General features: G+C 39.0%; 13 protein-coding genes and 1 pseudogene across 20 annotated transcripts; 9 read left to right on the top strand and 5 right to left on the bottom strand.

Moving 5' to 3' along the window:
* Positions 1-39732: 39732 nt before the first annotated feature.
* On the bottom strand, positions 39733-42862 carry nek12 (NIMA-related kinase 12). The gene is made up of 3 exons (XM_053506332.1): positions 41653-42862; positions 40741-40923; positions 39733-40440 (listed from the first exon to the last, which is right to left on the bottom strand). The coding sequence occupies exons 1-3, from the start codon at positions 42815-42817 to the stop codon at positions 40283-40285; spliced, it is 1506 nt and encodes a 501-aa protein (XP_053362307.1). The 5' UTR covers positions 42818-42862; the 3' UTR covers positions 39733-40282.
* Positions 42863-48364: 5502 nt separating this feature from the next.
* pin4 (protein (peptidylprolyl cis/trans isomerase) NIMA-interacting, 4 (parvulin)) lies at positions 48365-52514 on the top strand. Its single transcript, XM_053506197.1, has 4 exons — positions 48365-48483; positions 48807-48874; positions 51655-51774; positions 52256-52514. The coding sequence occupies exons 1-4, from the start codon at positions 48447-48449 to the stop codon at positions 52412-52414; spliced, it is 384 nt and encodes a 127-aa protein (XP_053362172.1). The 5' UTR covers positions 48365-48446; the 3' UTR covers positions 52415-52514.
* A 495-nt stretch (positions 52515-53009) lies between these two features.
* acsl4a (acyl-CoA synthetase long chain family member 4a) lies at positions 53010-64503 on the top strand. Of its 2 annotated transcripts, none has more exons than XM_053505817.1 (15): positions 53010-53096; positions 55117-55591; positions 57729-57906; positions 58121-58230; positions 58331-58469; positions 59121-59271; positions 59367-59490; positions 59584-59655; positions 59744-59883; positions 59988-60157; positions 61196-61270; positions 61387-61575; positions 61775-61889; positions 62007-62164; positions 63432-64503. In XM_053505817.1, the coding sequence occupies exons 2-15, from the start codon at positions 55241-55243 to the stop codon at positions 63587-63589; spliced, it is 2130 nt and encodes a 709-aa protein (XP_053361792.1). In that variant the 5' UTR covers positions 53010-53096; positions 55117-55240; the 3' UTR covers positions 63590-64503. The 2 variants fall into 2 exon arrangements, with proteins under 2 accessions (XP_053361792.1, XP_053361791.1); XM_053505816.1 differs by lacking the exon at positions 53010-53096 and adding an exon at positions 54097-54115.
* Positions 64504-64720: 217 nt separating this feature from the next.
* Positions 64721-68613, bottom strand: nxt2 (nuclear transport factor 2-like export factor 2). Of its 2 annotated transcripts, XM_053505819.1 has the most exons (5): positions 68398-68613; positions 68171-68257; positions 67456-67600; positions 65206-65404; positions 64721-64861 (listed from the first exon to the last, which is right to left on the bottom strand). In XM_053505819.1, the coding sequence occupies exons 1-4, from the start codon at positions 68416-68418 to the stop codon at positions 65220-65222; spliced, it is 438 nt and encodes a 145-aa protein (XP_053361794.1). In that variant the 5' UTR covers positions 68419-68613; the 3' UTR covers positions 64721-64861; positions 65206-65219. The 2 variants fall into 2 exon arrangements, with proteins under 2 accessions (XP_053361794.1, XP_053361793.1); XM_053505818.1 differs by lacking the exon at positions 64721-64861 and having other exon boundaries at positions 64883-65404; positions 68398-68612.
* A 1673-nt stretch (positions 68614-70286) lies between these two features.
* On the top strand, positions 70287-74736 carry psmd10 (proteasome 26S subunit, non-ATPase 10). Its single transcript, XM_053505324.1, has 5 exons — positions 70287-70436; positions 70595-70693; positions 71298-71444; positions 73533-73699; positions 73802-74736. Exons 1-5 carry the CDS (start codon positions 70323-70325, stop codon positions 73953-73955), a joined length of 681 nt encoding a protein of 226 aa, XP_053361299.1. The 5' UTR covers positions 70287-70322; the 3' UTR covers positions 73956-74736.
* A 2409-nt stretch (positions 74737-77145) lies between these two features.
* Positions 77146-79798, bottom strand: LOC128531383 (uncharacterized; annotated as a pseudogene).
* Positions 79799-84470: 4672 nt separating this feature from the next.
* Positions 84471-91879, top strand: xiap (X-linked inhibitor of apoptosis). Of its 2 annotated transcripts, none has more exons than XM_053506534.1 (7): positions 84471-84582; positions 86286-87101; positions 87783-87882; positions 90487-90565; positions 90681-90705; positions 90831-91022; positions 91107-91879. In XM_053506534.1, the coding sequence occupies exons 2-7, from the start codon at positions 86303-86305 to the stop codon at positions 91295-91297; spliced, it is 1386 nt and encodes a 461-aa protein (XP_053362509.1). In that variant the 5' UTR covers positions 84471-84582; positions 86286-86302; the 3' UTR covers positions 91298-91879. The 2 variants fall into 2 exon arrangements, with proteins under 2 accessions (XP_053362509.1, XP_053362510.1); XM_053506535.1 differs by lacking the exon at positions 84471-84582 and adding an exon at positions 85610-85750.
* Positions 91880-95611: 3732 nt separating this feature from the next.
* On the top strand, positions 95612-117397 carry stag2b (stromal antigen 2b). 2 transcript variants are annotated; one of them, XM_053505534.1, is made up of 33 exons: positions 95612-95799; positions 99733-99867; positions 99951-100029; positions 101511-101654; positions 101739-101835; positions 101930-102006; positions 102102-102306; positions 102478-102629; positions 104221-104294; positions 104652-104775; positions 104880-104978; positions 105244-105323; positions 105441-105548; positions 106547-106658; positions 106797-106914; positions 107356-107459; positions 108134-108226; positions 108317-108406; positions 108494-108697; positions 109111-109181; positions 109283-109370; positions 109459-109539; positions 109626-109718; positions 109813-109987; positions 111127-111266; positions 111376-111477; positions 111579-111727; positions 111815-111943; positions 112471-112676; positions 113488-113740; positions 114081-114194; positions 114771-114897; positions 115121-117397. In XM_053505534.1, the coding sequence occupies exons 2-33, from the start codon at positions 99824-99826 to the stop codon at positions 115241-115243; spliced, it is 3855 nt and encodes a 1284-aa protein (XP_053361509.1). In that variant the 5' UTR covers positions 95612-95799; positions 99733-99823; the 3' UTR covers positions 115244-117397. The 2 variants fall into 2 exon arrangements, with proteins under 2 accessions (XP_053361509.1, XP_053361508.1); XM_053505533.1 differs by having other exon boundaries at positions 95612-95803.
* Positions 117398-118577: 1180 nt separating this feature from the next.
* Positions 118578-135382, top strand: tcerg1a (transcription elongation regulator 1a (CA150)). Of its 2 annotated transcripts, none has more exons than XM_053505839.1 (20): positions 118578-118644; positions 119116-119323; positions 120485-120637; positions 121195-121465; positions 121586-121822; positions 125012-125200; positions 125452-125558; positions 125692-125780; positions 126486-126646; positions 127114-127192; positions 127690-127825; positions 128665-128754; positions 129081-129199; positions 130322-130472; positions 131123-131287; positions 131513-131695; positions 132319-132498; positions 132615-132698; positions 132798-132898; positions 134315-135382. In XM_053505839.1, exons 1-20 carry the CDS (start codon positions 118598-118600, stop codon positions 134514-134516), a joined length of 2952 nt encoding a protein of 983 aa, XP_053361814.1. In that variant the 5' UTR covers positions 118578-118597; the 3' UTR covers positions 134517-135382. The 2 variants fall into 2 exon arrangements, with proteins under 2 accessions (XP_053361814.1, XP_053361815.1); XM_053505840.1 differs by having other exon boundaries at positions 118594-118644; positions 119119-119323.
* A 364-nt stretch (positions 135383-135746) lies between these two features.
* On the bottom strand, positions 135747-137700 carry gpr151 (G protein-coupled receptor 151). The gene has a single exon (XM_053506433.1). The coding sequence runs from the start codon at positions 137622-137624 to the stop codon at positions 136329-136331; it is 1296 nt and encodes a 431-aa protein (XP_053362408.1). The 5' UTR covers positions 137625-137700; the 3' UTR covers positions 135747-136328.
* A 4990-nt stretch (positions 137701-142690) lies between these two features.
* Positions 142691-194754, bottom strand: LOC128531719 (serine/threonine-protein phosphatase 2A 55 kDa regulatory subunit B beta isoform-like). 2 transcript variants are annotated; one of them, XM_053505823.1, is made up of 9 exons: positions 194473-194754; positions 157636-157733; positions 156994-157159; positions 156051-156163; positions 152944-153121; positions 151992-152156; positions 149196-149365; positions 148601-148692; positions 142691-144531 (listed from the first exon to the last, which is right to left on the bottom strand). In XM_053505823.1, the coding sequence occupies exons 1-9, from the start codon at positions 194549-194551 to the stop codon at positions 144252-144254; spliced, it is 1341 nt and encodes a 446-aa protein (XP_053361798.1). In that variant the 5' UTR covers positions 194552-194754; the 3' UTR covers positions 142691-144251. The 2 variants fall into 2 exon arrangements, with proteins under 2 accessions (XP_053361798.1, XP_053361799.1); XM_053505824.1 differs by lacking the exon at positions 194473-194754 and adding an exon at positions 170023-170564.
* Positions 194755-200371: 5617 nt separating this feature from the next.
* On the top strand, positions 200372-208278 carry tmco6 (transmembrane and coiled-coil domains 6). The gene is made up of 12 exons (XM_053505732.1): positions 200372-200620; positions 200714-200829; positions 201908-202017; positions 203033-203216; positions 203301-203405; positions 203499-203590; positions 204249-204365; positions 204576-204690; positions 204827-205013; positions 205199-205293; positions 205499-205666; positions 207495-208278. Exons 1-12 carry the CDS (start codon positions 200530-200532, stop codon positions 207615-207617), a joined length of 1503 nt encoding a protein of 500 aa, XP_053361707.1. The 5' UTR covers positions 200372-200529; the 3' UTR covers positions 207618-208278.
* Positions 208279-209420: 1142 nt separating this feature from the next.
* Positions 209421-220260, top strand: dnajc4 (DnaJ (Hsp40) homolog, subfamily C, member 4). 2 transcript variants are annotated; one of them, XM_053505733.1, is made up of 7 exons: positions 209421-209604; positions 211329-211473; positions 213154-213244; positions 214829-215004; positions 215144-215308; positions 217659-217745; positions 219055-220260. In XM_053505733.1, exons 2-7 carry the CDS (start codon positions 211379-211381, stop codon positions 219149-219151), a joined length of 711 nt encoding a protein of 236 aa, XP_053361708.1. In that variant the 5' UTR covers positions 209421-209604; positions 211329-211378; the 3' UTR covers positions 219152-220260. The 2 variants fall into 2 exon arrangements, with proteins under 2 accessions (XP_053361708.1, XP_053361709.1); XM_053505734.1 differs by lacking the exon at positions 209421-209604 and adding an exon at positions 209729-209947.
* Positions 220261-223951: 3691 nt separating this feature from the next.
* On the top strand, positions 223952-238496 carry vegfba (vascular endothelial growth factor Ba). The gene is made up of 8 exons (XM_053505065.1): positions 223952-225205; positions 231110-231152; positions 231453-231649; positions 232476-232549; positions 233242-233274; positions 234158-234241; positions 235516-235710; positions 235807-238496. The coding sequence occupies exons 1-8, from the start codon at positions 225122-225124 to the stop codon at positions 235826-235828; spliced, it is 732 nt and encodes a 243-aa protein (XP_053361040.1). The 5' UTR covers positions 223952-225121; the 3' UTR covers positions 235829-238496.
* The last annotated feature ends 8261 nt before the right edge of the window (positions 238497-246757 follow it).

Genomic DNA, 246757 nt, shown 5'->3' with positions numbered 1-246757 from the left:
AAACCGAAGGGTGAGTTTTACTAAGATGGAATGAGTCGAGCGGTGTAGAGAGATCACATGATTACATCGGATTATAATGCAAAATGTTATGCTCGGACAACGCGATGCACTCCTTTCATGTTTTTTAAACTTATTTTTCTTGTTTCATTGTCTTGTATTTAGAAAATCGGTCAGGGATGGCTGGCATAAATCAACTAGCAGGGTTGAGCATTGAGCAGTGGTGGCTCACTCAGTTAAGGCTGTAATAATAATAATAATAATTTAATCTTAATTCTTAAACCACATGTTTTTCAAATGTAAAAAGACATCAGTGGCTACGTGTACATGGACAATTTGTCTTTAAATCCAGTTAGAGATTTCAATTTAACTGTTTATCTGAGCAATGATCTAAAAAGTGGTAGCACTTAATCCGTATATAACCTTCCTGACGTGTAAAGTGGTTCCACCCTCTCTGAAGCATTTAATATGCCAGAAATTTTCCAGAACGAAAAAAGAATAAGTGAGATAACTGTGAGGTTAGATTAGATCTTTTGTGATAAATCCTGCCTTCCGCCTCATGATTGGCTATAAGAGTTCAGTCTCATCTATGACTCGTTTGCTGCTTTACTGCAGATGAAGTGATGAATCAAGCAGAGTCTCTTCCTCAGCCAGGGAACAAGTGGATGAAAGGAAAGATGGGTACTGTAGGAAGGAGTTGTTCTCACCTAAAGTTGGTCAACTAATGATACCATCACATGAGGCAAACATGCACAGAAATAATATTTTTATTTAATCAAGAGAGAAACGAGCAGATCAAATATTTACACAGATAATATTTATGTACTGAATTGATTGTGCTGTTAAGATTATTGGTGGAATATTAGGATCCATGCAAACGCATCTAGAGTTTTGTTTGTGGCATCCACATCAGATTACTCACCCACCCACCCACTCATTCACTCATCAATATGGAGTCTATCCCAAGAGAATTAGGCCATGTGGATGGGGTGTTAATCCATCACAGGGCACACACATACACACATTCACACGCTCAAGCACGGGGAGAACATGCAAACTCCAATAACCCTGACCCTGAGGTGGGAATCAAACCTGGAACCACAAAGCCACAGTGCCGCCCATCAGACAGACTGGGCATACAGTGCCAAATAGATGAATTACATAAGTAGACAGAACTGTAAGGGTTTTGTCACTTTAGGATGGTTGGTATTCTGAAACAAATGCCACGTGAGCCCAGTAGGGTGTTATGGATATACTACACATTCTGACTTTAAGTGTATGTAATAGCTGGGTAATACCTCCAAGTCAATCTTATTATGCCTTCAATGCATAATTGATCTCACTCTCACTCATCTTCTATACCGCTTTATCCTGTATACAGGGTCGGGGTGGCCTGGAGCCTATCCCAGGAGACTTGGGGCATGAGGTGGAGTACACCCTGGATAGGGTGCCAATCTAACCCACCAAGTACAGGGAAAACATACCAGACCTTGTAGTTAATGGAAAATACCGCATCCCAACTGACCAATTAGATTTAGCCGGTATAAAATGCATTGCTCAATCTTTAACATTTTATTGTCCTGCTACTAGTAGATACCCTTTAATCCTGTTATCCAATACCTTGACCCAACTGTTACTGTAAAGTGTTTAGCAGTAGTCCTCTCCCCCTGAACTACTGGGTCCTGCATCACCATCAGTATTATCGTGCTGCTCAGTAATGCTGCTTATCAGCCACAATGCCAAAGCACACAAATGGGCCTATATTCGAGGCTCTTCAGAGACACACACACACAAGCCTCTTTAATTACTCCGCCATTACTGCTGCGGAAACTGTAAGACTCGGAATTGAGACGTTCCCTGCCGAAATGGGAAAAGATTAAATTGGAGGAACTGGAGGAGCTGGCAGGCAGATATTATGGCTGCTCTGACGATTGTGTCATGTGCAACTGTTTTGCTCAGTAAGTTAGTTAATGCTATTGCAGCCTTCCTGTGCGCTTCTTAAACCCTGTTTCCCGATTTGAAAATTTTTATAATGGAGGCGTGATATGTGTCCAAGGATAGCTGAATTTAGAAAGAGGCACAAAAACCAGTCTCAGGTTACAAAGTTACTGGTACTTATAACCTGATCATGTGATTGAAAATATTATGAGGTATAATTCCTGTAGCATATGAATGCAGGATGAACTGCAATCGTTAGCTTAAGGCTTCTGCAGAACTTTTCGTGTAGGGTGTAAATTGTTCAGACCCAAGGCTTTACCGTAATCAGGCGTTTTCAGTTTGTGCGGTAGATTCATCCTTTTTTATCACAAGCCAGATTTAGTGTTCTCTGGTGAAATGCCACTCTGCTGAAACATTCAAAAATCACTGTAATCCCCGCAGTGTATGGCTTTGCAGGATTTCGGCCCACTGCCTGTGTTATATCCGTGCTGCAGCGCTGTTAGTCAATCCTCGTAGCTCTTGTGGATGATAAGATGTGGAATGGTATTTTTAATGAACATAACTAGCAGAAGATCCTAAGACTTTGTGCATCCTCACATCAACCGTTATTTCTGATCATCATTCATGTAAGAATTTCGTATTGTAGGCAACAGTCGATGTATACTGGAATACTAACTAGATCATTCACACAAGACAGAAGCTACTGAAGCTGTTAGCTCATATAAAGTACTATTTGAAACATCCAGCTGAACTGAATTTAATGGGAAACACCAAAGAACTATTTACATGGTTTGAGTAATGCTAAATCCTATACTAAATGTGCATGACCAAATTAAAAGAAGACTGTATCCCTAATAGTGTTTGCACTAGATGATCAGAATGTTTTCAACAGTATACAGCTGATGTTAGTGTGGTATCACTAGACTTCAATGTTTTTGTTCTCCCAAGAAAAGAAACATAAGCAGATCACACTCAGCCTGGACACAGACAGCTAAGAAATTGTCATGGGACAGAAAGAAAAAGTTGCTCTGGAAGTCTGATCAGGTGTTAAAAAAGAGATTTAAAAAAAAAAAATTAAGTTGTGCCAGTCAAGAGACGCAAGAGGATAAAAAAAAAAATGGATTCCAGTCAGAGGAAAGTCTGCAGATGTCTAAAAGATAAAAAAAAAAAAAACAGAATAAAATATCTCAAGCATGGGTAAAGATGGACACTGGACTGCTGCAGTTGAATGAACAGATGTCTTCTTCAAATTGGACATTCGTACACATAGCAACATGGACTCAGGTTCTGCCAGAGTGTCATGGAAGACAGCGGGGAGTCAGTCCTTATGTCATAGTGGCAGGTTGAAATTTAGAACAAACCAAGACAGCCGAACAACTCAATTCAGATGAAAGAAAAACTGTAAACTACAAATGTATACTGTCTGGCCAAAAAAGGTTTTGCAGTCTAATATTTAGATTGACCGCCTTTACCTTTGATTACAGCTCACAATGTGGTGGGCAGTTCATGTCTGAAAATGATTTCTCATGCTCTCAGAATGATTGGTCACTCTTTCACAGTTTGAACACTGGAATTCACCTGTTCCATGAGAAAAGAAAAAAACTGTCCAAGTTAAAATAATGATTGGTCAAGATCTTATTGATAATTAAAGAGCCAATCTACTCGTCCCCAGCACAGTCCAAAGACTTTAAATTCAGTTAAGGACAGGACACTTAGGAGGCCAGTTCATGTATGAAAATGTTTCTTTATTCAACCCTTTAACCCTGATAATTCATTGTCATCCTGGAATAATTTTATTGCCACATAACGGTACTGAGTCATGACCTGACCAACCGAAGCAACTCCAGATCATAACACTGCCTCCAGAGATGTACAGTCTACAGTGACCACTATGCATGATGTGTACATCGCTTCATGTGTTTCCCTGCTTACCCTAGTGCAACCATTACTCTGAATTACTGTAGGGTCAATCTGAACTCATCATACCATATGATCTTTTTCCATTGCTTCATAGTCTAAACTTTATGCCCCCTAGAAAACTGAGGTTTTTCCTGATTGGACTTCATAGCAAGTGGTTTTTTTATGGCCCATCCATCTGTCCATCTTGGAGCCTCTGTAGTCCAACTAGGGACAGAGGAGGCCAGTGGTGACCACTGTATTTATTTCCATTTTGTACAACATTTACACTTTACGGGCAATTTGGAAACACCAAGTTGCCTAATCTGTATGTTTTTGGGCTCTAGGAGAAAACATACCAAGCACTATTTCTTTGCGATTTCCAATCTGCTGTCTGTTTATTAATGCTAATGCATCATGGTTTGCAGTCTACATTTCTGCTCTTCAAGTCTTCTTAGAATGTTTGATTGTAATACTTTCACCCCTGGCATGTGGAGATTGTTGGTGATGTCATTGACTGTTTATTTTGGATTTTCTTGACAGCTTTTACAATGTTTGTTATTAATAGCTGTTGTTTTCCTTGGACAACCACTTACATGTCTGGTTATTAGTGCAAAAGTGTTTTCTTTCTCTATATTAGCTAAGCTTAATGGCTCTGACTGCTTTTCTAAGCTTGCCTTTCTTCCATATACAGTACAGCTCCTTGGTCTTTATGTCGGTTTATCATTTTTAATAACAAATGCAGTCTGTAGAGGAGAAACCCAGGATTCATATTAACATTAGACATTCAGAGCTATTAATGGTATAAACAATCATTCAGAGCTATTTATGGTGTAAACAATCACCCTGGTTCTGGGAGCAAGGTCTACTTTGTTTAACATCTAAAGAGATGTTCGCATCTAAACATAAATATCATAAATATTAATATATATTAGGAATAAATTTTTATTTGGTTTTATTATTTTATATGATTCTAAATATCTTCTTAAGCCTTAAGCCTTTATTTGTCACATATACATTACTGCACAGTGAAACTCTTTCTTTGCATACCCCAGCATAGCTGTGGTCAGAGTACAGGATCAACCATTATACGGCGCCCCTGGAGCAGATAGGGTTAAGGGCCTTGCTCAAGGGTCCAACAATGGCAACCAGGGAGAGATGGGGCTCGAATTGCCAACCTTCCAATTAGTAACTCAGTGCCTTAACCCTCTGAGCCACCACTGCCCCATTGATCTTGCCATTCCAGTACTTTCAGATGGAGCTTTATCTTTAATTTAGAGACATGGCAGTGTTAAACAGACTAAGATAGTGAGTAGCAGATACTAAGACAACTAGGCAGACATCTTCAACCAATATTAAATTCAGTGATAGTGCGCTGCTGGTGCACATCATGGCTGTGCTGGTAAAGCTGGTCTTGTTGACTTCTTCTTTTTTTGCATTACATTAAATCCAAGCTGCTTTTTCAGCAGGGATCCGTCAAGCCAAATACAGAAGCTTCAGTGTGCAGGAAGAACAGAGAACTGAGAAACCTTTGAGGTGGGTAAAGGGGTATATACTTGTCAGAGCTTCAGAGTTATAGTTGTGTGCCTCCAGTAGACTATTACACTATTCCAGTGTTGTCAGCTCTCACACTTTTGGCACAAGACTGACGATTTAGATCCTGTCTCACACTACTCATACCACTCCAATTAAATCACTCTCAAGTAAAGGAGAATATCTGAGCCGCAGAATGCAGTTTGAGGATCCTATCAGGTGCAAAAAAAAGAAGAGGCTGTATCCCAGAAAAAATAAAAAATAACTATTCCTGAGGGGGAATTGAAGGTTACTGGTAAAGCTTATTCAAATGGAAAGCTGTGTTCAAACACAGCAAAATCCCTCGGATAATAAACAGCAGCACATTCAGGGTGGCTCAAAAGTCTGAGTTCATTGGCAGTTTTTTCCTTCTATAAAATGTTTCTGTTTATTTTAAACACAACATGGCTTCAAAACGAACAATGGAAGATTGAATAGAACCGGATCTAACACCATTACTCTTACCGGAATCCATCCAGAATAATCACTGCAGTAAAGAAGGAAATGGTCTCTGCATGTAACAACATTAAGAAATTCTTGTACATGAGAAACCACCGATTTGAGCATTTGCTATAGTTTATGTTTTTAAATACATTTTTGCCTATCCAGACTTTTGGGCCACCCTGTTTACATATTTTCTAGACAGAAAGTTTCACAGAAGTACTAAACACCAGCTACGGCTTATTAAGTAAATATAATTATTGTAAACTGAAGCACTAATATGCAGCGATCCATAATAACAAGCGCTAATTTGCATCTTGTTCTCGATGGCTGCGGCAAGTTAAAAGTGGATATGCATAATGCCACAAATAAACTTAATTTTAATTAGGATAAATAGAAAATATATACACAAAACAAATAAAATTTTTGGAGTTAATGAGAAGTTGGCTGAGAATGAGTCGAATCCAACATTTCCCCACGAAGAATTTTACCGTATAATGAACACAAGGAAAGGAAACAAGGAGGCAGAATTAAAGAAACAAATGACACCCTTACTTCTAAGCCTGAAGAACAACCAATCAGTGAAATACACCTGTATATCCCACAGTCACGTGCCATTTCTCTATACGAGCCAGTAGAGGTGCATGATAAGTACTGTAGCAGTCTCAGTGAAAGACTTTCTGCTGCTCTTAAAATTCAGCTAACATGATTTTGTAACTGAAGAGCAAAAGAATTTATTATGAACAGCTTTATATACAATATACTATCCCAGATCACAAAGTGACTCCCATAAGAATCAAATTTCTTTAAAGTTCTCAAAGTACTTGTCAATAAAAAAACTTTTTACAATTTCTATCTAAATGCAACAGAACATGCAGCAAGTAAAACAAACAACATAAAAATCTGCCTGTTAAATTTTATTAAAATAAAGTGTTCTCCTGTCAGAACTGCTTGTCCATAAAAAAGTTGCACACTAATAATTTGTTGCCTTTAACTTTAATTACGGAATTCAGTGTGCAAGTTAAGTGTCCGATAATAAGCGGCCAAGATCTTGTATTGATGATGGAAGAGCCAATCCACTCCATGAAGTCGTCTCCAGAACAGCCCAAAGCTTTGGTAGTTCCAGTTCATGTGTGAAAATCTTACCTCATTCTTACACCATTTAAGCCTGATGAATCTTGTCATCGTCGAAGTCCTGGTATATGTCTGTGCCATCAAGCAAGAAAAAAACTCCATAGATGTGACAATATGGTCATTCAATACATTCAGGTCATCAGCTGCACAAGCTTTGCAACCACTTTCCAGTACCACTATCCTTTGAAGTTTTAATAATGCATCAGACAGTTATTAATCCAATTCCAGTAATTTAAACAATCTACTTAATTGTTTTCTTTGCTTGATTCAGGCCAATACTTTGACCCTTCTGAAACACAATAACATCTTTTCCACTACCATGAAATGTTTTTCCGACGTTTTTGTTTAAGAAATGAGAAGATACTCATTGCATCAGTTGCGGTTAAAAGTATTGCTGAGCTGAAACACACAGTATTATTCAATGCAATAATTATCCAATCAAAGTGTCTTACTGCAATCTAAACAGTGGTTTTAGTTTTTGGCCAGGCAGTGTATTTTCATTGTTTTTAAAAAAAAAACTGAACTGTAAGTTGTCAACTAGTCTACTTGCAGCGATATTGTAAACTCGACATGAGGCATGAATCATATTTCATTTGATGATTTGGAAAACCACATCAAGCCACTATAAGATTGGATAGAATGCATGGTTTAAGCAGCACAATAAAGCAATTACTCTGTTTGTGCCAAGCTCTTTATTAGGAACACAGCATAGTGTTGTTAGTTTATCTTTCTTCATCCAGTTAATTATTAAAATTTTCTACATGTGTAAGACCCATTAGCTACGCAATTCCCAATATCCCCCAGTCTGGACTAGGAGCGCCTCGTAATTACGTTTCTAATTGCACGAGTAATGAGCAGCTCTGAAGCAGCTTGTTATGTCATTTGTTGGCCCGTCCCTTAATGTGGTGTAAATCAACAAGTTAATTAGATCTGCCTGAAAGCACCTTTAATCAGGGCTGAGACCTGTTTCCCGAAGATCTGATACGAGTTACAAAGACCTCAAACGGACTTCAAAAACACACATTTAAGCTTTAATTTAAGAACATCAACCCTTCTGTAAAGCTGTGATTGAGCTCTAGATTAAATGAATTCAAAAAAGTATTCAGTTTACTTATCAGTGACGGTGGCAGCGTGTTGCCCATATACTCCATGTACTGTATGTACTGTATGTATATAAGTCAAATTAATGGACAGTGAAAGGTTTAGATGGACAGAAGTCTAAAAAGAAGTTTCCAGGCCATTCTTCCATTCGCCGATTACTCCAAACTCCAAACATGACTTAGGGCAATGATTGTATTTCAGTGTAGCATGAGTGCAACCCACAGATAAAAGGGAAATGCAATGCTACAGCACGCTTTAAAGTGCTGGCTTTCTCTTAAAATCTATTTCTGTGACTGTGTAACATTTCAACAAACTCAAATGCATGGATAGTATTCACTTGTGACACACATTCAGTGCTCTCCTCTGTAAAAGCAGCTCCTGTTGATTGGTTTTCACCGAAATAATCAACTGTTTTAAGAGTAATGCAGTGAACCTTTTACTTTGCTTACTTTATGTGACACATTTGCTCATATCACAAAAGCCATGCTGTCACTATAGTACATTTCAGGTTCCCTGCACAGTGTGATTGACTTCACATTCTCCATAAAAAGCCAATGGTGTTTTGAACTATTATTATTATTATTATTATTATTATTGATATTATTATTTATTAAATTCATGTTTTGTTTGGCTCTAGGCATAATCTCCGTCCAGAAAAGGTCAAAATGTTACTCAGCATTTCTGCCTGACAGGGTGGCATTTGCGTCGAGCAGGTGACATGCTTTTTCTCCCAATGAGAAGTGCACTGTTGGCATTTCACCAAAGTACAAATATAATCAAATTTTTATACCACCCGACCCCACAGCCTCTAAATCCCGGGCCTTAATTTAAAGGAGCCTGATGTTATTCACTTGCTGGACGGCATGTTACATTAATAGTGTTAGTTAGAGGCTTTTTCAGGATGACACTCTACAGACGATGACTTCTCTTTTCTCCACATCCCCAACCAGCTGCATCTACTTCATGTCACTGACACCTCTGTAAAAAGCCCACTTTGGCTCCATCTGTTCCACAGATAACTGTAACACTCTCATTTCCCACCTTTCCTTCTGCACTAGAGACTTCACTGCTGCCTTACACGTATGAATATTCATGAGTCTGAGTTGTGGATGTGGAAACACTAACAGTGAAAAGAAAGCTCATAATTTAAGGTTAATTCTAATGAGGAAATTGAACTTGCTAAGAACAAATCACAGACTGTGTTCTGTAATGCACTTTTGATAATAATCTCTGTGATATATTGAGACCTTTCATATGATACTGATTACTGTGATTACTGCGACACTTAGCACATCATTTTATTTTAATTACAGAGTGCTGCACTCTCAATTCTTATAACGACAAAAAGTCTGCCAAACCTAAAGAAGACAAAAATGAAGTAAAACTGTTATTATGAAAATGTTATATCTGATAATTCTAGCGTTGTAATTCATTTCAAGCCATTATTACCAAAACATTTTAAAATTATGAACTATTTGCTTTTAATTCTAAATTTGAATGTTCCTCTAATATTTCTCATACATTTAGTGAGCATTCTAAAATTAAATCATTTACAAACATACTGTACAACTTGGGCACACAGTCTTCGGAATGTTAAAGTAAATTTACCAAGTACATTGCATGCAAACAGACCAGAGACAGGAATCGAACCCTCAACCCTGAAGGTACAAGGCCACAGTGCAACGCCACCATGCTCCCTCACATACAGTCAATATGGTTAAATATAAATTTACTCACACACACCCTCACTCACCGGCTATACCACTTTATCCTGTATACAGTGTCGCAGATGGCCTTGAGCCTGTCCCAGGGGACAAGGGCACAAGGCAGGGTACACCCTTCACAGGGTGCCAATCCATCGTAGGGCACACATATACACACACTTATGCTCATTCACACACTATGGGCAATTTGGGAACCACAGTCAGCCTAATCTGTTCGGGGATAACATGTAAACTCTGTGCGCACAGAGCTGAGGTGGGAATCGAACCCGGAGCCTGAAGGTGCAAGGCGACAAGGCTGACCACTAAGCCACCATGCGGGCTACATCTAAATTGTATTTAATTAAAACAATTAGTAAATTTTGAACTTTATAATTATAAAAATAAAAAATAAACCTCAAGATTCAAGATGTTTATTAATAATAATAAATTTAAAAAAAGATCCTGGATCTCAGTGAACAAAAATCTGGTTTTAATAACTAATAGAATAGATGTTGATATTTTTTATTATTTCTTTTATTTATAAAGACAGGTGTTGTTTAAAAGGATTAGAAATAATGTATAATTTGTCTGTGTGCAATGTGATGGTATCTAGATGTGCTAATTCTTGCCTATCCAGTATAAATGAAACGTTTTAATTTAGAAAATTAACATAAAATCATTTAAATAAATGTAGTCCATTAAATACACAATGACGCTGTTTGATCTTTTATGATAATTTTGGATAAATGTTATATATAATTCGCCTGTAGATTGATCCACAGCTCTATATGGTACAGTACGTCCTATATTTTGAGACAATCAGTATAACTTTGGTTCAGACTCAGGGGTTTGTAAAGACAAGCTGAACACTCTCTGTCTCTAAGAAATTACTCATCCTGGAAGCAGTCCAGTAGCGTGAGCGATGGACGTGTGCCCAGAATGCCAGCCAATGAGGAACTAAGCAGGCAGTAGATCATTACTGAGTCCAAATTAATCCTGCAAGGGGACATCAATCACAGAATCTATGTACATGTGCATCTCAGTTCCTCACCTCTTTATGGTGGGCTCTGACAGAGACTGATTATCCTGTTTTTCAATGAAATCTCGGTATTATCTCTAGAAGAAGTAGGCCACTGAAAGACAGAAACAGTTAGGCATCATGTGCTCATAGATCTGAGAGGAGAATATCTAGGATGGGATTTTATTCCACTCGATATCACCCTTGGATATTGTGGCTTTCATTATGGTTTTTTGGTATATGACCTTGGCTGACGTCAGATTCGATTTGGGGATTTTATTTCACGCAGTCCAGCTCTATGAGAATGGGATATTTTCTGCAATGCAGTGCTGCGCTTTGTATTGACCAGCTGATACCAGCCAAATGAAACAGTTGTTTCAGGAGCTTTTACTCAGCTGCTTTTCTGACGCTGAAAACTTCTCTCAATTCTGTCTCAAATATGCATACCGAAATTTGTTCATTCGTCAAAATCAACCCTGAATGACTTGCATATTGATCTTAATACATAATTAACACCTAATGAATTGAATCTGGCGGTACGATGGTATAGTGGTTGGCACTGTGGCCTCCACACCTCCATGGTTGGAGTTTTGATTCCGGCCTTGGTCTGTGTGCATGGAGTTTGCATGTTCTCCCTGGGTTTAGTGGGTTACAATCCACAGTCCAAAGACACCTATGTTAGGCTAATTGATGTTTCCAATTTCCACATAATGGATGTGTGAGTATTTGGGCTTGTATTCCGCAATAGACTGGTATTCCAACCTGGGTGTATCTCGCCATATGTCTCCAGGTCTCCTGCGACCCTGGTACAATAAAAGCAGTACAGAGAATATGTGCGTGAAATTATGTTTTATTATCAGCGCATTGGTTTGTGTTCGCTGTGGTGAGCAGTTTCCTACATTACCCACAACATCATTTGACTGCCCACTGTTTACAATTACATTCACTATAGCTTTATTCTTACCTACCTGTAATGCTTGATAAACAGTTAAATGTAGTAGGAATCAGTCTATAGATATGCTTATTTTATCTTTCTTATTGAGACTAGTGAGGCATGTATCACTTTTTGTATTTCGTCAAAAACCATACAGCTTGTGTACAGTATATTATAAACAGATTCTCAAAGTAACACTCTACCTCACTTCATCTCTAACTAAAGAGAGTGATGCAACCGGGCTTTATTTCTTTAGTAAGTCCAGCTCTTTCAACTCATTAAAACTGACTTTTCATGCTTTCATTATTTATGCTAATTTCTGTTAACATCATTGTTAACATTATTGTGCTAATGTAATCTCTAGATTGCAAACCAGCCAAGCCAAGTTGCGATAGTGGAGTTAAATAAAAGTGTTGCCGTCCGATATTTGTGTTTCCACAAACAAACAGTATATAGACCACCGTTGGACCAATTATCTTCCTCTCTGTTCAGTTTAACAGTTGGTATATCTGAATGTGAGTTCAGTCTAATGAAAAGAAGATTGCGATGGAACACCAGTAAAAGATCCAGATGCTCAATCTGCTTTTTTATTTATATGTGCATGAAATCAACAATTGAATTTAAGACAAGACTACCGTCATATTGGATTCAATGTCATGAAGTAGGTCCGATTATAACTTCTTCAGATCCAGTTTCAGGATGTTTGATATATTGAACATACACTAATAGATACCCTAATAAACCATAACATTAAATGCATCTGCCTAATATTTAATAGGTTCCATACATGCTGATAAAAATAAAATAAAAAAAACGCTTTAAACCTTTAAGGCACAAGTCCTCAATATCGCTGAAGGTTGTCTGTGGTACTGTATATGGCTCCGAGACTTTAGATACTTTAAGATACTGTACTTAAGGTTCTGTAAGCTGTAAGTGGAGCCTCATTCTTGGGAATTTGGCGGCCAAGTTCCTCACTCATTCTTCAGCCATTTTTAAAAGTGTCTTTTACTTAAAAGTGATACATATGCACCAAATCACCTTCTTTTGTTTGATGCTCACATGCCCATTGGAGGTGCTTTTGGTGCACAATGATCAGCTCTATGTGCTCCACCAGCCTGCAGCTACATAGCTGTCAATTATTGCCTAATATAATCCTCTCCCACTGCAACAAGATATTATACACTTATCAACATAGGTATTATCAACATAATATTATCCAGGTAATGTTATGGCTGATAGGTATATGTACGGTTAATAAATGTCAGCTCTGTATGACATGTTCCCTAAAACGTCTGTTAGTAATGCTACAAGCAGATTTCGCAGTACACAGAGCCACAGAGACAAGCCAAACGTTTCATGCATGATCTCTGGGCTCAGCCTGATGGTGATTTGAATGCCAGCCAATGAATGCATGAGATGTAGCACCTGAGCTCCTTCATCTGAATTCTAAAGGAAAGTGCTTCTCCGAAAATATCCCTCCGTCCCTTGGTGACTGATGATCCTCTGGCCTTGGTGGTTTATCAAACCCTTTGATATTTAATCAAATCAAGCTTTCATGTGGATAAAGAAGGATTGAGTAGAAAATTATTCAGGGCTGAGCATTTATCTAATTGGTTTCAGGGCTTACAAAAACAAATTACATTTTTTTTGACCAGTAACAAGATTTGCTTGTTGAAAATAGAAAAAGAAATTGCTAAAAATAAAGGAAAAAATAACTTTATATTTCGAGATGTGCAGAGATGTTTAGTTGGAGATGTGGGTATAGTATAGTGGAAGGATCGTGTGGAATAGAGTGGATCAATAATGCAATAATTCACATTCACACAGAACATTACACACTTAAACGTGAACTTCTTCTTCATCACCCGTCTTACACTTGCTGTTTACTTCCCGTTCATTCAGCCAGCGTGAAGTCTTGCCAATTTTACATTTAAGTTCTAAGCTTTCTGAGCTTACATTCTGTGAATGCTATTTTTGCGTTTTTTTTTTTTTTACCCCTGCCTTGTTGATCGGCTGTTCTTTCGATTTGCCCTTTTTCTGGTTTATCCATGAATTTCTGTTTCCCTCGTTTTGATTTTGAATTCTCTCTCTCCAGATTCAGTAAACAAACCTCTCCACATGGATTCTCACACATCTACTGAGTCCAACATGTTACAAAATGATAAGAAGACAAGTCTTTTAAGAAAGCCTGGCTTTGCTGGGCATGCTGTCGGATACTGTTTAAGGCTTAAATTATTAGTCTGCATTTTGTTACGCAAAACGTTGGACTTGGTAAAGAGGAAAAAAGTCCATGTGACGGTCTGAGCTGACGCACCTCTTCCTATCTACGTGGTGCAGGGTGGAGTGGAGTTAAACCTCCAGACATTGGAGTGTGTTTCAGACTGGATTAGTGTGTTTCCTGTGTTGTTTCTTGATGTATACAGTGTGTTGTGTTAAAGGTTACAGGTCAGGGAGAATGAATTAGGCTCATTGCAGGCTCATTGCAGGCTCACTGGCTCCACCCCCTGGATTACTGGATCTGCAGCAAGTATTATCCTGAGCTACACATTTTCAGATAAGAAGCTATACCTGTAACATATATATGAACGTCCTGCCAACATCAGATATCAGCACCATTAAGGTGCAGCGTTTGTTTGTGCAGCAGATGTCTCTTGACATTCTCGCTCAGAAGCGAACACCTTTAGAACGTTTCATATCACTAATTGATCAGTACCTGAAGGTAAATGACATCGCACCACAGGACAGCATTCCGTAGCTCGCAAAAGCGCACAGGTTCGGCTCAGAGAATGTAGCCGAGCTGATGAGGAAATGAGAGTGAGGCTGTGCTTCTACATCAGTACTCTAAGCCTTATCGTCTCACTGCTTCCTGCTCTGCCTTTGAAGTTCTGCATCTTATTAGTCTCAGTAACTGGGAGCAGCGCAGTAATAGCGTGGAGGTTTTTGAAGCTGATTTGGGACGGGTTGTAAAAGTGGATGAAGCTCAGGCTGTATCCTTTGCTGGAGTGTGTACTTTGGCGGCTCTGTTCATGATTACTGTCTGAGAGGAAAATGTGGCAGTGTGCTGCATAAGCAGCTGGAACGTGTTTTCCCTTTTTTTTATGAGTTATTTTTATGAGGTATTTCAGTGGCCTTGCTTTAAACTTGATGTTTCCTTCAAAGCACTTAATATGAAATACCATAACAATACCACGGTGGGATTATTCCAGATGCTAGGTTTCTTTTGAAAGCGATAGAATTAGGCAGTTAAAGCAGGAAACTATTGTTTTAATGTGTAATTCAGGCATGTTATTTCGACATTCACAAAACCTGGCATTTCAGTTCCATGTACAGAACATTGCAAGTGAACTGAGACGGGTTACTTTTACAGTAATGGGACTTGTTTCTATTTGCATAGGAAGATTGTTCTCAGATAACAATTTTCATTAGCAGAGGATTACAGTATGGTTCTTTGGAAACTTTTGTTGTGGAAGACATTGAGTATTGTGGAACAGCTGTAATATCATAAAGCAACCCATAATTATTACGGCAGTTATTTTTTTTAAAACACTGCAGTTATTTTTGGATTGTTACAGCTTAAATACCTTATAACCTGTTTAATACTTACTGAACTTTCTCATAATATTCTCTGAGTTGTTGAGGCCACTTTATTCCTTATAGGTGTGTTATGTAAGGAATAAAACGCAATCGTATCTCGAACTGTATGAAACGACCATATTGTTGATTATAGTTATATTATTTTCCAATAATGGCGCACCCTAGAGAGTGAGTTTCTCTTAAAACTTAGCAATTTTTCAACAACTACAATTTTTATAATTGTTAAAGAGGATCTATTATGAAAACGCACTTTTTAGTTATTTTTAGGCATACTGATGGGTCTCTTGTGTGTCTATATATAAATGAATACTGTTTGACAAAAAAAAAAACATATCACTTTTCCTTTGATATATTCACCAGGCGGTAAACAAGCCAATTCGATTTTTCCCCTAATGTGACCTCATATACAGTAAGAAGCTACCCTTGCCTCATCTTGTTGCTCGGCTTTGTTGTTTTCTGGTGAACGTGGCTCCGCTGTAGCTCATTTACACAGACACTTAAATAGTGAACTTGGCGTAAGAGTAAAACAGAGGGAGTCTGAGGTATGAAAAAAATGCAATATCTAAGTTGTACTTCAACTGGAGCATTAACAGACACACTTTGGGGGAGCTCTTTACCATTGTTTACTTGTTAGAGAAATAGTAACACAAGGGATCTTTAAATAATGGCATATCCTGTTACATGGCCATATCCTGTACATTTTGTGTATATAGTATGTTGTTCAAGGTTTGCGGAAACAAATCAGCTCCCATTGTCAGACATTATAACACCTCTTATAAATAACCATCATTCTTTCTAAATCTCTTTATCGTTATACTTTCCCAAGGCAGAACCTAAAACAGCATACAAAGCAATGATACTGGAGACTCCTTCCATGAAAATTAAACGATTGTTAAATAATGTTATCCTCTCCTTGCAGAAAGCTTCACCATACCACTGTTTACATGAGAATTTACTCACTGACAGTAAGCCTTTATCTGGGTCACAGTGACTCCAGAGTTTGTCCCGGGAACCCTGGGTGCAATGCAGGTAGACGTCCTGGTTGACATCCAGTTCATCACAGGGTACCATGCATGTGTACATTCACACACTCCTTACGAGCAATTTATCGTATGCAATCATACGGCAATTTATCTTAGCCAATCTAACTACTAGCATGTTTTGTTATATCTGGGTCGTATATTTTTTTGTAAAGCTTTGTGATAACGTTTCAGGAAAATGCTGAAACAGGTGCCAAATGACCTACAAACAGGATCCCAGAGAACTACACATCCCAAAAGACCTGCTCTAGATCTCCTGAACATTATCAATCCACTCTCACTCACTTGGTACATGGGTGGTTATTGTGACATGGCCTTTTTGGGGTCCTGAGTTCTTTATGAATCATGGGGTGACCTGGAGCCTATCCCAGGAGACTTAGGGTGCCAATCCATCGCAGGTCACACACACAATTTGGTAACGCCAATTAGGCTAACCTGCATGCCTTAGGACTGTGGGAAGAAACCTACTAAGCATGCGGAGAAGATGCATACACACACACGCCCAAGGTGGGAATCGAACCCAGACCCTGGAGGTGCAAGGTAACTAACCACTAAACCACCATGCCACCGTGGTCCTGCTGGTTAATGTGAGCATATAAAGAGTAATGCAATACCTCACTCATCACTTTTTCACAATTTTCAACCAAACATGAAAAGACTCAAACTCTCCCAAGCACATTTGACAAAAATAAAACTTGAATAAATTCAACTTACTTCATTCAACAAAGTGGAAAATGATGTTGCAGATGTCTATTTATGAGTCCAGGCGTAATATTTTAAGTGAGTTTTGATTAAACATTTTGACTCAGACTAGCAATTGCTATCATATGTTGTGACATCAGATTTTAATATTTACTGTAAACAGGTATTTCACGTTAACACTGTTTGCCCCAGTCTGGAAAGTACAGACAACATTTTAGAAGGTCATTGGAGGTCTGCGAAGTGAGTTATCGCTGTCATTTTTTTAATCGAAATCTTGACACCCCTACTTGAGCACCATTTTCCAGCGTCTGGAGTCTTTTTGGTTGACTCTTTATATATAAGGATAAGTTAAATAACGATAAGATAAATGTATATTTGTCATTGTTACATAATGTAATGGGTATATTGATAGCATGTTTGAATATAACCACAAGACTTAATTTTGTGCAAAGTGCATTAAACCTCATATTGTGTGACATTACATCATATAGTGTGACAGTTTTTTTTGACAGATCCATTTGTCACCCCTACATGATAGGAGATTAATTTTTCTATAGACAGAATGATTATTCATTTTAGTTAATTTATTATTATATGATATTTATTACCAGTGGCTATGTTTAACTTAAGCTGCTCTGGTGAACAGAAAGGTCATGTCAGGTCAACCACCCATATACAGTACGAATTCTCAATCCACTCTCCTACTGTAACTGCGAAGTGTTTCTCATCCAGTCAGTTTTTTAATCAAACTTTATTGTGTACAGTATTATAAATCATAGAGTATATCATTTGCAAGATATATATATATACTGTACATATATACAAAGTAGACGTATTCTGTTTTTAAGAGAACATCCTTACACATCAGTTGTACTAACATTGCGTTTCTTGCATCACGGTGTAAGATTGTCCAAGTGATGTTTTTTCAGTCTTTATTTTGATGGATCGTAATCCTCTCAGTTTACATATGATTTGTTTGAAAAGAATCTTCAGCAGAGATGGCGCAGTGATGCACAAATATTCAGAAATTCAGATTGCTAGCCAAAAGACATGTAGTTCTTTTTTTAAAATAGTTGTTCAGCGAAAATGCCGTAGATGATTGAAGTTATCTTCAATCCGATGCTCACCATTTCCTGCCATATCTCTGCTGAGCGTGTGTACCGTTTCTAAAGATGCCATTGCCAAGCCTTGTTACTTTGTATGCTATCCTGTTTTTTGTCCCTGTTTTTTTGAACTGTCATAGTCCGGTTTGCATGGTGTGCTAATCCCTTGAACCCTGCCCATTTCCTGCTCTTGAACTTCCTTAACCCCTTTGATATTGTTTTCCAGAGTAGAGAACGTCAGTAAAGGCTGGACGGCCTGCGCTTTTTGTTTGTCATGTCATTCGTATCATAATGTCTATTGTTAAAAGTGCTGTGCAAATAAAACGGAATCTTTCAGGCAGTTAAAAGGACGAACCGATCAGTAGAGACCATGTACTTTTGAGACCCTGAAGCTGTGCGGCACTAACACTGCACGAAAAAAAAAATAGAATTTTATCCACATACAGCTCTCTGTGAATAAGTTGAAATGCTTAAGTATTAGAACAAGCGCATAATCTAATTTAAATTACAGCCAAAGTCTTTATGTTATATGTCTATTATAAGGCTTGTGCTTATTTAAAGTCTCCTTTGAGATTTTCGCTCTCATATAACACACGTGTGCTGACTTATTATTTCACTCCTCCTAATCTGTCCTACTAGCTGTGTGAGAAACCAGGCACCATGAATTAGTGCTCGTCTTAGAGAAAATGTGTTTAGTTTTTAAGATACACTGGAGCACGATCATTTATATTACAGTATGTAAGCTCTTATGAGAGTGAAGAATGCAGCTTCAATCTTGCTCTGACATTGTTTATGGAGTTAAATGTTCAATTTGAAATCATTTTTCCGCTTCATTTCGTTTGTTATTTTGCTGTCGTTGTGTTATTGCGAATGACAAGTGTATTGTCATTCATCACTAGATCTATCGGTCTATCCAGATTAAAAATCTGATTTTAAATCACATTTTAGTTGGGATGTTTTATTTGTATTCTCATTTCAATGTCATTATCCTTGTAGCGGTACAGTGGCGTAGTGGTTAGCCTCGTACCTCCAGAGGCCATGTTTAATTCCCACCTCGGCGTCTGTGTGCATGGAGTTTGCGTGTTTTCCCCATGATTGGTGGGCTTCCTCCGGGTACTCCAGTTTCAATCCAAAGACATGCAGATTAGCTTAATTGGCATTGCATTGTGTGAATTATTGGCACCATGTCCCTGGGTGTCCCTGGGTGTACCCCACCTCGTGCCCTAAGACTCCTGATATACACCTCAGGCCCTTGTCCAGGATTCCTTAGGTTAAATAAGATTACTGCTGATACTTTTGTATTGCAGTAAAATGGGTTAGATAAACTCTATTCCACAACAAGTACAAGTAGGAAGACGGCACAGTAAGTAGAAAATTCTCCACATTTCACAAGGTTGCATTCACGATCGATAATATTCACAGTGGCATTTCAGGTGTGTGTCAAGCTGCCAGTCAAAGCAGTGGCAGTGACAGGTCTATGATAGCGATTTTCCCTGGTGCACTCAGTGCCTTGCTCTTAATGCCCTCCGTCACTCATGTGAGGAAGACACGCTGCCGGATAGCTCATTACGGCCGTGTCTGCTGGAGGTTTTGAGGAATGAGGCTTTATTCCTGCCTCCCGTGTTTGAACGACTTCACTCTGCACTCTGGGAGGATGATGGATAACCGTGCTCAAGTGAAAAAGAGCCGGGTGACATCTGAACATGTTGATTCGGAATTAGAACTGACAGCGTGATTCACTGCAGGATCGGGATCTAGCACTAAAGTCTGTTATTACACATCGGGGAGATAGGGAGCGCTTAAGTGAACTGTGTGTTGAGGGAAAGTAAGTAGTTTAGTGCAATGTCTGTGTGTGTGTGTGTGTTGAATAATTATGCCAAAAAGTTATTCCTAAAGGTCTAAAAAGCCTACACATCTAAGACATTAAGCCCCAAGGATTTTATTTACAATGACAGGTGACAGTTAAACATCAGACAGACTGCTGAACATCTGGAACATTCCAGATGGTGACCATTGTCTATTTATCAGTGTAACAGATAGACAGATGTATTTTATTGATGCTCAAGGGAGAAATCGGGCTCTATAGTAGCTGAGGAATGCATTATAAAAATGAATACATTTAATTTATACAGAAGGTCCAGGAATAATTCTAATCTTCTTATAGGCATATTAGCATTTGCTGTATTTATTGTATTATTGAGATTCTTTCGCATTTGACAGACAAAACAGGACATGATAGCAGTGCCTGACAGCAGTGCATAGAAAAGATCTTTAATATCGCCACCCTGAGTACTTTAGTAAAAAGTTTTTTGGAAGATCACACCATGTCAGCAGATGGGCAATATTGTTCCAAATGTTCGGCAAAAATCACAGGACACTAGACAGGTAAACTAGCAGCCTAGTAACCCTACTTTTCTGTCCTGCACATACAACATATTGACAAAATTATTCGAACGCTGGACTACATGTGCATATGGACTTCATATGCCTCAATAAACTTTTTTTTTTATTACATTGACATCAGTATAGACTGCATCAAAAACATCAGAAAGAACAGTCAAAAATTTATGAAAATCTTTCCAAAAAAAAAATCAAAATCAAAAGAATTCCCATAAACATACTCCTAAACCTTGTGGAAAGCCTTCCCAGAAGAGTTGAAGCTGTTATAGCTGCGAATAGCGAACGAACATTGTATGAAATCCTATGGATTAGGAATTGGATGTTACTCAAATTTACATGCATGTGAAAGCAGGTGAGCAAATACTTTTGGCAATATAGTGTACGTGTTATGTGTAACTTTCAGGGTAGACTGCTCTTTCTATGGTTAGTATGAGCTGATCATGATTAGAGCATGATTTTGAATCATACACTACTTATTTAGTCATCAGTATTTAGTGCAGTAGATGAATAATGGTAGCCTGTTTGTCTTTTAAGTCATTCTGGAAAGTTGGGCAGATTTCAAAGCGAAGGTGCATAATTACCTGAATAAGCCAGACATAGTTAGCTGTAGTTGAGCTGCTGAGATGGCAGAAAAATCACAGTTTTAAAAAGTTTCTCCATGTGACACTTTTACTTTGAAAGGAAATCATCTTAAACTTACACTGAAACATCAACATTCCTGAGAACTTTGTGATGCCTCGCAGATCTCTGAAGTGCTAGAATATGAATAAATGCTAGAATAACTTTCAGACGTGAATAAAATAACTGGAATCTGTCACGTATTAAAATTCCATTTGAAGATGACATTTCAGTCCATTTAAAAAAAGAACAATAGGAGTTGCTGACTCGCTGAGCAGCAGGTGATCTCCACTGGCGAGCGGTATTCAGATTTGAGTGGCAGGTGAAGTTATACAGTAAAAGTGTTTCAGGGGGGCGAATAAATTATGTTTTGCTGAAACCTATTTCCCTCTAATGTTCTAAGAGAATATAGACAATTTGCTTGTTGACCTGGAAAGAGTTCACCTACGATATCGCACTACATCGACTGTTGCACTTGCATTAGATGATCTGCTCTTTAAGAATAATCTCAGTTCTCTTGTTTGTTTGTTTTTTATAATATATATAATGATATATGTTTATCTTATCCAGTGGTGTATTCCTACAAAGTCAAGCCCATTTGAACTGATCAGAAGTAAGTATATCAGCTGTTTAGTTTGACCTACATGTCTGTCTGTCTGTGCCCTTCAGAATAGTGAGAAATGTCATGGTTGCAATAGCAGGTCACTTTCTTAGATAAATGAGCAAACCGAATGGGAGCAACATGCTACACTGAACTAGAACAGTATTATTAATTGACTCGCGTGGTCTCTGTGTGTGAATTGAAATGCAAAGCCCCAGTTTTTCTCCTCCAGTCTTGGTCATGTTCTGGAATGTATGGATGAAGACAAATGCATTTGCTTTTAGACCACCTTGTTACACCAATACAAACTCCCCTTAAATAACATTAAAGTGTTTCTGATAAATCTTCAAAGTCTTCTTTCCATGCATTCCACAAGTAGTGTTAATAAAGATTTTGTCTGTATAGCAGACAAAGTGAAACTTTTAGATGATAGTGCGCTGTATGTGCAGGGAAAAAATGAAATCAGTAAATATCTAAACTAAACATCTGATGTAAGCTAGGTGAAACACGGGGAAAGTATATTAAACTTTTATTATAGTCTAGACATGAGGTTTAAATAATATATGTGGACTGAGATATCTTTCTGTATTTTGACAGAGTCTGTAATTCTTTTAGATGCATATGAGTTTGGTTGTTTCTATAGATCATTGATGGAACCTACATTCAAATATAAAGCTGTTGAATATAATTCTGCCTAATTTCTGTTAACAGACAGTATGATATACAGTATGCTACTCAAAACAATCCACCTTCTCAACATACATTACAAAGCTCCGGTACACAGCATACACTCACTGGTCCACTGATTGTCCGATAATTCACCTGTCTACTGACTTTGTTTTTGATCTGCTCTTTGGATTTGTCTCCTTCATTCAATAATCCCTGCACCTGCATCCAAACCCTATGTGCGCCTGACACACCTTTCTAGACCTGCATATGACATTTCTGCTTACATTTATTTAACATGATCGTATGCTTTACACACTCGATTATGTACCTGATTTATGAATACATGTGAATATGAAAGGGAACTCGAGTCAATCTGTGATACCATTTGAATAATGCAGTAGATAAAAAAAGTAGTTAAAAATGTTTTTTAATAAATCAAATACATCATTTATTGTATACATTTGTTGACAAATCCTGAAAAATTACATGATTTGATATTTATCCTTTTAACATTCTTCTTAAAGCATATTTTCAAGTCAATATGTGTTATTGACAGAAATGTGTTGAAATTAACCTTATTGAGCTTTATACAGTACAGTATGCCTTTTTAATTGCCTCATTTGATTAGATTTATTTATTTAATAAAATGTATTTTCTGTTACTTTATTGATTTTTTTTCACTTTCATCATGAAGCATCATCTCAACCATTTAACAGATGCATTTACTAAAAAAATGTGTGACCTGTAAAAAATATTGCTTTTATCCCAAGGGAAAAGATGCAAAGACCTTTTTCATTGTTTGATTTATGTAATCACGGTAAGATGGACCACAACATATCGGTAAATACAAATTTTTAAATATTTACTGAGAAGAAAAATCTTTGGTAAAAAATGCATAAAAGGAATAAACAAATAAAAACTATAAATAACATCACTACCTGGAAAGCCCTATAATAATATTTTTAAAATTCACATATTAAACTAAATTATGTATTTAGTGTTTTTTTTGTTGTTGACACAAAAGTTGTTTGTTGTTGTTGTTTGGCTGACACAAAAGACATTGTGATTGTGACAGTAGACAGTTGAGGTACCGTAAATGATGATTAAGCAGCACAATATTGAACACACTACAGTTTGATCAAGTTTGATAATTAATAAACACAAGCCAGAGATGAAGAAACACTAGTCAGAGGTGAGTAAACACTAGTCAGAAGTGCGTGATCAGGAATCAGAGGCAAGTAATCTTGAGTCAGAAGTAAGTAAACACTAGTCAGAGGCGAGTAAACCCTAGTCAGAGGCAAGTAGACTTGAGTCAGTGGTGAATAGTCATGAGTCAGAGGTGAGTAGACATGAGTCAGACTAGTAAACACTAGTCAGGGATGAGTAATCATAAATCAAAGGCGAGTAATCACGAGTCAGTAATAAGAAATCATGAGTCAGATGTGAGTAGACATGAGTCAGAGATGAGTTATCCTGAGTCAGAGATGAGTAAACACTAGTCAGAGGCGAGTAGACTTGAGTCAGTGGTGAGTAGTCATGAGTCAGAAGTGCGTAAACATTAGTCAGAGGTGAGTAGACATGAGTTAGAGATGAGTAATCCTGAGTCAGAGATGAGTAATCCTGAGTCAGAGATGAGTAAACATAAATCAAAGGCGAGTAATCATGAGTCAGTAATGAGAAATCATAAGTCAGATGTGAGTAAACACTAGTCAGAGGTGAGTAGACTTGAGTCAGAGATGAGTAATCCTGAGTCAGAGATGAGTAATCCTGAGTCAGAGATGAGTAAACACTAGTCAGAGGCGAGTAGACTTGAGTCAGTGGTGAGTAGTCATTAGTCAGAAGTGAGTAAACACTAGTCAGAGGCGAGTAATCATGAGTCAGAAGTGAGTAAACACTAGTCAGAGGTGAGTAGACTTGAGTCAGAGATAAGTAATCCTGAGTCAGAGATGAGTAATGCTGAGTCAGAGATGAGTAAACACTAGTCAGAGGCGAGTAGACTTGAGTCAGTGGTGAGTAGTCATTAGTCAAAAGTGAGTAAACACTAGTCAGAGGCGAGTAGACTTGAGTCAGTGGTGAGTAGTCATTAGTCAAAAGTGAGTAAACACTAGTCAGAGGCGAGTAATCATGAGTCAGAGGTAAGTAAACACTAGTTAGAGGCAATGTAGACATGAGTCAATGGTGAGTAGTCATGAGTCAGAAGTGAGTAAACACTAGTCAGAGGTGAGTAATCATGAGTCAGAAGTGAGTAAACACTAGTCAGAGGTGAGTAGACATGAGTCAGAGATGAGTAATTCTGAGTCAGAGATGAGTAATCCTGAGTCAGAGATGAGTAAACACTAGTCAGGGATGAGTAATCATAAATCAAAGGCGAGTAATCAAGAGTCAGAGGTAAGTAAACACTAGTTAGAGGCAATGTAGACATGAGTCAGAAGTGCATAAACACTAGTCAGAGGCGAGTAATCATGAGTCAGAAGTGAGTAAACACTAGTCAGAGGCGAGTAATCCTGAGTCAGAGATGAGTAAACACTAGTCAGGGATGAGTAATCATAAATCAAAGGCGAGTAATCAAGAGTCAGTAATGATAAATCATGAGTCAGATGTGAGTAAACACTAGTCAGAGGCGAGTAATCGCTAGTCAGAGGTGAGTAAACGTGTAAATGTGCAAAGTGTCTAAAACACACATTTCAGTTGTCAATCATAATTATCCAAATATGAGTTTTCTGTCAGTGTTCTGTCTTTGAGTGCACTGGCTATTTTGATCCTCCTGTCCTTGTGCATTTACTGTACAGAAACCTCATACCTTCCCTGTGTGCTGAAATTAATCTTGCATAAGAGCATGAGCGAATAAGCTCCAGTACAAAGACATAGACAGACATACAGGTACCATGAGATGAGTTTCACACAGCACGTCAAGCAATTAGGACTTTTAGCAGAGTTGTATTGACAGTGCACTTTCTGTAATGCTTGTTAACGGTTGAGCAAATCAGAATGGAAAGAGGAAAGATGCTGACCTGCACCATGGTGTAAAAGGTTATTTGTTAACGGTGCCTGCCTGACATCTCCCTCCAGCCATAATTAAGAGTAAATGCCCCACTTGCGTGGTAAATCTGAAAAAGGTTATTAACATTTCGCTTCACAGCACATGAAAGATGTCTGCCGTCATCATCTATTGTTTTTCAAGAAGAGTAAAATTCCCAAGAGGCCATAATGAACTTTTATTACTTTCGCCTTCTAGACATTTCACCCTTTTACCATTTACTAAAATGTCTCAATTTGCCTCCAAATGAAAAAGGGCTCATTAAAATGATAGCATAATTCTACAAAACAACTACAATATTTCACTGTCTAGTTATGACTTTGGTATAATAATGCATTATCTGTGGATGGAAACAAAAATCACCAGATCATTTTAATTCCCATATTCATTTCTGGGGGACTTGGTTTTTAAATATTGGCCTTCGCTATGTCTAATATTTACACATTTCCTTTGTGTGGTGTACTTAACATTCACATCACTTGTGATTTTTTTATTCTTATACACAGGAAAATGTTTAATTTTGTATAAGATGAGTTATACATGCTAGTGCCTGGTTCATTAAGCCACTTTTATCTTTGATTATGGCACACAATGTGTTGGTCAAGTCATGTGTGAAAATGTTTCCTCATGCTCCCAGAACTTCTCTTTTACTATTTGAGCTTGATGAATCTTGTTATTGTTTTTCTGAATCACTCTGGAGAACAGGACTCATCAAAAAGAATCTTCAAAAAGAATCTCTTTTTTCTCCTGGGCGCGCATGCGCAAAGCATCCGTAGGTTATGTACAGGAAACAGAAATGAGTAGTCTTGGTCCAAATCGTTCGTTCTTTTCTCACGTGACTCCCATAGATGCTATACAGTGCAGTACACAAGAAACATGTACTCTTATGAGTCTTTTGGTCCAAATCGTTTCTTCCTTTGTCACTTGATTTTGTCATAGATGCAAATAGCGTAACAGAAACGAACACCTTAGACCAGAAGATATGAGAGCTGAGCTACTCATTATAATATGTCCTTAGCTGGATTGTAATATTTTCATTACAGGAACTAAAGCCCAACATGTTAAGAGTCTGTTTATTAAAAACATAACACTTTATTTTATTTCTGATGAAATAAAAAGAAAGAATGAAATGAAATAAATGACTTCGTTTGATTTTGATGAGTCATTGAAATGATCCAAACTTCACATGACTACTGTTTATTCCAAGTTGATCTTGCATTGTGAGAGGAAATTCACTATTAAAATAGCTGTGATTTTTTATTGTCAGTTGTTTACTATGCAACTTAACCAAGAGTTTAAGTGATCACTGGTAACATTCATTCATTTTCTTGACCACATTACTTCATGGTTCAGCTTGGCCCTGTTACAGTAGGTTTCAATAATTTAATTCCACTAATTTCAATCTCCTTGGTTGTTATCTTTGCTTGATGCAGCCCCTGAATTCTGATATGGCAATTTTTGCCTAGCAAATGTGCTTGCTAAAATACCATGTCAGTATTATAGTAATGTAAGCATATTTAGTAAAAATGTACTTGTGTATGCAGCAATGCAACAATATGATAATATTAATCAACATAATATTGATCATAGTGAAATAATATAGAAGTAGGTAGAGAGTATGACAGGTCATAAACATAATGGGTTCACTCAGAGGTGACACAAGAAACCCGACAGAGACACGAGCATAGGATACGTTGCCAGGTCCAAGGCTTGGAAGAGACACGAGCACACTTAATGAAGGATTGAAACATGTGTTGGATACACGTGCTACACGTGCTAACAAATAACCAAAAGACACATGGTCAGTTTTTAGAATACTGAGTTTAATAAGAGTAGACACAAAAGAAACTACAGTAGTATGTGCATCTACATAATGACAAACAAGGAGATACATAAAAATTCGATATAAAAATATAAGCCCCAACATAAAAGTGCAAATAACATAGGGGGCCTGGGTAAGCATCAATAGCAAAATAATATGCCTTCTTTGAGCCAGAACTACACCCACAGGAAGATCAGTAAGGGGGACAAAAATGCAGCGGATCAGAATTTGTGGGGTGCTGGAGGAAAATCAGTTTGGGTGCCAACAGTTGCACTCTAATTAGTTTGTGTACTAACAGACACTTTAAAATCGGTCTGAGTGGCAACACCTACATGACAAACAGGACTTAGAACAGAAGGAGCTGGAGTGCCAGACTCTGGCCTTACAGGCCTAAAGGCACGAGGAGAAGGGCTGTTTACCTCCAGACGTAGGCTCTTAGAAGGACCAGGATTGGAGTCATCCTTCCTAAAGTACGTAAGCCCTCTCTCCTGTAGACACTGCATCAACGACACAGACGTCTGACACTCAGTCTGGATGAGGCCCACAGAGGCCCGGTCAATGGCAGGTTCAGTAGGGTTATAATCCTTAGTGTCCATGCTGTCTGAGCTGTCCAGAGGGATGCAATGAGTACTTGGGCAAGTACAATCAGCTTTAAGATTAAAATAAAATACGTAAGTACAAAAATTGGGAAACAAGACAAAAATATTGAAATAATGCAAAAGAGATGCTTACCCATGGTCTGTCTCTTGAGAACTGTAGGATAAACCAAGAAAAATCATAAATTAAACAAGAGAAGTGTAAAGATAATGGAAAGAAATTTGCAAGAAAAATGAATTATAATAGGAAAAAAATATAATCACGAGGTACAGATGATGTAGGGAGTCAGATGATGAGATATATGACATAAAATAATATAATAAAAAAGCGTAACATAATGGGAGAATTTCTTGGGAAAAGTTAGACTATAATGGGTTTAAACATTTGGTAAAAAATGAAAAAAAAGAAAAAGTACTGAGGAGGAAATAAGGTGTGCATCCCTCCCCTTAAAAACTGTATATAATTAGCCTGCATGCAACTGTCAGACAGTCTGCTCTTGATAATGCTTGGATTTATGACCTAAGCATTACAAGTGTGGCTCACTTGGGTTTTATTGGGTTTTTAAGCAATAAATCCTGCTTACTTCATCCTGAGTCCTTCTTTGGTCCTTTTTGACTAGAGATACAGCGTTTGTTTAAGACTTTTAATTAAGGTAACATTAACAAGTGGAAGATAAAAATCATAACTCATTTACAATGACATGTGTATGATCTATGGATAATAAGCAATGAAAAGAAATAAGCAGTTCTTTAACAGATATGGTTATTTATATCATGAAAACTTGAAGACATTTGTTTAATCTAGTTAACTTGTGTCACTACTATCCAGGAACAGGACTTTCTTCCCATTTGGAAAAAAATCGATGAATGAGTCTTAATTATATTCTAAACTGACATCATTATCATGCTGATGTGAGACAACAGTTTTCCTCTGCACTGGCGAGACGCTTGTGTTTTGGTGACATACTCTTGAGGAAATCACTGCTTGCCTCCACAGAGCTTCAAAACAGCTTTCAAATGTCAGGTCACCCTAAAAAGAGTTTCCACAGTGCATTTCGAGTGACTCAGAAAGGTTACTTACAAATGCCAAAGAGTTCATAATGTCACAGGGATCGTTTACCTGGAAGGTTGCCGAAACTGAATTATTAACAATTTAAATACTGCATGTCCTGAACACTCTTGTTTCTTGAAGTTCATTGTTGTGATCTTTTATGAGACATGTTGGCTTCAGACTCTTCTGCAAGCCCTTCGGGAAGAGATTATAAAGATATCAAGCAGACAATATTGCACTCTGTGTACAGCGTATGTCGGTGTACAGTGCTGTCAAAAAACCTGGATTAAAGGATTTGAGAGAAAAAGAGAACTTGCTTTGGTAAGCCTTCTTGGTGGGTCCTATAAATCTAGAAGTTTTTTAAAAGTGATGTCTGAAATCCAGGCTTGGTTTATTATTGAACAAGAGTATTCTCGATGTTATCTTCAAAAAAATTGGTCTGATAAGCAATGACAAGTACACATACAGGATCTCTTTGTGGTATCTGATACCTTGGCGCTGGGGATATAGTTCCAGATTAAAAAAAATGAACCCCTATACCATTCAGTCATATATAACTGAGCAGCTGAAGATTAAAGGTCTAACAGAGGATTTCTGACAGGCCTGAGATTTGTACTTGCACCTTTTCAATCACAAGCAAACAAGAACGAGTACAAGGGAAAGTTTTCTATCTGTTTCTATCCCAAGAATCTTTAATCCACACAGAAATAAAGCACCTGTCACAAGGTCACAATGACAACCGGTAGATCCTCCTCAAAAAAAACCTTGTTAGCTCTTTTTTTTTTTTTTTTTTTTGTAGTTTCTTTTTTAAAATGCATACTGTATGTCTTTATAAAAAAAATGGCACTGCCTATGAATATGCACACATTCGCCTACTAAAACAGTTGATTCGTTTTTAGATGATCATAATAAACTCCAGAGAACAGAAAGTAACATTTATTCAGTCAGATTATAATATAAAGTCATTGTATTTTAAAATAGTGTAAAACTCCTCTCTGAATAAACATGGAGGTAAAGCAGGTAAGAAACGGATGTTTGATTCTGATTATAGAAACTAAATAATCTAAAGGGAAAAACTATTAATTTGGTTTTATACTGTATACCTCCAGCACTGTACCTGATAATGTTTCTTAAGAGAACTTATATTACACATGGTGGTCTAAAAGTCTGGATCCATGGGTGATATATATATATATATATATATATATATATATATATATATATATATATATATATATATATATACACATACACAAACACACACACATAAACCAGAGCAAATGCTCAAACTGACAGCCTGGGACTTGGTGTATACAGTGAATAAAACAAGAATGAAGATTTTCTAATCTATCAGATCTAATGTTGTTACACCGAGAGATGATTTCTCTCTTTAGTGGATCGATTTTTCTGGGCGATTCGGTTGGACAACTGACTTCAGATGACCCTAAAGAGAAAAGTCCTTAGAGCTGGTTCTATATTATCTATGAAAAAAGAAATATTACAGTACATTTCACCTAAGGAAAATGCTGATGTATTCAGACTTTTGGACCACCCTGTATATTATGTATGGATTTGTGACCCTATAGTACCGGTCAAAAGTTTGGACACAAGTTTGAGATAATTTTCTACATTCGAGAACAATAAGGATTTTTTTCAAAGCTATAAAATAAGACATATGGCATTTCAAAACTAGGAAATAACACTTCAATTAACATTAATTAATTAATTAATTATGAACCATGATGAACCTGCTCTCTGCTTTTCAGACAAATATGTATTTGAAATGATTGCTTTGCAGCGAGATGGAGCTAAACATACAATAACTTTAATACTTTCAGAAAATGCAATTAGAATAAGTGGACTAAAATGTTCAACTGTGCCTATTTCTGTGCAGCTGCGACATTTTACATTTAAAGTGCAATAAAATACATACATATTATACAGTAGATTCAGCTTCAGATCACTGATGTCAGGAACAATTGAAATTTCTATTTCAGGAATGGACAGTTAATTTCTGTTTTTCTTGGAGTTTTTCAGTAGGCGAGTAACTTCAACAACCAGCAATATATATCGTATTTAATAATTTGAAAGTTTGTCCTTGGTGGTCATGTTTAAACTTTAAACACTGATCAAAGCTCTTTGATGTTGCAGCTCATGACCACCTGCTGCACTATACACATTGCCCAAGGCATAATCTAGCTGACTGTAGCTAATTGGATTACAAAGTTGATTAATTAATGTGCACAATGGTTTCACAATCAGGAACATGCAGGTATGTTAAAACTCTTATAAAACTGAAATTAATAAATTGCAGCTTAAAGATATTATATAACTCGCCTGCTAATACAACAGAAATGCAACATCACCACATGGTTAAACACATAGAGGGAAGAAATATTATCTAAACTCAAATAAAATTTGCTCCCAACAAAACAACTTTTGAACTTTTTTCGACAAATGCAAAGTTGCAATCATGGTACTGTATGCTTCTTCAAATAATATATCAGGGGAGAATAAGGACAATCCCTTCACTAAACACTTGTACACTTGTACACTTTCTCTTAGTCTGTATTACATTACAGTCAACATTACATTATTACCACTTTTTTGGCTATTGGCAATTAAAACAAGCTAATTAATGCTCGATGGTATCCCTCCACTCAGCTGATTAGGATAACAAGGTCAGAATTGGTACACAAGGTCAATGATAAATCTATTGATAATAAAGGTCAGGTCAGGCTTGCTAAACCGCCTGGTTGAAGTGAAGTTGAAGGAGCTGTACAGACATAAATCAACTTCTACACACAAAGGTCGAGATTTCTTACCATTAACAGCTGGACGTTTGTGACAATGATGTATGAAATCTTTCCATCGCCCTTCAGACTACAAACTCTATAAATAGGGTTCACTTGGTACTGATAATTCATGAGGGTATCTCCAGTTGTTCAGGAAAGAACAATGGGCATCATTACCACCCTGAACTCATCATTAAAATCATGCGGGGGAATAAAGACTCACACCTCAAGGTCTGTTTAAAGTCAGACAGTAAAGAAAAATTATGTCTGTTTGATCTCAGGTCAGTTTTATTCTCCTCGTTCCCTTTGAGAAAAGCAAAGGGAAAAGTTATCAGCTTTCTTATGTTAATTTAATACAAGGCTTTAAAATAGTCTGAAAGAGGATATCAGGTTGTTTAAGCTTTCCTTGCTGCAGTTGGCTTAAAATGTGCATAGAATGTCAGTGTATTACAGTAGCATCTACAGTGCTCTGCAGAATTATTTGCACCCCTCATGAAAATTCAGGGTTGTTGCATGGTATTATTTTAACACTTTTTAAGCAGCATGATTTTTCCGCACAATTTGTTGGTTTTTCTTTCACACATCTGGAATGGGCTCATCAGCCAGCTGTTCACATATGTTTTTATACACTGTCTGGCCAGAAAAAATTGGCACAAATAAGATTTTATTTAATTACTTACAGCTTCGATTACAACACATAGTGTGATGGCCAGTTTAATGTTTCCTCCTTCTCAGCCCACATGACCTTTTGTTGCCCCAAAGTTAAATATTTATGCTCCTTAGCACATTCAAGCATTTTTTCTTCTGATTAGCTGTTTAGTCCCAATCCTGAGAGTTTTCCTCACATTGTGTGTGTGTTAAGCATAGCTCTGTTTTTTACCGTATATTTTTTAATCCTGCAACTTGTTTAAGTGATTTTCATTTATGACTTTATTTCCGACAACAACTTCTTCCACGAAGTCTATTAACTCAGTTTTTTTTGTTTTTTGTTTTTTTTTTGCTTGATGCAGCCCAAAAATGTAACCCTTCTGAAAATTTTGTGTTCAGGAAGTTTATATACAGTAGGGCCAAAAAGTATTTAGTCAGCCATCAATTGGCACCAATGTTTTCTGTAAGTCTTCACAAGGTTTTCACACACTGTTGCTGGTAGTTTGGCCCATTCCTCTGTGTAGATCTCCTCTAGAGCAGTGATGTTTTGTGGCTGTCGTTGGGCAACACGGACTTTCAACTCCCTCTGTAGATTTTCTATGGAGTTGAGATCTGGATACTGGCTAGGCCACTCCAGAACCTTAAAATGCTTCTTATAAAGCCACTCCTTCGTTGCCCGGACGGTGTGTTTGAAATCATTGTCATGCTGAAAGACCCAGCCACGTATCATCTTTAATGCCCTTACTGATGGAAGGAGGTTTTCACTCAAAATCTCATGATACATGGCCCCATTCATTCTTTCCTTCACACGGATCAGTCGTCCTGGTCCCTTTGCAGAAAAACAGATCCAAAGCATGATGTTTCCACCCCCATGCTTCACAGTAGGTATGGGGTTCTTTGGATGCTCAGCAACTCAGCATTCTTTCTCCTCTAAACAAGTTGAGTTTTTACCAAAAAGTTCTATTTTGGTTTCATCTGACCATATGACATTCTCCCAATCCTCTCCTGGATCATACAAATGCTCTCTAGCAAACCGGCCTGGACATGTACTGGCTGGCTTAAGCAGGTGGACACATCTGGCACTGCAGGATTTGAGTCCCTGGCGGCGCGGTCCGTTACTGATAGTAGCTTTTGTTACTTTAGTCCCAGCTCTCTGCAGATCATTCACTAGGTCCCACCGTGTAGTTCTGGGATTTTTGCTCACAGATCAATTTAACCCCACGGGAGATTATCAGTGGTCTTGTATGTCTTCTATTTTCTAATAATTGCTCCCACAGTTGATTTCTTCACACCAAGCTGCTTATTGCAGATTCAGTCTTCCCAGCCTGGTGCAGGTCTACAATTTTGTTTCTGGTGTCCTTTGACAGCTCTTTGGTCTTGGCCTTAGTGGGGTTTAGAGTGTGACTGATTGAGGTTGTGAACAGTATTTTACACTATTTTAATTCTAATGATCTTATTCAAGGTCATCAATGATCTTATACAGCACTCTGACCTTGCACGTCCAAGGATGAGGTTTTCGCACCCCATCCAGGGTGTATCCCACCTTCTGTCCCAAACCCCCTGTAAAACTGTAGAGGACAGGGTGCATGGAGAGTGAATCTTAATAGAACGATGATGTTTTGATTATTTATTTTCTAATAATTTCTCATTCATGTACATGGTTCAAAATAATGCTGACAGGCACTGCACCTTAGAATGGATTTTGCAAACATACAATGACATTTTTAATCTGATGAAATGGTTTATAGTATAAGAGTATACGATAGTCTGAACTATAAATATTATGTTTTGACAGCCGCTATATCTGTTTATTGTATTTAGTAAGATGCAGTGCTATAAATCATCTCTATGTGTTCACTGTGTGTGTTATCAAGCAAAACCGTAAAATGCATCAAAAGTAATCAGAGTTTACATCCACGGAATTTATATCAGATTCTGCCTGAGGCTCTGGCTTCCATCTGTCTGTTCTTGGTATTGGGCAGAAACAATGTTATCCATTGTGTAGTTTTTAGTCCCAGGACAGGCATTGAGAGCAGATTAGAGTGCAGGCTAATATCACTGTCTTCCACCTCACTTGTCTGAAGAGTCAACCTGCTTTCACCCTGGACCATCTCTATCAATATTTCATACCTAAGACATACAACATAGTACACTCATTTAAGATGGCCTGGAGTTTCTTATTGTCCTAAGTGCTTTCGGGCGAGGAGGAAGTGCAACCAGCTTTCATGCATTTCATGTCATTTATTGTGAACCCCTTTAAAACTGTAGCATTGCTCTTATATTTATAACATATAGCATAAATGTATTGGATTTTAATATAAATATTGCTTTTTTTCATTTTCTACAATATAGAATGGGTATGGAATCGGTTAAAGATAAAAAAAAATGAATAGGCTAAAATTCTTTTCCATTAGAGAATACGGTTCCTTTGTCAGATCAGGAAACTAGTAAAAATGTTATGATGTGATGTGTTTTTAAAAGCACGAAGCATTAAAGGCAGCCAAGGTTTCACGGACATTTACAGCGCTCTGTACTGTAACTAACTCAGAAATAGGATTTATTATCCAGACTGACAGAGCTGAAGCTTATATTAATACATTTACTTTGATGTACTTGAATTGAGGCATGAGATTAGTGTGTAACCTTTTTCAGCCTTATCCATACTTTGTATATGTTAGTGTCATGTCATTTAAAAAGAAATGTGCCGAACAACAGCAATTTTATTTTATTTTGTATTACTTTGATCACATAGACACGAAACTCTCCAATTTACTCCTCCCGTCACACACTTTATTTAATCCTATCAAGCTGTTTGATGATTGGACTTTAACTCTTTCATGCATAGAGTATTTTAAACATTTGTTTAGGTTTGTAACTACACGAAATTTGTCAAATAGGTTCTGGCATATATTTATATAAATATCACTAGAAAATGTGCAGTGACGAAATTATAGAACATATTTTTTTTTAATGTTGTAAGTTTTTGATGTGTACAGATTTTATGCGGTTGTATGATACAAGGCGGCATTGTGGCTTAGTGCTTAGCACTGTCGCTTTGTACCTTCAGGGTCTGGGTACAATTTCCAGACAGGTTAGATTCCCGTCTCTGTGTGCATGGAGTTTGCAGTGTTTGGTGGGTTTCCTCCAGGTACTCCAGTTTCCTCCCACAGTCCAAAGACATGCAGATTAGGCTAATTGGCGTAGTATGTGAATGAGTGTGTAAATATGTGTATATGTGTGTGCACACTGCACTGGATTGGCACCCTGTCCAGAGTGTACCCTGCCTCTCCTGGGATAGACTCCAGACCCTCTGCGACACTGTATACAGGATCAAGTGGTACTGTATAAACAATGATGAGTAAGTATATGATGCAGCTAAACTTAGGTTTGAAAGCAAGCAATTAGTTTCTCATATTTATATCTAGATATGTTACACAGTTTAAAACTTAATATCTTTTGTTCAAAATCTCCCATTTAAAAAATCAAGGACGTATGACTTGTTACCCAGGTGTGCTCTTAATTTCTACCTCTGGTTTGAGCCCTTAGTTTTGTTTATATTTGTTGTTCAAAATAAGCCAGTATGAAGACCCGAGAGCTGTGGATGAGGGGAAAAAGCAAGCCTGAAAGGTTGGCTAAGGAAACCAACAGCAGTTGATGAGAGAAACATTGAGAGAATCAGTCAGTGACATTACAAACAACCTCTACAGGCCAGTGGGAAAGGTATCACACAATCCACCAGTCTTCATCAGGGTAAGAAAGTGCAAGATTGTAGACTGGGTAAGTCAATCAACAGACCAGTTAACACAATTTCAATCTTTAAAGAGAAGACTGGAGAGAATAATAATAATAATTAGAACTTTAATAATCCCAGTGGGAAATTGCTTCTTCACATATCCCAGCGTAACTGGGGTCAGAGCGCAGGGTCAGCCATGATACGGAGCCCCTGGTTAAGAACCTTGCTCAAGGGATCAACAGTGGCAACCTGGTGGAGCTGGGGATCGAACCGCCGATCTCCACCGTAACTCAGTGCATTAACCCTTTGAGCTACCACTGCGTGGGAAGTGGGAGAAACAAGCTGCAGTTCCTTGGAAATGCTTGGAAAAAGCATCCCAAATAAAATGCAACAGTTTGCTGAAGTTACTAGAGATGCAGATAAGAGATATGTAGAAAAATATTAACCTCTTCAACCCAAATGTCCTCATATGATGACCAAAGAGAAATTATTCTTTGGCAAACTTCCTTCTGTTTAAAGACATTGGATAAACTGGTAGTTATCTGGTGCTAATGAATAGAAAATGTGAGAAGCAATTACAAGGTACAAAAACAGATGAGTCTGGGTTTCAGGAAGTTAAGTGCTATTTAATGTACTTAATGCTACTTTTCCCAACCTAAAAATTGGGTGCCATCAATGATGCCATGATCAAAATTGTTTCACACATGAACATGTCAGGAAACTAATCATCGTCAACTGATCCATCGTCTCGTGTTCATCTTTTGATCTCAAACTCAGTGTATAACAAAAAGAAACAAAATTGGAGAAGACCGTTTTTATGAAATGATGAAAATAATTTAATCGGATAATTATAAATGGTTCCAGTAAGCCGTATAATTTATAAAAGGAAGTATTGCGCTCAAATGGCGTCCCAGCTCCAGTGTAAAAGATGAAACCTGAGGGAGGAAACATTAGTCAGGGAAGTTTTGAGCACTCACGCAACAATCAGTCAATGGCATGTAACATTTAACACTTAGCTTTCAAAGCCACAAGTAACAGGCTTTCACAGTCATTAACGCCACTATGGATGAAATATTGACCAGCTCGCAGGTGTCACAGGCCAGGATGGATAGTGCTCAGATGGCTTGTGGAAACAGATTCACAGTAGCCGGTGATCGTGTTACCTTTGATTCCTCCCTGTTGTACTCATGTGATGAAGAAAAAAAGGAGAGTGGATGTTCTTTCATACATCTTATACAGGGCTTTAATGGCTCCAAACCAAGCCTGACCCAGTTCTTAGATGGTGTTTCACCCTTTCACAGCCCAAGAGACTGAGAAACCTGGAGAAAAGAATCGTGTTTTGTGGAATTGCATGTGAATTTTTCATAAGAGACAATGTTTTTTCTCGTTAGTTCTGACATTCTCTCAGTCAGTTCATGTGAAGTGTAGATTTTTTTTAATTTTTCCAAGCCCTGAAGCTTTCTCCAGCTATTTGTTCATTACTCACATGCAGGCTGGATGTCAAATCAACATGGATGTTTTTTTTTAATTATTGTATATCCTTTTTTCCCCAAAACATGTTCTGTATACAATTAGCACTCTAGATATCATTATTACTTTAAAAAAGAAAAATAATAAGATTACCTGCTGAGCTTTCACATACCAAGGTTGTATGTATATATGTAAAAATGTGTGTTTAAACCAAAATACGTTTCATCAAATAATATTAAACTGAACAGTTATTGTTGTTATTGTTCTTTGATGAACTGTTATGGTTTAGTTAAAACTGAAGGACGTCCACAACACTGTAAAAGACATATTCTGCGCGAGTCAGTGATGCACTGTAGGAAAAGCCCTGCAGTACTGGATGGACATACGGCACCTGGCTGGGAGAGCGTTTAAAAGAAGACCAATTAAATACACCCCTATTGTTACCAGCCTGTTATAAAGAGAGCACAATGTGGGAATACTACACATCTCTGCCATTTCTGCTAATTTTATAAAATTGCTGTTCTGTGTCATAGAGCGAGGCACTTGCTACCAGGTAGAGCAGATACAGCCCATTGTTTCACCGGTGCCCTGTGTTAGACAGTAAAATAGAATATTATTTCGTCAATGCTAAATGCCCACATCTCTTCATCTTTTGGCTGCAATGACCTATGAGACAATTTTATAATACATTATCATCATCATCATCATAACTTTACCCTGGAATTAGACTGTGAGCTTGTTTAAATAAAAGGCTGTGTATTATAGAGTTATATGTGGCAGTTTTCTCCTTTCTTCTGTAGATGTAGGTCATGCTGTTTGGGAGGAGGGAATGTGGAGCAGCTGATGGAAAAATTCTGCATGCAAGAAAACTTTTCTACAGTATGTACAAAAATGATGTAAGAGCAATGGCGACTGGTATGAATGAACTACTAATTTACATTTACAGCGTTTAACAGATGCCATTATCTAGAGTGACTTTCATGTATCTCAATTATGCATCGTTATAAATTATATGCCTGAACAGATGATGGTTAAGGGTCTTGCTGGGGTTCATTACCTCTTTTAAGTGACTAATAATGTATAAAACCTGTGCTATTAGACAGATATCCGCTGATGTTCTGTAGATTTGTTCATCGTTCTAGATGGTGTGCATCACTCCTAGTGGTCATAAAGAAAAATGCAACAACAGTTTAAAAAAGACCCATGGGAAAAGAATCACACTCCCCTATGCTCACTTTATGAATGTTAATGGTATTGTTAATATATGAAATATGTACAATGAGAAGGTTTAGAAATACTATTTAGGCACCAACACTTAGTTTTATGGAAAGTTATCATAGTTAAGGCGGTACGGTGGTTTAATGGTAAGCTCGGTCACCTTGCACCTCCAGGTCCTGGATTCAATTCCCGTGTTGGGTCTGTGTGCATAGAGTTTGTGTGGTGTAGCCGTGCTTGGTGGGATTCCTCCCACAATCCAAAGACATGAAGATTATCCCTAATGTTGACTGGAGGTCCTACCACGGTTGTAAAAAATGGGAATAAATACAATGATTATCATTGGCCTCCAATGTTGGTGGACTACAGAGGTTCCCAAATCAATGGATGGATGGATGGATGTATAGATGAATGGATCATAATTAAGAACAAATATAACTGCAGACACTGTGATGTAAAAGTATAATGTAGAGAAGTTTTCCTATTGTAAAATATATCGCAACCATTGAGAGAGTTAAGTGCCTGTTATAGTGTTAATCTAAAAAGATCACTTGCTAGTATCCTATAGCATGAATTAAATGATTCTCGACTTAATTTTTTATGTCATGTTGCCCTGGCCCACAATGTAATGTAATGTCATAAGCCTCTAGTGGACTCAAGTCTGTGGACACACAATTATATACACATTCTCACACAGGAAGAATTAAGTGCGGTTTGTCCACCTTCTGACACAGATTTGCAAGATGTAAGAAAAATGTGTTCTTGTTCCTGCTGTAAATCTGAGCTCAAATGAGGCATGCCGGAACATCTGGTCCCTTTCAATATTATATACAATATTTGTGCAGTAGTACACAGATAGCGAAACCTAGATCACACGGTGGCTTTAATGGCGGTGACAAAATAACATCTAAAGCATTTTATTTATAAATGGGTTATGACCGTCGGGTTACCTGTTGTTCATTTAATTTGATTTATTTATGTTACTAAATCTTTTTCTGTATCAGTATCGGGCAGTATTTCTTTGTTTTTTCTCCCCTTTCTCCCCACTGTTACTCTTCATCATCGTCGTCATCATCATCATCATAACAGCAGACATAACCATTTGTCAAGACATATAATAAATACAGGAAATTTAATGCATCATACACACAAAAGATAGCACACTCAAAGCACACTCTTGTTCTCTCAAATGAATTTTCTATCTATACACTGCCACCTGCTGGTAATAAAAAAAAATTGACACTCAAAACAAAACCAGCTACACTATATTGTAATATGTATATATATATAATTATCATTCTCGGATTATATTATTAGAAAATGTTTTTTTTTTCGTAAAGCTCTGGTTTCTTCTTATTTCTTATAGATAATTTAACCCAAGTAAATATTCCTGTGTTCTAACCTAATTTCCTTTATCAGTTTTATGAAAGTCTTGAAGAAGCCTGCGTTCTCACTCAGCACGTGGTCTCTTGGTCGATGTTGAATATGAGGTAACAGGTTTCCAGATGGTCAGACCCTACCACGTGCCGGAACTGTGGCTGAAGGTCTTCTGGTTTCAAGCCGTTCACAAAATGCTCACTGATTTCCTCGTAAAGCGAAGGACCAACGTCCTCTGCAAAGTGAACAGAGAGAACAGGACCTATTTCCCAGCCAAGGCAAATAATCATCACATGCATCATTATTCATATCATTAATGATTTTGGAACTTCAAAGTGATGCAACAGGAAAATATACGGCCTGTCACTGGGACATCTGGGAGTTTAAATCCCAGAGAATTCAAGGATTTAAAACACCAGGCAAAAATGAACAAGACAGAAAAAAAGCAATGTCAAAAGCAATGTTGATGTTTTTTATTACCTGAGCTAATTTGAACACAGCAGTGTATGAAAACATGCTGCGGTTGCATACTGACCAATGTACTTCTCTCGCAGAGTTCTCACAGTGACCAAAGAACCGTTGCTGTCTTTCAGCTCCAGGGAATCGCCTCCTGGAGGAGTCTGCATGGCATTCCGAGCACAGCTCACAACTTCAGCCAAATCATCCTCATCCTCAAAGTCATCTGGGTACTCGGTATCAGCCGCATCTTCAGGGGAAACTGCAGCAGGTATCAAAAATAGTGTACATATTTAATTTAACAAAAATTCAACATACCGACCCGGTTTGGGTGTAAAATGTTAAGATATATTCATGGTTTCAGTTTATTAGGGTATTTAATAAGAACTCAAACCTTAATGCTCAACTAATGTGTTAATCAGATTTGGCACTTATGCAATATAGGGATTATCCAGCAAAGCTTGCACTGTTACTGCGTGCGTCACTTTTTAACTTTTCTTTGAGCTGTCAAACAGGACTCATTGTTTAATTTGTCTTAGACAAATCTGTCACCAAAAATTACAACTGGATTATCGGTATCTGCTTCTTAAATGGTTGAATGACAAGCGCAGCTCATTTAATTAGTCCCATAACACTTAAACACACCTCATTTATTATTTGATTTCTTTTGAATATTTGATGGTGTCTCATTTCTGCCTCGCATCTGTAGTTTTTGCAGTGTGCATAATACACTGTGATGGACTTGCAAACCCTGCAGCAAATCTCAAAGCTGAGATATTGAGATATTGTGATTTTATTACCTGTACTACTACAGTATACCATAATGTCCCATTGTTTTACATTTTCTCATTTTGCTCTACTGTCATACTGATAAGCAACCACACTCCTCCATCATATAGATGATAAACTTCAATGAATAGCTACAACGAATAGCTTCGATGCAAAGCAAATTACTCAGTGGGTATCTTGTGTACAAATCACCTCCGCTTACCATGCAGCTCTTCCGCGACTCCTCCTTGCTCTAAACCAGAGGAGGAGGAGGAATTCTTCTTTGAATAATCTTCATTGGAAGACATGCTGTCATTTTCATCAAAGTCTTCTGAATATTCAGACTCGGTCCCAGCATGCGTCCCTTCGTCCTCTGCAATAACAGGGGCTTGAACATTTACTGCCATATTCCCATCATCATCTATATCAGGCTCTTTCATACGAACAGTATCGCTCCCGGTTAATGTGGCATCTTCACTCCCAGCGGGTACTGGATCAGCATTAACCTTTGTCAGTTCTGTCTCCTGATGCTGAATGAACAGTTCCAGATGTTCCTGCACATAGGACATGGCCAGGATGCAGCTAGCATTTGGTCGGTTCTCAGGAAGCAAGCACAGCATCTTCTCGATCAGGGAATGAAGGTTATCTGAGAAGCCAGGAGGCACCAGGCTGTATTCACCCTTTATGATTTTAAAAAACAAATTCAGCAGATTCTTAGCAGTAAAAGCTGGTTTGAGTGCACAAAGCTCATAGAGTAAGCAGCCAAGAGCCCATATGTCAGATTTGGTGCTGTATGGAACGTCCTGGCACAGCTCAGGGCTGAGGTAGCTGGGTGTCCCGACACACGTCGAGGCCATGTCCATGGTGTGGTTCATGATCTTGGATATTCCAAAATCTCCCAACTTAATCACCCCCCTCTTAGTTAGCAGGACATTGGAGGGCTTAATATCTCTGTGCAGAATTCTTACAGAATGAATATAACTGACCGCCATGACAATCTGCACAAACCATTTCATAACTGTACACTCAGAGAAATAGTCCTCCACCTTTCTGGATTTGATCTGGTCATCCAGCGTCCCACCATCGCAGTAATCCATAGCAATCCAGATGTGCTTGTCTGCTGGATCAAAGAAAGTCTCGCTCCATGTGACAATATGGGGGTGTTTGAGACTCCTCAGAATTTCAGCCTCTTGCAGCACGCTGTCTTTGGACGTTATTTTTCGGGAGTTGTCAATTCGTATTTTCTTCACAGCACAGAGCTTCTTTGTTTCTTTGTGTCTCATCAGTAAGACGACACCCGCTCCTCCTCTGCCAAGCTGAAGAATTTGCTCATATGCTTCCATATCTGTATCCCTACCTACAACGTCTATGTTTCTAGATAAGTTCATTAACTCACTGTGCTCTGTATATAACCATTCTGTCAGGTGATCTAAATAATATAATCACATAAATCCCCCTAAATCTATAGTTTGAATAGCAATAATAATAATAATGATGATGATGATAATAATGTTTATAATTGAAATTTAAAACCTGTTATTAGAAAACCTTAATACCTGTACACCTTTGTACAATGATCTTAATTAAAGACTTAAATTACAGATCAGTTAGCAGTCCTGTCAGTCCTGACTTCATACATTAAGCTCCAGGTTAGCGCTTGTTGAAGTCTGTAATTATCCCTCTCTATTAAAGGCATTTTAACGGTGCTTATTAATAAATACTCATCTTAATAACACAACTAAATCGACCTGAATGTAATTTAGCGTCCTCGTCGCTTTATATCCATTCATGAAGTCACTTCCATCAACGTTTTTTTATTTTTATACTTTTTTTTTTGTTAACCAGCTCCATGGTAACAGTCCGTGTGCTAACAAGCTAGTTTCTCATTGGTCCACGGAGATGACTCTGCAGTTCTATTGGCTACATTAGAAACAGCCCACTAACGCTATGTCACTGTTACACGCGTCAATCGAATCAGTTCAACTGTAGGATTCGACTCTTTCGGCACCCAAACGACTCTTTTATGATTCTTCCACAGCTGACCGAGTTAATGGTCTTTGCTGGCCTTCATATATTTGATTTTTTTAGCCTACGATTGTCCAGTATAAACATTTATTTAAATAATTTATTTAAACATTTAAATAAATGTTTGTTTGTTAGTTAGAAGAAAAGATGAAGAGGGAAAGAAATGCAAAATACACATAACAATAAAAAATATATATAGGTATAAATTAATTAATATGCAGTATTATGCAAACAATTTAGGTAGGTGTAAAGAAATTCTGTAAAGTAATAAAAAAAGGTATAAAAAATACTTTTTAAATGTTTATTTTTATCAATTTACAAAATGCTAAGTGATCGAATCTTATTTGGTGTGACTACCCATTAGCCTCACACCAGCATCACTTCTTACACTCGCACATTTGCACAAACTCAGTGATTTTGTAGGATCAGAGTGTATGATTCCCTGTGATTGGTGGGTTTCATTCGGGTACTCCGGTTTCCTCTAACAGTCCAAAGATATGCAGGTTAAATTAATGGCGCTCTCAAATCGCCCCGTCTCGTGCCCTAAGTCTGTACACAGGATAGGCAGTATATAATCAGAATGAATGAATGAATATAAACATGTGTGTGTTTATGGAAAATTGAATACAAATAATGAAAGCATGGTAGTGAAGTTGTTTATACTGTAGCTTCACACCTCCAATTTCATGGGTTAAAATCCCACCTCGGGTCTGTGTGCATAAAGTTTGCATCTTATCCTTGTGCTTGTTGGACGTCCAGGTATTCCGGTTTCCTCCCACATTCCAAAGACATGCAAGGTAGGCTACTTGTTTCCATATTGTGTAAGACTGTGTGCTTGTACGGACTGCAAAGGATTGTCACCTTGTCTATTCTGTACTCCGTCTTGTGCCCCACCTTCCCTGGACTAAACTTAAAGCTTCCCGCAACCCTGTACAGGTTAATGTGCAAGGGGAGGCTGTTCAACAATTTAGGTACTATAACTGCAAAAGCACAATCCCCTTTGAGGCCCCATTAAGTCTGGGCTTAAAAGATCTAAGTGTCCTAGAGGGTGTGTGATGATGTATAACCTCAGAAATGTACAAAGGCACTAAACTATTAAATGACTTAAAAACAAGCAGTAAAATCTTAAAATGAATCCTGTGATGAACCAGAAGCCAAAGAAGAGACTTTAGGATAGGGAAGATGTGATCATCTGCGATGGATTGGCACTCTCCACCGTGTACCTTGCCTCATGCCTTAAGTCTCCTGAGATAAGCCCTAGGCCTCCCCGCAACCCTTTATACAGGATAAAGCAGTATAGAAGATGAAATGTGATGAAAACTTAACATGTGTGTCAAATATCACAGCTAAGTTTCTTATACATGGTTTATAGTATACATGGCATATACAGTCGGAGGACCCAAGGAGTCAATTCGTTTAGAAGTCAAAATCTTATTTTAGTAAGAGCCTGGGAGGGTGGGAGTGCACCTCATCTGCCTGAAAAGGTCAGGTTAGTTAGATAGAATCTTAACCAGTTCAGAACTGATCCAAAGATGCGCTGGGACTATTTAAGTAAGAAGTTAGAATACTGTGATCCAAAGTATAAGATACAGCACTAAGTGAATGTGTGTGAATGTGTGAGATAGACTGCAGGTCCCCCGTAACCCTGAATACAGGATAAAGCAGTTATCATCATATCCTTTCTGTTTAAATTTTTTTTATAATTTAAAAAGACTATTTATATTACTATAACAAAACAAAATGCACTCACAAACACACTCGATTCTAGAGAATTATTATTTTTTGTCAAGTAATTCAGATATTGATAACACAAACAAAATTAATTTTGATCAGAGTTATAATTAACAAAGGGGACATCTATTGCTTCTATTTGCAGTCTTATGCAAAAGTTTGGGCACCTCTTGATAAATAACAGATTTTGGTGATTTTTATTTTTATTGAAAATATGTTAACCACAGAATCTCTTGGAAATGTAAAAAATGCACAGAATCTTCAGCAAACATTGATGCATAGTTACTTCTTATGCCAAAAGGGCACCCTAAGAGTTCCAGAGTCTCAAATTCTTTTTACAAGGTTTCAGACCTTAATCAGCTCATTAGATCTGATTCATGGCAACAGCTGTCATTAGTAAATGCCAATTTCAAAGCTTTATAAATATTTTGACTCTTCAAACCTTGTGCACACACTTGCGGACACTCAACAACCATGGGTTCCTCTAAGCAGCTGTGTAAGACTCTTAAAATGAAAGTTATTGATGTCCACAATGCAGGAGAAGGCTACAACAAGATAGCAAAGTGTTGTCTGCTTGCAGTTTCCACAGTCAGAAATGTAGTTAAGAGATGGCAGTTGAAGGGAAACTCTGGAGGTCAGGATAAGCTCTGGAAGACCAAGAAAACTCTCGAAGAGAACTGCTCGTATGCTGGTCAGAAAGACAAAAAACCTCATTCGACTGCAGGACGTTTTAGCAGACTCAGGAGTGGTGGTGCATCGTTCCACAAGACCTTCATGGAGGAGTCAGCAGAAGAAAATCTTACCTGCATCCCCATCATGAAATCCAACTTATATGCAACAGAACATCTGTAGAAGCCTGATGCATTTTGGAAAGTGCTGCGGACTGACGAAGATAAAATAGAACTCTTTGGCCACAATCAGCAACGGCATGTTTGGGGAAAAAAGGAGCAGCATTTCATGAAAAGAACACCTTGCCAACTATTAAGCATGTGGGTCGATCTATCATGCTTTGGGATTGTGATGCAGCCAGTGGCACAGGAGACATTGCACAGGTGAAGGGAAGAATGGATTCCACTAAATACCAGCAAATTCTGGAAGCAAACATCACATCATCTGTAAAAAGGCTAAAGCTGAAAAAGGATGGTTTCTACAACAGGACAATGTTCCTAACCATACCTTGAAATCCACTATGAAATACCTCAAGAGACGCAAGCTGAAGGTTTTTGGTACGGCCATCACATCCCCTGATTTAAACATCATTAAAAAATTTGTGGGTAGATCTTAAAAGAGCTGTGCATGCAAGATAACCAAATATTACAGAACTAGAAGCCTTTTGCAAGGTAGAATTGAAAAAAAAAGCCCAGGCACAAGAATTAAAAGACTTTCAGCTGGCTATAAAAAGCGTTTGCAAGCTGTGATATCTGCCAGAGGAGGTGTTACTAAGTACTGATTATGTAGGGTGCCCAAACTTTTGCACAGTGCCACAGTTTTTATTTTTGTTCAATTTATGGCATAAGAAAGAACTATGCATTAATGTTTGCTGAAAATATTGTGCATTTTTTTCCATTTTAAAGAGAGACTGTATTAACATTTTTTCAATTTAAAAAAAATCACCAAAATCCGTTATTTATCAAGGGGTGCCTAAACAATTGCATAAGACTGTACCATTATCCCCTATGCTGCTGATGTTGTAAAGGTAATGGTTTTAAGTAGACTTTAATCAAAACAGCTTCAGCAAAATGACGTTATGTTTCCTGCTATTTTACCACTATTGAACAAAAACAGAATTATCTTCAAGAAATTTAGATGATACAATTTTCTCTCATACAGAAAGATGGAAATTCCATTTATTTTATGGGAGTAAATGTATTTTGGTAACTGGAATGCATGAATGTTGTGGTACAAGAACAAATTATAGATTAGACTCATGGAACATTACGATTTAAGCATGGGATTTTCAATGATGATGTTTCAAATGAAAAAAAAAATTAATGTAAAATTGTTGTGACAATCCATGCCAGGGGAGGCATTTTAGTGCATACGACCCATGTTTTATCTCATAGTGCCGCTTCACAATACTGCTTTTTATTCGCACCACGGTTTTAGAACATACCAGACTAACTGGTTTTAAACTTCCCACTGGAAAAATAAACATACATTGATCTGTGCATTATTTTTTGAAGGATCAGTTTTCATAGTCTACTTTCCATTTTTTTGGAGTAAGCCCTGCTGTGTCACGATTTCATTTTTGAGGATTTGGGTGGCATGTAGGTCCATAACCATAAAAGAACCATTAGTTTTAAAATTCCCAGAACATCAGTAAAACAGTTCCCAAAAAAAGGAAAACAAAAAATACTAATGTAAATAATTACACTGGTCGGCACAGTGGCGTAGCGGTTAGCACTGTGGCTTCAGACCTCCAGGGTCAAGGGTTCGATTTCACGTTCTCCGCATCCTTCATGGGTTTCCATGCTTCTGTCCAAAGTCTCCTGGAACAGGCTCCCAATAAATCTACACTACCAATTAAAACTCCCTACACACCTTCTTATTCTCTGGTGTTTTCTGATTTCTATTTCTTTTTACATTGTAAAACTATGCTAAAGGCATTCAAAAGACTAAATAATCTGCTTTGAACATTTGATATTGAGATGCGTCTGTTACTTATGTTCTGTAAAGCCTTCATAACGGCTCTAATCTGAGGTGTTGTTAATTGGTGATTGTTGAGGCTGGTAACAGTAAATGACTTGGTCTTGCCTTCCTGGGAAGGTCTTCTGACAACCAGTTTCATCATGGTGCTTGATGTGTTTTACAAATGCACTTGACAACACTGTTCTTGCAAGAACTATTCCAGAACAACTGACCATCATGTCTTAAAATAACAACTGACTGTGGATGTTGTTGCTGTTACTTGATTATATGCTTATGTGATATTTCATGGCTTTGAAATGACCTGTATTGTTCTAGAATGCAGGAATACAAAACATACAAAAATACATTAAATTAGAAGGCTTGTCCAAACTTTTGACTGGTACTGACTCTAAAACCGCATTTTATTGATTCCTATGTCTTATTTTAATTATTTATGGGCATAATTATTTCCTATATTTAATCTATATTCTTTTAAGCAATGAAAGAAAGTAATACAGTACAGTACACACTGGTCTCCAAAGGTGGAGTTAAGCAGCACATTTGGCAACCCGAGTCTGAGGCGTGCTCCGTGTGGTGGTGCAGGGAGAAGTGTTTTGCTAACAGCTAATAAAAATGCCTCCAAAAGGAAAGGGTGGTAAGGGGGCAAAAGGTAGGATACCAACTATTATAACAGCCGAAGTCATAAGTAATTATTTATCGATTTACAAGCAATCTTTCACAATATAAGCGCCCTCAAAATCTATATAATTAGCTAGCAGGCTAGTTAGCCAGCTAAGATAGGAGTAGCAGTGCTGTGTTGTTTGGTCTTAGTTAACTTTTAAAATATTATTTATAACTTAAAATTTGTGTGTGTGTATATATATATATATATATATATATATATATATATATATATTACTATAAGCAAATCTGAAAGGCAGTTTAGTTTTGTGTAAGATGATAATTTGTGTGTGTGTGTGTGTGTGTGATCAGGAGGAGCCTCGGATAGTGGAGACAGTGACAAGAAGGAGAAAGCTCAAAAAGGAGGCACTGCAGTAAAGGTAACTGAACTAATTCTCTCACAGTTGATCCACCACACAGTACACGTGCACGACGTGTTACTAGTCCTGTTACTACTGACTACAACTACGCGCACACAGCATGTCAATCACGTTCTCTCTCCTGTTCAGCAATAAAAATTGAGCATCACTGACCACAGGTCGTACGGGTGGTGGATCATAAGCTTTAGAACTGTAGGATGGTAGAATACTCAGCAAAAAACAGCAGCCCTGTGGTCAGATATATATATATATATTTTTTTTAAAAGCCAAAGTCTTTAAGCATACATCTAGAATATTAAGTATAAAAAATTTATGGAAACAGAGTGTACTTAAAAATCATTTTTAAATTAAATGTGTGGTAGGTGCAAATTACTTACCATAAATTTACATTTAGGCATTTGGCAGACGCTCTTATCCAGAGCGACTTACATTTATTTTTTTTTAATTTTTTTTAAATCTCATTAAACATTTGAGCAGTTGAGGGTTAAGGGCCTTGCTCAAGGGCCCAACAGTGGCAACTTGGTGGTTGTGGGGTTTAAACCTGGGATCTTCAGAACTGTAGTCCAATGGCTTAACCAGTCCAATGCCTTAACCACTGAGCTACCCCTGGACTGGATAAATGCAAATCCTTAAGCAAAAAAAGAAGCTAAAATGTGATGCAGTATTGTTTTTTATTTACAGTTTATCATGTCAGGATACATGTCATACAGCTTTAGCATGGATAAATGTGTGTTAAGTTTAGACCTGCGATTCGTAGATAGATGAATTACAATGATCTTGCTTCTTGACAAACTCGGTCGTGCTCCACACTTCAATCCAGTAGGTGGCAGTATTGCAGCAACTGACCGTAAACTTCAAAGTAAACAACGCGATACTGTTGCAAAGCGAGGATACAGTATTTGCAGAAGATGGAAAGGGCCTGTTTTTTTTCTGTAAAAGCTGTGGTATAATTTAAATAATTCATCAATTGTAGACCAGTTACTGTCTAGTTTATCTAAATAATTTAAAAGTCTGAATCAATTCTGAAACAAAAACTGACTCAATGGTTTAATTAATTGAATTAGTCTGTAAAATATTGATTGGGGACAGGCGTAATGCAGTGATTAAGGTGTTGGGAAGGCCAAAATTCTGCCAAATTCTTTAAAATATACAAACTGCCTTCATCTTCTGTATTACTTTTTTTTTTCTTCAGATTTTGAATTTATGAGCAGTTGGTATTCCCCTAAACTTAACATACTTAATAAATATTTGAATCTGTAAATCAGTATGTTTGCAGCAGTGGCGGTTGCTAGCTTTTGAAACAGGGAAAGCTCATATTAGGCCTTCATCATAAAATTCATTATGTTCTTTATACTTTTCATGCCTTTTGTATGCCCTGTCAAAGTTACCCAGATACCCAAAACCCACGTTTGACCAAACACATCCTATTCCCTGAAAAGGTTTCGTCAAGAGGCATGGCCAACAGTATATTTTCTTTGTCACAGCACTTCCAGTCAGCCAGTTCACCTTGTCATACCAGGAGAGCTGAAAAGACCTGTTATTTTTTTCTGATTTTTGCCCCAGATCAATCTTGGGCATTGGTCTTCCCTGCTGTTTAATTCTGAGTCTTTCCTTGTAAGGAAGACTACTAAATGGTTTTGCCAAAAGCAGGTCAACAATATTAGCACCGTCTGCATCTGCCATTATACACAGCTTGCTAGCTGGCTAGTTTTCCCTTCCACAAGCTACTTTAATTATATGAACGAACTAACTTTACCATGCTGAAACAAGGAGCGAAGTTAAGAACACTATAGTTTTTTATTATTTAAAGAATGATTTGTACAAACAAAAATAGTTTATATCACCAGCAAACAATACAGAGTGCAGCAGTTCGTCGTATCACTTCACCTACAAATCCGCATGGGACTGAACTCGAATCTCTGTCGCGCTGATGTATACTTAAGACATGCTGTCAATCAAAAATCATCATACAGCAGCCCAACGTCCTGGCCCACCCACTGCTCCATTCACTCCCAGAGAAGCTGAGCTTCCCTGAAAGTGACGATTTTGGTGCGTTTATCCAGTTACCGTCCAGCTTTTCTGCAGTGAAAAAAGCTCCTTTGTGCTTTCCCATAGAGCTTCAGTGAAGCTGGGCTACAGGAGGGTTTAACGCACTGTGCTGTAAGGAAATGTATGACAAGAAAATCGCGTCAAACAATCTACAATAAATACCTGATTCTGAACGAGCTAGTCATGAAGCGCACTTTTATTAAAACCAATATAAATACGACAGTGCATATATGAGCATTTATTTTCTGACATAGTAGAGGAAGTGGAGCTTCCCTTGTAGTCTTAGAGCAGCCGCCACTGGTTTGCAGTATATTTGTATATTTGGTTTCTTGTTTTATGTGCAAAACATTTTGAACCTATTACTAACTTATTACTACTGTAATGTCTGTTTAAATGCTTTATGTAAATAGGGTACCCTAAACCCAAAAGTTTGTGAATAAAACATAAAGCTTAAAGCCGAACTTGTAAGCGAACATTATGGAAACATTAAGTTTATAAAACGTTATTTTTTAGTTACAAAAATATTACTACATTGGAAAACATCATGTTATAAGTCCAGAAACAAACATTTAAAGAACAGTCCAGCAATGTTTCTTAGCGGTTAGCAAACAGTAAACAACTTTACTCAACTTTATGTTTGTTGAGAGTTGTCATCTAAGCATAAAAGAACCATAACTTAGTTGAGTAGTTAAGAGTTATTTAAACAACTATTTTGATTTTGACTATTGCAGGTACGTCATATCCTTTGTGAAAAACATGGAAAATGCATGGAGGCTATGGAGAAGCTGAAGTCTGGAATGCGTTTTAGTGAAGTTGCATCACAGTACAGTGAAGACAAAGCTAGACATGGGGTAATGTTCACAAATTCTATCCTGGTCCTGATCATGATGTCATGGTTCTAAGTAAATATGTGTCTGATATATGGTACATCTATACAAGATGTATCTTAATAAGTGCTTGTCCTATACAAACCTTTTTTTGGTGCTTACCACTTCGCCACAGTGGCGTGTCCACATGCTGGCATGTCCGCATTTAATTTTATTATATTATTTTCTCCGCATTCTTGAAGTCATGTGATTTGGGGAGTAGTTTAACAAATTCCTTCGTGTGTGTGTGTTACATTTGTCCTCTTAGTCTGGATACACATAAGTGTTTGACACACTGCTTATTGTATGATTGTAGTTTTGTGGCATGTCATATTTATTGCAGCAGTTTATGTCATTTGTTGTGGTAAAAAAAAAGGTCAGTGGAAATGGGTCAACTTTTAATTAATTGATTTAGGGAAAGCATAACCTCAAAAATAACATTATGAACTTTGTTTATCTTTGTCAGGGTGACCTGGGCTGGATGACCCGGGGGTCAATGCTGGGGCCATTCCAGGACGCTGCGTTTGCACTGCCTGTCAGCACAATGGATAAGCCTGTATACACCGATCCTCCAGTGAAGACAAAGTTCGGCTACCACATCATCATGGTTGAAGGCAAAAAGTGACCCTTGGACCAGAGCAAAGAACACATGACTCATCCTGTGTTCTTTTTCACTTTTTTTTTATTGTGTAAATATCAGTTAATAAAACATAAAACTGACAAAGGCAGAGTTTTTTGAATCATTTATTGTTTCACATTTATTCTCAAAAGTGTGAACGTCTGTGTCTGCGCGTGTGGTGCTCTTTTCCTGTACGGCGGTGCCCTGTTGTGGGTGTGCCCTCGCATGGTACCAAGTGTTTCCAGGATAGGCTCTGAATCCATCACCCCACATCCACCCCCAACCAGGATAAAGTGGATACTGAAGATGAGTGAATTGGTGAATTTTGTAAAGCAGGCCACGTGACCTGGCCGTGCTGAGTCAGCCATCATGACATCTAGGAATTAATTAATAAAAAATTGATACATCAAAACACACACTTCAAAAAAAAAAATCCTTTATTTATATAAAATAAATGATAGGAAAGGCGTCAGTACTAAAACTGACGCATTCAAAACACGACAGCAAGCAAATGAGCGAGCCAAACCTGAGCGGCACGACTCGGCTTCTGATTGGCTGAAAAAGATGGAGTCAGATGACGTCAGATTTCCGGGTTTCGCTAGGACGTTGAGAGGTAACTCTCGGTCATTGTGGAAGACGCGAGCTGTGGATGAACCGGCGTTGAGGAGGCGGCTCTAACCATCACAAGGTAATTCAGAGAGATGTTTAAGATATTAGTAAAATCTATTGGGAAAAATAAGGAATAAATAATCAAACTGATCAGGTAAGAACGTTAATTAGACATCAAACGGCTCGGATATTGAAGTCGCTTTGTAGTTTTTGAGCGGATGAGGAAGCGAGAGCTGTTTGATAATGTGTCGTGTTTAATTAGAAGCTAGCGGGCTGATTACAGGGATAAAATGTCTGAGCATATGGTGGGTGGAAAACCTGCCTAAATCCCTATTTAAGAAAGATAATTCTAAGTAATGATGGATGATGTGGTTTCCTGTTATGAGAGGCGGGAATGAGGAAAGCATGGCGTGATGAGGAGGACGGTGAGGATGAAGATGATGATGATGATGTGTCGGTGTCTTGTTTACAGTTATTAGAGTCGTTCTAATGTATATTTATATATATGATAGTGTGATCAGAGGGTCTGAACATGCTTTACCGGCACCCCTTACAACACACCACTCTATGACGTCACAGACAGGATGCGTCATCTTCATCCACTCCTCCATTCATCAAGAACATCCTGCATCAGGCTATTGGTTTATAATAATTCCTGTTGAATTTAACATTTGAAGCTCCACATTGTGTACATTTGTACCACCCTGATGCATGACATTGATGCCACACCACCCAGATGGAGGAGACAGCACTAAATAATACACCTTATGACTCTGCGGTGAAGGATGATGAGATGTAAAGAAGTTGAAGCGTGTGAATCTGGATGAGCGTGTTTCTGCACTCTGATTGGAGGATGTGCCAAGTGTGGGGTGAGCTCGAGACTCTCACATCATTGGCTCACAAGCTCACGCTTCCTCACTGGGCTGAGCAGGTGTAACAGCGTTAAATATCCACACAAGCAGGCAGAAAAACATAAATGTCAGATTATTCCTTCTTAGGCTCATTTTTTCACATAAAAAAAAAAAAAATCTGATTCTTTTGGTCTCGTGTAAAAGATGATGTTTGGATCGTTACGCATCTGATGGGATGTGAATGAAGGTATGTGGCTTGCATGTATTACAGTTCAGATTTCTCTGACAGTGTATGATGAATTATTGATTGGGAAACATTTTCAGTGCAAGATGATCCAACGTAGTGTTGGACAGCATTTGGGTTATTATCTGTAGCTCCGGCAAGAGACATGACAAAAAAATGAAGCAAAATGTAGCATGGTTTGATGTGCTTCTTAGATATAAAAAAAAGAATTATTTGAAATGACAGCACAATGTCAACAAAGTTGACTTAGTAATTAAAGTTTAGATCAATAGATAGACCGACACATATCCTGAGCACTTCCTTGATTCCTTTTTTTTTTTTTTCTCTTCAAATAAAACTAAAGAAATAGAAGGTTTTGCTGGATCCTTCATAATACTTATTCTTCCTGGAAAGTCTGAATGTGTTTGTGATTATGATTTAGTAAAGCTTAGTAAAATACGTTGACATTGTTATATGCAAAAAAGTATGAAAATGAACATGATCCGTTTGTTCCATTGCTGGAAACCTTTATTGTAGTCCTGGCACGAATTCTTCGTAGGAGCATTTTAATATTTTTTGAATATAGCAATGCCAACATCTACAGCAATATGCAAATATATTTACAGAATTCATGTTATAACAGGGAACGGCTTATCTTGTACAACAACAAGGACGTCTTGCATCAATAGCGTAATGTTGTGTTAGGGTTAGCATGACAAAAGTACACAACACAACCTTATCAGATGACTGAGTGGGTGATCTGAGGTCACAATGCCCTGCAGCTCATCACTGTATGCCTGTCTTTATGATGTGATATTTCTATTTGCATTGCCCTGCTGCTCTGTCCTGATGCTCTGTTTGCCCCCCATCCCTTTTTAAAAATAAAAAACATTTTGACTTCTAATAAACCCTGCAAATGGCATTTATACAGAGAAAACGATTACTAAAACAAATGCCAGGGAATTTCATTGCACCTACTTTTCCTCTAATTAGTCATGTCTGTTTTGTGACTCTGTCCTTGTTAGGTCAGATTGATCTAAAAAAAAAAAGTGAAAAAAGAAGAAGGAACTGAGGTAGTGCAACGACACGACTCGCACTATAATAAAAGAATCGTCATTCACGTTTGTCCACCTCAGTCTTTAAACTCCCATGGCTATGAAAATGGACCTCAGCAGTGTCCTCCTCCTCCCTGTCCACATGCTGGTATGGCTGTACTCGGCGGTGAGCTTCCTGCCCTGGTACTTTGTAACAGGGGCCCAGAAGAAGATCGCTCAGGCCAAACGGGTCAAGGCCAAATCCACCTACGGTAAAATAGAGGGGCCGTATCGCTCCGTGGACCGCTTCGACTCGCTCGCTCTGATGGACTTCGATGGAAAAGACACACTGGACAAACTGTTCGATCATGCAGTGCAGCGCTTTAACAAGTTGCGCTGCCTGGGAACGCGAGCAGTCCTGAGCGAAGAGAACGAAACCCAGCCTGGTGGCAAAGTCTTCAAGAAGGTAGATTTGATTTGCACATGCATGCACTATCTTGGTCATGCCACTTAATCTAAGAGATTATCAGTCGAGATGACACATTACACACATACCACTTTTTTTTTTTTGCGGTAGTGCTATTTATTTAAGTACCAGAGCACATAAAATTACAACTCCTTTTTAACTGTTTAAAAAAATAATAATTCAATAATGTTTTGCTGCGTCTTCATTATATTAGATATATGTTAACTAGTAACACGACCACGTAGTCTCTGTTCCGCCAAAAGCTTTTGAGATTACTTTGAGATTAGGGTGTGTTACTCAATCAACACACCTTAACTGTCTCTACGACTCAGCTCCTTTTGTCTTTTTTAAGTGCTCATGAATGACATATGCTTTACAGATTGGATTTTCTATCACTATCTAAAACGTATATACGTAAATGGTAACAGGATTATGTAGATATTCCTTTTTTTTCTTATTGTTGAGATTTAATGCAGTAGGATTACACATGCTGATAACACTGGGTATGAGTCGTTCTTGAAGATATGTTGTCAAAGTTCAAAATGCTCTCTCTCTCTCTCTCTCTCTCTCTCTTTCTTTCTCTTTTCTTTGCCAGTGTTTTTCTGGCAGAATGGGGGACCGTATTTATGTATATTACCATAAATATTATGGTCATATTATGGTCATATTATGGCTATATTATGGCTGCACACACAAACCGATCAGCCATAATTTGACTATAAATAAGGTCCCTTCTTTTCCCAGCAAAGCACTAATGCACTGTGTTCTGACATCTTTCTACCAGAACCAGCATTAACCTTTTCTACAGCTTGAGCTACAGTAGCTCTTTTGTTGGATTGGACTCAACAAGCCAGTCTTAGCCGGCCATGACCCTGTCGCCAGCTCACCGGTCTTCCTGCCTCGGATCACTTTTGTTCAGTCCTGACCAAGAACATCCCACAAGAGCTACAGTTTTGGAGTTGCTCTGACCCAGTCATGTCAAAATAAAAAGTTGGCCCTTGCCAAAGTTGGTTAAATAGTTACGCTTGCCTATTTTTTTTTCTGTCTCCATATTATATGCTGCTCATATATACAATTTTGTTATATTTGTTCATCAAGTCTGCATAATTATGTACAAAATCATTTAGTATTTCCATATATGACTTAATAAAATTGATATAACTTAAAAATTAATAAATAAATCATATTAAAGGAGAATATATGCATGACTGTAAAGAAAAAAATATAGTAGAAGACAGACCAGTTTTCAGATGGAAAATATTCTCATATTCTCCAGCAGGCTCAGTAACACCTAACAGCTGTTTTACTTTTAGTTCTGTGCAAAAGTCTTGATCACATATGAAAATGTGGCATAAAGGAAACTTCTATAAAGGGCAATAAATAAACAGTCAATATTTGGAGTCAAAACTCGTTGATTAAAATCAGGAGTTTTAGACAGATTTGTGCAGTTTTATAAGAAAACAGCTATTAGGTTTTACTGAGCTTGCTGGAGAATATGAGTTCTTCTGGTAACTTGGTCACACTCGCTCCTTTCTATTTTTATGCAAATCCCAGGAGCGTACATTAGGTTTTTTGTTTCCACCTGGTCTGTCTTGTACTATACATTTTTTCTTTACTGATGTTATTTATTTATTAATTTTTTAAGGTATATATGGAAATACAGTACATAATTATGCAGACATGATAAACACATACTGTATAACAAAATTGGTATATAATGTATATAAAACACGAACCCAAAATATTCTTAAAGCAGCTACTTAATGAAGGGCCAAATTGTGTTTGCTGGACGACTCCAAAATTGCAGCGCTCATCCGTGTAGTCTGATCCAATAGACGGGCCACTGTACGGTAGCTCAAATTGCTGGAAAGGTTGATGCTTAAAAAGCCTTATTTCCAAATCCAAATTCCCATCTTCTGCATTTGGTAAAGGACAACACTGATTTCTTTTCCCTTTCTCTCTTATTCTGTCAATAGTTTTTGTTTGTTTGTTTGTTTGTTTATCTGGGTTTTTATGGATTTGTATGTTTTAGATTTTTTTTTTTTTTTTTTTTTACCTGACGTGTGTTCTGGATATCAAATCAGTGATGTCTTCAGTTTTTAGTGTATATAAGAGAGTTTTTTTTGACTATTCCTAGCTGATCTTGGGAGACTACAAGTGGATGACGTATCAGGAGCTGGATGCCGAAGTCACTCACCTCGGCAGTGGCCTTGCAGCACTCGGCCAGCAGCCAAAACACACCATTGCTATATTCTGTGAGACGCGTGCGGAGTGGATGATCACCGCTCAGGCCTGCTTCAGACGCAATTTCCCACGTAAGGAGCAAATTCATTCTCTCTTGTGCCAATTCATCAAAGAAATGTAACAGACTCAGACTTCTGACGTGAGGTAAAACATTGGCGAGAACTGAACAGACAGTCCTGGTACAGACCGAACCGTCTTTCCATGGGACACAGTGCCTTATTGTGCTATAGTGTAGTCATTTAATAATTACTAACGTGCTGCTCATGCTTTATATCATCTTTCCAGTGGTGACATTTTACGCAACTCTCGGAGAGGACGCTGTGGCCTTCGGACTCAATGAGTGTGGTGCGACTCACTTGGTCACTAGCTCGGAGCTTCTGGAAACCAAATTAAAGGTGAATTATTTATTCTCTTCTCTTGTGTTTATTATAATTATTTTTTTATATTAACGCTACATTAAAACACTCTATATGATGCTGTGTTCTTGCCGTGTAGAGCGTCCTTCCTCAAATCCCTCACCTGAGGCACATCATTTACGTGGACAACAAGAGCCTCAGCACTGCAGGATATCCAGAACACATTCAGATCCACAACATGCAGTTTGTAAAGGAGCTGGGAGCAAAGCCTGAAAATTGTGAGTGTGATTTCAGCAATAATGCAGCAGCTTCACGTATATGGATTGTAACTTTCTCTTAACGCAACGAAAATAAGTACACCCTAAGTAAACCTGTTAAAACTGTATCCAAGGCGTCACCAGAGCTGCACATGTCGCTGCTGGGATCCTTTTCATTTCTTCCGTATATATATATATATGTATGTGTAATGTCTGTGTATACATATAATCAAGTTCCACCTATGAGCATTCTTGCTTGTGTAACCATGGAAACAGCAATTTCATACTGTATTGGTGTCTCTCATCTCCATTTCTCTCTGATAAAAAAAAAAAATGCGTATACACAAGTGAGGACGTCACAGATCAGGAATATCTGTAGAATATCTGTAGATAGGAACACTGTAGAATGAAAAACCCCTCTCCTGAACTAAAACCAGTGACAGAAATGGGTGCAGGCAAAGATTGCATGTGTTTATCTTATTAAGGAAATAAGACCTAATTAGAAAGTCATTAAAACTGATTCCAGGCAGTCGGGTAAATTTCTGATCCTTTTCCAGGGTACATGATTTCAGTATTTCCTTGAATGAAACCTCAGACTTGTGTTCATGAGCATCACCGTCATATCAAGCGGGGGAAAAAAACCCATAACTCAATGCTCGTTTTCTGTTGCAGTGAACAGGGAGATAGTCAAACCCGTCCCGTCAGACCTGGCGGTCATCATGTACACCAGCGGCTCAACGGGACGACCCAAAGGCGTCGTGATCGTCCATAGCAATCTCATCGCAGGCATGACAGGCCAGTGTGAGAGGATCCCAGGTCTGGGGTGAGTAGAATATATAAATAAATACATGGCCTTGTTTTTACTCATACCGCGTCATTACGGTTTAATTTGAACACGACTGTGCTTTGTTTTGAAAGCACCAAGGACACGTACATAGCTTATTTGCCCCTGGCCCATGTGCTGGAGATGACTGCGGAGATCTCGTGCGTAGCGTACGGCTGCAAGATCGGTTACTCCTCCCCACAGACACTCTCTGATCAGGTAACACAGCCTCAAAATCACAAATTAAAATGATATTATTTTACTATGATTTGTTTTAATGATGGCTTATTTTTTAATCTCTTTCTTTTCTAGTCTACTAAAATTAAAAAGGGCAGTAAGGGCGACTGCACAGTCCTAAAGCCGACACTAATGGCAGCGGTACCGGTAAGTTCAACCATAATCTCTAATCATTACCTAATACTTTATGATGATTATATCATTATTATAATATTCCACTGAAATTATCCACTAGGAAATAATGGATCGCATCAAGAAAAATGTCTTGAGCAAAGTGCAGGAGATGAACGTTGTCCAGAGGACCCTGTTCAACCTGGCCTACAACTACAAGCTGGAGCAGATCAAGAATGGCTATGATGCTCCGCTTTGCAACATGTAAGAGCTTCCCCATGAGTGGGTGTGTGTGTGAGACTATAGGAAAACATGTTTCCATGTTGATTTGGCTTCATGGTGATTCTGTACTGTGTGTGTGTGTGTAGGATGTTTAAGAAGGTGAGGGCTCTGTTGGGAGGAAACGTGCGAATGATGCTGTCAGGCGGGGCTCCTCTCTCCTCCTCCACACAGCGCTTCATGAACATCTGCTTCTGCTGCCCTGTGGGTCAGGGTTACGGCCTCACCGAGACCTGTGGAGCAGGCACCATCACTGAAGGTTGATATCTGTCTGTTAATCTTTTATCAAAATGAACAAATGAACGAAGCATGTTGTACGATTTCTTTTAACCCCCTTTAGATTTGGATACGACGCCGAATGTGGTGGCCAAAAAACATTTTCATGTTGGAAAATGCCCTGAGAATATGCGTGTGCAGTCAGGGAAGAATAACTCCGTTCATGTGATAACCCGGTCATTCAGTGTGTTCAGGTCGGCAGCTGACTTCATTTTATTGCCACATAACGGTGCTGAGCCGAGACCTGACCAAGCCAAGTAATCCAATCTTTATGCTCGACCAAATTGAACCCTTTTTTCCCCTAACAAAGGGAGGGGGGGATTTTAGTCCCTAATTTAGTCGTGTCCAATTCCTCCCCATCACTAGGGGGCTCCAACATTAAGGCTACCACTACCACTCAGTCGGGAGGGCCGAAAACTTCCATGTGGTTCCTCCGAACCACGTGACGCCAGTCGACCGAATCTTTTCGAACTAATCACTTACGCATCGTTGGGGGCGGCGTTACACACTCGGAGGACAGCGCTATCCGCTCCTTTCGCTTGAGTAAGTTCGCAGACGCCCCTGATTGGCTGTAGATTAATGTGGGAGTGCTAAGTACCTCTAATCCCTCCCCTCTAAAAGAGCTCGGCCAATCAGCTCTCTCTAGACCTCCGGCTGCGAGAGGTTACAGCGTCTCCCGGGAATCGAACTCACGATCTCCGGACGAAAGGGCGAGCACTTTATGTGTTATGTGTAATCAGTGTTACTCGTCGTTGTATTGTGTTTTACATGATTATGCTCTACAAGCTATATTTTACAGTTTAGTAAATGTAGTATAAGCAGAACAGCACCTCTGAGATTCTGAAAGTTCTGTAAAGTCCACTAGGCATCAGAGTAAATAAGCGATGTGGTTTTCCATTACTCCACTGGCATTGCTTTCTTCAGAAAAGTTGTAACCCTCATGCCTGACACTTCCCCCAGAAAGTTTGTTATTATTATTGAAATATTTGAATGTGACTCATGTGTTTGTTTTGGTTCGCAGTGACGGATTACAGCACAGGACGAGTCGGCGCCCCTCTCATTTGCTGTGAGGTTAAAGTCCGAGACTGGGCAGAAGGTCAGTGGATGAAATAGTCTAACACGCCTGTCATCTTTGACTTCATTATAAAGTCCCTAAGGTGTTGGGGAGCGTGTGGAAAATACTGAAATGACAAAAAAAGTTTTTATGTCCAGGTGGATATACAAAGCTGGACAAGCCTCACCCACGAGGAGAGATTATAATTGGAGGTCAGAATGTGACCATGGGCTACTACAGGAGCGACACTACCAGTGAGGAGTTCTTCATAGATGAAAACGGGCAGCGTTGGTTCTGCACTGGAGATATAGGAGAGATTCATCCTGATGGTTGTCTGCAGATTGTGGGTGTGTATTTTCACTGGAATGCGTTTATCATGAGTTACGGCTTATTCGTCCAGAAATGTCGCTCATCAGTAATGCTAATGTAGCCCATGAGACAGGTGTTAGATGTTACTTGAGGTGTTTAAAGTTTATTAGAATTTCTCATTAAGCATTTTTGTCTGCAACCCTATTCATTGGTCGTTGTTGCACTTTTAACTATTAGACCGTAAGAAGGACCTTGTGAAACTGCAGGCTGGAGAATATGTGTCTCTGGGCAAAGTTGAGTCTGCACTGAAAAACTGCTCCCTCATTGACAACATCTGCGCATACGCCAACAGGTGGGTCAGCAAAACATCTGTGTGTGTAAAGAGTGTGGGGAGGGAAAAAAAACAAACCAGCTTCGCTTTACCAGATCCAGAGGTTAAAACGCTGCTCTTTTCTCTTTGCTTATCCAGTGATCAGAACTACGTGATCAGCTTTGTGGTACCAAACCCAAAGCAGCTGACCGCTCTGGCTCATCAGAAGGGCATCGAAGGCACGTGGACGGACATCTGCAACCATCCAGTTATGGAGATGGAAGTCTTGAGGGAAATTAAAGAAGTTGCTAATTCAAGTATGTTTTTTTTTTTTATTATTATAATTATTTATATTTTTTAGTATATCTGCAATCACTGTATCATATCAGGTTTTCAAAGAATCATAACACCCTGTACAAGGTGTTCCAGAAAGAACAGTGTAAAACAAAGTGAACAAATTTCATAAATGCAGCATGACTCACTCTTATTTTGCACTTTTGCAAAAGGTCTTCACGTGACGCGTCAATGATTTAGCACATTTTCTCATTGATTAGAATTTCATATCCCATCTCATATCTCATCAAATTGATTGGGATCTCATATAAATAATTTAATGGCCAACAATGAAATGATAATGTATAACTACTTAAAGGGTAACTATTATTCTCTTTATAGACATGTTGGTGGGTCTCGTGTACAAGTGTGTGTGTGTGTGTGTGTGTGTGTGTGTTTGTAGGGGGTCATTTCCCTGGTTTTTGCTCTTTTTCCATTTTTTTTTAATTGTCTGGGGCTTAAACAAGCCAATTACTCTGATTTTCCTTCTAATGTGACCTCATATAAGAAGATACCCTCCCTCGGCTTTTTGCTCAGCTTTGCTGTTTTCTGGTGGGTGTGGTTCAGCAACGACTCATTTACATAGACACTGAAAGTGTGCATTTGGTAGAGGAGTGAAACAGAGAGAGCATTTTTATAAACATGAAAAAAAACATGCATTATCTGAGGGGAATTTTAGCTGGAGCGTTCACACATGCATGTAATAAGACTTCTGAGATCTGTGATAAGTTGTTAAAGAACTAAGAGACAAAAAGTTGATTTTATATATAGGTATTAAATAAACTTTTTTAAATACAAGTATTATTATTATTATTATTTACTACTACTACCACCACCAGTCAATTTAAAATATGGAAAATTCTGTAATTTCACAGTGACTGATTGTTTTAAGCAACTTATTATAGACAGTCTTAAGTTAAACATTGGTAGTAAATAGTGTTCGCTCACAAGAGAAAACCCAGAAGTGAAATCTGATTATCAGGGTTTTTTTGCTTGCTGTCCTTGTTTTTGCTCTCAGAGCAGCGTAGAGAATTTAATACAACTTGATTTGACAATAAGCGTCAGTTAACCCATATATACACCCACACACATCCTTGTTAAATCTGGAGTGGTCTGGCCAGTGATATTTTAAATAATAATAATGAAACTAAAGACATTGCGTATGTACATTTTCTCTACTGGGACGTTCTGTAGAGTTTTCTTCTACTGTTTCTTTCTTTCCACTCATGTTCATGTTTTTTTTTTTTGTAGTCAAGCTGCAGCGCTTTGAGATCCCAATAAAAGTTCGCCTCAGCCCAGACCCGTGGACTCCTGAAACCGGCCTGGTCACGGATGCGTTTAAGCTGAAAAGAAAGGAGCTGAAGAACCACTATTTCAACGACATCGAGCGAATGTACGGTCGCAAATAAATAAAACCAGCCAAATCCTGTAAACCGTCATCACTCTGCCGCCATTCGGCTCATGCTGCATATGTATATGTGTTTGGAAAAGTTTTGCTGTAAGCACACGTAATCGATTAGTGTGGCACACATACACACGTACGTCTTGGTATCTACTGTAATGTTCTGTTTCCAAACAATTGGTCTAATACTGTGGATAATATCAGCAGATCTGTAGTCTTTATAAGAGCTTTAGTCTTTCTTGTAGAATTTAGACTTAGCTGTGTGGCATAAGACAAAAGAACAACATTCATACTTACAAAAAAAAAAAAAAAAAGCTTTGGTTTGACTTAAATTATTCATACTATTATGTACTTACTTTCACCATCACCTACAACTCTTTGTATTTTTGTATAGAAAAAGTGATCAGTTTGTATTTTCATCTTTCTAATACAATTCTGTAAAGACTTTCAAGGCGTCGTTAGATACGAGGCGAGGTCGTCACTGTACAGCGTGTAAAGCGAGCAGCATATTGTGCCTTCTAAACTATTGTTAGGAGCTACACACATCCACTGACGATTGTGTAACCTACTACTTGAAAGGATTTACAATTTAATGGCGCAGTGACTGATTGTCTTTCTTTACATGTGAACACCTTATTTTATTATTATTATTATTTCTGAGTGCACTAAGTGAAATTTGTAAATGTCAACATTGTGCTAATTTATTGAATGGACTTGTGCTTCTGGGAAGGACTCAGGACTTAAAAATCAGAGATGGTGGTTATGAAGGGAAACGATTTTAACATTTTAGCAAACATTCATGTTGTCTGTAAAAACAACCACTGCTCGAGCTGATGTATAATCACTTCCCACTACAGACTGCAGAATGTGTGACACGGTTTAATAACTAGCTTAATGACTTGAAAATTTAGAACATGCATTTGGCTATTTCCCATTTTCTGTTAAAATAGTGCTGCATTTGTTTGTCTTGCCAGTTTACTCTATACTGTACTGCCTAGGTTTTTTTTGCACTATAATTTATTAGAGTTGCTGCTTAAAAGATTAAGGATTTTCATTGAATTTTTTTTTTTATACAGACACCAATTTCCTGAGCAAATATTTAATTACAGTACTATTAAGAAAAGTATTGTTAATTTGCACTGTTTATTTAATTTGTGTGTTTAAATGTGTTTATGCCATTGCGTGGAAAAAAGAAACGAAAAAAAAAAATTGCCACTGGACCAACAAAAACTTTGGAATAGACTGGGATTGTGTGTTCACTCCTCTGAAGAAATATGACCTTTTTAGGGACAAGAAGAAGAAGATTTTAAAACATTTTATTTTTTCCATCAAGCCGCAGGATTCCAACCTAATGTACAATTTAAAATGTGAACGTTGGAGGATCCCGTGCATTGGCTTGAATGTTTCATGACTCTTATTTATTCAACTTTGTGAACCACAGTCTGTATGTAATACGTTGTACTACGTTGTGATAAATAAATTGTTTTCTACAGAGCACATCGTGTCCATGTGATTTGGTAACAAATCTTTTTTTTTTTTTACACCAGCCATAAAAACACCAGTCACTCAGATCCTCCATCAGAACAACCATTTTGTAAAAAAAGGATTTTCACAATAACTGACATGACAGTGCTCATTTAGCTCGCCCAATCTTGAAAGCGAAAACAGTCGCTTGCGATTTTCCACACTGGCTGGTCGCTGTTCGGGGACGCCTGAGCCGTTAACAGGAAATTCTGGTTGAAATATCTCTGTTTGCTCCCGTCGAACTTAACCGTGCCTGCAGTGACCACCAGCAGTGTTGTCTGGCCCTGGGTGGCTTGTTCTGAAATAAAGGTTTTAAAATTCTGATTAAACACATTTTCTATTAAATGCTACATGCACAATAAAAGCAGCCCCTTTCTTTGTTCACTTTTATTCAGACCTCCTCAAAGCTCCTTCTACACACTGACCACTTCAACAGAAACACATTTAATGAAATTGTGATTGGCTTATCATATGGGAGCTGTGCAAGGCATGACATCCTGCAGATACAGTTCATCTGGAACTGTATAAGACCAAGGGGATACAGAACACAGTTACAACTGAGCCTTCTACAGTGAGTGGTAAGTGTACGTGTTAAAAAATATATTTTCCGAAGGAAAGTAAATTAGTAAGTAAGGAGATTAAAATAAATTATTGGAAATTGGGTTATGTACAGTTCAGTGCATTATTAAAATTTGGGAAGCATAGTGCTGAACCATCAACTTGGTGGAAATTGAAAATGTGCTAGAAAAAAAAAAAACTATAATAAATAAAAATTCAAGAATGACCATAATTAGAGATAATTTAAATCATTAATCATTAGCCCTTTATTATTATAACCCTTTATTGATCATCAGCAGGTGTGCAGACTTCTATAAAAGCAGAAGTTTTGGCAGTTTGCTGGTCTTGATTATTCAGGTGTGTGTTAACACAATGCCAATAGGAAAAGACATAAGAAATGGCTTAGAGAAGTAATTGTTGCTGCACATCAATCTGGTTAGGGTTATAAAAACATTTCCAAACAATTCCGAGCTCATCATTCTACAGTGCTACAGGGAGAAGAATTATTTGCATTCAAGTTGCCAATCTTGGAAATACAGGCCTCACTGAGCATGTTAAAGTTGATGACAGCACAATTAGAAGACTAATCAAGTGTGGTTTGTTTGGACGGGTTGCAGGAAAAAAAACACTTTGTATAAAAAGAACATGGAAGCACAACTCGGGTTCGCAAAACTGTATCTGAACAAACCGATGGACTTCTGTAACAATGATCTATGGACAGGTGAGACCAAAATGGAGTAGTTTAGCCTTAATGCCCAGTGGCTATTCCAGAGCGACTGATGCATCAGATTAAGAAGGGAGGCACATGAAACGACACACATCCATGCATAGTGCTCACTGTACAGGCCTCCTGTTATGAGTTATGATCTGGTCAGGTCAAAGTGTTATTTACTTGGTCGGGTCTGGACCTAGCAACATTATATGAAGTGTTGGGAGACGTTACTTTTTAAAGTAACTAATTACATTACAAAATTACTGCCATTAAAAAGTAATCGGTTACATTACAGCGTTACTTCCTGATAAAAGTAACTAGTTGGAGAACCTTTCCATTGCAGAAAATAAAAAACTCCTTTGTGATTCCTCATGCATGTTGTTTAAGAGCTTTATAATTCTTTTACCATCATCACTCAGCGAAGTTTGGTACATAATCTGTTAACTACTAATACCCCTATCTCATCTACACAGTTTCACATGGTGGCCATAAGTATGGTTCATCATGGTTCACAGCGAGTTTTGGCGATTAGATTTCCATCTTTCTGAACGTCAGGCAGTCAGGCACTCCAAGTACTCTAACGCGTTACTTTGTAATGCTTTACACCCAACACTGGTATTAATTTGTCAGCTGATGACCATGTATATGTACACACACACACACACACAGTACACTGTAGTAAACACATGATTTCCATTCATAAGCCTCCTTGTTGGTGTTAGGGACGATTATTTTATTGTGTGTGCCATGGATGACGCCCACAACTCCAAGGAAACCAGCAATGCACACGATTTTATTCTGCGTGATGGGAAACATTTATAAACCCCGATCTGAATCTGTAGACGACACTGCATACTGTTACATTCAGTATCAGAACACCTGTGACGGAACTACCTGTGCAAACACCAACCAGCCAAACTGAATTTCTGTTTTATTTATACACACAAACACATAGAGAGAGAGAGAATTCACTGATTTTTTTTTTTTATTTTTTTTTTTTTATACTGCACAGACATATATACAGTTAAAAACAGTGCAGGCTGAAAGTTGTAACAATCCCACACACATAATGCACTTACCATGGACAGGCTGGCAGTCCAGTGTGTGCACCTGAAATTCACTTGAGGGAAGAGACTCAAAAAATTCTCCAAGAGCATCCTGTCCTGAAACGTTATTCCCGTTCCACACCAGCGTGGCTTTATCCAGGTACAGTCTTGTCAGGTTCTAAAACAGAAGAATATTGTCTTATATATACAGTATATATAAGGAGATTTTAACACAATGGTTATCAAATGCACACTGTACTCATTCATGTGAACATTCAGCAACTGGAATGCCTGATTGTTAAAAATATACAACTTGTGAAAGAGACACATCTGTCTGTGGGAACTTCTACACACAATCATTCACAAACACCACTTGCATGTTACAGGAGTTATTGGCAAACACTTTTCAGTCCTGACCTTGAGCCAAGCCATTTCCACACGTCTGGGTGTTCCTGGGAGGCCAGCGCTTCAGACATGAAGCAGGCAGTCTGATCATGGCTTTTACTTACTAAGAAAACTTTGTATCCTATGTAAGAGTCTGCCAAATGCCTAAATGTATCCAAACAGTAGTAGAAAAAGGAAGTTTTTACTCTCATGAGTGTTCTCAAGCAAATCAAAAACCACGGTTTGACTTGGTCGCCCCTCAGATGTGTCTAGGCAACATGAAATTGGGGAATTTGTTTTTCTTTGGTGCGTGTGTGCGTGTGTGTGTGTGTGTGTGTCACAAAAGTATAAAAAATATACTCACTCTTCTTTTTTTGTCCATGCAGTCATAGTAAATGTTAACAAACTCCTCGGAGTATCTGCATGACTGATCCACATGAGTCCTGAAGTCCTGTTGGTTAGCAAGAAACATCAGTTAAAATGCGTTAGTTGTATAAATATCAGTGTAATACGGGTTACTAATATAAACTAGCTATCGGTTTCCTGGTTACGAGCTGCTACTACTGAGAAGAACCCGGATGATAAACTCACCACTGTAGAAGTCATATTCATGAACTCGCACCGTGAAATTTTCTCTGGTTTTTTTTTTTTCTCGACAAAGCTAACCAGCTCAGCGCATAAATTCAGCCTAATTTTATCCAGTTATACAGAACAGGTTTTCGATTTTTCCCGTAACAATAGACACCAAACCGCTACTCCTCTCAGGAATCCCTCAAGTGTGTGTTCCTGTAATAATCGTCCGTACAGACTTAGACCCGATATTTTAGTTCCCACTTGTCTACTTCTTCTTCTTGGTATTTATTGTCGTTTGGTATCCACTATTTTGCATTACCGCCACCTTGTGGTCTTGCGCTCCCTAACCCTCATCTTAGTTTAAATTCTCTGTTCTAGTCAGAATCACGCCTTAAAGAAACACGTGAATAATTTTTTTCCTTGGCCCCATCTTTCTCACACTTTACACGGTGCATTCATTCCATTCACTCATCGTCTATACCACGTAATCCTGGAGCCTATCCCAGGAGTCTTAAAAACACGAGGCAGGGAACATAACACATGACAGTACGACATGTTATGACATAACAGTTGATGATGATCTTGTCACTGTTACATTCAGTGAGGAACACCAGTGATGCACCTGTGATACAACTACCGGTGCAAACACTGATTGTTTTACCTCTCATAACTGTTCTGCACAATGAAAAGAGTTGAACACCTCTCGTAGTGTATATATTGTATACCTGGGAAACATAAAATTGGGGTTTGCACTGTTGCTTTGGACATCCAGCTTCGATTTCTGCTTTTAGCCAGATTAGGCTATATGCATGTGTGAATGTTAATTGGAGGTCCTACCATGGTCAGAAAATGAGAACAAAACAAGGTGAGTATCATTGGCCTCCACGGTCCCTAGTTGGACTACAGAGGTTCCTAGATAGATGAATAATATATACAGGTGCATCTCAATAAATGAGAAAATCATAAAAAAATATATATTTATTTTAGTAATTCCATTTAAAAAGGGAAACTCCTTATATAAATTCATTACACACAGACTGATATATTACAAGTGCTTATTTCTTTTAATTTTGATAATTATGGCTTACAGCTAATGAAAATACAAAATTTAGTATCTCAGAAAATGAAAATATTGTGAAAATTAAAGACTTGTGGTGTCACAATTTAATCAGTTAATTAACTCAAAACACATGCAGAGGTTTCCTAATGCCATGTTTTAGAGCACTTCATGTTTTCCTCTGCTGACCAGCTTTATGGAGTTGCTGGTTTTTCCAGCAGGACTGGGCACCTGTCCACACTGCCAAAATACTAATGCCTGGTTTAAGGATCATGGTATCCCTGTGCTTGATTGACCAGCAAACTCACGGACCCAAAACCCCATAGAGAATCTGAGATATTGTGAAGAGGAAGATCACGAGACACCAAACAACACCAAAGAGCTGAAGGCTGCTATCAGAGCATCCTGGGCTTCCATAACACCTGGGCAGTGCCACAGACTGATCAGCCCCATGCCACGGCACATTGCTGCAGTAATTCAAGCAAAGGCAGCCCCGACCAAGTATTAAAAGCTTTATACATTTGCCTAGTCCAAAATCTTTTTTTCATTGGTTTTAAGTAGTATTCTAAGTTCATTTTTAAAGATAATTTTCTCTTGTGTTTTTATTAGCTGTAAGCCATGTTTATCAAAATTAAAAGAAATAAACATTTAAAATATATCACTCCCTTGCGTTATCCTGTCATATTGATTTTTTTTTATAAATTGCTTTAATTATTTAATTATTCTAAAATTAAGCCTTTACTTAAGCCAGGTGAACGAATCAGTCACGTGATTCTGGCAAAGGCGAGGCCTCGTTTGCCGTTGGTCACGTGACACTCAGGGACCCAATACCTTGCGTTGTGACGTCACACGCAACCGACCACGAGCCGTTCCAGTTCTTGTTGTTATGGAGAGCTCTGTGTCTAACGTAGAAGTCTGTAACTTGGCCTACACGGGAAAGTTTGATCAGCTTAAAGCATGTATTTTATCCGACAGAAGCCTAGCGACGAAAACAGACCAGGTGTGTGCGGGAGAGTTAGCGGAATAGATTTAGCTAGATGTAGTTAGCCTGTTGGCTAACCATCAGGCTCTTAGCTTTAGAAGTTGATATTATTGTGCAGTAATTATTGCACAGGGTTTGTTTGTGTTCTTGTTTCCTGACTGTGGTTGTGTTTACAGGACCACAGGACTGCTCTGCACTGGGCGTGTTCAGCTGGACATGCACATATCGTTCAGTTTCTTCTGGAACTTGGAGTTGAGGTGGATGTGAAGGATGATGTGAGTCAGCATCTTCTCTCTCTGCTGCATGCTCACTTATGACATTAGATTAGGTTCAACTTTGTTGCATTATGCCAAGTACATGTACAAAGCCAGTGATGTGCAGTTAGCATCTAACCAGAAGTGCAATAAGCTGGCCTTTTTACAGTAAATAACAATGTGCTGAATGAGGGTATGGGTGTATATGTACAGGGGTAACAGTCATTAATGTACAGAAGTGCAAGAGTTGTTGTTAGTCTTTCTTAGGCAAGTTTCCCATCCCTAAGCCTACATGCTAATAATAATAATGATAGTTAATACAGTACATGCGCATATCTCTCTGTGACAAATAAAATTTGAATTTGACTGTATGATGCACTATATACAGATTAAATATGTGTTGAATTTACATTAGTGCATTAACAATGCGGTAACAGCTACAAGGAAAAAAAACTACTTTTCTGTCTGTCTGTTTGGATGGGAGAAGGGTGATTAGTACACGATTCATGTGAGGAGTATCTTTGATGATCCCTCTTGCCCTTTGCACACAGCGTTTCTTGTAAATGTCCTCCATTGAATATTGAATATAGTATTAACCATGTCTGTTTGTTTGACACCATTTTAGGCATCTTGGACTCCTCTGCATATTGCAGCTTCAGCAGGGAGAGAAGAAATCGTTGGATCTCTAATAGGCAGAGGAGCACAAGTCAATTCAGTCAACCAGAATGGTTGCACCCCATTACATTACGCTGCATCGAAGGACAGATATGGGGTAGCTTTTGAGTTTTCAGTTTTGTTTAGTTTTTTTTTTGCTTTGTTTTTTAAACTTTACCTGGTGTCTATATGATGACACCTTAAGGTACATTGTATAAGGTTTTTAGGGAATATGTTTGAGATCTACTACATACAACAAATACAAATGATCTTAAACTAAATATTTTGATTTAATTAATATTATTATTTTTATTAATGATATTTAGTAGAGATTGTGCAATATAAAGTGACGTATCTTTTTTTTCCCCCAAAAAAACTGGATCACACAGAACTGGAAAGGATTCATAAGATCATGTGATCATAGTTTGGTTTTGTGACCAAATATTAATAAAACATTTAAAAGTAATTATAACTTTGGTTCTACCCATCAGAAAACCCAAGTGCATAGTGTGACTTCTGAAATCTCAAACTGTGCCATTGCCAGCACAGATCCTTGCCACTTAAGGGTTTTAAGCCAAACTGTGCTTCTTTGCAGAGCATATGCGTCCATCAGTATGCCCTTTATATTCTTTTTATGACACCCGGGATCCATGCATTTACTGCTTCTCAGTACACTGCTCTTGTAGTAGCAGAATAAACAGGAGCAGTAGTGCATAAGGGAACTGTCCGCTACTAATCAATAGACTGCGGATTGCATTCTTGCAAATCAGATTTTGAAAAGGTGGCATTCAGTGTAATCTATTTGTGGGGAAACAATGCTTTCCTGGACATGTCCTATGCACACACCTGCACTTTGGTCTCATGAGTCCAAAGGGAAAAAAAGGATTTAGGAAACCGAAATCTGTTATTTGTCTTGGAAATAAGTTACTTTTTTCTAGAATCCCTTACTTAATAGGGATGGAATTACCAGTAAGCACCTTATAAAATATTATCACAATACCTAGATTACAATTTGATTTAAATTGCTTTTCTATTAGTATTACGATTTTATAAAAATCCCAATTCAATATTACATTTTCCCGTACTTTGTTACAATTGTAACTTGTAATATTAGTTTTCTTATTTAAAAACAAGCATTTAAATACAAAATAAATTCCAATAAAATAAATTAAACAATAAGCTAAAATTAAGCAAAAAAAAGCAACATGTTTCTGTCTTAGCAAATAATCTTACCACATGGCATGAAAATGTATTGATAGTTCAGGGTGTACCAATTTTAGGTTTATGAAGAAACAGTGATGGTTTATCATCTCAAATGTCTCCAAAGTATCAAAACTCAACTTGACAGTGAGTGCTTTGGTTGAAGGGGCTTTTAACGCACATGATTTTCAAACAATTTAGCACTTGCATTGTTTTAAGCTGGTGTAAGTGTATGTAATGAGTGGGTTTGAGACTAATTTGCTCACAGAGTTTGAAAAAAAAAAGGCCAATCGGAGACTTTTAACCCACCCAATTTTTGATAATGTCAGGCCACGGGAATGTTTTTCTTGTGCCACTCGGAAGCTTTTGTGCTCCGTACAGAATCGTTTATATCTGAGGTTGTTCAGCCGATTCGTGGCCGATCAAACTGAATACCAGCCAGTTCTGGTCACTGGCTAATCAACCGATTCATTTCTATTATAAATGTCAAAAACAGTTTTTAAAAAATGTATTTTGTAGTCATTGTGGCTATATGTGCATCGCCACAAACAAAAAAAAACCAATTCTTAACTGAATTAAATCTGCTGTTATAGAGGTCCTAATACTTGTTACCATATAAACACATACAGTCACAAAGAAAAAACAATCATTTCACAGCTCTTATCTTGGTTCACTGACATGGTGCTGGCAGTGCGGATTAATCAGATCCACAGAAGACATGCTGGAGATCTCAAGAACTGTGTATCATATAATGATCTTATTTTATTTACAGATAGAACAAACATTGGCAGACTAATTCTCTATAATAACATCTTGGCTTTGGTCAGTAGCTATTATGTAGTTAGTAGCTATTACAGTAGCTATCTATAGAGTTTACCTATCAAGTAGGTTTGGATGATAAATTGGTCAATAAGTGTAGGTCTGTTAACTAAATAAAATGATAAACATGAATGCTACATATGCAGCATTGTGTAACATTGAAACTTCTTTCTTTTTTTTTTATTAGATAGCCTTGCTTTTGCTGGAAAATGGTGCTGACCCTGACGCCACCGATAAGCTGCAATCCACACCGCTACACAGAGCCTCAGCAAAGGGGAACTACCGACTTATCCAACTTCTCCTAAAACAGAGCGCTTCTACTAATATTCAGGACTCCGAGGGCAACACGCCACTGTGAGTGGTGTCATATTTTTATACTAAAGATTTTTTATGTGCCATATTATTTTCCAGATGTGACAGAACCTCTATACTAAAGGTGTCTCTTTGTGTTCACAGCCATCTCGCATGTGATGAGGAACGAGTAGAGGCTGCAAAGCTGTTAGTTGAACACGGTGCTAGCATTTACATTGAGAATAAGGAAGAAAAGACGCCTATAGATATTGCCAAAGGTGGACTTGCTAATATTTTAAGGAGGATTGTAGAAGGCTGAATTGATTATGAGGAGGCTTGTGCATCAGCTGTGTCAAACTGGTTGCCTCTACAGACATGAGGAACTTCTGTCCCAGGGCTTGGTGGACAGACAGCAAAGAGTTTTCATGAGTTAAAACAGGACTAGATAATGGACTTTGTTTGTGGGATTGAAGTCTGGAAAGTCTTTTTTTTTTTTTTTTTTTTTTTTTTATAAATCATGCAATTCACTTCATCTACATAGTATTTTGCTTTGCTTTTTCTTTGGGGGGAAGCAAGTTTTACATTTTTAAATCTTACTGTTTGTTAATATTAGTTCACAATAATGTTTGTTCAATAGGGAAGTAATTCATATTATTGTTTGCTTTTTAGACGCAACTACACTACCAGTCATAAGTTTGAACCCACCTGCTATCCCATGATCTTTCCTGAGTTTTATTTCTTTCTACACTGTAAAACAATACTGAAAGCATCCAAAACAGCAAATCATCTCCTTTGAACAGTTAATATTAAGATGCGTCTGCTAATTATGCTCTGTAAAGCCTTCATAACAACTGAGATGCTGTTAATTGTTGATTTTTGAGGCTGGTAAATGATCTCTGCAGCATGATCTTCAAGAGAGCCAGTTCCATCATGGTACTTTATGGTTTTTGCAAATGCATTTGACAAGACTGTTCTTACCAGAACTTTTCCAGAAAAGCTGACCTCCTCGTCTTAAAATAACAAATGACCATTGTTAATTACCTAATGCCATATGTGTTATTTCATAGTTTTGAAAAAATAAATCCAAACTTGTGTCCAAACTTTTGACTGGTACTGTTTGTTATAATTAAGCTGGGGAAAAACTCTAGAAAAAGCACTATTTGCAATAAATCCAATCTTCTCTTGTTTTTCACTGTTTTAATTACATTTGCACCAACCTGGTTGCTCTCTTTAACCCTATAATGTTGTTGTTGGGTATAAATGTGTGGTTGGCCATACAGTATAAATTTCCTGTTATTTAGTATCATAAAATAAATGCCAATTATGTTTCATTCCCACACGTAGGGTAATGGATATTTATTAATAAGCAGCATTTGATGTAAAACTGAGATGTGCTAAATATAGAGCAAAACAAGATAAATAGATAGACACTTTGTCATTGCATTCAAGAACACTATAAAATGCAATTCAGCAGCAGACCAATTCACATAAAAGCATTAAAATAAATATATGTATAGGTTAAATAAAAACCTATTATAAATCCAAAAAAAGTAGATTTAAGTTTATATTTCAATAGAAACAAGTTTTTTAAAAAAAACAACCTAAATCTAAAAACATGTGGCCTTGTCATTCCAATACTTTTGAAGGGGACTGTATTTTAGGCCATATATTGAAAGCTATTTATGTAGGTTATGTACAGTATGTACACTTTAAAGCACTTTTTGTAAGTCGCTCTGGATAAGAACGTCTGCCAAATGCCTAAATGTAAATGTCAATGTAGGTGCAGCAAAAGATCGCGGTTCCATGAATGAAAAAAATGGAAGTTGAGTAACTGAAACCAAGTGAAGTAATTATTAGGTTTCGAGCAAAGTGAAAACAGTGAAATCATGTTTTCATTGTGATTTCTCATACCTTGAATATAAGGTAACCTGAACAATATACTGTAGATTCTTATCAGCATTTCCTCACTTTATTCAGTTTATTTTAATGAAAAAAAAAACCTTAAGGAACCAGTAGCCTGGCGATATCTGTGGGTTGCAATAAAGCTTGTTGAACGTCCCGTTTCCAATCCATGGACTTTAAGACTTTAATGTGCAGGTTACTGGAGTTTCTCACACCATTGTATTTTCTTTTTATACTTTTTATCTTTGTTGCAATAAGGTTTATTAAATGAATTATTTTGCATGGCAAGTTTCACATTTGGAAATCTGGCAAGAAGTATGTAAATCTTTTGCAATTTCATGGTTTTCTTCATTCATTTGTTATAAAATGAGAGCTGATCTTTACCTAAGTCAGGAGTATTGACAAATATAATCTGCCCTAAAATATTAACACAATAAAATTATGACCTGATGTACACCGACTAAACTAAAATTTAACTATTTGAAAATAACATGCAGTACTACATCTAGTGTAATTTTTAAAAGAAGGCACTGCATATAAACATGAAAACACCATCGTAACTGTAAAGTATGGTGGAGGAAACAGCACGATTTGGGCCAGCTTTGCAACATCAGGGCCTGACCAGCTTGCAATCATAGAGGGGAAAATGAATCCCCAGATGTATTCTTAAAAATCTGTATGTCAGCTGAACCATCAAACCATGTATCAACCTGGTTTGACCCATTTATTTTTAATAATAAAAATGTCAGTACCATTAACATAGGAAGTAAGAGGAGTTTGCATGTTCTCCCCTGTGCTTGGTGGGTTTCCTCCAGGTGCTCCAGTTTTCTCCCTCAGTCCAAAGACATGCAAGTTAGGCCAATTGGCATTCACAAGTTTCTCATAGTGTGTAAATGATAATCGGGTGTCAAGCTGGCAACCCAAACCCATAAGTAACTTCCACAAAAAGACAGATTTGACCCCCATGAAGTCGCGGCCATGTTAGCACTGTGTTAGACATGATAGTACAGTACTGTACAGTATATGGGTTTACCATTACATTCTTTTTTTTTTTTAAGAGTAATGTATTAAGCTGAGTTTTAAATGAAATTAAAACGTTTTGGGAGCATATTTGGGGGCATATTTAGGGTTCAAACATAGCATTTATAGGCATTTTAACCACTTCCAAAATTTTGCCTTTATTTTTACAATTTGTGGGTGCTATAGAAACATAACATAACCCCCGCAAACTTAATGGGTTGGCTGTAACTCCAGGATGGGGAGTAATGTGCCAAATGGCATATAGATGAACCAGGATACCAAAAAATATAATAAAATAATAAATAATAAAGGATGTGGGTTGATGATGAGGGCACAGTTCCCATAGTGGTCACTTGCTTGTGTAGTTTTCATTTCATTTCAGAAACATTAAATGTGAAGAGTAAAAATGTTGCAGCAGTAGAGCAACCAATATATAACACTTAATATACTACTGTTACCTTTGGAGAACCCAAACTTGTGATTCATCCACATGCATGAGTCTATTTTAGAAACATCTCCTGGATGCACTGGGACGCATCATCAGTGATGTTTTTCTGAGGTCATCGAGTGTTTCGGGTCTCGCAACATCATACACCCTCACCCAGTCGACCCAGCCGGGGGTGATCAGGCCCCAACTTGCGTCCCAGTAGCAGCCCACGGATCTTCCCTTTTCATCCAAAGCCACCAGGTGGCCTTCTCAGCGGCTTCGCTTGCGGACTTAATGGCCCTCTTCTTTGCTGCTCCTATGATGCCCAGGCGGCTCAGAACCTTGCACAGTGATCTTCCTGCAAATCCCCTGCAGCCTACCTCTATGGGCTCGTAGAAGGTCCTCCAGCCTCCCTTCCTGCACTCCCCCACCAGTTTCTGGTACTTAGCCCTCTTCCTCTCGTTGGCCTCCTCAATGTTTTCTTCCCAGGGCACTGTCAACTCCAGTATGATCAGCTGTTTTGAAGACTGAGAGGTCATGATCATATCTGGCCGGAAGGTTGTTATTGCAATGTGCTGGGGGAACTTCAGCTGTTTCCCCAGATCCACCTGCAGCTGTCAGTCAGATGCTGTGTGGAGTAGGCCTGTTGTCATCTGTTGGTGTCCCCTGGGTTTTTCTCCAGCTTTAACAAAGAAGATTGCCTTCTTCTGAGCATGTTGGTTTTTGCTGGAGCTAATGGCTGAGGCTAGACTCTCAGCAACTGCCTTGAGCACCTGGTCATGGCACTATTGATAGCGGCCATTCATCAGAGCCTTCACGCAGCCACTGAGGAGGTGTTCCAAAGAACCTCTGCCAGATCACAGAGGGTAGGAGGTTGTCTCACTTTTCCCCCACACATGGAGGTTCGCTGGGCTTGGTAGGGCATCATAGACGGACTGAACCAGAAAGCGGACCCGCTGGAAGTCTGGCTGCAATATGTTTGCCCAGGTAATCCTTCGCTGCAGTACACTTTCCCACCTCGTCCACGCTCCCTGTTGCCGCAGTCCCATTGCTCTACTCACTCGCTCTTCTTTCACACCCGCTCTAACTTCTTTCTGGATCAGGTGGTGTCTTTCCTTTCCTCGGGTCTGGCTGATAAGGGTCTTTGGGAAGTAGCCCAAACCTGCTCTACCTGTTGCCACAGTGCCCAGCAGTGCCTTCTGTCTTAGGCGTGACTCTGCCAGCTCCACTGCTTCCCCAGCCCTCCACTTCCTTCCTGTCCTCACCTCGATACTAGCTGCTGACACCTTGCAGTCCTTTGAGTCCCTGTACTGTAGGGCTTCCCTGGTGCGTGCCACCATAAACACTTCTTTGAGGCCACTAAGAGGCAGCTGCAGAATGTCGCTTGTTCCATACAGGGCAGCGCTGGTGAGGCTGCGAGGAAGACCCAGCCACTTTCGAAGAAAGCTGCTGATCCTTCTCTCTAGGGTCTCAACTGTTGTCATTGGGACTGCATAAATTAGCAGGGGCCACAGAATGTGGGGTAGTATTGAATGCTGGTAGATCAAGGCTTTGAACCTACCGGGCAAGCCAGACTTGTCTACCTTGGTAAACCAGGTGCAGAGCTCTAAACTGGCCTTCTGAATGGCTGATGAATCCTTCAGGCTGGAGTTGAACAGTTTCCCCAAGCTCTTGATGGGTTGCTCTGTGACGGTTAGGATGACAATTCCTGAGATGGAAAAACGGAACTTGTCGATCACCTTCCCCTTCTTCAGCACCATGGACCTTGATTTGGAAGGCTTAAAACTCATCCTTGCCCAGCTGATGATTCTTTCGAGCCCACCTGCACCCTGGTACCGATGTTGTTGTTACTGTGAGGTCATCCACATAGGCTCTAATGGGGGGTTGTCGTGCACCAGACTTAGTCTGGTGGCCCTCTGCACTCCACCTCGGCTGACTTGACCACCATATTCATGGCTAGGGAAAAGAGAACAACAGAGATGGTGCAGCCTGTAATTATCTCTTTCCCTATACAATGCCAGTGTGATGTTTTGCACCCAGAATTGACTCTCATCCTGAAGTTATTATAATAATCCTGAATGAGGTCCTTGATTTTTCTGGGAACATGGTGGACATGCAAAGCGAGCTCTATCAGCTTATTTGGTGTGGACCCATAGGCGTTCGCCAGGTCCAACCACAAGACAGCTAGGTCGCCTCTGTTCTCATGGGCCTCTCTGATCAGTTGTGTTACTACTCCCGTGTGTTCCAAGCAGCCAGGTGTGCCGGAGATCCCTCCTTTCTGCACTGACGGATCAATGTAGCTGTTCTTGAGGAGAAACTCAGTCAGTCTTCATGAGATGTTGCTAAAAACACCTTCCCTTCCACGCTTAGTAGTAAGATGGATCGAAACTGACTGATATCTCTTGAGTTCTCCTCTTTGGGGAACTCCCTCAGCACACCTCCACTGGTTAGCTACTTTCCCCCTTCTCCAAATCAGGACCCTCCACAGGTGCCGTAGAAGTTCTGGGCAGCACTTGTAGACCAGATAAGGAATTCCTTGATGACCTCCTCAACCTCATTCAGGCTTGGCTCCTTCAGGTTGAACTCTGCTGTCGGGGGGCTTGGGCGGATGAGGGCTTTGTTGGGCTTCAGTTCCAGTTCACTCAATAATTTCTCCCTGAGATTATTAAAGCATTTCTGATTCTAAATCTTTAGCAAGTCTAGCAGGTGTGTTCTGAGTGTGTTTTTAGTATCACTCTGGTATCACTATCACTCATTTAAATTGAAAGCTTTTTATATCTTGTATGTTAATACCTTTTGTACCCTTCTGTCATTGTATTCAGCATTTTTATTGTTAACAAACAAACCACATTCATCCCCCACACTTTCTAAAAAGATGTGTGCAATTAAAAAATTAATTGCCATATACAGTATTAATTTTCCATATCTCAATAACGAAGCATGGCATGCAATAAGACAATGCCTGCACATTGACATTGTGGGTTGTGCTACTACTTTGGAGTAATCTGGTACAAGTCAAAGCATTGTAGCATTGACCAGTCTTTACTGGTGATGAGTCTTGTCTTTAAGGTTTGAAAGGTGTCTTGTAAATATCCTTAGAATTCACCAACCATTTTCTCTTGGCCCTTTCAAAACTGGTTCTAGGGCATTCATGCCTCAGTGGTCTGTTTCTCACATGCCCTGTGGAAGGCCCGGGTTCAATTCCTACCCAATGCCCAAACCCCATTTACTGGGTGCAGTACCGGTCCCAAACCTGAATAAAATTAAAGAATTGTGTGGAGCTGAACTAGGAATAGAGGGGGTCTGAGCTCACATTCTAAGCCTGTTCCAACAGCCCCAACAGGAAAAACAGAAGGAAAATTTATAATTTAATTAAGCATTATTGACCTATATCATTATGACTCATGAGATATGCTGCTTTAATTCTCAACAGGTGTTTGACTAATGGTACTTTGGGTACTTTTAGTCAGTAACCTAGTGAATGTTAACGTGTATAGTGGGATATACGGTATTTTTTTTTAAGTAAAAAGAGGAATTATCCTGGGTAAGGATGTCTGCCATATGCTGTAAATGTATGTTATCCATGCTGGTGGACCACTTAGTTGGGTTCACTGAAGATACAATGTTAATACTTCTTTTTGAGGGACACGATGTTGAAACCAGATGAGGACATTGAAACCCTATGGGAAATTATTGTTTAATTATGGTTGCTATTATTGTTAACCCACATATCATATTGTTAACCCACATTAGATATTGTTAACCTATAATCGTACAGCTCCAGTGGAGCCTCTACCAGTGACCTGTTTTTTAACCAATCCTACACCCATATAATGGTGAAAATACCCATGCACTATGCCCATTTTAGTCCTCTCAACACTGCATGGTCCACTGGCAAGTGGTTCATACTGTAAGTACTCAGTAGAAAAGAAAAGTTTAATGCAGCATACTGTAACAGTAATGAAATACATGAAGCACTTCAGAGACAAAAGCAATATCTTCCATCATCTGGACTAAAGCATTTACAGTATACTGTTGATAAAACAAACCTTCAAACCCCTCATGTACTGTAAATAGGCTTGTTTTAAAAACAATATACTGAAACCATTTGTAACGAACATCTTTTAATCACCTACTTTTGAATGGTGGTGACCACATTTTCTTTTTAATGGTTTTGAGTCAATACTATTCTCATGCTATAGGTGGTATCACACAGTTTAAGTGATAAAATTTACATATCACTGAGACCAGATGAATAATCAGGTCATCTTTTGAACATAGGATGGTTCTCGATGGTCCACTGTTTTACCCAACTGTAGATAAATCATTCTACTAGTAATGTTCACATCGTACTGTATGGATTGTCTCTATGAGAATTAAGACCATTAGAGGATAAGCATTAAACATACTCTGGAGTGGAATTTGTGTCGCGTGATCTGTCATTTCTTACACAAAGGAGTTGGGTTCTTGATCAAAAAAGGCACCTCAAGCTCCAGATCTGTCGATTTATGTTCCAACCAAGGTGGTTAGATAATTATAAACCTAATCATACAGAAAAATCCTTTAAGATAGGGGAAACTAGAAAAATGGCATACTACACAAGGTGAGCTAAAACATTAATAGACTTGCAGATTATCTCGCAGACTTCTTCTAATATCACTTTTGGAAACCATTTTATATTAGCTAATGTCTTGGTTAATGTTAAAATGAGAAAATTATTAACCTTTATAAATGTCCACAATCCTTTCAGGCTAGCTCAAACAGCTCTTGCTAGTTAGCTGGCTAGCAAAATCTTGAGAATGTAAGAGGGTCAGATCTATGGTACCTACCTATCTATGGTACAGTACATCACTCAGAGCTGCTTTCATTTTCATACATGCCATACAAAGACAATCCGTTGTATACTATCTGCGCACACATCCATCTATACAATGTACGTGCCACACAAAAAAGGGGAAAAAAGCAGTTTCTAATGTGAGAAATGTGTCCAATGTGGTTGTGAAGTTCCTGTTGCAAATTCCAACCACTGTCTCGTGAGTTTTTTCCCTAACCACACTGCCCTAAAATGGTTCATTCAAATTTTTTTCTGTCTCGACGACACTAGAACTGCCATGAATGAATTTGTGTATATATGTGTGTTAAGTCTATACATTCTAAGTATTTGCACTAATGTTGGCTCAATTCTGTTAATAGACAGGGTAGGACTGCATTAAATCTTGTATCTTGACCAACGGTTTAATAAATTGTCTATTTTTTTTTATTGTTCATAAGGTGAAATTATTTAGAATATGAAGGTAGACACATTTTAACGCTATGGTAAGATGGTATAGTATGTACAATTTTTACTGTGTCCTGTGCACATTCTTAGTTATCTTATAGATAATGTCATATGCATTTAATTATAATAGACATAATGTCAGAAACTCATGCAGTCTTGAGAAACACATTTTAATAAAGGAGATTAGTTAGAGATTCTACTGATTTTACAGACACCTGTAGCCACAATCCTGGAATATCCTTCTTTTTCATATTAAACTCGATGGGAAATGTTGTCTGTAGTAATCACCATTTGAAGAATAAATTTGGAATGTATGTGAAGGCCACTCAAGCATATCCACTCCCATCATTGGCAAAACATATTTTTATTGACCTCACTTTATGCTCTATGTCATGCTGGAACAATTATGTACGTCCAGCTTTGTGGCAACAATACATATGTTATGATCAGGCATCTAAATAGTATTTATTTGGCTTAATGTACCGAATTTTAACACTAATCATGATCATGCAAAAGTCTAGGTGAGAAAAAAAAAGTTGTATGCTTGATCGTCAAGGATTTGTATAAGGGTTTTTACAGAGGAAATGAAGACAACACTGGTCAAGCCCAATACATAGAAATGTTTAATGGCAAAAAAGGTCATGTGCAAGGTTGATGCCGTCACACCCCTCCTCTTGCTGTAGTGATGGCTATATGAAGTGTCATTTAGTTGTCAAGGCTTCCCAGCCAATAGTTTCACCTAAACATCCACTTCATGAAACGTTATTTACTGTACTAATATCAAATTGTGTGTAGAAAATAGATCATAGTATTGCAAACAACACAATTAATATGGACATGTAGCTTGCAAGAAATATTTTATACATCATGTCAGGATTTTGTTTTGTACACGTACAGTATGGTGGTCTTTTGGCTGCTTCCAGCTAAGGGGTCATCACACTGCACCATCTAATGCAGTATATTTATAATAATTGTATAACTGTGTCTTTGGGAGAAATTACTTAAAATTTACTTTAAATATTTCAAATCTGGCTCCCTTTAAAAATATTAGCTGTACAGCAAGTGTCATGCTACTACAGCCATACAATACTCTGATTTGTGACAACATTTAGTTATGTCATTGGTTACCTCATAGCATATGAGCATTATCACTTATCATAGAAGTCATAGAAGTTACGTTGAAGTCAAGTGTGTTGGCAAATGTTTGTCCTGGGGAGGTGAACAGTATTGAAAAATGGTCTAGCTACGAGAAGTAGCATTCTTGTACTTTTGGTTAATTTGTTAACCTGGAGACCTGTAAATCGTCCTGTTCTGAGGCTGGTCAACATCTCAGTAGCAGAGGTTGGTCTTCCTTTCCTGGGACGGTCCTCATAAAAGCCAGGTTCATCATGGCGCTTGATGATTTTGGCGACTTTACTTGGGGATACATTAAAAAATCTTGAGATGTTTTGGATTGACTGACCTTTTGACTATGGCTTAAATATTTTTGTGCACATAACTACCATCCGAATCTTAATTTGGCGTTGTCATTGGTTACGCAGGACTGGAAGCGAGGCTTTATTTGGAGCCGCCCCCTTCTGGAGGGCCTGTATGTAAATCGGCCGTTTCTAAGGCTGGTTACTTTGTCCTCTGCAGTAGAGGCAGCCCTTGGTCTTCATGAGAGCCAGTTTCATCATAGGGTTGGATTTCATATGGTAGCATTACCTGCAAATGATGTGCTGCTCAAGTGTTTCAGCAGATATACCACAGTATGATGTAAAAGGTGATGATGACGCTGCCTACTGTTACCTTAGATGACAGTGCCTACTGCTACACCGACCAGCCGCTACACAGGGACAGGCTTTCCTTTTTGAATGTAAAGGTGTTGATGTTAAAGATGGTGCTGCCTACTGTAAGATACGGTGAGGAACGCCTGTGAAACGCCCATAGCCTGACGTAAAAGATAAACATATAAGAGAAAAAAAGTATGACATAACAGTACGCATCACGGTATGACGGTAAGTTCATTGTGGAACACTTGTAACATATACCTGTGCAAACAAAAAAGCAAGCAAACCATATATATGATATATATATTTACATTTTCCCTGGAATCGTCCAGGAGGCGTGACCGCGACGGTTTGTTTGGACCCGCCCCTTCTGCGTCACACAAGCTTCGGAGCCATACGCAACGTAATACGTAACAGAATATTATGACGTTACTTCCTGTCTGTGGGAGGGTAAGGAAGGTCGGTGGACAGACAGCCTACTGGAGAGTTGTTTGTATAAAAGGATTTCTGAACGATACCATACGGTACACGAGGGTCAGACTTACCTGAGGTGAGTTATAGTTAAAACCGGATCATGGGTTTCTCCTCATATTCTCTGTACGGTTATTAGCGAGGTTAGCATAGGAGCATTAGCACAAGCGTAGGTTAAGTGACGCTGAAGTCAGGCGGTGGTAAATTGTCCTCTGTGTGTGTGTGTGTGTGTGTGTGTTTTGGCAAAGGTTTGTGCCTGGGATGGTGCATAGTGTACTTTCGGTTAAATTATTAACCTGTACGCCATCACTGTCCGCAGCAAGACAATCAGATCAGTGATATCAGAGTTAAAGTATTTGTTGGACGTCATATCTAATCTACAGTACACAGAAATTAGTTTTGTTTTATTGTGGACAGTGCAACTGTCTCATTTGTGTGTGCGTGTGTGTATATGTATATATAATCACATGTATGATTATAATATGTAATCTGGAGTAACTGTGTGGGGGGAAATACAGCTGAAAACGTCAACGTGCAACATCTTTACAGGGGAAATCCCAATACAAAATCTGGTCTTATGTGAATGTGGGTAAGGTAAGGAGGGGACGTTGTTAAGGTTTCTGTTAGAAATGGGGAAAGTACTGATAAATCAAATGAATCCACCAAACTTTCCTTTGGTGTGCTTTTTTTCTTTGCTGTTGAATATAAAAGAAGATATGGCATAAGTCAGTATATCTGATTATTTTACCGAGTTGTCTCAGTGCCTTAGATTGATAAATGTATTGATCCCGAAGTAAATTGCAGATATTTATCTGACAACTGATCCGAAGTTACCAGTGCAATGCTAAGAACAACAAAAAACCTGCAAGACATATAAGAAGCATTTTTACAAGCAAAATTACAAGTAATAGCAATAAAGAAAAAAAATCTAAAATATTTAATCAGAATAGCTTGCAAAGTTTTAAACTTTAGTGTTATTTAGTGTAAAACTTTTCCATTAACGCATGCATTTATGACATGTCGCGAGACAGTGCGAGATCAAGCGGTCGAACGACGCCACCTATGCGCATGCGCATTTAAACAGCCCGCTTTAGTTTTCCCTTTCTCTTCGTCATACTGGGTCAGTCTGAGCTGTGGCTGTGTCCGGGAATCGTTTGCTGTTCGCGTTTCTAGTGTGATGTCCTGTAATGTCTGTGTGGGGTAAACGCGGTTCAATTACAAAACCTTCATTCTGATCTGACTTTGAGGTAAAAACAGGGTTGTCATGAACGTTTGACAGTTTTAAGTGTTTACACGGTTTTAGTAACTCGCTCAGTTCTCAGGAGTTGAAAGGCAATTCTTTGAAGGCTGTGAATAATGTTAAATGATAAAACAACAGACACGAATTATGTTTCAAATAAACATAATAGTTTTATCCTGTCTTTGATGTTAATTATTATTATTTTGTTTATTTTTGTAATTATTGTAGGTGTATGGTGGTTCTATGGCAACGACATAATTATCTTAGGTGTTGCTTCATATGTTTGGTACATGGGTGTGGTATTTATATAGAGGCGGGATGGTCACGTGGTCCACCCCTACTGTCAGCTGCTCTGTTCCTTGGATGATTTGTGAAAACATTTAGAAGTATATTTTTAAAATAATTCTGTAAACTGAAGCCCCCCAAAAATACATTACAAACACAAGTTTTGTGAGAATTTATGAACAGGTTAATTAGAGACGGTAATTGCTTTATACTCCTGGTTTTTCCCTGATTTAATTTCTATGGTTCTTCTGTTTCAGCTGACGGTTTCATCTTGATGATGGCTGACTCGAATATATTTAGCCAAATTGAAACCGATGACATGCCAGACTGGTCCATGATGAGCACGCGGCTGAACTCGTTCCGGGCTTTTCCACATTCTCCTCAGGTTCCCGCAGAGAGGCTGGCCCGGGCTGGTTTCTACTTCACAGGTGAATCGGATCGAGTGCGCTGCTTCAGCTGCCAACACACCATCGAGGACTGGAACCAAGACGACGTCCCAGTAGAAAGACACAAGTCTGTCTCACCCGCTTGCGTGTTTCTCAAATGCGTTCATAACCGAAGCTTTGGTCCTGGAACCTCCTCTCAATCTCATGGCTCCATCTACAACGAAGAGGCTGAAGACATGGAGTTCCGATTAAGAACAGGAGAGGTAATGGATGAGTCAGATTATCCCAGGATTCCACATATGAAAAGAGAAGATTCACGGCTCGCGACATTCATCAACTGGCCCTCTCAGTCCCCAGTCAACCCTTATGACCTGGCACAAGCTGGGTTTTTTTACATGCCAGAGTCTAGCAATCAGCTAGACAGGGTGCAGTGTTTCTGCTGCGCGGGCATGTTGGTCAACTGGGAGGAAGGTGACGATCCCTGGCAGGAGCATGCCAGAGTTTACCCAAACTGCTTCTTTATTTTGGGTCATGATGTCGGGAACGTCCCCTCTGATCAGCCGAGACAGCCAAGCCGTGGTAATAGCGGGTCAATGGAAACTTTTGAGGGTCGCCTTGAAAGCTTCAGGAACAGCGTGCATCCCGTCAACCATGAAAGACTGGCGAGAGCTGGGTTTTTTAGCATAGGTAGGGTTTATTTATGCCATTCTACTGTTATGTTTCTTGTGCAGATTATAATAGGATTGATGACATTTTGCCTCTACAGTAAGAATGTTGAACTGTGCCATGACACTAGCATATTTTCAGATATGTACTATGAGTCAAAAGGTTGGACACGACTTTAATTCAGTGGTCTTATGTTGTTGTTTTTTTGTTTATTTCTACATTGTAAAACAATGCTGAAGGCATCCAAAATATGCAATAATTTTATTTGAACAGAGCCTTCATAACCGCTCTAATCTGAGGTGCTCTTAACTGGTGATTTTTGAGGCTTCTTCTCTGCAGGAGAGGCAAGTTTTGTTCTTGCCTTTCTGAAATGGTCTCCCAGTTTATATTCAAAGTTGGAGAGCTAGTTTAATCATAGTGTGTGATGGGTTTTCCAATTGCACTTGACAATCCTTTTCTTTCAAGAACTATTCCAGAACAGCTGACCTTCATGTTTTAAAATGACTGCTGACCTGTTGTTGTTGTTACTTATGTCCATATGCGTTATTTTACAGTTGCGAGATCTCCAGTATTGTTCTAGAAAGTGGAGGAAAATCACTGAACAAAAAACATTGAATTAGATGGTGTGTCCAAACTTTTGACTGGTACTGTATTTACTGTTGCATTATTGTGATACCATGGTTGCGTGTGTTGTTTACACAGGTGAGCGGGACTGTGTGGTGTGCTTTAAATGTGGAGGACGACTAAAAAACTGGCAGCCAGATGAGGATCCCTGGGAGGAGCATGCCAAGCACTATCCAGGGTAATTAGCTATTTTCAATCGGTAATGATGTGGATCGGTACGTGTGGGTGTTGTTTTTCTATATATATATATATATATATATATATAAAACGTATGTGTATGTATGTATATATATATACACACACACACACACACACACATACATATATATATATATATATGCACACATTTTATATATATATATATATATATATATATATATATATATATATATGCACACATTTTATATATATATAAACCCACACACCCAACCAAATCATTTAAACTATTCAGGTGTCACTTCCATGGTTACAGGTGTATAAAATTAAGCACCTAGGCATGCAGACCGTTTTTATTAAAAGTTTGTGAAAGAATGGGTTGCTCTCAAGAGCTCAGTGAATTCCAGCATGGTACTGTGATAGGATGCCACCCTTCAGTAAGTCCACCATTAAATATTCCAGTCAACTGTTGGTGGTAATATAACAAAGTGGAAGCAATTGGGAACGACGGCACATAAAATCACAGAGCGGGGTCAGTGGATGCTGAGATTCGTAGTGCACAGAGGTCAGCAATTTTCTGCAGATTCAAAAGCTACAGACCTCCAAGCTTCATGTGGCCTTCAGAATATCTTAAGAACAGTGCGTAGAGATCATGCCAGCTGCATACAAGCCTTACATCACCAAGTGCAATGCAGAGCATCGGATGCAGTGGTGTAAAACATGTCGCCACTGGACTCTAGAGCAGGGGAAACATGTGAGATGAATCTCTTCTCTGTCTGGCAATCTGATGGAGGAGTCTGGGTTTAGTGGTTGCCAGGAGAACGTTACTTGTCTTGACTGCATCGTGCCAAGTGTAAAGTTTGGTGAAGAGGGGATTATGATGTGGGATTGTCTTTTAGGAGGTGGGCTTGGCCCCTTACTTCCAGTGACAGGAACTTTTAATGCTTTAACATATCAAGACATTTTGGACAATTTCATGCTCCTAACTTTGTGGGAACAGTTTAGGGATGGCCCCTTCCATGGTATGGAAGAACTTGACAGGTCTGCACAGTGTCCTGACCGCAATCCAATAAAACAATTTTAGATGAATTAGAGTGGAAACTGCGCTGATCTGCACTGTCTGAAGTCACAAATGCACTTCTGGAAGAATGCTCAAAAAGTCCTATAAACACACTTCAAAACCTTTGTGGAAAGCCTTCGCAAAAGATTTGAAGCTGTTATAGCTGCTAAAGGGTCAACACATGCTGGGGCCAACATCATATGACACCCTATGGATTAAGAATTGGATGTTACTCAAGTTCATATGCCCTTGAAGGCAGAGAAGTGAATACTTTTGGCAGTTTATATTTTGGAAGTTGTTGAATATGTACATACTGTATATATAAAAATTTAAACCACAAAGAAAAATGTCAGTCAAGTTTTGATTTATTTAAAGATGATTCATTATTTGAGCTCAAAAGGGACCTAAAAGGTTTTGGGACAAAATAGGGAAATTACATATTACAGTCAGGTGACATGATGAGGCTCAGTATAACATATGGTTACTGTTACAACACCAAAGCTGATTAGTTTCTTATAACAGCATGCTCTTTATTCCTAATAAGCCACCATAACTTTTAAAATGTTATTTTTAAACTAATATTCATTAAAAAGGATTTTAAAAGATCCTTTATATTAATTTTCAATATTCTAAAGCATGCTGGTTCCTGTTATCACTTTATAGCAGTTAGTCATTTTCCCTTCCTCTCTCTCTTTAAATGAATTGTCATGTTTCCTAAACAAATGGAAAGCTGTTGACTCTTCAATACTTCTAACCAAAAAGCAGCACTATATCCATTTTAAATCATGTTTAAAACATTATGCATATTATTTGTAGCAATGTTAAAATTTCACAACACATGTCCATGTCAATGAGTTGTTACTGTAGAAATGATAATGCGTTAAGAACGACCAGCGAAAACCAGTCAATTCTCTTGCATGCTGCCTTCTGTCTGTCAGGTCTGTGTTTTTACAGAATATTACTTAAAATATTGTGACCAGTTTTATTTGAGATGAAACTGTACATCATCAATCAGCCAAAACATTAACACCATTTACTAGGTAAATTGAATAACATTGATTATCAACTATATACCAGTGACGGGATCATGAGCAACTAAGGTTTGTCTATTCCTGTGATAACCAAAGGCCAGACAGTCTGGTCCGATCCTTTAGAAAAAACAATCCAGCCCATATTGGTGAAAAAAGTCAATGCTGGGCATGATGGTTGTCAGAACACTCAGTGCAAAACAGCTTGCTGCATACATGGCTTAGCTCAAGGTTATTGAACCGGAAAATCCATGGAGGCTCAATCCCGCAAACATACTTTAGCACCCATAGGATCCACTGCTAACTTCCTGGTGCCAGACACCAGAGCACACACTGAGGTTTTGTTGGGTCATGGAGCCAGGAGCCAGAGCTGCCCCAGTGGCACAAAGAGACCCTTTACAATACTTGGTTTAATATTTCAGGCTTTAATGTTATGACCGATCGGTGTGTATGCCTATTAATGGACTTGTCTAACTCTAACCCTGGTAAATGTGTGCGTTAAAATGAAATCTGATCCAGGAATCCTCTTTTGCAACAGATGCAGTTTCTTGCTTGCAGAAAAGGGGCAGGAGTTTATCAACAGCATTCAGCTAAGAAATCCTGCACACAGCTCTGCAGTGAGTGAAACTAAAAAAAATCTTTTTTGTTTGTGTGAAATGTAGATAATGGCATTGTGTCCTTGGGCAAACATTCACTTCTAACTTTATTTGTGCGTCTTTTTTATCTCTTTAGAATGGATTTTCCAGTCATGAGCGCGGTATGTACATCTGAGTTTAATTTATTATTATTATAAAAAACTTATTGATTTTGACTTGTCCACAAAGTTTGCTTTGTATGAGGCTTGTTCAGGCACGTATCTTATTTAGATTTTTCTCTTGGCAGCATCAAACGTCCTCCAGTCAGAGATTGCCAGGAAAGCTATTGACATGGGTTTTGATCCAGTTAAGGTGGAGAGGACCATTTTAGAAAAGATTCGTCAGAGTGGAAAGGGCTATTTGACCGCGAACGACCTCATTCACGATATAACCAGTGGTGTGTTTGATTGTGATTCTGACATGTGTGAAGAAAATCAGCGTAAGTGCCGTTTGTTGCAAACTTCTTTTCTCGCTGATGTAAGATATCCATAAAACTCACTTAGGGTACAAACTTTTCTTTCAGCTGAAGACCCACTAAAGAAGCTGGAGAAGTTGCAACGTGAAAAGCTCTGCAAGGTGTGCATGGACAGCGACGTTACGATTGTCTTTGTCCCCTGTGGGCATTTGGTGACCTGCAAGAAGTGCTCTGAGTCTCTCCACAAATGCCCCATCTGTTGTGCACAAATCACACAGAAAATCAAGACGTACAGCTAATAACCTTCAGCGCATTCAAGCTCGGACGGAACCGCATTGCTTAAAACTACACATGCTTAAAAACACAGCAAATGTATGCTTTAAGCTCAAATAGTTATATTGTTTTATACCATAGTGTATATTGATGAAAAATCTTTGTATATTTGGATTACATGAGAGTAAATATAACATATGACTAATATTACTTTTAACAAAATAGCTTAGTTTGCGTTTTGTTAAGAATCCAAATTATTTAAATCTAGGCGTGTTGGGAAATGAAAAATAAATATATTGTAAATCAATAACTTATTTCCTTTTTAGGTATTCTTTGGTGAGGCTGCATTTTTGCTTAGATATCTAATTTGGTAGAACTTTTTGGTAGACTGAACTATATCAAAACATGACACTACTGACCTGAAGAAACCACATATATACGGCTGAATTAAATCACACTTGTCTCATGTACATGTATAGAGAATTTTATGGTAAAATCATTTAACAAAAATGGCTGCAGATACTTTTGCTTAAAAAGTGCCTTTCTTTAATGTAATTAAAATAATTTATATTTTTTATTTTATTCCAATAAATTGTTTTAAAATAGTATTTTGATGTCTCTTTCTGTATAGGAAATAATGCATATTTCTTTACTAAGCTTTGATTAACTTGACTAAATTGTTTTTGTACTATAGCTTGGTTTAATAATAATATTAGATCATGCCGCCTGACCAAAACAATAAAATAATAGCAGATAGTTACAATATACTAAACATATTTAAACAAAACAATGTTCTTCCAGGACCATATTTCTATATAAAACAAAGCAGGATTGCCTGAGACTACACATCTAAAAACTATATTTGAAAAAAACTTGCCTGCGTGCTAATCTATCACGGGGCACACAAATATATACACAACCGGCAATTTGGGACATAAATGACCAAAATCTGCATGTTTTTGGACTCTGGGAGGAATCCAGAGTACACAAGCATGGGGCCAACATGGGGTGAACTCCAATAACACAGAGACTGGCATCGAACCTGGACCCTGGAAATGCAAGGTGACAGCTAACCACTAAGACACCGTGCCGCCGGAGTACATTATCTTTGGTTTAAAAAAATACTTCTGTTTTAGATTTTCATGTATTTTAATAGCGTTGTCCTGTTGTAAACTTATTACAACAACAGATTTATGTTACAGAAATCGAGTACAACCCAACAGCCTTGCGTTAGAAAGCTTAAATGTTTGCACCTCCAATGACACTACTAGCTATTTATAAACTATTTAACTAGTCATTTACAAAATCTATGAACTATTTAATTAAATAATAGTCATATTTCCATATCATAGTTGAACTCTGACTCATTGGCTGCATCAGGAGTTATTTAGAGCCTAATGTGTGTAATTAAACATGTACAGTGCACCATTTCAGAAGGGTCAAGTTATTGGGCTGCATCACGAAAACTACATAGGAGATTTAAAATGACTGGAACTGGTTAAGAACCCTTCAGCACATTAACAAAACCTAAAGGATATTGCTGACCGTCAACTTTGTGAAAAAAATGTGGTTAGTAAAAAAAAAAAAAAATCATGAATGGAGATCACTTCAATGCTTGGCAAAGTTGTGTGGAAAAGAAATCAACAGTAAAAAAAACAAAAACAAAGCTATGTTCAATAGTAAAAGTAAGAGCATTTCCATACACACACACAAAGTGTTGAGAACTCACAGGATTGGGACTAAATAGTTGTGTGTTAATAAGAAAAGCATGTTAATGAGATTAATCAGGAAAAAAAATCTTTCAATTTGCATTAAGATGTGCATGAAGCACAGGAAGTGCATAAAACGATGTACCTATCTTGATTAGCGCCCACTGTACAAGCATCTGGAGGCATTCTTATGATCTGGGGTTCTTTTAGTTGGTCAGGTCTAGGCGATGCAATGTTATATGGCAATAAATGGGCAGAATTTGCTGATCATTTAATCTTTTTACTTGGTCAAATGTGTGCCTGAGGGTCTTCTCATGCAGCTGCTCCACAGAGAACCCCCCTTGAAGGGTGGCAGAATGGAACTCTGCCTCCACCCTGACATGAATTGGATGTTGATGACCCTGTCACAACATCCCCAGCCAAGATTGTGAACAAACCACACCATACACACAAACATGTTTCACACTAATGCATAAAACTTTGCCCAATAATTTATTAATCGGTGACGCAAAGACTAACTGCAACCTCTGTGCTATGCTTTTACCCCACCATTTAACAATGCTTAGCAACAATGGATACTCATTATACATACCTAACCACACACCTCACCTCATCACTCCTGCATTATCAGAAGTTGTTCTGGTTACATGACAAGTTCACTAATGCCTGATGTGTATATACGCACCACACGGTATATATTTCTGCTTAGCTGGGAAAGCACTTTCTCCTGCTGAAATTGGCCACTGCCATTAGGAAATACTGCTGTCATAAATGTGTGTACTGTACTTGGTCTAATACTATTTGAAGGTAGGTGGTCTTGGTCAATATATATTTCACATGCATGCCAAGGTTTCCTAGCAGAGCATTACCCAGAGTATCGCACTGCCTCTGCCACACTTGCCTTCTTCCCATGGTGCATCCTGACGCACATGCACCACACATGAGGTAAAAGAAAACCAAACAGGAACTTGAAAAACGTCAGTTCTCAGAACATTTGGGAACCAAAAAAAAAACTGTTCTCAGATTGGTCTGGGAAACAACTAATTGTAGAAAGGTGCCACTTGCTTGCATAATTAAGTATTGCTTAAGTTTAAACGGACTCAAAAAGACAAAGTCAATCATCAACATCAGTCATAAACATTAAAAAAATGGAAAAGCAGACATTTATACTATAGTCATTAATCTTTTTACTATTTTTATTAATATTTTATTACAATTATCTTTAATGGATTTAGCAAACATTTTTGTGACACTTTTTGTATTAAGAGGATACCATAAGAAAATTCTAAACAAATTTTGGCCTCGGTACAGTTTCTTTTTTGAAACATCTAAAAAGTGTTGCATGAATATGTGCCAGGCAGCACTGTGGCCTGAGATCTCCAGGGACAAGGGTTAGATTCTCACATCGGATCTGTGGGTGGAGTTTGCATTTCCACCCTGTGCCTGGTGGGTTTCCTCTGGGTACTCTGGTTTCCTCCCACAGACATGCAGATTAGATTGATTAGTGTTCCCAAATCACTGGTTGTGTGTGTGCCTTGCAATGGATTGGCACCTTGACCAGGGTGTACCCTGCCTCATGCCCTAAGTCTAGGCCTCTGCAACCCTGTAGAGGATAAGCAGTATAGGAGATGAATGAATAAATATGTGCCTTAATCCTAATAAGTACACAGTGTTGGTGTGAACCATCCAGGGTCTTAACAGCTTATAATGGAACAAAAGCTGTGCACTAGAATGGAACAAAAGTAAACATGGATAAACTTACATAGGTGTAAATCACAAGGTGGCAAGGTCCTCCATGTGTGCTGTTAGAGTCACTTTGGACTACTAATACGAATTTCTTGATCAGCATTTTACTGTAGCTAGGATTAAAAACAGCAGGGAAAGCCTGCTTAAACATCACATGCCACACAATCTTACTTTGTACAATACTTTATAAGAGCTAGCAATAAGTGATAGATAAGTGACAGATCCAGAATGTCAGTGTGCCATGTGCTTCCTAGTTAGTTTGTTGCCAACATGCCAAACCATTTTCATTTCACCTCACACTGAACTTACATCTTGTGTTATTTGATCTTTTCTAACACTGTTTCACTGTTAAATAATAAATGTTTTGGCATAGACATGACTCAAAATAACGTGGTGTTGTTAGTCTTTTGGCTGCTCCTATTGGGGGGCTTATGGGGCAAGCATTCCATTTTATCAGGGCTAGGGACTGGCACTGCATCCACATGGCAGGTGAGGAACCAACCACTGAGCCATCAATGCCCCTGTGTAATGTGCCAAATTTCCAATAATAAAATAAAGAGTAGCGTGGAGTAGTGGTTATCACTTCGTGCTTGATGAGTTTCCTTAGGGTACTTCGGTTTTCTCCCACAGTCCAAAGACTTTAGACTGCCATTACCAAATTGCTCATAGTGAGTGTCTGCATGCTTGTGCCCTGCAATAGACTGGCATCCCATTCAAGCCTGGAATTGGCTCCAAATCTCCTATCTATCTATTTATGTATCTATCTTTCTATCATTAAAGCGTCATAACACATTTTGACCACTAGATGTCACCCCCAGTCCACTATGAGGGGTCGTGACCATGTGACCAGCAGGTGGCAGCTTTGTGCTGTTTCTCCAGCTCGATTATCGAAACAACAAACCAAGCGGTGCGAGCGGGTTGTGTATGTGTGTGTATGTGTGTCTGAAACAGACAGCCTCTGACCGCCACTTTCAAACTAACATCTATGAATCTGTCTGGGCTTTTTCTTCCAAACAACTAGCGGCAATCGACACTGTTACGGAGCTGCATATGTGCTGGATTTAATACTGCTGGTGGGTAAGTTGCAAAATGGCGGAGACGTTTACAGAAGTTGGTGGCGTTTAGTGATATTTTGCTGAAAGCTAGCCTCGGTTAGCTTGCGTAGCGGAATAAGCGGGACCCGAGCGGTGTAGTTCGGTCTAAGAGAGGGTCTGTTCGGGTTTAAAACGTCGCAAGTGACGGATTTAGGCGCGCGCGAGCGCGGGTCAGTAGGCCACTTCCGCGGTATTTGTGCGCGCGCGGTGTTGTTGATGTAGCTAGCTGGCTAAACCCGAGCGAGCCCGCGAGCGCAGCCGCTATGGCGAGGAAACTGGAGCACAAATTCACAACCAAGATGGAGGACGCGGGGAGGCGGTTTCCCCCCCGCACGTGAAAAAAAAGAGAAAACTGTTGTCGCACGAACAAAAAACGAGACTCGAAAAACCTGGTATTAAAGTCATATCATATCGATTGGTATATTTACCGACAGGAAATGTACCGTAAATCACAACACGACTCTATCGGCTGGAATGCATGATGACTGTAAAGCTGAGCCAAAATGGAGAATCCCGAAAACAGCTGCTGGATCGGTTTCAAGATGGAGATTTCTCTCTCTCTCTCTCTCCCCCCTCATATTCGCGTTTCCCATATAACTTGTTTTGCCGTCGCTGTTCATTATTTTACTTTTTTCAGTCACCAAGTTATTTTGTGAAAATTGTATTACATACAAACAGGAAGAAAATACAAAGAAAGTGTTAAAACTGTTCGCTTCTCGTCCTGCTGATGTTTCGTGCGAGCTCGAATCGGCGTCCTGTTTTCTCACGTCTGAATTATTTATCACCAGAATCCTCGTGAACACGTTTATCACGAGGAGAATGTGTAGTGTAGTTCACTCTCAGCTCACTCGCTGACTTTACTAGAAACTACCCAGTTAATAAAAGTTACACCATCAAGTGAAGGAGAACTCACGTTGTGGACGAGACACACAGGTAACGAGCTGAGTTAGCAGCCTAGCTGGGAGTTTAATTCACACTCGGTCACTGCTTGAGGTTCTACCGAGCGCGGGCTTTTAAAAAGCATTTATTATAAAGTTTGCTCTGTGTATGTGTGTTTGTGTGTGTGTGTGTGGCTGACTATCCTGCGCTACTCGGAAAATCACCAATTTCATTTCACCTCAGATTCAGTGTCCTGGTGCTTGTTAGCTTCATTTGGCGCCACTTTTCAAAAAGTGAACCTAGCCTTTTTTTCTTAAAGGGTTTCCTGCTTTATTATACACACTGTATATTTGTATAAAATGTGTATGATTATGGTTATGTGGTTACCGGTCTGCTTTTGTTTTACTCACTTGTTATTTCATAATAGTCTTGCTGACACTTTTAGACTTAACGGCGCCCCAGATTCTCTTTTAAGACATGCACATTAGTTTCTCAGTAAATTTAGAAACTTTTACCATACTGATTTTAGCATTGTTTTTGTCGTCTGTGTAATCTTGTCCATGCTTTTTATGTATTATTATTATTACTACTACTACTACTTACATTGATCCTAACAGTTAGTCTCAGCGTGTTTTCAATGTGTGCATTAAAGAAAAGTACCTGTGCTTTCATGTTATCCATTTCCTACTTTTATGACATTAAATCTCACTAATGATGAAATGAATCTGTGTGTATTTTATGCATTACGCCACGCCCTTTGCGTTACTATGGTATTGTACCTGTAGCGTGCTTACTCGTTAGGCAGTGTAATTATTTTATTTTTTAATTATCACGTGATTATTATTATAATTCTTATTCTTTTATCATCTTCAGGGCCGTGTTAAAGAGAGAAAACTATCAAACGCCACTGATATTAAGCCTTCGCTCGAGCACTAACGCGTCTTCTGTCGCTTCCTTCCTCCTTCCATTTATTCTTGTTTACGGAGGCGAATGATAATGACCGCCTGTGATTGGACTCGATAAGCACGAGGGCGGACAGATGAACGCCTTATATGGTAACAGAGGAAGCGCGCTCCCATACTTGTTTCCTGGAAACCGTAGACGGAACGGCCAATGCACGCGCCGCATAGCGTGACAGTGTGCGCCGACCACGCCCCCTTGTTTTCATCTCGTTTCGCGAGCACATTTTGAGGCCTGTGGCTCTTCCACAGCAAGGGATCGGAACGGGGTACGCGGTGTACCCTGGTTACGCAATGCTGAGTTATAATTTTGGATATTTTGTAGAGGTGATGCATAGATGCGGTAGATGTGCAGCGTGTTTGAGATATATTAATGTCCGATCAGGTTCAAAGGTTGCGCGTGCACGTAGACACGTGTCTGTGGTAGTATTATCCCCTCCACCCCACCCTCATGGCCAGGCTGTTTCTGCTCCCGCTCAGAGATGTTCAGTCAGCTATGCACAGTGCATAAATCAGTAATTGACAATTATATGTGGAAATGTCAAAGCATGCTCTGGAAATACTATTCCACTTTCCTCATATCAAGTTTATTTTGCTCACACATCTCGATCATGGGTTAATATGCAGTATCTGTGCCTGGCAATCATTTGCTGGTTCTACTTAAAGCACAAGAGGATGGCTATCTTGTTAAGGATGTAACGTTATGCCACCAGCTGAGTCTGCTCCGTGTGCCAACATGTGTCTCAGTATTCAGATTTAAACAGGAGCTGTGCATGGTCTTAACTGGAGGATTTCTACACGTTAAATACAACGGAGAGACACTGAAAGATCTGTATGTAGAAAACCCGGCTCTGAAAGTATGGTTGAATTTAGACAGTTTCTCAACCTCAGCTACAGTACTAGTAATAGTAAATGGCCTAATTTAAACCACTCAGCTCTCACCCGACGGATGCTCAGGATGCTGTAGATTTTTTTGTGCAGTGCCACACATTCGCGCAAATGAATGTGGGTTACCCTTTGTCCTGTGAGCTTCATATATTGCCATTTGGTTGCACACTCTAGTTTGTCCGCTCAGGTCTGTAGTCTCAGCTAGCTCCAAAGCCATGTGAATGCTTCTGACAAGCTTTCTTAAAAAAAAAAAAAAAAAGTACAATATGCATATATATTTTTTGCTATTTTATGCATGATACTTTTTCATTTTTTTTTTTAAGTATAACATTTTAATAAGTTACATTCCCATTATTTAAATATAGTCTAACTAAAGGACAGCAAGTGTAACTGAAAACTAAATATAAATACATCACTGTAGTCAGACTTATTTCATGCAAGATTGAGTACATGAATGAAATATAAAGGAAGAGTTTTTATGAATTATTTGTTTTGACAGGGATTAGTGTTTTTCTTCTTCTTTTTGGTCACTGTTTATTTAGCTTTCTTAACACAGTTTAATAAAAGGTTCATTACAACTGATTAAATATGTAAATATTTCTTATGAAGTTCTGATTATCTAAGGTAATTGTTTTACTGTAGAAGTGTGTGGTATGTCAGTCCTCTGGATAAAGCTTTTTTTCTTTGCTTCTCATGCTTGAATGGCTCACAAAAATCCTGGTAGTAAGATAAATTTGTGCGTTTTAGGGCTCAAATATAAGCACTACTCATTTTTTTCCCTTTTCCCCTAATTGAAGAGCATATATTTGCTTTAGTTACTAGCGACATCTGCGCTGAGACAGGAGTTCAGAACTGGGATTTATCTTGAGAGCACAGCAAGCATTACTTTTGTTTCCTGTTTCTGGTTTCTGTCTTGAGTGCATCACCCACATGGCCAAGCGCTTGCAGAGAACAGCTGTGAAAAGTAGTGCAACACTGCTCCCCTTGTGGCCATGATCTAACCACAACTTTATATTGCATAGTATTTTGCATCTTTTCTCTGGTTGTTCCCTGAACTATCGGTTTCAAGGTTGAATACAATCTCTCCACGGTTTGGCATGAAAATGTTTTAGAAAATTAAATTTTTGCATAATTAAACTTGAAATTTAATACAGAATGTTCTGATTGTTCTGTGTAACTGTTCCAGGTCATATGACAAAGGTCCCTGCATTTGCTGCTGGTGTTGACAGAAGATTAATACTTTGACAAGTTAAGGTGGTCCAGAAGATGTTAAAGAAATGATAGCAGCACCAGAATTACAAGCGGAGTTTCATTATCCCCAGTGAGTGACCCTTTATATTATTGTCCACACTCAGTCTGGTGTGTAATGAGATCATTGTTAAGATTGAATGTTGTGTTTACCAGGGACACAGACACACGATTCTCATCAGATACTGACTTTGATGACTCTGATGGGAGAAATGCTGCTCCGGGGAAAGGAAAGGTACGTGTTGTGACACTGAGTATCCTGCACAGAACTCTGACCAATCATTTGGCTTATGATCAATAACCTTACACAGCACAATAGTATATCTCTGTGCAGAATGGTTGCCTCTAACACTGAGAATGTTAGAAAGGAGAGTCAATTTTGAGGTATGTTTATGTATGGAACCTAATTATATTAATAAATCCAGTGTCACTATGGTTGTAGTTGCATATAAAGATTTGGCTGTAGGCAGTGTACAAGAGGCAAGGTCTAGTGTGAGTTATCGTTACATAGCAACAACAGGCGCTTCAGTCTGGGCACAGGGGTTTAGCTTTTTAGCCCAGTGTTTACTTGCTCTGCTTGTTAATGAGTCTTTTTAATGAGTTTTAAATGATGTCCATGTCAGCAAAACATCTGCCAAATGTCATTAGTCATCAGATAGCAAGCAGATGAGTTTGTGACCGCTGTAAATTTTTCAACATTTTAAGATTTATCAGCAAGGAAATTGTTGAAATTTGTATTTATTAGTGTTTTTTTGTATCACAATGTGATTTGAATTTTCAAAACTTTCAAACTTAAAAAAAAAAAAAAAAGTAGACATTGTTCCGGCTCTAATCTGAATATATAATCTGAAACGTTTATATTAACGCACGTGTTACTGTTTGTATAGTAACAGCTCATACGGTGTCATATGACGGCTTCTCTACATGATCTTACACTAATGATATTCATTTTACAAATTACAATCCTGTAATTGTCGCTGTGGTGCCTTTTTAAGGAGTTTATGGATGAGTTGTCAGCATGTTATCACAATTACGGTGCTTTGCAAAGTTTCCCAGCACGGGAAAGTGATAAAAGTAACTAACTTGTCTCTTGGACAGTGCATCGAGCATTGCATTTAACCCTTAAGCTGTGTGACTTGTCATTTAACTCATTACAAATGGCTGTCACTCCAGACCATGTGATTATAACAAAATAAAAAAGAAATCACTTTGGTATGAAATCATGTCACATTTTCAAAGTCAGTGAATTACTTGACTTTGATTACTTTCCTGGATTACTTTCCTTCTTGTAAAAGCTGATGTCTGTTATTACCTGCACATTAATTCTCTTCATCATCCAAATCTTTAAATAGGCTAAAATGTGTCACAGGAAGTTTTTAATCATAGGATGGTTATATCCCTCATGAGGTCATAACTCAAGTGCACATGCACAAACTTATTTTTTTTTCTTTGTTGTGTTCTGTTGTGTGAAAGTTAAAATATCCTACTGGTTAAGTTAAAATTGTATTTATGTTTGCCTTAGTAGGATGGACTGTAGTACACTTGGACGTAGTGGTTGATATTCCCCATTCGGCAAAGATATTGTTGTTAATTCTTGCACAGAGCGGGGGAAAAGGCAGACATGTTGTCAGATTGACTATGATCAAGAATTCTTTTCAGAGGATTAAAAATGGTAAATGATTTGTTGTTGAGGCTATGCTGAATCTTGTGTTTTAGGTGAAAAAGGGAAAGAAGGCCCCTGGGGAGAAGGGGAAAGGAGGTGGAAAGGGTGCTGGCCGCTTAAATGGACACCATCAAGAGAATGGCATGGAAAATATCATGCTGTTTGAAGTGGTCAAGCTGGGAAAGAGTGCCATGCAGGTCAGCGTCAACACTGCTGAGCTCTCAAACTTTAAAATTTGGAAATTTCTCTTGGTCTTATCGATTTTTCTCTTTTTCCTCCAGTCTGTGGTGGATGATTGGATCGAGTCCTACAAACAGGACCGAGACATGGCTCTCCTTGACCTGATTAACTTCTTTATCCAGTGTTCTGGCTGTAAAGGTACATTAATGATTCATTCCATCGTGAGCTATGGATAAGTTGCAGTCAGCTCATCAGTTATGAAGAAGCACTTTCTATCTGTTTATTATTTCAGGTGTTGTGAGCAGCGAGATGTTCCGGCACATGCAGAACTCTGAGATCATCAGAAAGATGACTGAAGAATTTGACGAGGCAAGATTTTCCTGCTTGTGAAAAAAGGATGTATAAAAATATGCAGAGAAATTCCGTACCGGCGCTAAATAAGAGTATTGTGTTTGTCGCTGTAGGACAGTGGAGACTACCCACTAACGATGGCTGGGCCACAGTGGAAGAAGTTCAAGTCCAGTTTTTGCGAGTTCATTTCTGTGTTGGTCCGTCAGTGTCAGTACAGCATCATCTACGATGAGTATATGATGGACACGGTCATCTCCCTGCTCACCGGGCTGTCAGATTCCCAAGTGCGAGCCTTTAGGCACACCAGTACACTAGCAGGTCAGATGTAGCAACTTGCAAATCATTTATAATGACCAGGCATTCTGCTCCGAGGGTTTGTGTACTGTTGTTTATCTGAGCTCAGTGTGGATGCGCTGTGGCTGATGGTCGGATCAACAGCATGTCGTTTTGGCTCATGTCTGTTTGTCGTACTTGTTGTGATCTACACAGCCATGAAGCTGATGACTGCTCTGGTAAACGTAGCGCTGAACCTCAGCATTAACATGGACAACACTCAACGCCAGTATGAGGCCGAGCGAAACAAGATGATCGGCAAGCGGGCCAGTGACCGGTTGGAGCTGCTCCTACAGAAACGCAAGGAGGTGAGCATAGCGTTGCAACTCCGTAAGCAGCTTTAAGGGGTCTGTACAGGTTTGTGCAGTCTATAGTTAATAGAAAAAAAATACTGTACAGCTAAATGATGGATGAGGTAAAACAAATTTCATAGCTGACTCTGAATTTTATTTTTGAAACATAATTATTTTCCGGGTGTCAAACACACAAAGCTCTTGCTTTAACAAGAAATACTTTTTTTATAGGTCATGTTTAAATGTCAGTAGGTCACTACATGACCAACCGTAGAGTATGCAAGATGTAAACCAGGTATCTGCCATGGTGCCGTTTGTAAAATACTTTGTTCATGCTTGCAGAAAATTTTCCAGGAGCAAATTTTTCCTTCCCTGTTATAGTAAAGCTTTTGAGCTACGTCCTGTTATAAAGTCTGAGGAAATGATAGTGATCTGTTGAGACCTTTTCGTGAAAGATGATGTATGTGATTTTATTCGTGTCTTAACGCAAGCAACTCTGCACCACCAATCATTATAAAGCATAGAGGCAAGCTGCGTTAGTGTTCCAGGTCTATAAGATATTTAATTTAGCATTAGTTATATCTGCAGCTACTGATCTGCCACGTTCGCTGTGAAAGAACATGTGACATTTTTTAGATGTGACAAAAGCGTGTTCAGAAGTTTTGTTTTTTGACTGCTATGACCAGATCTTTGGTCTTTATAATATATGCTGAATATAACCCCCTTAGTCAATATAGTGTATATAAAAGAATATCAACAACAAAATAACATAAATATTCTATTATTGTGTATAATTTTAAAAATATATAAAATTGTATAGCAGCTTCAAATTATACGTAACGGCACTATTGATGATTATAATAGCTAGCTGGGCCAAGGAGCTTGTGGATAAGGAATGTTGTCTTTAAGTATCTGGGTCATGGTATCCATTACTTTCTAGGATTAATGATCTTTAGTTAAAGTGAATAGCTGTTGCGGTGAACATAACAGTGCTTAGTAAATGTGTAAAAATAAACGTGTATTATTTGATGGCATACATTTATTAATAGAATGTTTAATTTAAAATCCTTCACATTGTCCAGTACTATCAATCGAAGATCTTGTGCATGCAAAACACTTTTTTTTTTTATTAAAAAGGGAAAGAAATTAAATAAACAATAGAAACTGACTCGCCTCTAAAATGATTTAGTCATGAGGATTTCCTAAATAACATATAATCCTGTAGAAGGCAGAATAGTCAGGATGATTGCAAATAGCAGAGCTATCTTTAGTTTGCAGCACTAATATTAATTAACAGTTCAGTTATGTAATGATAGTCCTGCTGGCATGCCATCTGTGTGAGTTGTGTTGGAGGCTGGTGTGTGATTTTAACTGGGAATGACCATTCATGTCTCGAGCATCGTGTTAAAACCTGTGTGTTTTGTTGGTGCATGGGTAAACTATCATATGCTTTTATTATAGTTGGATGGATACATATACTGTGTGTGTGTGTGTGTGTGTGTGTGTGTGTGTGTATATATATATATATATATATAATGTGACATATATTAATTTCATAATAAGATGTTTCTGGGGTTCATTTATATACATTTTTCTTCTTTTGCAGCTTCAAGAAAATCAGGATGAAATTGAAAATATGATGAACGCTATTTTCAAGGGAGTTTTCGTGCACAGATATCGGTATGCCATTTTTTTCTTTTTCACTGTCAAATGTGTTAGGTTTTCTAATAGAAATACCATTGGAATATTTCTGTTAGTTTTTTAAACAAAATTCTATTGTTTGATTGCTAATACTTATTAATTCAAATAATCTGAATGAATGTAAAAAAAGGAAAAAAAGCTCTACAGGTTTATTGATTAGAGAGAGAGGATGGGTATTTAGATTATGATCACATAAATATCACACTATAGTTGATTGGTGTTTTTCTAAATAAACAAATCCCTGTTTTCGTCAGTCTCGTTTAAAATCAAAAGCTAGCGTCTAGACATTACCATGACAAATTGGGCTCTGTTCACTGATTGTTGCTGTCTCTACAGTGATGCAATAGCGGAGATTCGAGCAATCTGCATCGAGGAGATCGGGGTGTGGATGAAAATGTACAGTGATGCTTTTCTCAACGACAGCTACCTGAAATATGTCGGCTGGACCATGCACGACAAGGTGAGGTTTATGATGCTTACCCAAATCCTCGACCCTTACTGGGACGAAGCATGTGCTGTTTGATAATATTGGGGACCTCATTGTTTCTTTGCTCTCTTCAACAGCAAGGCGAAGTGCGGCTAAAATGCCTCACAGCTCTGCAGGGCCTCTACTACAACAGAGAGCTCAACGCCAAGTTGGAGCTTTTTACCAGCCGCTTCAAGGTGAGTGCCATCTGCAGTTTATTTCTTTCCAAATGCATGGAGAGAGAGAGAAGGCAAAATTGAGTTAGTCTCCAAGTACAAAGCAGTGTTTCATTAAAGTGTGATGGTGGAATTGTTTGAAAACTTAGTAAATATACATGGCACTACTGTAACAAAGTTTCTATATCTTCCTGAAGTTTTATATAAATTCATGTATTCAGGTTTGTTTGAACTAGTTTTCCATGGATTATATGCAACTTGCTCCAAACTGTCTCTCTCCTTACAGGACCGCATTGTTTCCATGACACTGGACAAGGAGTATGACGTTGCAGTGCAAGCAATAAAACTACTCACGCTTGTGTTACAGTAAGCATGCATACTCTCACACTGCCTAAATAATTATCAAATATTTTTTTAAGGCAACTAGGTGACACAAAACAGGATAGTGTGCTAATTCTGGGGTTTTGGCGTTTGCTTTTTTAGTAGCAGTGATGAGGTCCTGACAGCGGAGGACTGCGAGAGCGTCTACCACCTGGTGTACTCAGCCCACCGGCCGGTCGCTGTGGCAGCTGGAGAGTTCCTGTATAAGAAGTAAGGCTTGGTTTCACTTCCCTTTTTTTTATTTTTTACTACTAAGACGAACATGCTTGTGCCTCATTTTAAAACATCTGCATTTCCTGGAACAGGGTCTGTTTTGGAAAGAAAAAAGTGATTAGGGCAATACAAGCATGTTGAACACATGGGTGCAGGTGGGTTTAAGCATTGCATGCTAAGGTTTAGGATCAGGATAGTTTTTGGACCTATGAGTCTTGGGCAGCAGTGAGACTCGCGTTATATGTATCTTTGTTGTACACTGCTTTGCATATTGCTCCTCTTAGTTCTGTGTATAGCAGCTAAGATCTCAGGAGGATGAAGTGTAAAACACGCTTCCTCTAGAGCGTATGAATCCAGCCAACCGAGTCTTTTTTTTTTTTTTTTTTTTTTTTACTGCTGCTCAGAGTCTTTTAACATGGTGTACACCACTGTCTGCCTTCTTCCGTGTGCAAATTTGTGAGTTCACAAATGCCCTTGATTAGCGAGTGATGCCTTGTTTGACAGGGGAAAGAGAGCATGCTATTCACCCAACCCGGAAAGCATGACCAATTTTGCTTCCATGGCTGTCAATTTCCAGAATTTTAAGTCTCCTGGATGCTTTTCCGTTGCTCCAGTCTGAAGCACATTCTTGTATTTCTTCATGTTGGCCATCATCTTTGCTCTGTCATCATTTTATGGGACTTTTGGTGTGTTGGGACATGACGTTTAACTTATTTCCACTGTAGTACACATTTTGTGTACACATTTCCTGCTAATTTTGACCTGACGCAGTGCTTACAGTGAATTACTGTTAATGGATTGTCAGGGCAACTCAGCAAGTTAGGAGCATCATAATGTAGTTTATATTTTCCCCCTGACTCATTTTTTTTTCCTGGGTGTAAATGTCATAGGTGTTTACAGCAGGCTCCTGTTGTCTGTGCAAAGACGTAATACAGGACCAAATGATGGCACATTGTTCCCTTAAGCAATCTTTTTGTCTTTGTTTCCTTTCACAGATTGTTCAGTCATCAAAATATTGAAGACGATAGCATGCCTAAGAGACGAGGTAGACAGAGTCTGAATGCAAATCTCATGAAAACGACCGTTTTCTTCTTCCTAGAGAGTGAGGTAAGTCAAAGCAACCCGTTCAGCTTCATGCACTGGTCGTCATCATGTCAACATGTTGAACATCTTTATAGATAAAACATAAAAAGCTTCAAATTCAAGCTCTTGCTAGAATAAAACGCACTGTCTCTGCATTTTCAGCTGCATGAACACGCTGCGTACCTGGTAGACAGCATGTGGGACTGTGCCTCCGAGCTGCTGAAGGACTGGGAGTGTATGATCAGTCTGCTGCTGGATGAGCCCCTGCCTGGAGAGGAAGGTTTGTGACCCTGTCTTTGACCCTTACTGCAAGCTCTACTTCACAGGACTTTTACTTGCTTTCTTTTTTTTCAACCTACTCTTGTTTGTATTTTGAGGATACGTGCTAGGTTACATTCTACTAAACGTGGTAACTACATGTGGCAGTTAAATCAGCTGTGTTTCATATAGCAATATGTAAGACAGCTGTAGATTTTTAAACCTGACCTTGAATTCTTACTAATTCAAATTAGCAAAGGAGATGAAACTTTTACTCAGTTTCATGCAAATGTAGTAAGAAAACAGGAGTTTTGGAACGGTATCAGAGCCCCATGAGTTGTTCATCTTGTGAAAATTTGATTTATTTACGTTAACATTGAAATATGCATCTCATTGTGAGAACTGGCATGTGTTGCAATTGCAGCGCTGTGAGAATGTCTCTAATGCATCATGTCCTGTGTAGCTCTGACAGACAGACAGGAGACGGCCTTGATCGAGATTATGCTCTGCACCATCCGCCAAGCTGCAGAATGCCATCCTCCTGTGGGCAGAGGCACAGGCAAAAGGGTAAGCGTTCACGTGGTAAAGCACATTCCTATCTCTTATCTCAAATGTGTGGAATATAAATTAAGTACAAGCTGATTCACACATACGGTGCATACAGTGAAACCTTGGATTGCGAGTAATGCGGTTTATGAGTGTTCCGCAAGACGAGCAAAGATTTTTTTTTTTTATATATATATAATATATTTATATATATTTTGACTTAAAAAACAAGCAAGTCTTGCAAGTACCGACTATCATGTATCACGCATGCGCTTCTTGTTTTGGGCAGAGCGTCACATGATCGCAACTGAGCCAATGTTTTTTTTTCGCTACAGAATTGTGGATAATCGTCTTCCCTGCTGGGTCTTATTACGCGACTCTTACTGGTATAATCAACATCTGTGCGCATGTGTACTGTTTACTATAACACTGTGACCACGTGTGTGTGTGTGTGTGTGTGTAAAACATATTTATTTTGTGTTCGTTAATTACTTTTATGTATTTATTCTTTTGGCCTGTGGAACGAATAATTAAAGTTTCCATTATTTGTTATGGGAAAATTCGATTTGGTTTAGGGGTGTTTTGGAATATGAGCCTACTTCCGGAATAAATTATGCTCGTAATCCAAGGTTCCACTGTACTCAACACAAAATAAGTTAGTGGTGGATTAAATTAATCTCGTCTTCTTGTTCCAGGTATTGACAGCAAAAGAGAAAAAAACACAGCTTGATGACCGGACACGAATGACTGAGCTTTTTGCAGTGGCAATGCCACCTTTACTTGCAAAGGTAAATAATTATGTGATTTTTATTATTGGTAAAGAAAAAGGTCAAACATTTCACTTGTCTATAAATACAAATATATTTTTTCCCTGATAGTATTCAGTTGATGCAGAGAAGGTGACCAATCTTCTACAGTTACCGCAGTTTTTTGATTTGGAGATCTATACAACAGGCCGATTGGAAAAGGTGAGCATTTTAGACACTGTGAATGTAAAATCATATTTTGTAAATTTGCTTTTTATTTAACATGCTTTTTTTTCTCTTTACTTTCAGCATCTGGAATCACTGCTGAGACAAATCAGGGATATAGTGGAGAAGCACACCGACACTGATGTGCTGGAGGCCTGCTCGAAGACCTACCATGCCCTCTGTAACGAGGAGTTCACAATTTTCAACAGGGTAGACATCGCCCGCAGCCAGCTCTTGGACGAACAGGTGGACAAGTTCAATAAGCTATTGGAAGACTTTCTTCAGGAGGTGAGAAGGGCAGACTGAGCTCTGTGCAGTTTAATAAATGTTTGTATCATCGTACTGTCTGTTAGTGTCGGCACATTTCTACACTTTTCTAGTTGAATTCTTTACAATATGAATAAAAACGATTGTCTTGCTTGGTAAAAACAAAACGGGTGTATTTAAAAGCAGACAAAAATGTACGGTGGCTCGTCCTCTTTTGCAAAATAAATAAATAATGTAAAAGCCCTTATTGATATTTGAGTAGCCAGAGTTTAAAAACTGTGTGTTTCAGCTCACATGAGCGTTCATCAGTGCAATCAAGGAAATGAAACTGCACAATTTAAGGTGTATGTTATATATATAAAATATAACTGTATGAAACAACAATTAATCTGAAATTATTCTCTCCCTTTATTTTGATGCGCTGTGGTTTTTAGGGGGAGGACCCGGATGAAGACGATGCTTATCAAGTCTTATCCACGCTAAAGAGGATCACTGCTTTTCACAAGTAAAGACCTGCATTTTACAGTTTACGTTCTTTCCTGTTATACAGCTGCAGCAGTTTGTCGCATCATTTGTTTGACTCGCACACTCTACCTTTCTCCTCAGCGCTCATGACCTCTCTAAATGGGATCTGTTCACCAGCAACTATAAGTTACTCAATACGGGCATTGAGAATGGGGACATGCCTGAGCAGGTGCCACTTTACATGCTTGTTTGGTTTGGCGTACAGAGTGATTATAACAAGTCACTGACCCAGTTTTTGTCTGCCTAACCTATTTCAGATTGTCATTCATGCGCTGCAGTGTACACACTATGTGATTCTCTGGCATTTAGCCAAGGTCTCTGAGGGCAGCTGCAAAAAAGTAAGACAGTGTTTGTTTGTTCATTTCTAGTCTAGGTTGGTTTTCTTTTTGTCGGGTTTGTTAATTATTTGTTTTGACACTTGCAGGAGGATATGGTGACTTTGAGGAAGCAAATGCGAGCGTTCTGCCTGATGTGTCAGCGATATTTATCCAGTGTCAACACCACCGTGAAAGAGCAGGTCGGTATGAGCCATTACAAGCTCAGTTTATTGTCTTTCTGTTTGTGTCCTGCTTGACAACACTTACTTGACTTGACTAACACTCTCCCTGCAGGCCTTTACCATCTTGTGTGACCTGCTGATGATCTTCAGTCACCAGATCATATCAGGAGGGAGAGAGGTCCTGGAACCTCTGGTTTACTCACCGGATGCCTCGCTGCAGTCTGAGCTGCTCAGTTTTATCTTAGACCATGTATTCATCGACCAGGATGAAGATAGCAACAGCACAGGTTCGGCATACACAGCCTTGTTAACACATTAAAGTCTATGTGGAATGGAAAGACCTTCCCTTCCCATTTTAAATTTTTTTTAATGTGCAGAAATTGGCTTTAGAGCATGAGTGTATTTGTTATTAGATAGATCAGTTTTTAGAGTGCAATGTAAACATGGAGCTGAATGTCCTTTGGACTCTGATAAACTGGTCTGACCTAAATGCTTGTTTTGTATGCAAACGTGTATATAGATTATTGAACACTGTAAAAGCTTACAGCTTAAATGTTTACATGCTTTAAACTATTTTTAAGGATGCGTATAAAGGTTTGAAAAATCAAAAGGTTTTTAAAGTAAGGTTTTATTTTATAATGTAAATTTCAGTGGGAAGTTAGTGTACGAACCTTAATCTTTCAGTCTATCTGTGTATTCTAAATGTTTTGTACACAGTTTTAGTTTTTAGCTCCCGGAGTCCCTTTATCTCACAATTACGCTCTAAAATTCACTGATCATTATTGAGAGAATTTGCCACAAGATGGAGACAGTGTAGCTGTGTTCATGAACTCAGAAACAGTATATATAAATTTAAAATATTTAAGACTGGATGTGCCCTCAACTTCATTTGTATGAAATTTAATTGCACTCTCATAAGTGCGTTTAAAAAATCTACTTCATCTATTGATATTTGGAATAACATTTTTGGAAAAACACACAATTGCACAAAGGTGTGAGATTGCATTTATTAGATAGATTTCCATTGCACACTCGTACTGTAAGTGCACATTTAAAAATCTGCAGCTGTTGAATTTTGAGATTAACTAATGTAAAAAAAAAATCCGTAGGATTTAAGGGCATTTTCCATTTAAATTTCAAACTGGCATATCCTCTCTTCTTGTTGGCCCATTGCGATAAAACAAAGCCTATCTGTTACCTCAAGCTCGGCCAGATACAGCTGTGAAAACCCCATTGAAATTAGCTCAGTAGTTTTAACATGATGCATGCACAAACAAACAGACCAAAAACTAATTTTGCTGGGTTCTGTTACTCATCTAGTGTCCTCTCGAATTATTTTTCACAAATATCTTCAACACACCAACTTTAGAGTTTCATTACATGTATAAATTACTTGGTTATTTCCATGCTGGACTTATTTGAACAGATGGGCAGCAGGACGATGAAGCAGGCAAAATAGAAGCTTTACACAAGCGACGTAACCTCCTTGCTGCTTACTGCAAGCTCATCATTTACAACGTTGTGGAAATGAAGACTGGCGCGGACATATTTAAGCAGTACATGAGGGTGAGTCTCGCTTTGGTTCATTTTATAATTTAGATTTTATTTATGCCGTAACTCTTCATTTATTCCGTAATCCAACTCTAACCAGCTGACTGGCTTTTTTCTGCATTAGTATTATAATGACTACGGTGACATCATCAAGGAAACAATGAGCAAAACAAGACAGATCGATAAGATCCAGTGTGCGAAGACGCTCATTCTGAGCTTGCAGCAGGTAAATGGTTTTCCTTTTGAATTCTGTATGTAATTTACTTTGTATTCACTACTCACAACAAATTGGGGTTTACTTGCTCCTTTCTTTTTTGCTTTATATAGTTGTTCAATGAAATGCTGTCAGATCTGGGCCTTGGCTTTGACCGCTCATCATCATCTTTCTGTGGCATTAAAGAACTGGCCAGACGCTTCTCTCTAACTTTTGGTTTGGATCAACTCAAGACCAGAGAAGCTATCGCCATGTTGCATAAGTGTGTTTCTTTCTACTTTACGATATTTGCTTTAACGAATTTAGTGATCTGTGTTTGACTCCTTTTTACTTTGCATTTGGCTTGTAGGGATGGTATCGAGTTTGCCTTCAAGGAGCCGAACCCTCAAGGAGATGGATATCCTCCTGTAAACCTGGCCTTCTTGGACATCCTAAGTGAATTCTCATCGAAGCTCATGAGACAAGACAAACGCACTGTGTAAGATCCAGTTCTAAATGTCTTGCTTGTCGTGCAACTATGTTATAAAAAGGACAGCACCAGCAGTTTTTAAAAAAAAAAAACCTAATATAGTTTTCTCAAGTATTTACACAAACAAGATTGAGTCCACATAGAAATCAGGCAGAAACCAAAGACTCGATGAACCAGTTGCGTTTTAATTTACAAAAACCGATGAGCTTATGAATTTACTATGAAATCATAGACTTTCATTATGAGTAGCTGTTGAGAAAGCACATTTAAAAAATTTTTTACCAAGGAAAGTGAAAGTCCTGATCTCGTATACATTAGGGCAAATGGCGAAGTTGGTGAATTACTGATGACCGTTTTAAGCGGGTGGATTTTTCATCACATTTATGGTCCCAGTGCTGTTATCTGTACTCCTTTTTTTTTTTTTTTGCTTCCCCCGGGTGTGCCTAAAAAGTTTGCAACGTTTGCTGCCTTGTATAGCATTTGAAACACAGTTACCATAAATAATGCTGATCCTTTCTCTTTCCCTCTCTCCTCAGGCACATGTATCTGGAGCGCTTTATGACGTTTCAGATGGCATTGCAAAGGGAGGACTGCTGGCTCCCACTCATCTCCTACAGGAACTCTTTACAGGCTGGAGGTGATGATGACACCATGTCGGTGGTGAGCGGTATCAGCAGCCGAGGCTCCACCATCCGCAGCAAAAAAGCCAAGCCTGTCACAGGGAAGAGGAAAATGTCTGAAGGTACCCGCCTCGGCTCATATTACTGTCGTATGGATTGTGAATGTTCGGCTTCTTTATTTGAATCATAAATGTGGCCGCAGGTAAACTGGGACTGCACAAAACAATCTGAATAAAATCTGAATATTTTTTTGTATTTCAATTTTGCACCATTTGCATTTGGACAGTCAACAACTTTTGTTACACTCTTATTTGAAGCATGGCTTGTCCACAGAAGAAATTAAAACTGACCTGTGCATATATATATAAAAATGTGTGTGTGTGTATATAAACATATAATTAATATGTTTAAATATTAAATAGTTGACATGTAATTTGTTTACTCCCAGTTAGTAAACAGATCACTGTAATTGTTTAAAATGAAAAAAAAAGTGATTAGTCATTCGTGGATTATTCAAAATGTTCACATGTAAGTATGATAATCAGAATTGCTTTGTTTGTTCACAAGTGGCTTATTAGTTGCCAGAGGAACAGAAAACTTGCTACAATGGATTGTTCAACCATCTGGTGATTATTGCTGATAGTGTTTTACCTTTGTGAGAACACGCTGTTCTCTTAGCACCCTCCTATAATTATAGGTTTATAGTAAATAACAGTTAATTAGCTGAGGATTAAGATTACACAATACGTGCTGGGAAAATGTAGCCGGTACAATTTGAATCAGTTTATAAGTACGAAATATCTGTCCATTATATTCCTTACATAAATGATCAGAGAATGCAATCTGAATTCTGACACCAAAAATGGTTTTATGATTTTTAAGAATCACACAGCCATGGTATAACTTTTTATTTCTTCTTCTTTTGTTGTTTAGCCGAGGAGAGCAGCACCAGCAGCGAGGTGTGGCTGAACCGAGACCAGAGCATGCAGACGCCAGTCATGATGCCATCACCCCATCTCACATCAACAGTCATGCGCGATCCCAAACGGCTGAGGCCAGAGGACAGCTACATGGGAGTGTATACGATGCCTCCTGAGCAGCAGCAGCAGCAACAGCAGCATCCACAGCACCACACACACCCACACACACCCCAACCTCACCATCACCAGAGCCCCGTTGACTACAAGTAAGGGCCCAGTAGTCAAAGACGTTTATCTAAGTGGTGCATCTTTTTTTTTTTTATCTAATCAAAGATTAATTAAAATGAACAATTAACAACTTGCCATAAGATTCAAACAGGTTGTAAATTATTTTATGTGGTTTTAAATCAGTAGCAATTGTACAATTAAAGATTGCACAAAATTTAAGTTGCGAATTAGTGGAAAGCAGCATCAATGGAGGACCAAAGTGCGGTAGTCAGTTGTCCAGTGAAAAATGTGTCGTAACTGTACATAAGTTGTTCTGCTAGACATTATTGCTTGTGTGTGTAGTTCAATTAGTAAGATGATCGTCTGGTGTTTTTGCAGCACGCAAGTAACTTGGATGTTGGCCCAGAGGCAGCAGCAGGAAGAGGCTGCCAGGCAGCAGCATGAGAGAGCCATGAACTACGCAAAGCTGAGGAGCAACCTGCAGCATGCGATGTGAGTGAGCACAATACTACATATGCCTTAATGGTGCCTATGATGCTATAATAAAATCATAAAGTTGTCTAACCTGGCTGATCACATAAACCGATACATTTGTGATTATGCAAAATACATGAGTTAAGGACTACATCAACATGACACCAGTTTGGGAATGTTATCAAGTCTTTTTCTTTCATATGTTAAAAATAAATAAGCACTTTAAGCATATGATATTTTCTCTAATTATATTTATACAGTGCTGGTTAAAATATTTTTTTACAGCTGCAAATGGTAAATGAACAACATTACACAATAAATAGAAGACTTTTAAATGGCAGATCCCAATAACCCACACACACTTGTGTCCAGTATTGGCTGATTTGTAATTTCTGTAAACAGAAATCAATGCCGAAAACTATGATCAGGGCACCTTACAGAAAGCCTTAGAGCTACAGAAAGCATGAAAGTATGTTGTTTGGTGTAACTGAGTGAAATATTATTATTTTTTTGAGAGAGACAAAGTGATTTAAATTTAAGATTTACTAGCTATATGTTTATATGTATGTTTAATAACATGTTTCTCTTTTTCAGACGTAGAGGATCAGGGCTAATGGAAGATGATGAGGAGCCAATCGTCGAGGATGTAATGATGTCGTCAGAAAGCCGAATTGAGGATCTCAATGAGGGCATGGACTTTGACACGATGGATATCGATCTGGTAATGAACTGTTGGTTTTAATGGTATTCTCAGTACAGGCTTACCTTATAACTTATTTATAAGGATATGCTTTTAGTTTATAATATTTATATTCTTAGTTGACAAAACACAGTCTCCAATACCAGTCTGGTTCAGAGGTACTTTGCAGTAAGAAACACACAATGATACTGAGTGAACGAATTCCTTACTGTTAATCTAAAATCTTTTCGGGCTTGTTTTCCAGCCTGCCTCGAAGAATCGACGAGAGAGAACAGAGTTGAAGCCAGACTTTTTTGACCCAGCCTCTATCATGGACGAGTCTGTAAGGACCACTCATTTCCTGGGTTACGATGCTTTTCAGCGGTAATGGCCGGGAACAACAAAGGTCCACTCTATGGCCATGAGAGAACACCACTAGATGGCACTAGTAGGAGTGATTTCTAATAGACAGCTCAGTTCTACAGTTTACTTCATGTTGTGGAGTATAAACAGCCTCAATCTAAGAAATGTTAACTACATTTAAAGAGAAGCAAGGGCCATTTATTTGGTAACACTGAACTCACACTGAATTTAAACCTTTTCTTTTGTAGACCGTTGAAGTACCCATGTTTTAGGATAAAAATGGGTAAAATCTTTTTTGGGGGAAAAACTTTTCTGTAATATTAAATTGATTTTGTAAAAAAAAAAAAAAATTATACACAAGATCAGTGTAGTTACTGGTTAAACAAAAACATCTATTCTTGTTCACTAGAGACTTAAAAGATGATATATAGTGGCTTAGTCATTGAGTAAGCTTTCCCTCTTAAGGCAAAATGCAGGGGGGTGATCGAATGCCATGGATTGTTGGACTGTTCTTTGCCATGTATAAAATATATTAAATATATTTCAAAGTTGAACGTCATCTTGTGTGAAGAAGTGTATGTGAGCTCTCCTAGAGTTGTGGTATTTCTTGAAACTGGGGTGAATGCATCTTCTTTTTTTTAACTTAAAGATAACTATGTTATGTATAGCCCTTTTGTAATAGTGAGTAATCAGGTGTAAAGTAGTAATTTATAAGCAGGTTATTGCTCATCATAGTGAGTGATGTGATATATTTTAATCTTCTTAACTAATATGTAAAACGGAGGCCATCCTCCACCTCTTTATATCTAGTGTTTAGTTTCGTTCACCTCCCTTTGAGAACGATAACAAAAATGCAGCTCATTGTGTCGGTAAATATCAGAATTTTGAAACTGAATTTGTTTCACATAAATCATCCCCCAGATGTCAGATCTACCCCTTGCAAAGGGCAAAACCAAGGAATCAAAAGGAAATCTCTCCAATAGAGCCATTGTGTTCATCTCGAATTAAAAACAAAGATTACTGTTGTAAGTCTGCTCCATTGTCTTCTCCCTGACATTCAGCTGAACAGTGATTTAAACATGTACTTTAAAATAAAGTTAAATAATTTCAAAAAAGTATTGATTGGTGCTGATTTTATAACTGCGTTTAGGACTTTTCTTACTTTTAAGCTCCGATATAAAGCTGAAAAGGTAATAAAAAAATATATTGATGTAAAAGCATGTAGCCAAGCACCAAGGAGGTTTTTTTTATTTGCATTTTATATTGTTTTGTTTGTGCGTTTGCATTTTGTCAGGGTTTTTTTTTTTTTGTAACATTTTCCTAAATGTTTATTTTATGTTGAGCTCCACATTCAGAGTTGTTACATTCAGCTTTAAGGTTTGTTTGTTTTTTCCCCCCAATATTTAAGCCTTTGTGTAACACAATGTAATACTCCATTCACACATGAACGTTTCGTGTTGCTTTTGGGCAGCTCTATAAGATTAAATTAACACATCTAGCTTGTACTGAGACATTTGTATATCTCAACATGTTTTGTCAGAGGAATACCTTTTAATCATTCCATGTCTTGGCCTTAAACATGCCTGTACAAACGTTCTCAATTTTTCAATATTATGTTGCTTTTTATTTGTTGTTTTTGTGCAGATTTCTAACTATTTTAGACCAGTGATCACCAAGCCATGTCTCGGACATCTACCTTTTTCAGCAAGTGGTTTCAATCCTAAACCAACACACCAGCGCCAAATAAATCAATCTACCTGATTAGCCTGTTTGATTAGGCCTGGAACACAACTCTGTAAAAGGGTAGATGCCTTGGACAGGGGTGAGCACTGCTATAGAAGCCATGTTCCCAAATAGTATGAGTGTGTAATTAAGTTAGAAAGTGCATCGCAATTTAAAGAACTATGAAAATGAAGCCTTTGCAACTGGCACCTGTTTGTCACTCACCACTACATTGGCAAAACTGCTGAATAGATCGTGTAAATATACGTGCATTTTAACAAAAACTTAATTTTCTAGTGTTTTCTTCCCTGTTAATGTTTATAAACTTATGATCTTTTCCCTGTTCAAAGATTTATGCTGATACATAATTGTTTCCCTGTCCTGTCACCTACTGTACTGTTTCTGATTTCTATTTATCTGGAGACAGTAAGTTTTTGAATAAAAGTAAACAAGTCTTTCTATTGTGTGCTTCTTCTCTGCTTGTATTGGGTTCGTGTGTGGGCTGATTTCAGTTCATTAGTACTTAAGCTGCTCATTTGTGATTGGTGTAGTTGGGCAGGTTTGGGCCTTTTGAGAGTGGCGGTGGCTTGTTACAGTATGTAGGTGTTCACATGCCCCCCCCCCCCCCCCCCCACACACACACACATATTTGGTTTTATTTTTTTCCCCCTTAAATTTTTTGCCTGGCCATTTTCGGTGAGCTCGTGGTGACTGCATAGATTATTGAATGGATTTGTCATAATTAATATAAATCGAGAGAAAGTTAGAACAATTTTGTCTGTCTGTGATTCACCTGACAAGTAGTTTACTTCTGGCTGGACTTGTGTGGAAGTAGTTGCGCTTAACCAGATTGACAAACTTTGGTTTGGTTTCCAATGATTTAGATGGTATTTAAAAGCTGCAATTTTGGTAAAGTAAAAAGAAATTTTTAAGTAAAACAAGCTTGATATTATTTAAAAGTCTACTTAAGTCATAAAACAATATTTACAATACCAGTCAAAAGGTTGGACACACCTTTTAATTCTGTGGTTCTTCCTGATCTTTATTTCTTTCTACATTGTAAAACAATGCAGAAGGCTTTCAAAATATCCAATGTCCTTTGAGCAGCTGATCTTGCGATGTGTATGCTACTTATGCAAAGCCTACTCATGTAAAGCCTTTACTTTTATGATATTTTGGTTTGTCCACCCAGCACATCAAAAGATATATCCGCTGTTTCTATGGCAGTTACTTAATGTTTTTGCGAGCTGGACATCTTTCTGATTTTTGAGTTTGGTGACTCTAAATTAACTTCTCTGCAGCAGAGGTAAGTTTCGGTCTTACTTTCCTGGGATGATCTTCATGAGAGCCCGGTGCTTCATGGGTTTTGCAAATGCACTTTACAACACTGTTCTTGCAAGAATTATTCCAACAACAACTGACTGTTGATGTTAATGTTGATGTTACTTGATTACCTAATGTTACTTAATTATCTAACGCCAAGTGTTTATATATATATATATATATATATATATAGCTCTAGGATGTAGGGAAAACAATCCAAACTTGACTGGTACCCTATACTCCAGTGTAGTAGTAATTGTGTGTGTGTGCGCGTGCGTGTGTGGGCGGTTACTAGCGGAAATGCGTCACTCTGGCGTGTTGTTGTGTTCCTGTAATGGCGGAACACACAGAGGGAGAAAGCGTTGGCTTCAGCGCTAACAGGTCTGATTTAAACCCACAACACTGACTAACTTCAGTTTTTTATAAATAACGCCAGTAAGATATATAATTTTCTGTTAATAAATCCCTCAGTTTGACTTGTTTTGTCTAAATGTGAGGATGTATGGGCGGGCTAGCGCGCTGTGTCCACTAGCATAGCATGCTAACGTAACGTTAGTGAGTAGTGTGTGTGTGAGGGAGGCGGTACGGAGGCGGCTCGGCTCACATATGCGCTGATTAAACTGACCGTGTTATTAAGCTACAATTTATTAGTAAGTAATTTGCGGGTTTTAATACATATTTAGTTTGTTTTTATAATCAGCGTTAGTGTGAACAGACGCAGTAATAGGATGCGTCTGGAGGTGTGGAATGAATGGTGCCTGGTTCACGTTTCTGTGGTGGTGGGGTGTTGTTATTGTTTTTATTATTGTTGTTGTTGTTGTTGCGTGACCCCACGCACGGTTTGTGTATCAGCAGGATGGCGCAGCAGTCAGCCCCCCGGTTCCCCACCGCTGCTCCCCCGGGCGCTGGGGCTTTACCGCGGAGACAGCCGTTACTGAGCACTCCCGCCACTCCGCCGTTCCCCGTGATCAGAGGCCCTGCTCCAGCAGCGCGAGCCCCGTTCGCACGGATGCCCTTTGACCCCAGCGTCCCGCCGCCGGTTGGCGCCGCCCATTTACAGGTGCACCTGTTTACACTTCACTCCAAACTGATTTATTAACCCAATGCACTCGCATCCAACTTCATTACAAAAATGTAAATATTCATATCCAGTAATATTACACGCTTAAAAAGGACTAAAATGAAGCGTACACTTATATGATCCTACTTGTATACTGCAATCAACTAAATCTTATAGTTTATATTCCTGACACATTTGCGTGTTTACAGGTCTACGGATGGATTTGGCCCTAACTTTGTAATTACCATGTTTTCCTGAACTCTATAGATAGACCTTTGTCTTTGCATAGTACAGATACTTAGCAACGAAATGCAGTTTAGCATCCACCAGAACTGCAAATAGTAGTGTATGTGCATCAGTGCAAGTATTTACATTACACAACTTATACATATTTTTTTTTTACTTTTGTTATTACCGCTAATGACACTCGCATGAGCGCATACTAACGGAATCACTGCTGTAAAGTAAAACAAACAAACAAACCAGCACTTTACCTTTGAAAAGAATCGCGACAGAGCAGTGTTTCTGTGTTGAGCAGAGAGAGAGAGAGTGTGTGTGTGTGTGTGTGAAGCCGAGAGGAGGAGGGGGTTGAAGAGGGGTTAAAGGCCAGAGTGTGTCTGTGAAGGGGCACAGTGTTAAATTACGCGCACGCACACACATAACGACAGGCTGAAGCAGAGAGGGAGAAAATGGATCTTTAACCTCTCTAATGAGACTTACTTTTGCTTTACACACGTGCTGTGCACACACGCATACAGACACAAAATAAAATGTGTTTTCCGCGCACACACATGGTCAGTGTTATAGTAAACAGTACACACGTGCACAGATGTTGATTATACAAGTGAGAGACAGGCACTAAGATTAAGCAGGGGAGACGATTACCCACAATTCCACAGCGCGCAAAAGAGAAAAACTATTGGCTCAGTTGTGATCATGTGATGCTCGGTACTCTTAAACCAAGACTTGTTCGTTTTTCAAGTCGAAATTTATTAAAAATCTTTGCTCGTCTTGCGGAACACTCACAAACCGCTTTACTCGCAATACAAGGTTCCACTGTATTAGTATTTGTTCAACTCAATTTATTATAACAATGTAAACACTGCAGTGTAACTAAAGTTTATTTCTTTTGCTGTTTTCCTTTTTTTTTGGTCTTCTAAGAGACCACCATTCATTCCACCACCAGTTAGTGCCATGCCTCCTCCACCTGGAATCATCTTCCCTCCCGGTATTCCACCTACAGCTCCACCTGCTGCTCCCTCCCTTCCCTCTACAGAAGAGATCTGGGTGGAAAACAAGAGTCCAGAGGGAAAGGTATCATGCTTAGTCCTTATAGTTACAGTATATATATGTATTAACTAGCTTCTGTAATAATGTATATTTATCTAACACCATGGGCTGTGTTTATAATCATACAACAGTTAGCTGATGCGGTTCCTAAAAAATAAAAGTTGCTGTTTTTAATTTTTTTTTTTAACAATAAATGGTAACCATTCCTCCTTTAAAGTGGTATTATATTTTTCCCCCTCAGTGTTTGACCTTTAACTGCTCATGCTTTTTATTCTTAAAAAATAAATAAAAATTGCTGGCTGTGACCTCATCTGCACGTGTACAGTGAGTTACTGCCGTCCAATGTACATGTAATGTAGTTTGATTAATGATCTCAAGTCCATTTCAATCCTCCATAATGCGGTCATCACTTATATTTGTACCCTATATATATTTGTTAATTATGTTCCTCCTCTCCTGGTAACTTCAGTGTAAACACAGTGTTCATATCCATTTTTTTCCCCTAAACCTCATATTTATGCCTCACCTCGTACACCAGCTCTCATTCTCGTTCTAGCTCTAATCTGCTTGCTTTCCTGCAGGTGTATTACTATAACGCACGCACAAGAGAGTCAGCCTGGGCAAAACCAGAGGGCGTGAAGGTGATCCAGCAGGCCGAGCTCACACCCCTGATGATGAGCCAGGCTGCAGGAGTAGCGTCCAGCAGCCCCGGCCCGTCAACTAACCTCTCGGTGGCAGCTGCGGCTGCCTCCAGTACCACACACACTACCCAGGTCTCATCCACAGTCATGAGCTCCACATCAAACCCCAGTCCGAATGTAGTCTCGCCTCTCCTACCCACTCCCGGCACAGGTAGGTATCACCTGTTTCAAACCAGTATCTCAGTCTCAGCTTTCTGATGAGTTGTTTGCCAATTAATATGATGTACTATAAACTACCTTTAATTTAATATCCTTTCCTGGTGTTTTCCAGTTCCCGAAGGCACAGAGTTGTGTTCTGCTGTTACCGCACCCCACACTGTCTCTGTGACTCCTGTTGTCGCAGTAAATGCCCCCGCAGGAGCAGTCACTGTCACAACAGGGCCACAGCCACTTTCTGTGGCATTACCCCACACTGTGGCAACGCCCGCTGCTGCCATCCCTGCTTTCCCCCAAGTCATGGTGCCACCCTTCCGAGTGCCTCTGCCAGGATTGCCCATTCCACTGCCAGGTAGGTTGAACCTCTGTTTTGGTGACGACAGCAGCGACACCTCTTCTGAGTTTCGTCTGAATGCCGCCTCTCTCTCTTCTTTGATAGTTTATCCTTTGTTTGTGTTGAAAGAGGTCATAGCATCCTGTGATAAATTAGTGATTGACTGAACTTTGTGAGAGTAATCAGTAGATGGCAGTATTACTCTCCAGATTATTATTATTATCACTACACATTATTACTATGCCATTGCTAGTTGCCTCAACGGTTTAGGCATGGTGTATATTTTGGAGGCGTTTCAACATAATGATGACTGACCGAGGAGATTTGTCATTACCAAACTAGAGCCTGTTGGTTGTTTAACCTGTAGTTGACGTCTGTCTTTCTCTGACCAACGGCCTGTGCTTGCTTGATTCTTTTAGGTGTAGCAATGATGCAGATAGTCAGCTGTCCTTATATAAAGACTATCTCTCCCAGCAAGAACGGTAATTCCCTCTCCATTGCTAGTCGGCATGCTGGTGACTGTTGTGCATCCATGCTTTATGTATTGTATTTACCTTGTAGCTATAAAGTGCCCATAATTTTTCAACCAAAACCATAAGGCGCTTTTAAACACAGAGAGCCCAGGCAATAAATGTATAGCTTCTAACATCTCATGAGCTTCCTTTTTTTTTTTTTTTTTTTTAATTGCTGTTTTATTGTCAAATCTTTGTGCTTTGTTGTATTTCGTAGTAATTTGTTTGTGGTATATCTGTGGTATATATCATCGCTGTGGCATGCTTTGTTGTGTTGTCGGCGTCCAATGCAAATCTAAAGGTGACACCAAAACCGAAGTCAGGGATCACTTCTGGTCTGGATTTTTTTACAAAACGTACTTCAGGGATATTTTTTTTCACATAATCAAACGATAATATAGATTTCTGAGGGCTAAACAGAAGCAAGCAAGGTAAATACACATGTATGCCCTACTAGGTATAGTGTTTGTCATGCAAAAGAAAAAAAATCCAGTGATCGGCAGTTCTGTGGGCAGAAATGATGAGAATGTTTTATCGATATTGCTGAGGCTAGTTTGGCCTGACAGGAATTCAGTGGAAAAGGAAATCAACAGCCTTTTTTGGAAAGAAAAGCATTTTAGAATTCCGATTTTTGCCCGAAATGATTGTGTCATAACCATAAAAATCCAAAAAAGATGGTAGATTGCCAGCTTCAGGGTCTGTGATCCCGAATCATATACTGAAAAATGTATCGCAAGAGTTTTAACTTTAATGATGAATCCTAAAGAACCACCTGCAGAATCTTGTAGAGTCGCTGGGTTTTAGGTCAATCATGTTTATTAGCCAACCTGTTAAAGCTTATATAACACCTTCAGTTTATGCTGTTTGTCTTCTGGCTTGTAATCAATATCAGTTTCTGACCACAGGATGCCTTAGCTGGATATTTTTGCTTGATGGTGTATTCTCAACCCAGTGACCTTGAGGTGTATAAAAATCCCAGCATCACTGTTATGTGCCTGTTATGATCATCCACTAGTTCAACATGTACTGCTGGATGATCCATGACCCAAATAACCAGCAGCGATGTTTTTATACTGACAGACGGAGAAGAGAATGGCTGCACAGCAACATAAAGTGGTTGTTAATCTATATGAAGGACAGTTTGGTTAACAAAATCTCTCTCTTTTTTATCAACTCAATAATGATACAGTTTCAAAAGATGATTTAAAAGTTTCCTCCACTCCACTGGTTCCTCTTTTCCCTTTTCTCATATGTATGCCAGCTTAGTGAGGGATACTGCTACACTCTCAGTATCCTTGTTACTAAGAAGTTACCCTTGTAAACCTTTTAATCATAAAATGTCTTTCAGCATTAAATGAAGTGTATTTACATCAGTTAAGGGATGATTCTAAATTTCAGTTCCATTCATTATCTATACCACTTATTCTACATCTCACAAACACACATTCTCACACACCCAATCGTACTCTATCCATGTATATCTGTATATTGCTATCTATATATCACAAGCCCCAACACTTGAGGTGCGAGACGACCGTGCTAACTACCGAGATACCTTGCCGCCTCTAAATTAAATAGTCATTAAATTGATTGGTTGAAAATGATATGCCATCCTTTATGGCGACACCCTGCCAAGATAATACTGCAAGTGTGTTTAGATCCTGTTGGTCCTTTAGGTGTTTCAGCTTCATTTTTGTTTAGTCTTTTTACCAAATAAAATTTTTGCACAATTGGATTCAGATCAGGTGGTTGACTTGCTCACGGCAGCACATTTGGCTTAGGTGGAAAAAAAAACATGGCATTTCAATATGCTTCAGGTTATTGTCCATATGACAATGTAAGGTGTCACATCATCAATAAATCGAAGGGAACCAATTCCACTGGCAGCCATACATGCATGCATTATTAGGAGGAGCTGTTCCTTCTCTTTGCTCTAAAGTTTTTTTTTCTATCTTTCTGGTACATTTTCATCTGTCCATTTAATTATTATTTTTTTTTTTTGGTGGGGGGGCAATCAGTGTTTACTAATATATTACATTGTGTTTTATTTATTTTGATGAAGTTTTCTCTTGATGAAACTTCTTAGCATTTTAACTGTCGGTAAAGGGAAATAAATCTGTTGTCAACCACAGAAGTTTTTCTGTTGTCCTCCAGGTCCTTTCCTAATCCTGAGATCATGAAGTTCCTCTTTAAAATGTACCAGATAGTTGCTTTGACCTGTGGTGAAAATTTTAGCAAAATCTCAGAATTAATAACAAAAAATAATATTTTCCATAGCAGGTCACACTTCATTCATTATTTTAGCTTAATGATGGCTTTCGTTACTAACAGTGACCACTTTGTTATTTTATATATTAATAGTGAACATCAACAGATTTCAGTTGCAAATACCACACTTTAAATCACCTATAGATGTCTTATTTCGATACCTGCGAGTGAAATAATGGGGAGAACAGACGAACAGTCAGTTATCTAAATACGTCTGCCCGACACTGTTTACCTGATTTGGGTGTAAATACATTCAAATAAAAGCTGAAAGTTTGCACCTCATTATTTATTAGCATACATAAAGTTGAGCATCTATAAATAACTGTGCACAAACTTGTGTATTACAAGTCTCTAGAGCTCTTCAGAGTTCTTCAGTACTGACCCTTGTTCACCCAGTATGTTTATGGCATGTGTGTGTGTTTCCTAGGTATGCTTCCTGGCATGGCACCTCCCCTTTTACCCATGATGCCTCCTCAGATGACAGTAGCAGCAAGCTCGTCCCCACTGTCAGGAGGAGATTGGTCAGAGTTTAAAACTGCAGAAGGGAAGTCGTATTATTACAACAAGCGCACACTGGAGACCACCTGGGACAAGCCTGAGGAGCTCAGAGACAAAGGTCTGGGTGTTTAGCACGGTAGAATACTCGCCCCCTGAACAGAGCCTGTGTTCAGATGTCGAATGAGTGAATTAAACATGACTTCTAGACTTCATAATTTTTAATCCAGTAGGATTTATTGGATGAATAAAATGGTCATAGCCTGATGTGGGTTCATGTTCTGACATTCCATGGATTTAGAGCCATGTCTTAGTATGATTTAGGAGCAGATCGCTCAACTGGAAACTGGTCTTTGTGATTCTTCATAACAGAAAAGGAGCTTGAGAAAGCCAAAGACTCTGCAGATGATGCTGATGATCTCGAACTCATGCAGGTGGAAGATGACAGTCCTAAGATTGAGCCTATAGTGCCGAAGGAGGTACGTTTCCGGTGGAATGTCGTAGCTAATGCGTCGCTGTGTAAACTGTATTTATTTACTGATGTGTCGTAGGTTGTTTTTTTTATTATTATTATTATTAATGTGTTATTATTATGAATTGTTTTGGTTTTAGGAGCCCAAGGAGGTAGAAATGACTGAAGAAGAGAAGGTTGCTAAGAAATCCAAACCTGTAGCCACCAACCCCATTCCAGGCACACCATGGTAAGAGTGACGAGAGTGGAGCACACACAACTAGTGCTTAATACCTCAAACCCCCCCCTTGGAGACCCCTGCTTGTATCTAAGAAAAGCTGAGCCCCCATCACACCCAAACCCAGTCATATGCACAAAGCAAAATTGATGAAATAAATTGATCTTTTTAAATCGATTTTGCTGCAGACTTAATTATACTGTAAGTATAAATGTGCAAATCTCATCTCATAGCGCACTATTTAGGTGTGAGTGGACACCATGGCCTTAGCTATCTGTTTTAGAGTTAAAAAAAAAAATGATAAAGTCATACTACTGTATGTTGTTAACCACAGTATGTTTGTATACTAGCCAAAATATTCCTTAAAAAAAAGGAACTTTTATAAACTATATGAAAAAAAAAATCAATACATCAACATTTATATACAACAGCACAGTAATAAACCACGATATCTAGTTATGAGCTTAAACCAAAGTAATTACACAGACCTACTGTCTTAGTTATTTTAACTGTTGATCTGGAAAGAATAACAGGATTTAACAGGTCTTGCATACATAAAGCAGTCTGTTTAAATCATTGCCTGATTAAAGGTGATTTTTAATTGCGATTGTAAACAGTGTTTTGTAAATATGGACCGTTGTTGGAATCCAAGGACAATTTGTCTCTGCGTAAAAACACTACAGAGACTCATCAGTGTTGTGCTCAATTCCCTGTCAGGTGCGTGGTTTGGACTGGTGACGATCGAGTGTTCTTTTACAACCCCACCACACGTATGTCCATGTGGGAGCGGCCGGAGGAGCTGGTGGGACGCGCCGACGTTGATAAGAGCATACAGGAGCCACCACACAAGAGAGGCTTTGACAACGGCCCAAAGTCAGGTTAGTGATCTGCTTCTGTACCATGAGTACATCAAAGTTCTCAGGTTGTTGTTTACAATGATCAGTCAATGCAAAACATTATGTAAAGTGATTTGTATGTTACAATTGTGCCTCTTGGGCAGCTCCGGCCCCGCATGGCATGACTTCACAGGGCCTTGAGGTGTACTGTGGTGTCTGTTAGTGAGTTGTTGGGAGTGGATTCTGTGTCTGTATGCGTGTGTGTTAAGCAAAAGCAAGTCTTATTAGAGACGGTAACAATCCATGTTCTCTCTCTGCTCAAGGTGTAGCCTGCTCTTTGGCTAAGTTTTAGCACTGTAGCAGTGATTTTAACAATTTAATTTATACAAATGCAGGCATTTCAACTCTTACACCTTTAATACATGAGATGAGCTGCGTGTCATCTGTCTTAAATGACTTGATGATCGTCCACCTGTTCTTAACAAACGTGTTTGTGTGTGTGTAAACAGTAATCGTTAAGCAGGAACAAGAGCTTGCAGCTTCAGAGGACACATCAGAGGATGAGCCCAGCAGTGCCAAGAAGAGAAAGTGAGCTTTCATTTAAGTTTCATGTTTACTTTTTTTTTGTGTGGGCCATTAATTATCTTACATATTAATGCTAGTTATGAACTGTTGCCACCTTGCAGTGATTTCAAACAGGTGAAAATTCCAAGTTTGCATCTCACTGGAGTTTTTAACATACGCTCGATGACTTGCTTACACTCGGTTCCCTTTAGGGGAAATTGCTGAGACCATCTTTATGTTGCTGCATTGTTTTAACTTTGTTAAGAAATTTTGTCTTTTATGCATTACTAAGGTTAGGCAATGGGGTTAAGGGAGAAGGTTTGGTTTACAAGTCGTTGTTCCAATCCCAAAGGTGTTCGGTAGGGTGGAGGTCACAGCTCTGTGTAGGACACTCGAGTTGTTCCACACCCATCTTGATTAACCATGTCTTTACGGATGTGCATGTTTCCATAACACATCCTCTTTTCGAGCCACTCAGTAAATATTTTATTTTTAATTTCACATTACGTTGTTTGTCACAGACTGGAAGAGAAGAAGGAGACAGATTTGGAAAAGGAAGCGGCGGTGGAGGCTGAGCTAAGAGCAGCGAGGGAGCGAGCCGTTGTTCCACAAGAGACCAGGATGAACCAGTTCAAAGATATGCTGCTGGAAAGAGGGGTAAGTCAAACTACTCCTTTAAACATGCACATTAGCTATGGCTTGGACAGGCAAAATAACCTTTAAGTGCTATTTAATATGAGATTCAGATTTTTCATCATTCCTAAAGGGATTTTCCTACCTCTGTTCTTAAAAGGTTAAACCTGTTGCTGCCTTAAAGCTTTAAATCTCATTAAGATTTTCCCCTGAGCTTTTAACTTATCAGAGTAGCATCAATCAGTCTCGTCTTATCTTCTCATTAAATATGAGCGTCACCTCTCCCCTTACCATGATCAGTGGTAGCAGATTAGATACTTCTAACATTAAAAAGTAAACTGCCCTGTTAAGTAAGTGCTTGAGAGCTCTTTAGGGTGTTTGCCCTTTTGACAGTGTGTTCCAAGCGACAGATAAAAGGCCGCTTTATGCGGTTAAAAAGAAGCAGACATCAAGGTGAGACCCTCCTCCTTATTTAGCTCCTGTGTGCTTAAGCGAGACCATAATGTAGTAACTAGAGCAGCCACTGCGAAAGATGTAGAAGAGCACCCATCCCTCCTTGTTTCGTCCCTGACTAATTACCCCAGTATTTTCCTTTCCAATTAGTGTGGGGAGAGAGCTGGAGGGAGGTGCAGGGCCACCCTGCCGTGTGTGTTATTCATTAGAGATGCTGATGTGGAGAGGGATGAAACACCGCAAGCACACACCCTGACTCCAGCACTGTGGGGGAGGCGTGCTCAGAAGAGCTCACCCGCTGAATGTCCTGCTCATTAGAATGGGCGTAACTACAGAAGAAAGGGGCATTAAAAGCTCTTATTTCCCGTTTTTTGTTTCAATAACTTTTTTCCCCACTTTTTGTCTGCCAGGTTTCAGCATTTTCTACATGGGAGAAAGAGCTACATAAGATCGTCTTTGACCCCCGTTATCTGCTTTTGAACCCCAAGGAACGGAAGCTGGTACTTTTACATTGTTTACACACACCTCTTTATTTCACACTCATATTACAGAACGAACTATTATATGCACAGGAAGAAATGTCAATATAAATAGGTATCATAAAGTTTAAGCATCAGCTCCATTCAATAGTTTTTGCAAATTTAATGCATTTTTCGTAACTATACAACACATTGTTAAAAATGATCTACGAATGGTTGCATGAGTATGTTACACGTGTACGAGTGTTACCAAAGAAGTTCTCATGTAGTTTTATCAAACACTAGACTAACTTCTAGACTAACACTTACTCGAACACTAGCTTAAATCCTAGCTTGCTTCTGTGCAGGTGTTCGATCAGTATGTAAAGACTCGTGCTGAAGAGGAGAGGAAAGAGAAGAAGAACAAAATAATGCAAGCAAAAGAGGAATTCAGGAGGATGATGGAAGAAGCCAGACTCGGAGTGAGGTGAGCATTAAGACTTTTCCTAACTTTCCATGCAAAACACAACAGCAATCCATGGTTTTGTGTGATCCAGCACTGCGGTTTAGTGTTTAAATCGCGCCTCGGGTTTGTGTGCTTGGAGATGGATGTTCCCCCCGTGCTTGGTGACTTTTCTCAGGGTACTCTGGTTTCCTCCAACAGTCCAAAAACAGGCAGGGTAGGCTAATTGGCATTTTCTAATTATGTGGCCCATTATATCACCCATTATGTGGGTGTGCCCTGAGATGGATTAGCACCTCATCCAGGGTGTACCCTGCCTAATGCCCTGAGTCCCCTCGGATAGACAGGCTGCAGCCCCCCTGCTACCCTGTACAGGATTCAGCATATAAGTGATATAATGAATGAGTGAGTGAGAAAGATTTGTGTGGATGTAAGACATAAATACCCAGTCAGTCAGCATATGAATACTAGCGCCTCACTTGGTTATCCATTTATTCCAATAAATCTGCATGCTCCTAGACCACAGTATAAACATTCCCAATGGGACAAAATATTATGCTGATATGACGAAATGAAAGACACAAGACAAAACAGGGGCTTTTGTGCACTTTAGTGTACATATTTAAGAATTAAAGTACTGTATGGCAGCCATGCGCTACTGCAGTATGCACACTGTCTGTCAATAGTTTTAACACGCATTCTGATTTTTCTTTCTTTCTTCACTGTAACACAATGCTGAACGCATCCAAAATATGCAATAATCTCCTGAACTCTCCTGATATTGAGATGTGTCTTTTTATTTGCGCTCAGTAAAGCCTTCATAATGGCTCTAATCTGACCCGAGGTAAATCTGTGATTTTTGAGACTGGTCACTTTAAATGAGCTTCTCCTCTGCAGCAGAGGTATGTTTTGGTCTTGCCTTCCTGTGATAGTCTTCATGAGAGCTGGGTTTCATCATGGTGCTTGCTGAACTTCATGTCTTGAAATAACAACTGACTTAAATTTTATTTATTTTTTTAATCAAGTATTGTATCTAGAATTTAGAAAAGAAACCTAAACGTGTGTCGAAACTTTTGACTGGTATTGTACTTTATTGATATTAATAATGTTTTATGCAAGTTAAATAATTTTGCATTTTTTTTTCAGAACTACATTTAGTGAATTTGCAACCAAACATGCGAGGGACTCGCGTTTTAAAGCTATCGAGAAGATGAAGGACAGAGAAACCATTTTTACCGAGTTCATGACCTCTCTGAGAAAGAAAGAGAAAGAGAACTCGAAGAACCGAGGTGAAAAGGTGAGCATGATATACATATGAGGCTTAATTCCCACTAGAGATGGGTAACACGGTTTATCAGTCAAACAGAACCTAGGAATGGAATTGATTGGCAGAGCCAGTTCACTAACACCTGCTTTAATGGAAACGTAAGTAGGACACTTTCATACGTCCCTCCGTTTGTATAGGTTTATTCAGGCTGGTATGTGGTAGTTATGCTTAAGTAATGGGTGAGTGTGCTGATTGCTTTTGGCAGCTAAAGGTCAGCAATAAAACATTAATAGCAACAAAATGTCACCTGTTGGGGGAGGGGTGATAGGTGGGGAGGTCTTCACAGAGTGGGGTTCACCAGAGGATGCCAATCTACAACAACTCCAAGGCTGCTTTAACAACAACGCTTGTGCACGGTGTAATGACCAGTCAGACCAGGGTACAGGAAACGTTTATGTTTGCACCCAGAGACCTTTTGACTGTAAAGGAAATGTATATACCTCCTGAGTACATGTTTATCTTCATAATTTATAACAGCTAACAGCTTCAAGTACTACCCCAGAGAGAACACGTTTCCTAAATAACCCAAATCTGACTACATTTTCTGCTTCACTTCCTCTTGTGTTAGCGGCAGTGTAATGCCAGTGGTGCCAGGTTGATGGTGATCCATGTTGTTTTAGGTAAGGCAGGACTTCTTCGAGTTGCTATCTGATCACCATGTGGATGGCCAGCAGCGCTGGAGCAAAGTGAAGGAGAAGATGGAGACGGATCCTCGGTATAAAGCGGTGGAGACGTCAGCTGCACGAGAGGAACTCTTCAAAAGCTTTGTGGAGAAGCTCGCCAAGGTACAGGCGATTTAGTTTACAATTAAACATACCAAAGGGGCAAATCAGATCAAAACATTCACATTTGTCTTCCAAGATAGGATATGTCAAGATCTCTAAAACTAGTGAAAAGAAAAACTACCAACCACTATTAGACAGTTCTGTAGAATTTTCTGTTTTTAAGTGGTGCAGTTGTTGTCAGGAACAGTAATTAAGCTGTGCTTGTTTCGTTAATGCTTTTCCTAGAACTCGAACACTGAGAAGGAAAAGGAGCTGGAGAAGCAGGCACGGATCGAAGCCAGCCTGCGGGAGAGAGAGCGGATGGTACAGCGGTTTCGCTCTGAGCAAACAAAAGAGATTGACCGTGAACGAGAGCAGCACAAAAGAGAGGAAGCTGTGCAACACTTCAAAGCTCTCATGTCCGATATGGTGAGATGTGTGTGCAAACACAAACTAAAAATCACTGTGATCACATGGACAGGTGTAAAATGCTGCATCATGCTCCATGTGTGACGCCAGTAAAGTTTTTTTTTATATTATATTTGTTCCCTGATTTTGTTAAGAAAGTTTAATTATTAATTAAATATAGCTTATTCCTTACAGCATTATTTTTCTCACTTAAAAACCAAGCGCAGCTTTTAAACAATACAAACAAAAAAAATGCACAATAAAATTCAGTTAAGCAAAAAATTTACATTTTTACTTAGCAGCACATATCTTTTATTCAACATAATTATTATTTCTAAGCAAACTATCTTTAAACAAATAATTCACTCCTACCACACGGGAGGAAATTATGTAAATAGTGTAGCTGTATGTTTTACCATCCCAGTTGCCTCCAAAGTCAAAAGCGAGTACATGGGTTGAGTAAATGGCCACACAAAAGAATTCTGACTCATAAATGAATCGATTTTTTGAGTAATAAAAAAATGAGCACAAAATATTAAACTCTAAGAAAATATAAAAATTTCTGTGCCCCTGTTTGCAGTGTTTCACACACAATCCGTTGTTTGAGATAGCTTCACATCTAATCCTTTGCTTCTAAATGCCAGGTCAGATCATCAGACGCCTCGTGGTCTGAGACGCGACGTTCCCTGAGGAAAGACCACCGCTGGGAGACATCATCATTGCTGGAGCGAGAGGAGAAGGAAAGGCTTTTCAATGAGCACATCGAAGCACTAACTAAAAAGAAGAAGGAGCTCTTCCGACAACTTTTAGACGAGACGACCATGGTATGGCCACCATCATCTGCTCTTTCTGTTTGAATCTAACTCATGTGCATCACTGTGTACACTTATGTGGATAGAATCCAAATAAAAACATCATACCAACCTGTTTCTTCCAACAGATCACGCTGACATCGACATGGAAGGAGGTCAAAAAGAGCATTAAAGAGGACCCAAGGTGTATAAAGTTTTCGAGTAGTGATCGGGTAGGATTTTTTATTTTTTTACTTTTTTTTTCATAATAAAATGTCATAAAGAATTGTCTGATTTATCCAGTAAGTGTGTCTGCTTTGCATGCTTTGCAGAAGAAACAGAGAGAATTTGAAGACTATATCAAAGACAAGCACATTTCAGCAAAAGCAGACTTCAGAACTCTGCTAAAAGAGACCAAGTTTATCACATACAAGTGAGTTGTCAAATAAACATGGCCTGTCATACAGTTTTACTGAGCCAAATATATATTGTGTAGTCATGTTCGTATGTAATGGAATATTTTATATAAAACTGTTGTTCAGAAGAGCACAGGGTCAGATGTTCCTTCCACTGAACGCTGTGATTAGGATATAAGACTCAGTCCACCACCCTCCAGTGACACTGGTCTAGAGCGTGGTGCGTAGTAAATACAATCATGATATGGATCTGTGATTATATGGAATTAGCTTTGTGTCAAAAAGAAATTAAAAAAAATAAATTAAATGGATACTTGAAAGTGAATTAAAAATTGCAAAAACTTATATTAAATGCCAAAAAAAAATTCGTTTTGATTGCAATTTTTTTAAATTCACTTTTATAATCAGAATCAGAGAGTTTTATTGCTAACTACGCTTGCATTTACAAGGAATTTGATTTTAGTGACAGAGCTTTCAGAACAAAACAAAGACGAGACAAAAACAACCCAACAAAAAAAAAGTTAACAACAAACAGAGTAGGATGTGGGATTTTATTGAATAAGTTAAATAAATATCTGTCGTATTGCACATTATATTACACAGTGGTATTATTCATTTATCAATTAATTTACTTTTTTATTGTTTTTTTTCTGGCTTATACTAAACATTGCGTATGTCTTTTATTGTGTAAGTCTCATGCTAACTACCTGCTGTTTCCAAACTATACAATAAATGCAGCTTAATTTTGAAAAAAAACCTAAAATTAATTAGCTTTTATATTAATGTGCATGTCCTATAAAAGCAAAATTTTGATATTTTACCTTTTTTTTAAAAAAACCTCAGTAGGTGTCAAAACAATCACTGTGATTTGTTTTTGTTTGTTTGTTTTAAAGAAATTATGCAGCCCTAGACAACTGCATAGCTCTTTAAACATGCTGTGATAAGAGACTGAACTGTTCTCTAGAGATACTCAGATAGAGCATGGGAAAGCGGGCTGTTCTCTAGAGATACTGTGTGTAATAATGTGTGTTCTCAAAGCGCAATATGATGGCATGGAAGACTGGATTGTTTTCTAGAGACAGCCACTGTGATGATGCGTCTAGAGGACAGCCCAGTCTCCCACGCTCTGTGATGGCATATGGGAGACTGCAGTGGTCTCTAGAGACAGTATGGTAGTGATTTGTGGTACAGGGCAGATGTCTCACAGCTGCAGTCAGTGTGCTGTCTTTACCTTTAGAGTTCCACTGGTTTGCACACACACTAGCAGTCATAGAACTCAAATATATCCAGTAGTCTTAAATGCATCTATTTATACTCAGAAATTAATTGCCTCAAAGAAATTAATCAGATTATTTTACCTTGCTCGTCTTAATTATATATATTTTTCCCCTAATAATGAAAATGATTGTGACTGTTTATTTTTTTTCCATCAGATCTCGCAAGTTGATACAGGAGTCTGAGCAGCACCTGACAGACATTACAAAGATCCTACAGAACGATAAACGCTATCTGGTACTGGACTGCATGCCAGACGAGAGACAGAAACTCATCATGGCGTATGTGGAGGAGCTGGAGCGCAGGGGTCCCCCTCCCCCTCCCACAGCATTCGAGCCTGCTCGACGTTCTAACAAGTGAACATCTAACTTAAATACACAAACACATGCTCCAGACCTCCAACTTTTTTCACTCCTCATCCGCAGCGTGCCATTCGTTGCATTAATCCTTAGGACCAGAAATAAGCACTGTTTTAGAATGCAGGCTTTTTTGGTACCCTTATCGTTTGTTTTATTTTTGCCTTTCTTCAGCATATCTAAATGGACTAAAGCTGGGTGACCAGTGGAAGCAGGTGTGCTGATAAAATTCTGTGAAAATTCACTTCTAGTCTGAATGACGGCTGCAAACATCTGTCTAAAACGGTTAAAGCGGCAATTTGAGCAAGGAATCCGTTACAAATCCACACGAACTCACCTGATCCTTTTAGCGCATTGGACATCTGCATTAGTTCTGCATGGCTAGCTGTGTTTTTGTGCTGTCGTGCCAGGGGAAATGCCCAGGAGCGGGATTGGCAGAGCGGCAAAGACCACCTGTACCCCCCCACTTTTTTTCCCCCAGAACATGTGGATGGATCATGCTCCATAAAATCTGCCATGCTCCCAGTCGTTTTGACTTTTGTACAAACGGTTTGATTTTCAAAACCAGGACGCACAGTATGTGTCTCGTTTTTTGGGACTGCAGTCATCCACTGTGGCTTTCATCTACTGAAGCGCCTCTGTTTCTGTGTCATTTTAACTGACTTGTGTAAACTGTAAGATATTTTTTAAACAATGGATGGTCTATTCCTTCATTAGCCCAGTGTAATGTTAGTCTGTGCCAGCAGTGGCCATGCCATTCTGCTGCTAGTGGGGTTTAATTTAATTGTTCAAATGTTTTTGAAATGATTTTTGTAGCTTCAGTGTTTCTGTACAAGTTGACTGGAATAAAGGCGACCTACTTTTTTAAGATATCGAATACGTGTCTTTTGTTTGACAACTTTGGTGTAAAATGGGACGCTGATGTAAAATACACGCTATGCCTTAATAGTTATCCGGAATATAATTTATTTGTGCGCAAATACATTTACAAAACATTTCCTCTCATATTTTACAGCTCTGTTTGTGGAAATAAGGTCACATAATTTGGAGAATTGTACAAGGAATTTGCTAAATTAACATTCCAGTCCAGAAATGTGCTATTTACAGCTTTATAATATCTGACAAGAAGACACAAAAAACATGTAAGTGTAGAGTTTCTCTACATCAAGTTTTTTTTTTCAATTTCTTTACATATTGTGTACATCTAGATCACAAAATATAACACGTGCAACATTTCTCTACAGGAGTAATCACAGCCAATAAACCAAAGCACTGTCTTTACAATAAATAGTAACGTGATTCAATAATCTAGTCCATTAATGGTACTGGTAGGGGTTTTTTTTCATTGAATGGGATCTTCATCTCTTCTCAGTGGTGAAACTTGAACCATGAATGGAATTCTGATACCAATAAGAGGCCTTGAAAGTTTGCTGGTGGAAGTGTATATTAATGCACTGTATATCGACTTGCATTCACACTATATGCAAGTCCCAAAAGTCTCCATAAATGTAAGGAAAGTATCATTAAAAAAAAAAAAAATTTGATTGTAATTTAATTTGCAAAGCATCCTGACATAATTGCTATTTCTTTGTATAAACACACACTCACACAGAGTCATCTGTCTGCTGTTCTGCATGTAATTGCTTTATTGTGTTTATTTCCCCAAAGTGTGCATGGAGACTTTTGGGACACCCTGCTACCGCGCTGTGTCCTATTTGATGTGGAGCTCATGTGAGGTCACTTGGTTGTAGCCTCTGAGCTTCCTGGTGTGAATGTGAGAGTTGAATATCTGTTGGCTCTTAGGTCGTGTCTTAGTCTACTGCTTGCCCTCTTTAGGGTCCTGGTGTTCCCAGGGCACGGGGTCGTTCTCATGGGACATCGAGCCACCCTCGCGCTCGTGCCAGAACTGCTCCACATCTGGAGGCACCACGCCATCCTTATTGCCGTTTCCGGGACTCTCCCCTGTCCCCTCTTCCTCATCCTGCTGCTGCTGCTGCTGTTTGTCCGCTCGGGACTCGTCGGTATTCCTCGGGGGAAGGTGCGCGGAAGCCTCGGGTCGCGGGGTGGGTGACCTGGGCGCGGTGGGCGCGTGCGGCCCGGGTTTGGGTTGCTGCTTGGGCGCGTGTTTGCGCAGCGTGAGACGCCGCCAAAGTCCCTTGTAGCCCTCGCGGAATTCCTCGGACAGCGCGAGCACTATGAGCGGGTTGGCTAGAGAGATGGAAAACATGATGAACTGCGCGGCCACGGCGAACAGCACAGGGGGAACCGGGCCGTCGCTGTCCGCCGCGTGCCGCATCCACACCCAGGCCACCCAGTGCGGCAGCCACATCGTCGCCATGGTTACGGCCAGTCCGAACAGCATCAGGGTGAGCTTGCGCGAGCGGATCTGCGCCCTCAGGTTCTGCGTCTTGCTGCAGCGGCGCTGGCACCGGCCGTGCGCGCGCCAGAAGTAAAGCAGCGCGAAGCTGAGCGGCGCGCAAAAGGCGAGCAGAGGATACGCCTTGACGTACACGGACATGAACTCCCGCGCTTCCTGCGGCACCTCGAGCACGCACAGCATCCCTCCGTCTTCCTTCTCCAGCGACGTGAAGAGCCAGTGGGGCAGCGGGAGGACGCACGCCAGGAGCCACGTGAACAGCAGCACCACCACGATGGTCTTGAGGCGGATCGTCACCTGCTTGGTCGGGTTGCTCACGTACCTGTAGCACGCCTTCGCCATGATGGCCACGGTGAGGCTCTTGGCCGCCATGCACGCGTGCACGAACCAGTCGCCCGTTTTGCACACGACTAAGCCCAGAGTCCAGGCTTCGCGCGAGTACGCCGTGGCTTTAAACGGGACGGCGAGAGCCAGCAGCAGCGCGTCCGCCAGCAGCAGGTTGAGGATGAGCGCGTTGATCAGCGACAGCTTGCTTTTGCGCGCGTTGCCCACCAGAACTCCCACCGCGGTGGCGTTCGCGATGAAGCCCAGCACGGAGATGACGCCCAGCCCGACCGGCACCAGAACCTTCAGGTCGGCCTGCTGCAGGTGCTGGTAAGCGGCTTTCTCCAGAAACGCGCGTCTGTTCAAGCTGCCGTTCGGCGCGCTCGCGTTCGCGTCCTGAAGTTTGTCCATTTCCGCAGAAAAGAAGAAAAAAAAAAACCAATCGAGTTCTGTAAGTATCTTTCAATCACGCGTGGGTTGTACTCCCTCGGACCCGTGCGTGTTTATTCCCGGAGGCTGCGGGATGCGCGCGGTTATAAAGCCGGGCTGTGATTGACAGGTGCCCCCCCCCTCCCCCCCCTCCCCAAGCTGCCTGCCTGCGTTCACTCGGACTGAAGCGCCGCGTCCTCTCGAGGCCAATTAGAGTGATTTCAGCTAACGAGCGCTGCGACACACTGTGTCTTTCAAACAAGTTGTTCATAATCACCGGAAATTGAGCGAGTTTTACGCGCAGAGCCTGATTACACCAAGGGCTCAGGGGGAGCGTCGAATTTTGTATTTTATTTTAATTTTTTTTTTGGCATGTGTCAAAATGTACCTTATATAATCCCAAGAGCTTGATGTAAATTACTTTTGAAACCTTTTTCATTTAGACTAACAAGTTGCTCACCAGTGCGCACAAAAAGACTCTGCTCACTTCTTTAGTGGCAAAACTAAACACAATAAACAAAACATTTCCAAGTACAACTGTCTTAATCAACTCTCATCCCATATTTTGAAAAGGTAAAGACATCACCAACCTTTAAATCACTGGGAAAGCTGTTAAACCACCATTTTCTTGTAAGCACACTGCCTGGCCAAAAACAACTCCACATTCCACAAGGGACAAATTATTGGTCTGCATAAATCAAAGAAAAGTAAGGAGGTTTGAAATCACTGGAACTTGGATAAATAAAACTCTCCAACACATTATTAAAAGCTGAAAGTTTACTGCAGAGCTGTCAACTCTGCAGATGGAACATCATGACCAGGATTGGGGATCATTTAGACACTTGGTAAAGGTGCATAAAACTTCTGTTTAATAGGAAAAGTAAGAGCATCTCCACATGTACATTGTGATGAGGACTAACAGGATTGTGATTAAACAGCTGTGTGGTCATGAAAAACCACTTGTTACTGAGACTAATTTGGAAAAAGGCTGCAATTGGCAAGGCAGCATACAGACTGGACTTTAGAGCAACGGAAATGTGGTCTGATGAGTTCAGATTAAACCTATTCCAGAGTGATGGGACCAGTGGTCAAGGTAAAAAGTGAAGCATATTAGGCACCCATCATGCATAGTGCCGACTGTACAAGTTTCTGTTATGTGTCAGGATCTAGGGTCAGCAACGTTATGTTTAACAATCTTTTAAACATGAATGTACTGAATGACCAGGTTATCACAGTGGGTTCATTATTTTTCAGATGACATGGTCATAATATCCAATAGTAAAAGGGGGGTCTGAGAAATGATTTCCATTCATGAATTGGCCATGCTTTATTTATTCATTTATTTATTTATTTGGTCAGGCAGTAATTTGTGGACCTCCACTTGAATTATTACTTTATAATACAAAGTTATTTTGTTTTATTGAACTTTGCATGTGCTTGATGGGTTTCCTCGGGTTTCTCCCCACCAGTCCAGAGACATGCAGATTAGGGTAATTTGTGTTCCCAAATTGCCTGTAGTGTGTGTGTGAGAGAGAGAGACATCCCTGCAGGTATATTCCTCCTCATTTCCTATGTTCCCTGGGATAGGCTCCAGGACCCAGTATACAGGATAAAGGGGTAAATAGAAGGTTATAGGGAAAAGAGAGAAGAGAAAAAATTTATTAATTATTGTTTGATTTATTCATAAAATTCGTTTATTCTGCTTTTCACACACTTACCAAACTGTAAAAAAAAAATGCATTTTCAATACAATTCAGAGAATATATTCTACTATACTTGCTTTTTTTGCACTGTAAAAGATATGGCCTTCAGTGTCGGAAATATGCATAATGAAGCCTAAATATGTTTAATCAGTGTTTTATTTTGTCCACGATTTAAAAAAGTTATGCAAAATAGTATTGTTTCTTTTTGTCTAACATGTAAGTGGAATGTCAGGATATCCAGCTGAGAGGAATTTGCAGAATGCATACTGAATCTATAAAAAATACATGCCTGCATGGTGCTGTGACAAACTGAAGGAAGAAACAGTGACAATGTTGTGCTGTGTTTAGTATTTTGGGAATTGCCTGACACTACACATCAGTACATACTGTAGATAGACTGATCAAGTTGAACCTACAGAAGACTATTTCTGTCCTGAGGGGAGTGGATTCCTCCTGGATGACTCCACCTCCGTCCACAGAACATGAAGGCTGACTGAATAATAGTTTAATGAGGATGTAAATTATATACGAATATGAATGGGGGCATTACACAGCACTCCCTACACATCATTAATAAAACAATTAATGATAATTAAAAAAAATAATAATAAATAAATAAAATAATAAAATATATATTTTTGGAAACTAGACTGTTGAGTTGAGGTCTGGGGACTGAGATGGCCATGAGAGGAGTTTAATTTTGTGTCTGCAGAACCATTCTTGTGTAGATTTCGCCACATGTTTTGAGCATTATCCTGCTGAGATACTCAATGACGACCCATCTTCAGCTTTGTGACAGATGCCATCAGTTTTTGATTGTCTGGTATTTTAGAGAGTTCATGATGCCATGCACCCTAGCAAGGTTCCCAGGTCTTTTGGAAGAGAAACAGGCCCACAGCATCAGAGATCCTTCACCGTACTTCACAAACAGTGTTTGTTGCCAAAAAACTTAGTCTTAAGTCTTAATCTCAGTCTCATCTGACCACAGCACACAGTCCCATGTGAAGTCCCAGCAAACTCCAGACATTTATGTTTGTGATTGTTGGTGAGAAAAGACTTTTTCCTTGCATGCCTCCCAAACAGCTTGTTGGCATGTAGATAGCATCCCATGGAGACTTTGAGACCCTACTTTTCGATGCAGTTTTCTAACAGTGAGCTTTGGAGATTTTTTTTTACCATCCTACTCACTGGGCGGGGTGGCAAGATAAACTTGGGTCCTCGTCCAGCCTTGTTTGTCCTTGTTCTAGTTGTTTTAAATTTCCTGTTTTAATGATTCCTCTGGCTGTAGATATGGGCAAGTCAGCCGCTGCCTGATTCATGATGATCGACACACATCTGCCTTATTTAAATGGGGCGTTCTCTTGTCTTTCCCATGTTGAAGAGTGGATAAAAGAAATAGGCCTCTGTATCACGTCATATTTATACCTCAGGGAAACTGAACGTCATGCATTATTAAGTAAAAGTTTTTAGATCCTCTGATCAACTTTATAAACTACAGTAAAAATAGTGGACGAGTTACACCATCACACTGGGTTCCATTTCTGTCAGCCAAGAAATGAAAGCTCTGGGCACAGGCTCATTGAAACTGGAAGAAAATGTAGGTTGGTCTGAGCAATCCTGGTTTCTGCTGAGACACACAGATGGTAGGATCAGAATTTGGCACCAACAGCATGAATCCATGGACTCAACCTGATTTGGGTTAGGAGTCCAGGCTGGTCAAGGTGGTGTAACGGTATGTAGAATGTCCTGGCACACTTTGGACATGGCCGTTTATCATCACTTTAATGCTTTAATCTCTTTCTGTTTGTTGAATATTGTTTCTGACAGTGAGACTCCCTTCATGGTCACAATTTACCCTCCTTCAAATGGCTCCTTCCAGCATGATAACGCACCATATCACAAAGCAACAGCTATCTCAAACTCTCAAAATTTATGAATGGTCTTCACTGACCTCCTCAGTCACCGGAATCCAGTAAATTAAACATCTCTGGAATGTGTAAAGTGGAAGATTTGCTCCATCAAATGTTGTTTAACGGTGGTTGGAATCCAGTAGGTCACATTACCACCAACTGTAGGTCTGAAAGCCGATGTTCCAGTCCAGTCTTCCTTAAAAAATCCTTCCTGCACTGATCATTTACATACATAATGTTCTGTCTCAAACTTCATCTGTTTTTATATTCCACACACTTCTCCATCATTTTGTCTACATATTCCCTCTTCGTATCTTCAGTAATTGCCTTATCCTGGCCAGAGTTGCTGTTGTCGACAACACACACACACACACACACACACACACTAACACTTATTTACACATAGGGGCATTTAAGAGAAGTCAATCAAGATATTGTTTTTGGGAGGTGAGAGGAAGCCAGAAGTGATAGACTGTAAACTCAAAACTGAATCTGGGACTCAGAGCTGGAGGAAGCTACCTGCTGTGTTACTGACTGTCTACTATTTCTGGTATAACATTTCCTGTTTATTTTTAATTTTTTGGGCTAATATGTTGGTGCTCATAATTCATAATACTTTGAATGATAGTTTTTTTTTCTTTTAACCTATTAAATCCAGAATCAGAGCGGCACAATGGCTTAGTGGATAGCACTGTCACCTTGCACCTCCAGGGTCCGGGTTTGATTCCCGCCTCGGGGGCTGTGCCTTCTACAGTCCAAATACATACACATTAGGCTAATTGACGTTGCCCGTAGTGTGTGCATGAGTGTGTGTCTGGGTAGGCGATATGCTCCAGGCACCCAGCGACCCTGTATTCAGGATAAAGTGGTATAAACGATAAGTGAGTGAGTAAATCCAGAATCAGTGTTGAAATGGTATCACATTGGCCCCTTAGTCATATTTTTTATCATAGTCTTAATCTACTACATACAGTAGCTACATATACAGTAAGTAGCTTCTCAGAAGGAAAAGGATGTGCAACTGTAACCTTCCTCATTGCTGGGGTGGTATCGATATTTTTTATACCTTCATCTTGTATTCTACTCTATTGCCTAGAAATGTCAACATAATGTACCTTAAATAGATTTGTTTTATAAATGAACTGTAATTACCTTTTAGTATAAAGGTTTAATGTTGCATGCACCAATCCAAAGTACATAAGGTCAACAGTACAGCCTCAGTGACCAGAAATGGTACATTTTAGTACTAATCTTCCCTGACAGTGTAGTAGGTCAACATTAACCAGATCCACAGCAAGTAGATGTTCCTCTGAATAGCCACATGAGGGCGCACTCGATCCACTTCAGGCTTCACTTCAGCACTGCTGTTTTCCTTCATACTCAACATGAACACACAATTAACTCACCAGCTTCAAAGAAAGTCAAAATCAAGCTGTTTCAACTTGCACATGTTTTCATTTTTTATTTCAACAAATTCCATTAAGCATAAAGACTGCATGTCATTCAATTGCATTTAAATACATTCTGAGCTATAAAACTTTGTTTCTTTAACAAGTTCACAACTGAAATTGGTTAGATGTTACATTTTTTTTTTAAAGGACTTGTACCTAAAATTCCCTGATATCATATATTCTTCTTGTCTAGTTAGGCTACATTATTCGCCATCCTTTCGCTTTCTTCCACATCATGAAACATGAAAAAGGAGGATGGTGCATTAGCTGTCTGAGAGAAAATGCACAACAGTGGAACACGTGAGCTGTTTGAAAAAGTGGCAAAAGTATTTTATGCTGCAGTTTGCACTCTGCTGAGCAGACATTCTCTTAGTTAATTAGAGCGATTCGTCACGAGTGCAATAACAGCTTCCTCCTAACACTGCGCTGAGTCAAATGAGTCAAATCCAGGGACATAGACTTTAAATCAAAAGCCTACAAGAGCTGACATCATGACCTGTTTTGCAAAATTCAAGTACCTACATCTTGTGTACTTTGATACATCATTTTCATTCTTTTTTTTTTCTACACAAAGCTATTCAGTCCACATTTCATAAAAAAAACAGTCACATTCCACAAACCAACATATCACACCACCCAAAAACAGGATCCCATCAACCCATCAATTCCCTTCCCAACTGCTCTCAAGTCCACATACGAAAAAGAAGGCACCACAGCTTATTAAATGAAACATTAACATAAAAAGACGAATAAAACAGCAACGTTGATGACTTCAGACCACTGACACCACCGTGTTCTCAAAGAATCAGGTGGCAAAGAATTACAGTCATGTCCAGTGATTGTGTATGGCCTCGGCATCAGCGTGCACGGCCGCGTCCGAAGTCCGGTTCAGTTTCATTGACGGCTGTGTCGTGGATGAAGGGCATTAGGGAATGGAATTGTGTCCGTTCTATCTAGACCTTTGTCAGCTTCATTAAAAGATGCCCTTTGGTGTCACAAGCATGGGCACTGATGCGAGAGTCGATGGAAAACAGAGCACACAAAGCTTACTGACACGGTCCTTAGAGTTAGATCTGTTAGACCTGATAATACTAATAAAACAATGCTGTAATGAAATGCAGCCCTGTTTCAATTTTAGAACATCAGGCATTTCTTTCAAATGGAGAAGTAAATAAATAGAATAAATAAAGGGTAGTAAGAAGAAAGAGAAGAATTGTGGATATGGGGAAGAAAAACAATACGATTACTCAAAACAGCAGAGCGCATCTTGTACACACTCGCCAGTGCACGGTAAGTGTGCGTCTTAAATTTCGGTCCAGTCATGCTCTTTGTATCCCGCTCCAGCTCCCGTTCCCAGCTTCTCTCAGCACAAAAAAATCCACAATCCACCAGCATCATGGCTCCTGCAGCCAAACCCTGGCCCCATGCAGTGATCAGGCACTTTAGTCTGCCTGTCTTTGTGTGTGTGTGGGTATATGAGTGTGTATGCGTGTGTGTGTGTGTGTGTGTGTGTGTGTGCGCAGGGCCATTTAAGCTGTGCCGGTGTTAGTTGACCTTATCCTGGAAGATATAGAGGTTGTTAGTGGCGGCTACGGCGATGATGTTCTCTGAAGGGTGCCAGGTGGTGTGCAGGATTTTCTTGCTGAAGTCCAGGCTGTCGACGCTGATTTCATCTTTGCGCCGCTTCCCGCCCATGCACACCTTGCGTGGCTTCAGGACGGCCCTCGGCTTGCTGTTCTCTCGCGACGCCTCTAGAGTCACGTCTCGTTTCGTATTGCGGTCGAACATTCGAAAGAAGTTGTTGTATGAGCCAGTCATGATCATACTGAAAAAAAAAGAAAAAAAATTATAAAATTCAGCATGGGCTTAGTCGACTTAATACAGTTGTGGCCAAAAGTATTGAGACAAAAGTGGATTGTAAATTTTGAGTCTTTTTTGAGTCAAAAAGACGTGTGTAGTACTCTGGTGTTACTCGCTCAGTCCATGCCTGCTTGATTGCGTCCTAAAGATCATGTACACAAGACTGCAATTGACAGCTACTGCCTTCTTCACCACTGTCCAACAGCTACTCTCTTCTGTTCTGTTTAGGTCTGGACACAGGCCATGGCTCCAGGCGCTAAATACCATCGTCACATAGCCAGTTTTTCAGTTAATTAGCAGAACTCTTTAGCCAGATAGCCTAGAACTAATTAGTGAAATCACCAGTTTTGTGCACTAATACATGGCATATGCTGTATTAATGCTTTTGGCCACCACTGTAAGCACCATAATACAGTATAAAGACAATAACTTATTGTGTTATATAAGCAAATCTCTCTTGTCCTTTAAACTAAGATTTGTCTTTACTGATCCAAAGTTCCCTGCGATAGGCTCCAGTGGTACGGAAAATAAATGGATGGTTATTCTGAGAATCAAATTGAATTATCATCGTGACCAGAGTATATCATTACACCCCTAGAATTGATCCTTTTCCTGAAATACTTGGACTTCTCGGTTAATCACTGTATATATATGTTGGACGCTTGTCCCGACTGATTCCCATTGTGGAGTAATGAGAATCTAAACCATGTAAAAGTGTTTTTTCTTCCTGCACAGGTGATGTAAATGTATGGCAGGGTTGTGAGGACACGTCCTATCGTCATGCCGCAACGGCACACACTGACTGCTTTGTTTTTGGCCAAGTAACAAATAAGTTTTTTATGTAATAATATGAAAAAACCTGTGGCACAAGTGTCATCAGTCCCCCAACCACAGACAGATGTGAAATCAGGACAAGAGCATTTGTCTTAAACTGGAGTTAATATCTAACATCTTTAACTGTCTACCCTAAAGAGTGAAAAATTGTAGCTGTGGCACAGAAGAATTTGTCTGTTTCTTTATGGTGCATCACTATTGAACAATGTGAATGTGTCAGCTTGTGCCTGATTTACTTTTTCAACCTTATTCATTTACATTCACCTACATTATTTTGATAAGCTCCAGACTAAATCATTGTCAAAACAGCTCCACAGAACCAAGTATAAGGATTTAAATTTGGATCCTTGGTCAGTTTTTAGACATTTTTAACCACTATGCTTCTTACCCAGCATTCTCTTTGTAAAAAGACAACCAAAGCAATGTTAGAAAGTCATTGCCACATTTTATAAGTGAAATATATTTAGGCTTCTTTTATCCAAACTGCAAAAAAAAAAAAAACTCTTTTGCAACCCATTTTCCCCCTCTATTTTGGCTGGTTGCCGTTTTTTCCAGCTTGTTTCAAATAAAATAAGTGCAAACACAGTTAAACAAGCGAGGAACATCTGCTGGAAGCCATTAAGCAGCAAAGTACATAATAGTAAAAGACATGATAATAAAAATGATGAGGCACACTTGCAGGATTATGTTTACTGTAATAGCTGAAGTTACTGTTATAGGCATACAACAATCCCGTACAGGGATATGAAGAGTCATTTCAAGGGAAGTTGATTAATGTAAATTGATGGAATGTAATTGTGAGGCACTCCTGCATTTTGGCTGGATGAAATTTATAAATAACAAATTTATACAGAAACCCTTTAAAGTCTGATTGAATGTTGGACCATTCTTCCAACATGTGATTAAACAAACTAAGGGATGTCTTCATTTGACGTTGGGAACGGATAAATATGGAATTACAATGATGATGCTGTTGACCTTTTATGAACATCATTACAGCACAATAACTGTGCAGAGCATTCTCTGTCTCTGTCTCTCTGTCTCTTTCTAATTTGACATCGCTACCCGATGTTTGGACGCAGTGACTAATGACTATGACTTCATGCCTGTGGTCTCTGCTGTGGGGGATGTTACGCTGCTGCTGCTGAGGAAACGAACCTCTGGTGACCTACAGGCACACATACTCACACACCCAATCATATGCTACAGGCTATTTGAAAACATCAATCAGCCTACACTTAATGTCTTTGGTCTGTAGGAGGAAACCGGCATACCCAGAGGAAACACAGCAAGCATGGGGAAAACATAGAAACTCATATAAACACATAGAGACATGACAATAAAATCCGTGACACTGAAGGTGCGCGGCTACGGTGCTAACCACTAAGCCCATGGGTGCTTGATGGTAATGGGATCAGCGGAATATGGGGGCTGGATCGGCAGCCTTGAATTTTTTGCCTGCTGGGCTCCATATATTGGGCTATATTGGCTTTTCTGTGGGATCAGAATGGACAGGCTGGCCTTTGGTCTCCACAGGCATAAATGGGCCTCGGGTGCCCATGATCCTGTCACCAGTTTACTGGTATATAATTGATAATCAATATTATTCAATTCACCTGGCGGTGGAGTTAATGTTGTGGCTGATAGGAGTATAAAGGTCTGGAACATATTTCTAGGAGAGTTAACAATTGAAATCCAGTCCCTTGATGTGTGTTTAATAAATACTGGAACAACCTATCTTATCTAACATGTCAAATAATAGATATTCTGGGAGGATCCTGAGGCATCTGGAGAAGGACCAACTCCAGCTGGATTCTGCTTCGTGATGGTTAGGAGCTACACATGCTCCTCCGGGGCTGCCAGTGATTCAGACCCTCTCTGCCCTCTGCACCTGTCTGACTTATCCTGGTGGAACTGGACTCCATGTTAACTTAGACATCTTCTGTTATATTGAACTTCCAGCTGCCTAACACACAGTATGCAAAGTAATTCCTGCTATCTTCTTCTTTGTCTTTCGGCTGTTCCCTCTCACTGCATCCATAAATCTCCTCTTTGGTCTTCCTCTAGACCTCCTGCCTGTCAGTTCCAACTTCAGCATCCTTCTAACAATATGCTCACAAACTCTCCTCAGAACATGTCCAAACCACCTCAATCTGGCCTCTCTGACTTTATCTCCAAAACATCTAACATGGGTTGTCCCTCTGATGAACTCATACTTGATCCTATCCATCCTTGTCACTTCCAAAGCGAACCTCAACATCCTCAGCTCTGCTACCTCCAACTCTGCCTTCTGATCACCCTAATGAGGATGGGCTCCCTGTTGAGTCTATTTCCTCTCAGGGTTTCTTCCTATTGCCATCTCAGAGAGTTTTTCCTTGTCACTGTCGCCCTCGGGTTGCTTGTCAGGGACAATCTACGCATTATGATTTATCCAATACAAATTTCCATATTTTTCTTTAAATTTTGTGAAGCTGGACCCCAGAGTGGCGCAGTGGTAAAGTGCTCGCCCTATCATCCGGAGATTGCTGGTTCGGTTCCCGGGTGATGCGGTAAAGTGCAGCCAGAGGCCTTAAGAGAGCTGATTGGCCGAGCTCTCTCAGAGGGAAGGAATGAGAGGTACTTCATGCTCCCACATTAATCATGGCTCTGCAGCCAATAAGGGGCATGTGTGAGCTCACGCAAGCGGAAGGAGCGAATAGCGCTGTCCTTTGAGTGTTTTACGTCGCCGCCAACGGTGTGTGAGCGAGCAGTTTGAAAAGATGCGGTCGGCTGGCGTCACGTCGTTCAGAGGAAACGTGATAGTCTTCGGCCCTCCCGACTGAGAGGTTGTAGTAGCCTTAATGTGGGAGCCCCCTAGTGACAGGAGGAATTGGACACGACTAAATTAGGGACTGAATTTGTTAAAGCTGCTTTGAAACAGTGACCATTGTTAAAAGTGCTATATAAATAAAATTTTATTGAATTAAATTAAAGAAAGTGCCTAAGTGTTTATCACCCAAGAATGTCGAATCACTCATCGACCGCCCTGAAACCATCTATTAAAATAGCAGTTGAGAAATTGAGGTCAATATTAAATAGAAATAATACACATTGGTATTTAGGTTGCCTTTCACTTATATTAATACCCTCTAAGGAAAAGATTACGTAGTAGGCATTAGAGGTTTATGATGTCATTGGTGTTAAGTGTGAACAGCTCTGACCTGTCCGATCCGTTCCAAACGCACTCAAACTTGTCAAAGATGCAGTCGTTCTCATACAGCGAGCAGAGCTTACTCCTCAGGTAGTCATGTACCTAAATAAGAGAACACATCCACACACACAGACAAAAGCAGAATGCATGTCATCAGAAAACCTGCTCATTATATTCTCACACACAGTACTGTGGAAATCCTGTAGCTGATAGTTTAGTGTTTAACATAAACTGATGAACAGGTTTATAGCCGAAATCTGAATCGTCACATTTATAAGAAAATAGCACTGAAAGAGACCCATGAGGTTTTCCCTTCCCATTACATCAGTCCTCGTATCATGTCATTAACTGTGATAATGGTGTGCTGTACGCGCAAGCTAGTGTTTTGTTCATTTATTTCCGCCTACATGTCCAGGCATGATAGCTGAACCGATAATATTAGGAAGTGTAAATTAACAAGATGGAAACTACTGAGCAATGGTAAATTTGAAGAATGGTCTATTTTACAATTCATCTTTAGCATGCTATCTGGTTTGTATCGTGTGTGCATCTTAGCATGTCCTTGAAAAAGCCATGTGAGGAGGAGAGCAAAATGGAAGCCTCACCTGATAGGTCTCCAGAGGTTTGCTTTCCATGTTAAGGTCCCACACCTTAACCGTCAGATAATCCCGGGTCATCAGGTAGCGTCCGCTGTGGCTGAACTTGACATCAGAGATGGATGAGATGATTTCAGAAAAGAACGACCGGTTGCTTGGATCCTCGGGCTCTTCAAAGACTGGATCAAAGCAGGAGAAATTTCTCTTAGTGCAACCCTGACAGAATGGACATTTTTTTCTGAATCCAACCACAACCCAAATTTACCCCCATCAGTTGTCAGAAACGCCATCCATGCTTTATGAAGTGGCCTATGTGGTGTTTCTCTCTCTCTCTCGCCCTCTCTCAGCAGCATATCTCCATGACAAATAAAAGCCACGAGGAGAGTGCTGACAGATCGTTGTAGAAGCACAAAGCACTGGCCACTTGGGCTTGCCTGGATTGAGTGCATGTGTCCCAGACAGACATTGTGTCACCTGTCATTCCACAAATCCAGCGAAGTGCAAGTTAAGCTGCATATCGTTCACTAGAGCGTAATGAGTTCTCTTGGGAACTGCGCAGAACGGGAGAAATGCTGCAGGGGGTCTCCGTGGCACAGCACACATTGATTTTTCTGAATATTCCTCAGGACAGGACTAAGATTTATTAGTGGAAAAGGAAAGCAAGAGGAGGAAGCAAGGAAGGAATACTGCAACACACTAACCACCCACACACACACATACACACACACACAGAGCTGCAGAAACCTAAAATCGACTCACAAACACGCTTGCTATGCTACTAGACGATTTCGCTGACGTTCTGTTTGCCCAGACAATCTGTCATGCCTGTACGCTCCATGTTGTCACACCAGGTGAAAATAACAGCTGTGTGTACGAGCCCTACCTCCTCACACGCTTCAGGATGTATCTTAAAAAGCTCTTCCAGCCTCCCCCAAGGCCACACCTGCCCCAGGTTACACAATGCCACCAGCCTATTCAACAGTGTGACTGGAGCAGCTACAATAACCATAAAGCCGGATTTTTTTTTTTACTTTTGGGGATGTCCATACACACAGCACGCCGCCTTAGATCATTGATTTATTTTTTTCATGTCAATGTATTCAATCTGGTTTTGAAAATGCACGCCCCTGCCCGTCATCTCGACACAGATTCCGAGGAGATTCAAAGCCCGAAGGAGAGCTAAAATAAATTTATTTGCGTCAAGTCAGTCACATGTATGGATTTTTTTTCAGCATTCATCAAATCATTCCGAAATGAAATTAAGAGGGTTAAGCCTTAGCAAACATAATGATATTAAATATTAGCATAAGCTTCACCTTCTGTGTCCCCTGGTGAAGGTGGGAGGTGGGATAATCCCTGTCACGCCTGACGTGCTGTTTGGTCTCTTGGGGAAAACGACTGAGTGGAAGGAGCTGGGATGCTCTATGCATTTGTAATGTCTGATTCAGTGGAGAGTCTGGGGATGGATCTTGCATGTTGCTAAAGCTCTAATCAAATGGATTTAGGATACGGAACATTGATCGGTACTTCTTTGTTTCATTCTGATGTAAATTAAACAGAGGTTAAAAATTAAAAAGCGATTTTACTTCCTAAGTAGCTGTATTGTACTGCACACACACTTTCTTTGATGGTATTCTAATTCTTGTTGTTTGAGCTCTGCTGTACAGCTACTTCATGATTTCAAGATGGCAGCTCTTATTAGATCTAATAGAGCGAACAAAGTTTGACTGCATTTGTATCTTACACACTCGTTCACACCTAGAGGCAATTTAAAGCCAGTGACTCTCTTCTTTTTTAAATTGTTCGAGAAGTGGGAGGAAACCCACACACAGTGTTGGAAGACTTTTTTAAAGTAACTAATTACATTACAAAATTACTGTCATTAAAAAGTAATCAGCTTTATTACAGCGTTACTTTCTGATAAAAGTAACTAGTTAGAATACTTTTCCATTGCAGAAATGAAAACTCCTTTGTGATTCCTTATGCATGTTGTTTTAGTCAAGACCTTTATAATTATTCTACCATCATTAACCCTTTAGCAAAGTTTAGCCCCTAATCTGTTAACTACTAATACCCCTATCTCACCTACGCGGTTTCGCGCGGTGACCGTAAGTATCATGATTCACTGCGAGTTTTGGTGCTGTGATTAGGTATCCATCTTTCCACTGTCAGTCCTCACACAGTTAAACCACGCAGGTGAGACAGGGGTTTAACAGCAGGAATAACACAGGGGGGCGCGGTTATCGGGAGGCTATCGGGTTATTGGGAGCTTGTAGGTCGACTTTAACACACAAACGGATTGGGAATGACTGCTGTCTGGCTCACAGATTGCATAAATTGTCTAAATAACGGATTACATTTTTGAAAACCAAATAACTGAGTACTTAAATGGCCGACCTAATGGGTTAGATTACTCGTTACATCAAGTACTTTAATCAGTAAATCAGAAGTTTGATGATTAGCAGGTCGACTTGGCCAGTAATGTTTTGACAGGAGACAAACAGAGACTTTCACAAACTGTAAATAAATGATATTTGATTGAGAGCTCTAGCTGAAGAGTTTCACTACGCTTGTTCTCCTGGTTCCACTTGTCACTAGGCTGCAGCTTTAACAGAATTAAAGTGATCAGCTATGTAATTAATCACCTTATATCATAGGTCAGTTGGGGTCACACTGGAACTAATAAACTCTGCCAGGCGTGGAGGTAACAAAGACCTGCCGCCACACCCAAGACTAACTGATTAGAACTGATGTATCCTCATTCACACCCATAATGAAGATGAATTAGCTACATTATATACTCACACTTGGAGTGGTTATCGCAGAGCGCGGCGGCCCTCATGTCACACAGGCGGATGGAGCCTTTACTGCTGCTGTACACAAACGTGTTGCACTGGTGAGGGTGAAACTCTGCTGCTGTGATCACCTCAGTCAGCTCCTCCATGTTGGTCGGCTTAATGTCCACGATGTCTAGAGACACTGTTCAGGAAATACTTTACAGGATCCCAACATATGTTAATACTACATAACTACTACTCCCTGTTATGCTTATTTTGTCTTAGCATTCATCACAGAACGGTTAACATGTGGAAGCTCAGCTATGACTAATATAGAAATCCACCAAGGTATGTATATATATATATATATATATATATATAGGATTCTTCTGTCAATCAAAGGACAGTATGACTCATTGTGATAATGGTAGATGAGCTGATACACATTTTCACACTTAAAATTATTATTTTTAGCTGTCTGAATCAGAGACAAACTACTCAAAATGAACTACATGTGACACCAGGTATAAAATTACATTTTGGGTGATTTGAGTCCTGGTTCAATAAGCCCCTTTTTGAAAAAAAGAGGGAACCCATAGGCTCATTTCGACACCAGGATTTCCCGGCTACACCTAAACATAACTTCACCTGCAGTGGCAGGTTCATAGCATGTGCATGTTTTTCTGTGACAACTGGAGTAACCAGCTTGGATAGCGTTCAATAAAAAGCTTTAAACAATTGTGTTTAAGGACCAGGAAGATGAATTACTTTAGGGAAATGAAATATTTGATACGTTTCACCTACTGCACTGTATTGTCGAAATCTTTTTCAGTTTTCATGATCCATTTATTAGCCTCATACAGTACATTTACTTTCAGATGAATTACCTCTCTCGCTGTAATCAGTGACACTGCATGACATGGTAAACATTTGTTTAATTGTTGTCCTCAAGGTCACTTTTCATTGTAGAAAAAGGATACTGAAGCTTCTGTTGGTAATCTCCAGGTGCCACAGGTTGATCCTAAGATCATCTGTGGACATGTAAGTCTCATAGTCACTGTTAACTGAGATGGAGTTGATGTGGTACGTGTGGCCGTTGGAGAAAACCCTTCTGGGCGTCGCCTCCACCATGAGGTCCATCGGCCTCAGCACGGGAACCTGCCATAGAAAATCAACATATGATCTACAGTACAACTATGGAAAAGTTTCAAATTTTCTTCCTTAACACTTATTAAGGTCTATTTTAACTAACCTATTTTGCTTACCAATTTCCTACATGACCCATAATACTGTCGAACTGTCAGCTGATATTGCTCAATTACTTATTCATCACCTAAACCGCTTAACCTTGTACAGGGTCGGGGAGGGCCAGTAGCCTACCCCAGGAGACTTAGGGCACGACTTAGGTTTACCCTGGATGGGGTGCCAATCCATCGTAGGACACAAACACTACAGAAAATTTGGGAACACCAATTAGCCAAACATGCAAGTGTTAGGACTGTGTGAGGAAATCGGAGCGAGCAGGAGGAGAAGATGCACACTCCATGCACACAGACCTCGAGGCGGGATCAAACTTGGACCCTGGAGGTGAAAGGCAACAGTACCTTTTGAAATCGCTGCCTATGGGAATTCATTCTCTACCTCAAAACTAGCACCAGAATCGCTAAACATACTTAAAAAAATATGCAGATCTACAGTATTTCAGAAAAGTGTTCTTATTTAGCATTTCAATATTTTCATTTATTGAATTTATTTATTGAATTTTTATTTATAATTTAAACCCTACCCAAAGACAAGACACGTTTTCTTTACAAATATTTGTTTTAGGTTAAACATGCAGGAAAAAAACAGCATCACATTGGCATCTCTTCTCCACTGATCGGGGCTAAAGACCACCATAATGGCTATTCTGGAATCGTGCCATTGTATTTCACGTCCCACTGTGCTGTGTCTATTCTGTGCTGCACTAAAGCCCCTCCTGCAGGTGCTAATTGCACCATGCAGATGTGGAGCGTGCCTCGGCCCAAAATGGCACGTTTTGAAGCAGCAGGAAGCCTCTCTTAGTGTGATTTCCTCCTCCTATAGCACAAGGCAATAAAGCTTCTCCACACAGCATGAGAGGTGTTTAAAATCAAGCCCTAGAGCAACCTCGACTACACTAATCATTATCTTCGGGCTCTTAAACTGTCTGAGTGAGTTTTTAGATATGAATATGAATTAGGTGGTGGCAGTTTAAGATGCCACTTGAAGTCATTTATTCACAACTAACAGCGTTCGTTCTTATGACTATAATGAAATCAAAGGATGCCTGGTTGTTGTCATGCATGCTGATATATGTGTTTTTTCTTGTTTGAGAGTAGGCTGGAACACACACAACTCGCAGAATAAATGTTTTCATTTAACCATTTTTTTCATTTCAGTCTCCGCCCAAAGGTCAATGAGCAGTGAACAGAATACAGTAAAATTTTGGGGGAGAAAATATTTGCTCAGGCAGCATAATGGTTAGCACTGTCGCCCTACACCTCCAGAGTTGGGGTTTGATTCCCACCTCAGGTCTGAGTGCATGAAGTTCTCCCTGTGCTTGGTGGGTTGGGTAATAACGAGGTCTTTAGTAGCTGCCTGGTCAGAATTATGGTTATGGCTTTAAATCCAATATTTTTCAGTTTGAAAATATTAGGTTATAAACAAAAATAACTGCATGAATGGGATTTAAAGGTTCCGTGTTTAACCATTTCTTTAACAAGTTATCACAGGTCTCAGAGCTCTCCGAAGTTTATTAGGTAATACTCCAGCTGAAACACTCTCAGATAATGTATTTTTTATATTCTCAAACTCGATGTATTGAGGAGGGGATCTACTTATATGATGTCACATTAGGGGAAATAGATAAAACTGGTTTGTTTAGATCCAAAAAATAACGGGTCCCGTCTTTCTACTTTTCATCAAACTTTTGCACCCAACTGTCTCGACCATCCGTCCTTCACACCTGTCTATTATTAAGAATGAAAGCATCAAAGCATGATGCAATGCTAGAATATGGTGCTGGCAATGAGGACTGCCCAAAAAATAATAAACTCCTTGGACTATGAACTAGATGTGCATTCGACACTCTACCAGTTTTCACTCCTTTGCCTGTGTGTGCTGATAAGTCCCTCCTACCGTCTCTAGCACACATATATTTTATGCTTCAAATAGGATTGCCACCCTTTCCCTGCCATCACCCCGTGTCAGGCTAATCTTCCAGACAATGGCACAGGAGCAGCGTGCTTTAATCCATTAGGCCATGAAGCCGTAAACAGAGATACTGCAGTAAACATTAATGGACACTCTGAGTCATGCCCTCTTTTGTATCTGAATTCAATTTGGAAGGAGGGGTGAAAGTGCACAATAGAGAGACAGAAAGAGAGAGAGACAGAGAGAGAGAGAGAGAGAGAGAGAAATGATCACGTCTCCTTCATTGCACACAATCATCACTCTCACCAGCTGCCTTTGATTAGGAGAAAGACAGTGTCTATTGATGATAACAGATCATTTATCAGTGCTGGCTCTAAGCACACAAAATGTGATTTTCACATGGGAATTAAACTGAAAATTGACTGCTACACGTACCTTTAACTACAAAACATACCATAAAGCTTCGGGCAAACTGCCACGCTCTGCCTTCGGTTTTGTCCGGAAATGAATTTCACAAAGCAGTCTGTCAAGTTCAAGCCAGTCATCGTTATAGTGAATAAATTCTAAAGAATTCTAAAGCTAGCCTTTCAGTTTTTGACAAAGAAAGAGTTAGTCACCAAATTAGACAAAGCACTGATGCTGCTGTATATTTTCTTCGCATTTTCGCTGCAAGTCTCTGTACAGCGGTAAGTCTAGTTATATAGCAGTGATGTCAGGATTGCAGAATTGCACATTTTGTATTTCTGAAATGCCCAAAAACCTTCAAATCTTCTGTAACTACTGTAGAGATATGGCGTAGATTTACCATAGATCATCCATCTCTACACATTTTTGCCTCAATGTTTTGTGCATTACTAAAATTTTTTACTCAACACCGTAATGATGCCTTGAGAGGCGTTAGTATCGTGCTGACCCGTAGCGATGTGATGGTGGCAGGGTCTCGGATCCTCCCATCTTCATCCTTCAGATTGTAGCCCTCTGGTCTTTTATCTCTCTCACTGATCTTCCACAGCTTCACAGTTTTGTCTGAGAGTGAGAGAGAGAAAGCGAGTGAGAGAGGAGAACAAGCAACAAGAGAACACACAATCTGGCACAATAGTGGCAGCTTTCCAGCTCATGAAGTATGTCAGGTATATCGTCTGAAATAACTTCAAAATAACCTTAATTTCTTTAATAAGACTGAACCAATAATCATATTATAATGCTTTAAAAACAAATACAAATTATATTAATATAATTTTAATATGTCAACATATGGTTCTGTGACAATATAGACCGCATTAGGGTCATGGTGTAGGTGGCACAGCACGGTGGATTAGTAATTAGTGCTGTCGCCTTGCACCTTCAGGTCCAGGGTTTAATTCCCTGAGTCCTACTACGGTCGTACAAGATAGGAATAAACTGTTGGCCTCCATGGTCCCTAGTTGGACTATAGATCCATCCAAGATGGATGGCTAAATAGTCGGTCATGGTGTATGTACAGTATGTATACCTAACACACTTCATTCCAACTTTGGACAAAATATGTTTCATGAACCTCACTGTTTAAGCCCCTTATTTCCACTGAAAAGCAGATAAAGACATCAGACCCAACTGTGTGCTTCCAACTTTGTGTTTACAACTGTTTAAGAAAGACCCAAAACCCATTTAAAATTTTGGCCAGGTAGTGTATATTACTGATTATATATTTGGTGTTTACTTGTTCCTACTGCACATCATATTTATATTTTAAACATAGCTTAGAAGGCACGGTTGATAAGAACTTCCATCTCTATCCAGAGAATTAAAACATTTAAATCAGCTCAACAAATAAGAGTTGGGACTCTTTCAACTCCTAAATCTCACGGGTCACTCACCGTTGGTGGAGAGAAGGAAGTAAGCTGCATTCTGTTGAGGCAGCCATCTTATTTTGTTGATCTTCTCCTCGATCTCGAGACTCTTTAGGTAGTCAAACTCTGGCTCGTGGCTCTGAAATGTGCTGTAAACGTTGTACTCTCCTCTTCTTTGAGGTTGGTTTTTACTCTAGATGAGAGATTGCGAAAGTGTCACAGACTGGTTAGGGTTACGGTATCTACAGCCGAAGCTGGCACTAAATTGTAGACAATAAAGATTACTGACTGGTCGCAGAACCAGGATGTCTAATTGAGTAGCTACAAAACTGAATTAAGCATAATGCAGTGGTAATGCGGCATATAAATGTATTCATGGTCAATGAATTAGAATTAGAATTAAAGTGGTTTACTGTCAGCCAAAAGAATCAGTAGATGTGGAAATTGCTATAGCAGGTGATTAAGGTGAACACGAAGCTGACCTACATTTTTGTGTTTTAAAATTGTTGTTGCGTGAAAGTAGTAGTATGTTAATTATTTATTATTAGATTAAGTCCTGCTCATAATCATTTATACATGGACAAATGCATACATTAATAAACAATATAACAGCCATTCAGTGTTTGCAGAAGAAACTCCAGGATGATCAGTGTTCATTCCTGCATTTACCTCCTGCTCCCTCTGGAAAACCACCACACGTCCTCCCTTGTCCCCAGTGGCCAAGAGCTCCCCTGTTGAGTTGAACTCAACCGTAGAGATGATGTCAGCTGCGACACAGACAGAAAAAGCAAAAGAGAGAGAGAGAGATGAGTTCAAACACACTCCCACTGTCTAGCAGGCAGACAAAGATAGAATTACGCTGTAGCGCATTCAATCTGACTGAAGAACGGCAAAACTACTGGCAGCGTTTTAAAGTCGAATCAGATTACACTGCATAAAGAGAAAGTGTTAGTGGAGGAGTAACGTTATTAAGCAAATGTTACATCTCAAACACTTGTAAGATTGTTCTTTAGTAATTCAGCACTTCATCACGTGCCACATTAGGATGCAGGCCACACTTAGAGCCGGAGCCCTTTTGTGATTTGGGTAAGCAGGCACGCTCATAGCTTTAGGGGTTTAACGGTGTGCAAACATGATACTGTGTACTCAAGATGTCTAAAAATCAGGCCGGGGAAGCACGCAAAATAAAACAAATATAAACCTATAATCTGACATATGTGATCTTTTTTAATACCCAATATATTGCAGAAAATACGTGTCACTGGACACATGAAACATAATCCAAATCACCTTGCACAAGGCGAATTCACCAGACCATAATCCCCTTTTTTAATCAAACCACTCGCTAAGAGTAGGAGTTTAGTAGGCCTGACAATAGATTCAGTGTTGCTTTATCAGGATTTTCCTACCATGTTTCTCTAGAGGTTTTGTTCAGTGAGGAAATTTCTAGGAAATACTCATTCACAGCCTCCAAGTAAAGCAGTGGTAAAGTGCTCGTCCTATCATCTGGAGATCGCTGGTTTGCTCCGCGTTTGATGCTGTAGCCTCTCGCAGCCGAGGGCCTCGAGAGAGCTGATTGGCCGAGCTCTTTCAGTGGGTGAAAAGGGAGGCACCTGGTGCTCTCACATTAATCACGGCTCTACGGCCAAGTAGGGGCATCTGTGAGCTGACGCAAGCGGAAGGAGCGGCTAGTGCTGTCCTCCGAGTGTGTTACGCCGCCCCCAACGGCAAGTGAGTGAGCAGTTCGAAAAGATGTGGGTGGCTGGTGTCACGTGGTTCAGGAAACACATGTTAGTCTTCGGCTCTCCCGACTGAGTGGTAGTAGTAGCTTAATGTGGGAGCCCCCTAGTGACGGGGAGGAATTGGACACGACTAAATTAGGGAAAAAAATCAGGGAGAAATCCAAAATAAAAATGAAATATTCTTTTACACAAGCACAAGTGATCTAATCTGGTCCGGCACTAACCAAACAGATTACTGAAAAACACTTAGTAACACAGATTAACCAAAAAAAGAGACCTCTGTTCTGTTAACCACATATCACCACAATTACACTCTAAGCAAATACACAAAGAAGAAACAATGGTTTATTTGCCATTGATTACACCATAGCTGAAACTTTTTATAGACATTATGAAATCAGCAGCTTTGTGCAGCCACACACCCCAGTTCTCATTTTCAAATATCTCATTATATTTTCCTTAAAAGTGTTTAAAGAGAAAACACCAGGAGTCCTATAATGACAGCATCCACAAGCAGTCAGATATTACGAATCTGAACAGACCATAAAAATAAAACAAATCAGAATAATAATTTCACCCTGTGGAAATGTGTCTCTAGTAGTACGCTCATAAAAAATGGAGAAGCATAAATGTAACATTGAGACAGTGAAAGAGAGAGTGAGAGAGAGAGAGGGAGCTTTCCTACTCACACCCCCACAGTGGATTTAAAGCTTGCTGAATGGGGGGATGAGAGGAAGCTGTTGCCATGGAAACCACTTCCATCACGGTTCGGTGAGGTGTATTACGTCCGCGATGTGTGACTTCAGCGCATTTCCTTGCTTGAGTGCTGTCAAAACATCCAGAGCAATGAGAGCCATGAGGGCTTTTCATTATTCCTTCCACTACACTAACAAAAAATGATTTATGTATCAAGATATTTTAATTAAGGGCAGAATTTCAAGTGTAACAAACAAAAATAAATAATATTAAATAATGGGAAAAAAAATATTTTTAGGTTAAACTTTAGGTTAAACTAAGTACATTACCAAGCTTAACATGTATTGCATTTTTAACAGACATAATATTAATATGTAAAAACTACACAGGATGGTAGTCTCCAGGGTCGAGGGATTGATTTCTGCCTCGTGCGCGTGGAGTTCGCATTTTTTCCCCGAGCTTGGTGGGTTGCGTCCCAAACTGCCTGTTGTGTATAATGTGTGTGTATATGTGTGCCCTGTGATAGCCTGGTACCCGGTCCAGGGTATACCCTGCCTCGTGCCCAAAGTCTCCTGGGATACGCTCCAGGCCTGGACAATATGATGACTTCACATTGATATTGCCATACATTGTCACAATAGACTGTTCTGAAATATTCTTGACATTGTGATAATTTTATATATTTAACATTTTAAAAAGTAATTGTATAAATGGCTATACATGGTTAAAACTAGAAGCAGATTTAAAATGACATTGATTCAATTTATAACAGATTTGTTTCTTAACACAACATTACTGGATTACTGGCAGTTTGTGAGCAAACTAAATATCATAATACATGTATTGTAGAAACCTGATGTAATATTTTTGCCATATCCCTCACCCCTAAGTTTAAGGCCTGCTGGAAATACAGTCTGATTACCAAAGGATCAGACTGTGCTGACCTTTGCCAATCTAAGATACTTATTTCTTTCTCAAGTTGCTGCAGCCGGTCTAACTCAGCTGCGATAATAATTGCACAAAATGTATGCATATAAAATCCTTTTTTTTTTATAACCCTTTGTGAGAGGTTTTATTTTTCTAAGCACACTCACTCTGACCTGATACCAGCTTTAGGGGTATAATAGAGTGTAAATGCGGGTGGCGATGGAAGCAGGATTGAGGGGATTATCACTGGGGGGGACCTGCTGTTTCCTAGACATGAGGGTGAACGTCTGGGGATATAAACAGGCATGATGTGAATCCCACATCCAAACAGTGGCGAAATAGGTAGCATAACCTTAATCCCCTATACACAAGCAAGCATAGATGTATGAGCCACTTGATCCTGTCATTTATATAAATCTGACCCTGTTTATTTTTTGGGGAGGGGTGAGGGGAATGACGAAGAAACAAAGAGACAGATCATAGATCATACATCAGGCAGCATGTTCTTATAGAAGTGGAGAGGAAAAGCATGGCAGAAATGAAATCATACTCGTGAGTAGAATTGGAAGCCACTATGCAAACCAGATCGCCCAGGGGCCTTTATTTTGCATTAAACGTGTTTGGACCATCAGAATGCTAAGAAAAGGCTGCATCCTTGATGGATCAGATATACAGTTATGCCTCATTATCAACACATTTGACTAGCATAATCACTAAAAGCTCTAATGTGCTTGCTGTGTCTCTGGTATTCCGTCTTCTCCTCCCTTAAGGTAGACACTAGGGATCTGCTCATGCTAGACGTACAGATCCTATCTGGTTAATGAATGAGGAACATGTGTCCTCAAGTGACCCATTTTCTGAAGTGATATAGTTCAGCACTGTGTGTATGAATCCTCGAGGCAGCCAGGGTAAAGGTTTTCAAGTCACATGACAGCAGACTGTCTTGGTAAGATCCTTGACAGAAACAGCAGCTGCTCATCTCTCCTACACTGGAAAGTAGGTTACCGTGCCAACCTGTCCTATCGCAGCATCTCTGCCGGGTGCAGAACATCTATCGTAGGTGCCACCCAATTACCGAGGTGGCTAAGGGGGAAAAAAAAGCCTGAAATGGGAAAGAACATCCTTACACCCCAAGCACCAAAACAGACTCCAATCCCCATTTATTTCCCCTTCTACTGTATTTAGAAGTACCGTACACTGGCCCTTCGAGCCAACAAAATAGGCACATGATTAAATCACTGGGATCTCAAAGACCAGGGGAAGCCGATGAGGACTAGTGAATGGAGAAGTGAAACTGACATGGTGAGTAAATTAAAAAGGAATATAATATGACATGATATTCTAAATGGATGAGATTTGAGGTCATTAGCAACCTTCAGGAAAAACAAAGAGGATGTGGATCCCTAGCATCGCATGCAGTATGACAGGAGAGAGGAGCTGATACTGCAGTATGTAGGTCACCGTGTGTCTACAGATACTCAACAGCACCACCGGGAACACTTCCACACATTCAGACATGTATGATTCACCAATGCTATAGCCATCCAATGCAAAAATAGCGTTTATTTTTTTCCTTCTGTTTAAAGATAGTTGTGTAATCTGAATCGCAGGTATTAAGATGGAAGCTGGAAGGATGGTGGGTGGCGGAGCACATTATTAAACCTTGGCCATGGCTCCTGAGATTAAAACACTTCTGCTGAGCTCTGCATGTCCAAAGGATCAGGCTGCAAAGAAGATTCCATTCAAACAGACATGCGCAAAGAGACACACCCGCCATCATGGAGCTTTCAGGCACAGGCGCTACTGAGGCTTGGTCTGCTGTGCTGTCTGTTGGAAAAGTGAGTCTACCTACCCAGCATTTTATAAAGGTGGCTGTCGAATTGTCATAGTGCCAGCCTGTAAATGACAATTGAGATGATTGCATTTGGACTTCACTAGTTCTATTTCCACCCACATTCCTCCGTTCGGTATTCCTGTTCAGTGGTCCTGATCTGGTGAGAGCCCAAACTGCACAAGCTCATTGCTCGGTATAATGGGATGAAATTGCAGAAATTGTCACAAACACAGTAGACGGAAGAAAAAAATTATGCAAATGAGACTTTTCTGCACGTTTGTTCTTAACAGCCACAGCGAGCTACATTCCTGTAGAAACTGAGCTTCTGACACATCTGCAAATAAAATCTGTGGGAAAATAAAATGTGAATACAAAATAAAAAGTGTATTTTTATTCATAAGGTAAACCTAATTATAATAAACCTTTTCACAGTCTGTGTTTAAATTCTGTTAGTGAACAGAGTATGAAACTCACTTTGCCAGGGAAGTGCACTGCCTGGCCAAAAAAGAAATTCACACACTATAATATTTTATTTGACAGCCTTTAGCTTTGATTATGGCACACAATGGTTTTCATTTTCCTAGAAGCACTTTTTTAAAAAAAAAGTTTTTTTCTTCCTGGGACTCCACTGATGTGACAAAATGATCATTTAGTACATGCAGGTTGTCAGCTGACTTCCTTTTATTGCCACATTACGTTACTGAGCCTAGACCTGACCAACTGAAGCAACCCCAGATCATAACACTGCCTCCAGAGGCTTGTACAGTGTGCACACAATGCATGATGGGGGCATCGATTCATGAGCTTCCCTTCTTATCCATCAGGGTCAGTCTGGACTCATGTCCTTTTATCATTGTTCAATTCTTCAAAATCTTTATGTGAAGCCCCTTTTCCAGTTACTCTTACTAACAAGTGGTTTTCTTATGGCCACCCATGAGCTCTTGTTGCATTGTGGAAATGCTCTTAACTCCAAAATTAAACATTGGTGTGATTTCTACAGTTGATTTTTTTAACGATGTGACTTTAATTCTTTTGTATTTGTTTTGTACACCTCGATGACATTTCGTCTGGTTCCAGCACTATCCTTCCATGTTTTAATGATGCTTTGGATAGTTCTTAACCCGAATCCAGTAAGTTTTATGTTTTTATTTTCTTTTACTTGAAGCTGGCCAAATATTTGACACTTTCTAAAACTGCCACTTGTTTCTGTACAGGCAGTGTATTTTTGCAATGAACTTTAAGAATACTTGTTAAACCTTCTCATTATTAAAAACCTAGTAAAAAGCATAGTTTCGTCTTCAACTTACAGAAACAGACTTTTGCAAATACAATAACTACTCTTTCGTCATCTTAATCCTGAGATTTATAAACTTATTAAATACAGTATGAATGCTAACTAATATATTTAAACAAATTTCACTCTGTAATGTTTTACTTTTGGTAAAAAAAAAAAAGCCTGAAAAACTAAATAATTGCTATTTTAAACAGTAATTTGTTTAAACCTGGAGTACATTAAAGCGATACCTTGCTCAGGAGGTTGACCCCACTCAGCCCTATGGCTGCATGATTAATAAAAAATAAAATAAAATATCACAGTATAACATGGATGCAGACCTACAGACTGCTTTCTGTATCAAACCATTTTATTTTATTCTTATGTTTATTATCTCACGAAATAGTTTATTAATTTCTTTATTCATCTTCTATAGCGCTTACCCTGTACAGGTTCAAACTAACTGTAACAAACACTGTGACTTTTACTGTATACTAATAAAAAAAATAATGATAAAACTAATGTGATGGATGTAATGATCAAGTACTGGAGTTGTCTGAGTGTCCAAAAAGCACAGACGCTATTTATTAGGTATTTTTAGTTGTTACTACATTTCATTTGTGTTCAACAGCTTTTAAATAATTCACTTTAAGGTTTCTGAAATAAGGAAAAGTGACCTTTTTATGGCAATTAGTATCTTGATCTCTATTCCCATGGAGAAAAAATCATTTTAACAAATATCTTGCAGCCCTACACAGCACAGTTACAATTTACAGTAGAGATTATTTAGGAATAAAAATAATGAAAAATGCAGGATAATATAGTTATTACTGTAACAGAATATCTGTGAAAAGCACTACTAGACATGGTGCTCAAAACCTTTATAATGTTTGCTTTCTGTTCGCTCTCCTTCTTTCCACTGAGCAACAGCTTTGTTGCTGGGAAGACGAGCTCAGTGGAATTTTATTCTGATCGTTCAAGCACAATCACGTCCTCCTGTGAGGTTTTCACACTGGAAAATGACGCCAAATCAACCAATCAATCTCTTTCTCTTAATTCACCCTACAACAAACACGAGTTAAAGCCACTGGACTGCTGTGCTACTAGTCGCTCGTGCTTTGTAACATGTATCGGGTATATCGACTGACTCCCCAATCAGCAGACGTATCCGCGAGTCGATGTCTGGCTATTTCAAAAGCGGAGAGATAGAAAGGGCAGCTGGTGGGCCAGCAAACACAGCGGGTCTGGACTCATTTCGGCAGACGCGAGCCGTGATCTGAGAACAGTGCACACTGGGGTAATCATCTCTACCACCTGCTGATCCCAAACGCCGTGGCTGCTGGCTTGCTATTGCACTTCCTAGACGTGGGGGCCTCTGTCTCGACAATACTTTGCTGTGTAGAGAAGAGAGTAAAAGCCAATTAACCCCGTTTCTTGGAGAGAAAAAAATGGAAAATGGTAGAATGGAGTGTGAGGATGTGTGTGCGGTGTGTGTGGGGGTATAGGGAGGACATTGTCTGAAAGCTAGTATTGGCCATCTTTTCACACATCATTAACAAATATCTAATTTTCCCACAGATGTGCAAAACACAATGAAGTGTGTAAAATATACATTGAATACAAAGAGAGAAAGCGGAGAAGCTCAGTAATTGAGTGTACTGTTAATCATACAACCAAAAGGTGGATGTGTTTGTGTGTGTGAGGGTGTCTGTCTTTGTACAGTGCGTCTGTTCAGTTCATTTATAAGAGTTTGGCTTTTCAGACGTAATGGTGAGGCAAGATATTTTTTTTTATTTCTCATTATTGCTCCCATATGGGGTATATCCCACAGTAAAAATTTTGTGCACCCAGCAGTGGATAATGTGTCTAAGAACCCCCCACCCACCCACTCTCTCTCTCTCTGACCCACAATGTTTTCGCCTCAGTTTTCTCCTGAATAATCAATGTGGCCCCGTTGGGTTCGAGAGATATTTCTTTTTACGACCGAAATCTTAAACTGTAGCCTGGGGAGATTTGTGTTGGCAGTCTTGTTTGCTGCAGTTCGCCCCCCACCAAAGCCCTCCCAAACCAAAAGCCCCCCCAAACTCTTTCATTCCAGTAGTAGCAATAATAACACTGACTTGTTCTTTACTGTGTGAGGCATTAACCGTTAGTGAGAGACCGGGTGTAAATTGTGCTGGCAGGGTGGGAGTATGAGTATCAGCCCCCATCAAACCATACATGTCTGCATGTCTAGGCTGTGTTCTGAGTGCTCAGGGACCGTGCTGCTATTTTTACCAGCGCGGCTTCACTGTGAACACTCCATCTTAGACCAAGTAGAAAAAAAAGAGAAGAGATTAACACGCAAAGGAAGATGAAAATAAATAAATCTAGCATATTAATCTCCATGAATATTGGTGCTGTTTAGCCTTGTTTAAAACGTAATCCATCTCTTTTAATCATACGTTAATGATAATGTATTCTATTTCAAAGCAGTAGACAAAAACAAATCCTTCAAACGGCTCTAATAATATATCTAGCAACAACAGTAAGGCATGCTAATAAATATTTCATCAGCTCATTATTTAAGCCTTGTCTACATACAATTGAATGAAACTGGGGGTAAGAATTGCTGGTTTTACGAGTGCTGTGTTACACTTCAGCTCTTACACTCTAGCTAATTAAAAAGTGTGAATTTATAGTATGAACTGGGTTCGAGAAAACCAACCAAATCTTCAGATATACGCCAATCATCAAAGAAGATCTTATACACGCTCTATCAATACCAGTGCCGTATTAAATTATGGGAGAAAGAAATTGAATTACAGTGATTAAATATAATGGAAAAAAATGGCATAATTTAATCTACAAACTGTATATTAATAGATCTGTGTCTAGCCATTTGGAAAGCAATCAATGGTTCTCCCTTAATCAACTATGTTAAAAAAGCACAAATAATGATAAATAGTGTAGCTTAGTTAGCATTACTATAGCTGTTAAACAATACAAAGGCCCTACTATGACTGACCTTTAATCACTGACCTATTAGTATAACAGTTTTTAATTAAACATATAATGTCTTTAAGTATAAAAACATTATAAGCCTCTGCTATTATCATTTCTCCGGTCCCAGAACCCTTTGAACAGGCCACAATACCACACCACAAATCCATCACTGTCAAGCCATGCATGCTACAGATGCTTTGTCTGTGACGCACCTTATGATTGCATTAGCCATACAGCTGCAAATCCTTTCTCCAGCATGTTCTTAATCAGAAAGCAGGTTGTTTAGCACAAACGCAGGCATGACGAAATATGTAAGCATGTACGTTTTGGGCAATTAAGCCCACCATGCGCAAATGAAGATGAAAGCCGAGCCTCCTTAACAGCACCATCACATCAATCCTGCCGCTATTAGCCGAACGTCATCCTGACGGCATCTCTCTTATGCTAATGAAGAGCATTGAGTCTGTACTGCTGTCTCTGTGCTTAAAGCGTGCACGCTGGAGAATAAGAGATATGGGAATTTGTATTAATTCAAATGCCACATTGACTCCATTACTGAAGAACCAATTAAGCGTGGGAATCGAACCATTTAAAAATCTATCGTTTGACCCTGAAATTTGTTTGTTCTATTTTTTTAATTTAAATACACAGATGGAAACAGATGTTTGGAAAAACTATACTTTATTCTAACCTAGAGGTTTAACAAGACCTGCATCCATTGTTTCTTTGAAAAAATAATGCAATAATGCAACATATTTAGAGAGTGATCAAATGCAAAAGGGAAAATTGCCAAAAAACAAAATATGGAAAAAATGCTGCATCTTTGTAGAATCGTTAACTTGATTGGTTCCACCATACCGATTCAATTAGGTAGCCTAATGAGCTATACTACCACATATGCTAGCGGATTATAAATACATATAACCAGTTCATCCAAAATAGCTTTTTTGAAAAGCTCACATGCATTCATTCATTCTCATATTAAAATAGCTGAGGCAGTGATGGAAGTTTTTTTATATTTCAAAAAATTATATTTAATATATTTATCCTACTACCAAAGTGGCAATACTCCTACTATATACCTATGTCATCTATGACTCCCATGACTATCATTAGAATGAATGAATACCCTAGCCTCTAGTACAAAAGCAAATATTTGAACTAATTTACTTCAGATCAACACAGCTTTAAGAGGTCATTCATTAAATATTAACACTTCGGCAATATGTAAAATGTCTTTAAGCCCCCCACCATGATCATGTGCTAATTTGATTTTATTCTATACTGTTTAATACAAAAGGGAAACACTAATAGAGGGCATACTGGTAATTTCAGGCACATTTGCATACCTCATTCTTACCCTCTGTACCCTATGGGATGCCTGTCAGTACTTTATTAGGTCTGGGACTTTAGAAACCACTAGCAGGGTTACAAAGTTACCTTGTGAAATTGAATTACCTGAACTGTGGCACTTTAATAAATTAGACAACGTAGTCTGGACGTGTTGGGGGTGTATTCTGCAAGGTCATCCTATTGGGTCATCGGGTCACTTGCACCGATTGTGCAGAGAAAGGTCAGTTAAATCAGTATAATCATATTTTGCAATTTTCGAAAGGAATACAAGCAATTATCCATGTGTACAGCCAAACCTCCAGTGCATTATACCGCTATCTGCTCAGCTACGTGCGATCCCACTGGAGAATTCCTTCATCACTTCAATCTAGGGCACCCACCTAAAAATCCAGTCAGGCCTCTGTGTTTATTTCTATAGCAGAAAAGGCAACGTGTCAAAGTGCCCTCGTCATTATAATATGAGGCATCCACAGCTTCAGGATGTCCACACTGGGGAGATACCGTTATCACGTTTGTTGTCCAGTCAGTAAATTACTGCATATAGGGCTCATATTAGAGGTGGGGGATGACGAGAACATTTTCACTCTGTGAAATCTCACTCTATAATAATGTGAATACTGCATGTAATAAGTCCCTAAATGCAATAGGAGGTGAATTTACACTACAGCTGACCATTATAATGTCTGTGCCGTTGTAACTGGAAAAATCTTTATGTCTGATTACAGAGAATAAGGGGGAGGGGGGATTAATGAGGCTGGCATGCAAGATTCAATTTATCCGTTAGGGTTGCGATCTGGACCTTATATATCATTTACTCAGAAGAATTCCCAGCCTCTAGATTGACCCTGAATAAAAAAAAAAAACTGTAGTGTGGTTTTCGTAAAGAAGCTTTTGCCTTTATCTAATTCTCCACTTAATGCAGCCAACCTCTAATGGGCGTTCAGTGTTCAATTCCGCCTACAAACTCACAGAGTACCAGCATGCCCATGCCTCAGACAGACAGTACAGGGCATTTACAGCCAGTGGGGTACAGGCTGCTCATGCTGTGCATGTATTTGTGAGACTAAGAGTTACAAGTTTGATTTACAGACTGGCCTGGGGCCCTCAGAGGGGTCATAAATGGTGAGTGTCTGTGTTTGCAGGCTGCTGATTGCATCTTTCCACTGCCTCAGTTTTATAGAAGCTCACATGGATTTTAATCAATGACCAGAAAGGTGCCTTCTTTTGACCCCCATCTAAGCTCTACGCACATTACATTGGACTGTATCCTATCTTGAACCTACTGCCAATTTAAGAGAATGCAATACAAAACAATAATTAATAAAATTTAAAAAAAAGCTCCGGTTTAAATATGACCTCAGGTTCCTGTCTGTGTCTGAGTTTCTGTGCATGTTCTCCCAGTGTCCATGTGGACCTCCTCCGTGTGTTCTCCACCCTGAAAGATGGATCGGTCCATGATGAATTGTTCCTTGGTGGGAAGGAGTGGGTGAATGGTGTGCGTATATGGTGACCTGCGACGTCGTCCCACTCAGGGTGTGTCCCCACCTCACACCGTGACCAGGATGAAAATTATGCTTTACTTCTAATGCATGCCGTGCTATTTCACAGACAGCAGATCGATTTCTGGTGCTTGCGCCAGGGCCTGTGAGTCTGCAACATCCAGGTTCTTCTAGACAGAGCTGCCTTTGTCTTTAAGATTATAATCTCAGAAAACATAATCTTAAGACTAAATAAGAAACAGTTATCTAATTTCTATTATGATGCCTGATTAATATGTAATTAAAATGACCATCGCCACAACCACCCTCATCATCATCATCATCACCACATCTAGGCTATTTATAGATGATCAGAGAGTTGATGTAGTACGTCTAGTATCATTCCTTTCATACCAGAGTGTCGACGCAAACACGGCCTCTAAATCTCTGCAATGCAACATCTGAGTCACTCTGCGAATGCTGAATGGTGCCATAGTGACACCCAAGATCGGAATGTGAAAAAAATTAAATAAATAAAGGAGGCACATGGTTCCCTCTCTAGTGCACTTTAATCCCGTATAAAGGCGCAGATTTATCCCCAACTATTTGCGTCCAGATTTCTCACCGTGTTAGAGAAACGTGTACGAACGTGTAAGGCGGGGTCGTGTGTGTGCGCAACATGTATCCTCCAGTCCAGCCTGACTCAGCCTACCTACAGTGATCCGTGCCTCGAACATGGACCACAAATTCGGGTTACTTTCCACTCACCTTCTGTTGCATAGTTGTGATCCCGAAGGAAGCTGTTGTTGATCTTGCGGTTGTCACTCTCCTCCTCCATTTATGATGCCGTGAAATCGGAAGCTTAAGGCGGACATACAAGAATCCATCGTGGACGCAAACATCAGCATGCGATCAGCGGCTCCATCGCGCTGCGTCTCATGTCTACAGCACCTGTCTCGGAGTTAGATCAGCTGGTACCGGCTGGGGCTCGGGTCGCATCCACTGGATCAGATGTGCGCTGGGATCAGCAAGGAATCTCCGAGTAAAAAAGCAAGTGCTTAAACCAAGCCGAGGATCCTGACTTAAATATATATATTTGTAAAATAAAATAATAAAAAAAATGCTGGAAGAAACAGCACGAGACGGTGTGAGTGAAGGGCACTGGAGGCGGAAATGGGGATTTGAGTTAAGACGGGATTTTCCACCTTCTGGAGCGCGGAGGGGGCGGAGCTAACGCGCCAAATCCTACAGCTCCTATAGCTCTCGCCTGTGATCTCTTCAGCTGATCTGCTACGAATTGTAATGGGATGGTGCAGACTAACCGCAGCCTGAGAGTGAAAAGAAAGAAGAAGAAAAAATAAAACGGTGCAGGACCCTTTGATCCACCCCGCCCCCCCCCCCCACCTCCCCACAGCAGCGGCCGCAGTGCCCGAGTTGCCCCGCCCACTCACCGCGGCGCTGTCCAGCACTGAAGTGACAGCACGTGCGCATACGGAGCACGCGCACACACGCTCGCGCACAGACGGAGCGTGCACTACACTGGATCTGACTAAAATCACTTCATAATCTTCTTGGGATTCAGTCAAGAACCGTCTAGCAGCACACTTTCACACCTTCAAGAAAGACAGCATGATTCATCATTTATTTTAGGAATGATCAGTAATAAGGTCCGAACGCAGCGGCTTGGTGGTGCTGTCTCACCACTCCAGGCTTTTCACTTATAAGCTTTGGTTCCTGTCTTTGTGGAGTTTCACATGATCTCTGGCATCCTCTCACCTCCATAGAACATGCCAGTTGGTACGTTCCATCCATCTAGAAACCTCTGTGGTGCAACTAGGGGCCGTAGAGGCCGATGATGATTACCATTGTATTTATTCCCAATTTACGACTGTGGTGGGACCTCTGGTCAACATTTACACACTACGGGCAATTTAGAAATGCCAGGTAACCTAATCCACATGTGTTTGGACTGTGTGAGGCAACCAAAATACACCGAAAAAACCCACAAAGCACTGGGAGAACCATGCACACACACCCTGAGGCAGGAATCTAACCACAACACTGGAGGTGCAAGGCGACAGTGCTAACCACTAAGCCGCCATATTCGTTACATAAAGTGAGTTTCACCATTTACAATAAACAACTGCCTTTGTTTTATTATAGGCTTATTGTAAGCTTTACACACCCATACTGACTACCATAAATAATGCATATTTTCTCTTAGGAAAAAAAATGAAAGAAACACCACAGATGCTGATAAAAAAAAAAAAGATTCCATAGATTTCAGACAGATTTCTTTTTAGTGCAGTGCCCCCTCCTTAAAAAGAAATTGCAGACCAGACACTGATTAATTGGATTATGAAGCTTGCCTTTAGCGCTTTAACTCTGGGACGATTTCATTTGCATGATGCTTTTAATATAAGACTCTGCAGGACACTGAACTTGTTCTTTAAAGCTGTAGTCTTATCTAGTGCTTATCTCCCTGATGGCATTGCCTTTAAAGAATCGGATTTGCAATTTAAAATTGCACATACTGCCCCATTTAACTGATGTACATTTGGTAAATTACTGCTCACTGCGTGCACCTTTAGTACTGACAGTGTCTGGTAGATGAAATGACTCTGCTCACTGGTTTACGATCATATACAGTTCTCCAGAGCAAATGCAGTACAGCATAATCAAAGACACAGCTTGGTAACTTTAGTGTGGTTAAATCATCATTAGTGTGTTTCTATCAATGTAATGAACCCTTAAGTTTTAATGAACTATAAAATCTTGTTTGGAAAACACTTTGTTTTAAGACATTCATGATAAATAACAGCTATATTATACTGCCAATTATAATCCTGGGCAGATGAAGATTATGTTGTGTGTACACCAATCAGGTATAACATCAACGCTGCTGAACTGAAAAACATTGATCACCAATTATACACCAGCAAACCGGTCACAGGATCATGGACACCCAAGGCACACGCATGCCCACGGGCACCAAAAGCCAGCCTGGCTGGTCCAACAGAAAAGCGATTGCAGCACCAATACATTATAGATCATAGAAAAAGTCAGAATGCCAAAGCCAAATGCTGGCCATGGGAAAGGCACCATAACACCCAGCAGGCAAAGAGCCCTGGCTGTTGGGCTGTTGGCCAGACCCCAAATTCCCCAGATCCCAATTTGATCAAGCACCAAGGGGATGTGCTAGACAAAGAAGTCCGATCCAAGGAAACTTCACCCTGCACCCAAAGAATCCACTGCCAACATCCGGGTGTCAGACACCACAGCACACCCCCAGAGACCTGGCAGAGCCAAGCTTAGATGTGCTAGGGCAACCTGGTGGCACAAGAGGGACCCAAAATTGGTTCTCAATGTTAAGGGTTTTAATGTTATGGCTGATCGGTGTCTATGATCTTTATATATTTTACCCAACATACATAAAAATACAGTTAAGAGTCAGGAGTAAATGGATTTAGCGTTGTGTCCAAGGCACAAAAGACCTTACCTGGAATGCAGAGCCGTTATACAAAATTTATTCGAAAGTTTAGTTTAATATATGAAGTCCAACAGCATGGTGGCTTACTGGTTAGCACTGCAGCCTCACACCTCCAGGGTTGGGGGTTTGAATCTCGCCTCGTGTGTAGAATTTGCATGTTCTCCTCTTGGTGGGTATACTTAAGGTACTCCAGTTTCCTTTCATAATCCAAAGAAATGTACTGTAGGCTGATTGTTGTTTGCAAATTGTCTGTAGTGTTTGAGTGGTGTGTATGTATGCTAGTAGGTAGTAAAAGGTTGAGGTCAACAGTATTGTATCATCTCCTTACAGCTAGAGGGGAGCCAGACATCATACAGCAACCATCAGTTAAGGAACAGAATATAAAACCCAGATTTTTAAATATATAGTTATGGCAACCACCCTTTACTAAACAGACACTCATAGCAATTAAAGGGGGGGGGGGGTCAATAAAAACTTGTCTAAATGGAGTTTGAGAGGTGCCTGAATAAGCTACTAGTAACTACACAAATAAAACAGCTAGAATTTTCTGCACCCGTGACTGTGTAGTAGTTCTACACAAAATATGTATGAGACAAGGACGGGCCAGTGGTGCAGCGGGTTGCATTGATGCTTTTCGGCTTTTTAGTTGGTTTTAACATCTATATGGAGTTTCAGTGTTCTTCCTCTGTCCATGTGGGTTTCCTCTTCGTTCTCTGGTTTCCTCATTGCCAGTAGATGGATTGCACACTCTTAACATGCCCAAAGTGTGAAGGAGTGTGTGAATATGAATGAAAACAAGTAAAAAAGAGTCAATAAGTAACACACAGGGTTGTTTTCTCTGTTATGCAAATTTGCAAAAGAAAATCTGTTTTTTCTCTATTCTCTGCATTAGAAAACTCTTAAATTAGTAATTTCTAAGTCATGTTGCCGGCTTAATTTGTGTGTAAACTGTATTAGTTGTACAATCTCTTTTTTATTTAAACAATGAACAATTAAACAAGGTAGAATCTTTGTTAAACAAAAGCCTTCTTTCCAATGTTCTGCAGATTCTCTTTCGAACACAACAAAACCTGACCCTTTTCTTCAGCCTGCCTCAACCTTTATCATTATTTAAACAGGGTGGCAAAAATCAATAATTTTCTGTCAGGAAAGGGGGGAAGCTACAGCTGATGATAAATCCCACCTGGCATTTTATAATGATCAACAGGGTGGATTGGTATCTTGTCCGCCTGACTATGAAAAGATGCAGGGAGGGCCAGGATAGATAACAATAGATAAAAAGACCATGACTGAAATAGAAATGTAATAAGTGTGAATAAAGATTTATTTATATACGTGTGCAGTGTAATTAGAAAAGAATCGGAAATTAAGCAGGAGCGACAGATCAAGATCAGAGGTACCGCGCTAATTACAACCTTCCTAGGCATGGTCTTCAGCACTCGTCACTTCACAGACTCATGCTGTTAAATAAAAGCATTTTGTTCATCTTTCCCGAAAAATAATGTCTTATTCCAATTTCATATTTCCAATGTCATACGTCTTAATGTTTCATTTTTTCTACCGCTTGGACATCCGATGAGATAAAAAAAAAAGCTATACAGTTTTTTCTTCATCATTTTCATTTACATCCAAACTCCTATGTGCTCACTCGCTGACTGATGATGTGCATCACAGCAGCACAATACAACACGGGCAACGATTATACCATCATGATATTTACGTCATGGCCAATTTCTTTTATTGATATTTAGTAATAGCCTGACCTAAGGGCGCGTCTCAATACCTGCCTTCGGGTGCATGCGGCCTCCAAAGTCAGACATTATAGACTAGCAAATGTACTGTTCACTAATCGACAGAAGCCATGGCATGGTCTATCGATACTTCATTAATGATTTTGTTCTGAATGAACGGGATGTTCTGGTAAAATGAGCACGTTTTTTTTCTCCAGTCTGTTAATGGTTGAAGGTTAAGTGTTTGTGTGGGATGATTATTACCAGTAACTAGAACACAAGCTTTCGAATAGTCGTTTGTTTGTACAGTTCTGCCAGACAGGGCTGTCTTTAAGCGTTCACAGTAATAGGATTTGCACAGCAGGCCATCTGCAAGACTTACATTTGCTGAAACAAAATCTCTTTACAGGTGAGGAATTTTATGTGCTCGAGGTGTTTCCAGACACCATGAATACTGTGATGAGACTCTTAGTCTCAGTAACACATTTGAATGGTGAAAATGTTATACAGAAGGCGGTACATCCATGGATGACGATCCTGGCCCAGCCTTACTTGGTGGGTTGGTGAGTTGCTTGGAGCCCACTGCATTTGTTCCTATGAACATCAAGCGTCCTGGTCCTGATCCTGGAAAAACTGACAGATAACTTGTTGCCAGCTTGCAGAAGAGACGCATATGTCTGTGGGAACTGTTCCTCATGTTTGGAACTCCATTAAAGGAGTTCCAGGGAGGCCAGCGTTTCAGACATGAAGCAATCGGCAATCCAGTCATGACTCCAGTGTACTGAGAAAACTTTCTACCTTGATGGTATCCAAGCATTAGTAAAATACTGAGATAAGTGCATTAATGTAGCAGTGGATTATATAGAGAGATAACGGTAGTTTTTTCTCTGGTAAATCTTAAGTCCAGGTTTGATTTGTATTTTATAATAAACTGTCAAAACTCACAGTATAACACCAACTTACATTATCAGTAATGTAACCTACGACTAAAAGGACATAAAATAAAAGCTAGATGGATGAGAGTGGAGGAAGAAAAATAGAAAGCGCAGTAGTAGACTTAGATGGGTGTGTATGTTTTTTTTTTTTTTTGGTCGCATGCATTAAGGCGAGCCTAAAGAGCAGACGAGTTTATACGTAATACCATTCCATTTACAGCAGTGATCAAGTCACTCCATCTCTCTGTTCCTCTTGACATTTACACTTTATCAGTTTAATACATGGATGCATACTGCATGATGACAGCCCATCAATGCAGCACCATTTTTAAATCATAAGCCTGCATGTTGCTCATGTCATGTGCAAATATCCAGCATATACAAATTTATGCGTTCACACATGGGCATGCATATTACCACACACACACACACACACACACACACACACACACACAAAACGCTCAAATACAAACGCAAAGTACGTAGCACAAAAAAGGTTTCCATTCAGTGTTTTGTAGACGAGCTTCCCCCTCAACTCTGAGTATCTCAGTTCTGGCACGGCTCTGGGAGAAAATACTTTACCATCACACTGGTTGCTAGGAAACTGCTGGTGGTGCAACATTGCTATGCAGCACAAACGCTGTCTGTATAATTGGATCATTAAAAATCATAAACATCATAATTTCTCTCATATCCATCCCGATGCACTTCAAACAGATCCGAACATCCTTTCCAACAACGAGGTTAACGGCCTAGACATTTAAAATTAGCACTGGAATTACTTGTTTATTTGATTATTTGAAGTGGGAATGTGCTATCATGGGTAGCACGGCTAACATCACTGTAAATATGATTTTTAAAAGGTATATTATGATATGATGATGATAAATAAGGACTAGGTTCCTGCGACTTTCCATAAGATTTCTTAAGCGCAATGCATAGAAACAGGGTTTTGGCTCAGTAATTATTCAAATTACAGATTCTGAATGGATTCTCCATCATACCAGTGAAATGATAATGCATGATTATACATTTAATAATTTCAAAAAAACTGATAAAATGAATGTGGAGACAGGAGACGAGCTGTCACTTCTGGAGTGTTTTTTTTTCACCCGCTGTCTAAATTTCCTCCATTACTGTAATTTCTTAATTGTACATAGTCTCCTGTAGCTATTATCTGTAATCACAGCCATTGCTGATTGCTATTTTGCCTCTCCATATCCCGTTTTTTTTTCTGTCTGTCGACTGCTAAACCTTAAAAAAAAAAAAAAAAAAAAAGCTTCTTCACACTGGCAGTCAAAAAAGCAGGAGCCTGTCTGGGTTTCAGCCGAATAGCTCAAGTCTGATGATGAATATTTCAACAGAGTGGAGGCAGATGTAGAAAACAGAGTGTATGCCTACAAGCCATGTTCTAGCAAGCCGTCTATGAGCATTACCATAATACTATGCATTTTTTCCTCTGCTCATCCCAATCTCTCCTGCCCCCGACACACACCCTGTAATCTGCAGGACAATCTCATTTGGCTGAGCAGCTGCCACCGGAGATCACAGGGAGGTAGCCAAGCTGTCGACAGATGACCTGGCTCTGACCATCCGCTCTGGTTTTCTTGATTTCTCGCCCTGTCTTACCAAATTTCTTTTACTTTCATTAAACCCCAACCGCCTGAAGCCCAGGGGCTGTTTAAGCTATGTAATGTTTCTAAGATGAGTAGAATACTATCTCTGAGACATAAAAGCTCAATTTTACTGCAACTTTTCTTTTGATTTGGCTGATTTCAGATCAGTACAGTAATACGGCAATCATCTAACTCCTTACAGATGCAATACAATGCAAGCATGCAACCTAAAATACTGACGAAATGATCCACGATCACTTGGCCTTGATCTCGCAAAAAGATGGGCATATGTAGCAGCAGTGTGTGAGAGAAATATTGGTGTTGGGGTGTGAAGAAGAACCCCACGCTACAGTGAGCATGAGTGACGGACACGAGTGGTCTGTGCCATATGGTGTTCATCATGTTGTAGCCAGAGACACAGTGCTGTCCTATCGAGAGGAATACATCTGACTGGGAAATCCTGCAAAGAAGCGTGTTTGGGGTGTCACAAGGAGCGTAAAAGTAAGACGAAACATGAGACTGAAGAGATATTGTTTGTGGCATCATGTGTTTTAATTTTAACAATTTTTTTTTTTGAAATGTAGGATAATCTGTTCATTTGCTACTGCACAACAGCAGTGCTGAATTTTGATGGAAAAGGTATTGATTTAGTAGTGCAGGCACTTTCTAATACGATATACACTGTTTCCGTAGTAACAGCTCGGTCATAAGGACTTTTTTGCACCACATATTTTTATATATAAAAAATTCACATTTCTCTGCAATGGTCACAAATGGCATCTTTATGTCTTATGGACGTCACAAAAGAGATACATAGAGGCTGGTCAATTATTTTCTCCATAATATAATTGAGAACAGGAAAGAACCTGTCTTGCGGATGTTCCTAAACATGAAATGTAAATATAAATGGTGAGCAAGTCATTTAAATATAATATAAATGAAGCGCTTTGGCATGTGGTCCCAATGGAAAATGATCAACTTCATGTGGTTATCACCCTGTCATTAAAAATCGACTAACATGTTCCATCCATCCAGTGTTGGGTCTTGGGAGCACACTCCACTATGAACAGTTAGCTTACAACACATCTCTAGAGTAAGAAGCTGGAGGAAACCAACACCAAGAACAGGGCAACACCCCCTCCCCCCACCCCCACATACATACACACAGATTAAAGTCAATCTTCAAACCCCCAACCCTGGAGGTATGAGGTGACAGGGCTAACCACTACGCCACTGTGCTGCCGACTTACACATTCAATTAAAATAATGAATAATAAATAATGGATTGTATATTTTATAGTAATTACACATGAAAAATAGATTTAGTGTTTGGATATATGGGGTGGGTGAACAGTAACTATAAGTTAAAAATTGTACATACACTTTATTATATAAAAAATGGAGGCTAATCTTTAAATTTAAACCTATGCACTGGTGGTGTCGAACAGTTTCCTCAAACAGCCAGGGTTGGAATCCACAATCTTCTGAAGGAAGTCGCCCACCCTGTACATACTGTATTCTGTTTGTACATTAGCTGGCTATTTTGTAAAGTATAGACCATTAGTGTTGCCTTGAACAATTTAGCAGCTCCGCTTCACCTTCCGCACCTGGACAAAATCAAATAGTAAAAATGCAGCTCAGTAGGATCTCGGCACAACAATGACACTAAGATAATATGTGTGTGTGTGTGTGTGTGTGTGTGTGCTGTTGGGAGAAGTGTATGAGATGCAACAGTGTTTTTTAAAAGCAGGCCACTTATCAGACACATCCACCTTGTTGGTTCTTGGGTTACAGTTTAGTAGATTATAGCTCATATGTTTCTAATACCTTGTCTATATGTCCTCTAGCTCATCATCAGTGTCAGCCTCTGACCCCATGATTGATGCTGGCTGGATATTATATTGCTTACAGTAAAACAGCTAGAATGATCTCAAACCACATCCACCCAAATATTACATATTTCTGGATCCAATCAATAGTCCTTATAAAGCCTTACCTGCCTGAAGAGCTTACCTAACACTACCATCTGCTGGCTTAAAGAAGCACTAAGCAAAAAAGATCAATGACAAGATGAACCTCTAGAGGGCACTACATCCTCATTATTGCATTTGCACACAGTATTACAGTAAGGTAATGGCTGATGAGGAGTTAGAAGAAAAGCTTCAATGCATGTTGGTATAGATACTAAAAGTCCAAAATCTCTTAGAGAATAGCATTACACTGCATTAACATCACTTTCATACAGTCCACAGGTCCAGAAAGACATCATTCATGAGGATCAGGATAAAAATAAGTCATTATAATATAAAGGTGATTAGTCATAATAACTTATTGTACTGTTTTGCATTAATGTTTCCCTTTAAGATGGCAAAAGGACTGTCCCATACCACTTTCTTCATTTAATTCATCACCTATTTGTACAGTGCAGTGAACAAAATATTTGTTTCTCATCTTTTCTTGAATTTCTTTGAATCACAGCATAATGAGAGATCTTTTAACATGCTTGTCTTTGTGAAAGAGGTTCTATTTTAGAAATGTCCTGATTCTACATTACTGGCACTAATCCGGGTGGGTAGGGGAAGGGTAATTACTTTTTCACAGGGACAGTTGGATTTGGACAGCTTTTCTCCCCTTAATAAATGAAATCATTAAAAAAATGCATTTTCTATTTATCTTTGTGGAATATGTAAATTTGTTTGATGATCTCATTTTATGTGTGAAAAATATGCCAAAAGAAGTACTTTTTCACAGCGCTGTATTTCCAGAGTGAAAGTTCGGAGTGTACTTTTGTATTTCCCACATGTCGTACGTCAGCTGTGTCAGAGGCCACAGCTGCAGGGGACAGCGGCACATTATATCTTTGTTTATGATCGTGTGTGTGAACAGGACGTTATGTAATGAACGTCATAGGATAATGAACAGGAACATTCTGAAATGAAAGATCATTCTCTCTCACACACACATAGACATGCATACACACACACACACACAAAACACATTACATATGTTTATTAAACACTGTGGGAAGAGATAGAGATAGATAGGAAGTCAGGAAACCACACACACACACATTTGCTTTACTATACAGTTAACTGATGCTGCGCCAACATCTAAATCTAAATCTAAACCTAACCTTAACCTTAGTAAATGACAGGAAACATTTTGACTCTTTTCTATTTTTAAAATAAAAGCAGCAGTTTTTATATGGTTCGCTTTATAAGAATGAAGCCTAATATCCCCATGAGGTCAAACCTGTCAGATATTGCTATCCATGTGTGAAGAATTGGTCCCTCCTCACACACACACACACACGCACACACACAGTCACACGCTAAAACATCATTTAACAAGTGATGTCCTTGAGCTAAGTCCTTAGGGAGATGTAAATAGAAGCTCTCAGAGCTCAGGCCTTCCCACTGAGTCAGCAATTCCCTACATTACACGCTAGTCATGCCTCTCTCTCTCACGTACACACACACACACACACTCCTCTGTTTCTAACAGCCTGTTTGACTCAACCTCATCCTTGTCATGGTGCATCACACATGCCTCCCTCATCACTCCCCCTGTACATCTGTACAGTGTTGTATAATGTAGAGTGCAGCAGACACTGGGTTTACACTGGAGCTGCTATTAACAGGGACGCGCTATTGATCAAAGCTCTGGAGAAACACAATGACGCTGCGCAGGCCTCTGCTGCACAGAACACAAATGTACAATGTCATTTAAGCTCTCAGTTCAGCCATGTGTGTCTGAGTGGGATGGCTGAAGTCCAGACAATACAGAACCATGGATGTCCTGGAAAAATAAACCGGATTTATGACCGTTCAGACAGTTTTTTTTTTTTTTTTTACATTTCAGAACCGATTGAAGAGAAGCTGTTTGCAAAAGCTGAGGCTAGGTTTTAAGAGTTTGTTCAAAGGCTACACAAGATGCAACACACAAGCAAGCACTCAGTTCTCAGCATGATATCAATGCTAATAGAATCTTACACAACATATGATGCTGATAAACACTTACTCGAGCACTTGCATACATGTCTAATATTACGCACACCAACTAACCCGAGCATCCTTTCGTTAGTGTCGATTATGCCATCCATTCACCCCCCAACCACACACACACACACACACACACACAGCGTCAGAGTTCCGGCTGTGTTGGCTAGCTCTTAGAGTTTCCTGGAAACACACAGAGGGTGACGTCCAAGTCAACTCTCTCTCAGCAACATTCACATGCTAATATTTTTAAGAACGCGTCTCTTTTCGGAATAAATTGTTTATGATAATATGGTATTCTGAGTAAAGTATAATAAAAAATATAACTACTAAAAAAGTATTTTCCTCTGTTGTTCCATACAGACTTTTCTTGAAACAATTCACCTCAAACTGATTAAACTGTTTAGAAACCCAACAAAACAGTTTGTTATACCCAGTAATCTTTGAGCTTTGGATTATTCATACTCCGTACATTATAAGGATCAGCATTTCAGATTAAAAACAACAACAACAACATATATATACATATTACACTGCTTTCTCAGAGTATTAGATCCAGTGGCTTTAAAAACAGACATCCATAGAAAATGGCTAGAGTAGACTCCCCTTCAAACATAAAAGGCACCCTGCTAAACATTACACAAAAAAGACCTAAGCACTAGGCTACATCTTATAAAGTGCACTAGCATGATGAATTCAATATTATTACCTAATAATGAATGGAAAAATCCAACATCACACAGAGGCCAGAAAATAGCTTGTTCATACACAACCTTACATTCTTACTGTTGGAACTGAGCTAAAACATTTTTAACATGAGAAAGTTCTGTTGTAAGAACAATGTCCTACTGGGTTGGCCTACTAGGGTGGCACTGGCTAGCCCTGCTGCCCCTTAAACACAACACGCATTACTTTCTGTAACTGCTTATTTCAAGAAATTTGTCTTTAAATGACCAGTATCTCCTTCCTAACAGTCCTGTTCACACTTCACAGAGCTAACTGTCTGAATCAAGGTGTTGGCAAGTCACAGGAAAATTAATTAGGAATAATTGGGGTCTGTTTAACAAGAGTCCTGGATTTCATCAGAATTCTTCAACGACTCCCCTTCTCTCCCTAATTTAGTTTTGGTTCCCTCAGTTAATTCCATTAAATTAACATTGAGAACTGTCCCAGAGCAGCTTTACAGAAATCAAACAAGATATCAATTATGAGCAAGCCAGAAGAGACCCTGAGATGAGACAACAGGAAGATACTTTGAGAGGAACCAGTCTCAGGATTACAACACAATTTCAGAACTCTGCCTTATCATACAACGGATACCAAGCAAAGAGAGAGTCAAGCCATCCAACTGTATTTGTTCAACTGCATTACATGGTGGCGTAAGACAGTCAGAGGAGCTTAGAGATGCCCACAATGGTGTCGTTGTGACCGAAGAAAGAGAGAGAGAGAGAGAGAGAGAGAGAGAGAGTATGCCATGCCTTCCACAAAGACAGCAAGGCCAATTTTGTTCTCTTAGAGAGCTGGCTCACGATCTCCGGATGATACGGTGATCACTTTTCTATTCCCGGAATTTGCAGTCACACTTAACCACCTGTCAGTCTATGACCACTGAATTCCCTTGTAAAAGTGTGTGTGCAAAAAAAAAGCTCAGAAGAAAAATGTAGAAACTGAAACTCTTAAAGGAAAGCAGCATCTCTGTGGAGAAGGGCTATTGTGAAACAGGTGTTATTGTCTTGGTATGGCTTTTGTCTGTGGTCTGGCTATATGGGCCATCACTCTACAATCCAAGCACGACTGTCTGAGTTTCCACTTCACAGTTTTGGTGTTTATTTAAAGCTGGTTTTCTGTTCTTCTTCTTCTTCCTACTCCTCTGTCTCCTCTACATGCTATTACTTTTTCTTCTTTATAATATACTGTAGCCTATAGCGCCATAATTCTGGTTCAACTCTATAATAAAGCTAAGTCATGAATGCTTTCACAGGGCAGATGTGATAAGAAAAAGTGCACAAGACATACATAGGATAGGTTTGTGCTACTGGTGTGCATGTAAACAGTCTGTAATGTGTCTTTATATAGGTATTACAAGCTGGTCTCTCTAATTTCCACTCATTAAACATAACTGGTAAAAGCAGGCCTGTCAGGCACCATGAACAGATTTGGATGTGAATACAGAGTCGATTTGCAGAGGGGGTCAGATAAATCTCCGGTAACAAGCTAACCTCTTTTTTTTGTGCAAGAATATCTTAAGTACAAAACCATATAAAAGAAGTACTCATGACAACTGATCACCTATGGAGCTTTTAAAAAGGCTGGCTGTGTATACATGTCTAACAAATAAAATGGCAGTGCACCTCCAGACAGCATAATAGTGCATAATAGGAGAAGATAATAAATACTTCATGACTCAGAGGTCATAACAGTATTCCCATATGCAGTTAGTTTTTCTAGTCCTTCATTTCACCTAGAAAGAGAGAGAGAGAGAGAGAGAGAGAGAGAGAGAGAGAGAAAATGAGCTTAAATGAGACATAAAAACAAAATAGACCCTGCTGCCTTGTCGGTTAATATTTGGTTATCACCCAGCATATCACTGAAGCTTTGACTTACTGAGTGTAGACAAGGCCACACAGCTGTCCTTGTCCTTGGTGCTGAATATCATCAATACTATCTGAAATATGTGGTAACCAGCTATTAACTTTTAAACTGGATTACTCTGCATTGTAAACTTCATTGTTTTCAAAATGTTATATACACCAATAAGATCTAATACTAACACCACACACCATTACCACATTAATATTGATTATGAATTATATACCAGCAAATAAATTTTAGGATTATAGGCTCCCATGGCTCACCCATCGCCGCAGAGTCTAAAACTCAGACTGTCTGGTCCAATCCCACAGAAAAGTCAATGCAGCACAAATTGCTGAAAAAAGTCAATAGTGGCCATGATGGAAAGGTACCAGAACACCCCATGCCCCACAGCACAACATCCATGGGGCCCAGCAGGCTGGCAACCTGTCCTCCAAACTTTTTACATCCAAATATTTTCTAGCACTGATGGGATGATCCATGAAATGAGACACCACACCAAACCACAACCCAAAGCACCCAAAGGATTCAAAGGATTATAATGTGATAAGGTGACCAAATTCCTGGGGGAAAAAAACAAATAGAAATGTTTTTTAGTGGGAAAAAATACCATAAACTTCAGTACCATGCTATCCACTTGTTTTCCAACTGTTAAAACCATGTTTCCAAAGCATATACAAAAAATGACATGTCCCACAGAGCACCATGAAGGCTATGGAAAAAAATGAGGCACCATAATAAGATTACCAAGTGTAGCCAGTTCCTACAACCCTGACGAAAGAGGTCAGAGAAACACTAAAGGATCTATAGAAATTCCAGGTCACTTAGTACTGGTCGCTCCTTACAATTGACATAAATTATTTGTCCGGGCAAAACAGAAGACCTTTCTCATAGAAAAAAAAATATTTGAAACCTAAATCAAGCCAAATGATATGGCAAAATTTGGTGTTATGGTCTAATAAGACCAAGGTATATTTTTTTGAACATAACTTAAGTACATTTATTTCATTACTGGCTGTATCATTACTGTACCTAAGTACTGTACATATTTTACATATCTGTACTTTACTTGAGTAGTTTTATAAGTGGATACTTTTTCAACTTGCACCCAACTATGTCCTATAACAAATACATGTACTTTCTACTTCATTACATTTTTGCATTACGTACTCTACTTAAGTGGTGTGAAGTTGCAAGGCAGTAATATGACTGCCACCTGTTGACTATTATGGATAATTGCATGACTTGCATGATCTTATGTAAAATGCTTAATCACGTAGCAGGTATTTAAATTTAAAAGAGGAGATAGTTTCAGACAGTGACAAATCAGCACATGCATAGTTGGGAAGAGAGAGAGAGAGAGAGAGAGAGAAAAGCTTTTGATATGGCTTAAGGCTACTGTTAGCTAATGCAGGCTCAGTACAGGCTTAATACTTTTTTAAATAAAAAAATTTTTATAACGGTAAGTACTTTGGCATTTTTTATCAATTAGAATTGTAAATAGAGGACCTATACTTAAGTAAGATTTTATCTAGGGTACGTATAGAGTATATCTACTTTTACGGAAGTATAAGATTTGTGTGCTTTTACCTAACCCTAACCCTCTGAAGATATGTTTGGCACAAAAACAAATAAGCTTATCATTAATCCAACACCTAATACAAATGACTTTGGACCTTATGTGATCAAGTTAAGGCTTGTGAGGTTGTGCTTAAATGTCCTCAATTCTCAATTTCTCTTTATAAAATATCATGATTAACATAATAATTGTGTAGAACCTTTAGCCTAAAAACAACAGAAAAATGAACATTTCCATAAATTCTGGTTCAAAGAGAGGGCAGAAGGCATAATAACATGATCGGGAACGGGGGCATCACGAAAACAAACCAGTAGTCTAGTGTTAGAATGGCTGACATTTTCTGTTGATTCTGAAAATGAAAGGGAAAGGTGTATTTTTGAGTAATGTGCAAAAATCTCCACTACTTGCGGCTAGATGTTCATATTTTAGGTCTTTTCCCTTTACAATGCTGAGTCATAAGACAGAGCACCGCTGAATGGGTGGCATTTATTCCAGTTGGTTTTCACATCCACAGACAAAAAGCAAAAATGGTTGCCTGATTAAAAATAAAAGTATCTTCTGGTTCTTGGTCAATGGCTAGGACAGTCTATTTCCAAAATAAACCAGGATACTGTAGTTGAAGATGAGGAATTAGAAGAAGAAATTCAAACTCTAATCAGTTTTTTTTTCATTATCACATCATGGAACAGTAAAGGAACATATACAAAACACAATGTCTTGCTCTAAAATGCCTTTTTTAGTTCATCTAAATGCCCCAATAATCTAAAGCTTAAAATGTATAAGAATCAAAACTCTTTTTCGTCCAAATGAAGGCAATCATATTATTCATATAATTCAAGTTATTGTATTATACAACATGTTGCATAATTCAGAGTAATTGTATAATACAATTCGAACTGTTAGCGCAGAACAGGGACAAAAGGCTGCTCATTCAGACAGATCACGGCACACACTCTAATGCTCATAGATACACACCGGTGCACTGAGTCGTGTGTTAGTCAATTTTCCTTTTGCACTTAAAATGGCACAATAAAGCTCTCCTACAAATTCAGCACATCCTTATAAAAAAAAGTGAGAGCAAAGATCCTGAGAGCAAGAGAGAAATATTGTACTATTGATAACCTTACTGGAGGACTAAAGATCTTACAAACTACAAAAGATTTTTAAAAAGTGCGTGGGAAGGCACAGAGGTGTCACATGTTATTTTGCTGATTCATTTGCTGCTTCCAGTCACTGGTCCAGCAGAGCCCTTCTGAGAGCTGAGTGTTCCCTGGCTGCACAGGACACACAATGGAGCTCCTTATCTCTGAACACTGCTGCTGAGTCTCTTAAACTAAAGCATTTAGAATGAGATTAAATATAGCTAGCCTTGTTGCCTCCCTGCCGCGCTTACTCTCATCTCCTCTGGAGTGTTTCTGAGTCAGCTGACCTGGTGTGAGTCTGCTCTCATGGAGCAGTACTGCGGATTTCCTCCTCTGTATTGGTGTAGTCTGTAGACTAGTCAGTGCCTTACCAACCCCTATCACCACACTAACACACACATAGAGCAGGAAGGCCTAGAAGGGCAGCAGTGGCACCTGTCCATACGGCCAGGAGAGATCCACAATCTACAGTATATCAGCTGCTCAACCAATGTTAGTTTTAAATTTCACTGAAATATATTTGGTAATAAAAAAATGCTTATTATTAAATATAAGCAGATCAATTTTTGCTAAAAACTTACTTAGCTGCAAATTATCTAGAACTAAACCCTGAACATACTGATAGAGGCCTACAGGAATTACGCTGCCCCACTCAATCTATAAGACTTTCAGTGGCAGAGACACAGTAGACAGAAAAAAAATATTGCTTTTAATGGTTATGACTTTAAAACCAAATTGAGCTAAACACCACAATCTTGTTTTATAGCAAACCATTAGAATTAAACAGCTGACACCAAACTACACACTCGCGCAATTTGGAAACTCCAATTAGCCTAATCTGTATGTCTTTGGACTGGAAAACCAGAGCACCTGGAGGAAACCCACTACGCAACTCCATGCACATAGACCCTACGCAGGGATTGAATCCTGACCCTGGAGATACCACTATGCCACCATGCCACCTTTGATTATCAATATTAATGTGTTCATTATAAACCAGTAATCTGGTAACAGGATCATGGGCACCTAAGGCTTACCCATGCCCACAGGCACCAAATGCAAGGTAATCTGGTCCAATCCCACAGAAAAACAGGTGCAGCTCAAATTGACATCGCAGACAGCAATTTAATTTTAAAATAGTCTACATGGCCAAAACAACGTGGACACTCCAAATAATAACAGTTCAGGTTAGTTCAGGTGTTTCAGCCATACCCATTGCTATGAAAGTCTTGCACAAATTCATGATCTCTCCACTGTCAAAAAAAAGACAATGAAAAAGACAGGACAGAGGGAAGCGAGGGCAGGAGGCATAATAACATGATCGGGAAAAGAGGCATCACGAAAACAAACTGGTAGTCTGGCAGGAGAATGGGTCGTACTGAGGACCACAGTAAGGTTAACATAGTAGTGTTTGGTTTGTTTTGACACAAGTCATGAAATAGTATTCAATGTCTCAGTAGCTCCACACTGCTAAGTGAAAAGCTGGATTGGTGTAACGCATGCCACTGGAGCAGTGGAAATGTGTTCTCTGGTGTGATGAATCATGTTTCACTATCTGGTAATTTGATGCAAGAATCTGGGTTTGGGTGACGCCAGCAGAGGGCTGCCTAACAGAATCCAGAGTGCCAACAGTAAACCTTGAAGGACCACAGAATAATGCCACAAATATTTTGTGTGTTTTAGAAAAACCTGTAGTTAATGATATTCACTCCTTTGCATACACCTTGACACACTGTGACAGGAACCACATCAGCTGTCAAGCTGTCAAGTTAAACTTGTGTATATCTAAATCTGCTCAAATCGAGCTTAGACTACAAACTAGATCACTGATGGGTGTTGATAAATGCTCTTTACTGCACATTGTGGAGTTATTCTAAAAAGAATCACTACATGGTGGCTTATGTCATAAATAAAGTCTGATTTAATTTAGTTTGGGGGCATGTCAATATTCATGTCATCCTACCCTAGTAAAATATCTACACTCACAGATTGCTGCTGTCAGGCAACCGCAAAGAGAGCTTACCAGCTGATGTTAGCTAAAATACATCTCTTTATGAGAGGTTTGCCTTTTTATCTGGTGCAATGGTCATAATAAAGTAATTGTATTCCTGTAATACAATTTATTAAATTAGTCATCATCAATGACTGATTATTAAATGCCTGGCTGCTTTTCAAAATGTAGTCGACAGTTTTACATAGTAGGTTACTGTACAATCGGTTTTATCAATACTCAATCTAGGCACAATATTTTGTGTGCACTGTGTGCTTTAGGGCACAGTCTTGAATTTGAAATGTGTGCACTGGAGGAAGCATGCAGCACAACCGAACTAATGAAGTGTGATAGTAGTTTTCCACCAGAGAGAACAAAATTTCTAAATCTCGCATCCTGCACCCTTAACCAGTTAATCCTTTGGGTCACATGCAACCATGTCCGTTTATGATTCTCATGACCCTGTAAAAACTTTACACTATAAACTAAAAGTTAGTCTGCAGCAGTTGAAAACAACCAAAAAACACAGAACATGACTGAATACACACTAAATCATCATTACACAAGTCATTTTTCCGTAATCTCCTTAATCACAGTCACAATACAAACACTTCCACCCTCTGAGGTTACTGACCAGAGCGCACACAGGGACACACACACATATCAACTTTAAGACCTCACAGTGTCCACCATAAAAACTATATTTATAAAACCTTCTGTGAGTGTAAGCCTGAACCTTGAAGCCCTGGCAGCGCTCTCAGTCCACACTGTTGTGCTTTATTTGCCCAGGTTACTGCAGTAGCATATTAATTTAGGTCAGCTGCCCCATTCTGCTCCCCCTCACACAGTTCATTCACTTCCTGTGCAAAAAACCAAGAGAACACTTCATTACCCAGCTGAATGGCAAGACAGACATGCTCCGGTTCGCCTTTAAAACTGGACAGATGACCATGCATAACGCTGTCCATCATGCTCGTCATCCAGTCCCTCAGACAGGTTGATGCATTAAAACAAAACGTAAATCCCTGCATGGTTTTGGAAAGGTTTGTGTCTTACTTGTCTCTTTAGAGAGAAGAGTCACTGCAAATCAATACAAAGCTATTCTGACTAACGGTCTCTTCCAGGATGGCGATGTCCCCATCCCGAGGGCAGAGTGAATGATGTGATGTGAATGGAAATCATTTACTATGGGCTTAACAATCACCTGATATTAACCCAACTGTACACATATGGAAGATCACGGAATACTGTGTTTCGACAGCACTTTTCACCACCATTATCAAAACAATAGTTAACAAAAAAATCATTTGGAAAAATGATATTTATCTCCACAGGCTTATAGAATCTACTTAAGGTTCATTGAAGCTCCTAATGTTGTCCTAACACTTTACTTAAAACATGTTTCGTTTGTTTTTCCTTTAAAGGTACAGTAATGTATTTTTCGGATATATTTTTTTATGCATATTTGTCACACTTAAGTGATTGAGATCATCTAACAAATGCTAATATTGCACAATACAAAACACATTTTTAAATTCTGATTTCATTTATAAAGGAAAAAAGTTGTCCAAACCTTTCTGGCTCTATGTGAAAAGGTAATTGCCCTTGCCTGAATTTAAACGAAAAGAAGACAAAATTCCTACACAGCGTTGTGAAAGAATTATTGCAAGTTTTTGCGAACGTTTGATCGCAGTTGTTGCCTCCAAGGGTGGCATAACCATTTATTACTGTAGGTTTAGGGGGCAATTACTTTTTCACATAGGAACAGGCAGATTTGTACCGTTTTTTACCACTTAGTAAATAACAAGAATCAATATTAAAAAACTGTATTTGTATTAAATCTTTTTTGTGATATAATTTTTTTGATGATTTCAATCATTTAAGTGTGACAAATAAGCAAAAAATGTGATAAAAATACTTTTTTACAGCACTGTGCAATATTTCATTATTTCTTTACCAAAGTTACCATCGATCTCAGACATTCTCCAATGTTAGTGTGTTAATCCTCCAGCTGAAATACCCCTCAGATAACGCAGTTTTTTTTCCATACCTCAAACGTTTCACTCTTCTTCCGAACTCACTGTTTCAGTGTCTATTTAAATGACAACCTGCGAGCCATGCAATGCTAGAAAACAAGGTGGAGCTGAGGGTTTCTTGGCCAGTACAAAAATGGGAAAAGTTTTTTTCTTTTGTTTGTATGTTCATACTGGAGACCCATTTAGATGTCTGAAATAGCATAGTAGGGCCCTTTAATTTAACAACCATCTGTAGATTCTCATCATCGAGCACCAGGTTTGCCCATCAACACCATCCTGAACCTTGGCAGCATTGGCAGCACTTTCTGATATTTTTTTGCTCATTATTTTACCTCGCGCGATGTTGCTAGCACCTACCATGCTGTTTGGTGAAACAACATACTGACACACCATGAGTCAACTATACTTTAAGTTTATTAGTCCCCTGATGAGAAGAGCTTGAGTATATTTCTGATGACAGACCAGATCAAATTAAGCTAGCATTGCTGTGCAGTTTCCACCAGGATAATTAAGTTTCAAGGAAAATAACATCCCTAAATGTACTGAGAAGCTGCAGATTTACAGTGGCAGTTACCAGTTGGCTGATTCAGGTATGAACTACAAGGGTCTGTCTCTCTCCGTCTCAAATAAACTCGCTCAGTGTGAGACCATGGGGGGGGAACAAACAGAGGAAAATCAAAGCGTGTGGGTACTATTAAAAAAAACACAATAAACGTCCTACCACGGAGTGCAGCAATGAAAACACTGTGCCGGCCAGTAAACACCCAACAGCTGGATGTAAGAGTCGATTTGAGTCATTTCAATCTGACGTCTTTATAGTCAGGCTCACAGGTTGTTTGACAATGTCTCAAACCAAAATGATCAGACAGAAAGAAAGAAAGAAAGGCAACTTAGTAGCATACTATATAACTCGTTTATTTTCTCATTATAAAGTTATAACTGAGTTGTTAATACATAAAAGTACAACATGAGGCACGATACTTTGTCATAACTTTTATTTGTGTCATTACTTCACTAAGAACTCCAGTGAATCTTGTTTGAGACACTGCACACCCCCAAAGCACGTACGCACTGTCACATGGTTTGTATAACAAGTCAGTGTGGGAAAGGAAACAGAATGGAAACAACTTTGAGACTTTATAAGTGTAATAAATACATGCAATATGGAGGAACAGTGAGCTCAATTTAAACATTATCATTGCAACCAGGCTAATGTTAAGTTATTTCGTTGCCGGCTTACTAAGGTTACAATTTTCTCACAGCCTCTACAGTTATATAGAAATTGCTCAGTAATTAATACTATTCATAGTATCATCAAAACCATTCATCAGTTTTTCCGTTTTTTTTGCGAGTCTTGGATTATAGTTTTTCTTGAATGCCTAACTGATATTGCGAATCTGACTTTAAATTGCAGGACACAGCACAGCAAAACTGAGAGCATTCATTACTAAGTACTCATCTCAAAAGTCACAAGCTGTACACGTGCATGTCCAAACAGATGCAGGATAATTATTTCCTCCCTTTCTGGCTCAGGATTCAGTTTAAACATCCTGTTCATACTGAGGTCATAAGCAGGCATTCTGTGATAATGGCTTTATCTTCTTACTTTGAACTTCCTCAATTATTCGTCAGATTGCATGGGGCTAGCAGTAACGAATGCCAAGAAAACGTACTTATAAAGCAGAAAAACTAAACAAAATTATTCATCAAACACTGGGCCATGCTCATAACAGAATATCTTTCTCTACGTATCCTTACCAATAGTTTTATTAATTCCTATAATTGCAATATAATACTGACAAATTAGTTTAGTCACATTTACAGCATTTGGTCACAATGTGTTACATGTCATACTTTTATGGAGTACTGTCCTCTATTATATGCTGTAATCACAATGTACTCACACTTTGCATAAACCTTAAATGAACAATATCTACTCAAGTCTTCATTCACAATTATTTTAATACATTAGAACACTAATATTCAGGCTTTGATTACATGAAGCGTATGCCATTTAAGGTCTTGTGCATCCAATGTTACCATAGAAACTATAGTTGATTAGAATAAGAGCTTTAATATAGATTTGTAATTTGAATTACAGCCGGAAGTACTTTTTAAACTAATCAACATATTTTGAACAACCAGAATTTAGAATTCAATAGCACTATGGTAAAAGTACTGACAATTCATTGAGTCTGTTCATTCATACATTCATTCATCTCCGGTTAAGGATTTGGTTGAAACGAGCTAAAAAGGTCAACGCTGGCTGCTCCATCCCCACTCACAGACTGTAGCTCCTTGGGAATCCCCAGATTATTTCCTGGCCAACTGTGAGACATACTGTAATCTCTCCATCAGATTCTGGGTCTGCCCTGGGATTTCCAACCAGTCACTTGTGCCTGATACAGCTCCTTTTAAGGTTCCCAAAACAATCTCATCTATCTGGTTCCTCTCAATTTAAAGGAACAGCGTTCCCATCTGATTCTCATCAGCAAGATTAAACCCTGCAGGCCTGAGCAGTAAGCTTATTTCCGCTGCTCATACTCACGACCTTAGTCTTTTGGTCGGCTCATGGCTTTAGGTGAGGACAGGGACATATTGTTCATAAGACATACCTGACTGACAATCCACAATCTGAGCTCTCGCTCCATTACCACGAGGGTGAGTCAAAAGGTACCCGCACTCTGGCTGTAGTATTGATTTTACTTAACTTAATCTTTTTTGACATAAGCTCCTTGCTTTTTAATACACTTTGTTTATCTGTCAGCAAGATTTCATATTGCCTCATTAAAAAATGCTTTAGGCTGAATGGCAAGCCATGAATGCACTGCTGTCTTCACTTCTTCACCAGAACAGAATCTTTGTCCTCGTAGGGCTGCATTCAGGGGAACAGGTAAAAGTTTAATGGTTCTCAGGCTTGCAGTAATGAATCCATGTCTCGTCACCATTAATCATTCTCTTTAAGAAACCTCCGGTTCAAATTTTGTTTGCAGACCCTTTTTCTACACTTCACACAAATTCTACAATAAATAACGGCACCAGGTACACCCTCGGATGAACCGATGTTATATGTTGACACCTGCACAGCAGTGACCGGGGATAAAGTAGCCTTGAACTGAAGGCACTATAAGACAGTGCTGGCAGGAGACGTTTTAATATAACCGGAGTGCGGATCATTTTTGACTCAATCTAATACAGCAACTTTAAAACCTAATGCATTTGTTTATCATATATAGCATATAATACACAAAATATGTGCGCCAAAGAAGCTACTCCTGAAGTTTATGCAACATGGAAGTGACCGATTTTGCTTTCCTAAAACTTTAAAGTTCAACTTCCTGGAGAGATGATTTCATACAGTATGTTTATTAATGTTTATTGCAATTTTTCAGCATTATACTGTCTCCCTTTAAATAATCATTTAAAATTCAAATTATTCATATTTTTATGATTATTGATACTAAAATTGATGTAAGCTTCGAGAAGCATATGACCTGTAAGATTGTGTGCAAAACTAAGGATTTTTCCCCAAAAAGTCTGTAGTGTCCGTAACCATGTCAAATCCATGTCAGATTCAAATCTTAACAATTTTGCGTTCTAGATAGATACACTTTTTCAGATTTATGTCTTTTCATGTGAAATCTAAAACTGGCCAAGTTTCACCTAAATGACAATTAAGATCTTTGAAATCTTTGAAATCAAAAAAGTTACAGACACTACAAAAATGGCATGAAATTGTCTTTAGCGAATGTGTTTCTTTTTATCTGATAAAAAAATAAATATGTAGGCATATAAAAAAAATACGAAGCAGATAGGAAGCATTAACTGTTATGAAAAATAGTGTTATATGATCCTATCTGAAAATTTACTTTCATCTGGGTGAGACACTTTTTAGCACCAACACCATGTTTTCCATCCCAGGATATGAGGAGTCACCTTGCAAAATCACATTTTGATCAGAATCATATTAATTAATTAATGAATTAGTCAAACTGTTTCATGAGCATAACAAGACTCGTGTACTGACTTTACTGTAAAACTTAAGGCAAATAAACAGCAACATGTAGGGAACATTTTCAAACATGCGCGCGCACACACACACACACATACCTTCGGCGTGGCAGGTGGAGGAGAGGATGATGCTCGGGGGTCGGAAGATGTAAGGCAGGTACCGGGAGAAACATTTCATCTTTCCCCAGCTGGTGTTCGCTCTGTCAGGGCGACGCGTCCCGCTCTGAGCTCCACATGAGCCGCGCTGTCGCTGCGTCCTGACCCGAGCAGGAAGTGAACAAACCACCAGCGGAGTTTCTCAAGCAGCGCTCGCACTCACCGGAAGTGTGGACGACCGCGGCTGTGTGTGTGTGTGTGTGTCCGTGTGTGAGAGTCTGTAGAGCCGTGTGTGTGTGTGTGTGTGTTTTCCTCTCCTCTCCTCTCCTCCCATCTCCGCTCTGGAGGTTGGACTGTTTACAGGGAGGGGCACTTCAGGGGTTATAGGTTTAATTCTGACACACGGGGCATCAGTTAGTGCCCTTAACACTGTATGTCACACAAACTGCCCCTCTCACCCCCTAAAACAGTCTACAGTCTTATACCTTTATACCAGCCTTATACTGCTTGTGTTCTGTGTAACTATTATTATTATTAGCTCCGTTCAAACATGCAGGAGAAAGGTCGTTTTATAACACCGAATATACCACCGAGTAGCTACTAAAGGACGTTACATGTAAAACGCATAAGAGTTGCTTGAAAGTTCTGCCAGTCAAATACTAAGTATAGCAAATGGCGCCCTCTGGTGGATAAGTTTTATATTCTCGCTCAAGTTAAAAGGGTTTAAACTGGGCAGGTGGAAGTTACACCCTGGATGGGGTGCCAATCTTTGGCAGGGCGCACACACATACACACACTCATATGCTCATTCACACAGTACGGGCAATTTTGGAACGCCAATTAGTTTAATCCTGCATGGTTTTGTAGGAAACTGGAGTACCTGGAGGAAACTCACCAAGCACGGGGAGAACATGCAAACTCCATGCACACAGACCTGAGACAGGAATTGAACGAAAATGGCGACAGTGCTAAGTCACTGTCCTGCCAAAATAGTACTTACCCTTAAATAATCTAAGTTATAGGGTTGAAGCTAAGTGATCATACAAGGTGTGTATACTACAGATTCTAAAGATCTGTTATGGCTGTTCTAAGGATCCATTAAAACCATATAAAATCTTCAGGTCTCATTCTAGGCTTTTATTTAGAGCATCTTTACTGAGTAATGAGTAATACAGTGCTGTGAGAAAAAAGCTTTTTTTTCTTAATAAAAGAAATTCTCATTTAAAAACACATTTTGTATTTGCTTGTGTTATCTTTGTGTAATATTAAATTTAGTTTTATAATCTGAATAATTTAATTGTGACAAATAAACCAAAAAAATCAGGAAGGGGCAAATAATTTATCTACTTTATATAATTTATATAATTATTTAAAGATTCTGTAAAGAGAAGTAAAGAGTTGTACATTTGACTATCTTTTTAGAGTAATAAGGTACCATATTATGCAATAAGGAGAGGTATTTTATTCCCCCTTTTCTGGGATTGCATGAGTAATTCTTAAGCATTTAGTACAAAAGTTGCAGCTTCTTAAATCGTTTAGTCCTATTTTTTAAATAAACCAATAGAAATATACAAAAAATAGTCTATACAAATACCACAAGCACACCAGTCTTCAGTTCTTCTATTAAATCTTTGGTAAATGAGTGCACTCTCAGTATACCATAGTCTATCATTTCAGTGTAAAGCTAATGACCATACTAAAAGCCATACATAAAATGTAATATAAATAAAGGGTAAAAACCTGAGTGGTCTGGACTGAAATTGTTTAATACCGTATAATCAGTTACCCCAGGAGGTACTGAGACTAAAGAGCCTCTGATGAAAGAACTGCTACTGTACATTAATCAGCAAAGTGAGTATGTGTGTTTATTCAGATTTATAATCCACCTATTTAAAGTCCACATAATATATTTTAAGATCTAATAAACAGAGCAGCGGGGTGACTGTAAGGCCCTAATGGTTGTGCCTTAAGCAACATCTTTTTTCATGGCATTAACAGGACCTCTAAATGATAATTACCACAGATAATGGCACAGCATGAGACAACCGGAGATGATGAATACAGCTGAACGTATTCTTCCATCCGAACGGCTTTCACTTGTTTTCACTTAACGCTTATTTATTTAGCGGGGGAAATGCCTATGCGGCTTAACTAGCATTTGTGATTACATTTCTGAGCAAAGAGCAATAAAAAAATCATTAAATATGACAGCCCATATTGTTCTGAATACAAATGAAATGTAAAAGAGAAGAGCATCTCCACGGGTCTCCTCCAGTATCCAAGAAGTCTAAAGCAGCTATTTTGTCTATGCAGAAGGCTCACCAAATGACCCCTAAACCTTGTACTGCAACAGAAGACAAGTGAGAAGAACCACTGTGGTGCTGTTAGAGGGGTATAAGCTTCGGGAACAGGTGCCATATGCCCTCATCCCCAGAGAATCAGCATATCAAAGAGTTGACTTTCTCTCTCTCTTACACACACACACATACACACACACTCTTCCTCACTGCCTGACTCACTGTTGGAAGCCCTGACTGGCTTTTTAAAGGAAGTACTAAAACCTCAATGAATATTTATGAGCCACCAGGATTTCTAATTATAGACTGACAAAGATAAAGATATACACAGTTAGGAAAATATGGACTTTGCAGATTACCAGCTAGAATTTACTGTCTATAATTTGGCATAGCTTAATGAGCTATGTTTCTAAAATAGTAATCAGCTTTAAATAAACCAAGTTATAAAGTTGAAACTGAGTTATTATACAAAGTGGGTTTACTACAGCGTTGTGATTAATTCATTCAATCCTTTATATGTTTTTCACAATGTTGATCTAGTTAAGGGTCACAGGCAGCCTAAAGCCTATCTGAAGGAGCTCCAGGTATAAGACTAAGATCAATTAATTGTGACATGTATCATACACCACAGTGAAATTATTTTTTTCATACATCCCAGTTGGGAATCTGGGGTCAGAACATTGGGACAATTAAGGGCCTTGCTCAGAGACCCAACATCGGCAGCTTTGTCATTATTCAAAAAAATAAGAAAAATGTGTCATAGTTAGTTGGAAACGAGCTATATCTGCATCCATTACTTATCTTAACTACTTAACTCCACGTATCTTATTACCCCTCACACGTTACATCTCGAGGTAAATTGTTCAGAATGATGTCAACACACCATTATACATGTGTTTGATGCAGTGGTAGTGACCGTTATTTAACACAGACAGATCAGTTCACCTGTTGATAACAAGGCATAAGAGGCTTGAGTAAGGAAGAGTATTTAATTTGCAGTTAAAAAGCTATGCTACTTTGACACACTAAACATTAAAACAATAAAAGACTTTCTCAAATTCTTTATTGCAAATAAAACAAGATAATAATATAATACTATTTTATATATGTATATAAAATTATTATTATTATTTTTATTTTTATTTTTTTTCAAATATCAACCCTTGTGTGTGGATCACTTTTTTTTAGATGGGTAAAGACAGATGTTCCCATAGCAGGTGTGTCTACAAAGAAGATTTGACAAAAATAATTTGACAAAGTGAATTCAATTCAATCCAATTTTTCCAATTAATTTTTTTTAAATAGCGAATGTAACAGTGGTCATCGTTGCAAAGCACTGAATAAAAATTTTTAAAAACAGCTTTTATTTAGAATGATTGATTGATCAGAAATCAATTTGTTCTCAGGTCAGTATATCCCTGAAATTATGAATGTACTAGAGTCAGCAAAAATTAAAGATGGTCATTTATATGAAAAAAAAGCGCCAAGCCCTTTATATAAAAATATTTATATATAAATATAAAAATTTTAATACATTTTTACTTTAAATATGAGTTAAATGAACAAAACCTAGGGGATGGACAAGCATCTCGACGGAGGGGAGATCAGAAAGAGAGTTTAGAGACTCCTCTTACCTTCAGCCGTGATCACTTCACTCGGACCTTTCACCTGGGCAAAGCACCAGCTCCTCTCCTCCTCACTGCCTCCTCCACGTCCTCCGTTATTCCGAGCAGGAGAGAAATCCTAATCAGTACCAGCAGGAAATTCTGTAAACATCACATACCATGCACATCTCCATGTGTCTTACCGAGCATGGCTTTCTGCTCGTCTTCTGCTTACTCTACTCCAGCGCTCAGGAGAATGATGGAGGACATGTGGAGTGATTGAGATGTTATTCCTCACACAGCACTGCTCCACGTCACACATATTGTATCCTCATTAATTTCCTGGGGTTGATGTCAAGCTGTTTTTTTCCCCTGAAGTTTTCTGTAAATAGAAACTAAAATAGTATTTCTGCTTTTTAATCAGGAAGCTGCCTTTACAGTTTTGATTGGTCTCTTACTCAGTATTTACTTATTCCATGAATATCTTTCTTTTCACTCAAGCTACTTATATGATAATAAAAATTTTAAATTAAATAACACATATAGTAATTAGGTAAAAACAACCACAACAAAAAAATTTAGACATATAGGTCAAAAGGAAAAAAAAAAAAAAAAAAAAAATTTTAACAAGAAATAACAATGAGAAATAGAAAAGAGGCAATAAATAAATAAATATCTTAACTATAAGAAAGTAGAACAAAATATTTCCAAAGCAAAGTTTTCCAAAATATATAAGAAATGGAATTAAAAGGTGTGTCCATACATTTGTGCACAGACTTTGGGCAAAAGGCAGGGTGCCAATCCATTGCAGGGCACACACACACACACACACACATACACACACACACACACACAGGTCAATTATCTGCATGTCTTTGGACTGTGGGAGAGGAAAGTGGAGTACCCAGAGTAAACCCACCAAGTTTTAACCCACAAGGGGAGAAAATACAATCTCCACGCACACAGACCCGAGACAAGAATTGAATTGTTAACCCTGGAGGTGCAGGCCACAGTGCTAACCACTACACCACTGTGCTTCCATCAATATATAAAAGTCGAGCACAAACATACATCTTTCGCTTCTATTCTATTCTATTCTATTCTATTCTATTCTATTCTGGTTCCTCTTAAGGTTTCTTCCTATTCTTTAGGAACTCTAACTCCCATCTCAATGAGTTGTTTCTTACCACCGTCGCCGACACCCTTGGCTTGCTCATCAGGGATGATCTCATTATTATCTAAACACATTTTTTCTCACTCATATTTTCACACTTCCATAATTTTTCTTTTCATTTTGTGACAGAGACAAACTTCGAGACAATGACCATGGTTAAAAACGCTATATAAATAAAATTCAATAAAATTTAATTATTTTCAAAGCGAGGAAGTGTAGCTCAGTGAGTAAAACATTGCACTAATGATCGGTAGGTCCCACATACCCACACCAAGTCTTCAAATCCCATCACCACCAAGTTGCCAATGTTGGGCTCTTCAGTAAGTCCCATAACCCTTAACGGCTGAGATGAATAATGGGATAGCAAAGCAAGTCAAGCTCATGATAAGGGCATCGGTCAAATGCTGTACATGTTACTGTGTAAATGACAAAGCTATTGACTAATAAAATTAAATAAATTCTCAGTATCACTGTATCTAAGTGAACTTGAAGTTCTAGCCTTTGAATCCTGGATTATTGCAGCGCTTCGACAACTTTAACAATATATAAAATAACTTTATAATTGTAAATTAAACAATAAACAGTGTGTTTGGTAGAAAAGGTGCTGTTGAGTTTTTTTTATGATATTATACATATTAAAAAATTATATATATATATATATATATATATATATTATTATATATAATATTATAAAAAATGAAAAAAGTACATATATAAAATATTATAATAAAATAAAAATAAAATCAACCCCCCCCCCCAAACAAAATGTGTTTGAGACTTTACATTTGAAATCTCCTACGTCATTTCCGGTTGCGGCAGTTCGGTGCGTCCTACCAACATGTTTCTCACTCAGTGAACAGACTGACTGACTTGGCGATATGTGTGTATAAAAGTGCGCCGTGTTAGTTTATACTCATATAATGTAGCTGCATGAAAAGTTTCCAGTTTATAAAAGTGGTAACAGAAAAAAGACAACAAAAAAAAAATGTGGCGACTAAAAACAGTGCGACACAAATCCAGTGTCTCTCTTAAAGATGTGGAGGAACTGAGAGAGAGGAGAAGAGAACATGAAAAAGGTGAGCTTTTGGTTTTGTAGGATTGTGTATGCATGACGAGTTATATGTGTTATAAGTGTGTGTCTTGATTTTCTCTTCACTTTCTGTATGTAGTCTTGAGACAGGCCAGGAGAGACAGACAGCTGGTCAGTAAGAGGCTTCTGCTAAATGAAGAAGAACAGGAGGGAGAGCTGATGCAGACAAACTCGGCCCCTCTTTCCCAAGATCAGGTAACTGCATTCACATCACATTTAGATTGATTTAGATATCCACATTTATTCAAAGTGCGGTCATGTATTTTTTTAGTGTAAATATATAATAAAGGTCATCTGACTCTAGCAGGTATCTGGTGCCATTATTTATGAAAGATTTTGTGCGCAGTATGGACAAAGTGTTTGTATATCTGCAGATAAAATTTGGACCGATGCTTTAAGGAAAGTAAAAGTTTCTTAAAGAGAATTATTACTGGTGACTTAACTCAGAATTAAACACAGAGGACTGCTATCCAAGGCCGTTGTGATCTTGTGCCACAATGCACGTCCACACGTTTCTTCCCACACTGTTGACGCGCTGCACAAACTTTGTTTTGACGTGGTCAAGCATCCTCCCTATAGTTTCGATCATGCTACAATGACAAAGATCCACTTCTGATAAGGTAGCGAAGACATTTTTTAATGACGAAATACGAAAGCTTGTTGACAGATAGATAAAGTGTATTGAAGCCAGAGTCCGGATACTTTTTGCCTAACCCTTGTACAACCTCAGATGAACAACATATACCTTTTTTTCAACGTGTCATCATTTATTTACCAAAAATGAAGCCAAAGTGGAAAAAATATGTAGGAAATACCAAGTATCCCATAATGCAATAGCTTGTAGATCTAGCAGCAATAACCTAAAGTAAGCATTTCCTGTATTACTTTATCAGTTTCGTATCATTATGGTGGAATTTTGGCTCATTCTTTTTCACAACATTGCTTCAGTTTATTGACATCTTTGAGCATTTGCTTATGCACAGCTCTCTTAAGGTGCCACCAGAGCATTTCAATTTAGTTGAGGTCTGGACTTTGATTAGGCCATTTCAAAAACTTTTTTTTAGCTGTACAAGGTTTAGCCTCGCATTTGCCATGTGAGAATTTGCCGTGTCTTTCACGACATTGAAAGTAAACTATTGTAAACTACTTAAATATTTGAACACAATAACATAAACAGTCAAGTTTTTTTTAAAAACAAGTTTATTCACTATTGATTTGTTGTGATCTTAATGAATTCTCATGGTATGGTAATGAAGAGTGTGTATGCATGCAGATTCGGCAGATGGTACACAATGTGCAGCATGGTGGAGAAGAGAAAGCTACTCATCTGGCAGTGCTGAGAAAGGCATTAAGAGACCCTCAAACTCACCTCATCTTCACTAAGTAGGCTTAATTTTTTTCCTTGCCTTGATTGATTGAATTTGCACAGACATAATCAGTGTGCACATGCAGGATAAGGTTTATTACCACGCATGGAATTCACAGTGTATGGCACAAAAAGTCATTAGTTGTATTGATGAGCACTGGCACAGATATTGTGCCATAAATGAACCTAGTACGCGTTTGAATATAAGTGGTATTCTTTTTTTAGGATTTAGCTGTGAGTTTTCTGACCATACAGAACTGTCCAAAAGTCTTGAGCCACCCCTCATTTCTTTACATTTAACTGAGTAAAATAATGTAGATTAAATTAAAGAAATAGATTTTCTCTGAAACCACTCAGGTACAGGAACTGCCATGCGAAAGGCCCGGGTTCGATTCCCAGCCAGTGCCCGAACCGCAGCCACTGGATGCAGTGCCGGTCCCAAGCCCGGATAAAATGGGAGGGTTGCGTCAAAAAGGGCATCCGACGTAAAAATCTGTGCCAAGTTGTAATGCGGACTGGGTATTCCACTGTGGTGACCAAGAACAGAACAACAACAGGGACTGAAATAGAGAATTGAGTCTGGAGAACTGTTCCTCAAGGCTACATTAAAAAGACACAAAAGTCTGACACTTTGGAGAAAAATGTGAAAAAAAGAGGGAAGGCTCACATCTTTTATACCATACTGTATGTGCAAATATCTATAAAAAAAATTAAAAAAACTTACAAACTTAGTAGTGTTTGAAGCAACTGTGTAATTTTACCTTATTTACCTTTTGTGGACTAATATCACATTTTTAAAGATTTCAGAGCTTGCATCTTTTAAGGCGCTAGCTACTGTAAATTCTTCTTCTTATTATTGTTAGTGGTCTATAGGTAAAGCCTTTTTTCTAAATAAATCAATATATTACCCATAAGATAAGCTTACAGACACTGATATTCAAAATGACAGAATTTCTACAGGCATGACTTTCATGCAGATTTATGTCCTCCTAATGCATACTGAATATCAATTTATTTCTCTCTCTTTTTTAGACTAGAGAACAGCATGTATGTGCTAGTTGGACAACTCAGTGGACACAATGCTCAGTGCCAGCTGGAGGCAGCTCGGTGTCTTCATGAGCTCTCCAACTCTCCTCACCCTGGGGTGGGTCAGTCGTGCTTGTCTGCAACCCCCTATCTACTCACATATCTCTCCAGCCCGAGTGCCAAGCTGACGGTTGGTGAAAGACATTCTCACAATCTTCACCTTGTATATCTATTTTAGAATGTATGTACATCAGTATTTTTTGTGTGTGCACAGGAGCTTTGTCTGTACACATTAGGAAATCTTTGGCCAGAGAATACTATAGTAAAAGAGAAGCTGCTGGTCCAGGGGATTGTGCCTGCTCTGGCTAACTGCATTCAGGTAACCACTGCCAAGAACGGGTTCGATTATCTGTCACTTACATTTTCTCCTTTTCAGAAAGACTGTATGTTGTGTACCTTCTGTCATCTTCAGGTTCAGAGATGCAACCTGGCGGTGATTGAGGCAGTGGGCTTTACGTTATCACAACTGCTTCAGGATAAAGATACCCCGGACACAGTCATTCTGTAAACGTATATCTTATATAAGCGAAATGAAAAATAAAAAACAAAAATATGGTACTGTGCAAAAGTCTTGACCCCTTCTTATTTCTTCATATTTTGCTTCCAAAACAGTGAGACTCTTATATTGTTTCCATTTTTATAAATTTTATTTACATAATAAAATTAAATGAAAAATGAAGAAACAAGGAGTGGTTCAAAACCTTATACACAGTCCTGTATATTTTTTTTCTCCATATCTTGTAAGTCAAAGTATGGTTTATGTTTATCCCAAACCGCATTTTTTCTCTCAGTTGGGGCATAAATGTACGAGGTATTAGGTGCAACTATAAAAGAATAGCTTGCCAACATTTCTCTCAGGAACTCAATATTATGCAGTATTAATATAACCTTTGGAAACATCGCCACATGCCTACAGCCTCTTTCCCAGTAAATAACAAGCCAAGCATCATTATTTGCATATAGGAACATGATTGAGTCTTTCTTTTTATGATGTAAAAGCCCTTTCCTGTAATAAAAGGTTTTTAATTTGCTCAGCTTAACCTAATAATCAGCAAGAATTTCCCCATACATAACTTAAAAAAGGATTTGTCTAGGAGTACTAGGATGTCTTTGAGTATGTAATAATAATAATAATGATGATGATAATAATAATATTTTTTAGGGCTGTCATGAACTCTGGTTTGCTCCCTCATTTGATTTCGCTTCTGGCTCCAGATCCGGCGTTTGGTATTGGAGCTGCCGTTGAATGTGCCTGGTGTTTACATTATATAGTATCACGGTATGCCCAATATGTCTGTTTATCAGAATAGAAATTCATCATTTACATGTTTTATTTCCTACTTAGATTAATTCACTGGTAAATACTTAAATGTTACCAGTGAATTAATACAGTGGAATGATTTCCTTCTCTGGGCTTGACATTGAACCTTTCCAGGTTGGATAGCTTCATTTATACAGCTGTGTGATTCATGTTACTCTGTTTCTGCAGTACTGCTGATATCTCCACCTTACTAACAGATGGACTCCTCTTGCAGTGCAGTAACCTGCTAATAACTCTAGGAGGGGCTGTAGCTAAAGGATGCACTGATGACGGGGTAGAATTGGTGTGTTTACTCAAATTCGTCTAAACAGTGGTGCAGATTGTATCTCGTCTCTCGTTTGTAAACAAATTTCTAGTGTATAAATAGCTGATTAACATGATTAGTATCGTATGCTATTGAGTCTTTCTTTGCCTTGCAGCTGATCTGGCCCCTGCTGCGCTGCATGGGTAATATGTTGGCCAGCGGGGTGTGTGAGGCTGCAGGATGCTCAGCGGGCGTAGAGGATGTCCGTCTCTTAGCTGCTCTGTGTGTGTTCAGTCAGACTTACCTAACCTCCCACTGCGCTTTGAGCAGGGAGAGCCTGTGGGTCCTCAACAACCTCACAGGTAGTCCCAACGGCAAATACCACGATGATGCATGTCGCCCCAGGAAAATAATCATGAGACAACAAATATGATCTTCACTTAGGACTTCAAATCCCAAGTTGTAATTGCATTGTACATATTCAATAAATGTTACATCAGCCATTTTCAGAATAACATTGTCTGTCCGCTTTTCCTTTTGGTTGCAGCTGGTTCCCCTGTGTTTGGTTCAGCTGTGCTGTCCTTAAACATAGTTCCTGTTCTTCTTCAGCTTTTAGCCTTTTCTAATGGAATCAATACCATGGTAAGAGAGATAGACACACACATATACAGACTTATATTAGAGTGTAACCGTTTAATCCATTTTAATATTTCACCGCTTACGTAATTTTTGTTGTCTTTATTTGCAACTTTCCCATTTCCAGAAAGTCCTACCTTGTAAAAACATAGAGCAAGCTACTGCTGAGTACAAATACTGACCATCTGTCCATCTTTTTCACTGTTATCAGGTGCTAAGAATTCTGGGTAATGTTGCCCACAATGGTCCAGGATACTGTGTTCAGCTGATGCGGGCAGGTCTGCTTCCTGTCCTTTGTACCACCCTCAAAATGGCTAATCTGGACACAGTAACACTGAGCTTGGAGGTGCTGCATTTGCTTACTGCTAGTAGTCCACAGGTAAGATACACACATATTGCTGTAAACATTATGGGTTTTTGGCTTTTTTTTTTGCATTAAAGCAAGTTGTGTAAAATGATAAATAGGAATCCAGAACGCATAGCATCTGCTCCAATACATAGTTTAAACCCTGTGCATTAAAACCCTTAAAACGCAAGTGGCACAGATCCATACCAGCAACACAGTAAATTTGTTCAGTCGTGTAGGTATAGTTGTTTAAAATGAAATAAAATTCGGTTCATTATATTGCCTATGTTGTGCTGAAAAAAAAGAATGTGGCTCTATACTGCACAATCATGAGACCTGAGTTTTATTATTATTTTGAACAAATAAAATGCTTTTGGTTTTAAGAGCTATAAGTCCTATTTTTCACTTGGTTACCAATTGGGGATTGAGATGGATGGGTACCAGCAAAACATTTGCCAGTGTAAAAGCTAAACTTATATACACACAGGTGCATCAAAAATTAGAATATCAATTTTGAATATTACTTTTAAAACTGAAACTCATAAGTAGATAGCATTCTGGAAAGAAGCCCTTTCAAGAATTTTTGAGAGATTCACAAAAAGTGGATTGCAGCTGGAGTCAGTGCTTCAAGAGCCATCACGCACAGATGTTTCCAGTACACAGGATACAACTGTCGCATTCCTTCATCACAGGAATCTTACTTGGGCTAAGGATAAAAAGGACTGGACAGTTGCTCAGTGGGCCAAAGTCCTCTTTTCAGATAAAAGTAAATTTTGCATTGGAAATCGAGGTCCAAAGGTTCCAGGTTCCTGAAAGAGTCTAGAGGAAGAGAGAAGAGGCACAGAATCCAAGTTGCTAGCGGTCCAGTGTAAAGTATGCACAGTCAGTGGTCTGTGTCTGACTGTCTGCTGGTGTTGGTCCACTGTGTTTTATCAGGTCCATGGTCAGTGCAGCTGTCTACCAAAAGGTTTTAGAGCATTTCATGCTTTTAGCTGCTGATCAGCTTTATGCAGATGCTTATTTCATTTTCTAACATGGTATCTAACAGGACTGGGCACCTGCCCACACTGCCAAAAGTGCTAATACCTGATTTAAGGGACCATGGTATCCCTGTGATTGATTGGTCATCAAACTCGCCCGACCTAAACCACATAGGGAATCTATGGGATATTGTGAAAAGGAAGATGTGAGACACCATACCCGACAACGCAGAAGAGCTCAAGGCCACAATCAGACCAACCTGGGCTTCCATAACACCTCAGCAGTGCCACAGACTGATCTCCTCCATTCCACCTCAAATTGCTCCAGTAATTCTTTATTGGTATTCAGTAATATTCTAATATACAGACTTTTGGGTTTATCGTTAGCTGTAAGCCATAATCATAAAAATTAAAAGAAAAAAAAAGTGAAATATATTGGTCTGTGTGTGTAATAAATCTATATAATATAATTTATATATATTATTATCTATATAATATAACCTATAAATAATATATAGTATAATCTATAAAATGTTTAGTTGAATTACTGACATAAATCAACTTTTCAAAGATATTCTAATTTATGAGGGATGCAGCTGGGTGTGTGTATGTGTATGAGCAAAACACAATAATTAGGGAAGCGGGTAGGGGTGGGATGGATCTAAATTTCAAATTCTTATACAATGGCCTCTATATTTTAAAATTACTTGCACTGCCTCTTGTACCTTGCCTTAGACTAAAAACTCTTGAACTCTTGCACTTGCCCCATTTGGTTTTATCTTTTCCGTTGTATTGTTTTACATTTATTATATTTTGATAGCAGTCACGTGTCCACAAGCCAATTTAACACTTTTGCTGTCTCCTTTATTTTTTTATTGCAGGCAACTGAAGAGTTTATTAGGCTGGATGGCATTCCACTGTTGGAAGCAATTCAGTATAACAATGAAGAAGAACAGCGTCTTAGGGCATCTTACATCATAGACCATTACCTGCGTGCTCACTAAATAGTGATAGCTGGGATTTATTACCATGATAAGGTCTGTTAGATTACAGTAAGTGTGTGTACATGAGAGAAAGACATACGTTTATGGATGTACTGTATAGAGATGTGTTGATTGTCTGTTGTTTATAAGCCTTTTTTTTTTGACGGAATAATTTGTAAAACAATAGTCTGTGAACTCTTTTAAAAAGGATATCCAGGCAGTAAACCGAGGTAGGCTCATGGTATAATTTGTCAGGCTGTGTTAGCTGTCTCTGTACAGTATAACGTTGTACCAACTGTTGTCCCCAGTGTTGGCCCAGTGTCAGTTTAATGTCTCTTGGGTAATGTCTTCACAGATGCACTGTTGCAAGCTAGTAGTTGGGTCAGTCCCGTTCTGCAGCCTGGAGATTTATACCAAAGCAGATGCCAATGTTTAATTTTAATTTACTATACAGGTCCAAACAGGACCTGCATGCCTTAGAATGTTAAAACTAGGACAATCATGTTTACATTTGTACTGTTACAAAAAACGTATTACATTACTAATGTTTATTTTGTATATTGACTTTTTTTTAAATAAAGGTTTTTCCGTTTGTTACCTGTAAAATGTCTAAAACTCAAGGCACAATGTATGAAATAAACACACTTGGAGGAGGGTTTTTCAAATTAATATATATTTTTCAACTTTCTAGCAAATTAAATGTACAGTTTTAAAACGTAAATTAAACGAGTCTTAAAAGTTGTCTGAAATTTTATGCCTAAGATTTGGAACAAAGTTATTATCTAGGTTGTCTAAAAGAACGAACTGTTTCACACTACCAGTCAAAAGTTTGGACACGCCTTCTTATTGCTGTACATGACCTTTCATGATTTTTATTTCTTTTTCTACATTGTAAAACAATTATCTCCTTTAAATAGTTGATATTGAGATGATATCTGTTCTGTAAAGCCTTCATAACGCCTCTAATCTGAGGTGCTGTTAATTGGGGATTAGTGGTAAGCACCATGGCCTCACACCTCCAGGGTCTGGGTTCGTTTTCCGCCTCTGGTCTGAGTGGAGGGAGTTTGCATGTTTCCTCCCACAGTCTAAAGACACGCAGTTTAGGCTGATTGGCACCCTGTCCAGGGTGTACACTGCCTGGTGCCCTCAGTCTCCTGCGAGAGATAGGCTCAAGGCCCCCACAACCCTGCAGACAAGATAAAGTGTATAGACTATGAATGAATAATGATTCTGTAACAGTGAGTGATTCCATATCTTTTTCCTTTATGTCATATGGACAAGTTGGCATAGCAGTTAGCACTGTTGCCTCGCACCTCCAGGATCGGGATTCGATTCCCACCTTGATGTCTGCATCATTGGAGTTTGCATGTTCTCCATGTGCTTGGTGGGTTTCCTTTGGGTACCTCGGTTTCTTCCCACAGTCAAGAGACAGGATAAGTTAGTAGGCATCCCAAATTGCCTGTAGTGTGTGGTGTGTGTGTGTCCTGTGATGGACTGGCACCCTGTCCAGGTTTTCCCCCGCCTTGTGCCCTGTACAACATAAGGGGTATAGAAGATGAATGAATTAATTAATAAGGTTTACAAAATAGGTCACAAAGTAAAATAGAATTAATAACTGAATGAGGCCAAAATATTAAATATATTAATATTAAACAACAACAACGAAGTCGTGTAGTATCTGTGATTTGTTTATTGTCTAGGAGGTAAAAAAGCGAACTGTAGTGATTCTTTTATTTATATACTTTTTTCCCTCAGGAGAAAGCGGATTTGAGGACGCGCTTAGGGCTTTTATTTTGAAGTGACGCAGCGTATAGTATCATAAACAATAAATGGAAAGTTACAGCCTCGACCCGCAAAACATCCATCAGTTTTAGTCTCAGAGGCTTTAACTAACCGGATAACTGAGATAAACACAGAGAGTGAGCAGTAAATAGCGAGACTGGATGACTGCTTTGTTGGACACTGAGGATTAGCGGTGTAACACTTCTGCTGCTCTCTTCATTAACCGGTAATAATCACTAGAGGTTATAGTGAATCAGTAACGTGTGTGAGGTTTCGTTATTGTGACCTTTCGCACTCTCTCACCCTTGCTAGTTCCCTACGGCTCGCTAACAGACTAGCTAGGTGAAGTCATTCCCCTCTCTCTCTCTCACACACACACACAAACACAGAGCTGCGTGTTGTTCAGTATTGTCAGTAGTGTTAGTGTGTAGAGCTGCTCAGGGAAACTCTGTAAACTTGGTCACTTTGCTCTGATAATTAGCTACAAACAGACTCGTACAGCTGTCAGGTTAGCTGAGTTAACTTAGTTAGCATTTACGGTTTGAGCTTTAACGGCCATAGCAACTGAGGTGGGTTTTACTCTTGTAAATTTACTGCTATATTTATATATTTTTATTCAGTTTCCCCGGAACTAATTGTCCAATAAACTGAGCATTAGTAACTACAACAGGCGTTCAAATCAATTCGGTACTTTTGATAAGTGCTACACATAATCTCCTGCTACACTAATGCACTTATCCAATCACTTCACTAGTGCTTGCATAGAAAGTTTTCTCAGTTCACCAGAGACATGATCGGACTGCCTTCTTCACATCTCATACCCTAGCCTCCCAGGAACTCCCTTAATGGTCCAAATATGTGGAAATAACTTAAAGCGAGGTCAGGACCGTACGAGGGATGTTACACTAACTCCCAGCCGAGTTTGTGTAATGTTAAATGTTTATGAATGACTCTATGTACAGTTCCCATAGACCAATGTGTCTCTTCGCCAAGTTCATTCATTCATCTTCTATAATGCTTATCCGGTACAGGAGGGACCTGGAGCCTTTCCCAAGTGACTGAGGGCACAAGGAGGGGTACACCCTGGACAGGATGCCAATCCAACGTAGGGCACACACTAAGGGCAATTTGGGAACTCCAGTTGACCTAATCTGCATGTCTTTAGACTGTGGGAGGAAACCCACCAAGCATGGGGGAAACATGCAAACTCCATGAGCACAGGCAGGATTCGAACTCTCGACCCTGGAAGTGTAAGGCCTCAGTGCTAACCACTGTGCTAGCCACTGTTATCCATTGATTTTCCAGGATTTTTTTCTGTTGTTGATGATGATGATGATTCCACCCTCAAAACGTTCATAAGAACAACTGCATTGGACTCCGAGCCACCTTGGCCGGGATCGTCTTTTACAAGACTATTTTAAAACCTTTGCGCCATTCAAATGTTTTACTGCGGCTAAGAGTCTCATCACAGTACAGCGATTGTTGAAGTCTTTTGTAACTGTCAGTCGGTTTTACACCATCATTTAGAGAAATTTCATCATAAGTCCTTGTTTGACTTGGTTTGCTCCTTGTAGCCCGCTGAAGTTGGATATATTTTAATAACAAGATCTTGTTAAGTATTGCATTAGTTTTATGCCACATCAATTTACTAAAAGTTTAACTGTAGCATTAATGATATATTCAAATTGTTTATTAACACAACCCTGAAGCTTGAATTACAGCTGGTAACAAGACAGCTTTTGATCAATCAGCACTGTGAATTTACTAGCGCATAATATGTGACTAACTACTGTACAAAATATTTTGATGATGATGACAAATCTTTCAGGAAGTAGACTTGTAGACTACTTATGTAGACTTATCATATAAATGCTGCGAACTACCCAAACTGGCATTTCCTCACATATCTGCTATGTGTGTTTTCATAATTGAACTTTATGCTTTCTTCAGTTCCCTGTAGATTCCCCTGTGAATAAACGTTTCTCAGAAGCGGTGTAAGCATGATGCAGTTGGAAGCCCCACTGCGGCTCTGTCACAACTGTCTGTGGTACTATAAGTTTTCACAGCGCCTCATGTCACTTTCTGCTCCACACAGGCAAGTCTGTGTTCTTGTACCTAATTTATGTGTTAAAAGTTAGTTTAAAACTTTATATCCTACTTGTTTTGTTCGTCTAAATTCTGTATTGATAATATACTGATAAACCTTGTATGAGAACGGGTCTAAATAGCACGGCTGTTATCTTTATTAGCAGTCATCCATGCTGATGTGCTTTATTAAAGAGTCACTGATGATTAGTGATGATTTAATGCACAACAATTATTAACACACGTTCACATTAAGTCTTCCAAACCCTCAAGCAGTTTGCTTTGTATAAAAAGAGATAAGTATACCTATAATATTATTTCAAATTAGAAATTTCAGAAACATAGAAAGACTTTGGCCTCGCACCTCCATGGGCAAGGGTTTGAGTGCTGCCTTTAGGTCTGTGTTTGCATAGTTTTTATGTTGTCCACGTGCTTGGAGGGTACTCCGGTTTCCTTCTACAGTCCAAAGACATGCACAGTACACTGTTTGGCATTTCCAAATTGCCCCTAGTGTACAGGTGAGTTTGAGCATGCTCGTGCCTGCGATGGATTGGCACCCCATCCAGGGTGTACCCGCCCACTGCCTCGCCGGGTGCTTTTGGAAAGGCTCCAGGCCTCATGTAACCCTGTACAGGATAAGCGCTATTGAGAATTAGTGAGTGAGCGAATATTAAGAAAGACTCTTTAATAAGTTTGCTTTTATTTCACATAGATATATTTTAATTGTTTTGCTATTAGTATTTTAATATTTTTGATTAACATAAATAAAAAAAAGAAGTAGCTGTATCATAACAAGAATACATTACCTGACCAAAACAGAATAAATACACAGTTGTACACAGTAGTATTTTTGTTCCAGCTTTATTTGACTTTATGGTTTGCAATGTGTTGACCAGTTTATGGGTAAAAATGATTCCTCACACTCAGAGAACCATTCTTTTTTACAATTTGGAAAAGGCAGTACACTTTAGTCCTGGAATATGTCTGTGTCATTAGGGGGGTAAAAAACTCACTTGCAGTGATAACCTGGTCATTCATTACATTCAGGTCATCAGCTAACTTCATTTTGTTGCCACATAATGTTGCTAAGCTTAGACCTGATAAACTGCAGCAACCCCAGATCATAATACTGCCTCCAGAGGCTTGTACAGTGGCCACTATGCATGATTCCTTTTTTATCCTAATAGGGTCAATCTGAACTCATCAAACCACATGACCTTTGTCCATTGCTTTGTCCAAAGTCCAGTCTTTATGCCAATTTAAGAGTTTTTTTTTTTGTTAATCTCATAAACAAGTGGTTTCCTTATGGCCACACAGTTGTTTAATCTCAATTCTGTAAGTTCTCATCACATTTTGCTTTAATTTTCATTATTAAACATAGCTGTGATTTCTTCTGTCAATTACTTTTTACAACACAACTCCACCAAGCATTTAAATGATTTCTGATAACGGTCTGATGATTCAGCACTATCCATTCAGGTTTTAATAAAACCCTCGGATGGGACATGACCAGTTCCAGTTAATGTTAGTGTTGTCTTTGCTTAATGCAAGCCAATAATTTGACCCTTCTGAAACATAAATATTTCTTTTTTAACCAGACAGTGTATAATCTTTGTCTTCATGAATAATGTCTTCTGTTTCGTGTTTGGAAAAATAGTTTCTCTTATTTATCCTCCTCCTCTGTTTGTAGGTCATTCGCAAGTTACTATGACATTCTTGGGGTTAAGCCTGACGCATCACTGGAACAAATAAAGAATGCATTTTTCGACAAGTCCAAAAAGGTTTTCCTTCACAACTTTTCCATTTCTATTAGTTGTATTAGTCAGTACCTGAAAGGACAAGTTTAAACCCATATGTATGAACAGGAAAGGCAAAGAAGTTCAGAAAACCACACGTATTACGAAGGCAATCAGTGCACATTAACATGCGGAGACAATGAACAGAAATAGAGGTTTTTGGCTTTAAACGGAACTAACTTCATTTTACTGGAATGCAGTTAATGAATGCTTTAGTTTTGAATCCAGCAGCTCTAGTTTTAAAAAACCACTAGAGGGGTCTGTTTCATCATAGTGCTATAGGTATCTTATTCCTTATGCATTATATTGTGTACATACAGGAAAGTTTAAGCTTATCACACACAAAAACCACAACTACCTTAAGGAATATGTACATACAGTACCAGTCACAAGTCTGGACTTAAGGACAAACAAAACTGTGAAATTACCACATTAGGTAATTAAGTAACAACAACAAGTCAGTTTTTATTTTAAGACATGAAGGCCAAATATTCTGAAATAGTTCTTGCAAAACCAGTATTGTCAAGTGCATTTGCAAAACCGATCAAACACCATGATAAGACTGGCTCTCATGAAGACCTTCCCAGGAAAACGAGATCAAAACTTACCTCTGCAGCAGAGGAGAAGTTAATTTAGAGTCACCGGCTTTAAAAATCACCAGTTGACATCACCAGATTAAAGCCCTTATAAAGGTTTTACAGAACATGAGTAGCAGACACATCTCAATATCAACTGATCAAAAGAGATTATTGCATATTTTGGATGCCTTCAGCTTTGTTTTACAATGTAGAACGAAATAAAAATTAGCAAAGACCATTGATTTTAAAGATGTGTCCAAACTTTTAACTGGTAGTGTTTATTACAGAGTCATTACCATATTTGTGTTAAGGTTGTGAAATTATTGTGCAGTACATTGCATTATTTTGTTTGTTAATTATGGTTGATTAAACTTAAAATAAAAATACAAATTTGGCTCTACATTGAGATTTGTAGCTTGCTGAAACATTCGTATCATGTTCTCTGATTTATAGGATTTGGCGACAGGCCAAAGAGTTAAACCCGCTGTTATGTAAGGATAAAGTTAAAGCAATGGATACTCTGTTCATGAAGGGCAGTTGTCTTGCAGCTGCATCCATGAAATGCTTAGCGCGTACAGTAGGTGACTGCTATGAGCATTATGAACGCAGTGCAGGCTTCAGTTTCCCAGCTGCACTACGAACAAATCAGGACATCAAACTAAAAAACGTATTAATGTTTTTTTTTTAAGTGATGTTTAGTATGTTATCCTTGCCAGCTCTAATTCGGGAATGTGAGAAGGAAGTTTGCGTGTAACGCTGCTGACAGATGAGTTTATATTTGTCTTTGAGAAAGTCCCGGTGTCTGCAGGTTTGAGCCAGACATAGGGGTATTTTGTACATAAAGAGGGTGTAGATGAAAAGATGATAGAGAATCTGTGCAGAATTACACACGTTTATAATATGGCTCAAGTGTATGTCAGTTTTGTGTTTAAACTAAACTTGTGTGTACTTTTTTTGTTTTGTTTAATTCATCTGCTTTCTGTTTATTTAGCTTCACCCTGACAGTGACCCATCTAACCCAAGCCTCCACAGTCAGTTTGTTAAGCTCAATGAAGCTTACAGAGTGTTAAGCAAAGAGCGCACCAGGAAGGAGTATGATCTCCGGCTGAGATATCACGGTGTCGACCAGAGTTTTAGACCCTCTTCGAGATACGCACACCACCCCGGGTAATCCCACCTGGACTCCTTGTATTTGCCTGCGTTTAAAAAAATAATAAAAACACAACACTTTTACTGTGGTACTATAAGTTTAGATTTAGATTTGTGTAAAAAGTCCATCCATTGTATTTCTCCTTCTCTCTCCCAGTTCTGCTGAGACGAACGAGAATGCACGCTACTGGGAGCAGTTCCACACTGTTCACGAGCACTCCGGGGAAGGCTGGCAGAAGAAGAGGAAGAAGAATTTCCGTCTTGTGGGCTGCTGCGTCGTTGCCATGCTTCTGAGCGTCTGTGCTCATTACTTTGGGTTCAGGTAGTGTGAGAAACGCAAAACGTAATACAATGTGCGTGATGCAAGTAATGCTGTAACATGCCTTAAACATGACTTAAAATTTTGTTGAAAGAAGGTTGGCCGCGCAAAAGTTCACACCCCCCTTTTCAGTTTTTTAGTTAAAAAAACCTGCCTAGAATAAAACTCTCCAAAACGTAAAGTAAACTGTCCTGAAAAATATTTAGAAAAAAGAATTTTGCTCTGACCTGCACGGTCTCTAGTCGGAAGAAGGGAGTGCGTGACATTTGGCAGAGTTAGAACAGATGTGTAGAGCAGAATGGGCAAATATTTGCCAAGCAATCTGACAGAGTTAGAGCAGATATGTGTGGGGGAGAATGTGTGGGGGAGTGGGTTATGAGGGGACCTAATGCTTCAGAGGATGCAAACAGAGAGCAGTTGAAGGCGAATTTTGCATATTGGAGAATCACATTCGGAAAGTGTGATGCATTATTGTTTATTAAAGAATAGATTTTTTTGGAGCTTTTTGAGGTATTCCAAAAGCAATCGATTATTCCTAAATGTCATGAGTGACTAACTAGTGCTGAGAATCCACTGCTAGATTTGGCCGATTATGCAGTGCAGAGGCAGGTGGGAAATATCCAAAGTCATTCACACTATCTCTTGTGGTCAGTAGGAGCCTTAACAGCTTAACCATGACACAAAAAAACGGTATGACTTATTGATGAATAACAGTAAGTACATTTTTAAATAAGTAAAGGGGTGATGTTCCAGAGTGATCATCTTACAATACAGCTGTTCCAATTTTTTTGCATATATAATTGTATTGTAAGATGATTAGTCTGGAACATCACCTTTACCCACATTCTCTATTGTGTTTCAATACATGTCAAACATGTCATACTTTTAATCCATTTGTAGACACAATAATTGTTGTCAAATTGATGTGAATCGTCCATTTAACAAGTTAGTTCCTGTTATAACATCTGTTTTGTTCTAACTCACCAGCCTTGTCTTGAAAACAGAAAAGGTTGTCCTGTTACAAAGGAAGCTTTATTGATGATTTTTTCCAAAAACTGAATGGAAAACTAAAAAATTAAACTGTGCAAAAAAATAACTTTAAAGAGTTACAGCTTCACCTCTGACTGTTTTAAGACCAAACTGTTTTTAATGGAAATCTTCTGTATAAATGCCTAGCTAGGACATTTTTATGGAAACCATAAGATATTAGAAGGAGGTTTTAAAAAAAGCGTTTGCTTTTATCCTGCAGCTGAACTGTTAAAAAAAGGAATCAGAATTGAAAATAAAAATTTATTTCCAAGAGTGATTCATTTAGTATGACATTATATAATGTATAAAGTAGTAAAGTATAGTGTTTATATTTTTCATGACCTTGACTACTATCGCTGTACATGTTTCACTTGTGCATTAGTCACTGATATAATATAATGATAATGTTTCAGTATGCTTTTTTTTTGTCTGGTCCAGAGCCTAGATAAATCTCACTAGTGTATGTTCACCGTCGTTTCCTGGTTCCTGTTTTTTATTTAGTTATACCTGTTGTAATCTGCTTAATGTTTTTACACCTGGAGTGGGACCGAACTTCACAGACTGACATTACATCACTAACAGGCAAATGTATTTTGAATAATTGTTCTTCATGCCTGATAGACAAGTTGTGCCATTACAGTTAATAAAAAAAATGTCTGGCTGAGACAGAGTATGCCAACTAGTGCAACAGTTGCAAGAGTCCAGATGTCATTCCAGATGACAGAACTCACTAATTGTTAGCTTTTGCAGTCAATAAACAAAGTGAAACTGCAAGATGCAGTAAATATCCAATAATAACATTTACATAGTAGCAACTGCTTATTCGTGAAATCATTTAATCAGCCTATCGTGTGTCAGCAGCACAACACATAAAATCACACAGATTCAGAGGTCAAGAGCTTCAGATTAAACATCAACGTGTTCTCAGAAACACTCAGAACGTTTCAGAAACTGTTGAAAAGGTCTGTCGGGATATTTATGCTCAGCGCTCTCTAGGGTTTACACAGTGCTAAAGACAGAAAACATCCAGTGAGCAGCAGTTCTGCAGGCAGAAACTCCTTATTGATGAGGGAGGTCAAAGTGGTTGAAGTGTACAGAAAGGTTACAGGAACTCAAATACTTAATCTTTGAAACTTTAATCTTGGTCATTCTGAATGATTTTTTTTTTTATAACTTAATAGATTTACAGTAGAGGTGTTTCTTTTAAAGTGGCCAGTTATTGTCTATGAAAACATTTAATCTGAATGTGTTTCAACAAAATTGGTGGTTTTTTTTTCCCCCCTAAAGTGCTTATTTTTTATCAGTATTGTTTTTTTTTTTTTAGAAAGCTGGAAGAAGTACATAATGACTTCATGGATAAAAAAGATCGTGTTATTAATAAACTCTACAATGAGTCCAAAGAGAGAGCCAGGTATGAAAACCAATACACATGAACATGAAGCACATTTATATAATATTAATAGTAAACAATCTGTGTATGAAATAATACAGGAAATGGCATGGTCTCCTAGGAAAATGAGCCATGTGATGGTGTAATGCAACCAGAAAGCAGAGTCACTCTTACCCTCTCCGAGTTAATTAGTTTCCAATAATAGCATGTCCTCATTTGTTTTATTCATTTTCTGACCCAGCATTTTTCAAGCAGTTGCAGTTTTTATTTACAAGGGCTGATTGAGGGCTTATTTTCTGAAAGCCAAACTGGGTGAAAGAAATGCATCTGTCTGTGGGAACTGTACACACAATTATTATTTATGAACACCGCTTGCACATTACAGAAACTTGGCTGGCAGTTATTGCCACATCCTCGTATAGTTTTAGCCAGGATTTAAGACGTGAAGCAGGTAGCCCGATCGTAGCTCTGGTGTACTGAGAAAGCTTTCTATATTGATTGCATCTAAGCACAAGTGAAATGCTGGGTTAAGTACATTAGTGTTGCAGGAGATTATATAGAGAGATAAAGGAAGCGTTTACTCTTATAACTGTGTTCTGTTCTTCTGCGCAATCAAAAATTCTAGTTTGACTTGAACACACTTTGTATTAAATAATGTTAATGCCATATTTGTCTTTCAGTTTGGTTTAAGTTAAATGTGATGATCTTCATAAACAGATGTTCCACTAAGTTATTGAGTTAATGAAAAAAAAACACATTCAGTTTCTTTTCCGTAAATGTCTCCTTCCTGATAAATAATGTACACTACCCTTTAAAAGGTTGATATCTTTTAAAAATTTCTTAGTTTTTTTTTTTTTTAAAGTTAGCAGCTTTAAAAATCACCAATTAACAAACAGCACTTTGGATTAGAGCTATTATGAAGGCTTTACAGAGCGTAAGTAACAGATACATGTCAAAATTTACTGTTCAAATGAGATTATTACATATTGTGGATGCTTTCAGAATTGCTTTACAACGTAAAAAGAAAGTTAAGTTAGAAAGTGATCCCAAACTGTTGAGCGGTAGTGTATATGCATGTTACTTAAATAACAAGAAAAAAACTATTACTCTGTAAAGCATCTGCTGTTCAAGTTACAATGAATAAACTCATAAGGGCATGTTGCCTTTTATTCAGCACCATAACGTTGTGCATAAAGAATTTAAGCTATGTAAAAATGTGCATAGTTAATTAATTTAACAGGCTTAGCAGGCCATGGTGTTTGGTTACATCATATTAAATGGGATTTTATTCGTAGCATTTGTGTGTTCAGAATTGTTTTGTTTCATGCAGGGTAAATGGATTTAAGAAGCAACAGGAGATCCTGAGACAGAAACATGCAGAATTTATGGAGAGATACAAGATCCATCAGAGTGGCAAAGAGAAGTAGCAATATCGGACAGAAGTCATGAGACATGATGAACTCCTTTACCGGACCTGATGCACATGGAGGTAGCAAATGCATAGATGTAACAGATGGACTGAAGCTGCCTTTAGGTTGAGAATATATTTATATTAAAATAATAATAATAATGATAATAATAATATCCATTGTCCGATATTTGTGGCATTTCCAGGATACGCCAAAAAACCTGATTTATAATTCATTACAAAACATGCAGATGGCTTGATGACGTAGTTGTTAATGAAAGGTGTTTCATATAGTATATACTGTAGTCCTGTTACATATGAATTACGTCCTACATGAAGCATCAGACACCTGTGTATCCACAGCATGCCTGGATTTCCTGGGCAGATTTTTAACACCTGGATATGGTTCTATTGGAGGAAAAAAAGACGAAGCACTGTACACAACTCACTGTGTATGTTTGTGTGTTGCGTTTTTCTACCTAAGCCAGATTAAAGGAATAACACAAAAGTAACCAGTATTTTTACCTTGGGTAATTATTCAGTATTTTTGTATCAAGCAGCCCATCATTTTTAAATCAGTCTTTATTAAAGAGGAATTCATACAGATGTTCTGGGTTTGGTGCAGAACTGAAAATATTTTTAAATGGTGTCATTCCTAAATTGCTTTTCCCGTTACCTGGATTTTTCCTATCATGGATCGAAAGAAACGACACTTTGACTTCTTAACAGAAATACCAAAGAAACAGACAGTAACTTTTCTGGAAGCTGGATTGATGGATTAAAACTCAAGAGATAAAAATATATATATTGTTAAATATTTAGCGTTTCATTGGGAAGCATTTTCTGATTGGTAAACTTCCCATTTGTTTTGCTCTCTTTATGTGCATGACATCTCCTGTCAAAGTATATCTATATATAACATGTTCTCTATTATGCTGTCTTCTGCAGCTGTATAAAATAACAATATGACTGTCATCTCCAGGTGTTTCATAATATTGTAGGGAATTCTGAAATCAGTAGATCCCTGTCTGAGGTTTGACTGTTGCTGTAAGTGGGGTAATGTTTCTCTTAAATATTTTTTTGCGGTTATAAACAATTAAACAATATACTGATCATTAAATGATGTAATGTTTTTGTACCATTCTGTTCTCTGTTTAGATATTTAGTTGTTTTCTTGCCAGTTAGAAATTATTACTGTACGGTTCCCCTAATTTCTTTAGCAAAGTTAAACTCTTGTTTCACTAAAGTCTCACACACATAATCAAATATGATGTGTAGGTACCTCTTACTCAAATTTTTTATATTTTTTTTCTTGTGGTGTTTTATTGGCAATCTTGCGTCATTATCAGGAGATGTTGCGTTTAATCACTGGCTATGTCATAGCAGTCTGAGTCTTGGAGTCTGATAGAGCATAATTGGCCCTACTATCTGGCAGATCTTTCCTGTTACCCCTGTCAAGAGCAACACCAGCCTGAGCTTATTTATACCGAACAGAGCAGTCTGAAAAGATCTTGTGTCCTGGATGTAGCATAAATTAGCTGTCATCCTCCAAGATTGGTAAGCGCAACGTGTGCAGTGGTGTGGCAACACAAAGAATAAGGCAAAATCTCTCTTTCCAGGTCTTTGGCTATAAATTGGTTGGTATTAAGTGTATATAATGCTGAAACACTAAAACAGCGAACTAGCAATCGATGAAGCTCTCTTTAATTGCTCATCAGAAGTTCATAATAAGGACGAGAATGACCAGATGCATAACATTTTTTATTTTTTTTTGTATCTATTAATGGTATTCAGTGCCAAGAGCTGTGTGTGTGTGTGTGTGTGGATGCAGGAGATTCAGTAAAATGAATTCCAGTCTGAGCGTTGTCATTAGGATAGTATGTTTGCCCATCACAGTGGCATCTCTCAGCTTGGACAATATCAAAGTGGCCCAAGTTAAATTGGAAAAGTTAAGGTTTACATTTCTACTGCTCAAAAATAATCAGATATTTCCCTTGTTTAGGCCAAAAATGTTTAGGCCTGTTGGGCTATTTCATCTTTGTTTTGTGGTTTAAATTTCATATGTGATACTTGTTGGAAAAATGAAAAAAAAAATCTATTTTGGATGGTGTACATAGGCAAAAAGAAAATTCCCCTCTGTATAGGTGCACAGTTGGAGGCTTCATCGGTACAGTGTAAGAATCTCCGTCTGTCTCATGTTAAAGCATGGTTCAAGTCCCTGACAGGGATCTCCAGCCATCGGGGTCCCAGGCCTAAGAAAATGGGGAAGGTTGCGTTAAGAAGGGCATCTGGCAATGTCGTACATTCCGAATCAAAAATGTCAACCAAAAAAAAAATCCACTACGGATACCCTTAATGGAAGCAGCAAGAAGAAGACGACAGACGCATAAAAAAGACCCACTTATTAACGCCATTGATTCATCTGGTTGCTGAAAATAGTGTAAATAATAAAAGTACATCAGTTATTTTTTGCAAAAAGATTTACACATTAAATTTTGTTTTTACAGATGAAGAATTGTTGCAGCATCAAAAAGTTTTTTTTTTTTTTTTGACAAATTATCATCTAGGACAATTTTCTAAATGTTGGTTATTTCATATTCTTCACACCAAAAAAAAATAAAATAAATACTAATATGCAACACTGTTATACAGAATGTTCTGTTTCACTGGTTATAATCAGACATGTCCAAACTTTAAAATCAAATGCATAGTATGCTTGAAATAGCTTCAGATATTGATCTTGATGGTAAGATGAGGAGGTAATTCTGTGCCAGGAGTATAAACCAAGGTTTCCAAAAGCAATAAGCAAAAAAAAAAAAAAAGCATGAATGTTTTATAATGCATTTTGAAAATACAGTATGTGCCAAAATACACAGTACTGAAATGAAAAGATTAACAATATTTCCTTGTTCATACCGAACATAGTCTGTTGATTTACCATGGTATGTGTAATGTAAAGTTTTCAAAGTGTGTGTAAACCACCTTGCTGTAGACAGTGTTCATATTATTCAAGCAGATGCTTAAACTTATTTAGGAATCAAGATTCCTGCAGACTCCAGCAGAGGGTGATGATATGCTCACATAATGTTGATACAGTACACTACCAGTACAGTAACATTTTATTAAAATAGACAGCGTAACTGATAATGGTGCTGTCTCATTAAATTTATTTTGGAATTGTTCTGCCTCTATTTTCAAAATCAGTCCCCATTCACAACCACTTCTGTATGAGCAGAAATAATACTCAACTATGAATACTTTTTCCCCTGTTGAGAGACCCATGTCCAACAACAACTGCACAACACAACTGCCTTTTCACTACTCAGAACACATGCCCTGTCTGAGCTATGCCCTGTCAACAAACACATGCGCAATACACAAGTTTCAGTCCTGTATATTTTGTCTCATATTATATAAAACGTAATGTTCAATAACAAAACTGGATCATAAAGATATACATTTTTATATGCATATAAATATATTTCTGTTTATTTTGATTTTTATTTTGATTTTTTTTGTAATCTACTCATTGTCTGTTGCTTTTGACTTTTTCCCCTAACCCTGAGCCACACATAATCGGTGACCCACAGAATTTCAGCCAACGAAGGAGGAGTTATGTGTTCAAGCTTAACAGTAGCAAGTCTATACAAAGAAGCTAATTATATTTATATTAACAGTGGTTGTGCAATGTAATTACTTTGCAGGTGCAATGAAAGAATAATAATATCTGCTGTTGGCCAAGATCTGTTCTTGAGCAAATGTCCTGGTTTGGGTTTTTAAGGACCAGAGCTTCACTCTCTCTATTTTTTTTCTTCAAAATTTGAATAATGGATATTTAAGGTGTGTAAAACATTTTTAAGAAAGCTTGGAAAATACAACATGTAAATTTCCAAAATAAATACGTGTATTTAATGTTTACAGGTTAGAAGTTCAGGCTCTTGGTTACTGATGAGAAGATCAGCACTGATCTAGCGGCACCGTATCATGGCTAACCCAGCGCTCTGACCCTGACTGTCTTAACAAGCTGGGATATGTAAAAAGAAGAACACACAAAGCCTTCTCTGCTACTTCTTTTTCTTTTTCTTCTTAGTAGTTGGCATGGTTATTTCTGTTATGTCATGTCTGATTTTTGGCATTACACATGCTGAATCATAGCTCAGCTCATTTGATTAAGGTGTGGTGCCACCACTGTAAAATTATACCATACCCATGGTTTGGGGGTATTTTTTTCTAGATAATAATCAGCTTCTACCTTTGTTCCAGCCGTGCTCCTAAGCTAGGCCGTGCTCAGATCTGATAGGCCGATAAGGTGCACAGACCCATATGCAGGTGCAGCTCTTTTCTCAGTCAGACTGATCTCAAAGATAAACGCTCACAGGTATGAGTAAGAAGATGGGGATGGGACCTCGAGGGGTGTTTTTGTGTGGGTCATGACTTGGGCCTGTGTAAGAGCTATGGCCATGGGGCTGATTTTGACACGTTTAGTCTGTTGTAACACTGACAAGACAGACATGTCCACAGGTACTGATGTTAAGCAAAGGATATTTATTCTTGTCTGTTTGCATTGTGAAGGCCTTTAGGGGGTATTGTGGTCGCAAGCTGTGTTGTCACTCAGCTCAAAAGGAGATAACAGCCCGCATTCAGTGATCCCCCATGAAGTTTGTGCGGATGTAACCCAAACACACTTACCGATGACGTCGGGGGTCTTTACATGCAAAGGAAATGGGAGGGGTCGCGTTCAGCACTTATGGGTTATGGTGTTGAATCTGTTCTGCTTGTATTCAAATCATAAACTGAGATATTAAGAGATGGCGTGTTTTTATTACCCGGTGTGTGTGTGTATTCTGTTGCATGGTTTTATTAGGCAGTTTCTCACTTGCAAAGCAAATTAGACAAATAAAACTGAACCGACAGAAAGTGGGAGTGAATTATTGCTGAGCGTGTCAGCGTGTACTGACGTGAGAGGGCATTACACCTGCGCACGGGTTTGCGAGTAAGGTCTAACTCTTTGAGGGGAGAGGGAGATAAAAAAAAAAAAGAAAAAAGTTCGCAACGTGACAGACAGTTTCGCGCAGCCTCGAGTTGCAGCGCGCGCGTTTCCAGTTCAGCTGCTGAAGGGCAAACAGGAGGCACGCGACTCCAGATCCACTAGGCCTGTTCGCTCACATTTTCATCCGGTGTGTTATTGTATCTGTCCGCGACCTTATCGCATTTTTATTTTTATAGAGCGTAATAAAAAAAAAAAGCCGAAACGTGTAGTGTGCCTCCGGGTAACGTCATCGGACCACAGACAGAGTGGCGTGGCGCTGGGACACGCGCGGCAGTGCTCGCGCGAGATGCGTCACGGGAAGCGGCTGTTGAAAAGCAACTCGCGTGTGAGAGGCATGGACACCGTCCTCACCTTACCGAGCCTGACGGATTTAACCACTCTGGATGTATCTCTTCACCTTGGAATCGCACCCACGGGGGTATTCCAGGAGTAAAGCGGATAAATTCCAGGAAGAAAGGGCTGATCATTAGGACTACCCGGTGGCCTGTATCTCTGAGAGTCCTAGTAGTGTAGCGGGAATCCTATCTATAGGCTTGTATATGATCTGTGTGAATGCAATAGCCGGTAAGCGCGATCTGTGGGATTCTAACGGCGCACGCGGATACGGAGTACAGAGTGAATGGATCGCTTATGATCACTGACTTGTATCTGTGACAAAGAGCCGAGGGGCGTCCGCGTGTCGCTAACGGGTAATTAAATCTCCTGGAAAGTGAGTAAAGGGGAAAGGGGTTGAGGGTCTCAATGTGAAAACTTGCGATCTTTTGTGTTAAGGACCCCCCCTTGTTTCTGAAAGACTTGCACAATACGTTATCATGGTCTCGCTTTTCATGGACGCATCAAAAAAGATCAACAGGGGAGAAAAGTAACGAGGACTGCAATCAAGCAACCGAGGATCCGGGTCTATAATTTCGAGAACTATTTTGGACGAACGGCGACACAATGGGTACAACGCTACAAGTTATTCTCGGCATGTTTCAGTTCGTCTCACTCGCCAGAATGCCAACACACTGTGCCAAGGCACCGGTAAGATCCCTAACAATGACTGGGCTTCTTAAACTCTGAACTTCTCTCAGTGCTTCCTTCGGTCACTCTGAGGCTGACCTTCTGAGATCACATTATTGCGTCACCGAAATCACTTGACATCAGAGTAAAAAAAAAAAAACATCTCTTGAATTCTTGCATGTGTTTAGGTTTCAGTGCATTGAGTTAATGCTGAGTGCTTTATTAGACATTTTACGAGGATTTACAGTAGTGTTTGGATAACCTCACGGTCATTGGCGTTTGCCATCTCAAAGGTTGTGCATTTTTTGAAAAGGAGCATGTCGCGCGCAAATTACAGTATATGCGCGTTAGATCACTTTTTTCCCCACGAGCTCACACTGTTGTAAGGGACATTAAGCATTGTGTGCATTCTGCATGCTGATCACAGCAACCTCGGGGTTACTACTGGACCATGCACTACTGAGTGAATGTTAGTTTAGCCAGGCTTAAAGCGTGTTTGTGCTTTTGGTAGAGTAGGTGCGCGCTGAGGAGGTGAAATTAGAGCCGAAAGGTTGTGTGTGTGTTGCTTCCTGCGTGGTCGTGCGTCAGTGCTGCTTAACTAGAAAAGACGGTGCGATTCTGGGTACTCTGTCTAGCTACGTGAAATGGGTGCTGTGCTTTATGGCAGCATCTAGTGCCACTGCAGAAAGAGCTTTTCGAGGTCGACCTTCATTCTTAATAAGACAGCACTGATTTATTTACTCTTTCTATAGCTGTGTCTTTATTCTTCATTGCATGTTACTTTGTCTCATCATCTGACCGAGACAAGGTCCAAAATAGCCAAGTGCACCGACCAGGGCACAACCTTTCATCTAATGAGCTCTGTTTACACCACTCCTTCTCTTTTCCTTATACACATTCAATGAATCTGCCTAGTGACGTAAGAGTTAATCACATTGCTATCACCAAGTGGGGGCATGGTGATGTCATCCACTATCCACGCTGGCTTTTTTTCTTATGCAGCGTTCTCACTAGATATTTATACACCTGCCACAAACTAAATGGGAAAATTGTGCAGAAGGACCGTTCTGTGTTTCAAGGTCTTTCCTTGGCACGTACGCACGTCTGTGTGAAGACAGGCAGACAAACTGCTGGGGGAGGCACTCAGAGAGACGATGTGCCGGGGATCAAAGAGTGTTGAAGAGGGGACTGGCATTGCCAAACCGAGCTGCTGCCGTCGCATGAGCTGGCAGGTCCAAGATGATTTTCCTTTGTATATGTGGGTGGTAGTGTGTGATCGTGCCAGCCATTCTGCCAGTCCTAGACATGCAAGCTGCATTTCACAACGACTCTTAGAGGAGGGAAAAAAATGAGATGAGAAATGAGAAATTGAACGGTATTTTAATTGCATTGCAACACAGACGCCTTCTTGTACCTTTTCCACATTGCACCAGCTGGCACCAAATTTCAGTACTTTGACAGTACACCTGAGCATTCATATAATTTATCAACATCATTTAATGGAGAAATTGTTACATTTGTGAATTAATGCATCTATGCATGTATTCTTTTATATGAACACAAGTGCACATACTTTACAGCACCACTTTAGGATTGTTAGACATCCATGAGAGTTGGATAAACATTCATTTACTCAGAAACATCCCCCCAACTCGGGCAAAGGCAACTGCACTTTAATGTGTATGCATGTCTGTGTATGTGTTTTGTAGTACAAAGTCTGCTTTCATCTAGCTTTGACCTTGTACCAGAGTGTGGATCCAACAGTACTGAGGGGCGTGTTCATGTTAACATGCACTAACTTCCTGTTCTTATCTTACTTCACACCAATACGTGGGATAAATGTATCACACACAGATTAACAAGTTTATCTGAATGGTTTTTTATTTGAAAATCGTGACCAGTGATTTGTAATCTTGCCTTCTTTATTGTGTCAAAGTTCTATCACTATTCTTGTAAGGGATACTCTGACTAATTCTTGAATTGAGAATTGGGTAATCCAATTGACGCATGAGGTATGAGCTGGCGTTTACAGCATTGATCAGGCAGTGTGTGATTTCTTTGCTTAGGAAAAAAGAAATAAATGAAACGAACACTAGGCAAATGGTTGAGAGCCTTCTATTGGATACTTTCTGCAGTGATTAATGTGTTTTAGCTGACAAGTGATTTAACCCTAACTGATGCAGTCAGTAGCAGTTCTCTTTTTTAAAAAAAATCACATCTGAAGACATATCCTGTGGTCGTGGCAAAGACATTCTGTTTCAGAAGGGTCAAATTGTTGTCCTGCATCAAGATAGGAAAACAACTAACGAGATTGTTGGAACTCCTAAAATCAGGTTAAGAACTGTCTAACACATTATTAAAATCTGAAAGCATAGTGGTGTACTGTCATTTTCAATAAAGAAATGAGGTTGCAAAAAAAAAACATCCTGAATGACCGTGATGCGGAGATCACTTAAATGCTTTGTGAGATTAAATAATAACACAACAGCAGTAGAACTTACATCTATGTTTAACAGTGGGAGTAAGAGCATTTCCACATGCTCAGTGCGAAGAGAACTAAAGGGATTGGGACTAAACAGCTGTGTAAGAAAAACACTAACCAGTGAGGTTAATCAGAAAAAAGTCTACAGTTTGCTATAGAGGATAAAGAATGGACTGTGGAGCACTGGAAAATGATTGGGGTCTGATGTGTCCTGTGTGTCTGTATAGAGATGAAAAAAATTGATTTAGTTATAAATCACCAGTCTTTATTTTTGTAATTCACATATCGCCATACTGACTCTTAATATAGATAGATAGATAGATAGATAGATTCTTTATTGACCCTGAGGGAAATTTCTGAGTAATTACATGTAGTCCATTTAATTACTGTATTAAATGCAATACTGCATCAAAAATCAAGAGACATTCTGGTTAATCAGCCAGTGAACAGGACTGGCTGGTTTTCAGTGTGATCCCCATGACTGGTGATCAGATATAACTGATTTTGAACAGAGTGCAGAAGTTTCAGATCTTCACAACATGAGCGCTTTTTCATAGCGTTATATTATTAATAATGTAATAATTTTGAATATTACATTATTAGTCTGAAACCCACTCATTACACACGCTTGTACAAGTTTAAAAGACCGCAATTACAAATGAGTCAAAGAAATCTGTTGTTAAAAATCTTGTGCCACTCAACCTGCCCCCCTCACTTTCAAGTTAATTTTGAGATTTTGGAGGCATTTAAGGATGTAAATGTCGCAGTTTCTTTATAATCCTACAGGTGGCGCACTCTGTACTATTTACACATTTTCACCCTGTGTGGTAGCAGTGAATTATTGGCTAAGTTTGTTTAGAAATAATAACCGTGGCAGACTACAGAGATATGTAATGCTCAGTAAAATGTCAAACTCTTGTATTTGGAGTTCTTTTGTATCGTTTATATCCTGCAGTTTTTATGCAGTTAATGCTAAGTGGGAAAACTAATGCTATAAGGAATGGACTACATTTAATTACTCAGGAAACTTTTTAAAGCGTTAAAATTTTAATATAATCTGATTTTTTTAATATTGAATCAGGATATTTATGAAATTGTGAAACTTAAAGAATCACAATTTTAATCGAAACAGCACCTAGGTATCGTGATAATATTTTATCGGGTGATGACTGGTAATTCCCATTCATAAATATATGTATATGAAATGCTGTAAAGTAACAATACTTAAAAAAAAAGGCGCAGGTGCTAATGATCATTGATTTCGTATGTAGATTGAAATACAGTCTTATGGAGGAATTGTGGCCCAAAAGCTAAAGGCTAAGTGGCTTAACTATGCACCAAAACATTGGAACCGGGGTGCAGAAAAATTGCAGCAGATGCTCTTGATTGATGAGTCAAAATTTAAAATATGTGGCTATAGTAGGACGCAGGTTGTACATTAATGTTTGCTGTACAATAATGAGTGTCTACAGGCAACAACGAAGCATGGTGGAGGTTCCTTGCAAGTTTGCGGCTGCATTTCTGCAAATGAGTTGTAGATTTGGTCAGGATTAATGTTGTCCTCAATGGTAAGAAATACAGGCAGATAAGTATTTATCATGGAACATAATTAGGGACGCTTTTGACTGGACCCCAATTTATTCTGCAAGGACAACGACCCCAAACATAAAGTCAATGTCATAAAGAACTTTAGCTCATCTTCAGTGTAGAGGACAACAAAGAGGCCTGGACGAGAAGGTTTGGCCCCCACAGAGCCCTGATCTCAGCATCATTGAGTCTGTCTGGGATTACATGAAGAGACAGAAGGATTTGGACAGCCTACATCCACAGAATATATTTTGTTAGTTCTCCAAGATGTTTGGAACAACCTACTTGCCAAGCTCCTTCAAAAACCGGTGGCAATTCTGGTTTTGCAGGCAAAGAGTGGTCGCACCAAATACTGATTTGATTTGGATTTCGCTTATGTTTATTTACTTTCAGTTTTGTTAATTGATAAAAACTAATTAAATAGTAAGACTTATATTATTGAAGTGTTCTTTACAGAATTTTCCACACCTGCCTAAAACTTTTGCACATTACTGCACATGCACGCACACACCGGCCACTTTGTTAGGTGCATCTCCTTTTGTATGGACACATTTTGCCTTTAAGTCTCAATGGCATAGGCTCAACAAATTGCTGGTCCACATTATTGTGATGTTATCACACATTTGCGACAGATTTGTCAGGTTTCCTGTTCTTAGCTGACAGAAGTGGTGCCCATTAAGCTCATCTGCTGGTGTAGCCCATCTGATTAAATGTTCGATGTGTTTAGAGATGCTCTTTGGCAGATCTCTGTTGTAACAAGATGTTATTTGAGTTACTGTCAGCTTTTTATCAGCTGTTGCCCATTCTGCTGTAATCTCTAGCATCAATAAGGAATTGTCACCCAAAGGACTAGGGCTGGTCCGAATAACATTTTTTGAGCTTTGAGTATTCAGTAGTGATCAACATCGAATATTTGAAGCTTCGGTGAGAGGAGGTAAAAATTACTGATTAACATGGCAGATGAAAGCTCATTTTTTCCACCAACAATATATTGTGCCTTTTGTATTATTTACAGAACTTAGGTGATTTTTCAAACTTGTGCTGTAGTGGTAGGCCAGTTTCAAATCGCATATTTGACACACTGCCTTTGTTTTGTCTTCAATCAATTTAAAGTGCTCCCACACAACTAAGGTCTTCGGCATTTTTGTCTTCTCTCTGAGAAAAAGAAAATCATGATGTTGGCATTGCCGCAAGGGCTAGTCATTTAAGCGCGAATGAGAACCGTTTCGCAGGGATCAATGTCACGTGTTAAATTTTTTTCTTAGAATATTCGAATCTCAAAATGAAAAATCGAATGCGATCCCTCCAATCATATATCCTGGTCCAGCCCTACAAAGGACTACAACTCACTGGATATTTTCTCTTTTTCCAGACCATTCTTTGTGAATCCTCGAGATGGATGTGTATGAAAATCCAAGGCCCAGTTTGAACTTCAGCAGATTGTCTTAATCGTTTACATGCCTTTATGCATTAAGTTGCTGCCAAGTGATCGACTGATTGATTTATTAGATACCTGTGTTGTGGCAAACGGCTGTTGTAGTTTTGGTAAATTAGCCTTTAGTTGTGGACCATGTTGCAATTGCGTATTTCTCCATAGTATCATTAAAATCAAAGTCTTTCACTTTGTTCATTTCTTGTTTTTTATTATTATTATTAGTAGTAGTAGTAATATTAGGAGTAGTAGTTTCACATTGCTTATATATATATATATATATATATATATATATATATATATATATATAGGTATAAAATGCATCCTGTTTGAACTGTTGGACACAGTTGAAATTCCTGATCTTGTTGTTGTCTGTTCTTATTGTGTATGTTTTGTCTGACTGAATGTGTGTCTTCTCTTCCAGCTAGCTCAATGGCAGCCCTCACAGAGTCACGGATCAGGACAAGGTACTCATCCTTACTCATGCATTCAAGCAATCATGAGATTTATGTGTTGAACTGTCAAGGTATACTTTTTTCATGTGTATTATTTTGTTGTTTTGAGCGAGAATAATTTTCACCTTTTTAAATATTGTTCATATTATTATTTTTTTTTATTGATCACAATTAAACACAACCCTTGTGTTAAATTAATCATCACCCAGATATGATTCACTCTTAACATAGCAATGTTTGTCTGTCTGACTTCACTGACTTCACTTGCCGCCCCCCCCCCCCCCCCCCCCCCCCGCCCACTCCCTTTTTCAGTGGTTAGATGGATGGATGTGTATCAGAGGAGTAGCTGCCAGCCCAGAGAGACGTTGGTGGAGGTGTGGCAGGAGTTCCCGTGGGAGACACATCACCTGTTCCTGCCATCGTGTGTGTCATTGAGGCGTTGCGGCGGCTGCTGCGGTGATGAGGCTCTTGAATGCGTGCCCTCTCACACGGATACGCTCACAATGGAGGTACACAACAAACAAACATTAACTTAATAGATTAATTGTTACACCATAGGTACATTCTACACCCTACACTTACAGGTCAATGCTTTTACTAGAGAGGTTATTGCAAGTCAATTAGTTTTTTTACATCAAATAGATAATTGTGTATTTAAGGATTTCATTTTTGACACTTGGAATCTAATGGAACTTTAAATAAGTGTGTTATTAAAGCAAGTTCACTTTTCACTTATTTACAGTGTTAACTCAGGGACAAATATTTGTTTCCAATTTTATAGTATTTAACTTAAACCCATTTCCAGAAATGTACACAGTAATGTTGATACATACAATAATCTTCAGAGCAAATCCGAAATACATGCAGTGAAATTTTCCTAAGATAATTGTCTGTTGTGTTTACTTGAAAATGATTTTATAATGTGCTTATAAAGCACACATAAGAATGAGGCAATGTATACAAATATATACAGTACATAATAGAAAGAAATATTGTATACCAAAGCCATAAATGTGTAGATAAAATAAACAAAGCGTTATGTTACAGGCACCCACACACCAACTGTCCCCACCCCAAGTGAGAGCTCAAAATCTCACTCAATATGCTGGAAACAAAAGTGTGTTTGAAAAGTGACATTCACAGCACAAGGCATTCATGCATATTTAGGACGGAGTCTACTGTGCGATAGATATTGCCAGATTGGACTCCGGTCACGTACTGTTTTGAGAGATTGAAGGATAAAAGATGGAGTCATTATTATGCAGGGCTTAATTTCTGTGGAGGTTGCGTGCATGTCTCTGTGCGTCCTACTGCTCATTGTTGAAATCTCCACAGCTTATGAAAACTACATACATGAAGCACGAACTGGTGCAGTTACCCTTCGTGGAGCATAGCCAGTGTGAGTGCAGGTGAGCCAAATGTTCACACACACATACATCATATCCATGCATCCGACCTACATGAAAATGCACACATTGCTGTTTGGTGGAAATGCTTGCTGAATGCAGCACATATTCAAGGATTCCATGCATAATTTCATGTACTAGATTGTCAAGCAAAAATGCGTGAATAGAGTTCAGCGTGGTCACATGGTGAACTCTCTCCCTCTGACTTTGTCACATGCATAAATACCTCCTGTCCCTATAGACCCCATTTTGCATAATGTCAAAAAGAAACTAAAAACCCCAAAAGCCCCTTTTTTCTGGCATCCTGCCGAGCTCTATGTATTGGGTCTTTATTGGGTCATTTTGTACAATTCACATTAAAATCTCTTTCAGGGCTCAGGGTTTAGGATTAGGGTCAGCTGGGTGAGCAGAGCCGAGCTTCAGACATTTAGTTCTTAGGTGTTTTTTTTTTCTTCGGGAAATGAAGCTCACAAAGACACACCATACTGAAACCATCAAACGCATTATTAACTTAATGGAAGTTTCTCAAAGCATTTTTTTTTACCATTATGTGTACAGTGCTAGGGTTTAATCACCTAAGTCACTAAGATGTTAAAGCCAGCTTTTTAGTAACTTCTGAGCCCTAGTCTTAGGACTCTAAGGAGTGCCTGATCTCCTCAGATTAATTTGTCATTGTCTTTTTTTTTTTTTTCCAGGCCAAAAGCAGAACTTCATACAGAGCCAACCAGGTAAGTGGTGTGTGTACGTGAGCGCGAGCATGTGCATACGTGTTGGCACACAGACTTGGGAATCATGTAGCATTAGCCATTTAGGTCTTGCCTTTTTTCTCTGTGTGTGTCCTCTCGCTATCAGTGACTCAATGATGCACAGCTAATGTAGTGAGCAAAAGCACCCTACGTCCAGACCCGCCTGATCCAATCCCATTTTTCATTTCTCATTTCAACACATGCACTCGGGCCAAGTACGCAAAAAGTAATACTTCCACTGGCTTAAATTAGTCTCTACAGCAACGATTCTAAAGCGTTTAGCAAATACACACTTACTCTAAGTTTGGACATGATCATTATAATAATCTTAATTCTAATTTTTCCTAATGATGATATGGCAAGAGGAGAGAAATAAAAGTTTTAGATTCATTGTGCAATTTGCATAATTCTGTAGCAGAGTGACTTACTTTCCAAGCAGTTTCTTAAGAAAATGCTATCTTGCAGGAAGAAACATACTTTTGTATGAACACACACACACACTCTCTCTCTCTCTTTCTCTCTCTCTCTCTTTCTCTCTGTGTGAGTGTGTGTGTCCAGCTGGCCTGTGTCTACAAAGCTGGATGCAAGTCAGAACTCAGAACTCCTCCTGAGTTCAGAAACAGACCATTCGTTATGTTGCTTAATTAGGCCACTGGCCGCTCAAGAACTCCTGTAAAAAAAATACTCACAAAAACATTACAAGCATTAAGAAAAAAAGTCATGTGATACTCAAATCTGTCATTGTGATGCATCAGGCCTGTTTGTAGCAACGACCGGGATACCATTATAACACAGGGTAGTGTCTTTGTTATCGCATGGAACCTTACGCTTACTGAACCTATCAATCTCTGTCCCTGTCTCACAGGCAAGACCCCCGGCCAACAAGGAAAGGGAGGAAAAGGGAGAGGGGAAAACCGAAGCGAAGGAAACATGTCAGGATAAAACTGCCGTAAGTTTCTGTGTTTTTCCGAAAGTTTCTCCATGTGACATTTTAAAATCCATTCCTGAAAGCTGATGCATTTCAGGAATCATCTTAGATTTCACAACAGCATGTTTAACTGTGCTTTAATCCTCCGACAGGATTTAAAGCATGTTTTCATATAATACAACACAGATTCAACTTGTTGCATCACAAGTGTATACACACACACACACACACCAATTAATTCTTTTCAAAAAGAATTCATTTAGCAGATCTTCTTTTACCCCTGTCATATGCATAGAAAGGGCAAGCTGAGGGCATTTTCTTTTGGATCGCGCTTCCCTCTCTGCTATCCATCATTCACCCGTCTATGGATAGAGTCAGTGGCAGGTGTGAAATTAGGATAATTTGTGGGCCAGAAAGCCCTCTTCCCCATCCCCCCACTGTGGTCTCCACACTCCTTACACACATCCACTCATGCATTGACAGATTTCCTCCTTAATTAACTCACTCAGCTGTGGATTTCCTCCTCTCCCTCTGTTTTGGTTAACTGTCTGAATGAAAGACATTATTACATGCATTATACGTTAACAGCACTATTAATAGGATACTACACTGCCTCGATGTACTCTTTTCATATATGCTAAGTGTTGCATCCCTGAGGGACTGTAGGCTGAGCATGAAAGGATAAGAAGACATTCAGACTCCTACAGGTGGAAGATATTTTCGAAAATCTATAATGACTCATTATTTGATTAAAAAAGGTGGGGGGTGGGGGGGAGGGAGTGCCTACAACCACCTTACCATTAATAAAATTATTTGAAAGCAGCAACTCAAGCAGCTTCATGCTTTTTTCATAAAACAGCAATAAAACCAATACTAAAGTCAGTGTTCATAATTAAATTAACTTCTTAACTTTTTAAATCTATATTAATCTGCATTTTTCTGGTGATGCACATTTTCCGGTTGCTAGGCAACTGAATGCACAAAAATAATAAAATTTTAGGGTCATATAATAAGAATTATTATACACAGTGTATATACATATATATTTAGTTTTTAATTTTCCCTTGATATTACATGACTTCTCAGTTCTTGTACTGGAGCTGGAGATTATGTTGCTTCAGGATCTCCATTTATCGTCACCGCTTAGCCCCCAATACAACTGTTGACGATGAATCACTTTAATGGCCAGTTAAAATCAGTACCAAAAATATGTATTTTGTATAAGTAACTAATAGTATAATGTACTGTATTAGCATGTAACAGCATATTTACCAAGGCATGGTCTTTCCTTATAGGACTCCAGCACCTACTACACCTGTACCTCCTGCTCTCCCCACTACCATGTCCCCTTCTCGTCCTCCTGAAGAGCAATGCCCGCCATGCCCCATGCGCAGAATGACGTCAGAGCCCCCGACGTGCGAGTGCACATGCACTCTGAGGGAGGTGAGCTGCACCAAGAGAGGCAAGAGACTCAACCAGCACAGCTGCAGGTACAGACGCCCTATTTTTGTAACACCGCCGCTGCACTAATTCATTACTCTTTTGCCACGTCGGTATTTTTATTCCTCGCTCTGCTTTTATTTCAGATGTGAGTCCATAAGAGTATAATGAACTGAGGGGTTCTTCTTTTTCCTGGTTACAAGCACTGTATCTTCATCCATCTTTTGACACGGTGTCTTTATCGCCGAGGCGGAGACTAGGAGTCAGCGTGACAAGAGTAGTGGAACCTCCTGCCTCCTTGCCCCCCACCCCCACCTCTCAACATTTAGTCCAGTATTAAATGCATGTATTCACCTCGGTATCCCGTGTTCCAGTGTGTGTGTATACCGCGTGTCTTCAGATTCTCATCGCTAAGCTCCCTGAAGCATCATTCTGCAATGGCTTCGACAGCCGTTCATGTGTTAGTGGCACAAGCAGCTGGTGGAGTCACAGGAAAAGCAGGTTGCATTCAAGCGGACTGGATTGTTGTGCTAAACCATGCTACCACTCGGAATCTTATCATAGAGCTAATAAATCCCTCACGCCCACAAGACTTTTACCAATAACTGGTTGGAAAGACTTTGCTCATATGACTTGGAAGCTGGAATTTACAGTTTTCTTTTTAACATTTAAACAATACAGAAGATTTCAGTTTTTTTGGTTTTGTTTGATTGTTTTTTAAAGAAACTCCAAAACTTTGCCAAAAAACAACCCCAAATGATCTAAATTAGCTTGCAGGACATTCAATCATTCGGACGTTTCCCATCTGTCCTGGGCATATCCTTGTGATGTGACTAATAGAGAGGCTGGTATTGAGATGCGCTGAATGGACGGATGGGCGTCTGTGTGGTCTGAGCATAGAATGATAAGGATCTCACTGACAGGCCTGATTTATTCTCAGCCTCCATATGCCTATCACGTGGCCTCCAGGACTGTATCAATGAGTCTTATTGTGTTTGTTTGATTTGCTTTTTTTTGTCTGGCGCTTTCCTTTGGGAATAAATGAGACTTTCCCTCAGGCCAGGCAGTGAGGGGAATGTCAATAGTAAAGAGACCTGGCTATATTCCACTGCTGATTGCAACAAACACACACACACACACTCACACACACAATTCCACCTCTTTTTCTGTCTTACTTGTCTTACCCACATTGTTTTAAAATTTCTACCTCTCTTTTAGTGTTTTTCCCCTCAGTCTCTCTCTCTCTTCGTCTATAACCCCCCCCCCTCTCTCTCTCACACACACACACACACATACATAACAGGTGATTATAAGCTTTTCTTTATTAATACTAAGGGAAGAATTTAAATTTATTTTACATGTTTATATCATTATATTCATTTGTTATGTAAGTCTTAGTAATAATATTGTAGCTTTATGTGGTTCATTTATATAAAAAAAAAAGTTGTAATGGTGCCTTTGTTGTTTTGTGTTCTGTTAATCTGTCTTAAAGGATCGGCCTGGGTGGCCTGCTACGGACACATTCTTTGCCCCAGCATGCATCTATATGAGGGTCTGTGTTTAGTTCAAACAAAGGGGCAAGAATTAGAGAAGAAATCCCTGTAGCAGTGGCGCATCTGTTAAATCGATTGAAACATTAAATCTAAGCACTGAAATAAACTATCTAAGTTGTAAAAAAAAAAAAAAAAAAACCTGTAGCATTCTGCACTGACTATAGGGTATCCAAAATATAATATAATATATTTATTTTTCTATTGAGTTGCATTTTTATATCTAGCTTTTTAACATTGCTTTGGGGTATTTTATTTCTCATATCATGTTAACTGTGAGAATATTGATATCAGAGGAGATATAATTCAGTATTTTGTCTAGAATCATACATTGTTCATAGCCATCAGTGAACGCTCAGGTCTGTAAATTTGATATGGTCCGTGAGACGTTGTGAATATACACTGTACATGTAGGTGAAGGTAACAGACAGTGGAGGACATGATATCCATATGTTTCCCACAGTCCCTTGACTACCTTGAAGTCTTATCATGTAGCATATCTGACTGAAATCCATAACTTAACCTAGGGATCTTTTGCAATAATATGATAAAGATCACTTAGAGAGGTATTTTATTAGATATACATCTGCAATAATGTAAATAATAATAAAAATAATATAAAAAAAAGATTCCTGACTTATAGTTTGCTTCACATGATATTTATAGGTAATTGTTCCATTTGTCCTGTCGTGTGTTACGTGAAGTTTGTCTGAGAAAGACACCGTCCTGTCTTTTTGCTTGGCTAAATGTTCGTCTCGAACCGAATGACTAAAATAGCTAGGTAATTTATTCCAGACGTTAAATGAAATCTGCTGTAGTGATATATATACATATATATATCGACTGCCACACTTCGTGCACAGTTATCTAAATTAACTGCTACTAATTGTAATAGGAATATAAGATGCGAAAAGCATTTTATTATAGACACTATGCTCTATGTGAATGTACCAGTTTTCTTCAGTGTTAGCGTGTACCTTGAATCATGTACAGGAGATTTCGTCTGCATTCCGACTTTTATGTGAATTTTTCGGCTTTGAAAGAGACGACGCTCTCTAAGCTATAGTTTGTATCCTGTGTAATCTATATTTGTATAATGGTAACAATCAATAGTCTTACTGCTGCTACACCAGTTATGCCCTATTCCTCTGTTTGTGATGACGTATGTACAGTCTGAGGGGCGATACACATGTATACAGTGCGTATATACAGTACTAAGCTGACATGCATTTCAGTAGCCATCCAGTCAGCAACAGCCATAATGTAATGTTGAGTATACTGTATTATTAAAGTGAAATGTCCTATTTTTGAGAAACTGTGGTTATTGATGACTCTGTAAATGTCCTTTTCTTTGTCCTCTTTCATCCCTTATCTTTCATTTTGAACTCACAATATTGTTCCATTCTCTCTCTCTCTCTCTCTCTCTCTCTCTCTCTTTTGTCCTTGCATGTTAGGTAATGAAAGACAAACATGTTGATAATTATCGTGCACTTTCGGGAGGCACGGTCAGAGAGCTGCCAGCAGCACGATGATGTGAGAAATAATATTATCTCTGTTCCTCCTCTTGTCCTACTGCTGCTGAGTCAGTTCTTTACCTCAGTACCATGCACATGCACACACACACACACACACACACACATAGACTGTGACTCAGCTTATATGCTACTGTAGTGCCAATGTCACCTGTTCTCCACCGCATCGAAACACAGCAATGCACCTGCGCTAGCCACATTCGCAAAAGCGTTCTCTCTCAGCGCTGTCTGCAAGTTATTAACGGGTTATTGTGATTAGATCACGATTATTGCAAAGGTTTTTGGAAAGGTCAGGTTTCATGGCTGACCGGGTGTGAAGCCGAGTCGTGTTTTAGTGCTCGGTTACATGGACACTTGGGACGCCTGAGACACTTGGGAGGATCATGTTTAATGCAGCCGCAGATGTCCGATTCAGCTGACATTATAAAAGCCGTGCTTCATTTCCATTGCTTCGTGTGTAGACGGAAGTGGAGAATGAATGAATGAATAAATGAATAAGCATTTTTTTTTCAACGTACCATGTATTGCTTGCGAATGATGCAATTAACGTTAAATTCGATTTCATTTTAATGAACGTACATGCTTTAGAAAGCAGCATGTACCAGCCACGGTTTAATCTGATGCTGATGTACCTTTCAGTCAGGCCCCTGTCTGCGCATGGACCAAATTTAGCATCCTGCAATAGATTAGCAAAGGAGAGAGAGAGAGAGAGAGAGAGAGAAATGTAGAATGAGTCATCTGTCTAGAGGTTGCTTTCTGCTGTCTGGCTCTCTGTCTTTCAGTCTCTCTCTTAATCTTTTTACTTCTTTGTTAATCTCTATAAGATATATAATATAATAGCAGAAGCACAACTTTCTGCACATATAGGCAGCCCTGTTCCTCTTGCCTTCACAAACGTGAGAATCTCTTACATCTTTCTTTAAGCTGAAAAAACAAACTAGTCTGTTTGCTTTATGATCTCTTTTTCTATCTCACCCTAGGGGCTCTCTCTTCCTCTCTCACTCTCATCCCTCACATTTCCATCTCAAAGCAAAGACCTGTTTATTTCCATCTATCCATCCATATCTCTTTGTCTCGCTCGTGCTCCCTCTCTGTGGCAGTGGCGATAAAAAATCAGCCATGTTTATACTGCGACTCTTTGTTGAAGCAGCTGTGTTCAGAGGGGATCTGGATGGTATCTGGACAACATGAACGTACGTGCATGTGTGTTTTGATGGCATCAGAGAGTGACGACCACAGCAATGCATGTATATAAGAGACAAAAAAAAAGCATTCCATGTATTTGGAATTGCATAAATACTTTCAAGAACTGTGTAAAAAATAGTGCACTTTTTATGTTATCACTATACTGGTTTTAGTTTATATATATATATATATCAAAAGCTGAAGGATAATGCTGAACCATCCACATTGTGGTCGGAAAATTATAGACGAAAATTGCTTAAAAACTTGATGAAGCTGCATGCTAAAAAAATAATCAACATTAAAAATCATAGCTATGTTTTAACAATGAAAGTGAAAGCATTTCCATACACGTAATGTTATGTGAACCCACCGGACTGGGACTAAACAGATGTCTTGCCATGAGAAAACCACTTGTTAGAGAGGAAAAAGGAACTTGTGAGGGAGCGCAGTGATAGATAGAAATTTGGAACAATGGAAATGGTCTGGTGAGTTAATGTTATGACCATGTTATCACATCACTGGAGATTTTCTTCCCTGATGGGACAGAGATATTTCAGGTCTCAAATTGTGAATGACGAATCATTCTCCACATGAAGCCACCATTGTGTGCTGTAATCAAAGATAAAGCTGAATGAATGAAACCTTAGAGCGTACGATTTTTTTTGGTTCGTTTTTGACCAGGCAGTGTATAATAGTGGTGCAGTGGGCAACACTGGCCCCTCACAGCCGGAGGGTCCGAGGTTTGATCATGAGTTTAAGTTAGTATCTGGATGGAGGCTTTGAGATAAGTGTCACTGTTTATAACTGTCACATTATCATTCAAACACACACTCAGCTTTGTGTTATGGAAGTCAGCAAGAAGCAGCTTGCTTAATTAGGGATATTGCACATTGTCCTTGTGTCCATCCAGGTTCACTTTGCATTCTCTGATTTCTTTCTACTTACCCCAGAATAAGGCTGCATTCCATCTAAGTTGTATTCCTGGCACATCCCTGATGTCCTGAATCCTTATCAACCCTGACCAGGTTTCAGGTTTACTTACTGAGGATGACTGATATGTTTTTTTTCCTTAGGCTTTGGCCCTTTTATACTAGGAGTCACCACATTGGACCATTTGATCGGAAAGATCTATCACAGGTTTTACACCAGATGCCCTCTCATTTTTGGGAATAGCGTTGTGTGCAGTGGCCGGGTTGTATAGGGCGTAGGGTTAAGGGTCTTGCCCAAGGACCCAACAATGGCAACCTGGCAGTAGCAGGGCTTGAACCCTCGACCCCTCTGACCAGTAACTTAGAACCTTAACTGCCTGAGCAACCACTGCCCCAACTGAATGAACAATTGCTCAATGTCAAATTAATTTTCACTTGTGTCCCCCTAATAAATAAACATATATATATATATATATATATATATATATATATATATATATATATATATATATACATCACATCTACACTACATGTTTACGTTTACATTCTGGACCATTGCACAAAGTCACTTTTTCTATGCATATTTGCACACCATTATATTTCTATTTTCAGTTTCTATTTTTAGTTTTATTTTTCCTAGTTAAATTTTATTTAATTTTTTTAATTACATTTTCTATCGTATTTCTTTTATTCATATTTATTACTTATTATAACCTTCAAATTCTCTTTTTAGGGTCACTGGCGGTCGTGTAAGCATTTCACTACATTTCGTACTGTGTATGACTGTGTATGTGACAAATAAAATTTGAATTTGAACTTTTGAACTTGATATATTTATATATATACTTTATGCGCAGCAGTGATACTGTGAAATTTGCTATGACAATTGCATATTTGGGCATATACAGTACAATAAGAGCAGCATTTGTATTCAGGTTGTAGGTATGAAGGTGTTACTTGGTTCTAGTAGTTTTCTTGAGCAATAATTTTTCTAAACATCTAAAAAGATTTTTTTTTTGGCATAATATCCTATGTTCAATTAAAATTGTAGTCCAATCATATATTGGACCTATTGTAACTTGACCTCACATGTTATGCAGTTTTTTTCCATGCAAGAGAGTTGGGTGAGTACTCACAAACTATGTTTTAACACATACAGATTTTTAATTTAGTTGTGTCCAATTCCTCCTTGTAACTAGGGGGCTCCCACATTAAGGCTACTACTACCACTCAGTCGGGAGGGCCGAAGACTACGTAATGCCAGCCGACAACATCTTTTCACACTACTCACTCACGCATCATTGGGGGTGGCGTAACACACTCGGAGAACAGTGATATCCGCTCCTTTCACTTGCGTGAGCTCACAGACGTCCCTGATTGGCTGTAAAGCCGTAATTAATGAGACCACTAAGTACCTCTTATCCCTCCCCTCTGAAAGAGCTCGGCCAATCAGCTCTCCCTAGACCTCCAGCTGCGAGAGGTTTGATGATGGGGACAGTTTCCAGTGTTTTAAAAAGACAGGCCCCAGGCATGCCCATTAATATTTGCCTTTGTTAAATATGAAAACATATTGGTTTTATTAGAAAAAGAACAAAATGGGTTGTGATTAACACACACTAACGCACACTGCATGTTGTTGTTGTGGTTACCTCATCTTTTTTGAAGTGTAATATTTCTTTGAGTTTACCATCTGTATCTATACGGAGAAATCCTTACAGTCACTGAGGAGGAAAGATTATAGCAATAAAACAGCACAAACACGGCAAGCTGCTTCTTGCTGAGTTCCATAACACAGAGCCGAGTGTGTGTTTGAAAGATAACGTGACAGTTATAAACAGTGAGACTTATCTCAAAGCCTCCATCTTTGTGTAGTATTTACCCCAGTTCTCTTGTTTATCTTCTTATTTCTCCCACTTATCAAATGTATTTGCCTCAGAAAAGCACTGAATAAAAAATATCTCGCTCCATGTATAATATTGTGTGGTTAAGTAGTGGTTAGCACTGTCTCCTTACACTGCCAGGTTTGATTCCCACCTCGGGGTCTGTGTGCATGGAGTTTTCATGTTCCCCCTGTGCTTGGTGGGTTTCCTCCACTTACTCCGGTTTCCTCCCACAGTCCAAAGTCATTTCCCCAAAGTCACAAATTTTCCCACAGTGTGTGAATGCGAGTGTAAATGTTGACCTGAGGTCCCACCACGGTTGTAAATATATCAATGAACACGATGGTCCCCACTGCTCTCCATATGGATAATATTGACCGCATTGTTTTCGTTTTTCTTTATTGTTTGCGAAATGGCGACATCTGGTGGTTAAAATAATTTAGGCGACGCTGTCTGAAGTTGCGTCCATATTTTTTTAAATAATATTTAATAATATTAATAAATAAAAATAAAACGAATAAAAATTTTGTTCGACGCACAAGACAAAAGGAAAGTTATGGCTTGTGTCTAAAAACTGTACTCGTATTCGCTTTTAAATAGGAAAAAAATGCATTGGCTTAAAGATGCACTCTGGCGGCCCCTAGTGGTGTCTGTAAAGCATCTCCAGCGTTTATAATTAGATAGATGGAGGCTTAGTGGTTAGTATTGTCGCTTTGCATCTCCAGGGTGCGGGTTTTATTTTCCTGCATCTGTCTGCATGTTGAGTTTGTTGAATATCACGATCAGGGTTGTAATGTCCTTAAAGTATGACCTAAGATGGACAATTATCCCCCACCCCAACCTCCTGTGTTCCTGGGACTGACCTCACACCCTCTGCGACCCTGACTAAGAGAAAGAGGTTACTGAAGAAAATAATCATGAACCTGGCTTGCCATGTGCAACTCTATTTTGGTAAAAACACAAGCCTCTGTCCTAGCTGTGTTAATTACCTAGGACATTTCATATGGAGACAAATGATTGCAGCAGCACTGTGACTTTCTGCCTCAGGGGATGACAGTGTGTTCTGTTATAATAGCCATAATTTGGATGTGTACTTTATTAAAAAAAAAAAAAGAAGGCAATTTCCAATCATTTAATTATACCAATTATTTACAAGTAGTTTGCAAGGTATTGTTCTAATAAATTATATATTTTTTAATCAACCAGTAGTGAGTGTACTGGAGTGTTGCCATAGTGAAAGTGAATGAACGATGATAAATATATACAAGCTCAATTTGGAAAATTACTTTTTTATGTCCGTGCATGCAGTTTATAGTTATGCAGCTCTATATACATTTGACAGGATTTATTATTTATCTAGTTAATTATAGCAATAAATCAAATATTACAGAAAGAGAGTTTGGACATGCCTAACATTTGAATAGCATAATTGTGTTCTTCAAATCTTTAGTTTATCCAGTGTCCATTGTAGCCTCTGATTCTTCTTCTTGGCTAACAGGAGTGGGCTTTTGCTATAGCCCACACGTCTCAAGGTTCATATGTTATGCATTTCATAATTCATAATAAGATGCATTTTTGCTGACTGTTTAAGATCTTAAACCTTTTGTACCATTCTTCTCTGAGCTCTCATATTAACAACCCATTTTTCTTCTTCACAGAATTGCTGTTTACTTGATGTTTTTTTGTTGTTGTTAATGATTCTGTTTAAATTCTAAAGACTTGTGCATGACAATTCCTGAAAATCAGCAATTTTGTAAAATTTCTGTATATGTGACACAGTGGTGTCTTGGTTAGCCTTGTCACCTTGCAGCTCTAGAGTTTTGGTTTAGGTTTCACCTTGGGGTCTGTGTGCATGGAGTTTGCATGTTGCCCCCTTCTTTTGTGGGAATAAAAATAAAAATAGGAATACAATGGTCACAATTGGCCTCCATTGTCCCTAGTTGGACTACAAAAGTTCCTAGATGGATGGATGGCTGGATCAGTGTTACTGTATGAGATTAACAGTAATTAGAACTCTTGATCTGTAGTTGCACTATTTTATTCACCTTTGCTGCTGTCATATGATGGCTAATTGGATAACTGAATAATGAGCAGGAACAAACATGTTCTTATTAAAGTGACGGGTGTGACAATCTGCCTATCTGTCTATTTGTACGGAAAAAGAAATCCCTGGAAGTTATAAGAACACCCTAGAAACATAACCTGTTTTATGAGACTTTTTTTACACTATAAACTGATTTTCTTTCCTGTGTTAAATGTACAGTTCAGTATATAGAAAAAGAAATAAAAATTGAGTCTGGATGTACTGTAGCTACCCTGTCAAGGGTGTACCCATTTTCGTGCCCTAAGTTTCCTGGGATAGGGATAGGCCCCCTCTGCGATCCTGTATACATGATTAAGTGGTACAGTATAGACGATGAGTGAGTGAGTGTGTACCGTAGCTGCAGTGCCATATCAGTAGAGGATGCTGTGATACAGCGCATGGGCAACTGTACACACAACACATACTAGAGTAGATTAGGGTGACCTAACTCCACAGGTTTTCCTTCTCTTCCAAGATACAGACACTTTTTTGTGTAATTCCTATCCAATATGAAATGCATTAATATATCTCTTTATCACTTAGTAATTTTTCAATACCTACACACACTTATAAAAAAGTAAAACACACCTATCAAAGTTGCTCATCCCGAATGCTCTTGAGTGGCTATAATGTCACTTACTCATTTTTAGTGACCTATCCCAGGAACAATAGATCGTGTTGGGGGAAACACACTATAGATGCACCCTAGATGAAATACCAGTCCATCACAGGGCATTATTTACACACTCATTCACACATTTAAATTCACTTACTTGCATGTTTTTAAAAGGTGGATGGAAACCAGAGAAACCAGGGGAAACCTGCAGTGACACTAAGAGATTATGCACAGACAAAGTAACTTAAGTGTGAAACCCAGAGGATGTAAGGAAGCATTACTACCTGCTGCACCAGTACACCACCCTGGCCAAAACGTGACATCGCAGAATTTTCTCAGCCAAGGATATTAAAAGATACAAGGACCTCAAATTATACCTGGTAGCTGAGTGGGGCATGGACCAATAATTATGAGTGGCATAATGACGAGTTGGAATTTTGGTCCACACCTAGGCATAGGCACATGCAAACACAGACGCACACACTTGCAGTTTGGCAAATAAGCCAGAAAGACTAAACGCCACACACTGCAAGTCTCGTGTTAATATCATTTTATTAATCAGATTAAATAAAAGGACATTTTTTAACAAAAACTTTTTTTTTGCAATATTATTATCTCCAAAGTTGCGTAACATTAAATTGCACATAGTTACAAACTCCATAAAAGAATGCAGCAGCTACTGTAAGTGCTGATCAAAATTGAAAAGTGTTTCTTTGATGTGCTGTATAGAGTATTTATTATATACTGTACAAAACAAAACATCAAAACAGCTGACATTTTGGCATTAGTGCCAATTGGGCATCGTTTAAATGTCACAGGCTACCTGAGCATTGTTTCTGACCATGTCCATCCCTTTATGACCACAATGTACCCATCCTCTGATGGCTACTTCCAGCAGGATAATGCACCATGTCACAAAGCTCGAATCATTTCAAATTGGTTTCTTGAACATGACAATGAGTTCACTGTACTAAAATGGCTCCTACAGTCACCAGATCTCAACCCAATAGAGCATCTTTGGGATGTGGTGGAACAGGAGCTTCGTGCCCTGGATGTGAACCCCACAAATCTCCATCAACTGCAAGATGCTATCCTATCAATAAGGGCCAACATTTCTAAAGAATGCTTTCAGCACCTTGTTAAATCAATGCCACGTAGAATTAAGGCAGTTCTAAAGGCAAAAGGGGGTCAAACACCGTATTAGTATAGTGTTCCTAATAATCCTTTAGGTGAGTGTATATATATATAAAATGATGGGCTCAAATAATGTTACAATACGATAAAATGAAGCATGACACAATTCCAATTAATTTTATGCAATA

Source organism: Clarias gariepinus, chromosome 10, assembly GCF_024256425.1.
Source record: "Clarias gariepinus isolate MV-2021 ecotype Netherlands chromosome 10, CGAR_prim_01v2, whole genome shotgun sequence".
In the NCBI taxonomy this organism is placed as follows: domain Eukaryota; kingdom Metazoa; phylum Chordata; class Actinopteri; order Siluriformes; family Clariidae; genus Clarias; species Clarias gariepinus.
This window is presented reverse-complemented; position numbering and strand designations above follow the sequence as displayed.

What these genes read in the sequence shown, in the direction of transcription:
- nek12 (XM_053506332.1), bottom strand. Translation starts at nt 42,817, where the DNA reads ATGAACTTATCTAGAAACATAGACGTTGTAGGTAGGGATACAGATATG. An exon ending in AGTCGCGGAAGAGCTGCATG is followed by an intron (nt 40,924 to 41,652) that starts GTAAGCGGAGGT and finishes TACCTGCTGCAG; the next exon opens with TTTCCCCTGAAGATGCGGCT. An exon ending in TCTGCGAGAGAAGTACATTG is followed by an intron (nt 40,441 to 40,740) that starts GTCAGTATGCAA and finishes TTCACTTTGCAG; the next exon opens with AGGACGTTGGTCCTTCGCTT.
- pin4 (XM_053506197.1), top strand. Translation starts at nt 48,447, where the DNA reads ATGCCTCCAAAAGGAAAGGGTGGTAAGGGGGCAAAAG. An exon ending in GGGTGGTAAGGGGGCAAAAG is followed by an intron (nt 48,484 to 48,806) that starts GTAGGATACCAA and finishes GTGTGTGATCAG; the next exon opens with GAGGAGCCTCGGATAGTGGA. An exon ending in AAGGAGGCACTGCAGTAAAG is followed by an intron (nt 48,875 to 51,654) that starts GTAACTGAACTA and finishes TGACTATTGCAG; the next exon opens with GTACGTCATATCCTTTGTGA.
- acsl4a (XM_053505817.1), top strand. Translation starts at nt 55,241, where the DNA reads ATGGCTATGAAAATGGACCTCAGCAGTGTCCTCCTCCTCCCTGTCCAC. An exon ending in CACTAATGGCAGCGGTACCG is followed by an intron (nt 59,656 to 59,743) that starts GTAAGTTCAACC and finishes ATTATCCACTAG; the next exon opens with GAAATAATGGATCGCATCAA. An exon ending in GATGCTCCGCTTTGCAACAT is followed by an intron (nt 59,884 to 59,987) that starts GTAAGAGCTTCC and finishes GTGTGTGTGTAG; the next exon opens with GATGTTTAAGAAGGTGAGGG.
- nxt2 (XM_053505819.1), bottom strand. Translation starts at nt 68,418, where the DNA reads ATGAATATGACTTCTACAGTG. An exon ending in TGAATATGACTTCTACAGTG is followed by an intron (nt 68,258 to 68,397) that starts GTGAGTTTATCA and finishes GCTAACCAACAG; the next exon opens with GACTTCAGGACTCATGTGGA. An exon ending in GCATGGACAAAAAAAGAAGA is followed by an intron (nt 67,601 to 68,170) that starts GTGAGTATATTT and finishes CTTCTGTTTTAG; the next exon opens with AACCTGACAAGACTGTACCT.
- psmd10 (XM_053505324.1), top strand. Translation starts at nt 70,323, where the DNA reads ATGGAGAGCTCTGTGTCTAACGTAGAAGTCTGTAACTTGGCCTACACG. An exon ending in TAGCGACGAAAACAGACCAG is followed by an intron (nt 70,437 to 70,594) that starts GTGTGTGCGGGA and finishes TTGTGTTTACAG; the next exon opens with GACCACAGGACTGCTCTGCA. An exon ending in CATCGAAGGACAGATATGGG is followed by an intron (nt 71,445 to 73,532) that starts GTAGCTTTTGAG and finishes TTTTTTTATTAG; the next exon opens with ATAGCCTTGCTTTTGCTGGA.
- xiap (XM_053506534.1), top strand. Translation starts at nt 86,303, where the DNA reads ATGATGGCTGACTCGAATATATTTAGCCAAATTGAAACCGATGACATG. An exon ending in ATCCTGCACACAGCTCTGCA is followed by an intron (nt 90,566 to 90,680) that starts GTGAGTGAAACT and finishes TTATCTCTTTAG; the next exon opens with AATGGATTTTCCAGTCATGA. An exon ending in ATTTTCCAGTCATGAGCGCG is followed by an intron (nt 90,706 to 90,830) that starts GTATGTACATCT and finishes TTCTCTTGGCAG; the next exon opens with CATCAAACGTCCTCCAGTCA.
- stag2b (XM_053505534.1), top strand. Translation starts at nt 99,824, where the DNA reads ATGATAGCAGCACCAGAATTACAAGCGGAGTTTCATTATCCCCA. An exon ending in CCAGTGTTCTGGCTGTAAAG is followed by an intron (nt 101,836 to 101,929) that starts GTACATTAATGA and finishes TTATTATTTCAG; the next exon opens with GTGTTGTGAGCAGCGAGATG. An exon ending in GTTTTCGTGCACAGATATCG is followed by an intron (nt 104,295 to 104,651) that starts GTATGCCATTTT and finishes CTGTCTCTACAG; the next exon opens with TGATGCAATAGCGGAGATTC.
- tcerg1a (XM_053505839.1), top strand. Translation starts at nt 118,598, where the DNA reads ATGGCGGAACACACAGAGGGAGAAAGCGTTGGCTTCAGCGCTAACAG. An exon ending in AGCCTATAGTGCCGAAGGAG is followed by an intron (nt 125,559 to 125,691) that starts GTACGTTTCCGG and finishes TTTTGGTTTTAG; the next exon opens with GAGCCCAAGGAGGTAGAAAT. An exon ending in AGTTTTCGAGTAGTGATCGG is followed by an intron (nt 132,699 to 132,797) that starts GTAGGATTTTTT and finishes CATGCTTTGCAG; the next exon opens with AAGAAACAGAGAGAATTTGA.
- gpr151 (XM_053506433.1), bottom strand. Translation starts at nt 137,624, where the DNA reads ATGGACAAACTTCAGGACGCGAACGCGAGCGCGCCGAACGGCAGCTTG.
- LOC128531719 (XM_053505823.1), bottom strand. Translation starts at nt 194,551, where the DNA reads ATGAAATGTTTCTCCCGGTACCTGCCTTACATCTTCCGACCCCCGAGC. An exon ending in CCACCATCACATCGCTACGG is followed by an intron (nt 153,122 to 156,050) that starts GTCAGCACGATA and finishes TTTCTATGGCAG; the next exon opens with GTTCCCGTGCTGAGGCCGAT. An exon ending in GATTACCAACAGAAGCTTCA is followed by an intron (nt 152,157 to 152,943) that starts GTATCCTTTTTC and finishes CAGTGTCTCTAG; the next exon opens with ACATCGTGGACATTAAGCCG.
- tmco6 (XM_053505732.1), top strand. Translation starts at nt 200,530, where the DNA reads ATGTGGCGACTAAAAACAGTGCGACACAAATCCAGTGTCTCTCTTAAA. An exon ending in GAGAAGAGAACATGAAAAAG is followed by an intron (nt 200,621 to 200,713) that starts GTGAGCTTTTGG and finishes TTCTGTATGTAG; the next exon opens with TCTTGAGACAGGCCAGGAGA. An exon ending in TTACATTATATAGTATCACG is followed by an intron (nt 204,366 to 204,575) that starts GTATGCCCAATA and finishes CTGTTTCTGCAG; the next exon opens with TACTGCTGATATCTCCACCT.
- dnajc4 (XM_053505733.1), top strand. Translation starts at nt 211,379, where the DNA reads ATGATGCAGTTGGAAGCCCCACTGCGGCTCTGTCACAACTGTCTGTGG. An exon ending in AGATACGCACACCACCCCGG is followed by an intron (nt 215,005 to 215,143) that starts GTAATCCCACCT and finishes TCTCTCTCCCAG; the next exon opens with TTCTGCTGAGACGAACGAGA. An exon ending in GAGTCCAAAGAGAGAGCCAG is followed by an intron (nt 217,746 to 219,054) that starts GTATGAAAACCA and finishes TGTTTCATGCAG; the next exon opens with GGTAAATGGATTTAAGAAGC.
- vegfba (XM_053505065.1), top strand. Translation starts at nt 225,122, where the DNA reads ATGGGTACAACGCTACAAGTTATTCTCGGCATGTTTCAGTTCGTCTCA. An exon ending in GAGTCACGGATCAGGACAAG is followed by an intron (nt 231,153 to 231,452) that starts GTACTCATCCTT and finishes TCCCTTTTTCAG; the next exon opens with TGGTTAGATGGATGGATGTG. An exon ending in CGGATACGCTCACAATGGAG is followed by an intron (nt 231,650 to 232,475) that starts GTACACAACAAA and finishes AAATCTCCACAG; the next exon opens with CTTATGAAAACTACATACAT.